Source organism: Panthera onca, chromosome B4 (assembly GCF_046562875.1).
Source record: "Panthera onca isolate mPanOnc1 chromosome B4, mPanOnc1 haplotype 2, whole genome shotgun sequence".
In the NCBI taxonomy this organism is placed as follows: Eukaryota; Metazoa; Chordata; class Mammalia; order Carnivora; family Felidae; genus Panthera; species Panthera onca.
In genome coordinates this window covers 55,379,690-55,665,502 of record NC_138345.1, presented here as the reverse complement: position 1 = coordinate 55,665,502, position 285,813 = coordinate 55,379,690, and the positions used below count along the sequence as shown (strand labels likewise).

Genomic DNA, 285,813 nt, shown 5'->3' with positions numbered 1-285,813 from the left:
CTATATGGTACTATAGCAATTGCTAATGTTTACTGAATGCTTTCTATGTGCCAGGCAGCGTCACAAATAGATTTTTGTATTAACCCTCGTAATATTTACAGAAACCCTATGAGGTAGATGTAGATACTGTAGTGAAGCCCCATTTTGTGGTTGAGGAAGCCGAGTAGAGAGTTTGATTTGCCCAAAGACACAATAAATAGTAGAGCCAAGATTCAAGCACAGGCAATCTGGCTCTGAAACTTACACTATTAAGTGAGAAAAATGTGTGTAGCTTGAGATGGAGGCAGCTTCCCAAAGGGAATGATATTTAAACTCAGTCTGGAAAAATGTGCAGTTCACTGGAATTGACTATTTGTTCATAGTTTTATCCATCCATCCATTCATCCAACAGCTGTTATGTGATTGCTTAATATGTTTTAGAGTCCTTTCTAGGCAGAGGAATAATAATATCACTAATTGAGTATCTATTTTGTGCCATGTCCTATGCATAGAGATACATTATTACTAATTCTTAAAATAAAACTATGTGGCATTATCTCCATTGTAAACATAAAACTGACTGGGTGGCATTATCAGGCCTGGCTGATTTCTAGAAAACCTGGAGTTTCCTTAACTACTCAGGCTTAACCCTCTGTCTGCTCACATGGGCCATTTGCTCCTGTGCTCCACCTCTGAAGCATAATCAGTCCATGCTGTCTCCTTCCAGAAAAACTAATGTTACTCTGTACCTCAAGAGTTGCTGCTCTTTTCTTTGTGTGGATTCCCTCAAAAATGGTCATTTTGAACAGATGTGCTGGGACTTACTACAGTGTTTACAGCATGCCTCCTATATATCCCTTTAATTCTTAAGTGCTGCTCCAGAGGTAAACTACACAAGTTAACCAATTTGCTACATGCAGTGAACACTTCCTCCACCTCCCGCTCTTCCATAATCCATTACCGTCTGGCTTCCATCCCCTGATCTGTCCTTTGTATGCCAATGATACAAGCATTGGATTGCAGTATTGGATTGCTGACAAGCTTTTTCACACATACACATACACTTTTTCATTAGTGTATACATGGGATCATAAACACAATTTTTTTTATTTTTATTAAAAAAATTTTTTTAATGTTTATTTTTGAGAGAGAGAGAGCGTGAGCAAGGAAGGGGCAGAGAGAGAGGGAGACACAGAATCTGAAGCAGTCCCAGGCCCTAAGCTGTCAGCATAGACCCCAATGCTGGGCTTGAACTCACCAACTGTGAGATCGTGACCTGAGCCGAAGTCGGACACTCAACTGAATAAGCCACCCAGGCGCCCCCATAAACACAATTTTTAAATAGAGTGGCTTTATTTTCTACCTTTTTGCCTGGCTTTCTCCCACTTTCCCATCACATTTCTATTAATCTGCTGATGAGTTATAATTTACATTCATTAAAATCTAAATGTACAGTTTAAGGGGCTATGACAAATGGGTTCAGTTGTGTAACCAAGGTAAAGGACATTCCCATCACACAAAAGAACATTTTCCCCACACACACGCACACACAAACATTTCCATCACCCCAGGAGGTTTCCCTACTGTTCTTTTGCAGTCAGTCCACTACCCCTTCTGTGTAAATGAGATCTTATGCTTGATGGCTTTTATTTTGTGCAATGATTTCTAGGTGCATCTATATATGGACAACATTTTTGGCTCTCATGAATAAAACGATTTTTTATTTGTTGGCACTGTTCTATGAAAATTGAATTTCTGTTCTTTAGAGTTTGCTTTTTCTTGTTGATAATCTGCCACATATGTGACAAAATTTCCCCTTATTTTGTTGTGCATCAACACAGTTCAGGGTAACTTTTGTCATATCCAAACATTTAATTTTATTGTGGACAATATGACTCTTTTCTTTCTTAGATTCCCTTAGTTAAGATGATCTCCCCTTGAGTTCTTGGCTATCTTGAAGGTTCATCAAACATGTCCTGAATTGCTCTCATCTTGTGGCTCCCCATCAAACTTGATACCCTTCATTATTTCTTCCTAGATAAATGTCATCACACTTAGTCTTAGCGTGAGTCAGAGACCTGAGGGAGATCCAAAGCCTATGCCTGTTCCACTACACAACCCAATTTCATGAAACAGGATGCGTAAAAGTGTGGAAGCATGAAAATGTATGTTGTATGAAAGTAACACATTTATTTACAAGCAGTTTTGCAGTCCCCCCTCCCCGCCCCCAGGGGAAGGTCTTTCACAGAGTACTTTGAGAATCTGACCTAAATTTTGGAACTTTTCCCCAGAAAAATAAGCATACACATGAAATTTTGCACTGCTTCAGGAGATTTATTGAAATACTGAAACCCAACTGACCCCGACTTAAACCTAATATAGAATGAATGGAGGGGAATGAGGAGCCAGGCTGAAGTAAAAGTTAGGAATAGTTACATAAATGCTATCCTAAAAACCTAGCCTTTTCCCCGGAGGAAAATCAAGACATTTTTAAGGTTAGATTTTTAAATATTAAAAAACCCAGGGGTGTCTGGCTGGTTCAGTTGGTGGAACATGTGAGTCTTGACCTCGGGGTTGTGGGTTCGGGTCCCTTGTTGTGTGTGGTTACTTGAAAATAAAAAATCCTTGAAAAAAAAAAAACCACGATATATCTATGGTAGGCAGAATAATCTCACTCCCTCCAAGATATCCACAGCCTAATTTTCAGAACCTGTGAATATATTACCTTACAGAACAAAAGGGACTTTGCAAATGTGATCAAAGTTAAAGACCTTGAGATAGGGAAATTATCTAGGTTTATCTGAAGGGGTCCTAGGATCTAATCACATGAATCCTCAAAAGTGGAAGATGGTAGAAGAGTAGGTTAGAGAGAGTCTATGAGAGGTGGACTCAACATGCCATTGCTCACTTTGAAGAAGGAAGGGAGCTACAAGCCGAGAAATGTGGGTGGTTTCTAGACTCCAGGAATGGCCCTCAGCTGACAGCAAGTACATAGGGTTCTTTGTTCTATAACCACAAGGAACTGAATTTTGCCAAAAACTGAAATGGGTAAGGAAATGGATTCTCCCTTAGAGCCTCCAGAAAGGAACAAAGCTTGATTTTAGCCTTGTGAGACCCATATCAGATTTCTGACCTATGGAAATGTAACATAATAAACTTATTTAAGCACTAAGTTGGCAATAGTTATGGAAGCAATAGAAGACTAACACGAATTCTTCTAAATTTAAACTATGGCTATATATAAAGCATAAAGTTACAATATAGTGCTATTTATGGTAATATGAAATGCTTCACAAAGTCAGGATATAAGTACAGTCATATCTCTTTTGTAATTAATTATTTTGAATACCCACCCAACTAATTAGGATAAATTCAGGATCTCCCATCTTTGAGGTCATCTCCACTTCTAGAATTGTCAAAGAACTCTAGGGCCTCAGCGCAGTCCCCAGAACTTTAAGTTCAGCTTCTCCACCAACGCTGGTAGAGTACAGGAACCACTTCGTTACGCTGTTGCATTTGCTTCTCACTGCCGCATGATGTCGCTGTTGGAATGGGTTCCCCAGAGTAGTAGAAGATGCTGGTCTCCTACAGTGATGACGCCTAAGTGGCCAAGACAACAGCAAAGGTTTGCATGATTCCTTAGCAGGTAGTTCTATTTCCTCCACGCCTATTCCATCTAAGGAAACCTGCCAAGTTTCACTTTCTAGTGCTCAACCCAACTGTCAATGGAGTTGTGAAGAGTTTCCTGTGAACTCTACATATGAGGGATTTTTGTTTTTTTAATTTTTTAAAAATGTTTTTTTAATTTAGTTTTGAGAGAGGGAGAGAGACAGAGCATGGGCAGAGGAGGGACAGAGAGACAGAGACACAGAATCTGAAGCAGGCTCCAGGCTCTGAGCTGTCAGCACAGAGCCTGATGTGGGGCTCCAACTCAGGAACCAGGAGATCATGACCTGAGCTAAAGTCGGCTGCATAACCGACTGAGCCACCCAGGCATGCCATGAGGTTTGTTTGTTTGTTTGTTTTTTAAATAAGATATATATTTTGCAGACATTTTATTTCAGTCTGTGTCTTATTTTGCATTCTTCAAACATTGTCTTTTGGGGAAAAATTTTTAACTTTGATGAAGTCTTCTTCATTTTTTTTCTTTTGTGGTTTGTACTTTCTGTGTTCTCAGATCTTCCAATTAACAATCCTACATCTAGGAAATTACAAACATTTTCATCTCTCTTAGATACCAAATGGAATGTCTCCCTGATGATTTGCTGTTGTGTATCTTCGGTGTAGGGCTGGTAGAACTTGGAGAGCTGCTGCTTCCCATGGTTGTTGAAGATGAGGATCGCCTTGATCATGGCTGAGCCAGGCCAACTGGGTCAGCGCTGGGGGCCAGAGCAAGGGCTGTGCTTTCTTGTGTTCTAAGAAATTTTGCCTAACCCCAAATTGCAAAGCTTTCCTAGAAATTTCAGGTTTTGGCTTTACCTTTAGGTACATGATCATTTCAAGTTTCATTTTGTATGTGGTATGAGTATGGGTCAAGGTTTTTATTTTCTTTTTTTCCTTTTTTGCATATGGATATCCAATTGCTTGAGCACAATTTGTTGAAAAGACTAACTTCTCTACATTTGATTGACTTGGCATCTTTGTTGAAAATTGATTAATTGGTTGACCACATATAGACGTACAGGTCTATTTCTGGACTGTCCTGTGTTCTATATATCTATCCTTTTTCTAATATTAAACTATCTTGATTCTTCTAATTTCATAGTAGGTCTGGAAATCAAGGAATGTGAGTCTTAAAACTTTGTTCACATTCTTAAATCATTTTTTAAAATGTTTGTTTATTTTGAGAGAGAGAGAGTGCACTGCAGAGAGACAGAGAGGGGGAGAGAGAGAGAGAAAGAGAATCCCAGGCAGGCTCCACGCTGTCAGTGCAGAGCCCAACAAGGCGCTCAGTCCCACGAGATGTGAGATCATGACCTGAGCCAAAGTCAGACGCTTAACTGACTGAGCCACCCAGGTGCCCCTGTTCACATTCTTAAAAAATATTTTGACAATTTTAGTTCCTTTGTTTTTTCCATGTAGATTTTCAATAGCTTGTTAATATTTATATGAAAAAAACCTGCTTTTTAAAATTGGGATTGTGCTGAATCTATAGATCCCTATAGTTTAGGGAGAAATGACAACTTATTCTTGAGTCTTTCAATCCATGAACATGCTATTTCTCTTCATTTAGGTTTTGTTTAATGTATTTCATCAATATTTTGTAGTTTTCAATACACAAATCTTGCACATTGTGCATGTGAGGGGGCTTTATACCTAAGTACTGTACTGTGGGAAGTCAAATAGCTATGTCCTGGTTAAGGAGATTATAGGGAACGTATTACACTGCTTTCTGGACGTGATGAAAACAGCTGACCAGTATCTATTAATGTGTGTTTAGGGGTTGGGTCCTGCCTGTGCTCATGTATTCCTTAGACCATATTATCTTTGGGATATCTTATCTGTTCCCCACCCTGCTTTTGGCAGGCATCTGCTCTTTTGTAGTCTGGGAATGCCTTGTAGCATTTCTACTCCTGTCGGAATACTCAAATTGCAAATGTTGATTATGAATTGCCTGTGTGGCACAACTTCTTTTTTTTTTTTTAATTTTTTGTTAATGTTTATTTATTTTTGGGAGAGAGAAAGACAGAGCATGAGCAGAGGAGGGGCAGAGAGAGAGGGAGACACAGAATCTGAAGCAGGTTCCAGGCTCTGAGCTGTCAGCACAGAGCCCGACACGGGGCTCGAATGCATGAACTGCGAGATCGTGACCTGAGCCAAAGTCAGACGCTTTACCAACTGAGCCACCCAGGCGCCCCAACAACCCTCTTGATATTCTAAAGTCCACACAGCAGGGGCAGGGTGGTGAAGGGTGCGAGGAAGTATGGTTTTTGTTAATGCCTTCCAATCCCAAGGGGTCATTTCATAACCATTTCTTATTGTTTCAATGATCCCCTTAGTAAAAGAGCTTTGGATACCATTCTCAGCAACACTTTGTTTCAATTCCTTAAAGATAGTAAAAAGGAGAGACTCATGCCTAAGGTGATGTCCAACAGTGGTAATGACAGGGAAACTATGAGACTCCCCAGCAGCATATCCCTCTTGTAAACATTGCTGCATAGCTAATGGTTTATGTCCCTCCAATATAGGTATTGGCTTTATATTGGGAAGAATAGGGACAGGAAGAGGCGGTGGAGGGAAGTTGTCCTCCATTGTAGGAGGTGCCATAGGAGAGGTGGGTGTTAGGCTATCTTTCTTAATTTTTTCCTTCTCTGGAGATACACGTAAGGGACATAATGCCGTTCAGACTAAACTCCAGGTCACTAAGATGGAAGCAGAACCTTCTCTCCTTTTTCATGTTTTCTTTTTAAAATTTTTCCTACTTGTTCCCATAGATCTAAATCAACTGTACCATGGTCTGGGAACCAGGGGCAGGTGTCTCATATTGTTCATAACAATTTACTTAATTGATCTTTTTTTGACAGTACAATGAGCTGCCTTTAAAAGCTGCTGTAAAGTTTTTAAATATAATAGCTGTTCCTTTGTCTTTTTTGGCCCATGATAAAGGAAGAGAAAAGAAATACTCTCAACTAGACACGTTGGCAGCTATCCCAAGCGGGTATTGCTGTCCCTTACTGGGATGAGGTCTGTCTGAAGTCTGGAACTTTCTTCTCCTGAACATGTCGATTCTGCCACCTGATGAGCTTCCTCTGGAACCTATCACTGTCATGTCAGGGTCACCAGTTGTGGGTTCGGCTTTTGACTTTGTCCATCAAAACCGAGGATGGCAGAAAGGATTACTCAAGACTCCACAAGTCAAGAGAGGTGAGAGGGAAGCTAAGGGAAGTCTCCCTAAGCTGCTCTCAAGCTCCTGTATATTATGTATACAATGTAGGGAAAAAATTATGCAACATGCCAGTAAGAATGTATAGAAAGCATAGAAAACATGCAAAAAAAACCAAGGTGTTCCTGAGACTACAAAAGAGCAGGTGCTGAGAGCTGGGTGGAGAACTATATAAGATATTCCATAGATCACATAGTCTAAGGAATTCATGAGCACAGGCATGACCCAACCCCCAAACACACATTAACTAGATACTGGTCAGCTGTTTTCATCATGTCCAGAAAGCAGTATGATGCATTCCCTATAATCTCCTTACCCAGAAAATAGTTATTTGATTTTCCGCACTGTACTTTATGTTTTTTTGGTTCTATTATAAGTGGTACTATTTTAATTTTAATTTTGTTTTTTAAAAAATGTTTATTTATTTACTGAGAGAGAGAGAGAAAGCCAGGAAGGGGCAGAGAGATGGAGAGAGAAATCCCAAGCTGGCTCCCTGCTGTCAGCACAAAGCCCCATGCAGAACTCAAACCCATGAACTGTGAGATTATGACCTGAGTGGAAACCAAGAGTGGGGTGCTTAACCAACTGAGCCACCCAGAAGCTGCAATGATCTTTTCTTTTCTGCTGTAAAGAGCTTTTTTGTTTACATTAGGTTCACAGCTTGGGAGAGGGCTCTGGGATGCTTAAGATGCTGCCTAGTGGCTGAAGGGAGAGAGTCTCAGGCACAAGTCCTGGCACCAGGGGGATGCTAGAGGGGCACTCTGAGGCTGCAGAGCTCTGGAGGCTTTCCAAGAGGAAGAGATACCTTCCCAGCCCAGCCTGGAGGTGTCCAGCCTGTGGAGGTGAGTCAGGTGGTGGCCATCTTCTTGATGCATTTCACTTCCTTATGTAGGAAGTGGTTCTGCAGGAAGTCACAGAGATGGGCATCTGTGCAGACAGAAGCTGGGGCTCGCAGATGCAGAAGGGCCAGGTTCAGGTTCTTCTCCAGAACCCTGGCTGCTTCCGTGGCTTCCATGGTTTTATGCTACTCATCTGGGGACAACTTCTGCACGTCCTGGAAAAGAGGCTTCCACACTTCTGTGCTGGTTTTTCATCTTCTAGAGACGTCCAGCGTCCTCCTGCTTCTGCTCAGCCAACTGGCATCCACCCTCTCAAGCCACATGGTAGCAGCTGTAGGAGGCCCTTAGGTACATGTGGACCAGGTGGTTGACAGTGGCCCCCACCAGTGGAATATCTGAAGAACCTGGGAGCTCACACTTGATGGGTAATAAGGAGCTAAGCTCAGAATAGGGTGTTGGCTGATTCCAGGGGCAGAGGGTGGCAGAGAAGATGCCTCTGGAAGGTTGGGGGCAGGTGGCAGGAGGCTAGTATAAGGGGCAGCCCTGGGTTTGTTTCATCTAAATACTGTTGAAGCAAGAGACAGATTTTTGGGACCAGGGTGCACTGGCTTAATTTTAATTTTCAGTGGCCATTTTTAGTGTATACAAATAGAATTGATTTTTTATGTTGTGCATTGATTCTAGTAGCTTTTTGTTGTTGTTATTATATGGGGTTTTTATGTAGACAATCACTGTCATGATTGTTCATTGAGACTCTGAATGACTTTTACTTATTTTTTTTCTATACTTAGTTGGCCTTATTAACAATTACCTTATTAAAATATTAAGTATTATATAGAGTGGTTTAAATATTAAGTATAATGTGGAATGGTAAGTGATATGGAAATGTTAGGGTTCAGAGCCTCCAGCCAAGAAAGAATTCTTGAGACCTCTTGGGTACAAAAAAGATGGTTTTATTATAGCGCAGGGACAGGTACAGGATGTAGGTACCTGAAGATTGTGAAGAGCAATTGATTATGCCCTTGGGAGTTGGGGAAAGTAAAGTTAAGGGGATGTTTCCAATAAGACCTTCTTAGGTCAAGGAAGAATCACAGGATCCTGGAGGCCTACCCATTGTCAGACTAAGGTTGTTTTTCCCTCTAGCAAAGCATTAGCATTAAAACAGTTGGGAGCTCCTGGAGGAATGTCTTATTCTGCCTGTCTTAAATGTTTGTCTATGGGCTGCAGGTTATAAGGAAACTTAATTTTATCTGCATTTCTTTCTGCCTTTGTTCCCCACATCAGTAAAAATGGGCATCCTAACCTTCTTCCAGAACTCAGGGGGGAAGACATTCAGTCTTTCACTATTAAATATGATGTTATTTGTGGGTTTTTCCAAGACCTTCTTTGAATTTTGTCAAGTGCTTATTCTTTATTTACTGAGATGATCATATGAATTTTCTTTAGTTTGTTGATATGGTGAATTACACTTACTGATTTTCGAATGTTAAACCAAATGTTCCCTCCTTTTCTATTTTCTAGAAGAGTTTGTCTATAATCGATGCTAGTTTTTCCATAAATGCGTGATAGAATTTGCCACAAAACTGGCAAATTTGAGTATTCTTGTTGTTGAGAGTACTCTTGTTGAGTATTGAGTACTCTTGTTGAAATATCTGTAAGTATAAATTGGTTTTATTAATAGATATGGGGCTATCCAGGTTATCTTTTTCTTCTTGTGCAACCTTTGGTAGTTCGTGTCTAAGGAATTTGTCCATTTCTTCTAGACTGTCAAATTTATTAGCAAAAAGTTAATACTTTTTTCTTACTATCCTTTAAAAAATTCTTTTTAAGTCTGTTTGTTTATTTATTTAGAGAAAGAGTGTGTATGTGTGTGTGTGTGTGTGTGTGTGTGTGTGTGTGTGTGTGTATGTGAGCAGGCACAAGTTGGGGAGGGGCAGAGAGAGAGAGGGAGTGAGATAATCCCAAGCAGGCTCCATACTCCTTGCTGAGTCTTAAAACTTTGTTCACATTCTTAAATCATTTTTTAAAATGTTTATTTATTTTGAAAGAGAAAGAACATACTGGGGAGGGGCAGAGACAGAGGGAGAGAGAGAGAATCCCAAGCAAGCTCCATGCTGTCAGTGCGGAGCCTGATGGGGGGCTCAATCTCACGAACCGTGAGATCATGGCCTGAGCAGAAATCAAGAGTTGGATGCTTAACTGACTGAGTTACCCAGGCACCCCTTATTATCATTGTAATACCTGTGGGTTCTGTAGTGATGTATCCTCTTTCATTCCTGATATTGGGAATTTGTGGCTTCTCACTTTTTTTCTTGATCAGTTTAGGCAGAAGTTCATCTCATTTATTGATCTTTTCAAAGAACCAGCTTTCAACTTCATTGATTTTTCTCTCTTGGTTTTTCTCTTTTTTCAATTTCATTTGGTTCTACTCCTTATGTTTCCTTCTTTATACTTGCTTTTGGTTTAATTTGCCCTTATTTTTCTACTTTCTTAAGGTGAAAACATCATTGAGGCTTTGCTTCTTTTCTAATACAAGCATTTAATCTGATACATTTCCCCTGTACACTTCTCTAATAGGATCCAAAAATTTTGATGCATTGTTTTTCTTTTTATTTACCTTAAATTAAAAATATTTTGTAATACTTTTAGCTTTCTCTTTGACTAATGGTTTATTTAAAAGAATGTTGTTTAATTTCCAAGTATTTTGGATTTTCCAGATAGTTTATTTGTGATGAGAACAATTAAGATACAGTCTTCTGGTAACTTTGAAGTTTATAGTACAGTGTTGTTGACTATTATCAGTGTGCTGTGCTAAGCTCTCCAGGATTTATTTATTTACTATTTGCAAGTTTGTGCTCTTAAGCAACATTTCCCCAATGCCCAGCCCCTGGTAATCACCATTCTACTCTGTTTTTATGAGTTCAGCTTTTTTATTTTAAAATTTTTATTATTAATTAATTTATTGATATAATTGGCATGTAACATTATATAAGTTTAAGGTGTTCAACATGGTGATTTGATATATTTATATATTACAATTTGATTACCACTGTAGTGTTAGCTAATACCCCATCAGCTCACATAAATATAATTTCTTTTTTTTGTTTTGGGAATAATTAAGATATAGTTTGATTAGCAAATTTGATGTTCATAATACAGTATTGATTCCTATAGTCACTACTATAGAAGTTCAAATTTTTAAAATTAAAAAAATTTCTTAAATTCCAGTATAGTTAACATTATAGTGTTGTATTCGTTTCAGGTGTACAATACAGTGATTCAACAATTCTATACATTACTCAGTGCTCATCAAGATAAGTGTACTCCTGATCCCCTTCACCTATTTCACTCATCTTCCCACCCATCTTCTCATTCGTAACCACTTGTTAGTTCTCTATAGTTGAGGGTCTGTTTTTTGGTTTATCTCTCCTTCCCCCCCCCCGCCCCACCTTTGTTCATTTATTTCATTTCTTAAAAACACAAGAAACAAGTGTTGGAGAGGATGTGGAGAAAAAGGGACCCTTGTGCACTTTTGGCAAGAATGCAAACGGGTGCAATTACTGTGGAAAACAATATGGAGGTTCCTCAAAAAATTAAAAATAGAACTACTTTATGATCCAGTAATCACAGTACTAAGTATTTTTACCCAAAGAATAAAAAAACACTAATTTGAAAGGATATGTGCATCTCTAAGTTTATTGCAGCATTATTTACAATAGTGAAACTATGGAAGCAGCCCAAGTGTCCATTGATAGATGAATGAATAAAGATGTGGTGTATATATATATATATATATATATATATATATATATATATATACACACACACACACACACACACACACACAATGGAATATTATTCAGCCATAAAAAAAGAATGAAATCATACTATTTGCAACAACATGGATGGAGTTAGAGAGTATAATACTAAGTGGAGTAAGTTAGAGAAAGACAAATATCATGATTTCACTCATATATGGAAATTAAGAAGCATGTTTGATTTTTTAAAATTCCACATGTAAGTAATATCATACAGTATTTGTCTTTGTCTGACTTAATTTCATTTAGCATAATGCCCTCAAGTTCTTTCTGATTTCATTTTATTTTCACTATTGACATACAAGTTATATCTCTTCTTTAAAAAGTTTTAGTTGTGCTAGACTTTCTTTCTTTTTTAATGTTTATTTATTTTTGAGAGAGTGAGTGCAAGCAATGGAGGGGCAGAAGGAGATGGAGACAGAGATGGAGACAGACAAAGCAGGCTCTGTGCTAACAGCAATGAGCCCATTGCAGGGCTCGAATTCACAAACTGTGAGATCATGACCTGAACTGAAGTTAGACACTCAGCCAACTGAGCCACCCAGGCACCCCTCGACTTTTCAATATATACTTTTAATTTACCACAGTCTATCTTCAAATAACCTAAGTACGTTGTTATGAAGTGCTTAGGTATAACGGCACCCCATCCCAAAAGTGCAAGATTTGTATATTGGAAATATATGAAATACTTAGGAATAAGTTATAGTATTTCTTACTTCAAGAAAACTAGCATAACTACTTTGTGGTTGGAGAATATTCTCTAAATGATTGCAATCAAGTTATTTTTATTTTTTTCATTCTTTCTTTAGGCTTTATCAACTTCCTGCGGTGAGTGCTTAGGTTTGTTTACTGTCAGTCTTTCTTAGTTCCTAATAACTGTATCTAAAGTTATAAACTCCTCTGAAGTTGTTCTTTTATCATTCCACAAGTTTTTTACAGCATTTTTATTTATTTTAAATCTGAATATTATAGTTACCATTGTGATTTCTTCATTAGTCTATAAATTATTTAAAAGTTTATTTCTAATCTCCAAATGTATGAGTTTCTTTCACTTTGTTGTTATCTAATTAAGTTGCACTATAATAAAATATTGTGATCTAAGTGACAAATTCTTTGTAAATTCTTGAAAATTCCCTGTTGCTTTTCAGTTCAATTTGCGTAACTGTTTCGTATGTACTTGGAAAGAAAATTTGTTTATTTGTTGCATACAAGATCGTATATCTCTGTATCATCTATTCATCATCTATCATCAAGTATCTATAAAATCAAGCTTACTAATTATTAACTCTTCTACATCCTTACCAATATTTTTGTCCCCTTGATTTATCAATATCTGAAAGAGGTGAGCATGGTATATTGATTACATTGAATGCCCTGCATAATGACCTCTGTGAAACTGTGACTTTGCAGCTCCTCCCATCAAGAGGTCTAATCTATTTCCCCGTGTGGTGACTTTGGGTAGGCCTTCCGCGTTCATTGGCCAACAGAACACAGTAGAAGTATTGATGCACCTATTCTGAGCCTAGATCCCAGTACTGTGTGTGTCTGCTTTCTCTCTGGAACCTCTACCATGCCATGCAAACAAGCCCTGGCCAGTCTGCTAGAAGATGAGAAACTTCATGGAGCAAAGATAAGTCATCTTAACTGCTCATCTTGCACTTGAATTAATTAGCTGATGAGCACATTCATGAATAACAATAACTGACAATTATCTTAAGCCAGAGAGTTTGGGGGTAATTTTTATGGAGCAATAACCAACTGACACATAGCATTAACATTTCCCCTGTAATTATGCAGTTGTCAATTTGTCTTTATACTTTTGGTACTTTTACTTTTTATATTTTTGAGGCTATGAATTCAGGTGTATGTAATTTTATGATTTCTTATCATCTTTGTGTTTTACATCTTTTACCAATGTAAGTGTATCTTGTATTCATGTGAAATGTATTCCCTGTAAACATCACATTTATATTTTAAGCAATATGAACATTGATGTAGCACTTTTATTTGGGTTGCTTTTTGGCTGGTATGCTTTTTGCCCCAACTCATATATATTTAAATGCTCTGTGGATTTTTGTTCTGATTGTGTCTTCTTATGTGTGGTCCACCATTCCTTTGCTTCTTTTTGTTGTCTCTTTCTGTGTTTTCTGTTGAATTATCAAGTCCTCCCACTTTGTTTTTTTGTTATCTGTTTGAAAATTCAGATTTCAAAAAGCTAATAAGTAATATCTTGCTTTTTCCTCTTGTGTGTTCTGAAGCAACTGAGAGATAGACAAGAGAGTAAGGCAGACAGAGGTCAAATGCCACCTGTATTACTAACAAAGGTTTTGGAGAATGTGACTCTAAGTCTGTTGTCTCTGAATTAGGTAGAATTACCTGGTCCCTAGTAGTGCTGAGTAACCACAGAACTCCTTCCTCAGGGACAAACAAAGTTGAGCAGAGCAGAATGTATGTTCTCTCCTGATAAGCAGATCCCAAGGGAGGAAGAAGATTAGAAGGGGCTGAGCTAAGCATTCAGTTATGTTGGAGGAGGTCATCGAGAGGATATGACCACTGTTGACTCATGAGCTGGATCTGGGCAGTTAGAGGCTCCTCACTCTCTCCCTGTCCTTGGAATGTATGTTCTGCCCACCATTCCCAAGTGGGAGCTGTTCCAAGGACATAGCCTTATGAGAGTAAGGGGTTGTTGAGACCATCTGGGCAGTATACATGACTGAAACCAGTTAAATCCTCCATTTAAACTTCTAAGAGTCCGGCGGGCAGGTATGGAAACTTTCTTGTCTATGGCAAGCCTCCTATGCAGATTTCCTTGCTTATTAAGACTGTTACCTGCCGGTCTGGAGTAGGCTGGCTCTTTCTTCAGTCTCTCCTTGCCCTCAGTGTACAGGGGCCGGTTTGCAAACCAACAAGTTGCCTTTCCTAAACTATCATTCAGAGAAGTAATTTTGACTCTCCCAGACAAGAGTGAGAAGGAGTGGCCCGAGTGCCCAGGAATACTATTTTAATAAAAATCACTTCTAGAAACACAAGTGGAGGCATAGGTATTCTTAGAAAATAAATAGTATATTCCACATCTGTTCTCTTAGTTATTATGCCCACATTTTTAGTATATCTTTCCTATGGCTGTTGTAACAATTACCACAAATTAGGGGGTTTAAAACAACACACATTTATTCTTGTACTGTTCTAGAGGCCAGAAGTCTGATAGCAGTATCCTGGGTGACAGCAGGGTCATGCTTCTTCCAGGTGCTCTTGGGCATGGATCTCTTCCTTTTCTTTTCCACCTCCGAGACTTCCATCTTCAAAGGCAGACGTTTAGCGTCTTGCTTTGGTCATTACACTAACTCTGTCTCTGCTGTCATCACATTTCTTATGTGGACACTTATGATTACGTTTAAGACCCACCTGAACATTCCAGTGTTGTTGTCCTGTCTTGGGATCCTTAATCCCAGATGTAACGTCCCTTTGTCATATAAAATAATATTCACAGGCTCTGGAGATTCGGACATGGCTGTCTCTGGGGGCCATTACTCAGCCTAGCGCCCATATATAGTTAACATTTTTATTTCTCCAACAAGTCTAAACTTAGAGCCTCCTTTCTGTCCTTCTCCCAAATAAGCCGGGACTTAATGTTGTTGTCTATGATTTTTAATTCTAACATTTTAAAATGTACACATTATGGTTGTTTGACTATTATAAATATTTACTGAGATTACCAATGTGGTTTTATGATGTCTACTTACTACTTTTTGCATATCATTCCTTTCTTCTGGGTTCATTTTCCTTGCATCTCAAGTATGTTTTTTAGAAGTTAGTTTATTCCGATTTTTATCTTTCGATAAAAATTTGTATCTAAAATTGTTTTTAATCCAACTTCACTTTCAATTTAATTTAGTTGATTATAGAATTTTAGGTTCATGATATTGTTTTTTTCCTCAGAATTGTACCACAGTTCCTAGCAGAGAACTAGAACCTCTGGATGAATGAATGAATTTTGCAGACATTAGGAAAATAGAATAGTGAAAATAATCCTGGATTAGGGGTCAGAAAAACTGGCCTTAAATGCCAGATCTTCTACTTATTACAATTAGGCTTTGGAAAGCCATTTAACATAATAATCTCACTTGAAAATTGGAATAATAGTCTTCACCCTAATTCACAACATCCTTGTCAGTCTTAAAAAAAATAATGAATTTGGAAATTATGTATGGTGAAATTGTACAACTTCTTAGTAATTGATTATTTATTATTATGATTTAGAATTGTTGATAAGGTTGGTTTATTTTTCATTGCTATACAATAGAATTATATATGTTTCATAGATGTAATTCTCAACTGTGGAATTTAAGTAGATCAATTCATAAAAAGTATACTGCCCCAGCAAAAATAGACATTGTATAATTAAAGATTCTCCTCTAGTATATCAATATAGTGCTTTCATTATGATGGTTTTTGAAATAACTTTAAGTATAAATGCTTAATTGGAAAACTTGATATCCTTTGCAGTAATGTTTTCTTGACAGGAAATTATTTATATGAGATTATTTTAGCAAATTGATTACATCTGTAGTTTAGAATGAATAATGACCCAGAATCCATAATGGTTAGAAACATTTTTTTTTCCCTTTGCATTGCTATCAGTCACACCAAGCATTTTATCCTCACAGATAAGATTTTCAAAGAAGCTATTAGAGATGAGGTTGAGGGAACAAGATGGATTTGTTTTGGCATAAGGATGGAGTTAACTCTTCCATATCCTACAAAGACACAAACACACACATATATGTTTTAATAGAAGAGTCATCTAGTTAAATTATTCTTGTCTGCCTTGGTGGTGTTTGCTCAGCTTACTTAGAGAAACTGGTTATCTGCAGATTATCATCCCTATCTCTTTGTCACCCCCTGAAATTGAGGAGAAATTATTTCTGTTTTTGCCCGGTCACACTCAGTTATGTTTGATGGGCCTCCTCAGAATTTAAATTGATCAGTTTCCTAATCCTCCACTTTGAAATAAAATACTCAGCTGTTATTGGTTCCCAATATAGATATTAGAAATGCTTATTGGTCTGTAAGGCTTTCTTCCACACTTTGGCACAAACACCTCATTTACCAAAGTGGTTATAATGATGGAAATAGAAGCTAAAGCATCAGTTCATAATGGGTAGAAGGAGGTGGGTAGCAGCTGGGTTCAGCAGGTTGATTGCTATTTGTCCCCTTGGGCATTTTCCAGAGAAACCTTTAAGATTTATTCTCATCATGTTGCAGAGGCATGAACCTAAGGGACTGCCACTTAATGTCCCAACTAGAGATCAATTTTCTTTGATATTCATTGGGATGGACACAGGTACAACTTTACCCCTCAGATTTTAGGTCTCAAACTATTAATAACCTGTTTACAATTGCTTTTATATTTTTTCAGCTAATCTTGGCATGTTAAGGGTTCTATTGCCATGAGCACAGTGATTGGTACAGAAGAGAGGAAAGTAAACATTACATGTAAAATGAATGAAAACCTTTAATTTCTTCTTTTAAAAAAATTGAAGTACTATTTTTTTAGAGGCCAAGATAAATAATGTTTAAGCATAAATATGTAAACATCTTTAAGCTGGGGTGCCTGGGTGGCTCCGTTGGTTGAGTGTCTCACTCTTGATTTTGGCTACAAGTGTCATGGGATTGAGCCCCTCATGGGACTCCGCACTGAGCATGGAGCCTGTTTGGGATTTTCTCTATGTCTCTCTCTCTCTCTCTCTCTCTCTCTCTCTCTCTCTCCCCCTGTGTTCCTCTCCCCTGCTTGCATGAATGTGCATTCTCTCTCTCTCTCTCTCTCTCAAAAGGATGTTTAAGCTAAAAAATCAATTAATTCTTGTAGTGCTTATGTATCTTTACTACCTTGTTACCATGTTAGTGTCATGCTATCTGAGTTTTAATCTATCTAGGAATTACCTCGTGTGTCTTTTTTATTAACATTTTATTCTTTGATCTCAATGTTTCAAAGTCTGAAAATTTTATCACTTCTTTTGTAGGCTTGTTTTTGGAATCTCAATGTGATATTTTAAAAAGATCTCTGACCAAGAACGTTTTATTTGAGTCTTTTATAAACATCCTGGTTTTAAATATCTGCTATCTAAACAACAATCAATTTTGGAAAGAATAAAAAGCCAATGGAGTCAATCATCCCTTTGCCCAGACTCCAAACTGGTAATCTTCAATTATGATATTAGTTTTCTCTAATTATTTAAAGCTTTGGCAAAAGTATTGTTGGGTAAGAAAGTTGACATGAAGCCTGCCTGCCTCTCTTTCTTTCATCTTTTTTTTCTTTCTTTCTTTTTTCTTTCCCTTTCCCTTTCCCCTTTCCTTTCCTTTCCTTTCCTTTCCTTTCCTTTCCTTTCCTTTCCATCTTTCCCTTTCTTCCTTTCCTTTCCTCCTTTCCTCTCTTCCTCTCTTCCTCCCTTCTTCCCTCCCCTCCATCCTTCCTTCCTTTCTCTGCATTTCACAAAGATGTTCAAGGTTCATTCTCCAAATATCACTTATTGCATTAAAACTTGGATGTGTTTAATTGCATTAAAATACCACCTATCTAAGATAGTTATATTTCCATTTAAAATGACCAGATGCAGTGGTTTGCTCTAAAGTCCACATTTACTTTGAAATAAGAATAATGCCACCAGAGTGAAATTTTAAAATAGGCTTTGGCACAATCATTAAGCCATCATCCAGCCCAGGTATGTTGGCAAGAATGCTGGTATTTAGGAAACTCTTCTGGTCCTGACTCTTCTGCCCATCTAGTATTATTACTTCTTTAGCCTAAAGTCACCACCACAAGGTGAGAAACTCGGTCATCTAAAGAAGCCACCCAGGCCCTCTTTTTTACATCACCTAATCCTAATTTTCTACCTAGCACTTACCACTCACTAGAGATTTTCCTTGTTTCTTTTGATTATCCTCTTAGAATTTAAGCTTCGGAGGTGTTATCTGTCTTTCTTTATGGCTGAACAGTCAGCATCTAGAAGAGAGTCAGGAATATACCATATGTCATTGAATCTAAGACAACATCAATTGTAAGATACACCATCACTTCCTGTATGTCAGAATTTAAAAATGCTGCCATTTAAACTATGGGACATGCTGTCTTGTCACGTTAGACTTTTTGTTTTAATTTACTGAGAAGCTCTTTTAGATTTACTTAGAAAGACCATAGATTTATCATATATATTAGTGTACACACTCTAAAAATGAGAATATAAGCAAAATAAATCGGTTAAGCTACTCTTTTTTTTTTTTTAATGTTTATTTCTGAGACAGAGAGAGACAGAGCATGAGTGGGGAGGGGCAGAGAGAGAGGGAGACACAGAATCCGAAGCAGGCTCCAGGCTCTGAGCTGTCAGCACAGAGCCCGACGTGGGGCTCGAACCCACAAACTGTGAGATCATGACCTGAGCTGAAGTTGGTCACTCAACCAACTGAGCCACCCAGGCGCCCTGGTTAAGCTATTCATGAAACAACTTGAAGTGCAAGTTTTCAGTATTAATATTCAATGACACGTTGCCAGTATACAGTATTTCCCACACCTTACCATTGTCTGTGCCATCAAGAGTGTCAGTGAAGCAGTATTTCTTGAAAGATCGCTTCATTATTGTCTTTGAGATTTTCTTCCCAGAAGGTGACATTCAGTGTGCAAGTTTTGGTGCTTATGGCAGTCAAGGCCTAGTAGACAGCAACTCTAAGACCGACCCTGATTTCAGAAATTTCAAAATGTGAAAAAAATATACATCTTAAAGTTTCAAAAATAGGGTTGTGGGTACTCAATGAATAGTTTTTGAATATTTCTTTTTCTTTAATGTTTATTTATTTTTGAGAGAGAGAGATACAGAGCACAAGCTGGAGAGGGGAAGAATGAAAGGGAGACACAGAATCTGAAGCAGGCTCCAGGCTCTGAGCTGTCAGCCCAGAACCCGACGCGGGGCTTGAACTCACGAACCACCAGATCATGACCTGAGCCAAAGTTGGACGCTTAACCAACTGAGCCACCCAGGCGCCCCTCAATAAATAATTTTTGAATACTTGAATAAATGACTGTTGTCAACTCTCCGTGTTCTTGAGCAAGCCAGTTTTTCCTTGAGCCTTATTTTGAACAATTTAAAAAATAAACAAAAACCAAAACTCTGATCAACCTACTCTTCAAGGGTTCAAGGTTCTAGGGCAAACAGTAAGACTCCCTCCACTCAGCTGTTCTTTCAGATAATTAATAAGAGGTGCCAGACCACAGATCAGAAGATGTGTTATGTGAAGCCTGAGGATTTTTGCCACGTTAGGTGGGCCCCTTTCTCTCTCCCTGGTTGTAGGTGGTTAGTATATAGTACACAGAGCACCGTCATCAGAGAGAAAGGAGCTAATCAGTGAGAGGATTTACACACAGGAAGAAATGTATGCCTAACCTCTATATAGCTCAATTCCCAGGATGTAGAGAAGGGATGGCCTCTGAACTCATTGCCAAGGTTAGAAAGTACTTGGAGGGGCCAGTGACCAGGCCTCTTGTTGCAGCCATGGGAAACTCTCTATCCAACATGGGGGTACCTGGCCTAGCTGCAGATGATCCAATGGGCAGAAGTTAAAAAATCTTGGTTGTTAAATAAGATCTGTCTGTACATAGTCCTCAGAATCCTAACTCCAGATGTGACTGAATTGCCACTTTGTAAATACAGAATTGCTCTTTTATAAACCAGAAGCCAATGCCTACAAACTGGGGAGGTAACTTCATGAACCCCAGATAACCTGTATATATGCATACCACCCAGCTAAAAATATCTATAGGCTCTACCCAGCATGGCTACTTACACCAATTCATCTCCATGACCTTACACATACTATACATCTCACTATGTTTCAGGAAGCCCTATCTTGGATACAGTGACCTCCTGCACATCAGTCAAAGGACTGAAACTAGAATAAGGAAAATCAGGATTGGTTTCTACTTTGTTTCTTCTACTGAAAGTATCTGACTCTATTGTAATTAATTGCTTCCTGCCTGTTTCTTTCCCTAGGTTATGAGATACGCCCCAGAGAACTGAGGAAGAACAATGGAGTACATTATTAACTAAAATCAGTGCATAATTTTATTTTTTTAAAGCATTCTGGAACAGATAATTTATCACAGTTTGATGCCTCAGGAAACATTCCATTTTGGTTATATGACACAGAGAGAAGCTCTCTTAAACTTCCCCTACAGACTCCTTCGTATATTTGGCATGATGTTAATCCTTCAGGCTGGTGTGGGAATCTTCTCAGCAAAATTTGAATTTCTACTTCTAGATTAGAGTCAAAGAAGGATTAGAAAGATGTTCATTTTAATATTTAAAGACCACTTTAGGAATACTTATAATATCCTGCTAGTTATGAATGTATTGCATTTACTAAAAATTGCTAAGTATCTTGCCAAATTTTTGTTAATATTATAATCAAAGGTACTTAGTTACTGGTATTTCTGCAGCCACTGAAAATGCCATGCAATTATATACAGAATATATTTTCTCTTTGGAAACTGAAAAGCCCTAGAGGTTCAGACTAATGGCTGTACTCTTCCAGATACATTATTCATTGTAAACTAGCTTTCCAGAATCCTACATTATGGAAAACTAATTACCTGTCACATTTTTAAACACATGTATACTAATACATATTATGAGCATTTTGAACAATCTTTCATTCCTAGTCAACTGTTTTTTGGTGTGTGTGTGTGTGTGTGTGTGTGTGTGTGTGTGTGTGTGTGTTTAACCGTGAAGGCAAAGTTTAAAAAATAGAAAAATAACAAATTAGGAAAATTTGACTAACAAAGAATTTGACACAATTCATTATTAGAGAATGATAAGTAAGTAAAATGGAGGATGAGTAAGAGATCTACATGCTGAATCAACTGTTAAAATGTAAGTCTTTCTTGCTTTGATTCTGTACAGATGCCAGCCCTGAAATGGAGGTGGTAAGAGATGTGTTTCCCAGTTGAGGACATGAAAGACACCACTCACCAGTTGTGGGCAATACCTACGAGGGGATTAGATGGGAACTTTTGCTACATGCCCTGCTCCCCACATATGAAAGTTTCCCAAAGCATAATATATCCAATTATATGCCTGGATGGGGTTTTCAGGTCACCCCAGACCAGTCTTCTGTCAGTAAGTTCATCCTTTGGTGTAGTTTTTAGGGAAAGATATTCAAAACTAGTCTCAAGTACAAGTGTTCAAAAACCCTGGGGAGTCCTGAACAAATACAGAGAAAACTTAAATAATAACAAATCAGGTACAATTGTATTAGAAATATCTAGAATACAGATCTCCTCCAGTCAAGCTCTCTCCATTTGTTCTACCACCCTGCACTGACATCTCATTAAATTTAGAATGCAGTTAAAATCCTGCAAAATTCTATATGAATTGTCCCCTGCCACCCTATCTAATTAGCTCCTACTACTCTCTCCTAGTGTTCCTGGCTTCCTCTACTTCAACTATCAGAAGGTGCCTGCAATCACTGCATCCCTTACATAGTAAGTACAGTAAAACCTTGGTTTATGGGCATAATTGTTCCAGAAACATGCTTGTAATCCAAAGCACTTGTATATCAAAAGCAAATTTCAAGAACCTTTGGTTCAGTGGTGATCATGTGACATTCGGCATCAATTACTACTCGTATTGTTAAGACACCGCTCATTTATCAAGTTAAAATTTATTAGAAATGTTTGCTCGTCTTGCAGAACACTCGCAGAACAAGTTACTCACAATCCAAGGTTTTATTGTATTTAATAAATGTTTTTACAAGTTTACAAAAAACAGAGAAGTTTCATATATACATTTGTGTGTGTGTGTGTGTGTGTGTGTGTGTGTGTGTATATATATATATATATGTTTGCATGCACATATGTATGTGATTATTTGAATAGTGGTGTTTTATAGTTTTCAAAGTACGTTTACTTATTTCCTTTGATTTCTATCTTGTTTCCAGAAACTTCCTAACAGTTTCTTTCTGTCAATTCTCTAAAAACTCCCATATTCTCGATATTAGATTATTAGGACATAAGCAGTTGGTAGAAATAATTAATAAAAAAAAAACCTGACTCAATCAATGCAGCTTGTTGGGGGCATTGAAAAAATAATTTAATCCAAAAATCGATGGGAAAAGTTCATTTATTGCTGTCAGGAAATACATGAAAAAGTCAGTGACTTCAGTTAGGAGAGTCAGGCAGAAAGTCCTGGAAACAAGGTTAAGACCAAGTACACAGATGCAGGATGGAGGGACACAGCTAGCCAGGATTCAATTCATGTAAGGTGAAGAAACTGCATTTAAGGAAACCTTGTGAATCATAAGACAACAGCCTCAGACCAGAGCAAAAAGTCATGCATCCTTGGATTGAAAAGCCTGTTGTGTCTTTAAGCCTCATTTGTATGAAGGTGATGATGCCATCATGGTACCAGGTGATGAGGGTGGAAAACCCAGGCTCATGTGCCCTCCATAGGAAAAATAATTAACATATGTGTTCAGATTCTGTTTATGCTTCTTCAATAAATGGAAGTCATTTTCTAGGTCAAATGGGAACTACCTTACCTGCTTCCTCCTGGCTCCAAGTCCTGTCTACAGAGGAGCTGGGTGTTGGCCACACTGCTGTGCTCACTTGCTCAGTTCGGAGCTTTCTCCCCTTCACTAGTGATATCACAGAACATCAACAGAAAGTGCTTATTTGTTACAGGTCTCTGAGGTCGAGGTGTGAAGTTAAATGGTTTGATTTAATAGCTAGGCCGATGGGGTGCCTGGGTGGCTCAGTCAGTTAAGCGTCAGACTTCAGTTCACGTCATGATCTCGCGTTCCGTGAGTTCGGGCCCCACATCGGGCTCTGTGCTGCCAGTTCAGAGCCTGGACCCTGCTTCGGATTCTGTGTCTCCCCCTCTCTCTGCCCCTCCCCTGCTCATGCTCTGTCTCTCTCTGTCTCAAAAATAAATAAAAGCATTAAAAAAAAAGCTAGGCTGCTTTTTGAAAAATGTTGAATGAAGGTTCTGTAAACAACCAGGAGAGTGATACAGCCTTCCCCCTCCCCCACCAAGTTTTTATCAGGAAGCATTTAAAAGAGATAATGGATCAGCTCACACTGGGACTAATCTGCCATGAGTTATTGTGTGGGATATTGTATTTTCCAAAATTAACATTGCAATATTTCATGTTCCACATGCTCTCCACACCTCGCCTTTCCACGTTGCTTTCCACTTGAAATTGGAAATAGAATTAAAGGAGTAAAGAAGTACAGGAGATATTACTCGACTTCTGAGGCTTCATCATAAGAAGGTCAGTTCTGTCTGTCTGTCTGACTGTCTCTCTTTCTCCCTCTCAATACTCGGCCTTGGGATCTGGCCACCATGTTTTGGAGAAGCTCAAAAAGCTAATGTGAAGACACCGCATAATTGCCAGGCATGTGTGAGACTGAGTTTTCACTTGATTCCAGCTCTCACTTTGTTATGCAGCAATTGATATGTAATACAGATTTCATGTTCTTTGCTTATTAACTTTCATTTTGGAGGCTTGCCATAGCCATGTTCTACGTGACTTGTTTTGGGTTTCTGCATGTGTCACACACTCCACGCGGAATGCTCTTCTCCTCTTCTAAGCAAATACACATTCTTCATTTTCATTTCCTGGCATAACCCAAAATCTCTCCTCTAGGGTCTAATGCTATTCTTCCTATTCTGCATATCCCTACACTCAATGAACTCATTTATACTGTGTTCCTCTTCATTCAGGTGTGATTTGTCTTTCTTTCTCTTTGTTTTTTTTCCCTCAGGGCCAAGTCCTGAATATTTAATTAGACCGCTAATGACTAGAAATTACAGGAGAGGCAGAGTGGGGAGGTGGGTAAGAACATTGGTTCAAGGCCCAGACTGCCCACGTCAGGAGAGTGGCTCTACTACCTACCAGCAGTGTGCCCTTGGATAAGCTACTAATGTCTGTATCAGTCAGGGACCTACCAGAGAAAGAGAACTACTAGGAGATCTATTCCTAACTATGTATACATACACACACATACAGAAAAGACATTGATTTCTAGGAATTACACAATTGTGTGACTGGCTAGGAAAATTTGAAATCTGTTTTCTTGCCACGCCACCTGACAAGATCCCAACTCTGGACCAGGCTAGCCGTCTCCCATTTTCTTGCAAACTGGTGTTGGAACAATGTGAGCTGGACAACGAGCATTACATAGTAGACCTCATCCTGTCTCTGACCGGCTCCATTTCCCCTTCCTCTCAATAGCTTTTTCAAACTTTATCTACTGCTCCCCACTCTGCCAGAGGATGGGGGGAGCCCTCCTCTTTCTCTGGCCAGTCCCTTTGCTGAATTGTAAATCTCATCCATTAGTTTCTTCCTAAAACTCTCCCTAATTCTAGCCCATCCCTTTTATTTTCAAGCTTTCTCTCTATTTGTTTTTCTTCTTAACATATAAACTTGTTCCCCCTCTTCCCTAGGTCGGTCTTTAGCTACTGGGCCTCCCTTCGTCAAACAAACTTCTTGAGAAAGTAGTATACTTTGCTCTCTTTTTAAAAAATTTTAATTTTAATTTTATTTTAAAAAATATTTATTTTGAGAGAGAGACAGAGAACGTGAGTGGGAGAGAGGCAGAGAGAGAGGGAGAGAGAATTCCAAACAGGCTCCACACTTTCAACACACAGCCCGATGCAGGATCGATCTCACAAACTGTGAGATCATGACCAGAGCCGAAATCAAGAGTTGGATGCTTAACCGACTGAGCCATCCAGGTGCCCTATTTTGCTCTCTTTACATCCTCACTTGCTATTCATTCTTCCATCCATGGAAATCTGATTCCACCTCTACCTTTCCACGGAAACTGTGCTTACAAGGTGGATGACCTAAACCATAGATCCAAGAGATGATTAAAAAGCATCTTGAGCAATGTTTAGTCTCAGCAGCTCTGGACACTGTTTACCACTCTGCTTTGCTCAGACCCCTGTCTTCTCTTGGCTTCTATGGCTTTCCCATAACATTTATCTCCTTCAATGTTCATTGTAATTGCTTAGTACCCCATTTGCTCAGATTGGTAGGACATCATGGATTGTTCTCAGGTCATCAGTCAAATATGTAAGAACCTAGAGACTCACTTAGTGCAAAGGGGCCATTCTTCTGTGCAGGTTCCAGGGGAAGAAGGAACTGAAGACTCTCACAGTCCATTGGGAGACTTGTTTTTCAGCTGCTATTACTTGTCACTGCCAGTTAGCATTCCTGTGGAAAACCTGGGAGACATGGAGCCTTCAGGTCTCTTCCTAGAACAATGGAAATGCTGACCAAATTGAAAACCTGGGTTTATCTAAAGAGAAAAGAATTTTGGAACTTTAAATGGCCAGTTTTAAAAAATCCTGCCTAATTGGGCATTATCGTATTTCACATGGATTAGCTTCCCAGTGTATGAAAATTTAAGTATTTCTTAGAATATTTCTTCATGGAGTTTAGACATATAAAATATATTTTTTAAATATTTTCTTGGGGTTGTCAAACTAATTCTATTAGCATTAACATTCTTGGTTATTATTTGTTGACTGTAATTTGGACAGTTCCTGGTTTATACAGTGTTATTAGAGTTAAATTTGTGGGCTGTAACCTTAGGGTATAAATTTTATAATCCTCCATTTACTATGAAAATATAAGAGGTGGGTTTTAGGGATGTCAAACTGTAAATGTAGAGTAAAGAAAGCTAAGGGGTCATATAATAATTGCCTCAATTGGCTGATGGGTAGCTCTAAGAAAATGCAATCATTGAAAAGGGAACGTGAGCACCTCGAGGTGAATTGAGTGAGTCACTATTTTTCCTGAAGACCAAATCACAAGAAATACACTGAAATCATAATAGAAGGTAGGACATCAGTTTCATGCTGGTTGTCCTTTTTTTCCTACCTGAAAAAACCACAGCAAAAATAGCTGACATTTATATTATGCTTGTTATATATAGACACTACTCTGAATGCTTTGTATCTATTAACTTTTTAAATAAATTTTATTTATTTACTTTGATGCAGGGGAGGGGAGAAAGAGATGGAGAGAGAATCTCACGCAGGCTCTATGCTCATTGTGGAGCCTGACACAGGGCTTGATCCCACAAACCATGAGACCATGACCTGAACCAAGATCAAGAGTTGGTCACTAAACCAACTGAACCACCCAGGTGCCCCTACATCTGTTAACTTTTTAATTTTCACAACAATACTGTGAGGGAAGGATTTTACTCTCCTCAATTTTTGTGTCATGTTCTCCATGAAACACAGAAAAATGAATTATTTTCCCCAAAGTCACATAGCTAGTTTTAGAAAAACTATCATTTCAATTTAAACTCTCTGAGTTCATTGCAATAATGCCATTGCAAAAAAGCTCTATGGCTCCATTTTACCAACATGAATGACCACAGCTGCTCCTGTTTTTTATTTGAAAAAAATTTTAAATGTTGGGTGCCTGGGTGGCTCAGTTTGTTAAGCGTCTGACTTCGGCTTGGGTCATGATCTTGCAGTTTGTGAGTTTGAGCCCTGCATCGAGCTCTGTGCTGACAGCTCAGAGGCTGGAGCCTTCTTCCAATTCTGTGTCTCCCTCTCTGCCCCTCTCCTGCTCGTGCTGTCTCTCTCTGTCTCTCAAGAAATGAATAAACATTAAAAAGTTTTTTTAAATATATTTTTTAATGTTTATTTATTTTTGAGAGACAGAGACAAGGCATGAGAAGGGTAGGGGCAGAGGGCAAGGGAGACATAGAATCCAAAGCAGGCTCCAGACTCTGGGCTGTCAGCACAGAACCCGATGTGGGGCTAGAACCTAACCCATGAACTGCAAGATCATGACCTGAGCCAAAGTCAGACGCTTAACCAACTGAGCCACCCAGGCACCCCTATTTTTTTATTTTAATATTCTTTTATATTGCTTCCTCTGTTGTCACAAGAAAAGGACAGAAAAGGCAAGTATAGAACAAATAAGTGCTTCTCCCCTGGGGTGCCTACTATAGACCACAAGGCAACAAGAACAAGAAATGACTGGTGTTACTCACTGCAGGGCATCAAGGTAGTGAGTGGGGTGGGGGGCAGTGTCTGGACTAGGAGCTGGGTGAGGGATATGCAAAAATGTAGGAAGGTTTGAGGGCATCTGCAGTTCTCCTGAATCAGCAACATTTTGGATATTTATAATTTTTTCAAAAGAAAAATGTGCAGTGACTTCTATTCCATGTTAGATCATTGGAAGCTGCTAAAATAGAAATTACTGTGAATGCTCAGCAGATGTGGAAAAAAATCTGATGGTCTTTTACTGACTACATGGAAAGTAACGTCTTGTTGATACTCCTTGTGAAAGCTGAGGTGTTTGATAATTTTGTTGTGGAAGTTATAGAAATAAAGTATAAAAATGTGTAAGTGAATCAGTAAAAGTACTTCCCAATTATTGAATATATTTCCATTTTTTAAAAATTTTATTTTCTATTTTTTTAAATTTACATCCAAATTAGTTAGTATATAGTGCAACAATGATTTCAGAAGTAGATTCCTTAGTGTCCCTTACCCATTTAGCCCATCCCCCCTCTCACAACCCCTCCAGTAACCCTCAGTTTATTCTCCATATTTATGAGTCTCTTCTGTTTTGTCCCCCTCCCTGTTTTTGTTATTTTTGTTTCCCTCCCTTAAGTACATCTGTTTTGTCTCTTAAAGTCTTCATATGAGTGAAGTCATATGATTTTTTTCTTTCTCTGACTAATTTCACTTAGCTTATTACCCTCCAGTTCCATCCACATAATTGCAAATGGCAAGATTTCATTCTTTTTGTTTGCCAACTAATACTCCATTAGTCCATATATACATCCATATATATATACCACCTCTTCTTTATCCATTCATGCATCGATGGACATTTGGGTTCTTTCCATACTTTGGCTATTGTTGATAGTGCTACTATAAACATGGGGGTGCATGTGTCCCTTTGAAACAGCACACCTGTATCCCTTGGATAAATGCCTAGGAGTACAATTGCTGGGTTGTGGGGTAGTTCTATTTTTAGTTTTTTGAGGAACCTCCATGCCATTTTCCAGAGTGGCTGCACCAGCTTGCATTCCCACAAAGAATGCAAAAGAGATCCTTTTTCTCTGCATCCTCGCCAACATCTGTTGTTGCCGGAGTTGTTAATGTTAGCCATTCTGACAGGTGTCAGGTGGTATCTCATTGTGGTTTTGATTTGTATTTCCCTGATGATGTTGAGCATTATCTCGTGTGTCGGTTGGCCATCTGGATGTCTTCTTTGGAGAAGTGTCTATTCATGTCTTTTGCCCATTTCTTCACTGGATTATTTGATTTTTGGGTGTTGGGTTTGATGAGTTCTTTATAGATTTTGGATACTAACCCTTTATCTGATATGTCGTTTGCAAATATTTTCTCCCATTCTGTCAGTTGCCTTTGAGTTTTGCTGATTGTTTCCTTCGCTGTGCAGAAGCTTTTTATTTTGATGAGGTCCCAGTAGTTCATTTTTGCTTTTGTTTCCGTGCCTCCGGAGACGTGTTGAGTAATAAGTTGCTGCGGCCAAGATCAAAGAGGTTTTTGCCTGCTTCCTCCTCTAGGATTTTGATGGCTTCCTGTGTTACATTTAGGTCTTTCATCCATTTTGAGTTTGTATTTGTGAATGGTGTCCATTCACCATTTTATTTTGTGAATGGTTGTCCAGGTTCATTTTTTGGCATGTCGCTGCCAGTTTTCCCAGCACCACTTGCTGAAGAGACTGTCTTTATTCCATTGGATATTCTTTACTGCTTTGTCAAAGATTAGTTGCCCATACGTTTGCGGGTCCATTTCTGGGTTCTCTATTCTGTTCCATTGATCTGAGTGTCTGTTCTTGTGCCAGTACAATACTGTCTTGATGATTACAGCTTTCTAGTATAGCTTGAAGTCTGGGATTGTAATGCCTCCTGCTTTGGCTTTCTTTTTCAAGATTGCTTTGGCTATTCAGGGTCTTTTCTGGTTCCACACAAATTTTAAGATTATTTGTTCTAGCTCTGTGAAGAATGCTGGTGTTTTTTGATAGGGATTGCATGGAATATGTAGATTGCTTTGGATAGTATTGACATTTTAACAATATTTGTTCTTCCTATCCAGGAGCACAGAATCTTTTTCTATTTTTTTGTGTCTTCTTCAAGGGCTTTCATCAGCTTTCTATAGTTTTCAGTATACAGATTTTTTACCTCTTTGGTTAGATTTATTCGGTTTTTGGTGCAACTGTAAATGGGATTGATTCCTTGATTTCTCTTTCTGTCACTTCATTGTTGGTGTATAGGAATGCAACCGATTTCTGTGCATTGATTTTATATCCTGCAACTTTGCTGAATTCATGAATCAGTTCTAGCAGCAGTTTTTTTGTGGAATCTTTTGGGTTTTCCATATAGAGTATCATGTCATCTGTGAAGAGTGAAAATTTTACCTCCTGGCTGATTTTGATGCCTTTTATATCTTTGTGTTGTCTGATTGCAGAAGCTAAGACTTCTAATACTATGTTGAATAACAGTGGTGAGAGTGGACATCCCTGTCTTGTTCCTGACCTTAGGGGGAAAACTCTCAGTTTTTCCCCATTAAGGATGATATTAGCGTTGGGTCATTCATATATGGCTTTTATGATCTCGAGGTATGCTCCTTCTATCCCTACTTTCTTGAGGGTTTTTGTCAAGAGAGGATGCTGTATTTTGTCAAATGCTTTCTCTGCATCTATTGAGAGGACCATAGGGTTCTCGTCCTTTCTTTTGTTGATGTGATGAATCACATTGATTGTTTTGCAGATATTGAACCAGCCCTGCATCTCAGGTATGAATCCCACTTGGTTGTGGTGAATATTTTTTTTAATGTATTGTTGGAGCTGGTTGGCTAATATCTTGTTGAGGATTTTTGCATCCATGTTCATCAGGGAAATTAGTCTATTGTTCTCCTTTTTAGTGGGGTATCTGTCTGGTTTTGGAATCGAGGTAATGCTGACTTCATAGAGAGAGTTTGGAAGTTTTCCTTCCATTTCTATTTTTTGGAACAGCTTCAAGGGAATAGGCGTTAACTCTTCCTTAAATGTTTGGTAGAATTCCCCTGGAAAGCCATCTGGCCCTGGACTCTTGGTTTTTGGCAGATTTTGTATTACTAATTTGATTTCCTTACTGGTTATAGGTCTGTTCAAATTTTCTATTTCTTCCTGTTTCAGTTTTGGTAGTGTATATGTTTCTGGGAATTTGTCCATTTCTTCCAGATTTCCCATTTTATTGGCATATAATTGCTCATAATATTCTCTTATTATTGTTTTTATTTCTGCTGTGTTGGTTGTGACCTGTCCTCTTTCATTCTTGATTTTATTTATTTGGGTCCTTTCCTTTTTCTTTTTGATCAAAATGGCCAGTGGTTTATCAATTTTGTTAATTCTTTCAAAGAACGAGCTTCTGGTTTCATTGATCTGTTCTACTGTTTTTTTGGTTTTGATAGCATTAATTTCTGCTTTAATCTTTATTATTTCCTATCTTCTGCTGGTTTGGGGTTATTTGCTGTTCTTTTTCCAGCTCCTTGAGGCATAAGATTAGGTTGTGTATCAGATCTTTCTTCCTTCTTTAGGAAGTTCTGGATTGCTATATACTTTCCTCTTATGATTGCCTTTGCTGCATCCCAGAGGTTTTGGGTTGTGGTGTTATCATTTTCAATGGCTTCCATATACTTTTTAATTTCCTCTTTAATTTCTTGGTTAGCCCATTCATTTTTAGTAGGATGTTCTTCAGTCTCCAAGTATTTGTTCCCTTTCCAAATTTTTTCTTGTGGTTGGTTTCGAGTTTCATAGTGTTGTGGTCTGAAAATATGCACAGTATGATCTCAATCTTTTTATACTTACTTAGGGCTGATTTGTGTCCTAGTATATGGTCTATTCTGGAGAACGTTCCATGTGCACTGGAGAAGAATGTATATTCTGCTGCTTTAGGATGAAATGTTCTGAATATATGTTAAGTCCATGTGGTCCAGTGTGTCATTCAAAGCCATTGTTTCCTTGTTGATTTTTTGATTAGATGATCTGTCCATTGCTGTGAGTGAGGTGTTGAAGTCTCCTACTACTATGGTATTACTATCAATGAGTTTCTTTATGTTTGTGATTAATTGATTTATATATTTGGGTGTTACCACATTTGGCACATAAATGTTTACAATTGTTAAGTCTTCTTGGTGGATAGACCCCTTGATTATGACATAATGTCCTTCTTCATCTCTTGATACAGTCTTTATTTTATTTATTTATTTATTTATTTTTTGGTTTATTTATTTATTTTTTTCAATGTATGAAGTTTATTGTCAAATTGGTTTCCATACAACACCCAGTGCTCATCCCAAAAGGTGCCCTCCTCAATACCCATCACCCACCCTCCCCTCCTTCCCACCCCCCATCAACCCTCAGTTTGTTCTCAGTTTTTAAGAGTCTCTTATGCTTTGGCTCTCTTCCACTCTAACCTCTTTTTTTTTTCCTTCCCCTCTCCCTTGGGTTTCTGTTAAGTTTCTCAGGATCCACATAAGAGTGAAAACATATGGTATCTGTCTTTCTCTGCATGGCTTATTTCACTTAGCGTAACACTCTCCAGTTCCATCCATGCTGCTACAAAGGGCCATATTTCATTCTTTCTCATTGCCACGTAGTACTCCATTGGATACAGTCTTTATTTTACAGTCTAGATTTTCTGATATAAGTATGGCTACTCTGGCTTTCTTTTGTTGACCATTAGTATGATAGATGGTTATCCATCCCCTTATTTTCAATCTGGAGGTGTCTTTAGGTCTAAAATGGGTCTCTTGTAAACAGCATTTAGATGGATCTTGTTTTCTTATCCATTCTGTCACCCTATGTCTTTTGATTGGAGCATTGAGTCCATTGACGTTTAGAGTGAGTACTGAAAGATATGAATTTATTGCCATTATGTTGTTTGTAGAGTTAGAGTTTCTGGTGTTCTCTGGTCCTTTCCAGTCTTTGTTGCTTTTGGTCTTTTTTTTTTTTTCATCTTTTGTCCCCTCAGAGAGTCCCCTTAAAATTTTTCAGGGATGGTTTAGTGGTCACAAACTCCTTTAATTTTTGTTTGTCTGGGAAATTTTAATCTCTTCTTCTATTTTGAATGACAGCCTTGCTGGATAAAGAATTATCGGCTGCATATTTTTCTGATTCAGCACGTTGAATATATCCTGCCACTCCTTTGTGGCCTGCCACATTTCTGTGGATAGGTCTGCTGCAAACCTGATCTGTCTTCCCTTGTAGGTTAGGGACTTTTTTCCCTTGCTGCTTTCATGATTCTCTCCTTGCCTGAGTATTTTGTGAGTTTGACTATGATATGCCTTGTTGATGGTCGGTTTTTGTTGAATCTAATGGGGGTCCTCTGTGCTTCCTAGATTTTGATGTCTGTGTCTTTCCCCAGGTTAGGAAAGTTTTCCGCTATGATTGGCTCACATAACACTTCTACCCCTATTTCTCTCTCTTCCTCTTCTGGGACCCCTATGATTCTGATGTTGTTCCTTTTTAATGAGTCACTGATTTCTTTAATTCTTAAATCGTGCTCTTTTGTCTTAATGTCCCTCTTTTTTTCTGCTTCATATTCTCTATAAGTCTGTCCTCTATATCGCTGATTCTCTATTCTGCCTCATCCATCCTTGCTGCCATGGCATCCGTCCATGATTGCAGCTCATTTATAGCATTTTTTATGTCATTCTGACTATTTTTTACTTCTTTTATCTCTGCAGAAAGGGATTCTAATCTATTTTTGACTCCAGCTAGTATTCTTATTATCGTGATTCTAAATTCTGGTTCAGACATCTTGCTTGTATCTGTGTTGGTTACATCCCTGGCTGTCGTTTCTACCTGCTCTTTCTTTTGGGGTGAATTCCTTCGTTTTGTCATTCTGAAGGGAGAAAAGGAATTATGAAGGTAGAAAAATTAAAATTAAAAAAAATTAAAATTAAAAATATATTAAAATTTTAAAATTAAACACATACACACACACACAAATCGAATAAATGATGCTAGATCCTAGGTGTGTTTTGGTCTGGGTGTTGAAAGTGGTTTGAGAGATTAGAGAAAAACAGGGGGGAGAGGAAAGGAAGTCATTTGAGAATTTGAAAAAATGAATACACTGAAGTAGACTAAAATGAGATGATGGGAGTAAAATAGAACTTGAAAATTTTACACAAAAGTAAAGAATATAGTAAAAAATTAAAGAGAAATATTTTTAGTAGAAGTTGAAAGTACAAATGAAGTTTTTCTCTTTCTGCATTCAAGACAAAGAAAAGAAATGAAAAAGAAAAAAGAAAAAAAAGGAAATAGTTTGAAAATTTGAAAAAGTGAATACACTGAAGTAGACTAAAATAAAATGATGGAAGTAAAGTAGATTTTGAAAATATTTACACAAAAGTAAAAAATATAGTATAAAATTAAAGGAAAATATTTTTAATAAACACTGAATATAAAAATGAAATATTCTCTTTCTGTATTCAAGAAAAGAAAATAAGTGAAAAAAAGAAAAAGAAAAGAAAGAAAATTGAATAGATGGACCTGCTAACAGATTGAAATAGGACTGAAATTACTTTGTTTTCCCCTAGAAGTCAGACTATGAAGCGCTTTCTAGTCCATAAACTAAGCAGGCAGTGAGACTTGTGTTCTTGAAGAGCAAGGTTGCCCCAATTGGGCGGGGCTCAGTGTAGCAGCTCCATTCTCCACTAGATGGAGCTGCTAGCCTACTGGGGTGGAGTGTTGCGTGGTCATAGCTGTGTGCACGCATGTGCAGGAGCGGTGAAAATGATGCCAGCCAGCTACCCAGTATGTTCTCCCAGATCAGCAATCATGCACCCGTCCTCTGAGTTCAGCTTTCGTCCACTCCCCACTTTTTCACTCTCCGTGACCAGGCCCCAGGCAATAGCTCTCTCCCAAGTTTTGTCTCAGATGTGGCTGTTTTCCCCATCCCCTTACTTCTGAACGACTGCGGCTTTGACCTGTTCTTCCCCTCTGTGAGAGGGTCTTACCGAACAATGGCCAAATGAGCAATGGCTGAATGTCGGCTGCACCCAGGAATGCTTGCTGGACCCTGCTGCTGCCAGTGCCCCAAGACTGCAGCCAGGTGCCAGCCCGCCCCAGAAAAAGTTCGTGAGATAGTGTAGGAGCAGCATTTCAGGGATTACAGAAAATCACAACACACATCTGGCACCAGGCTTCACCCTTAATGACCTTGTTCCAGCACCAGTGAATGTGGCCATTTTCTGGGGTCTGCTGGGACCAGGTGGCTTCAACAGTCTCTACCAAATGTCCTTCCAGCAGTAGAACCGCTTTTCCCAGTGTCACCTGAGAACCTCCTGGACCCCACTCTGTTCCTGGGGCTTCACCCGTCCCACCAGAGCACTGCCGGGTATCGAGCTGTGGAGTTGCAGACTTTGCACTCCCCTTGTTTACAGTCTTAATGCAATTTAAACCCTCTCCTTTCTCCTTTCTCCTTTCTCCCTTTTTAGTTTAGCCCCTGCAGCTGTTTCCAATTTTCCACTTTCTCTCCAGCTGCTTTTGGGGAGGGGTGCTTTTCCCGTATTCTCCCCCCCCCACCCCCGTCTCTGTCCTCTCTTTGCCTGCAAAAGCACCTCCCTGCCCACTGTGGCTTCTTGCTCCCCAAGTTTACCTCTCTGTGCCATGTACCTGTTGAAATCTGTGGTTCAGGTTGTGCAGATTGTTGTGTTAATCCTCCAGTCAGTTTTCTAGGTGTGCAGGATGGTTTAGTGTTGATCTGGATGTATTTCATGGACGTGAGAGACACAAAAAACTTCCATGCTGTTCTGCCATCTTGGCTCCTCCCCTCAAATATATTTCCATTCTTAAGAGCAAAGCTTTTTTTTGAATGACATAATTTTTCATCCTCAAATTCAAAGGACTGATTTTGTCTCTTTGGTCTTTTGGACTGAGTTTCCACAGGACCACAGATCTTGTCAAATGTAAATTATCAAGGAACCTATTTTCATATTTCAATTATAAACCTCAACCGCCTGTGTTTGAATAGTTCCTGTGAAAAGGAACTTACTACACACAAGGCAGTTTGTTCTATTTTTAAAAAGACAAACTGAAGTATCAGAACATTGATATTAGGTAATTGTCAGAAAATGTTTTCATGATATGTAAGTACAAAATATTCCTCATAGTTTGTGGCTAAACTAATGTCCATCTGACAGAGGTGTAGCCAGGATGTGCTTTTGAATCTGTAACTACTAGTGTTTTTTTCTGTTTGTGTGTGTGTGTGTGTGGTGGTGGTGGTGGTGGTGGTTTGTTGTTGTTGTTTTTCGTAGAGGGAGAGTGTGAGAAAGAGTGGAAAAGGGAGAGAGAATCCCAAGCAGGCTCCACACTCAGCTCAGAACCCAACACAGGGCTCGATCCCATGACCCAAGGATCATGACTTGAGTATAACTACTAGTTTAAAGGACTCCTCATCTCTTTCTTTCTCTCCACACCTGGGTTTGGACCCAAGGTTGCCCAAATGCCAGTGCCCTATTCCATGTGCCCCTAAGACAGGGACCTGAATCTAGGGTCACACTTCAATGCAGTGATGTACCCAGTGTCACCACCCTGCCGACTCTGACAAAGAACAATTTCTTCATGAAGAATGTTTAGAATAGCAAACCTCTATGATTACATTTCCTAATTGTCTACTTAAGACAGTTCTTAGTTTTTCTGACCTTAAAAGACAGACTTTTAACACAAAGAGCAGGCTTGTTTCAGAAATCTCATTGAAAAATTGTAATGGTAATCAAGAAAACTTGCCCTTTTATTAATTGTAATACTGACATAAACAATTTAAAATTCTTTTTTATTTAATTTTTTTAAGTTTTGTTTATTTATTTTGAGAGAGAGTGAGATAGAGAGCAGGGGAGGCACAGAGAGAGAGGGAGAGAGAATATTAAGCAGGCTCCATGCTGTCAGCACAGAGCCTGACAAGGGGCTTGAACCCATTAACTGTGAGACCATGACCTGAGTTGAAAAAAGTGTCAGATGCTCAACTGACTGAGCCACCCAGGGGCCCCAAACAAATTAAAACTCTAATAAGACAAAGGCTTTCTTCTTTTTTTTTTTTTTAAACATAAAATAACCACATTGAAGGTCCCAGTGTGGCTCTAAGACAATGGATACTACTCAACACTCATATGAGAAAAAGGACCAGAGAAGTAATTACTGGAACTTGATTGTGTAATATTGGAGTTGAAAGTCATCCAAGATATTAGCATTGTCCTAGAACGGAAAGCTATGACATCCCCAAATACCACAAGGTAATATTCATTACAAGTTATACTGGAGGTATGTGTGGGAAGGAAACATTATCAATATTTTTAGCAGTTTTCCTTAAAGAGTGAGAATGTATCAGATACACATTTGCAATAGTGAAGTGATGTATTTTCCTTTCCTCTAAATTATAATGTTCTGGGACTTTCCACCTAGTGAACCAGTGGGTTTCAGGGCTTCAGAGAACACACTATTTATTGCATGGATGCATTTAGAGCTCTTGTAAAAGCAGGCTCTTGGGAGGAAACATTTGTTGAGAGAGAAGAGGATTCCTTTATTTCCAAACTCCTTGAAGTCTAAACTTAAAATTGTACTAGGGAGCACAGGAAGAGGGAGAATACAAGCTGTGATGTGGGAAGACTGCAGTTGACATGGGGAAGAATGGGAGATCTCCAGGAAAAGAAGTAAGTGGAAAGGAAGAAGGAAGGGGACGTGTTCAGATCTGTGACTTCTTCTTCCCCATTCTAGGTCAAGTTCTAGGGTGAAACATTAAAACAAAATCAGATAAGGTTCAGGTAAATGGGAGCACGTGGACTTTCTCCTCATTTTCCTGGGCACAGGCTGGGATTTCAGGTCCCGTCAAAGAAAAAGAACAACCAACAAGGTGCATCCAGGTGACAGATTGGAATGGTTGAGGGGATGCTCTCACCAGAGTAGAGGGAGTCAGTTCCTCTTCTATTCTACCAAGGCCAAGTTCAAATCACTGAGGGACCAGCACAAGGATCTGATCAGGACAGAGAAAAGACTACAAGTTCCCTTCTGTGAGTTTCAGCAGCAGATACCAGGAAGATGCCCAGTGTCCAAGCAGGATGAGAAATGGCCTCAAAGCGTTCAGGGAGGGCCAGGAGCACAATGCTGGACCTCGCCTAGAGCTCTAGACCCGAGAATCCTTTTCTCTTCACCTCTATACTCAGATACTCTCTGATAGGGGAGACAATAAATGACTGAGCAATTACCTGAAATAAATGAAGGTAAACCAAAATAGGCTTTTAAAAAATAAGAGAGCCTAAGTTACCTTTAATTGGCAAGTTTAATTCCACTTTTGCTTCAAGTCTTTATAAGATAAGGGCCTCAGATCAAGATAAGTAGGCCTCCTTTATTTTCTAGAAAAATAGAGAATGCTACACCTTCCTTCTTACTCTTGCCCTCATCTCATGGTATTGCAGAAATGCTGATTCCTCCACAACAAAACATTACTCTAGATGTATTTGTTAATTTTATTTTGTGCAGGCACTAGCTGCCATTGAGAAAATAATTTCATATTTTCCATTATCACACCAGCATTATGGTCTGTGGCAAAGACATCGCTATATCCTTCCCAAGCCCTGTTTCTTTTTTTCCTCATGGGCACACAGTTAAATTACATTTAAATTATATCTCAGCCTTCCCAGTAGTAAGGTGAGGTCATATGACTGCGTTTTAGTCAATGGAATGTGGATGGAAATTATATAGGCTACTTTTAAGCCAGTACCCTAAACTTCCTATGCAGTCCATGTTGGTCTTTCCCTCACACGTCAGCTAGATCTAGGTAAGGACTCTGGCTGGAACAGCCACTGGATGGAATATGCCTGGATCCCTTGAATGACTGCATGAGACAGAGCCTCAATCTCCACCTGTCAAGAATTGTGAAGTGTTAGGATTTTACTCTACTTGCAAGATAGCAAGTAAACTTATTACTGTTCCTTGGATCCTGGCAGAAGACCCAAAACTTCTGAGTCAGAGATAAAGTACTTTCTATTCCCTGCAAAACTAGTAGCCAGTTTTTCATATTGGCTTGTATCTATTCTTGCTTCCCAAGTTCCGTTCATGCAGCACAGGACACGTGAGAGATGTCTTCACATGTGGTGGGCTACATTACGGAAAAGGAACACTGAGTTTGGGGAATTCACCATGTTGCTAGGAAGCAGAAGCAAGACTGTGCTTTGTCATGGAGAAGACATTATCTCATTTTTCAAGGTTGCCCACAGCAAGTGTAACTCTGAGAATGGCTCTGGTAAGGAATGGTTGGGAGTCTTGACATGACTAATAAAATTTGCAGTGATATTCAGAGCCCCTGCAGAATTGGGCAGGAAACCAACCTTTAGTGGCTGAAGCCACTGAGATCTTGGGTTTCTGTAGCAATTAGCCTATCCTGCCTGATACATAGAGTCCCCTGGGAAGAACCTTCCTTGCTTATCCCAGAAGTTAGCAGTAATTCCTTATTTTCTTCTGTCTTATGCTTCATTTTCTCTATCTACAGCTAATAAATATCCAGGGGCTAGATGTTTAGACTAAAGAAAGTATTCATTTTTTTCTAAAGTAACTTTATTTTTCTCAAAATTTATGACTAAAATTCAAGTATCAAAGTTTCAGTTTTATAAGGTTCAGTGTTAATTTTCTTATTTAAACATATCCATATAACAAATTTGATTAGTGGCAATTCTGACAAACTGACAAAGATTTTCAAGCTGTCTTAATTAATGAGCCATTGCTAAACATAATAAATACTATTACTTTTAATATACTAGTGTTTATATACTAATAGTAATAGTATGTATACCATTACTATTATTAAGTTTTTAATAGCTATTTCTTTTACTCATAATGGGAAAGTCAAATGTTAAAAATATTGTACTAATGCCTGTTATGGAAAAGAGCTAGCAGTATGATGTTTTGTAATATCCAGGGAAAGCTAGCAAGATCATCAGAATATATTTCTTCTCCATGAGCTACTATTGTGAGTTCTTTTAATGTTTAATGCTGAACTAGGAAAATTCAAAAGAAGACATAATTTTCTGTGGCAAATAGTGTGAATTGAGTTGTTACTAGATCCCATATGGTATTAAAGTACTATATCTCATATCAAGTGTAAAACAACAGGTTACATTGCTTGAAATAATATTTAACATTTTCCACCACTGATAGGAGTGACAAGTATCATTTGTGTTCATAATGAATGTCTGTCTTTCATTTTATTTTATTATTTATTTATTTTTAAAATCAATCTTAAATAAGTTTTTAACGTTTATTTATTTTTGAGAGACAGAGAGAGTTTGAGAGCGCAAGTGGGGAAGGGGCAGGAAGAGAGGGAGACACAGAATCCAAAGCAGGCTCCAGGCTCTGAGCTGTCAGCATGGAGCCCAATGTGGGGCTTGAACCCACAAACCTTAAGATCATGACCTGGGCCTAAGTCAGACCGTTAACCAACAGAGCTCCAGCTGTCTTCCATTTTAAAGATGGTTCTGATCTGCCACCTGCAGAATAAGTCATTTGAGTGTCTTTTCAGTAATAGAGATAGATTTATCCATTCCTACTCCTTCCACCCCCTTTCTGTCCTATTTAAGGGCAAATTATACAATGTAACCTGAAAACAAAAAAGAAAAAATTGTCCCACAGGGGATTGGCCATAGAACTTTGACCTCATTACTGTACATTAGCACCATTTTCTATTCAAAAGAACAAGCCTGTCACAGATAATAGGTCCCTGCTCCTGTAACAAGTATGTTCCTAATCAATTTTCTGTTTTCACAGGGTTTCAAGCAAGCTGCACGATGACTGTATCACACTGAGTTATATTTCTGTTTGAATATCGAGGCATAATATATGTTTCTCCTGCTAGAAGTGATCTTCTGAGATTTTATATTTTGTAAAAATAAGAATTTCCTATTTGGATTTCTGGATAACTTAATTTATGACTATCCAGCCAACTTCGATGCCTGATACCCACTGTGGCAAAACTAGTGTTGTCCATAATAATATATGGATGGATGCTATTTCCTGAAGTGATTTGTTGATGTTTGTTTCTCCAGCAGATTTATGTTGTCTATTAAGTCTTTCATCACCATCTGGTATAATTAATGACTCGTGAAACTTGCCTCTTGTAGCACAAAATCCATCACATGGCAGAAATGCAGATGGGCATTCCATGAGATGAGCCAAGATTTTGAACACAAAGCCTTCTTCAGACAGCTGGGAGCAGATATATGAAGAGCCCTTGTCACCTGAAATTTATTCTCCTTCCCTATTCATTGTTCCAGAACATAGGGCAGCAGCTAGAATCTGTGGCTGAAACTGAAGTTTCAGTGAGCAGTATGGTGAGCCTAGTCCAAACCTATGTCATCATCCAAATGTTGACTTCAGGTTTCACTGATATTTACCAGTACCTTTGTTGTCTTGTTTTTCATTCACAGCCCTTTCCTTTACTCAGTATTTCGTGAAATTCTAAATATTATATGTTAGATTATTTGCTAGACATTTTGTAGTTTTATCGCTATTGTTCAAGGTATTCTATTTCCTGGCATATTTTCTAGTTGGTTGCTGCTGCTTTAGAGGTTGTTGATTTTTACATGTTGATCTTGTACTGAGGAAACTTGCTGAACTCCCTCATTCTCTGCACCAATATTGGTTATTTTGTCTTTTCCTTTCCAATTCTGACACCTCTTGTTTCTTTTTCTTATGTTGTCCAGGGTTTTTAATACTATTTTAAAGAATAAATGGGATAGTAGATGATGTCTATGTGAAGTGCCTTTATGAAATCAGATGACTGCTGTGGCTTTGCAATAGATAGTAAATTAAATTCAGGAAGTTCCTTTTCTTAGTTTCTTAAGAGAAGCACACTTTTTAATAGCTGCATCGTATTCTTATGTACAAATATATTGTAATTTATTTAGGCAATATCTTATTGAGAAATATGTTGGTTATTTTCATAAATTTATTTTTTATATTACAAAAAAATCCTACAGTAAAATCTTTGTACATATTTCTTTCCACACTTGTCTAAGTTTATATACAGGAAACATTTCTAGAAGCATAACTGCTGAGTGAAGGATGTGTGCCTTAAATTTGTTTTCTCAAATTTTGGATAAGTGTTATCAAAGAGAGAAAGAGCTAAACATTTATTCGTCTTGTTTTGTATACTATTTCAAGTTAACTAAGGGGGCATAGTTGATGAGAGTAAGTTGGTTTTATAGAATTTCAAATGCAACTATAGGTAGGGCAGTAGCATTATAAATGCACCATTTTGTGACGTTCAAAGCAGTAATCGATTCAAACAGTAACCATTAACGGATGTCAAAATCTTGAAGAGAAAAGTTGATGATTATAACAGAAGGATCAGATAGCCATTGTTTGAATGCACTTGTTAGTCTTAAAATCAACACAGCCAAACAACCAGACTTTATGAAGTACAGAGAACATGTGAACTAGTCGCACAAAAAAGCTTGAACCTGAATCTAAGTTTCTAACGTTTAATTTCTAGTTTAGTGAGAGGAGAGAGGAAGGGAAACAGTTAAATAGCACAAAGAGGAAACAATTAGACAAACCCGGAATGAAGACATTCTACAGAAGAACCATCTTATTTCAGCCACAAGTCAATGACATGAATATAAAAGGGAGAGTCAAAAATGTTAAAAATTAACAGTCAAAAATGTTAAAAAATGTAATTCAAATACCATGTGTGGTCCTTGTGTGGTTCCTGTTTCAAATGAATTTGCAAATATATATATATAATATACATATATATTATATATATATATTAATGTTTATTTATTTTTGAGAGAGAGACAGAGGCAGAGCACAAGTGGGGAGGGACAGAGAGAGAGAGGGAGACACAAAATCCCAAGCAGGCTCCAGGCTCTGAGCTGTCAGCACAGAGCCTGACACGAGGTTCAGATCCACGAACTGTGAGATCATGACCTGAGCTGAAGCTGGACGCTTAACCGACTGAGCTACCTAGGCGCCCCTGCAAAAGATATCTTTAAGATGTTTGAAGAAATATTATTACAAACAAGATGTTAGATGATACTGAAAAATTATTAATTTTGTTACAAAAGAAAATAGAATTGTGGTTATGTAAGAAAATGGCCCTATTTTTTAGTGAAATTTATGGAAAGTACCTATGATTCTAAATAAAACAATACCAGGGATTTTCTCAAAAATGCTGTAGCCCCATTCCCCCCAGAACAAAACAAAGCAAAAACAAAAAAGAAAAAAAAGAAAACAACCAAAAACAAAAAAGCAAAAAAAGAAGGAAGAAAAAGAGTAGTTGAAACACATATGGGAAAATGTTGATAATTGTTTGATCTGAGAAATACACAGGTGAGTTACACTGTTCTCTCTACTTCCGTGTGTGTCTCAACTTTAATCTCAAATTCTTTTAATTATTACAAATTAGCTGAAGTCCACAGGATTTAAAATCTGAAACCAGATTTTGTTCTTGTGAGTTTTAAATAATAAAAAAAGTCATAATAAAATTTACTTGATCTTCAAAACTCCAAAGAAATTATAATACAAATGTCTTAAATTACTTCTCCCTCAACCCCAATTCTAATTTCCCAATATCTTTTCTGCTCAGTCTCAGCCAGATGACTCTCAGTTCACTGCCTAGACAGATTCAGGGATTCTTTTTTTTTTTTAATTTGAAATTTACAAAAATGGTTTTTTTTACTTTTTTTTTTTTTTTTAAGAGAGAGAACATGAGTAAGGACAGGCAAATGGAGAGAGAGAATCTCAAACAGGCTTAGTGCTCAACGCAGAGTCGGACACGGGGCTCAATCTCACAAACTTTGGATCATGACCTGAACTTCAATCAAGAGTGGGACACTCAACCAACTGAACCACCCAGGTGTCCCAGATTCAGGGATTCATTAATTTTGTTTTAACATTTATTTATTTTTGAGAGACAGAGCATGAGCGGAGAGAGGCAGAGGGGAGGGAGACACAGAATCCAAAGCAGGCTCCAGGCTCTGAGCTATCAGCACAGAGCCCGATGCGGGGCTTGAACACATAAAACGTGAGATCTTGACCTGAGCTGAAGTCAGCTGCTTAACCGATTGAGCCACCCAGGCGCCCCAGGGATTCTTTAATACAGTGATTCTGAATCTGATGTCCAGACTCCTCCTGAGTTTCTGATTTCATTTGCTTGGGATAAACTAGACCAGTGGTCCTCAAACTTTACTGTGCCTTAGAATCCCTGCAAAGGTTTAGTAAAACATAGATTGCTGGACCCTACCCCCAGTTTGCATTTCTAAAAGGTTCCCAGGTGATGCTGATGGTTCTGGTCATGGTCTGGGGACCACACTCTGCTAATCATTGGACTATGGAACTGGATATTTTTAAAGGCTTGGAGGTGATTTTAATCACTGCTAGAAAAGCTTCAGTGGGTACTGTCTTTAATGGATATGGGTGTGGTTCTTTCAGAATCTCAGAAATTTAATTTAAACATGCTTCATCTTTAAATAACAGGCTATGCAACACGATCACAGTTTCAGCTCCCCACACCTACCACACCACACCACACACACACACCACACACACACACACACACACACACACACACACACACACAATATTCCCAAGTTCAGAGAGAAGAGCTATCCCAAACAAAATGATGGTCCCAGAACCTAGTGCTTGGTAAACTCCAAAGATGGGAACTGTGAGTGAAGGAGATAGACTGAAAAGAGAAAACTTTGGTTTCAGGTTCATCAGAATGTCTGTCCCTCCAAGTGAGTTGTTTGGATCCATGATCTTTGAATGTCAGTTCACTGGAGGTAATTATGGATACTGTGTGTTTGCACATGATGGGGGAAAAATTCCACCTATGGATTACCACAAGTTACCAGGTTTTTTGTGGATCTCTATTTTTGCCTCAACAAGAATATTCAAAACCTCTTCATTTCCATTTACCCTTTGAGTAAGGGCACTCTGGCAACAGTTACCATACTTTTGTGAGCCCACAAGTTCAGTTCATGTTACAGAAGCCACTTCAACTTACTCTTGCTATATGGAAGGGCATGTGAAATCTGTTTCCACTGGAAGATTTTCACATAATCTCCACTTATGTTCCAACTGGGGAATCAGCCTCAGCAGATTCCTTTTTTTTTAATTTATTTTTTTATTAAAAAAACATTTTTTTAATGTTTATTTACTTTTGACACAGAGAGAGACAGAGCATGAGCAGGGGAGGGGCAGAGAGAGAGGGAGACACAGAATCCGAAGCAGGCTCCAGGCTCTGAGCTGTCAGCACAGAGCCCAACGCGGGGCTCAAACTCACAAACCGTGAGATCATGACCTGAGCCGAAGTCGGTTGTTCAACCGACTGAGCCACCCAGGTGCCCCAGCCTCAGCAGGTTCCTTAACTGAAGTTCTCCTTGTTGAATCTCAAGGGGTTGCCTCTGGGAGTGTAAGGTAGATGGATGTTTCTGCCATGTGCTCCTCAACACGTGTTTTCCTCAGCCTTTGTTTCGGGACTTGAGTAGCATTTCTTACACTTATATCTTTATTTTCCCAATTGTGGTATATATCTCAAGTATTTCTTTCACCTCTGCTCCTCCTCTACTCCTTTAAGAAAGCCTCAGCAGAGTCTCTCACATTTAAATTACTTTAAGAAAAATCGGGGTGCCTGGGTGGCTCAGTTGGTTAAGTGTCCACCTTCAACTCAGGTCATTATCTCGCAGTTTGTGAGTTCGAGTCCTGCATCGGGCTCTGTGCTGACACCTCAGAGCCTGGCGCCTGCTTCGGATTCTGTGTCTCCCTCTCTCTCTGTCCCTCTCCTGCTCATGCTCTGTCTCTCTCTCTCTGTCTTTTAAAAATAAATAACCGGTAAAAAAAAGATAAGTAAAAAATTTAAAAAAATCATTCATACCCTTTACTTTTCTACTGCAGAGAATCTCAAAACCGAGGGCATTTTTGTTTTTAATTCTTCTTTCTTCCCAGCCTTACTGTTTCTTATCTCATGTACTCTTTCAGACTTGGTTTTGTGGGAGTCTCCCATCGTAAAGAGAAACAAACCATTAGTTTATGGATCTACTAGAAGCACCAACTATTGAAACAAACCTCATCCGTCTTGCTGTTTTAAAATTGGTTAATCTGATATAGGAGGTATTTTTCCACCACCAAAAATCTAATGCAGGCCTATACTTGATCTATTGTTGTCCTGTCTGGCTCCCTTTTATCTTGCTTCATCTTGGTTGTGTTTTTTTTCCTTAAGAGTCCCAAATTCCATGCGTTTCTTGGCATGTCCCCACAGGGCATAGCTCATGCTTGCATTGTCCACTTACAATAAACTTCATGTTACTTTGAAACTCACCCAATAATTCTTTGAATATTTTACTCTATTCTTGGTTCCCCCCCAATCTGTCCAAAAATTTTATTCAGCAATTTTGCATACTTCTCCCAATCTTCAAGGGTAATTCTCCCAGCTGATCCTACTATGCCCTCTTTGCACCTTTAACTCTGTCTCTAGTGGAGGACACGGGGTGGGTCTTTCCAGATGACTGTCTGAGACCTCACCTCTCTTCCTTTGTCAGATTTATTTGGGCTCCAATCACTATTTACGCTTTGCTGTAAAACACTTTCCCTTTTGTGTCTGTCTAGTTTGCCCTCTATCTTCTTAAAAAAATCTTCCTTCAGTTTAATTAACTTGCTTTCCTTTATTTTATTCTCCTTTTTCTTATTATTTTATTTATTTTTTTAATTTAAATCCAAGTTCACATATAGTGCAATAATGATTTCAAGAATAGAATTTAGTGATTCATCACTTCCAGATAACACCCAGTGCTCATCCCAACAAGTGCCCTCCTTTTTTTAAAAAAAATTATGTTTATTTATTTCTGAGACTGAGACAGAGCATGAGTGGGGGAGGGGCAGAGAGAGAGGGAGACACAGAATCAGAAGCAGGTTCTTGGCTGTGAGCTGTCAGCACAGAGCCCGACGGGGGGCTCAAACTCACAAACCATGAGATCATGACCTGAGCCGAGGTTGGTCACTCAACCGACTGAGCCACCCAGGCACCCCACCCATTTAGCCCATCCTCCCACCCAATACCCCTCCAGCAACCCTCAGTTTGTTTTCTGTACTTAAGAGTCTCTTACGGTTTGTCTCCCTCTGTTTTTATATTATTTTGCTTCTCTTCCCCTATGTTCATCTGTTTTGTTTCTTAAATTCCACATATGAGTGAAATCATGTATTTGTCTCTCTCTGACTCACTTATTTTGCTCAGCATAATACACTCTAGTTCCATCCACATTGTTACAAATGGCAAGATTTCATTCTTTTTGATCACTGAGTAGTATTCCATTGAATACACATACCACATTGTCTTTATTCATTTGTCAGTGGATATTTGGGCTCTTTCCATAATTCATTTTTCTGCTGATTTCTGTTCTGATAGCAAGTTAGTCAGACTACTGGTCTGAAATCTGTGTGTGGTGTTTATGTTAAAGACATATCCATAAATTCTTATTTTGTTGCACTCCTATTGGTGCATTTTAAAACTCAGGATTAGATAGTACATTTTTCTACTCTGCTTTGCTTTCTGAAAAGGTATAGTTCCTGTTATTTTATGTTTGTTTCTATTGTTTGTAAAGATATTCCCAATTTTCCCCACCTAGTACCTTCTTTTCCTAACTCCTTTATATTCTCAAGCCATCTTTCACTTCTTTTCTTTTTCTTTCACTATATTATTGTACACTTCCTCTCCATTTTCAGTAGACAGTTTTACTTTCCTTGTCATCTATTTCAATTATGACTTATTAATTGTACCTTGACTCAGATGAAATGATATTTCTTTATTTCCAAACATGAAATATTTATTTCCCTGTTACATTTTTGTTATTGACTTCTAGGGTAACTGAATTATGATTGTAGTATATTATTATTAAAAAATTTTTTTGTTTAAAAAATTTTAAGAAATCTTTATTTTTGAGAGAGAGAGAGAGAGAGAGACAGAGTGTGGGTAGAGAGGAACAGAGAGAGAGGGAGACATAGAATCCAAAGCAGACTCCAGGCTCTGAGCTGTTAGCACAGAACCCAACATGGGGCTCAAACTCATGAGCTGTGAGATCATGACCTGAGCCAAAGTCTGACATTTAATCAACTCAGTCACCCAGGCATCCCTGATCATAGTATATTATTTATATGACTTCAAACTTTTGCAATTATCTGAGAGTTATTTGAAGGCCAAGTCATAGCAGTTTATGTAAATGACTGATGTATTTGAGAGAATGTAGTTTGCAGTGTTTGTGCAGTGTTCGATATCCCTCCATTAGGTCAGGTTTGTAGGGTGTGCTATTCAGTATTTTATTTTATTTTATTTTATTTTATTTTATTTTATTTTATTATGTTTACATTTATTTATTTTGAGAGAGAGAGAGAGAGAGAGAGAGCACAAGCAGGGAAGGGGCAGAGAGAGAGAGAGAGAGGGAGAGAGAGAATCCCAAGCAGGCTCTGCACAACCAGTGCAGACCCCAACGTGGGGCTCGAACCCACTAACCATGAGATCATGACCTGAGCAGAAGTCAGATGCTTAACTGACTGAGACACCCAGGAGTCCCTATTCGGTATTTTATAGTCTCTTTTCTTTTTATCTGTATTCTATCAGATACTGAAAAAAGTGTGTTAAAAATTTTTCCATTTTGATTATGGATGGTTAACTCTCTTATAGTTGTGTACAACTTTCCTGTCTCTAGTTTGTGGTTATATTAATAGAAAAATATTTAAAATTGTTTTTGATATTTTGATATATGAATTGTATTTGATATTTTTGATATATGACATATTAAACCTTTTATTTTTATAAATAAAATTCTTCTCCAGAATCTTCAGTGTAATTTTATATAGAAGTGGTAAAAGTGGACATCCTTTTCTTTTTCATGATCTTAGGGAGAAGGTATTCTTTTACCATTAATTATATTAGCTATTTTTTTTAACTCTTTTTAAAGTTCATTTATTTATTTTGAGAGAGTGAGCACAAGCAGGGTAGGGGCAGAGAGAGAGGGGAGAGAGAGAATCCCAAGCAGGTATGGAGCCCAATGCAGGGCTCGAACTCATGAACTATGAGGTCATGACCTAAGCTGAAGGCAGATGCTTAACCAACTGAGCCACCCAGCTGAGTGTCCCCAGCTGTGTGGTTTTGTAGATGACTTATCAGGTTGAGAATGTTGCTTTTATTTCTGATTTACTGAGTGTTTCATTATGAGAGAGTATTGGATTTTAGCAAATGATTTGTCTATTCTGTGTGTGTCTATTGACATGATTGTGTAGGTTTGGCCCTGCTAGTCCATAATACGGTGTTTCATGTTGATTGATTTTCATGTTAAATGAACCTTGCATTCCTCAGATAAATCTCATTTGGTCGTGTTGTATAATCTTTATGAATTTCTGGATTATTTGGTAATATTTTTTGAGGATTTTTGCATCTATATTCATATTGATATATTAATATGTAGTCTCTTTTCTTGTGATGTGTCTGAGTTTTGTTATTAGGGTAATACTGGCCTCACGGAATGAATGACTTGAAAAGTGTTCCCTCCTGTTCTATTCTTCGGAAGAGTTTGTGAAGGATTGGTGTTAATTCTTTAGATGCTTGGTAGAATTCGCCAATGAATCTATTTAATTTTTGGCTTGTGTGTGTGTGTGTGTGTGAGTTAGTGTTGGGGGAAGTTTTTTTTTTAATTACCTATTAAATCTTTTTACTTGTGATATGACTATTCAGAGCTTCTTTTCTTCTTGAATCTGTTTTAATAGTTCATGTGTTTCTGGGAATTCATCCACCTCATTTAGATTATCTAATTTTTTGGCAAGTAATTGTTATAGCATTTTGAGGGGAAATTCTTTTTATTTCTGTAAGATCAGTAGTGATGTTCTTAATTTCATTCTTTATTTTAGTAAATTGAGTATTTTCTCTTTTTTTCTTTGTCAATCTACTTAAAGGTGTGTCAATTTTGTTGATCTTTTCAAAGAATCAACTTTTGGTTTTATTGGTATTCTCTGTTGTTTTTATTTTCTTTTTTAAAAAAATATTTTTGAGAAAGAGAAAAGAGTGTGCACACATGCGGGTGGGGGAGGGACAGAGAGAGAGAGAGAGAGAGAGAGAGAATCGCAAGAAGGCTCCATGCTGCCAGCACAGAGCCCTATGTGGGGCTTGATCCCATGAACCATGAGACTATGACCTGAGCTGAAATTAAGAATTGGACACTTAACTGACTGAGCCACTCAGGCACCCCTCTTCTGTTTTTCTGTTGTCTATTTCATTTGTTTCCACACTAAGTTTTCTTGCCTCCTTCCTTTTGCTTATGTTTTTTTGGTTTATTCTCCTTTCCTAGTTTCTTAAGGTGGAAGATTAGGTTATTAATTTGAGTTTTTTCTTCTTTCTTAAATGTAGATGTCTATAGCTAATAATTTCTCCGTAGGCATTGCTTTAACTGTATCGCATGATTTTTGGTGCAATGTATTTTTGTATTGATCTATCTCTCCGGGGCAAAGATGATCTGCCTTTTCATGAGGCTAATCAAAATTACAGATGGTTTCTGACTTATTATGACTCGACTTATGATTTTTTGGCTTTCTGATGGTGTGAAAGTTATATACATTCAGTAGAAACTGTACTTCAAATTTTGAATTTGAATCTTTTCCTGGGATAGTGATATGTGGTATGATCCTCTCTGGTGATGCCAGGCAGCGGCCTCAGCAGCTCCTGGTCAGCCATGTGACCATGAGGGAAACAACTGGTACCCCGTCAACCACTCTGTAGCCGCACAACCATTCTGTTATTCACTGTTAATACCGCATTCAATAAATTGCGTGAGATATTCAATACTCGCTTTTAAAATAGGCTTTGTGTTAGGTGATTTTGCCCAACTGTAGGCGAATGTAAGCATTCTGATCACATTTAAGATAGGCTAGGTAAGTTGTGATGTGTTCAGTAGGGTAGGAGTATTAAATGCATTTCGACTTATGATATTTTTCACTTATGATGAGTTCGTCAGGATGTAAGCCCATTGTAAGTAAAGGAAGAGCTGTACTCATTCTAGCCTGCATCTGCCTCTCACTCTCGGGTGATGCTCTCTTTCTCCAGTTTTTTTCTGACATTCTCTTTTTAAATTGGTCCTGTCAGCTTGGGTGTGTCCAGGCTCTACATGTGCAGGGATGGGAAAAACTTGTCTTGCTTGAGTTTGAACACCACACATCAGCTTTCAGTTTGAGGACCACCCTCTTACCTGAACACTTCTTTTTCCAGGTCCCTGGTGGCTGAATTTCTGATGCATTGACTAACTCCAAAACATTTTTTTTTCTTTGATTAATATCATCCATTTAACATTCCTCTCTCCTTTTATGAAAGAATGTAGGAAAAGAGTAATTCAAACCTCAACTTCTTTTCTAAACAATTCAGAAGCCACAGAAGCTGTGGCCTCCAAGCAAGGTCTCAAACTAACCCAAACCATATTATTTTTATCCCCATTGCTTGAAATATCAGTGAAGTCTGGGTATGATGCCAGATTGTTTCTATCATAGTTTATGAAGATCATCCTTAATAGAAAAGTAATGGAATATAAATATTTTAAATAATTAAAGAGTAAAATAATAGAAAGTCTTAACATTCCAACTGCTGTTTTTCAGTGCCATTTTCAAATTCAGTAAAATAGATCTCCCTGCAAATGGTGAAGCTTATACATGTCTCAAAGACATTTAATCCAAATAATATTCTGTTTCACTTGGCCTTGTATAAACAAAGGTTTAAAAAGATATGATGTCATGTATACTTTGGCAATGAAATTTTCAGGAATCTATTTAATATCTGATTCAAATAGAGAAACATTTCTTAGGCTCTGTCTTTAAACAGAAGATTTTTTTCTTTTTTAAAATTATTATTATTATTATTATTATTTTGAGAGAAAGAGAGAGAGAATGGGGGAGGGGCAGAGGGAGAGAGAGAATCTCAAGCAGGCTCCACTGCCAGCATGGAGCCTGATGCAGGGCTCAATCTCACGGCCATGAGATTATGACCTGAGCTGAAATCAACAGTTGGACACTCAACTGACTGAGCCACCCAGGCACCTCCAATAGATTTTTGTATCTAATTTGTATAAATCTCAGTTACATGGGCCAGGATTGTCACAAAGGAAAATGATTTTAGTATATGTTTAAAAAGAGTTCATTGAAAATATGAATTTATGAACCAGTATTGGAATTAACTTATTTTCCCCATAATTAGCCTTTTTTTCATTATTCTCAAATATACAATAGGTATTATTTAATATTTCAAAGTGGAGAGACTAGAGACTATTTCTTTCATAGTAAGAGGCAGTATACTCCTTGGATGAAGTTTACATGGTGTGACCTGACCCCTTTCCTCACCTGACATGTGTACACCTTGGGTAACTCACTTAGCTTTCCTGTGCCTAGGTTTCCTTGTTAACAAATTGGGTAAATGAACTGTAATCCACTTTATAGTGTTGATGTGAGTGTTAAGAGAGTTAATACACATTAAGCATTTAGAACAGCTCTTTGTGCATAGTAAGCATTAAGTATTACCTGTTATGGTGATTAATGGAAAGAACATTTTATTAACCTTATTGTTTCATACAAACAAGTAATTATTACTGTAATAAAAGTAAGTAAAAAACGGTTATGTTCCCAGAGCCATAGGTCTCAGACTTTTTTGGTGTAGTGACTTTTCTGCCACTCACCACCCCTCCCAACCTGGTAAGCTACTAAAGCTTTCACTGTGTTAGCTTTTCCATTCACAAAAATGGATGTCACTTCTAAGTAGTGTCCACATAGAAGGCTGTTTGGGGGACCAGTTAAGTGGATATGTCAAACTCTCAGGAGAGGGTATGGTGTACCTTAAGCATACAAATATGAATCATCCCACATCTCTGTCACCATCATTGTAAAAGTCCATATGCCTCTTTTCATCTGAATTTTGTCTCTTTTGGATCCATTTCAATATGAAACAGAACTCAGGGATATATCTTATGTTTTCTTCCCAACTCTATAAATTTTTTGCACTAATATGACAGAATATTAAAAGTAACTGAACTTTTTTTTTTCTCTTTTACAGTTTGGCGAAGTCAAAGGTAAAATTCAAAAATTTTTGGCTAATACTCCTGATTTTCAAGATTGGGTCTCTAAAATGTATAAACAAACAAACAAACAAACCATTAAGTATGGAGAACAAACTGATGGCTACCAGAGGGAAGGTGGGTGGGAGGTTGGGTGAAACAGGTGATGGGGATTAAGGAGGGCACTTGTGATGAGCACCAGGTGTTGTATGGAAGTGTTGAATCACTATATTATATACCTGAAACTAATATTACACTGTATGTTAACTCACTGGAACTTGAATACAAACTTAAAAAAATATTTTTAAATGTAAAACAACTAAAACCAAACCAAACCAACAACAACAACAAACTTCTGCCTATTCTAGGACATAAGAGAAGGGTTTCAGAGTTTAGAGTAATATAATAACGTTATCCATCTTTCACATATTATGCCAAGTCCTTTAAAATGTTGTTTCAGGGGGCGCCTGGGTGGCTCAGTCGGTTAAGCGTCCGACTTCAGCTCAGGTCACGATCTCACGGTACGTGAGTTCGAGCCCCGCGTCGGGCTCTGGGCTGATGGCTCAGAGCCTGGAGCCTGCTTCCGATTCTGTGTCTCCCTCTCTCTCTGCCCCTCCCCTGTTCATGCTCTCTCTCTGTCTCAAAAATAAATAAACGTTAAAAAAAAATTAAAAAAAAAAATGTTGTTTCAGGGGCGCCTGGGTGGCGCAGTCGGTTAAGCGTCCGACTTCAGCCAGGTCACGATCTCGCGGTCCGTGAGTTCGAGCCCCGCATCAGGCTCTGGGCTGATGGCTCGGAGCCTGGAGCCTGTTTCCGATTCTGTGTCTCTCTCTCTCTCTGCCCCTCCCCCATTCATGCTCTGTCTCTCTCTGTCCCAAAAATAAATAAAAAACGTTGAAAAAAAATAAATAAAATGTTGTTTCATTTAATCCTTATAGCAATCTATGGGGTAGGTTCTACTATTCCCATTTATTAATGAATATACTGAGTCAGAGAATGATTAAATAAGTAAGATAATTTTCCCAAAGTGACACCACCATTAAAAAATGTTTTTTTATTTATTTTTGAGAGAAAGAGAGAGACAGAGCATGAGCAGGGAGAGGCAGAGAGAGGTAGACACAGAATCCAAAGCAGGCTCCAGGCTCTGAGCTATCAGCACAGAGCCCGATGCGGGGCTCAAACCCATAAAACGTGAGATCATGACCTGAGCCGAAGTCAGTTGCTTAACTGACTGAGCCACCCAGGTGCCCCCAAAGTGACACCATTATTAAATGCTTGAGCCACAGAACTCGAAACCAGGAAGTCTGGTTCTCAAACATGGACTCAAAATGCTATGATTTGGAGGGAGAAGTATTTTATTTATTTATTTTTAAAGAATTCAATGTTTTATATATCCATATATTTAATTTTTTAAAAAGTAATCGCTCCACCTAACATGGGGCTCGAACTCACTACCCTGAGATCAAGAGTCACATGCCTTCCCAGCTGAGCCTGCCAGGAACCCTGGGAAAAAGGATTTTAAAATCCTCCTTCGATCTTCTCTGATAATTGCTTTTTCTCTATGCATTCTTTCTTTTCTTAGGACAATACAATCAGATAGCCCTAAAGTAGGGGCAGACACCATGTGATATTTTGTAAAACAGGCAGTTTTCTGGAATTTTTATGTGTGTAGAGGAATTTGTATGTCAATTAATGTCTTTTTAATACTGCATACAATTTTTTTTCAAATATTCCCACATTCTTTATACAACTATAAATAAAAATTTATTTATGTAGTCAATTAAAATTTCCAAATATTTTAACATAGACTGTAATTATAATGTTTTCGTAAGTCTAACACAGCAAATTTTCTTAAATGTTTTAAAGTCTTTTTAAAATGAGCATAAAGCAACACAGTGATTATAAACAAATTGTTTATTCTTATATACAAACCAGTTTTTAAATTATTAATATCATGACTCAGAATTGAGCATTATCTTTTTTTCTCTTACAGAAAGGATCTGGTCTGTGCAAGCTAGAGAATTCTTCAGTTTCAACATTTCTCCCTCATCCATTTGAACACTTTTGTCAGAATAAGAGTTTTGCTCCTTCAGATTTTCTCAACTTTAAAAAATAGAGTTTTCTCTGATAAATTATCTGTCCACTTAACAAGGTAAACCTAAATTTTATACTTTCAGTGCCTCTCAGAGGTGAACAATATTACCTGAGTCTAAAGATCCATTTAAAAGTAAATTCAATTTAATGGGGATCCTGGGTGGCTCTGTTGGTTAAGCATCCGACTCTTGGTTTCAGCTCAGGTCATGATCTCACAGTTTGTGGCTCCATAAACCCTGCGTCAGGCTCTGTGCTGACAGTGTGGAACCTGCTTGGGATTCTCCCTCTCTCTCTGCCCCTCCCTTGTTCACACACCGGCGCGCTCTCCCTCTCTCTCAAAATAAATAAACATTAAAAAAAAGTAAATTCAATTTACAACTTACTGTTATTGCAGGTAAAGAAGTACCAACTTTCCACATATTTGAAAATATAATTCTGTTGGCATTCCATACTTAAAGCTGTTTCCCCCCTTTCTTTTGCTATTCTTTTTAATAAGTGCCACAGGTCTCCTGTGGAGACCACATGTGCAATCCTCAGAACTGTGGAAGTTTCCATTCCCAGTCACAGGGTCTGTTCCTTTTCAGAGTTTATGTGGCTACATAAACCAGGGCTCCGTAGCTTGAGTCAGAAGCTGACTGCAATGCTCAAGATTACTGAAAACATCTTTTCTCAGTCTCTGAAGAGTCTGCTAATGGGTTCTGTGGTCTCTTATACAGAACCAAGTGTAGTTATCAGGAAATGCCAATGATCAAAACTACAGAAACAAGCAGAGACCCCAAATAAGTACTTGATATAAAAATAGATACAGATAAGGATGTACATGTTGATAGTTATGGATCACAGCTTTCCAACCTTGGCACTCTTGATACTTTGGACTGGACAATTCTTCATTGTGGAGGTCAGTCTTGTGCACCATAGATGTACAGAGGCATCCCTGGCCCTGGCCTCTACCTACTAGATGCTGGTAGCACCCTTCCCACGTTATCACAGCCAAAAATGTCTCCATCCCAACATTGCCAAGGGTCACCTGGAGAACAAAATCTCCTTGGTTGAAAGCCCCTGATATATCATAATCCAAATGTATATTACTGTGCAGAGAATCAGACCCAAGTAGAAGCTTTTTAAAAAGCTTGTCTTACCTTGACATGGCTGACTGGAGATGGAAAGTAGAGGATTCTCCATGCACTTCTTGCCATTTTCCCTACTTTTGCAATTAACTACCACATCTAGTGGTATTTCACTCTTATTGCTGTTTTTTGTTTGTTTGGTTTTTCAACAGGTGACTGTTAAATGTAGAAAATGGCTAGCATATAAATTTTATTAGCCTGGATGTTTTCCATTAAATTTGGCAGAATTCTAGCTCAAATGGTCTAATAAACAGTGAATTAATTTGCTCAAAAACTGAAAAGTTCAAAGGTAGATCTACAGAAATAGATCCAGAGACTTACATGATCCCATTAGGACACAGTCTCTAAAACATTTCTGAGTTCTGCTTTCTCTGTGTTAGTTCTTTCTCAACTCTGTCCCTGTGGTAGTAAGATGGACACTAATATCTTTAGAGGTACACTCTACTAGTTCAAGTTTGGTACAAAAACATCTTCCATTTCCTAATCATTAAAAAAAAAATCCTAAAATAGAATCTTTTTGGCTCTGATTGGCTTGGGTTGGTCCAGGTGCCCATTCCTGAATCAATCACTGTAGTAAGGGAGCCACAGTGTTCTGATTGCCCATGCTTAGTACATGAGCTTAATCCTGGAATGGGGTGGAGTCAGCTTCATCTGAGTTACATGGACAGATACTAAAGGAGGGTTGGCTCTCACTATCCCAGGACCAGAAGAAGGGGAATTAGAGGCTGGGACAGAAAAAAAAAAAAAAAAAAAAAACAAAACCCACATGTCCATTCTAAGTGTGCTCACTGGGAATGCCAAAAAGAAGATTCTGTCATGTTTTGGTTCATAGGCTGGAAAATATGATGTATAGTTCAAGACTATTCTTATCAGTTCATCCCAATAGACAGTGCAAGTTGTGGAAATTCTCAGATTTTGATAAATTGTCCTCTCTTAGCTTTAATTTATAGTGTACTTGGAAGTCTCTATCTATGTATTTTCATTGGCATCTTAATAAGTACAATTTGATTAGAAGGGTTGGGTGTTTTCTTTGAATGAAAGATGTTATTTCTTTATGCCATGAAGATATATATCTATGGCACATTGTACTGTTGTAAATGTTAAAGCACCACATAGTTTATTGATAACTTTATGATAACTTTTATCTGACTGATAAAGTTGATTTCAATGTTGTTTTAAGCTTAATATGTGTAACTACTTTCTCAGTAGTTTCCCTACATTTAAAGGATATGAGAATCAGCGTTAGACATATTCAGAAGAGAACATTTTGATAATTTTATTTTCTGAGATAGTTGGTGATATTTTATATGTCAGCTCTAAGGGGAAATAATTGACAATACTTTTGTAAGGAAGAAGACTTTAAAAAATCTGCTTCATTGTGTGAGAAAGTTAATTCAACTTAGTAAAAGGCAGTAACATTTAGTACCCAGTTGTATATGCTTTTGCTTTTATATCTACATAATGGGAAATGCATGCTGCATGAGAAAGATAAAAAAATTGTATATACTATTTCTTCCATTGTATTTTTTCCCCTCTTTATCATTTTGGGGGGAGAAAAACAAGTGAGCAAGGGGCAGAGACAGAGAAAGAGAGAGAGAGAGAGAGGGAGAAGCGGGCTCACCTGAAGTGGGGCTCAAGCTCACCAGAAACGGGGCTTGAGCTCACCTGATATGGAATTTGAATTCACAAACCAAACTGTGAGATCATGACCTGAGCCTACGCCAGGTACTTAAACAATGATTGAGCCACCCAGGCGCCTTCCCTCTTTATCCTGTCTTTCCTTTTCAACTTTATTTCCTCTCCCTTTTTACACTATATTATACTTTTATCCTAACTTGTACTTTTCGTTTCTTTTCAGTCTGGTCCCTTTGGGTTAGTTTCTTTAGCTCTTAATAGTTATTGGACAGCCTGCAATGATTTTACCTAGTTTTTATATGGATGAGAAATCACTATAGTTTTTAAAATTCTATCACTTACAAAATTTTAATCTTCTCATCATTTCTCTTTATAAGCCTATAGAGAAAGGTTTTTCACTAGCAAATAATCTCATGCAGAATCAAGCTTTCTCTGGTGGAGACTACTAATTGTCTACAAGAGTCTGTTCTGTTCTTTATAACAATTATTGCTGGATACAAGGCTAAAGCACTCTGGCATAATATAAAAAGCACATGGAGATAGGATCTAAAACAAAGCTTTATTTTAAAATTTATTTTTGTTATAACAATTAAATTTTACATACAGTAAATTTTACACTTTTGGGTGTATAGCTCTATGAGTTGTGAAATACACGTAGAATCATATAATCACCACAATTACGGTCAAGATACATAACATTTTCATCATCCAAAAAAAGTTTCTCATGCTACTCTTTTATATTCAACACATTTCTTGTCCCAACTCTGGCAACCAATGATAGGTTCTCTACTCCTGTAGCTCTGGCTTTCCCACCATGTCATATATTTGGAATCACTTGGTATGCAACTTCTTGAGTATGGCTTTTTAAACTTAGCATGATAGGGGCACCTAGGTGGTTTAATTGGTTAAATGTCTGACTTCAGCTCAGGTCATGATCTCGTGGTTTGTGGGTTCGAGCCTCTCATAAGGGCTCTGTGCTTACAGCTCAGAGCCGGGAGCCTGCTTTGAATTCTGTGTCTCCCTTTCCGTGTGCCCCTCCCTTGCTTGTGCGCGCTCTCACTCTCTCTCTCTCTCAAAAATAAATAAACTTAAAAAATTTTAAAAAGATAACCTTAGCATGATACATTTGAGATACATTTCTGTTGTGTATCAGTGGCTCTTTTTTTAAAAAAAAGTTGCTGAGCAATATTCCCTTTTATGGATGTATGAGAGTTTATCACTCACCAGTTAAAAGATATTTGGATTGTTTCTAGTTTTGGGCAAATGTAAGTTAAGCTGTTATAAATATGGAGGTACACATTTTTGACTGAACATAAGTTTTTATTTTTCTTGAGTAACTACCTAGAAATGGGATTGCTGATTCATATAGTAATTGGATATTTAGCTTTATAAGAAATTGCAAACTGCTTTCCCAAGTGACGTTTTGTGTTCCCATCAGTCATGTATGAAAGCTTTATTTGCTTTGCATCCTCACCAGCATTTAGAGTTGTTAATGGCTTTAAATTTAATTATGCTATTTCAATAGTTGTGTAGTGATATTCACTATAGTTTTAAATAATTACTCATTATTCATGATGAATAAAGATGAAAAGCATCTATTTAGGTAGTTATTTTTCATTTGTGTATCTATTTTGTTCAAGTGTCTGTTGAAGTCTTTCATGCTTTTTTTTTACTGAGAGATTAATTTTCTTATTGCTGAGTTGAAAGTTTTTTATTCTAGATACAAGTCCTTTGTCATACAAATGTGATTTGTAAATATTTTCTTCAAGTCTGTGGTTTCCAATTTCATTCTCTTAATGTGTCTTTCAGACCAAAATATTTTAATTCAATGAAATCCAATTCATCAATTTAAAAAAACTTTTTTTTTTAATTGCTTGTGCTTTTAGTGTCATATCTAAGAAATCTTTGCCTAACTTGAGGTCATAAAGGTTTCCCCCTATGTTATATTTTAAATTTTGTATACTTTTATGTTTTATCTTTAGGATTAATTTGAGCTAATTTTTGTCTTAGGTATAACGTATGTGTTGAGGGTTTTTTTTTTGTTTTTTTTTTTTTTTTGCATACGGAAATACAATTTTTCCAGTACCATTTGTTGGAACCTCCATTTTTGCTCCACTAAATTGACATTACATCTTTGTAAAACATTATTGTTTATATTTTTGTGGGTCTATTTGTGGGCTCCCTATCCTATTTCCACTAATATATAGGTCTATCCTTTAATAACTGTAGCTTTCATAACTGTAGCTTTATATTAGGTCTTGGAATCAGGTAATACAATCCCTAATATTTTGTCTTTTTTTTTCAAATTGTTTGACTATTCTAGTTCCTTTGCCTTTCCATATACATTTTAGAATCAATTTTTTATATTTACATAAAATGGTCCTGGGAATTTTTGAGAGGGAATTACTTTAAATTTGTAGATAAATTTTGGGAGAGTTAGCAATTTAACAATGTTGATTCCTACAGTCTATGGACATAGTATACCTCTATACCATAGTAAACCAGCATTTATTTAGGTCTTTTTTTATTTCTTTCATCAATATTTAATATTTTTCAGTATACTGATCCTGCACATATCTTATTAGGTTTATATTTACTTCATTTATTTTTTTGTGTTATTTTATTTTTTTAAAGTTTATTTTTTTATTTTAAGAGAGAGAGAGAGAGAGAGAGAGAGAGATTCAGAGAGACCAAGTATGAGTGGGGGAGGGGCAGAAAGAGATGGAGAGTGGGAGAGAGAGAATCCCAAGCAGACTCCACATTGTCAGTGCTGGGCTCAATCCCATTAACTGAGATCATAATAACCTAAGCCAAAATCAAGAGTCAGACACTTAACCAACTGAGCCACCCAGGCACCTCTTAGTGTTATTTTAAATGACACGTTTTCCTCTCAATCTTGATTTCTAATTGTTTATTGCTAGTATACAGAAATATAGAGCATTTTTATAGTTTCCTTTGTTTTTGTTTTTTTTTTTTTTCGTAGATAGTACATGTCATCCGGAAATAGAGACAGTTTTATTTGTTTCCAGTCTGTAGGCTGCTTATTCTTTTCTTCCTTCATTACACTAGCTAGGACTTTTAGTATGATACTGAGTAGGAGGGGTGGAAGCAGACATTCTTGCCTGATTACTGATTTCAGCAGCAAAATTTTTGATTTTTTATTAGTAAGTCTTATGTGGGATGTAGGGTTTGGGGAAGTATTTTTGTAGATTTTATTGTCATGGGAAAAGCATTCAATCTTTCACCTTAAATGTGATGCAAGATGTAGGAATTTTTGTAGATGCCTTTTATTAGGCTACTTAAGTTTGTATTTCTAGTTTGCTATAAGATTTGTATCATGAGTAGCTATTGAATTTTGTAAATTGTTTTTTATTCATCTATTGAGATGACTATGTAGTTTTTCTTCTGTTAATATTGTGCAGTACATTAATTGATTTTACATTAAAACAGCACGGAATTTGTAGAAAAATACCCACTTATAATTATTATGATCCTTTTAAAGTGTTGCAGATTCTATTTGCTAATATTTTGTTGAAAAAATATGTTAATATTCATGAAGAATAGTTTTCTATACTTTTTAGTTTTTATAGCATCTGTGTCTGGTTTTGGTATTAGAATAATGATGGTCTCATAAAATAAGGTGAGAAGTGTTCCTTCCTATTCTATTTTCTTGAAGAGATTATGTAGAATTGGTATTATTTCTTCTTTGAATGTTGGTACAATTTGCCCAACACTCTGGGCATGGAGTTTTTATTTGATCTCTGTCTTCTTAAGTGAATTTTGGCAGTTCCTTCAAAGAATTATTCAGATTAATTTAAAGAATTATTCTATTTTATCCACATTTTCGTATTAAAGGCATGGAGAAATTGGTAGCATTCTCTTATTATCTTTTCAATGTTTATATGGTCTGTAGTGATAGCCCTTAATTCTTTTGGATATAGTAATGTGTGTCTTCTGTCTTTTTATCCTGACCAATCTGTGAGAGTTTTATCAATTTTATTAATCTATTCAAATAATGGCTTTTGGTTTAATTTATTTTCACCATTTTTAAAATTTCAGTGTCATTGATTTTATTCTTATTTTTGTTAACTTCCTTCCTTTCACTCACTTTGGTTTCAATTTACTCTTCATTTTCTAGTTTCTTAAGATAGAGTCACAAATGATTGATTTGAGACCTTTTTTTCTTTTCTAGTACAACTTTTTAAAAATGTTTACTTATTTTGAGAGACACACAGAGAGAGAGAATGCATGGGGGAGAGGAGCAGAGGGAAACGGAGAGAGAGAATCCCAAGCAGGCTCTCAGCTGTCAGTACAGAGCCTGACACTGGGCACGATCCCATAAACTGTGAGACCCTGACTTAAGCTGAAATCAAGATTCAGACGTTTAACCTACTGAGCTACCCAGGAACCCCATCTGATACAACTTTTTAATGATATCTTTATCTATCTATATCTAAATCTAAATCTATATCTATATCTATATTTATACCTATATCTATATCTATATCATCTATATCTATATCTATATATCTCCATATCCCCTAGTCACTGATCTAGCTTCCTGCTACAAATTTTGATATATTACTTTAATTTTTATTCAGTTTAAATGAGTGTCTGACTTTCCCACTACTTCCTGTTTGATCCATATGGCATTTAGAAGCAAGTTGCTTAATTTTCACTTATTTGGATATTTTCCATATATATCTTTCTATTATTGACTTACAACTTAATTCTGGTATAACCAGAGAAATAATTTGGATAATATAATTTCTTCCAAGTATTTTAAGGTTTGTTTTATGGCCAAATACATGGTTTGTCTTGGTGAATGTTCATATAAACTGGAAACAAATGTGTACTCTGTTTGTTGGGTAGGATATTCTATATTCTATAAATATCTGTAAATGTCAACTAGGTCATTAGTTCCTAGTGTTGCTCACATCTTCTATACCCTTGTGGTTTGATGGTCTTCTTGTTCTGTCAGTTACTAAAAGAGGACTCTAAGTCTCCAGGTATTGTGGATTTGTTTATTTCTCTTTAAGCTGCATTAGTATTTGATTCATATATTTTGAAATTCTACTGTAGAGTGCACACAAACTTAAGATTGTTATATATTTTTGGAGAACTAACCTTTTATAATTATCTATGGATAGAAATCCACACTTCTAATATATTTTATAATATCTTCTTTATTATGAAATATACTTTGTCCCATATTAATATAATAACTCCAGTTTTTTTATTGATTAATAATTGCATGGCATATTTTTCCCCTCCTCTACTTTTCACATATCTATACTTTGTAGTTAAAGTGAATTTCTTGTAGATGGCGTATACTTGGGCCTCATTTTTTAATTTAATCTGAAATTCCTTGTTTTTAAATTAATGTGATTAGGTTATTTACATTTGATACAAATATTAATCTGCTTGGGGTTCAATCTATCATTTTATTATTTTTTTCTCTCTGTTTCTAATTTTCTGCCTTTGTTTGGATTGTTTGATTTTTTAAAATATTTCATTCATTTCATATTATTGGTTTATTGGCTATATATATATATATATATACTGAGTGTGTGTGTGTGTGTGTGTGTGTGTACATGTGCACACATGCTGTAGGGATTGCAATATACTAACCTTTCAGAATCTACTTAGAGTTAATATTTTGCTACTTCGAACAAAATTTAGAAACCTCTTTATCTTCTTCCTTTTGTGTTATAGTTGTCATATTTTAAATATAAATAACTGAAAACCCACATCAGAGAATGTTATAATTTTCACTTTCTTTTTTTTAAATTAAAAAAAAATGTGTATTCATTTTTGAGAGAGAGAGAGAGAAAGAGAGAGAGAGAGAGAGAGAGAATGAGTGGGGCAGGGGCAGAGAGAGAGGAAGACAGAATCCAAAGCAGCTTCAGGCTCTGAGCTGTCAGCACGGAGCCTCACGTGGGGCTTGAAACCACAGACCGTGAGATCATGACCTGAGCCTCAGTTGGCTGCTTAACCAACTGAGCCACCCAGGCACCTCTATAATTTTCACTTTCAATGACTGTACATATTTAAAGAACTTAGGAGAAGACTCTAGATAATTAGGCACATTTTCCTGGATCTGGGTATTTCAAGTAATTTTAGATTGTATCCTGGACATTTTGATAGAATGATATGAACACTGAGTTCTGTTAAAATTCTCTGGAGAAAGTTGATTGTTTTGAAAGACAGGGTTTCTTTGGTTATAAGACAAGATGGAGTAGACAAACTTTTCCTTAGTTTTTCCAATAAGTACAGCTAAAAATCCCGTACAAAATATATAAAGCAAACTTAGAATACTTTAGAAGGTAGAGAGAAGGTGAAAAATTAGGGACTTGGAACATATCGAAAATCTGGCAGGGTTCCTCTTTGCTGATTTTGTTGCTGTTGAGGATTTATATACCTTGAACTGGATGCTGAAGAGGCAAAGTGGAAACACTAATGGGCATAGACAAAAAAAAAAAAAAAAAAAAGCCCCAAGGAAAACTGTCTCTCTAGCTAAAGGAACAGAAAAGTGGCAGATTAGCAAGAAAGAAATCTTTTAGATGTTAACCACACTAATGCAACCATTACAACCCGGAATAAATAGTGGTTACATCCTCTTTAGCAAAGGCAGAGTGAAGAGGCTAGATTTTGCCTTCATCCAGCTGTGATCACACCCTTCCCCTACCCTCTGTTTTGGTGTCAATGGAGAACACTAGGGGAGCCTGACTTCCATCTCCACCTGGGAGGTTGTGGAAAAGTTCTTCTTCTCATCCACCAGCACGGTGTCAGAAAAGATCTCCTAATTCAGAAGATTTAGACAAGAGTCTCATAACAATACTCAAAATGTCCAGGATACTGTCAAAATCACTCATCATACCAAGAATCAGGAAAACCTTAACTTGAATGAGAAAAGACAATTAATCAATGCCAATACTCAGGTGATACAGATGTTGGAATTATCTGACAAGGAATTTAAAGCAGTCATCATAAAAAGCCTTCAACAAACAATTATAAGCATATTTGAAATAAATGAAAAAAAAAGAAAATCTCAGAGAAATACATCATTTAAATAATGATCTATTTTTCTGGTCCTCTGGCAAGACAAAGAGGATTTCTCTTTGAGTTTTTGTTACTTGTGCCTACTGTGCAGTAGGTCACCCTTGGGTTAAAGTATGGTGACAAAAGAGGGAAAAAGATCAGAAAACTCACTGCATTACTGGTCATCATAAAAGTTTTAATTTCTTTTCCTAATCTGCCTGCTGTTATTTAATTTTCAGACCTCTCAGGTGGTGCTTTTTGTATCATCCAGAGTTGTAATTAGGTAATAGTAGACTGACTCCATCTTGACCAGCATGAAAATCTAACAAAATTTTGAAGTTAGGGTAGTTGCCAACCCACCCTGGGTTCAAAGTAGTGAAAGGTCTGTGACAGACTACCAGGGACAATTCTTATCAATGGGATTTGGATGTTAAAACTTTGACTCTTAAGGGATTGGGAAAATTCATGAAGAAGGAAAAACAAAATAAGGAAGAAATGGCCAGAAATACAATCCCCTGGTTATAATAAGCTGCCTTAGTAAAAGTGAAATTACTGATGGGGCCAGGGAAAAATAACATCAGACCACTTAAAGTTAAATCAGGCATTTTGAAACAAAAGGAAACTGTGTTCATTTTGCACATTGCTAGCTGGAAGGAAGAAAAACTTCAGCACAAGTGACCACCTGGCCTAAAGGGTCTTGTTAAATTCACTTTATTTACTTTGGCATGAATAAATTTAAATTCCATAATACTGATAAGGAGTGGAAGAAGAATGAGGTAGAGCAGAGTGCTAAGTTTATTCCATTTGTTAAGGTGGTGAAGGAAAAGATGATCAACTTGTATCCCCCAAGGGGATACAAGGATATATGCTATGTTTAAATTGAATAGCCTTGGAGTGATGGAATTGTAACATCTGGGTGCACAATGTACTTCAATACCTGCTATCTAGTGGAGGATAATGTCAGGAGACCAAAAGCGAGTCTTTAGAGGTATGGTAAAGTTGTGATGTTAAGTACTAGGGTTATGGCAAAACCATTGTTTGGAGAGTGAGAAAAGTAAACAACAACCACAACAAAACTAATAAAAAAAACCCCAAATGCAAAAACTTGCAATGGCATTTTCTATACCCAAGTGCATAGGTGAAATAAATGTGATTATGAATGGAAGGCTTTGCCATTACTGGCAATCCTACCTCTTGCTTGATTTTAATTGGTTATATTAATTAGGAATTTTTAGATTTGCCTAAACTCTCCTCCATCTCTGGCCTGTGAAAAAAAAAGTGGGTGACTCATGGAAACTAGCTGCTGTTTGTTGTGCTTCCATCAAGTAATTCTACTGATAATTCCCAACATGTCAGATGTGGGGAGAGCTGCTCAGGAAATCCAATAAGCTAAAATGACTGGCATGCTATGATAGTCTTGGTTAATGCTTTCTTTTCTGTCCCAGTCTTAGAAGCAACTCAGGCAAAATTCCCTTTTTCATGAGAATGACTGATATACATTCACCATCCTTTCCTAAGGGTAGCTGAATTCTCCCGTGTATGTTGACAACCTGGCAAGGTGAGGTTTAAACTCAGTCACAGTCAAATGCAAGTTAATATAAGCATCAATGATAGCATAGAAGTTTCCCTCTCAGAGAAGGAAGCCCAGATTTGAGAATAACACTGGTACGTGTGACTAGTTGAAGTTGGTTAATCTGTCTAGCTAAAATACAGGGCTAATCAATTGGCTAAACATTTGAGAATGACTTGGGTTGGAGGCCATGATAGACAGTCCACACGAGGCAGGAATTACACAGATATATTTGCCAGGCCCTGCTAATAAGAAAGAGACACAATAATTTGTGGAGAATTTTGGCTATGGGGAACACATACACTGTTCCTGGGAATCTTGTTATACCTAATACATTGGCAAGAAAAAAAAAATCTGAATTTGAATGAGATCAAAACAACAACAAGAAACAGGCTTTGAGAAGCTTGCAGAAGCTGTAGCCCAAAACAGTACCATTTGGGTTGGCCTTATGCACAAATTATTTCGGAGGTTTTTACTATCTAGACACATGCAGACTGGAGTCTCTTGCAGAATTCCTTAATGCTATCCTCTCCTCCCAAATGGTAATTTTGGAATATTGGATTTATAGTTACATGATGCCAAGAAGAGATTTAGCCCCTTTGATAAAGAATTACTGGCCTCTTACTGGGATTTAGTGGAGATGCTCCCATTAATCAGGGCTTTAAAATGATTCTGAGAGGTGCCTGGATGGTTCAGTTGGTTAAGCATTCTACTTTTGGTTTAGGCTCAGGTCATGATCTCACAGTTTTGTGAGTTCTATCCCTGCACTGGGCTCTGCACTGGCAGTGTGGAGCCTGCTTGAGATTCTCTCTCTCTCTCTTTCTCTCTCTCCCTGCCTCTCCCCCACTCATGCTGTCTTTGTCTCTCTCAAAATAGGTAAATAAATACAATTAAAAAATTACAAAAAAAAGATTCTGAGATTCAAAGCACCTTTATGTCTTGGGTAATGTCAGATTCATTTCCCACAAGGAAGGAGTATTTCAGAAGAGTTCAGTGTTAAAATGGAAATGGTATATAGATATGGGAGCACCCCACTGTCTGTGGCCCTGAAGATGTATAGTGTATCCATATCTATATTGCTGCCCTGCCCTTAGAACTAACAATAGGAGCTTCCAAAAGTGGCAACTCTTAGCGTTGAATGGTTTGAATTATAGGTTTTTCTCCTTGTTAAAGCAGAATTAATTTCCTGGTTTACTGATGAAAGTTCCCAAATTGAGAATGAAATACAGTCTAGAAGTTTGCCCCATTTAATCACTGGGTCATAAAACCTTGGCTGAAGAAGCAACAGTAAGTTTGAATAGTGGTCAAAATTTAGGATGGCGTATCCATAGTACTGCAAGAATTTGGCCTTGCCAAGGTCTTGGCAACACTTTATGCAGAATGCACTTATGAAAATACCTGTAGGAATTCCAGTGGTGAATTGAAGTGGGCTATGTAGATGCCAACCAGAAAGGCTCAGCTGATGGCTCACAAGGGGACCCGAATGTAGAGGCTGTCCTTGTCCAGCCCCTGGAAATAACTACCCAGTTACTTGAACTGAGAAGCATGAAAATGCTTACACTATGAAATACTGGGTGGAAAAAATGGCACATTCCTTTGCTTCCTGTTGAAGCTTCTAATGAGGTAAAAGACGGTACAGATATTAACAAGGAAAGCACCATCTGAAGATAGCTTTGGGTAAGAGTTTCTGAAGAGCCAGCATTTAGCTGGCAAGTGAATACATAGGGCTCTCACTAGTAGTCCCAGCTGGTTTCAAATGGGTCCGGCCTCGAGTAGACATGTAGTCTACTTTGGTCTGTGCTTACCTGGTGACCTAAGCCGTGAGAATACCATTTATGGTATGGACCACCAGGTGGTACATTAATTGGTTCCCCTGGTTTCATTGGATCAAGGTGTGCACTGGGCTGCTAGCAATGTACAAAACTGGACTACAAAGAGTAATAATGAATGGACAGATACCATTGACCACACACAAAGTAAAAGTTTTGTTGAGAACTGAATGAGCAATTAAAACATCTATCAGTACCCTGGGGAATGATACGGCAGGAAAAATGGCTGACTCACTTTGGTGAATGTATCTTTCATCTGCCAATATGGGTAGTAACGGGGTGACACTTTTGGACAGCTTGTGGAATGTGGAATCGGCAACAAAGGAGTGGGGTTTGATGCAATCATAATAATCCTGCATTCTTCCTGTCTCACAAAGTTTTTCTTTGTTTTTCTGTATTCTGATTTGCTGGCTCTGGGATTGCCCTTGTGTGTCTGGAGAAAGAGACAGCATTCACAACACTATTTTAATTTCTCTGAATTTGATTCAGTGCTGTCTCACTGGTTAGTAGTGGAAATAGTCTCATCATCCTCAACCTTGCTAACCCTAGTCCTGTTTTCTGGGCAGACTCTGGCAAAGCTATGCCTACTCTGTGGTTGGGCAGAGACTCTGACCTGGGAAGGCTGAAACAAGGTAATAAATGGAAACTGTGGGAAAGGAGTGTGTAACTGGGTAATGATGCTAGGAAAGGGTACCATCACTGCTTGAGAGACTATCTCTGAACCAGAGAATCATACTTTTAGCTGTTTCAGATGTGGTGTTGAATCATAGCCAATGTGGGGTAAAGCCCCCGATTTTTCCCCTGGAAAGGGGAACTGGATTGAAGCCATACTACAAGATTCACCCAAAGAATGTACTTGGGAAATTTAGAGAAAAGATATTAATCAGCATCTCGTGATGACTCATTTGAATAAGAGCAGGTTGCAATTGCCATTATGGGTAACGTTATGTCAGTTGTGTTAATTGTGCTGGTTCTTTTGCAGCTTCTAGAGAAAACCTATCATTGAACTGGAGCATACATTACAGATTTGGCATCTGTAGCTGATTTGGTGCCTTGCTGTGAACTAAGATGACAGACTGTTAAGGCAATTGGGCATGATGGGAGATAATTTGCAGCATCACTGCCTTCCTTGCATGTCAGGGTCTACTTTGCTCTTCTGACAATACCAGATGTGAATGCAGATAGAGTGCTATACAGGTTTGTTTTGATGGAATCAGGATGGTGCCCCAAAAAGTGAATATTGGCTTGATCAGATGATCAGACCGTTCATTCCTTGAACTTCAAGAAGAAAAATTGCACACAATGGCAACATTTGTTGTGCCTTAAGTAATATTGGCCACAATGTACTAAGAGGGACTTGTGGGTCTTGGGAGTTGCACTTGGCTTGTGAAGGCAAGTGGAGGTAGCTCTTGTGGAGGCTTATCATCATGATAGGACAGACCTGTTAAGCCAGAAAAGGTAAGTAGTGGGACTACTGCAGGCTTGGCAGTTGGTCTGAAAGGATGAAGCAATATGAGAATGGACATTACTTATTGCTAAATCGATGGGGGATCAGGCTTGTTACCAGCTCTGTGGGAAGGCATGAACCTTGACATGTTGCTTTCAGTAGAATCTGATATACATAAAAGGACAGCGTCCAGGTGCAATGGAGGCTTAGTCTTAAAGAGTTCATGTCTAGGAAAACTATGGTCAGCCTGAACTGGCAAGATGTCACTAGTAAGTGTGATCTTTATTTTGGTTCCATCACACCTACATTGCCACCGATTAAAAGAGGTGTTTATATTCCCCATAATTGGTTGGGTTTGACAAATTAAGGATCACTGCTTACCAAGCAGAAAAGCCTAAATCTTTTGAATCAGAATCTGCATTTTAAGAGACCCCTAGGTGAATCACATGTACATCAAAATTTGAGAGACACTGAAATGGGCTTTCTCTATCCTTCTCATGTTGTAGGATTGCCTCTATTTCTTTCAGTGGATCCGGAAGAATAATTAGGAACCTTACCCGGTTTTAGTATTTTCAGATATATAATCTTGCATTAAAGAGATTTTTCAAATGCCATGTATTTATCCAGCACTGCTAGGCTAAGTTTTCGTTGCTCCATTTGCACTCAAACATTTCTATCATTAGGTGGTAGGGTGTTTGTTTTAGTAAGTACAGTAGGAGCTACATCTAGATCCCCATTCTAGCCTCTTTGGCCTCACCTTCCTCAATCTCATTGTCATTTTGCAATTTGTATAAGAGTTCTACTGCAAAGCAGAACCAGTAGTGTGAGTGTGTGAGTGTGTTCATGTGTATGTTTATACACATACATACATATCTATATGTATACACACACTCACATACACACACACACACACATATCTATTATGAGGAATTGGCTCAAGTCATTATGAAGCTGAGAAGTTCACTATCTGCAGTCTGGGGAGCCAGGAAAGCCAGTGGTTATAATTCTAGTCCAAGTCTAAAGCCTTGAGAATGAGGGGAGATGAAGGTGTAAATTCCAGTCCAAGGCAGGAGAAGACCAATGTTTCAGCTTAAGCAGACATGCAGGGAGAAAAGAGAGGCAGTTCCTCCTTCCTCTGTTTTTTGTTCTGTTGAGGCCCCAGGACGATTGCATGATACCTACACACTTTGGGGACGACTATATACTGAGTCGGATGCTAATCTCATCCTGAAACACCCTCACAGACACACCCAGAAATAATGTTTAATCTGGGAATCCTGGGGTACAGTCAAGTTGACAAATAAAATTTTTTTTTTAATTTTTTTTTTCAACGTTTTTTATTTATTTTTGGGACAGAGAGAGACAGAGCATGAACGGGGGAGGGGCAGAGAGAGAGGGAGACACAGAATCGGAAACAGGCTCCAGGCTCCGAGCCATCAGCCCAGAGCCTGACGCGGGGCTCGAACTCACAGACCGCGAGATCGTGACCTGGCTGAAGTCGGACGCTTAACCGACTGCGCCACCCAGGCGCCCCGACAAATAAAATTAATCATTACCCGTCTAAAGAAATTTTTTCTTTGTTTCTTGTCTTTACTATGTTTACCACTCTAAGTCCAGGTGGTATGCATATAATTGTAGAATTCTATAACTAGAAAGACCTTTAAAATTCTCAAGCATTAATTCTTTGATTTCAGAAGAGAGAAACGTGTGGCCCAGAAAGATTTGGTGAGTTTGTGATCATGGTGGGTAGAATTTGGTATAGTGTATATAATGACATTAAGAAAAAAATGAATGTATTACGCCAGATGAAGCGGGCATTTAGTCTCCACTGGATCCCATAAAATAGATTAATTTACAAAATGCACAAAGAATTTATTTGAACATGGCCCAGTGGTAAAACCACACCCACAGGATTCAGTACAAGTTTGCTTCTGTATATTTCTACTGACAAGAACAAAGATATATGGGTATGGAAGAGCAGTGAATTTCTCGGCTTTAGACTGTGAATTTGGGAATACAGAGTTGTCTTGATAAATTTTTTTTTTCATGTTCCACTGGCACTTTGTATAATGTAAAAGTCTGTTTCATGATACACTAGTAGCGTATGGATAGGCATAGTCACGAAATACAGCTTTATCTCCACTAACACACAAAAGACTGGCTGGTGCTAAAAAGGATGGAGCCTATAAACACTGTGTGAACAGGGACTGTGTCTGTCTTGTTTCATAGCTTTATTTTTATACCCGCCATAGTGGTTTGGCTGTAAAAGATGGCCTTTTATTTGTATTTGATTGGTGTCTGCTCTTAAGCAGTTTAAAATCTAACGAAAAGGCAAATCATATAAATTTTATAGGCTGATAAGAAAAGAAGTGAAAATTCAAGCCAGCTTGCTATAGTTCTTGAAGCAATGCTAAATGAAGTTTATAGATATTGGCATAAAAGCATAAAGGGAAAGATGACTATGACCTGGAATGTTGTGGAGGAAAAATAAACATTTATGAAAAGGATGAAATTTCGAAGATGGGTGAGATCTGGATAGGCAGAGGACGTGACATAGAATTTCAAACAAAGGGGCTCACATGAATGAAGCCAGCACAAAAAAGGTAAGGGACATGGAGCAGAATGACTTGGTGGGAGGCGATCATTTAAATGGGGATATAAGTCTGAGAATAAATGTTGTGGTGAGACTATGGTGCATTCTGCCTGCTAGGTTATGGATTTCAGACACATATTATGTAACCGGGAGTCTTTTTTTCACTGCAGGATGATACAATTAAAAGTTTTGTAGAGAGGTTAATATGGCATGATGCACAAGATGGATGAGTGAGAGGATTGCAGGCGGAGAATGATAGGACACAAAAAAAATCAGAAGCAGAATTGAGACGGTAGCAAAAAGGGAAATTGGATTCTAAAGACACACAAAGAAAAAATTGGCAGAATTTAGTACTAATTAGTTGGCATAAATTCTCTAATACTTCATTCTTTCTATCTATAAGCTAGAATTTTCTTAATTTAAAGATGAATGTTTAGCATGCATTAATTTAATCAATAATTATTCTTTTCAGTGTAAAAATGTTAACTCACTTTTATTAAGAAATTTCTGAATATATATGGGAAGAATAATACCTCAAGTCCCTTCAGTTCTGTTGCATAGGGTTACTCCCCATAAAAAAAAACCCTATGTTTAAAAAGTTTGGTAAGATATTTTCTAGGCAGACCTTGAATGAGAATAAAATGATGTAAGTTGTTTAACTTCTACATGCTTCAAATAACTATTTTGAAAAATGGGAATAGAGATATGTAATAGACCAGAGAATTGTTTTAAGGATTACATGAGTTAAAATGTGTTAAGTGCCATACGTAGTATCTCAGTAAATGCTAGGTCACCTTCTCCTACTTGTTCTCCTCCTTATATTTAATGCATCTGAAATGCTTTGTTTTGAAATCATGGAAACTGTTGCTATATGTTAATATGGCCATTTCTCCCTAGAACTATAGTTTACTAAACCTATATTTTTTGAAATGATTAAATATCAACCACTGAAATTTTGATATTCCAAACAGGCCATGACCAATCCTCCTTGGATCACCTCAAAAATATGTTCCATATGAGGGAAGAGACATTCTTATGCACCATTGATCATGTCTTTAGTCAATATTCCTTTGCCTTCAGTGACACTCTACTCTGGATTTTCATTCCACCCCTTGGGGCCAAGCCTTTTCCAGCCCTTTTACATACTCATCCTCTTTTATTTGCCTACCTGTAGTTAGTATTCATAGCTCATTCCTAGGCACTGTTCTCTCCTTCCTGTGTTTTTCTCCACTAAGCAATTTCATCTATGTCACCATCTATAGGCCTGTGACTTCCAAATATATATCATGCTCAAATCTCTCCACTGAGTTCTGGATACAAATAGATAGATCCCTGTCTTGATGATGTCTCAAAGGCACCTCAAATCCACATGTCTAACACAAAATGCAGGTCCTCAGACCCAGATTTTTCCTCTTCTACTGTTTGCTGTCTTTAGGAATAGCACCTCCTATAATTTAGCCAGAATCTATGAGTTACCCTCAATACGTACATTTCCTTCATGTCTTTTTTCAAATTCATCTCCAACTCCTATAAACTTTATCCCCTAAGTGTTTCTTTAATCAACTTTTTTCTTTTCTTATCTTTTTTTAAAGTTTATTTATTTATTTTGAGAAAGAGAGAGAACGTGAGTAGAGGAGAGGCAGAGAGAGGGAGAGACAGAATCCCAAGCAGGCTCTGCGCTGTCAGTGCAGAGCTAGACTCAGGGTTTGAACTCACAAACTGTGAGATTATGATCTGAGCCAAGATCAAGAGTTGGACACTTAACCAACGGAGCCACCCAGGCACCCCAATCAATTTTCTTTTCTTAATCTCTACCGGAAGCATCCTAGACTTAATCATCTTCCTGAATGTCCTTTGGCTCCCTCCTATTTGTTTTCTTTCTTTTTTAAAAAAATTATTTTTCATTTTAAAAAATAAGCACATTTAAAAAAGTCAGGTAGTAGCTTAAAACAGTAAGCAAATAAATAGATACATAAATAAACAGGTAAATAGTATTCCCTGCTCCATCTTTTATTCCCTATTTCATAGAGGCAATCACTTTCAGTTCTTTTTGTTGTTTCTTTAGGTTGTTACTCCATAATTCATTGTTAATGTTTATTTATTATTACTTAATAATTATTAAAAATAATAATTATTATTTTTGAGAGAGAGAGAGAGAGACAGAGCGTGCACGCATGCTCCCATGAATGGGGGAGGGGCAGAGGAGAGAGGGAGAGAGAATCCCAAGCAGGCTTTGTGAGTTGTCAGCACAGAGCACTATGTGGGCTCAATTCCACAAACCATGAGATCATGACCTGAGTCAAAATCAACAGTCAGACACAACCGACTGAGCCACCCGGGCGCCCCACTCTATAATTCTAAATACTGTGCTTATGTTGCCTTTTCTTAATCTTAAAAAAAAAGTTATGTGTTGTATTCTTTCTAAGGAAAATGAAGATTTTGTTATCTTATATACCCCCCCATCTTACCCCACCTTACTCAGTATCATTGTATCACGTTTTTGTTAAATTAGTATATATTATTTATGTTATTAAGAATATGGATTGAATGTATCAGAATATTTCTTTCCTTGCACAACTTTTTGTTTTATTTGGAGTTAGTTATTGACTCAGTTTTACTTTGGTTTAGTCTTCTATATACTTATTAATATTTCATCTGCAAACTAAAATAAGTGTCTATTTTCAACACATTCACACATACTGGGTGGTCTCTTGGTTTCATTCTGGGAGAACTCCTTTCTCAGGTCCTCTGTTTTCCTGCTCCAATATAGATTTGTTGCTCTTTTTTCTCCTCTTTTTCACCAATTTATATGGCTTCATTTTTTTCTCCACTCTTTTCCACTCTTAGCATATCAATTATACTTATTTCTAACAATTCTTAATGGCTACTGCAAAGATTACAGTATACATTTTTAGTTTAAGTCCACATTCAGATAATGTTATACTGCTTCATGTGTAGTGCAGGTACCTTATAGCAGAGTATTTATAATTCCTCCTTCCTGACCCTTACAGTATTTCTGTCACTTATTTCACTTATCTATAAGCTATAATCACTCTCTATATTATTACTATTATTTTAAACAATTATCTTTTAGATGCATTAAGAATAAGAAAAATAAAAGATTTTTATTGTACCTTCATTAATTCCTTTTCTGATGCTGTTCCTTTCTTTATTTAGCCCTGAGTTTTTTATCTAAACCATTTCTGTCTCTCAAAAAACTTCTTTTAACATTTTTTTGTAAGGTAGATCTGCTGTTGATAGATTCTCCCAGTTTTGCCTGGGAAAGTCTCTATTTCTCCTTCACTTTTGAGAGATATTTTCACTGGACATAGAATTTTAAGTTGGTGATTTCTTTTCTCTCAGCACTTTAAATATTTCACTCCACTATCTTCTTGCTGAAATGGCTTCTGATGAGAAGTCAGTTATAATTCATTTTTTTTTCTCTCTATGAATAAGGTGATTTCACTCCCTGCCTCACCCCAGCTTCTTTCAAGATTTTCTCTTTGTCTTTGGTTTCTGTTGTTTGTGACATGCCCACGTATCATTTTTGGTATTTATCTTTCTTGGTGTCCTCTGAGATTCCTAGATTTTTAGTTTTGTGTCTGTCATTATTTTTGGAAAATTCTCAACTATTATTCTTTAAATATTTTTTGTTCCTTTCTCTCTTTTTTTTCTTTCTGTTATTCCAATTACATGTATGTTACACCTTTTGAAATTGTCCCACAAGTTAACTTGGGGAATTTCTATTGACATATATTCAAGCTTGCTGATTCTTTCTCAGCGATACCCTGTCACTGATGAATTCTTCAAAGTGATTCTTCATTTTTATTGTAGTAATTTTATTTCTCGCACTCTAATTTGATTTTTTATTAGCTTTGATTTATTATATTTGATTTTATTTATCTCTCTACTTATTAACACTCTGTTCTTGCATATAGTCTATTTTTTCATTAGAGCCTTTATACCTTAATCATAGTGATTTTAAATTCCCTGTCTGATAATTCCAACACCTGGGTCATTGTTCTATGCTGTGTCTGGTTCTGATGCTTGCGTTGTCTCTTTATGCTGTTTTACTTTTTTTCTTGTCTTGTAGCATGCCTTATCATTTTTATGTTGAAAGCCAGATGTGATGTATTGGATAATAGAAACAGAGATAAATAAGCCTTTAGTATGAATTTTTATGCTAATTTGGCTAGGAGTTTGGCTGTGTTTAATGTTTCCATATCTAAAAGCTCTGGAGGCTTCAAAATTCTCTAATATCATTGATTTTGTCTTATTATTGACTTTGAGCTTCCATAAGTACTTCTCAGAGAGAATCTGTGTCTTGTAACTCTTTTAGATGTAATCTACTAATGTTCTATTGGAGCCCTATTAATGTGGTGGTAAGATATGGGACAGGGAAAGTGTTCTATTATCTTATGAAATTTCAGTCTTTCAGAGGCCTTGTGTCCCTAGGCTGTGCACTTCGCAAGTATACCATCGGTTTTGTTTTTGTTTTTGTTTTCCCCACGTTCGGTGAGACAGGAAGACCATTGGGGATTGAAGTGAGAGAAATACCCTTCTTTCAGATAGGAGAAGGCTATCATAAGGTCTTTTTCCCTGGAAAGTAGGAATTTATTATGGAGAATCCTTTTTTTTTTTTTGACTGCCAAACACTTATTTGTAGTGTTTTTTTACATTTAAGTGCATTTAGCATTACATTAGTTACCAATGACTATCTCTGATTCATGTAAGAGAATTCCAAAACACACTTTGCTACAAATCCTAGGATAGCACATACAATTTCTACCTGAAGAATAAAATTCTGCCGACAGATTAAGGGAGGAAGCAGGAAAGACTGCATATAATGCATAAGGACCCTAAAGATGTGTAGAAGTACATCTGGTGGATGAAGGGGAAATATATCCTAGGCATTGCAAAGGCCCAGGGCCCATTAAGAGGTTTCAAGGAAGTTGGTTTTGCTGGAGCTTAAAAGGCAAGACTGTTAATAGCTAAGGGCTTAGATTCTGGTGATTGTGGTAAAAATGTATAATAAATGATAAGTGTGCTTCTTAGAGAATTTAAATGAAATTATCTATGTCAAATGCTTAATAACTTCCCTGGCACAGCTTAGACTCTCAATATGTTGTAGTTCCTTTCCTCTATCTTCCAATTCATACCTAATTCTTTTAAAATATACATGGGTTTGAATAAACATACTTATCTTTTAATTCACTCATGTCACAACTCAAAAATGGCAGAGGTGACTGGGGCCAAATATTATAGCAGCCTCTTAAAAATGTCTACTAAGATCTAAACCCTCAAGTGTACATTAAGCAGCTCTGGAATTTATTCTGAAATTTAGATTTCAAGATCACCCCCCCAAGAGTCAGAATTTCTGGGGGTAAGTCAGCCCCAGGAACTGGCAGAATACAAGCTCCCCAATAAATAGCTAACATGTGGCCAGGTTTGAGAATCACAGCTGCTGCAGCACCAGGGTTTATAAAAGAGCCCCCGGTTGTGGGACACTGCACCCACATTGGCTACAAATTAAAAAATATATATATATTTGTTAAGGTTATTTAAAAAAATTTTTTTTACATTTATTTATTTTTGAGAGACAGGGAGAGACAGAGCACAAGTGGGAGAGGGGCAGAGACAGAAGGAGACACAGAATCCGAAGTAGGCTTCAGGCTCTGAGCAGACAGCACAGAGCCCGATGTGGGGCTTGAACTCACAAACTGTGAGATCATAACCTGATCTGCGGAAGTCAGACGCTTAACCGACTGAGCCACCCAGGCACCCCTATTTTTTATTTTGAGTTAAAATTTACATTCCATAAAATCAGAATGAAGTTTTAAGTTCACCCAGTTTTGGCAAACATAAATCCTGTGTTACCTGTACTCCATCAACATAGGGGACAGCTCCATTACCCTAGAAATATTCTGATGCTGCTTCCTAGTCGACCCCTACTCGCTGGTCCCCAACGAGTGATAAAAATCTCTTCTGATTTTTATCACTAATGATTAGTTTTGCCTGTTTTAGAACTTTGCATGAAGGAAATCACACAATATATACTATTTTGTGTTTGTTTTCTTTCACACAATGTGATTTCTGTAAGAGTTATTCATGTTACTTAATATATCTATAGTTTATTCCTTCTTATTGTTGAGTAAGATTTCATTATACAAAGATACTGTAATTTGTTTATTCATTTTCCCATTGATGGACATTTGGACATTTCCAGTCTTGGGTTTTTATGAATAAAGCTACTACAGACATTTTTGTAAAAGTATTTTGTTGACCTATGTTTTTGTTTCCTTGAGTAAATATTTTTGAGTGGGTTTGGTGAGCCATAGGGTAAGTATAGGTTTGACTTCATAAGAAACTGCCAAACCTCTTGCTATTGACTTTTTTTCCCTTAAATTTTTATTTAAATTCTAGTTAGTTAACATATAGTGTAATGTTGGTTTCAGGAGTATTCAGATGAATTTAGTGATTCATCACTTACATATAACACCCAGTGCTCAACACGACAAGTGCCCTTCTTAATAATATGGAGAATCTTTGGCCATATTTCACAACGGTTACTCTTTCTCTATCCCTGCTAGAGCACCAAGAGGATCTTTCTCAGTTTTTCACCCTGAAAACCTGGTGGGATTCCTGGAGATAAAACTCATGAAAATATGGATGCCTACTTGACTCCCAGGACTTTCTCATCCCTATGCCAGTTCACACTCAGCCTCCAGCAATTCCATTGTTACCAATTCCAAATCATCATTGAGCTGTTCCCGCCAATTTATGGCTCCAGCATCTCTTGCCCCAGACAAACAGGTCTTAGCTCTGACTCTGGATTTGCCTGTTTCTCCAGACTGAAGCTGGTGGTTTGCCCTATGACCTCAAGTCTTTGATGAGTACAAAAAAAGATGTTGATTTTCAGCTTGTTCAGCTTTCTTGTAAGGATGGGAGTTACAACTTCCAAGTTATGTCTGAGTTGAAACTGAAAGTAATTAATTGCTCTTTTGATCTGAGGCATAGCTATCTCCCTAGGAATCCCCTTTGTGTCTCTCCTGCACGAAAGCCCTGGATTTTTGGATCCTTAGCTCCCTCTTTTTGGTAAACCTATTATTTTACTGGAGTATCTCCAGTATCTTCCCAGAAAGAGGGCATAGGAGTAAAGTTTTTCGGACTATGCATTTAAAAATGTCTTTATTTTGACTTCACATTTTTCATATTTGAGCTGGGTATAGAAATGCCAGTTTGGGAAAAATTTTCGTTAAAAATTTTGATGGCCTAACTCCATTTTCTTATAGTTTCCAGTGTTGCTTTTGATCCATCTAACATCATTATTATTTCTACTTCTTTGTAGGTGTGTGTTTTTAAATCTTTCACAAGTTTTTCTTTTCTTTTTTCTCTAAAATTTCTCTGTTGTATACTTTGGTATCAGTCTTTTTTATTCACTTTATTGAGCCCTTAATGGATTCATTAATTTTAGGATTGTTTTTTAGCATGGCTTTGAAAATTTTCCTCTTTCTGTTGTTTTCCCCTATTGGATTCCTATTAGTTGGATGTTTATTTTTCTGTTTGAGTCTGTAATTTATTATCTTAAAAAACCCTCTTTTATCTTATTGACCTACTTTCTGGGGTACTTCCTCAACTATGTATTTCAACTCTTCCATGAATTGTGAATTTGTGTGTTTACTATATTTTTAATTTTAAAGGACTTTATTTTTGGTTGTCTGAATATTCCTTGTGTTCTTGGTTCACGGATTACCTCTTATTTCTGTAAAAGTATTCATCACATCTTTTAATGAAGATTTCTTTTGTTTTCTGCATTATTCCCCCCACCCCACGCTGCCCTCCCAGTTTTCCTGTGTGTGTTTCTTGTTTGCTTGTTTTGTCTCTGTGTTCCTGTTGGAGATTCTCTTCAAATGCATGGGGATCCTGACTCTCATATCTAAGAATGAAGCTAAAAAAGAGGATAGAAGTCCTGTGTGAATAGAGCTTATCAATTGGTGGGCTTCCTCGTAGGGTATTAGTCAAGGATATTGCTGTCTGATTGGAGACCTGCAAATATCAAAATCTGTAGGTCATCTTACTAGTACTGTCCAATTTCTCTAGAGAAGTAACCTTGTGTTTTAAGCCAATTTGGAGACAAGATCTAGAGGCTTCACTGCTCCTTTTCTTTTTAGTTTATTTATTTTTTGAGAGAGAGAGTCCACGCATGTGAGTGGAAGAGGGGCAGAGAGATAGGGAGAAAGAAAATCCCAAGCAGGCTCTGTGCTATTAGTGCAGAGCCTGACAAGGGGCTTGATCCCACGAACCATGAGATCATCACCTGAGCTTAAATCAAGGGTCAATGCTTAACCAACTGAGCCACCCAGGTGCCTTTCACTGCTCTTTTTAAAGACTTTCAAACAAACCTCTTATTTGGTTTCACCTATCACTTCCACCTCCAGGAGTACCAGGTGCCTCTAATTTCTGAGCCTTTCAAGATTACTATAGTGCAATTTAGCTTGAATCTTGTTGGCTTCTGTCTATACACCCCACCCTGTGCCAACACACACACACACACACACACACACACACACACACACACACAGTCACTTGAAGGTTCAGAGCTTCCTACATTCTGATTTATCAGTTATCACTTGTTCAATTGTTTACCTGATTGTAAACTTTTTGACATCGTTTGTCTGCTTTTGTATCTCTTCCTATTCTGTCATTCTTTTGAGTTTATGCCTCTTTTATTCCTTTACTATTCTTTTAGTGGGGTCACAAGAGGGAGTGGAAATAAACAAATACATTTATTTAGACAAACTACATTTATAGCTCTTTTCATTCTACAAGCCTATTTGCTTTGGTGTTGTAACTGGCTATGAAAAAGCCATGTTTTTATGCTTTTGTCCCTCCATTCCAAGCCATTCTGACAAGAGAAACTTGAGAGGGCCAGAAGAAAGGATGACATTAATTTTTTTTAAATTGTCCAATCATTGACAATTCTATTTAATCTTTTAATGAGAGATTTCTACGTGACTCTTGATATTCATCTTCATACCCATTAGCATCCAAGCTGACTTGTAAATTGGTTGTGTCCCAATCACTCTGATCATCTTCCCGCATCTTGGTCTCTCTTGACTTCTCGATGAGAGTTTCTCTTTTTCCTCTTTTCTCCATGGCTTCAATTCTGTGGTGGTTTTTATCCCTTATACTGGCTTCCACTACAATGCTGATGTCACAAAAGTGCCTCCCATCATGTTTACTTATGGCATAAAATAGCTTTACACATCATGTTTACTGGTTCAGTAAATAAACATTTATAGAATTTTAAAAGTAGTTTAGGTCCTGAGTAGACCCTGTTGTGTACTCAGATGCAGACATAGAAAATAATACGTAAGCTACCTACTAAAAGTCATTTGGATCAAGAGCACAGGCTTATCGTTTGATATACAAGGCCAAATACTCTTACTGCCCAGTTGTTGGGACAAAGTTACATATGAAAAATGCTAGTGGTACAACATATCTAAATGTCTTATTACTTCTTGGAGCAAGCAAATACTATAGATGTTCAGAGCAGTAGGTCAAAGGGAATAGGAGAAGAAGCCACAAACATTTACTGAATTCCTATCCCAGGAAGTGTATATTTTAGGTGGTCTGGGAACACATATTGAGGGCAAAATTTTTAGCCATTTGGGTTGGCTTTTAATGATGCATTGGATTAGTATGAAAGGAGAAAAAAGACATCCCATGCAAGAAGGAGGTGGACCCTACAATACAGTGCTGAAGTGATCCCTGTGTGACTTGGAAGGGTGAGGGCTAAGCCTGTCTAGATTTGGTGGTCATGTTAAGGAAAAGCAGGGAATGAGGTTGGATTGTAGGGTTAGGCAAGAGACAACAAAGGTAAGAGAATCTTGGTTTTCAGAAGAAAGAAAAAGAGCACACTGCATCACAGAAGTCTCTCAATATGACAGAACTTTGATGCATTTCCATGATGTTGAATGAGGAAACATTTACGTAGCCCCTTCATAACTGCAGTGTCTTAGTTTGGGTAGTTGGGTTATTTATTTGCTATTTGCTCTGCAACTATCTCTTTTAGTTGGGATGGGTTGTGTTCTATTTGCATTGTAGGAAAAAAGACGGCAAGTGATTTATCCATAGTTATGGCAACTCTGGGAAAGATCCCTCGCCTTTTCAGAACAGAAGAAGGTGGGTTGGTTACTTTGCAGGACTTCAGGTGATCTTCATTTCAAACAATCTTCATTAGGCTCCACTATGGTAAGATATAACTTTGGAATTTCGTAGCTCTCGTCGCTAATGATTTACCTAAATAACAGAGATTCCTGGGGTATGCCCGGTCGTGGAGGGTAATTCTCCTAAGAGGCCTTAGTCGTGTTGGAATATTGAGACTATAGTGGTCGTTTGGTCATTTTTGGTAAATAACTTTACATCAACTTCTCAACTTTCAGCTCTCAGTGGAGAAAGATGCTGGAGAAAGATACCGGGTCACTTAGCAGCCCTGGAGATTGCGCTGGGGTGCTGCAACCTGGTCAGCTGAGCAAACGGTGCTTTAGCCCTAGATTCTGGTTTCCTGATGACTAAGCTGACCCGGTTAGTAGGCTGCTGGGTTTCTTTGTCCCTGCACACTTTCTGCTTGATGAGATGCCTAAGCAAATGGAATCGGCAACCGCTAGGAGGTACCCGAGCTGTGCGTCGGCCGCCAAGGCGAGCTGAAATGGCTAACCGTGGGTCCCTCAGCTAGTGGCGCTTGTCCAAGGTCGGGCTTGCGATTAGCTTATGGGTGGAGAGAGGAAGAGGTCTAAAAACAAACGGCCCTTTAATCTAAATGGCAGAGGAGATGAACGCGCCTCCGAGGCATTATCAAGTCCCGAGGTCTGGGAGCTTGGGCACCAGCTGCCTGCACATCTGGATGCAGCAGCGCCTTTCCCTGCAGGGCGGAGTCGAGGCGGAGGACCCCGGTGTGCACGCACCTCCCCGTGCGCGCGCGTGCGGGTCCGTGAGCATCGGAGTGAGTGTATCTGAGTGTGTGCGTGTGTGTGTGTGCACGCGCGCGCGTGCGCCGGCTGGAGCCGGGGCGCTGGAATCGGGTAATGGGGGTGGGGGCCCAGGAAGGAATAAATCTCCGCCGGCCTCCTCGCGCCTCACTGCGGGTTAATAACCAACCAGTTGTAGAGAGACAAGGGTGACGGTGGCGGAGTGATAGCTCCGGCGCGCCGGCCGCGTGCCGAAGGGTCAGGTTATCAGCCACTCTCTGCCACACTCAAATATATACATACATTGGGAGAGGGGGGTTATTTTTTATTGTTTGCCTCTATCTCCAGAGAACAAGGGAGGGAGGGAGAGGCGCGCGCTCCAGGCGAGCGTCGTGGATCTGAACGGGTCGAAGGAGGCAAATTTGCGGGTGGGGGAAGGCGGGGGAGACCTTGATTTCCACCAATCCCCGGGCGTTTGTCTGCGAAGTCCGGGGCGCAGCGGAAGGCTGCGGCGCGCCGCTGAATTAACTGATGAGAGCGAGTTCTTTTCTTCTCCGGGAGGGGTGGGGAGCGAGGGTCCTGGCGGGCAAGGCGGAGAAGCCCGGGGCAGGATAGCGGTCCCGGGCCGCGGTGGAAATTTCCAAGGACTTGGCGCGGCGCGGGGAGCGTGTCTGGGGGGTGCCTGGCGGTGAAGCAGCACGGGAGGCGGGGAGAGGCGGCGAAGGGCGCCAGAGCATCTCTCAGAAGCGGACGCCGCGGGCCAGTAGTCTGGGAGGGAGCCGAGCCTCTCCCCGGACCCGCGCCGAGGGCGACAGTGATGCTGCAGAACCGGCGGGAGCGACTCGCCGCGGCCGCTCTCTGCGCTCTCGGAGACCCCAGCGCCCGCCTTCTGCAGGGGAAGCGACCATGACCGTAGCTCGTGATTCGCCCCCCGGCCACTTCCCCTAGAAAGAAACCATTGAAAAAGTTGCATTTAAAAAAATCCTTGCGCTGACCTTTGGGGCCGTGGGGGCCGAAGAAACGTGCGTGCCAGTGCAAGCCAGAAAGCGGAAGGTGTGTGTGCATGGGGGGCCGGCGGTGGGGGGACCCTCTGCTGCCACTTTGCCTAACGCTGTGCTGAAGCCGCCCCCTGGGGACCCCGGGGCTGCGATGAGCCCCTGCGGGCGGGCCCGGCGACACACGTCCAGAGGGGCCATGGCAGTACTGGCGTGGAAGTTCCCGAGGACCCGGCTGCCGGTGGGAGCCAGTGCCCTTTGCGTCGTGGTCCTCTGTTGGCTCTACGTCTTCCCAGTCTACCGACTGCCCAACGAGAAGGAGATCGTACAAGGGGTGCTGCAACAGGGCACGGCGTGGAGAAGGAACCAGACAGCAGCGAGAGTCTTCAGGTACTCCTCCCCTTGCAGCTCCTCCCCGCTCGTGTCCTTTACTCCCGGTGCGCCGAGGACAGGGTCACTGGCTAGGACTGCCTTGCAGAGGCATCTCTTTCATCCAGTCCTTCTTGTCCTACCCCCTTTCTTTGCCATTTCTAAACCTGAAGACTTTAGTCAGGGGTCCTTAACACCCCTGGCCCCAAGAGATATGCAGACACCTGCTTTGCCCATGTAAAGCCTGAAGCGTTTCTTCCCCAGCCTGAGTTATAGTCAACGATTTGCAGATAACTGGTGGGAAGGAGAATCCAGGCTAACTTTGTCCTTTGTACTTAATGAGAATTTAGCTCTTGGGCGCTGCAGATGTTTGAAACTATAGATAACTAGAAGCAGCTAAGAGGCATCTTCCTGAGGTTAGGTGAGTGGTTGGTAACAAATCACTAATGAGGGAGTGATGGACAAATCTTGGGCAGGAAAAACATGGACACCTAGCCCGGATCCCGCTGCTTTGTGCAGTGTGCCAGTGACAAAACACAGAGTCCTTACTGATGCCCTATTAAGAGCTGGGTACTGTGCAATTTTTATTGAAACTTCAACAACTTTCTAATAACAGATATTATTATTCCCATCTTACAAACCACAAACTGAGTCTTCAGAAGGAGGAGTTACTTCAAGGTCATGTCCCTTTGATGTGTGGGAGCTGGAATTTTCATCACATAAGGCTCTACAGCTCTCAGCTCTATTTTTTTTTTTTTTTTCTTTTTCTTGTGACTTAGACATCTTGTGGATGCCTTCTGGAGGATGGGAGTTGGGCGTTAGGTAGAGACTTGAAGTCAGAAAACAAACAAAAAAATGCAAGCCAGGTTGGAAATCAGAACTCTGAAGATCGCTCAGAGGTTGTAGTTTCCCTTCCTTTCTGGGAATTTCAGCTGAAGTGTCTAAAAATAAGTCCTTGGCAGCAGGGGTTGTGTAGTTAGATTGGAGGGAAGGCAGTGCAGCTTCCCCTTCCTCTCCACATTTCTGGGTGTGTTGAGGGGACACACCACTGTCAAGAGCCCCTTTCCCCTTCAGTCCCCAGGGCTGAGAAGGCTGAAGCTCTTCCTGAGAGTGTAGTGGTCTGGCTGGCGAGTACTTTCCTTTGATCTGCCTAAGATTTTTCCAAAGCAGTATATGGGCAGCCTAGAGCCAACTGAAACATTTTCACTACCGTTGGTTACAAATGTTCAGAAACATCTATAAATTTCAAAAAACTTTTTAAACATATGGTTTCTTTCTTCTCTGGCCTGCTTCTGGAAAGAAGGTCAAAGAGATAATAGCCAATTCTTTTAGAGGAAGGCAGCTGAATTCTTTAAACTGAGAGGGAAGACTTTCCTTCCCTCTCTTTAGAATTCAGCTATCATTAAGTTTAAAAATAACCTTACACCCCTGAAAAGTTTATAAGGGCTAATTTTCTCTTGCCTTCACAGTATTGATTGTTCGACTCAAAGGCACCCAAAGGGTATAGCATCCGGCAACTCTTTTCTCCAAAGACAGAAAGCACTTTCATTCCAAGAAATATAAGGAAATGAGTTAAGAACTTCCCATTGGTTTGCAATGAAAGAGTCCATTTTTTTGGATAGGAGGAGGAATAATGAAGCTCTTTTAGAGAATACATTTCTTTTGCAGGACATACTCAAGTGGAAAATGCTTCATATTCTGAGAAACACAGGCTGATGGTTTCTGAGACGCATTTGTCCCTTGCTGTCAGTAGCCTGGGGTAGTCTTCAGTGTGTTTAGCTGTCATTGAGTCTAGTCTCTGTGTGCCGAGAATTACTAATTGAAGTCCATACACTGTAAAAAACTGCTTTACCACATATCCCTCAAGATGAATGTCTATAAAACTGTGTAAGAGGCCCCGTTGCTTATTGAAAAGAGTTTGGGCTTTGGAGTAGAATTCTAGACTAGTAGAATTTCTAGACTGAGTATGCCATGACTAGATAGATAAGCAGCAGAGTATCCTTGGCAAGCTGCTCTCTTTGAGTCTTAGTTTCCTTATTTATAAAAGGGGATAATAACATTTACTCTGCAGGGTTGGTATAGGTTTAAATAAAAAAACACCTGATGCACATTTACCCAGTCAATGGAATTATTATAATTGTCATGAATTACACCTTTTTGTATATGTTACAACTTAAATAAAGACTGCTGGGAAGCTCATAAGAATTTGAAGTGTTTCACCTGCCAAATTTGCAGAGAAACATTACTGGCCAATATTTTGCTCCTACTGCCCTCTTCTTTACACTGAAGCTAATAATTAGGGACAAGGAGTTTTGAAAGATAAAGGTATCCTGGTTTGTTAGGTCAAAAAATTTTTTGTACTCTGCATGCTTAATAAAATCCATTTAAAAAAATGGGTGGTTAGTATGTGGGCAGTACTGTATGTTTTTAAAATATTAGATAGGTAAGCCAGAGGCCTTTATGATGTTAAGAAGACAGTTTTTGCAAACAGGTGTCTGTGTTTTCCAGTCTAAAACATCTTCTGCACAGATAGAAATATATGTACACAAATGTACTGTATGCACTTATGTATGGAGATATGTATATTTATTTACGAACCATGGAATGATGTTATGTATATGTATAAAGTCATACACATATTCATATATACATACATACAAATCATTGCAATCAGTCAGTTGACCAACATTTAATGAATGACTACTGTGCACCAGATATCAGGCCCCGGAGGATAGCAGTGAACAGGATTGCTTTCTCTGAGACAGCTTACCTCCTACTAGGGGTTGATTGACAAAAACGAATGAGTAAAGCAATAGGATGATTTAAAGTTCTGTTAAATGCTATGAGGACAAAGGAAAGTGTTTCATTATGCTCTAATTAGAGCATTTCATTAAGCATTAGAATTTCACATTACATTTTGTCCTCTGCGCTTTCATTTACTTTTGTGATTTTCTTCTCTTGGCTCAGACTTCAAGTATGACTTCTTAACGGGGGGTGGGGGGGGGGGTGGGGGGGGGTGGGGGGGTGGGGGGGAGGACCTTGGCAGATCGCATAGGTCAAGGCAGGAAGAAAGTAACAAAGCTGCAAGAGTTTTGAACTAGATGGGACGTTTTTGTAACCTCCACATGGTAACAGAAAGTTTAAGGGATCAATTGGCCCTATCATAGAAATATTGGAGACTTTCTTTGCAACTCTTGTTGCTTCTGGATGAGTAGCCAAGTAGTAGCCAAAGTGGCATTTTTCTCTTCCATCAGGGCCTTACCCACTTGATTTGCTTCTCAGAAAGAAACTTCAGCTCACAATTTACGTGACAGACTTTATCCTTGGCATCAGACATGGTAACGACGACAACAACAGTAAAACCAACAAATTATTAGGAGCTTATAATGTCCATTGCACTGTGCAATGTGCTTTAAATGTACTCTCTCATTTAATTCTCCTAACAATCTTGTATAAATGGATACATTATCATCCACATTTATAAAGAGGAACATGCCCATGTCCCTGGCATCAAGGAATTTGCCATAATCCTAGGGACAGGCATATTTGTGTATAATTAATTAACCAACTGGACATAGGGACATCAAAGAGAGGCAGCATAGTGGACAGAAAAATTTACGGATTCGGGAGCTGAACGAATGTGGTTGGAATTCCATCTGATTTCCTTTTTGGTTGTTCGATCATTGGTACATTCAACTTAAAGAGCTTCAGACTCCCCATTGTAAAATAGGTTTGTAATACTTTCTTACAAGTTTGCAGTGAAAATTACATGGTCGCATTTAGAAAGTATCTAGAATGCTGCTTGCCACATACCTCTGTTTGTACATTGTTGTTATAACAATCAAGCAAAGTACTGGGGAAGTTCATGGAAACATGGCTTTTAATTCTGCTGGAAGGAGGGAAATCAGAGAAGAGATGGTGTTTGCACTAAGCCTTGAAGGATGGTGAAATAGGGTAAGAGTAAGAGGTGAGGGCAGAAGGATATTCTAGGCAGGGAAGCAGCAAAGGCCGAAGCAGGGAGGTGTGGAAATGCTTGCTGTGCTTCCTGTATAAAAAGGTATTAATTTTCCTACAGAGAACGTAGTAGGAAGGTAGACTGGGAGGTGGGTGGAAGCCAGGTCACAATCTCTGAATGGGCTTAAGGTGTGGTTTATGAAAAATGAACAAACATCCAGTATCCAAGAGCATTGGATGTGTCAGCTCTGAGCAGAGTTGGCACATCGCTGTTACTGGTGGATTGGGGGATAGAGGATAATACACGCACGTGCCTTGAACATTGTGTATATTTACTGGGTGCTAACCATTACTCTAAGCCATGATGTTCCTCTTTCCTTTCCCAAATTCTGAACCAAATACTACTCTAAGCACGTCTAGCTTTATGTGCCAACTTTTCTGTCTGTATTTTTGAATCTGTGTATCCCAGAAGCTTCAGATATTTCTACAGCTGCCCTGGTGGCCACAGAACAGCACTGGGGGTGGAGGGGGTGGGAGGCAGGTACAGCCATCTGTATATATGGGATGTAAGGTTTATGTTTGTTAAATGGGAAATTTATGGAATTCACTTTATTTTTAAAAAAAAATTTAATGTTTATATTTAAGAGAAAGAGAGAAAGAGAGAGAGAATGTGTGCGTGAGCAGGAGAGGGGCAGAGAGAGAGAAAGAGAGAGAGAGAATCCGATGTAGGTTTCATGCTGTCAATGCAAAGCCCAACACCGAACATGGGGCTTGAACCTACCAACCATGAAATCATGACCTTAGCCAAAGTCAGACGCTCAACTGACTGAGCCACCCAGGTACCCTGGGATTCACTTTAAAAGTAGTTTAAGAAAAAGATAGTTTGGGGCACCAACTTCGGCTCATGTAATGATCTCACGGTTTGTGAGTTCAAGTCCTGCTTTGTACTGACAACTTCAAGCCTGGAGCCTCCTTTGGATTCTGTGTCTCCCTCTCTCTCTGCCCCTCCCCTGCTCAGGCTCTGTCTCTCTCAGTCTCTGTCTCTCAAAAATAAATAAAACACTAAAAATAAAAAGAAAGAAAAGATAGTTTAATACATTTTGGTGCTTAAAATAAGCTTCAACTATGTTGTGGATTTACAAATGTGAAGAAAAGTCATTAGCAATAACTTGCAATAGCAAAAATAAATCATGAACTCTGACTGGACGCATACAATGTACCAGGCCTAGTTCTCAGGGCTTATATTTCTTATCTTTTGTTCTCGTAGCTACTTTACAAAGTAGGCATTTGTATGTTCTTTGTGCTATGGATGAGGAAATGCAGATTCAGATAGATCCATTCACGAAATGATGGGTCAGTTTTCCAACCCAGAGCTAAGCCTTATGCTGATTCTAAGCCTTATGCTCGTTCCCTGACAATGTTAGATAAATGGGGCACTGCTACCCATATCCCTTATCATCTGGCCATGCTTACTTCTCCAACATCATGTTTCATCAACGTTCCTCTTATAGTATAGTAATGCTGGTAAGGGGTATGGTTCCTTGTAACAAGTCAGGCTGTGTTGATCTTACTGGTGTCATTCACTCTGACTGGAATGCCTTTCCTTCAAGGCCACAACTCCTTGTCCTTCATCTGGCCAATCCTTACTTCTTGACAGTGCATTTACTGGTTAACAGCAAAGGTCCCAAAGTGACCTTTGTGCTGAAATTCTGATTCCACCATTTGCCATGTTCCTGAGCAAGTCCACCCTCACTGTTCGTTTCCTTATCTGTACAGTGTGGCTTCTTGTAAAATTGCTGTGAGCATTAGGATAGATAATGCATTGAAAAATGCTTTTGGCATATAATTAGTGCTTAGTCCATATCAGCTCTCATCAAGGTAGCCTCTCTTACTCCTTTTTTCCTCTCCAGGTTGCGTTAAAAGCTTCTCATTTCTGTTTTTTTTTAAATGCCTTGTACATATTATTGCATTTCTTTTGTTTTTCAAAAAATATTTACTACGTTGTGTCTACCATTATTACCATATAAGATGCTGGAACTATAACTATAGTTCTATAGGTATAGAACTATAACTATAGTTCTATAGGTATAGAACTATAACTATAAGAATTTCAAGAAATACTTTCTTGAAGTTTATGAGCTACTGAGGGGAGACATAATTAATACATAGATATACAAGTATCTGGTAGTGACAGGTGCATTTTAGTGGTGCTGTATTAGAAGTATCAGTTTATTTGTCTTCCATTTCTGCTCGCTCATTGATATTTGCATTCCTAGAGCTGAACACAGTTCCCGGCTCACTAATTTTCATTGAGTTATTGTGTGAATGAACGTTTCAGCAAGGTGTGAGACCAGAGAGCTAATCAGTCAGTCAGTTAACAAATATTTAATGAGGTCCAATATTCTGCTTGGCTGTGTGGGGATCAAAGGAGGAAATGACATCCTCTCTATTCTGAAAGAGTTCTTACTCTAGAGTAGAGTTTTCTAGTCTCAGCACTACTCACATTTTGGGCTAGATAATTCTTTGTTGCAGAGGGCTGTCCTGTACATTGCAGAACACATAGCAACATTCATGGCCTCTGTCCACTAAATGAAACAACTAGATATGTCTCCAGATTTAGCAAAATGTCTCTTGGGGGGAGAAATTGCCCCTGCGTGAGAATTACTGCTTTAGAGAAACAAAACCAACCTAGTTCATAGGACTTTTAAAAATCCCAGAAAACATGCAACGAATAGCTAAATCTGGAAACTGCAAACCATAAACACTTTGGCTACTGGAAAAGGAGTGGATGAATTGTACTTTGGTGGATGTCTAGGTCTTGGTTAAAGGAGGGGAGTGAGAGGGGATGCCTTTGGGGAAGCTTACTTTAAGTAGCTGTCTCTATTGAAAGCTTATGTGAGAGCTGGCTAGGGTTCTCACTAGTGTCCCGCTTAGACTCTGGCAGGAGGAGCCACGGGGGTCTCACTCTGTTCCTCCTTTGGTCTCAGCCCTTTGCAAAGGGGCAAGGCCAGAGAGGGACTTTGTCGACCCCGTGATTTACATTTGAGGCAGGAATTCCCAGCCCAAATGACCGAAGCCCACTTCCACAGCCTGTTTGCCTGCTTGGGTTGTTTCTCCATCCCTCATCCTCAGGGTGGCTTTTTCCATTGCTGTGTGCACTCCTAGGCCCAAGGGATGGCCAAGGAACAGCTCCTTGTGGGAGGCAGAGGCTGTGGAAGGAACTTGGAAATGGGACTGGGGGTTTGCATGTCCCAGTATCAAACTTCCTGGAGTTTGAGAAGCCTAAATTTACACCTGGCATTCCAGTTGGTTATGTGGGTATATTTGTTCAGGGCAAAGGATAGGAGGATAGAACATATTTTTTATCTGTTTGTTGATTTTATTATAGCTTTTAAATATTTAGATACATTTGTGCTTTTGTCCTCTGCCTTGCAAATTGATGTGTTTTTTTGCAACTTGGAAGTCTATTAGTCTTCATTTCAGAGAGAAGTATCTAGAGAGCTAGTTGGATCAATTGAATAGTTGTATATGTTAGTGTAGGCTGTGGCCAGTTTGTCTTTTGACAAAGTTGGGTTAGGAAGCCAGAGCTGGTGTATTGAATTAAGAACATACAGATTCTAACCTACTGAATGAGAAGGTACAAGCCACCCATGTGGGGGGCGGAGGGCAGCAGGTAGCTCCCTTGGCATCCCAGCTCCCACTCTGGGAAAAGGAAACCCATTCAGGGTCATTTTGATTAAGTATGCAGTTTCAATCCCCCCCCCCCCAAAGGAAGTAGAGTCACAATATTGATCAGATCCTAGAATGGAGGGGGTAGAATGAGCTGGGGGCAGTCCTCTGTCCCAGGGCATGAATGACCCGGAGATTGTGAGTAGGATAGCAAGCACGTATTACTTGTAAGGTGGCTGGAACAGAGGTCACTAACATTTTCTGGGCTTAACTCTTAAGTGGTTATTTTTAAAGGTTCCCCAGGAAAAAGTAAAGCAGGAACTTATGGCGGGAATTCTAAACTTAAGTTCTTATCTAAATGTCCAGACTGTGGATGTTAAGCAGGGTTATCGTACTGTAAAATGCTCAGGCAGGAACTCAGAAAAACAAGTTTTTTTCTCATCATATTTGTAAGTCATCTTGGAAATGATGTTGACTATGTATAATTAATGCATTTTCTCTGATTGAGTTGATAGATTCCTAGTAAACTATAGTACTTTTTTAGTTCTTCATTCTATTTTGGCTCTATCAGGAGTTGTGTGACCTTGTGCAAGCTGCTTAACCTCTCTGTTATTTTGTTTTGTTATCTGAAAAGTGGTATATGATGTGCTCATCTACTTCATAGGTTTATGAGGATAATTGAAGTAATGAGTGTAGAATCCATAACCCTCCTCACCTGCCTGGGTGAGATGACAGGATGCTTATTCCCACCTAGAAAGAGTCCAGACTTTGGGGCCCCAGAGAATCAGGATTTGATCCTAGTTCTGTCATTTATTTCTTAGCTTTGTGACCTTGAAAAATTTACCTGGCCTCTCTCAGCCTTAGCTGTGGATGGCAGTACTTACCTTAAGAGGATTAGGTGTTGAATTATTGCTAATTATTAAGCCATAATAATGAGAAAAGCTGCTTCCTGGGACATATCTTATGCCTATTACTTGCACTTTCAGTAATGGAATATCTAATGAAATGTGACCCTATGACACAGCGTCTTCTTTCATAAAATTAGCGCTAAGGATGCTGTAACATGGCCAGTAGAATTTTAAGGAAGAGCACAGAGCCCAGCCATAAATCCCCTATTCATTCATTCATTCACTCATCCACATTTACTAAATGCCTGTTGTGCACCACATTGGTGTTGAGAAACAGTGGTTAAAGTTAAGACATGGTTCCTGATTTTATAAAATTTAGTCTGGTCTAGTGTCATTAGTCAAGTTAGTAAGAAATTGAGTAATGTGGTGTTCAAAGGGTTATGGTTGGTCTGTTTCAGATATTTATGCTGAGTTTCAAAGTGATTGATTTTTCTCCCTTTCTGTTGGACTGTCTTCTAGCTATGGCATTGTGTGAAAGGGAAGCAGCCAAGACCAGGGGAGCTGTGTCACTCCTTTAATTAGGTGCCAGGAGGAAGCTGCAGTGAATTCAGAGTTACACATTCTTTATTATTCAGGGCTTATGTAGCAGAGTACCAGAGATTTCCAAGTGAGTGTAATGAGAACAGGCTTTTTGGGAACAAATTACTTATTTCAATTATTGGTACAGCAAATATATACAGGACTTTATGTACTCTGTGCTTATTTAAAAAACTTACAGTGTTCCTTATTTGTCTGATTTTGGAAGTAATAGATACGTACTGTAGAAAAATTTTAAGTGTAGTAAAAAGGAGAAAAAAAACCACTCACAATTCCCTCCCTCAGAAATACTTCATTATGAACACTGTTTCTTTTGTGCATAGTTGTTTGCATATGTGTATTACATAATTGTGTATGCTTTGTATATTTAGTTTTATATTCCCCTTTATCCACTCAATGTTATATCTTTGACATTTTCTCATATAATTAAAAGCTTGTGAGAAAATTGCTTTATGATTTTCATTTTGGGCAAACATTATTTACTGTGAGTTTCTTATTTTTTAAATTAATTAACTAATTAATTTTTGGAAAGAGAATGTGTGCACATGCTGAGGAGGGACAGAGATGGAGAGAGAAAATCTTTTTTTTTTAATTAAAAATATATTTGTTTTAACGTTTATTCATTTTTGAGAGGCAGAGAGAGAGGGGGACACAGAATCCAAAGCACGCCCCAGGTTCTGAGCGGTCAGCACAGAGCCTGACACAGGGCTCGAACCCACTAATGCGGCTCAAACCCACTAACCGCGAGATCATGACCTGAGCTGAAGTCAGACACTCAACCCACTGAGCCACCCAGGTGCTTCCAGAGAGAGAAAAATTTTAAGCAGGTGCCATGCTGGGCATGGAGCCCAACGTGGGCTCCTCACAACTGTGAGGTCATGACCTGAGCCATGACCTGAGCTGAAATCAAGTCAGATACTTAAGGGGCTGAACCACCCAGGCACCCCTGCTATGAGCTTTTTAAATGTTACCATATTGGAAGAAATTACTTTCTTCAAAAGGATCCTTTTCAGGGGTATCAAATTTGCATATTAGATTTTTTCTTTAAACATTTCTTCATATAGATTTGGTAAATCCTGAGCATGCGAAATAAAAAAGCTTCTTTAAACAGTTCTGCTTTCTCAAGTTTGACATTTAAATGATAAAAGCAACACTATTTTCATTTGTAAAAGTGATTGACATTTAATCACCTAGGGACACACATTGCTAATATTTTCGTGTATATTTTCCTAGACTAGTCGGTGCTTCTCTGTGTGTTTATAAAACAGGAATATAATGAGGGTTGCCTGGTTGGCTCAGTTGGTTAAGCATCCAACTTCAGTTCAGGTCATGATCTCATGGTTTGTAGATTCAAGCCCTGCATTGGGCTCTGTACTGACTGCTCGGAGCCTGGAGCCTGCTTCGGATTCTGTGTTCTCTCTCTCTCTCTCTCTGCTCCTCCCCAGCTTGGACTCTGCCTCTCTTTCTCAAAAATAAATAAAAACATTAAAAAATATATAATGAATCTGACAGTATGTTGTGAATTTTTTAAATAGCAATATATGTAGAGCTACAGCATCTCTTTTTGATGGCTGAGATTTTCTTTTGTTAGGATAGTTAAGATTTATTTAATCCACTGTTACTGTATATTTATGTTGTTGCAATTTCTCACCTTTGTATATAATGCTGTGATGAACATTCTTGTGTATACATCTTAAACATTTAATGTTTATTTTCTTAGTATAAATTTCTAAAAGTAGTTTCTTGACTTCCCCCCACCACCCCGACATCAATTCTTATAACTGGCTTCTTTGGTTGTTCATAGAAAATCTTCAACTTTGGCTAAGGGCAGATTTGAGTTTTCCTCCATTTCAATGTGGACGGTTATTGCATCAATAGAAAGCGTACAATGATTGTGAACATTTAGTGATGCAGTTCTCCTTAGGGAATTTTCAAGAGGTGAAGGCAACTAGGAAAGATTCCCATATAACTGGGTATGAATGGTGGCAGTCCACTCATCGAGCACTATGGAGACCTCTCTATGAGGAATTATTTAGTGCACTGGAACATGTGCCTTCCTCTGTCACAGTTATTCTCTTCATGACCGTACAGTTGATAACTAGCTCTGTGTTTCATTTTTGTTTAAAAAATGCCTTTATGGGACAATTTATACTATTTTTCTAGGATTTAAGCAGTTAAAAACTGTAATTGAGAAAGGAAAATTAATTTTTCCTTATGATGAGGTAGAGATTTCAAGGAAGAGGATTGATGTCTTAAATAAAAAAATAAAACAGATGTTATGACTGTTATTTTAAGAGTGATTTTCCTATTTACTAAAATTGAAAGTCTTGGGCTTGAAATTGGAGCAGATTGTATCCCCCTGGGATATGAGGAATAAGGGTGCAGTAAAAAGGCACAAAAACCCCATGATGATATTTTGTTGGGTTGGTTTTGGAAGTTGAGTGTTGGCAATCGATTGTGTTGACATTGGACTAAATCATCTCTGTCCTCTGTCCTTCTCCTCTCTCGCACCTATTTGAAGCGGCTATACATACTGTTGCTTTGGTGCTTTAGGGTCAGAGACGGAGTCTCGTTTATATTCGTTGGTCTCTGATCCTTCCTCACATTCTTTACTGTCTAACCAGTATTTCTTTTATGAATGAAAACGTTAGATTGCTTGCAAGGCCTGTAGATGGCTGTACAAATACCTTTAAAAGGAGTTTCATTTATTGCCTAATATTGAGACTCCATGCTGTCAACATTCACTACCAATCATTAATTAACTCCTTTACTCATTCCTTTGTTCAACAAATAACTATTTTAGTGCCTTCTTTATGCCTGGCACTGCAGCTAGATGCTGAGAATAAAGTAGTTAGCCAGGAAGACAGGGGCCTTCCCCTCCTAGAATGTGTAAGCACACAGCATACATTATAGAAAGAACAATGATATTCTCCAAAAAATCTCTCAACTCCTTTTTATGGAGGAAAAACAAGCCCAGGTTTAACTTCACTTTCAGAATTTAGCTGTGTCTGTATTTGGGCCAAAGTCCCTCTTCTCGTCCACTCTGGCTTTGGCCTGCATCTTGATTGTGAGGTCAGAGGCCTCTGTACAGTTGTAATATCTGTATAATATCTTTTGATTCTGGTTAACCTATGCAGCATGTGACATGTAAAGAGAGAAAAAGCCCTTTAAAAAATTGCTAAAAGATACACAAGTCCATGGGGAAAGCAAAGCTCAATTACTGGGAGAATGAGGCTGGCTGACTTGGCTGGGGATTGTTCACTTTGTTAGCAACTGATCTTGACTAAGGAGCCACCCTACCATAACAAAGAAGAAGAGAGGGAGTTTGACAGGAAGGGGAGGGGCTGGAAATAGAATTTGGGGTAAAAACACGGTCATTTTATTTTTTCCTAATAACTGCTCCAACCATGCTGTGGTAGGCCTAACTCCTGACCCCACTCCCTGCCCCGCTTAGCTGGCTCTAATGAGCCTTTGGCCAACATGGCCAAATTTTATCCATTTTTATTCATCCCGACTATTGGGACAGTCAGTTCTGGTACTTAGCTCAGTTTTGCTTAGTTTAAAGCACAATGAAAACTCTTGTGTCTGCCATCTTTGCCTGCTTTGGCTTTTCCTGAACCTGGAGCAGGTGTAGTAGAAGTGTGAAGGGCATTTTCTGAAGCAGAGTCCCACTCTTCCCCATTGAGCAGGGAGGACATGAATAGTCACAGTCCTTTTTCTGTTGATTATTGTGGCTTCTCAGGTGAACCCTGACAGGCTGCCCACATCTCTTCTAAGGGCAAACTGGCCTGGTTCCTTCACCTGGTGTGCAGCCTTCATAGGTGAAATACTGGTAAACACTCCATCCTCTAGCAGCTCCCCATTCTTGCCACACCAAAGGGATTTTTACAGCCCACCGCCTCTCAGCCTAACCATCTCTTTCCATTTCTGTTTCCTTTTTTCCAGCATTGATCTTTTTTTAAATTTATTTTTTTAATGTTTTATTTATTTTTGAGACAAAGAGAGACAGAGCATGAATGGGGAGAGGCAGAGAGAGAGGGAGACACAGAATCTGAAGCAGACTCCAGCCTCTGAGCTGTCAGCACAGAGCCTGACGCGGGGCTTGAACCCACGAACCATGAGATCATGACCTGAGCTGAAGTCAGGCGCTCAACTAACCCAGCCACCCAGGTGCCCCTCCAGCATTGATCTTAAAAATAAAAGTTATTTTACTAGCAAAAATGGGTTTATTCAGGAATAATGAAGAATTGCAATTTGGGGAAAGAAAGGTGTGGCTAAAACCATAGGCTAGGCCAACCAAGTAGAGGAACATTATTTTATGGAGAAGGAGAAAGTTGAGAGGGTTGTTCTGAAGGAAAGCCCATTGGAGAAAGGCAGGCGTTCAGGGTGATGATGATTTCTCATTGGTTGAGTTGCAAGGGTAGTTGATTTCTTGTAAGAGATGCAATGTACATCTTTTCTTGTTGGGGACTGTCATTGATGATTCTTCCCTCTTGATCATTCTTCTGTTTGGGCTGGGGGGGGTGGGGGTGGGGGTGGGGTGGGGGGGTAGGGGGAGGGTGGTCTGTAGTTGATAATTTCTGAGGTAGAGTAGTATGGTGTGAGGGCTCCCCCTTCTGGCCCCTCGACTCCATTGTAGTGAGGTTTCCCTTTGTTAATTTTCACACTAATAGTGCAGGGCGAGGACAGCATGAGAGCAAGGATGCAGTAATCAATTCAAGAGTAAAATGCCTGTTTCTCTTTATTGCATATTCTCATTATCTTTACAAGTGATTATTTTTGAGCTCCTCACCCCTCTTCTTCCTTTGTTGGCAGGCAGGGAAAGCACATCCACAGGGGTGGAGAGGCAATAGTGGCATGAAAAACATGGCCCATACTCCCAAGTCTGTGCCTTTCTCCTGGTCTTTCCCCAGTTTGAGTCAGCTGTGTGCTTCTTGGTCTGGTATCATTTAGAAAACCTGTAGAGAGGTGGCTGGCTTCAACTTCTGGCAGTTTTCTGAACCTAAAACATAGAGTAATTAGCACATGTTGGTCTTAGTTTTGGCTTCTGACCATAATCCCCAGATAAGAAAGAAAAAGCTCATATTTTGTTATACTTATTTCCTGGATAAGTTTTCGTGTCCTCACAAAATTCAATCATGCAGTTTCTTAAAGGATTCCTGTGGGCTCCAGAAATAGGGAAATGCTCGGTTGGGTCAGGTCTTTCATCTTGAGCAGGTGATCAAGGTTTCTTATCACAAACAAGGCGCTCAAGACCCTCCAACCCCCTGTTTTGGGGGCTTGCCACAAATGTCTCCAATTGTCACCATGCCATTTAGAGTCACTCTTCTACTGCCATCTCTTCCTCATTTCATTTTCTCTCTGCTCAGAAAGCTTGGGGGGCAGAATGCCCAGTATGCTGGCTAAGCAGACTCCAGCTGGGGATGGTCAGGTACTCCCAGTCTTGATTTTCTTGGGTGCTTCCTCCTCTTTAGAAAAGGGGAGAAGCCCCACTCCTCAACAGATTCCTCTCACTCCGTTTCTCTCTCTGTTGACCAGGGTTGGGGTGTGGTTGTGGTGGTGGGGCTGGATTCAAATCACCACCCCCCCATCCCCCTGCCCAAACTCTGCTAGGGGGCCGACCATGACCATGTTTCCAGTGGCCCTCTGAACTCAAGGCGGGGTTCTTAGCAGCTGTGTCTCAAGTTTTAGACTTCAACGATGATTGCAGCATACAATCCCCCTGAACATTCTGTTACAAAATGAAAGAACCAATAAGGAAGCCAGAAGATTGCTCCTAGGGTATCAGATTTCAAGATTTGTAACTTTTAAGCAGTCTAAAACAATTCTCTGGGCTTTAGAATAGAGATGAGCTATGGAAACTTAAGTTCATATTTAATGAACATTTGTCAAGCACCAGTGATGTGCAAGTACAATGCTAGATGCTTTCATGTACAATATATCAGTCCATCTAACTCTGGATTTTAAAATCAGATCCATTTTTTTAGGCAATAATGATGATATTTTTAATGGTATAGTTGTTATTTGTTTTGTATCTGCCATATGCCAGGCACTATTTTAAGCATTTTACAGTCTTATCGTTTAGCTTTACAAATACTCTATGAGGGAGATATTATTATCCTGATTTTACAAAGAATCAGTGTGTGAGTAATTATTTCCTTAAGGCCATTTAGATTGTAGGTGGTGCTGACAGCTAGCATTTAATGAGTGTTTTCTATGTGTCAGACCCTCTTTTAAGTACTTTATGTATGTTAACATCATGATAGTAGCCCTGTAAGATAATCCTTTCCCCCCAAAACCACACAAATTTATTATCTTATATTTCTGTAGGATTGAAGTTTGCCATAAATCTCAGAGGGTTAAAATCAAAGTATAAGCAAGCTTCATTCCTTTCTGGAGGCTCTAGAAGAGGATCCATTTCCTTCCTCATCCAGCTTATTGGCAGAATTCACTTCCCTGGGATTGTATGACAGAGGTGGCCGTCTTCTGGCTAGCTGCTAATTGAAGGCTGGCCTCAGCTTCTAGAGGCCACCCTCATTTCTTGGCTCATGTTTCCTTTCCTCCTCCTTATATGCCTTCAAGAGCAAGTTGGGTCTTTTTTTTTCTCTTTTTTTTAAAGACTTAATTTTTCTAGAGGAGTTTTAGGTTCACGGAAAAATTAAGAAGAAGGTATGGGGATTTCTTGTATACTCCCAGTCCCACGCATGCATGGCCACCCCCATTATCAACACCTCCTCCAGAATGCTACCTTTGATACAATTGATGAACCTACATTGACACATTGTAATCACCCAAAGTCTATAGTTCATCTTAGTGTTCACTTTTTCTTTGTGTTGTTCATTCTGAGGGTTTGAACAAATGTGTAATGACATGTATCCATAATTACAGTAACATACAAAGTGGTTGCATTGCCCTAAAAATCCACTGTACCCCATCTTTTTATTCCTCCTTTCTCTCTCAACTCCTGCAACTACTGATCTTTTTACTGTTGCCATGGTTTTGCCTTTTCCAGAACATCATATAGTATGTAGCCTTTTCAGATTGGCTTTTTTCTCTTAGATTGGCTTTTTTTCTCTTAGCATTTATATTTCCTCCATGTTTTCTCATGGTTTGTTAACTCACTTCTTTTTAGTGATGAATAATAATCCATTGTTTGTATGTATCACAGTTTCTTTATCCATTCAACTACTGAAGGGTGTGTTGGTTGCTTCCAAGTTTTGGAAGTTATGAATTACAAAAACAACCACAAATGGTTTGGCCCCACAGACTTACAGCATTGGCATACTGACTCAATAAATGTTAAATAGCTGGATACATGCCTGAGTGAATATATAGCTGAATAAACAGTTGAGGTTGGTTCCTTGGAGGAGGGAAAATAGATGGTAATAATCTTTGTGTCAATGGTGTGATACTTGGCCCAACTGAATTCCTTACAGAAAGAGTAGGAATGTTTACCCCTAGGCCTAAAGAGTTTCTGACAAGTCTTTTGTATGTGTGCCTCCAATAGATGGTTCAGAAGAATCATTGAAGTAGATTAGGTATGGAAAGGAAGGAGGAAGGAAATAAGTAATGGGGGAGAAGAAGGAAAGGGTGAAGGTGAAGGAAGAGGTTTAGAAAAGGAAGGAAAAGCAATTCACATTCTATTGATGGTAAAGTCTTCCACTTGTCTGTGATATTTTCTGTGATCTGTTTCTGATATTTGGTATCTGTTAGGCAATCACTGATATTTATGATTAAAACAAGCTACTATGGGGGCACCTGGGTGGCTCAGTCCATTAAGTGCCCGACTCTTGGTTTTGGCTCAGGTCATGGTCTCATAGTTTGTGAGTTTGACCCTGTATCTGGGCTGTGTCAGCGCAGAGTCTGCTTGGGATTCTCTCTCTCTCTCCCTCTCTCCTCCTCCCCTGCTCACTTTCTCTCTCCCTCTTTCTCTCTCAAAATAAATAAATAAACTTAAAAAAAAGTTACTATGAACCTGCGTGTGCATGTTTTTTATGGACATGTTTTCAACTCCTTTAGGTGAATACCACAGAGCATGACTGTGGATTGTATGATAACAGTATGTTTAATTTTGTAAGCAATTGCCAAACTGTCTTCCAGAGTAGCATACCATTTTGCATTCCCACCAGCAATGAATGAGAGTTCCTGTTGCTCCTTGCCAGCATTTAGTGTTGTCAGTGTTCTGGATTCTGCCCATTCTAATAGATGTGTAGTGGTATCTTATTGTTTTAATTTGCATTTCCCTGATGACATATGATGTGGAGCACCTTTTCACATGCTTACTTGCCCTCTGGTGAGGTGTCTGTTAAGGCCTTTAGCCCATTTAAAGAAAATGAGATATAGTTGACATACAATGTTATATTATTTTCAGGTGTACAACATAATGATTTGATATTTGTATATTTTGCAAAATGATCACTAAGGTTAAGTCCAGTTAATATCCGTCACCACACAGTTACAAAAAAAAATTTTTTTTACTTGTAATGAAACCTTTAAGATTTACTCTCTTAGCAACTTTTCAACATACAATGCAGTATTAGGAACTACAGTCATGGTGTTGTATATCACATCCCCAGACTTATTTATTTTATGACTGCAGGTTTGTACCTTTTGAACATGTCCACTCATTTTGCATACCCCTCACTTATGTTCTTTGTATATATGATTTTGGTGGGTTTTTTGGGGGGGAGGGAGGGCCCATTTTTAAACTGGATTGTTTGTTTTCTTATTGTTGAATTTTAAGTGTTCTTTGTATATTTTGAATAACAATCCTTTATCTTCTGTGTCTTTGCAGATATTTTCTCCCAGTCTGTGGCTTGTCCTCTCATCCTCTTAACATTGTCTTTCATAGAGCAGAAGTTATACATTTTAATGAGTCCAGTTTAGCACTTAGTTCTTTCATAGATTGTGCCTTTGCTGTTGCATCTAAAATGCCATTGCCATACCTGAGGTCATTTAGGTTTTCTCCTGTGTTGTCTTTTAGGAGTTTATAGTTTCTGTATTTTACATTTAGGTCTGTGATCCATTTTGAGTTAATTCTTGTGAAGGGTGTAAGATCTGTGTCTAGATTAATTTTTTTTTTTTTTTTTTGCATGTGGATGTCCAGTTGTTCTAGCACCATTTGTTGAAAAGACTGAAGTAGTCCTATTTTATTGATGGAGAAATGGAAACAAAAAGAACTTAAGGACGTCACTAAAGATTATGCAGTTAGGAAATGGTCTTTCTGGCTCTTGGGCTCATGGGCTTTAAGTAAGCCTCCAGGGCTTCTTACTACACCGGACTGTCCCTGTGCAGTCACACCAACATTGACATGCAGGGCTTCAGGTTAAAGCCTGATGCCTCCTTATATTGCAGTGTCTTAATACAAAGGAAAGAATCCCGAATAGGAAAATTTCAGTTTATGAAGGTGAATTAATTCTTTGTTTGACTATTGTTAATATCCAAGACTGTTTTTTCTACTCCTCAAGGATCCTGCAAATACAGTGGGCTCAAGTCATGGGCAAGGTGTTTCTTTCTTCTTCTCTCTGCCTGGCATCTCTGATTCATCCCAGTGGCTTAGTTGTAGAATTTTTTTTTCTTTTTTCTTTTTTGGCTCTCCTATCTAGCTGTCCTAGCCTACTTGGTTATCTCCCATTTATATCTGTGAGATGGATGCCAAGAAACATATCAACTATGCCATTGTTGGGGGGACTAAAACCTATTCAACTGTGAGAAACAGGAGTGGAATAACCACTGTGTGGAGACTTATCTGTGTCACCTAAAAAAGGAAGTATTCTTTCTTTTCTCTCCATTGCTGAAATCCCCAGAGACTTTTCTTTTGAACTCAGTAACTGTCACTGAAATGGAATTTATGTGACAATATTTTGAGTTATTATGAAAGATAATCTAGAGGTCTAATTTCTGTTTTTTGAAAATTCTTTACAAGGTAATGCATTTTTATTGTCAACATTGAAACTTTATATAAGTATATATTAAGCAAGCATAAAAGTCTTCTCAATCCCATTCCCTATAGGTAAACAGTGTTAATGTTTTGATACTGTCATTATTCCAGGACAATAGGCATAACCTAGGACTATTTCAAACAAACCAGGGCATATAATTCCCCTCCTGCATATGAGTTTTTATATCTTTATCTATAGAAACATCTGGTTACACTCCATGTATGTATTACATAGAGTGATAGCTTCTAATATGGCTCCTAACAATCCCCACCTCCTGGTATTCATGTGTCATCCTCTTCCCTTTGAGTGTAAGCTAGGTTTAGTGACTTCTAGAATAGAATAGAATACTGTGGAAGTGATGGTATGTCACTTCTGAGATTAGATTATAAAGATGGTGGCTTCCATTTTGGGTGCTCTCTTTCTCTGTTGGGTCATTTGTTCTGGCCCGCTGCCATGTTGTGAGGACACTCAGGCAATATATGGAACTGAGGCAAGGCACTGGTAAGGAACATGTGGTAAGGAACTGAGGTAGTTGGTCAATAGCCAACAAGGAACCAAGGCCATAACCAACCACAACAATGAACTGAGAAGTGGATCGTTCAGCTTTAGTTGACTCTAGCCCCCAATCAACAGCCTGACTACAAGTTTATGACAGACCCTGAGCCAGAACCACCTAGCTAAGACACTCCTGATCCTTAGAAACTGTTTTAAAAAGTAAGTGTTGCTTGAAGCTGCTGAATTTTGGAGTAATTTATTAGATAGTAATAGATAACTAACATTTATTAAGTAATAAATCACATAAAAATCATTTGTGACAATATTCTCTTTTTCCTACCCACAACATATGGGTCAATGGATACCTCCTTTAGTATGTGTGGTATGAAGTAAAATTATTTCATTTAAAAAATGTGGAGAAAATATGAAATTCCAGTTTAGGGTTGACCATGAGATTTTTTTTTTCCTTTTATTTAAATGAAAAATGACTTAACAAACATCCTGGAAGTATGTTTTTCTTCTTCTGCAATTATCTCTACAAGATAGCTTCTTAAAGGGAAAACTTCAGGGTCATGAAGCAGCACATTTAATTTTAAATTGATATTTATGAATTGTCTTTTATTTGAAGTCATCTGTTTTGTGACTAAGAGCCTACTGGCCTTTCCAGTACTGAGTATAGTTAACCTTAAAATGTTTTGTTAATGTATAGGTGAAAAATTATAATTTTAATTTGCGAGACTGAGATTCATTTTACTTTTTTATTATTATTCCTGACAATTTCCTCTCCTATGAAGGGTACCTCTAGGTCTTTTGCCTATTTTCTTCTTGACTTGCTCATCTCATCCTTTTTGGGTTTCAACCCAATGTGTCTTTGTTAAAACACTGTAGCTCTTTGCCATATCTGTTGCACATATTTTTCCCAGTTTGTCTTTTGGCTTACTTATGTTTATGTTTAAAATTTTTTCCTGTGGAAATTTTAAAAATAATCAGGTAATCAACTTCATCAGTTTTTTTTTCTTTTTTGGCTTTTGAACCTTTATGTCATGATTCCTGTAGCCCAAGGTATTTTCATCTAGTATTTTTATGATTTAGCTTTTTTGTGCGTGTGTTAAAATTTCTACCTATCTTTGATTTATTTTAGTATAATGAAATAGAGATCAAGTATTTTCCCTATATGTTCTAGCCTCATTACCCAACAACAAAAACAAAAATCTTACCTCCTTCCACCGATTTGAAATGTCAAGTTTATCCATTCTAGATAATTCTATCTGTATGGGTCTGTTTTGGAAATCCCACTTTTCTTCCATAGCTTTATCTGATTAGTTTTGTTCTACAGCCATACTGTATCAATTACTGTAGCTTTATGGTATATTTTAACATCTCATAAATCATTTTTTTTGCCAGAGTTTTCTTTGTACTTCTTTCATATTTTTCTCCTAGGAACAATTGAGATTGCTCTTCAAGTTAAAATGATTTCTGTTGATATTTTTATTTGAATTTCATTAATTGATACATTATTACAAAATTAAAACTTTCTATCCAAGAACAAGATATATTTACTTATATGTTCAGTCCTTATTTTATTTCCCTAAACAGAGTATATAGTTTTTTCTTTTAGATTCTGCACATTTCTTTTATTTACTTATTTGTTTATTTATTTACATCCAAGTTAGTTAGCGTATAGTGCCGTAATGATTTCAGGAGTAGATTCCAGTGATTCATCCCCTATGTATAATACCCAGTGTTCATCCCAACAAGTGTCTTCCTTAATGCCCCTTACCCATTTAACCCATCCCCCTACCCATAGCCCCTCCAGGAATCTTCAGTTTGTTCTCTGTACTTAAGAGTCTCTTATGTTTTGTCCCCCTCCCTATTTTTATATTATTTTTGCTTCCCTTCCCTTATCATCTGTTTTATATCTTAAATTCCACATATGAATGAAGTCTTTCTTCATATGATATTTGTCTTTCTCTGACTGGCTGATTTCACTTAACATAATACCCTCTAGTTCCATCCACATAGTATTCTGCACATTTCTTATTGCAATTACTCCTAGATATTTTGTTTTTGATGCTTCTATTTTTGTACCAAGAAGCATCTTGTTTTCAGAATTATTTTTGTGATTATTGTTTATATATAGGAATATTACTAATTTTTGTTCATAGCAACTCATCTTATTTAAGTTTCTTAGTGTGTTTTTTTCCAGTTTATTCTCTTGGGTTTTCCAAATATGCACTTTCATATTTACGTATCTTACACATAACAAAATCTGTTCTGTTTTCTAGTATTTACTTCTTGCGTCTTGTAGTCTTTAATGGGCATGATTTCAGTGTTTCCTCAATGAATTCAATACTGGGTTTCTTTTGCTTTCCTCTTCTCTGTCTCTCTTCTGTTGAATCTTCTCTTCAGTTTCTGGTTCTGTGTCTTGGGCAAGTTACTGACATGAAGAAAAGTGGAGCTTGGAAAGGTAGAGAGTGACTGAGCCAGTATGCAAACTTAGGAGTCACTAACTTCAGGGCTCATACTCATCTATTTTCCTTCCTTCCTTCCTTCCTTCCTTCCTTCCTTCCTTCCTTCCTTCCCTTTTCCCTTCCTTCCTTTTCTCCTCCCTACCTTTTCCCTTCTTTCTTTCTCTTCCTTCCTTCCTTCCTTCCTTCCTTCCTTCCTTCCTTCCTTCCTTCCATCCTTTTCTCCTCCCTACTTCTTTCTTTCTTTCTTTCTTTCTTTCTTTCTTTCTTCCCCTTTTCCTTCCCACTCCCTCCTTTTATTCTTCCTTCTCTTTCTCCTTCCCTCCTTATTCCCTCCCTCTCTTCCTTTCTCTCCTTGCTTATTATTTATGGATCCTCTAAATCTAGTCACCAAATCTCATCCCAGAGTTTTAGTAGTTGTGGTAGAAATCCCATCCTATTTTAGTAGTTGTGGTAGAAATATGCAATTGATATAATAAGCATTCAGATATACCATTTTGGCGATTGGAAACAAGGTATGATGGATGTCTGACTTTAATAACAATGGATCCCTTCTTATAACTGCCTGTCTGTGAGAGAATTTTTTTGTGTGGAGGTGAGGGTCTTCTTGAATTGGTTTGTTTGTTTGCCCTAACTGCTTTCATGTTTTCCACATTGTTCAAACTTCTTAATTTCTCTCATTGCTTCAAGAACTCTTGCTGCATATTCTCTTGTCCTTCACTACTGTAAGGTCCTCAGTTTGACAGGAAACACAGCTCACTGTGAGAGGCTTAAGTCAAATGAAATAGTTTCTGGAAATGTCATTATTTTAGGAAGGAGCATAGGAGGAAGGGAAGGAAAATAGTTTAGATTCTTGTGGGGAAAAAAGAAAGCAAAAGTTAAAGGAAAAGTTCTCTTCACAAGAGAGGAAACGGTGATAGGTTTAAAAAACTGGTATGTGTTAATTTTGTTATATTTTCTCTGCATGAATCTTTCTTCAGAGAAAGATTGGCTATTCTAAACTAAGTCTTGTTAGTGGGGCATAGGTCTTTCTTGAGTGGTTGGGATGGGGATGTACAAAAAGTAAGAAAAATGACAAAAATAGAAACCTCTTACTTGCAAGTGATAGAATTTACAACTCTGCTTAGCACATCCTTTTTTATTCAAGAAAGCATTGTTAAGTTCCTACTGTGTTGATAGCTTTGAGAAGAGGATACAAAGAAAGGGTAAGGCATTGTCTCTGACCTTCAGGTGCTTTTAGCCAGTGGGTCAGATGAGTAATGGTACTTGGGAGTAGAGAAGAGCTCTCTGCTTGTTCCTGAGGGATGGGTGGGGTTTGAATCAGCTAAGAAACAATGATGGCACATTCTGAGCCTGGGAAAGAGAGCATGAGAAATGGTTTTGTTTGTATGTTGGCGCAGAATGGCTGGCTTCAGCAGATTTATGCCAGTGTGAGAATGAAAGAAAAGATTGAGCAGTTAGGATGAGGTTCAGTGATAGTTCGGGAACTACTGGAAGTTCTTTTGCATGGAAGTAACTGTGATTAGGGGCACAGATCTGATAGTGGCGTGGGGCAGACTGGCAGAGGCAGAAAAGGGGGTTGGGACACAGTCATGCCAAGAGTCCCATCTAAGCACAGACAATGGGACTCGCATACACCGGGCAGATCTAAGAGACTCAACAGAAAACCCTCCAGATTAAAAATGAGTTAGTAGAGTTAATGGTAAAGAAGGAAGATACATAATAAATACAGTTTGAGCCTCAAGTGCTACTATTCAAAACTGGACTGAAGGGCAAATTTGACATTATCTATGTATTCTCGTCCTGAGTCATAGAATCTGGGCTGAATTTTTTTTCCTGCCAGTTGAGAAAGTTACCATTTTATTTTTTATCCTTAAAGTTTTTTTCCAGTTGCTAGATGGGATTCTTGATGTGTTCCCATCACACTTTTGTCTCTTATGTGTTGAGTTATCTTCAAGTGATTGCTCTGGTAAGATGGTCCAGTGAGTGAAAAGCCAAAGCTATCACCATGATGGCATAAACTGTGGAAGAGGTTAAAAGCCGGTCAGAAGACATACTGGCTGGCTTCCTTCTCTCTCTTTGATAAATGGGATAACCCTATTTGAGGGTTCTTTGATGACCGAAGATCTATAATGAATGCTAGTAGGAATGAGCATGGAGGAGGGAAAGGCAGGGTGTAAGGCTAGGCTACTTTGTCAGTTCCTCTGTTCTGGCCCGTTTTGCAGTGGATGTTTGTGCACCTGGTGGGATTGAGCTAGTAGGCGTCTGGTTAGATGGCAGAGGCATACTCCCTAACATACATATTCTCTTCCTTTATTCTTCCTCAGATAAACTAACTCAGTGCTGTGAGGACCACAAAGTGCCCTGCAATGAACTCAAACACAGACACATAGACACATGGAGCAAATACAACCAGAATTTATTTTCAATAGACAAACATTTAAAAAAATGAAAATCTCTAAATTTGCATTCTAAGCAAACACTAAGATGTACACAGAGCATATCTACTTATGCCAGGTTATCTGCTTGCCAACTGATCAGCCCATATGGCCCAGGACACCTTCCCACTGGCACCACATGCCTTTGGCTCCGTGGACATCCTAACATATTCTAGATATAAAAGCACCTGTGTGAGAGCTCAAAGTATACTTACCATAAAAATGGTCAAATTGAGCTTATGCATGAATTAATTAATTTTGGTACAAAACTGGTATAATTTTGTGTATATTCCAGTGATTCTATTTTGTTGTTGAACGTTAAGGGCATTTATTTGGCTTAGTTGTCTAAGTTCACTGAAATAGGATGACATTTATGGACAAGTGGTTACTCAAACCCTTTGGCACAGGCTGGAATTCTCTTCTTATTTTCAGCTTCCTTGGATATTATCCCATTTCTATCCTGATGCTTTCTGTGTAGAAATAACTCCCCCAGCATGTGTTCTGTGCTTTGCCTATTTTCTTTGTGGACAACCTCAAGTGTGTTTACTTGATGGCTTTAATGCACTGAGTTTTCTTGTCCTTCTGTATCACCTAGTGTTACTTTATGTTGGAAAATGAATTCCAATCAAATAATAATAATAATAATAATAATAATAATAATAATAATGGCTAACTTTGAGCAATGTGAGAGGTTCTATACAAAGGGACTTGTATACATGGTTTTATTTAATTTTCTCTGCTAACCTATTAGACAGATACTATCTTACTCATTTCCAGTTGAGAAAACTGAAGCTTAAAGAGTTTATGGGAACCTACCCAAGGTCTCTTATGTATTAAGAGATAGGACCAGAATTCAAAATCAGGGTAGTGTGCTTCCAAAGCTTACTAATCATGGGCTATTACTCTACCAGCACATTTATGTATGACTCATATTTTACTGTAAGTAATGCAGCTAGGTCTCAAATATAATAGTTGTTTGAAATTTATAGCATAAAAAATTGTCAATGTAAATACTCATCTCTACATGCCAAATGATTCGTCCAGTGATGCACAGGAAACTAAAGCTGTTTGCTAAATCAATTAAAAGTTGTGATTAAAACTCTTAGAGAACCTAAGCAGTGCAAAGAATATGGGATGCTCGGTTTAGCAAAGTTTTTTGAATTTGCCCATATTGACTACAGCGCTTTTGAGAAATTCAAGTATCAGGGTGCCTGGGTGGCTCAGTCGGTTAAGCTTCTGACTGTTTTGGCTCAGGTCATGTCACCGTTCGTGAGTTTGACTCCCACATCAGGTTCTGTGCTGACAGTGCGGAGTCTGCTTGGCATTTTCTCTCTCTCACTCTCTGTCTCTCTGCCGCTCCTGTGTTCTGTCTCTGTCTCTCTGTCTCTGTCTCTGTCTCTCAAAATAAATAAATAAACTTAAAAAAGGAAATTCAAATATCAAAAAAATTTCTTTTTTAATTTCATTTTTTTCCTCCCATTTCCATGATGCCCTTACACCAGATACAAACATAGTCTGCCTTTTGGTTAATTCCACAATGACTAAGGTAATTTATATTTACAAACAAGAGCAGTAGCAATTGAAAATTACAGCCAATTCCCCACAACACTGATGATGTACTGATAAAACATGTCCTTTCTAACAATTGTGGGAATTTCAAAACTGCATGTGTCAGGCACAAAGGAAGCATTGTTACACAGCCAAGTGTTGCACTGCGGCCAGGCTTCTTTGTAGAATGTTGAATGACATCCTTGGTAAACTCTAAAAATGTGGTGATTCTGGTTCTTGAATACTAAGTTTTAATAGCTCTTAAAAATGAATGTAGTAGATTGTTGGTAGTCAGTCTTTTGTCACAAATAAACATCAAATCTGAGAGCTGTGCCATTCGTCGATTATAACTCAAGAAGTGTCTGACTGTCTTCATCCCTTCATGTCCTGTCAGTAGGACCTGTTGGTCCAGTATCCTGGCCAGAAGCAATCAGGAAAATAGAGCAGGATGGGGGATTTTAAACTGGTTGGTTATATTTATTTAGAGGAAAAGGAGGATCTTATTAACATTCACCCATTACCTTTGGAGTGTACATTGTAATTTATGGAGTATTTCCTCAACTGATCTTGATTTTCATTTAAGGACTTAAAAGTAGGTGTCAGGTGGTTACCTGCATCAGCATTTTACAAACAAGCACCAGAGAAAGAGGGTAAGTGACTTGCCCGGCATCACACTTGCTAACTCCTCACTCTTTTGAATGTCACTCTCTGCCATTTTGCCTATGGGATAAAGTCTAACCTTCTTAACTAGCCATATAAAGCCCTTCATAATCTGTTCTTTGCCTACTTTCTAAATTTAATCTCTTGTGCAAACTATGGCGTATTTATTTGCCGCATGTATTCTGCATTTCTAATCATGCCAAGTACTTGTGGCTCTGTTAATTGTGTTCGGGATTTCCCACATTTAGGATTTAATGGGCTAGAAAAATCACCAAATGAATTAATAAATGGACAGTTCTGATAATTTGATATTTGGCAATTAAGGAAATTATAAAATACCACAGTTTCATTAAAGACTTTACGTGTTAACCTCAAAATATAGAAAGCACACAATCCCAGGGAAATAAAAGGGCTGCTAATTAAAAATAAAATATACAAGCCTCACTGACTGCTTATGTTTTCCCCTTTTTGCCAGAGACTACTGAAAAAATTGTTCGGGACTGGCACTGGCCTGTGGTGTTTGGGAACTTTGTGCCTTTGTACATACAGGCTGTTTTCTCTGTCAGGAATTCTCTACTTTTCCCACGCCACTAGCCTTTGGCCTGTCTGACTAAATCCTCTTAGGCCTTCAATTCTCAGTTTACATGTTGACCTTAGAAAGTCTTTTCCCATCTCCCTCCACCTGTTCTCTCCCACCCCACCCCACCCACCCCTCCAGTTATCTCTTCGTAGTGGCATTCTCTGCATCTTCTTCCATGCCCTGAGAAACTGTGCTGGGTTTATTTACTGCTCTTTTGCCACAAGACATGAGATTCTAGAAGGCAGAGACTGCATCTTATTCAACCCCATTCCTAAAGTGTAGCAGCACATGGTCTTTTGTACACATTCAGTGTGTAATAAGTACTTAACAGATGAATTAATGAATGAGGGAATGAATGAATAACACCTGTGTACCCTTCATGCCATTTGTTTGTGTCTTGTACATCTCCTGTGGCCTGCAGTTTTAAGTGTAGAGGATTTCTTCAAACAAACACAAACACTCATTGAATTGAATTAATTTATGGGTTTTGACCTCACCAGTTCTTTTATTTTTCTTTGTCAAGGAAAACTAATTATGTTCTCCATTATCAGAGTGTCTGGGAACAGTCTGCAGCTGCTGTCTGAAATATCTTCATGGGCATTAATGCTTCTCTCAGCTCTTCTGGTCAGTTTGTGTTTTTCTTTTCATCTGTTCACTTCTGCTTCATGATGTTGATGATCACATTTAAATTTATTATTATGGCAAAGGAATGTTGTATCATGCTATAAAGCATATATGGAGAATATTCAGCATTTTTTGTAGTCTGATTTTTCTTAAATCTACAGAGGTTTAGATGCTTTGCCTTGTCATTGTTGTTGTTTTTATCCTTCTCCTTCTCCATAATCTATACACTCAACATGGGGCTTGAACTCACCAACCTGAGATCAAGAGTCACATGCTCTACTGACTGAGCCAGCCGGACACCCCTTTATTATTGTTATTTTAAAAAATTGTTTCAAAACAGCTTTTTTTTTGCCTTTTAAAAAGTTTTGTCAAAACAACTTACCCAGAAAAGATAGCAATAGCTTATCGTAAGATTCAGTAGTGATACAAGCACTCTCATTTCAGGGCATGTGATCTCTAAGCAATATAAGTTACCAGGTTGAGCATTTTCCAGCTCACAAGATAACTGTGATTTACATTATTTCACTGACGCTTGCTCAGTCACAGGGGAACTACTTTTTTGCCTTTCTCACAGAGATGCCTCCTGTAGACAGGGAAGGGCTGAGATCACTTCTCTAAGGTTGTGCAGCCATGAGAAGCCTAAGCTTCAGTCTGGGCTTGGATCTATACCTTGGAAGAAATATTAGCTTCTCTTCTTGAAGCTCACTGTTCCTTTGCCTTCCCTAACATTCCCCTTTTTAAATGAAAATAACTCATGTTTATAATAATAATAATAATCACAACTACTTATGAACACTTCTATGTACCAGGTACTTTATACACTTTATTTACAATACTTTCAACTTATTTCGTCCCCATTTTATAAATGAGAAAGCTGAAAAACAAAAGGTTAAGAGGTTTGGCCTAAGCCATACAGCATTAAGTGGCAGAGTTAAAGCTGTGTGACCCTAAAGTCTCTGGTCTTTCTGTTATACCATGCTGCCTTACTCATCAGATGACCTGGATCATAGCTATACAGTTTTGTGCTGCTGCTTAACTCCTGTAAAGAGAAATAAAATACCTGACTCATGGGACTGTTTTGAGAACTAAATGGGATAGCATATATATGAAAGGTCTTGGGATAGTGTCTTATGTATTATAAGAACTAAGTATTTTTCTTAATTTTTTCTTTTTCCTCTGTGTTGTTCTTTCTCCATTGACCCAACCCTATTCTCCAACCCCAAATTTAGCTATCTCCTGATGGTCCATCATACATCTATTCTCTTTTGTATTTCTCTGGAGATGTTAGTTCTCTTGGGTTGAGTATAAGGAATGTGGCTGTGACTCAGTTTTTCATTATTATTAGAATAAAAAATATTGGGAACTAAAGTTTGAGCCTTGGCACATAACCACATTTAGGCAAGGGGAAGAATTGCTGTTTTGTTAGGAAAGAGAGAAAAGGCAAATGGAGAGGAGGTGGTTGGGTATGTTGATACACTGCCATAGATATCCAGGGAGGAAAAGTTTGTGGGAAGGAAGGATTTGATCAACAATGTCAAATGCCAGAGTGTTCAGGATGAATAAAAAGTGAGGAAAGGCCATTTGATTTGATTTGGTCATTTGGATGTATTTGAAGTCCTTGGAAAGGGCAATTTCAGGATGAGAGATAGGAAAATGAAAACGTTGATGAAGAAATACAGGCAGTAGTGTTTTGATGTGTTTGGTTTGTAAGAATTCTCAGAGAAAATGTAGCATATTTAAAGATGTAGCATATTTGAGGGGATTTTTCTTTGACTTAGGATAAATATAAGTATTTTTATGAACAGAAGTTAAGGATTCAGTTAAGAAGGAGACGTGGAAGACTCCATCTCCTCCTGAGGCACTGCTTCTAGTAATTCATTTAAATTGCCTTTCTGCTTCTGGGAAACCCTGCCTAAGATAATTGATGATGCACAAGGATCTTTCTTTTCATTCTGGCTTTTCCATGTCCAAAGATGGCAGTGTATGAACTTGCCTCCTCTCATGGACACACCAAATCTACAGATATGTATGGATCATTTCTCTCTGAAAAGATCCGAAAAGAGATGAACTGTTTCTCCATAACGGAAATAAGAAGACCAGTAAGACAGGTCTTGGCACACCCTTAAAATGGGGATATATCAAGAATGTCAGGTGGTTTAGACAATCACAAAAGTTTGAGAGACAAGTAGGAGCTAGGGCAAGGTTGAATGAGAAAGTTCATCACCTACACAGGTCCACTTCAAGAATGAGAGAGGTAGCTGTTTTACTTAATACATAGAAGCAAACACAGAGAATCGAGTAAAATGAGGAAAAAGAGAAGTATGTTCCCAATAAAAGAATAAGATCAAAACTTCAGAAAAATATCTTAATGATGTGGAGATAAGTAGATAATTCAAAGTAATAGTGATAAAGATGCTCACCAACCTCAAGAGAATGGATACACACGGTGAAAATTTCAACACACATAGAAAATATAAGAAAGTATCAAGTAGAAGTCACAGAGCATAAGAATAAAGTAACTAAACTAAAAAAATACACTCAAAGGGTTCAATTGCAGACTGGACAAGAAGAATGGATAAGTTAGCTAGAAGACAAAGCAATGGAACTTATCCAGAGGGAGCAGCAAAAAGAAAAAGAATTTTAAAAAATGAAGCTAACTTAAGGGACCTCTGGGATAATATCAAGTGGAATAACATTCACATTATAGGGGTCCCTGAAGGAGAAGAAAGAGAAAGAGGAGAAAACTTATCTGAAGAAACAATGGATGAAAACATCTCTAATCTAAGAAAGGAAACAGATGTGTAGGCCCAGGAATACCAGAGAATTCCAAATAAGATGAACTCAAAGAGATCCATATCAAGACACATTATAATTAATGTGTCAGACATTAAAGATAGAGAATTTTAAAAACAGCAAGAGAAAAATAAGTTGTTACTTATAAGGGGAACTCCATAAGGCTATCAGCACATTATTTAGCAGAAATTTTGCAGGCTAGAAGGGAGTGGCATGACATGTTCAAAGTGCTGAAAGGAAAAAAAACCTTCTAACCAAGAATACTCTACCCAGCTGTATTATTATTCAGAATTGAAGGAGAAATAGTTTTTCAGACAGGTAAAAGCTAAAGTCGTTCATAACTGCTTTGGTTCATAAACCAACCTTACAAGAAATGTTAACACACCCACAACTAGCATCATACTCAATGGTGAAAAGCGAAAAGATTTTCTAAGATCAGAAACAGACAAGGATGCCCATGTTTGCCACTTATATTCAACATAGTATTGGAAGTCCTAGCTGCAGCAATTAGGCAAGAAAAGGAAAAGTCAACCAAAAAAAAAAAAAAAAAAAAGGAAAAGAAAAGAAAAGAAAAGAAAACAGCATCCAATTTTGAGAGGAAGTAAAACTGTCACTGTTTGCAGATGACATGATACTATATACAGAGTACCCTAAAGACTTCATGAAAAACTGTTAGAGCTAATAAATGAAAGTCAGGATAAAAGATTACTATATGAAAGTCTGTTGTATTTGTGTACACAAATAATGAACTATCAGAAAGAGAAATTAAGGAAACAAATCCATTTACAATCACTTAAAAAAGAATAAAATACCTAAGAATAAAATTTAACCAAGGAGGTGAAAGAACTGTGTATTGAAAACTATAAGACAGTGATGAAGGAAGTAGAAGACACATCTAAATTAAAATATATTTCATGCTAATGCATTGTAAGAGTTACTATTATTAAAATGTCCATATTATTCAAAGCAAGCTACAGATTCAGTGCAATCCCTATCAACATTACAGTGGCATTTTTTTTCACAGAAGTAGAACAAAGAATTCTGAAATTTACATGGAACCACTAAAGACTCTGAACAGCCAAAACAATCTTGAGAAAGAAGAACAAAACCAAAAGTATCATGCTCCCTGATTTCAAACTATATTACACAGCTCTGATATTAGCATAAAAAGAGACACATAAATCAATGGAACAGAATAGAGAACTCAGAAATAAACCACACATTTTTGTTCAAGTAATTTAAGACAAAGGAGGCAAGAATTATACAATGGGGAAAGGACAATCTCTCCAATAAATGGTGCTGGAAAAACTGAACAGCTACATGCAAAAGAATGAAACTGGACTACTGTCTTGCACCACACACAAAAATTAACTTGAAATGGATTAAAAATTTGAATATAAGACCTGAAACCATAAAATTCTTACCCAAAAACCATAGGCAGTGAGCTCCTTGACATCAGTCTTAGTAGTGCTTTTTGGATCTGACTCCAAAGGCAAGGGAAACGAAAGCAAAAATAAGCAAATAGAGCTACATAAAACTAAAAAGCTTCTGCACAGTGAAGGAAACCATCAAGAAAATGAAAAGGCAGTCTACTGAATAGGAGAAGATATTTGCAAATCACATATCCAACAAGTGGTTAATATCCAAAATATATTAAGAATGCGTACAACTCAGTAAAAAAAAAACTGATGAAAAAAAGGGCAGAGAACCTGAATATACATTTTCCCAAAGAATACACACAGATGGCTAACAGGCCCTTGAAAAGATGTTCAACATCACTAATCATCAGGGAAATGCTAATCAAACAGTAATGAGATATCACCTTACACTTGTCAGAACGGCTATTGTCAACAAGACAAGAAATAACAAGTGTTGGTGAAGATGTAGAGAAAAGAGAACCTTCATGCACTGTTAATGGAATGTAAATTGGTACAGCCACTGTGGAAAACAGTGTGGAGGTTCCTCAGAAAGTTAAAAGTAGAACTATACTATGATCTAGCAGTTTCCCTACTGAGTGTCTATCAGAAGAAATGAAAACACTAATTCAAAAAGGTGTATGCACTCCTTTGTTCATTGCAGCATTTTCACAACAGCCAAGATATGGAAATAACCTGTGTCCATTGATGGATGAGTGGATAAAGAAGATATGGTATAGGGGCGCCTGGGTGGCGCAGTCGGTTAAGCGTCCGACTTCAGCCAGGTCACGATCTCGCGGTCTGTGAGTTCGAGCCCCGCGTCAGGCTCTGGGCTGATGGCTCAGAGCCTGGAGCCTGTTTCCGATTCTGTGTCTCCCTCTCTCTCTGCCCCTCCCCCGTTCATGCTCTGTCTCTCTCTGTCCCAAAAATAAATAATAAAAAACGTTGAAAAAAAAATTAAAAAAAAAAAAAAAGAAGATATGGTATATATTTATGACAGAATAAAACTCAGACATAAAAAAAATGATATCTTTCCATTTGTGACAACATGGATAGACCTTGAGGGTATATGCTAAGTGACATGTCAGATAGAGAAAAATAAATACTGCATGATTTCACTTATATGTAGAAATAAAGAACCAAAACAAACAAAACAAAACAAAACCCAGACTTGTAGATGCAGAGAACAGATTGGTGGTTGCTAAAATGTAGGGTGGTTGGAGGTGGGAGGGCAAAATGGGTGAAGGGGATCAAGAGGTCTGAATTTACAGGGATGCCTGGGTGGCTCAGTTGGTTAAGTGTCCGACTTCAGCTCAGGTCATGATCTCATGGTTTGTGAGTTTGAGCCCCACGTTGGGCTCTGTGCTAACAGCTCAGAGCCTGGAGCCTGCTGCGGATTCTGTGTCTCCTCCTCTCTCTGCCCTTCCCATGCTCATGTTCTGTCTGTGTCTCTCAATAATAAATAAATGTTAAAAAAAAATTAAAGAAAAAGAAGTCCAAATTTACAGATACAAAATAATAAGCCATGGGGCTATAATGTACAGCATGGGGAATATGGTCAATAATCTCGTATTAACTTTGTATGCTGACAGATGGTAACTAGACTTACTATGTTGATCATTTCACAGTGTATACGAATGTCGAATTACTCTGTTATACAACTGAAACCAATATAATATTGTATGTAATTATACCTCAGTAAAAGAGAAGAAAAAGGAGACTCAAAGGTGGTGGAAAGGAGGGATAATTTTAATGTATATAAATTTTGAAGAAATCCTGAGAATATAACATCAAGATCACAAGGAGAAAAATCACATTAATTACATTTTTCTCTATGTGGTTTTATTTTTTGTTAAGTTTTAATTTCATCTTTATGCTTTTTAATATTTTTCAGATTTTCTATACCAAGTATCTATTACTTTTTATTTTTAATAGCTCTTAAATATCAGATTTAAAATGATAAAGTAAAATAAGTTCACAGAACTAAAAAGTTATAGAAATACATAAGATGAAAAAATAAGATGAAAATAAAAGTCCCCACATACCCTAATTCTCCATTTCCATTCTTTAAAGCAACCATCATCAAAATGACTCTTGGTAGTACACGTATGTTTTAAAATCAGAAAACATTATCAAACAGTTAAAGAAGTTAAATTTGAAAAAAAAAGGATAATACTGCCTGGCTTCTGATTTCCTGACCCCTCTTGAAAAACTAATAAAATTGTAAGAGAGGACTATAAATAAGAATAAGCTTGTAAAAATGAAGAGAGTGGAAGAGAAGACAATAGCAGAGAAAAGACATCAACAAAATTTTAGGAGATGAAAAGCAGATGTCTCAATGATATCTGACCAGGAGAGTGCTGAAATCTAAAACTTGAGTGCCTGCAGCTGGGGAAGCCAGCAAGAAGGAAGCCAGTTCATGTTGCAGAATTCTGGAAAGACTCAGCAATTACAGGTGAGTGCTGATGACACTAAAAATGGGAGGATTGGTTGGAAGTGTTCCAGATCTCCTTTTAACCCCAAACACAAGAAGTTGCCCTTGCCCATCTGTGAGAAGACTGGGGATGAAACAGAGACTCTGGACTTGGGACATTGGATGAAAACAAGGGAATTAAGAGAAAGGTTGTGTTATGAAGAGTGAGATCTCAGCTGTACCTTTTCACTTAGCTCCCAGAATGTTATCACCTCAGCTTATACCTAAGCAAGAAATTGGCAAGTTCCTCTCTAGGGAAACAGAAAAAGCTGGATACTGACATTTGGGGTTCCTCCCATGAAGTGTCTAGGTCGCAGCCGGATCACACTCTGATGAGGCCTAGCAGTTGGTAATCACTACCCAAGTATAAAGAACTTTCATTCAGTTGAGTGTACCTCATTCTTAAATGTAACCAGGCAGCTATGGATCTGTATATATTTCTAGAAAGCCTCTAACATGAAAGAGAGCAAAATGAACCAATAGAAAAAACATACACCAAAAGATGATTGCAGGAAGCAAATAAACACATAACAAATGTTCTAGCTTTGACTCCCACAAAAAAATACATTGCATTTACAAAGATTAAAAAGCTATGAAATAAAACTTTTTGAAGATAAAAAAGAACTTTTTTATATTAAAAATGTGGTGATTAAAAGATCAGTAGATGAATTTGTAATATAGTGTTTAGGAAATCATTCCCCCAAAAGTAGAAAAGAAAAATAAGGAAGTGAAAAATGGAAAAAAAAAGATGAGAAGTCTGAATAATAGGAATTCCAGGAAGAGAAATATAAAAGAAAGGGAGGGTAGACGTTATTAAGGAAATAACAGAAGGCTGTTTCCAGAACTGAAGGATCTATTCGTGGTTGCAAGGGACCACCAAGTGTCCGGCAAAATAAATGCAAAAAGACCTATCTAAATGCATATCATTGTGAAATTTCAGAATCCCTCATTTAAGGTCTTAAAATCTTTCAAAGATGAGAAATGATTACAATAAAATGATTAGATATGAATGATACTAGATTTCTCAGCTAAAATAGTGGAAGCTAGGAAACAATGGGTAACACCTTCAAATCTGAAAAAAAAAAATTATTTCTGAACTATGATTTTGTGCCCAGCCAAACTAAGAATTGTTTTCAATATTCAAAGGCTCATAAAATGTATTTTGCTTTCACAATTTCTCAAGAGGGAAAGAGAGTATATGCTACACTACAATGAGGAAGTAACAACAAAGGGAAAAAATGGATAAAGGAAACTGGGTAATAGAAGGCAGAGAAGAGGTGAATGCAATTCCCAAGATGACCAGTGTTTATCCATGCTGGAGAGGAAATGGCACAAGGCTCTGGAAGAGATGTTTCCAAGAAAAAAAATTGAACAGATTGATTTCCTGATGTATTTGACCACGCTGAGAAAATGTTATAGTTCTTTGAAGAATTAGAAGGGGAATTATTGGAAGGTACATGATACATGAAGCAAATGAAAAAAGTTAGGCAATCACTAACTCCAGGAAGAGCAAATTTTAAAAAGCCTGCAAGAAAGAAAATCGAGTGATCGTATACTGCAGGACTCAGCTCTTAAATTATACTTAGAGATTCATAATGCTATAATAATACTGCTTTAACTGAAAATTTTTATGTAATTCTGTAAGGAATGTGGGGTGAAGAAAAGTCTGCGTATGTCCATTTGGGGTAGGATTAGAAAGTGATATCTTCATCTTCCCTAGTAGTAAGCCATACGATAGTATAAAAAATTGGAAAATAAAAATAGTATTTGTTTTTTTTTTTTTTTTTTTTTTTGTTTGTTTTTGTTTTTTTTTTTATTTATTTATTTTTTTTTAATATATGAAATTTACTGTCAAATTGGTTTCCATACAACACCCAATGCTCATCCCAAAAGGTGCCCTCCTCAATACCCATCACCCACCCTGCCCTCCCTCCCACCCCCCATCAACCGTCAGTTTGTTCTCAGTTTTTAACAGTCTCTAATGCTTTGGCTCTCTCCCACTCTAACCTCTTTTTTTTTTTTTTTTTTTTTTTCCTTCCCCCCCCCCCCCCATGGGTTTCTGTTATGTTTCTCAGGATCCACATAAGAGTGAAACCATATGGTATCTGTCTTTCTCTGTATGGCTTATTTCACTTAGCATCACACTCTCCAGTTCCATCCATGTTGCTACAAAAGGCCATATTTCATTTTTTCTCATTGCCACGTAGTATTCCATTGTGTATATAAACCACAATTTCTTTATCCATTCATCAGTTGATGGACATTTAGGCTCTTTCCATAATTTGGCTATTGTTGAGAGTGCCGCTATAAACATTGGGGTACAGGTGCCCCTATGCATCAGTACTCCTGTATCCCTTGGATAAATTCCTAGCAGTGCTATTGCTGGGTCATAGGGTAGGTCTATTTTTAATTTTCTGAGGAACCTCCACACTGCTTTCCAGAGCGGCTGCACCAATTTGCATTCCCACCAACAGTGCAAGAGGGTTCCTGTTTCTCCACATCCTCTCCAGCATCTATAGTCTCCTGATTTCTTCATTTTGGCCACTCTGACTGGCGTGAGGTGGTATCTGAGTGTGGTTTTGATTTGTATTTCCCTGATAAGGAGCGACGTTGAACATCTTTTCATGTGCCTGTTGGCCATCCGGATGTCTTCTTTAGAGAAGTGTCTATTCATGTTTTCTGCCCATTTCTTCACTGGGTTATTTGTTTTTCGGGTGTGGAGTCTGATGAGCTCTTTATAGATTTTGGATACTAGCCCTTTGTCCGATGTGTCATTTGCAAATATCTTTTCCCATTCCGTTGGTTGCCTTTTAGTTTTGTTGGTTGTTTCCTTTGCTGTGCAGAAGCTTTTTATCTTCATAAGGTCCCAGTAATTCACTTTTGCTTTTAATTCCCTTGCCTTTGGGGATGTGCCGAGTAAGAGATTGCTATGGCTGAGGTCAGAGAGGTCTTTTCCTGCTTTCTCCTCTAAGGTTTTGATGGTTTCCTGTCTCACATTCAGGTCCTTGATCCATTTTGAGTTTATTTTTGTGAATGGTGTGAGAAAGTGGTCTAGTTTCAACCTTCTGCATGTTGCTGTCCAGTTCTCCCAGCACCATTTGTTAAAGAGACTGTCTTTTTTCCATTGGATGTTCTTTCCTGCTTTGTCAAAGATGAGTTGGCCATACATTTCTGGGTCTAGTTCTGGGGTTTCTATTCTATTCCATTGGTCTATGTGTCTGTTTTTATGCCAATACCATGCTGTCTTGATGATGACAGCTTTGTAGTAGAGGCTAAAGTCTGGGATTGTGATGCCTCCTGCTTTGGTCTTCTTCTTCAAAATTACTTTGGCTATTCGGGGCCTTTTGTGGTTCCATATGAATTTTAGGATTGCTTGTTCTAGTTTCGAGAAGAATGCTGGTGCAATTTTGATTGGGATTGCATTGAATGTGTAGATAGCTTTGGGTAGTATTGACATTTTGACAATATTTATTCTTCCAATCCATGAGCAGGGAATGTCTTTCCATTTCTTTATATCTTCTTCAATTACCTGCATAAGTTTTCTATAGTTTTCAGCATACAGATCTTTTACATCTTTGGTTAGATTTATTCCTAGGTATTTTATGCTTCTTGGTGCAATTGTGAATGGGATCAGTTTCTTCATTTGTCTTTCTGTTGCTTCATTGTTAGTGTATAAGAATGCAACTGATTTCTGCACGTTGATTTTGTATCCTGCAACTTTGCTGAATTCATGTATCAGTTCTAGCAGACTTTTGGTGGAGTCTATCGGATTTTCCATGTATAGTATCATGTCATCTGCAAAAAGCGAAAGCTTGACTTCATCTTTGCCAATTTTGATGCCTTTGATTTCCTTTTGTTGTCTGATTGCTGATGCTAGAACTTCCAGCACTATATTAAACAGCAGCGGTGACAGTGGGCATCCCTGTCGTGTTCCTGATCTCAGGGAAAAAGCTCTCAGTTTTTCCCCGTTGAGGATGATGTTAGCTGTGGGCTTTTCATAAATGGCCTTTATGATCTTTAAGTATGTTCCTTCTATCCCGACTTTCTCAAGGGTTTTTATTAAGAAAGGGTGCTGGATTTTGTCAAAGGCCTTTAAAAATAGTATTTGAATAATAATCAAAATATGAAAACTATAGCCTTTTTGGTCTAGATATGGGGGTGGGGAATATGAAAGAGAACTCTTGTTTTTGTTGCCTTAGAGTACTTTAAACTCTGTACATATTTTGCTTTACTAAAAATAAAGATTTTTAAAAAGATGGTGTGTAACATCTTTTTTGAGCAAGAGAACGCTATTAGTATATACCCTTTAATTCAGGAAATACTTTAAAAAATTTATCCCAGGAAAACAATTGTGGGTGTGTCCACAAATCTAAGCGTGAGAATATTTACCACAGAGTTGTTTGTAGCATCAATAAATTATAAATAGATTAAATTCCCACTTTAAGAGGGTGAGCACTGAACCCATCTTGTTTAGTGCTGTATCTTGTTTAGTATCTTGGGTTTCTGGGATTGTATCTGACATATACTAGGTACTCAATAAATATTTGTTGAATATTTACTAAGGAAATAGTTGAATTAATTCATAGGAAAAATGCACAAAAAACAACCTGTTAACACTGGTTACCTCTGTGTGGAGGAATTATCTGTTATATTTATTTTTGCCTATTTTTCTAATTTGTATTTTTGAAAATTTCTAAAATAACATTTTAAAGTTATAAATTTCTAAAATAAAAAAAAGATACACTAAAATTTCAAAAGTAACCGTTTATAAAGAGGAGAAGGTTGACAGTCCATGGAGTTCAGGCTGAGATTGTCTTAAAACTGAACATTCTGATGATTCAGACCAAAGTACCTCTTAATGGGTCAAAATAACTCTCATTCTTTGGTAAGTGGAAGCATACATTTAAAAAATTTTTTTAATGTTTATTTATTTTTGACAGAGAGAGAGAGAGAGCACAAGCTGGGGAGGGGCAGAGAGAGAGGGAGACAAAGAATCCGAAGCAGGCTCCAGACTCTGAGTGGTCATCACAGAGTCCGACGTGGGGCTCGAACTCACAAACTGCAAGATCATGACCCGAGCTGAAGTCGGACGTTTAACCAACTGAACCACCCAGGCGCCGCAAATTTACTTTAATTTTAATTTTATTATTTATTTGATTGAGAGAGAGAGAGAGAGAGAGAGAGAGAATCCTAAGCAGGCCCTGCACTGTCAGAGCAGAGCCCAATGTGGGGCTCGAACTCTGGAACCATGAGATCATGACCTGAGCTGAAATCAAGAGTCAGATGCTCAACTGACTGAGCCACCCACACACCCCTGGAAGCATACATTTTTATGTAATTAGAAAAAAAATCTTCCTGACACTAAATTCAAGGAAGAAGTTATGTAGATGAACAAGATCATAGGAACATAATAGACGTTATCTTCAACTTCAGTTTTACAGAAAATGAAATGTTATTCTTTTTTTTTTTTTGCGGTTTTTTTGTTTTTTTTTTTTTTGTTTTTTTATTTTTTAATATATGAAATTTACTGTCAAATTGGTTTCCATACAACACCCAGTGCTCATCCCAATGAAATGTTATTCTTGATGTAGCTCTTTCTTATATTGACCCTGGAAAAAAAGCATAACTTTGTAATGTAACTTGGTGAAGGTATTTCTGCAGAATGGTTAATTAAGTGAGAGATGTCTCAATTTTCACATGGATTACAGTTCCAAAAGTGCTTTTAAGTCCAAAATGACCAGTTTTTAACCCTTTGCTTCCCAGTACATTTCTACCAAATACAGTGTTGGTCTGTCCCTCTGCTTTTTGTTTTATAGCCAATTCAGTACATTTTCTCCAAATGTATTGGAGAAATTTGTATTCATTGAAGGATTTTGAGGCCCCAAGCACTTTCCTTCACGATCTCCTCAGACATTGTGAAGTATTCCTTAGCAGGTCATTCCTAAACACTTGCCCTGGTACCCTCTAATGGGTAGGTTCAGAGTGGTCTTGAACGAAGGCAAGCATCCCTGGCTTGCGGCACATTTTCATCAGCAGCAGTTGAACATCTCCTTTAAATTTTTTTCAGAATGCCTATTACCCTAAACTATCATGGGGTTAGTAGACATTTGACATCTGTGCTTCTTCTTTGGCATTGTGTCACACATTTCTGACTTTGCCAGTTGGATGCACTCTTGTTAACCCCTAAGCCCTGAATATATCATAGTAGGTTTATTTGGTCTCTACTTTTCAGCCCCTGCTTATCCTTTATCCACAAACTAAAAAAAATTCCATTTCATCTATTATTTTCTTTCTCTTTTGCCAATTGTTGTTTCTTTCTTTATTCGCTCTTTGTCAAATGACTCATCTCATCTATACTTGTAATATCCTTTATTCTCTCATTGCTTTCAGTTTTAAAAAATCATCTCTACTTTTGTTTCCATTTCCAAGCCTACGCTTCTCCTGAATTGTTGCTGTCACCTCTCTCAATACCTCTGTACTTTTCTGTCCTGATGGGGGTCAATGATATTCACAAAACAATAGAAAACTAAATACAAATGTAGTGAACATAGCAACAAGGTGAGGAGTAATGGATGGATGCGATGAAAATGCCTGCCTGATTGTTTTCACAATATGCTGGTGGTGAGGAGACAACGTTTGATCTGGAAAATCTCTTTGTCCTCATTTATGAAAGGTTATAGGATATTTGAAAATAGTTACTTTATGTAATGCGAATAGCTGACTTTCTCGTCACTTGACTTGATATAGAGAAAGAATATAAAGAATCTAGCTCCTTGTAGAAAATCAGTTAACAAACATATCCTTTCATCTCTCCCAAATACTCATTCTTTTTACAGCATAGTTGATGGGAACTAGATGACAGTCAAAGGTTGTTGATAACCTGAAATGCTTATATTCTGTGCTGAGCAAAGTAAGACCCATATGTTTTAGAGAAGGAGGTGGCACCGTTAATATTCTGTTAAGAAAATTGAGAATCCCTGGCTTGTGTTGTTACACAAACTTCCATCCTGTGGAAATGGGTCATAGCACAAAGCCAAAATTTTTCTCAGAAAATAAATTTGAATCTGTTCAAATACTGGCACAGTTACTCAGAGAAATAACAGAAGTGTGTGCCATAAGTCATAAAAAGAGACACAGTCTAGAAAAATGTCAGGACAAATGCTCCAGTCCTGCATCTAGTAGGCAAGCAGAGCTGAGGTGAATTCAGGGAACTTGACTCCTGAACTTCACCCTCTAGAGTTTACTGTTCCCCTGGTTATCTTAACATTTGTTGATTTCGTTCCCAAGTTTAGAAAACTCTGTATAATTTGGTAAACTTATAAGCAGTTTCTGTTGCCTGTGTCTCCTTTTCATTTGCTTTGCCTTCCAATAACGTCTGCTCATCTTTCACAGAAATAATGACTTAGGTGTCATTAGAACAAGAAAAGATGTTTCTGAATAGAGTTATTATATTTAATACATAATGTCTGGCTTCCTAGTGCAGCTGAGGAGCACCACTGACCATGATTACATAAAGAAATCCCTGCTGCATTCCACCCTGCTGTGTAAACCTGTACATTAAAGATACAGACCAATTATAAATCAGTTTAATCTGTAATTTGGGGCATTTGCTCCTTGCGCAAGTTTAAAACTCAGTAAGTATAGAGGTTTATGTGTGGACTGGCATCTCTGATCTGAACCTCATTTTCAGAACCCTGTGTTCTTCTGGACAACTGCCCAGCTACCATCCTGAGTGGACACACACCTGTCCCTTCCTGTGCTCCTTCCCAGCCCCCCAAAAGTGAATCATTATATTTCTCCTTTTAGACTTCAGGCCACTGAAAACATACCATCCAAATTTGGTGCATATTCACTAAGCTATTTTGCTGTGATCCTGTTAATAGAGTAAGAGAGAAATAATTTTATTCATAAAGATTAAACATATATAACAAGAAAATATCTTTGTCTTTCAAATCTCTACATTTTTCAAAAGAGGAAAAATATCTGAAAAGGGCATGTATAATGGTTTGTGTAGTGTATAATGTATAATGATTAGAGGGGAGTGAAAACTGAAGAGCCCACAGGTGAAATTGCTCTGGGTAAGAGAGAGATGTGATGGAGAGAGGGTGGCTGGGACATGGTGAGAGGGAGGGATAGGATTGTGTCTTGGGAGAGACAGGCATCCACTGGAAAATATATGAAGTTTCTGTGGTGTGGTGACCCTGTCCCCTCCATGACAACTTCAGTAAAATCCAAATGTCTTTGTATGGTTTTGGAATTGGATTTATTCTCAAGGATCTGTGCTCGGTGCCACAAGAAGGTTGGTGGTGAGGGTAAAAACCACAGAGACACAACCTTACCTGATCCTCTCCCCCTGACATGTCAGCCCCATGTTGTTTGAATATGCCAGGTACTCCTGCCTGAAGACCTTTGTACTTGCTGTTGGCTCTACCTGAATGCTCTTTTCCCACATATCCACGCGGCTTACATCCTCACCTCCTTCTGGTCTTTACTCAGTTGTCACCTAGTGAGGACTTACTCAGCCTCTGTTGATAAGACATATTTTATCTTGTTTGTCTGACTTCTTCATTAGAATTTGAGAGGGCAAGGTATTCCCTGTCCCCACTCCCCAATCTGTCCTTAGTGCCTAGAATAACACTGGACACATAGAAAGTACTCAGTAAATATTTGTTGAGTGAATCAAATAATGCCTGCTATCCAAAGGAGCCCAGTTACTTCAATAAGCAGCAAACAGATGATTCTCAAAACATATTAGAATCTTTCTAGCTATATAGACAAGTAAGCATAAGTAGGAAGACTGACGAAAAGCATTTATTGAAATCTTCCTGGAAAAAATTGATGTTTTTTTTAAATTCAAATAATGATGTGTACATGTTAAGTACATTACAAAACAAACATATTAGGGAAAACCAGATCATCTTTGAAATATTTGTTTTAAAAGTTCTTCCTTTAAGTCTGCTCTTCCTGTTTTAGAGAAATGCAAATTACACATGGCAGTAATCTGACTTTCTTTGGAACGCTTTTCTTTTATTACGCAGTCATTTCAAATGTGGAGAATAAAATGCTGCTAAATAAAAGATTATTTGCTGTCTTAAGTGGTACACAAGAGCTGTTTTTCTCTGTTTTTGTCACCCTGGCAAATAATCTACAAGATTGGTCTTTGAAGAGACTTTTTATTATATCGGTAGAAAACATTATTTTAAGCAATAATCTAATGAAAGTATTTCTCCTCACACCATTCAAGACAATTTTTACAGAAAAATAAGATGAATACAAATCTCTACCATATATTGAGTGTGTTTTTTGAATCTATTAGGTCAATGATAGCAGCTGTTGCAGGGACCATGCTGTGAACATGCCTTTGTCCCAGAGAGGGGGCTGTCCACACTTGCTTCCCCCCTCCTGATGTGGGCAGGGCTCTGCTGCTTGTCCACTTCAGAGCAACTGACTGCTACAGGTTCTTGTTCCGTGTCCTGGACCCTTCTGTCACAGTGACTCCTGACTTTTAAATTTGGTTCAAAACAGATAATTTAAGACAAAGATTCCTTTAATTTGGGGGGCGGGGAATAGTTTTATGATGGCTCAAACCCTCCTTTCCATAATCGTTGTGAAATCTGCCATTTACTTACTTAGAATACCAGATTTCTGTAGGTCACCAGATTTTTCACTTAAAGAAAAGCTCTCTTTTTATTTGATGCTGTTTAGCTTCTAGCCTTTAAAATTTTTTTTTAATGTTTATCTATTTTTGAGAGAGAGAGAGAGAGAGAGAGAACACAAGTGGGGGAGAGGCAGAGAGAGAGGGAGACAGAATCTGAGGCAGGCTCCAGGCTCTGAGCTGTCAGCACAGAGCCTGACACGAGGCTCAGATCCACGAACTGTGAGATCATGACCTGAGCCGAAGTTGGACACTTAACCGACTGAGCCACCCAGGCACTCTAGTCTTAATAGAGTGAACATATAACTTATCATCCAAATATGGACATGCTTAGGAATGGAAGGGAGGTAACCATAAATAATTATATCTGGAAAACAATCAACCTAGGATTGTGTGAGGCAAGCTGAGTATTATGGTTCCTAACTATGAAGGATAATAAAACGAATACTTACTGAAACCATGAAATGTGCTAAGTGCTATACACATTTAAGTATATGAAATATATATATATATATATACACAAAAATGTATATAATCTCAATTTTTGTTTGTGAGAGAGAGAGAGGAGAGAGTGTGAGCAGGGGAGGAACAGAAGGAGAGGGAGCAAGAACATCTTAAGCTGGCTCCACACCCAGTGCAGAGCCCAATGTGGGGCTCGATCTCACGCCCTTGAGATCATGAGCTTGATATACCAAAATGAAGAGTCGGTTGCTTAATCAACTGAGCCACCCAGCTGCCCCTATAACCTCAATTTCAAAACCATCCTCTGATGTGGAACTTGAGCACATATTCAACCAAGAATCTGAGGCTCTGTGACACTAACGCAAAGAGTTAACATATAATAGTCTAAAAGGAATTTTAGGAACCCGACTCAGGACAGTTTACAATAAGGACTATTGATTTAGCTGTCTGGAGAAAATGCATTGGATACATTTTTGGCCAAAAGCCAGATGTTAAAGTCAATAATTGGCTGAAATCAGGTAGCACTAGAACAGAAGGCACTTTCTGAAGACAAGATTAAATCGGAAACCTTATCAAATATTTTAAAAGTCAAATTTTGAAAGTTCGACACTATCATGAAGGAAAACAGAATTTATCAGCACCATCAACTGGTGTGCTGCTCTTGTGGTCCCTGTGTGGCAGGTCAGCAATCCTAAAGGGACACTTAATTTAATCAGACTAACATTTAGTGCACAGTGTAAGGAACTTGGGATTCACCACTCAGCACATCTCAGAAATATTGGACCTGTTATTATTGAGAAATGTTTACCAGTCTATAGCAATTATTTTGACAAGCTTTTGTTTTTTTGGTCTCCATAGACTAAAACCATAAGGAATTGATTTCAATTTGAATTTTGGCTAGTGAGAACAAAACGTGCATTGAGATTCTCTAGTTTCTCTAACATTTTCTTCTTCTCTCCCTACTTTTTTTTATTCATTCAATCAACATTTATTAAGCATCTTTTCAGTGTATTAGCCATCATTTCAGGAGATGGGGATACAACATCATGAAGATGATAGTCTCCCCCACCTCCCCCATGGAGTTTACATTCTGGGACTTGGGGAGACAGACAATCAAAACTTTAAACATATAACATATAAATAGTGTTATGTATTTATATGTAATAGAAGAAAACGGTAAGAGGGATATGAAGAATTCTCTGTCATGACTGGGTCATGATGATTTCTCATGATATTAGTTTGGACTTTTTCTTTCTCATGGAATTTTATAGGGGCAGATATGACATTTAATACCTCATAATAAGATACAAAGAGTTCCCAACTAGGATTTTTTTCTTGAATAACTCATTTTTGAAGTGGAATTAACTGAAAATTACATGTAGCTCTTAAAGATTAGTTTAATATTTTGAATGTTAGCACATCAACTATTCTACAAAGATTTGAATTATCATGTAATCTCAACTGTTACTCTGCGTTACATTATTATTTAAAATTTCATCAAGATTGGTTGGCTGAAAAATGGTATAGTATTTTTCCTGAAGTTATCTTCCAAACATACTTTCTCTTAACATATCCTTTAACTGACAGTTTGCTCTCCTATGTAGTCAATAATCCTTCATAATTTCAAAGTGCATAAATTAATAACTTTCACAATTAATTTATTATCACAGCATTTTATTCTTACAGTAATAAAGATACATTTAAATTTCACCTGACTGATAGAATTTCAACTTTTAAAGCAAATAAAGAGGGGTTCCTGGGCGGCTCATTTGGTTAAGCATCTGACTTCGGCTCGGTAATGATCTCATGGTTTGTGAGTTTGAGCTCTGCGTCAGGCTCTGTGCTGACAACTCAGAGCCTGGAGCCTGCTTCGGATTCTGTGTCTCCCTCTCTCTCTCTGACCCTCCCCCCTACATGCTCTGTCTCTCTCTGTCAAAAAATAAATAAATGTTAAAAAAAATTTTAAAACAAATAAAGAGATTTTCACTCTGGTTACTACTAAATTGCTCATCAGAATTTTATTTACTATATATTTTTTTATTTTTATTTTTTTTAGAGAGGGGGGAGAGAGCATGACCGGGGGAAGAGCAGAGGGAGAAGGGAAGAGAGAATCTTAGGTAGGCTCCATGCCCATCTTGGAGCCTGAAGTGGAGCTTGATCTCACGATTGTGACATCATGACATGAGCTGAAATCAAGAGTTGGACACTTAACTCACTGAGCCACCCAGGGGCCCCTTGTTTTTATTTTTTTATTTCAGTATAATTGACATGCAACATTACATTAGTTTTGGGTGTACAACGTGGTGATTCAGCAACTCTGTATGTTATGGTATGATCACCACAAGTGTAGCTACCGTCTCTTGTCAATTGTATGCTATTATACCATTGACTATATTCCCTCAGCTGTACCTTTTGCTTATCAGAATTTTAAATTGCATATTTATTTATAAACAATAAACTCTAATGACACTTCTGTGTGTATTGCTCACATCAATACCCTGTTTAGGTACGATGGTGATGCCACACACACACATTCAGGGATGCCAAAATGGCATTGAATTGGATGCTTGACTACTTGACTATTCAGCCTTTGAATAGCTAGCTGAATATAAAGCTCAAGTGTAGCAGCAGATTTAGCCAAACAGTGAAACAGTAGTAGAACTTTCATCCCTACTTTCTCAAATGCAGTCACTCTTTGGAAGGGGCCTAGTAGGGACAGTCATTGGAGTGACAGCTTCCCAGCCTTCTTATCTCTGGTGACTAAAGTGTTAAATGTGGCATCTGAGAGAGACTCAGCAAGGTTCATTTTGGTACTGGGCATTATTAACTGAGTGGGTGGGTTTTCACCCTTATTCTTCTGTTGAGTTTCCCCAGAACCGCAGTCTTCCTGCTCGATAGACACAATAAGTGAATGTGGTCTTCTTGGTGTAGTTGATATGCATGGCTTTCATGAGGAGGCATGAGAACCTGAGTTTTTAGCAGGTGGTTCCCGGGCTTCATATTTACCTTCATGATGCAACTTGGAATCATTTGCTATGAACTCAGCTGAAGCTTGAGCTAGAATAATAAAAAGCATTTAAATTTTGGCTGCACTACTCAACTTACACTCAACCAAAACTTAATAATCTGCAAATTTAAACTTGAACATAAAAATGGATTTACTTTTGCTTTTTTGTCCCTGTGACTTTATTGTCTGTGGCAAAACAGAAGCAAATACTAAGGAGCATCCATGCAAAACATGAGAAAGGGGATGGGAACCAAATTTGCTAAAAATTCTAAAAGCTGGTGTATGTCTTCTTTCCAGGATCACCTGCAGGTTGGATGGAGGTAAAATTCAATATTCAACTGTCAACAATTTCTTAGAGGTAGTGGACTTAATGTTTCTGTTGTATACTCTGATGAAGGAATGCATCTTGCTGTCTCATATCTCTATAGCAGCTCCCCTGCTCAGACGAGTTGCTTCCTTCTTCCTGCCAGCTCCTCCAGGGCTGGAAATCTCAGAGCAGGAAATTCGTTCTGGAACTCTGAGTGTGACTCATGCTCTCCTCTTTTTTTATTAAAATTTTTTTATGTTTATTTATTTGTTTATTTAGAGAGAGACAGAAAGAGAGAGAGAGAGAGAGGAGGGGCAGAGAGAGAAAAGGAGAGATAATCCCAAGCAGGCTCCATGCTGTTAGCACAGAGCCTGACACGAGGATTGAACTCACGAACTGCGAGATCATGACCTGCAGTGGAATCAAGAGTCAGATGCTTAACTGACTGAGCCACCCAGATGCCCCCAGGTCCTCCTCCTTCTGAACAGCCTCAGCCATCTGTGCACATCTGTAGTGGTGCCAGTTACACCCACCTGCCTTCATAAGTAGTGACTTGCTTGTTGGTTGCCACCTCTTGTGCATGTTCTCTGAAGACGGGTCTGATTTTTAATTCAATTTTATATCCCGAGCACTCAGCACAGTGTTACGTGAGAACTCGGTAAAAGTCATTACTACTGTGGCTACTATTACTATTGCTGGTAGAAACTTACTGTTTCTACCACTGTAGTTGCTGCAGCTGCTGTTATAACCAGTGTTAGCTGGTGAGCTGGTGGCACCCTCTCAGGCCTGGAGAGTGCATGCACTTTCACATTTTGATCGCTTTTTGTCCACCCTCCAGAGACAGGCATGGCAAGGGAGGAAGATAGGGAGGCTTTCTGCATGAAGGGAAAAGTCTGAAAGTTCATGATAGGAAAACCACTCCCATATTGCAAATGGCAATATGAATATTACAAATTTACTATAGCTCTTGGATTTTTAAAAATATTTGTGCACTTGTGACACTTTCATTTTCTGTTGAATATGTGGTTTTCCCACGGAAGGTATGATTGCTCTGACCATGGTGATGCTGTAGGAGGAGATGTAAATTTGAGCCCATCTAACACACATTTTATCAACAATGAATCAAACATTTATTCACCTGATGAACTTGAACAGGTCTTTTGGCCTGAGCTTCAGTTTCATTAGAAATTTAAGATAATGTAATCAACTCTGTCTTGGTGTTTTGAGGATGAAAAGAGGAAACCAATGTGAAAGGGAAATATAAACTGCCAGGTTCTAGACATAATGAGGTGTTATTATATGGCTGTGGCTGATCTTTCCTCTGAATTTCCAGTAGCACTTTGTACTGAATGGCAAGTTTAGTTGGTTTGGAGGGGAGAGCTATGGTCTGGTTGGACGTACCAGATACGAGGTTAAAACAAAACAAAACAAAACAAAACAAAAAACAAAACAAAACAAAACAGGGAGCAAACCATCCCCACCTTCCACTAGTTATGTGGCCCAGGATAGATACCTGAAAAAAGGATCTTAAGGCTATTTAGCTCAAGGTCATTCACTGTGAGGATGAAGTGGAAAAATACCTCTAAAGACACTGGGTACATTGAAGGTGGTTGGCTGGTGTTTACAAAGTATTCCTTCAGGGCAGCGAAAAGTAAAGGTGAATCAAAAAGGTTCTGAGCAGACAGCACACAGAGGGAAAAGCCTAAGTCGGACTACTGGTGTGACCTGTGCAAGTCCTGTTCTGGCCATAATCCCATTTCCTCAGATATGAATTGGGTGTAATAATAATAGTTTCTTTAATTATCTCTTAGGGTTATTGTAAAAACTAAAAGTGGCAATATAACACTAGACTCAAAGGTTTAGTTTATTCACCCCACAAAGTTTAGAGTTATGCCTATGATAATTCTCCTTTTTCCAAAAATAATCTTAACCCGTCTAGTTTATGTTGACTGAATATAACGCCTAGGATGCTCTTTTGACAAAATGCTGGCCAGTCACCACGCACTTGACTGCCTCCATTCAGGCCACCTTTTGGGTGGTGAAACATTGATAAAAATTAATGATGATGGAGGAGGAAAGGAAAGAGGCACAGCTGGTGAGACAAATTCTAGGAACTTTGATAAGATGAAGGCTTTGTTCCTGAGCCCCTCTCCGTTGTCTTTTCTACGGAAACCTTTGTGAGGAGGAAGCCAACCAGAGTGCTGGAGAAAGCACCATGTGGTAGGGAGAGCATCATGGCCCTGGCTGAGGAGGCCGGCCACAGACACCGACTCTGTGTATTCATTTCTACAATGAAGTTGGGACTGTGTAATAACAACATGTATTGAAATTGTACTGTGTGTGCCACAGGGACATTCTCAGTGAATTCTCAGAAACAATCTCTGAGGCCAGTTGCGAATCCCAGGATGTTCTCCAGTTACGGACTAAGTAGGTGGCAGAGCCGGGATTTGAACCCAAGTACTCCACATTACCTTCCCCTTTCAGCTCTAAGCTTCTATACGGTGGTGGCCAAAGATGTTTGAGCAAGCAGGTCTGTGTGGGAGCACCACTCAGAAGTAGTTTATGTTAGCAGTTTGTTTTACTGGTCCTTCCAAAGGTAGGACTGGGAAATCAGCTCTTTTACTCCTGAGAGCTCAGGGAGTAAACAGAGTTGGTTTCTGTCAGGTTTTTAAGCAGAGGGAAGTAAATATTGGCTTGTAGAGTGGTAACAGGGCTTCCATCTGAGGGGCCAGCAGAGGAGCAGCCTGCAAACCAGCCCAGAAAAGTGAGGTGACCCAGGAGACCCTGGTGTTGCAGATGCTAAGGGAGTAGGGATCCCTTCCCAAAGGCCACACAGTGCTCCACTGTGTCCAGTACTGCTAAGCTGTCAGACCAGACAAGAGCTGAAACGACCAACAAGATTTTCTGGTTAGAACACAGGTGGCTTTGCCAGCATTTGAAACACATCTTTCATCTCATTCTGTTTCTATTTAGAAGGGTTTTTCCTGCAGGGGTTGTTCTTTTATTTTGCCTCCAGTTTTGGGGAGTGTACCCTTTTTGGGGCCACTGTGTGCATCCCCTACTTCATATAGCACACGTAAAGTCCCTTGTTGCTGAACTCAATCCCCTTAATGTCAAGTCACCATAAAGATGCATTTCTGCTCCAGATCCATAGCCCAACAGTCTCCAAAAGACCATCCAGATCTTTTCTGGACCTGGATGTTTAAGTCAGTCAACAAATCTGCAATTACAATGATTATTTTTGCCTTCAGACATATTTTAGCTGCATCTGAAAGCTAATGGATTTTCTTTCTTAAACTTTTTTTTTTTTTTTTTTTTTTTTTTTGTATTTTGAAATATTCCAGTCATGCATTTTGATGGCTGGAAGAGTGAAGTAATAGTAATCTAATCACCCTGGAGACACAGATGCTTTTGTGAGCTGGCACCGAGGTAAGGCTGCACATCTCTGTGGGAATGACAAGTGAATGAGTCTGCCGCTCACTGAACCTGCTGTTCTTTTCTCTCTCTGTTTTCTCTCCTAGGAAACAGATGGAAGACTGCTGTGACCCCGCCCATCTCTTTGCTATGACTAAAATGAATTCCCCCATGGGGAAGAGCATGTGGTATGATGGGGAGTTTTTATACTCATTCACCATTGACAATTCAACTTATTCTCTCTTCCCCCAGGTTAGTATAGAGTTTGTTGCCTTTTAATATAGTTTCCTGTGTGTCTTGATATCATAGGGAAAAGATCGTTGAGTTTGCCTCACTTATTGGATCTCCTTCTTTTCAGCCCCTTTCTTCTCTTCTTCATTATAAATGTTTTTCTTTATAGCTGTCACGTTTTTGGTGAAGAAATCACAAAACATTTTCATGCAAGGGCAGAAGTAGGCTATCACAGAGTAATAGTTTTCCTAGCCCTTCTGATTTGGGTCATATGAGACTGAAGAAAGCAAGCAGAGAAGGAAGCAAAGTCAGGAATTGTGGAATTCTAGTGTTTTGAGGTTGGCTGTGGAATGATCTTGAAGATTTGCAATATTGGAATGTTTTCTTAGGACTGGCATTATTCTCAGGGACTGGGGACCATATGCTCCCCAGCAGAAGGAGTCTGCTTCTTAGAGCTCTTGGATCTTAACCCTGTGGTCAGACACTGCTCTGAAGTGGAGGTGGTGGAAATGGAGAGAAGGAATTCAACCACGTTTGAAGTGGTCTAAATGAAGCCTTGTTTATGTAAGGTTTTTCTTCTTTGTTTCCTGAGCATTCCAATCAAATGCTTTACTAAAATGTATCAGTGAAAGGGAAAAATAGAGAAATCTTTATTTCTAGGGAGCCCTAGTTGGAGAAGGGGGGCGGTGGTTCTTAGGTGAAACCGCCATTAGGGAGAAATCGAGAAATGAAGCTTGCCCCCCCCCCCCCCCCAAGTCTTCAGTCCATTCTTGGTTTGGCCAGATGATCATGCAGAAAGGGAATTCACCATGAGAATTGGAAAACAGGGCTGAAACTTTCATATATCTGTATTAATAGCAAAGAGTCTTCAAAGGAGGCACAGACCCAAAGCTCTACCAGAGCCAAAGACACACTCTCTATGAAATAGCCCATCTCTGCTAGCTCATCTGTAGGTGTTTTAGTCTAACTTAATGGTTTTAGTGTCTAATGACAAGTTTTTTTAAAATGTTTTTTTTAAAGTAGGAAATAGAAAGTTGAATATATTCCCATCACCCATGTGCTTTCTTTCTCTTCTTTATTTGCCCTTGGGAGTCTTCTTAGTGTCAAAGGAAATGACTAAGAGTCGTAAAATGTGATATTGAATTTCTTCTCCATTTCTAACTACCTAAAGGCCTTGCTAAGTCACCCAACTCTTCTGAGACTCAGCTTTCTCATCTGTACAGTGGGAAGAGCAGTACCTATCCTAACAGCTCAGAGTTGGGGTCAGGATCAGTTTAGATAATGCATGTCCATGTACTTGGAAACCACAAAGCACATGTAAACATTAGGTGTTAATGTTGTCCTGGTTCATATCATTGCATCTTCAGACTGCGAAATGAAGGATATAATTGCATTAGTCAGGGTTTAAGGCAGGGAATGGAAATCTTCCTAGGTATTTTTAGCAGAAATATATTTATTATTGGAAATTAGGTGCTTAAAAAAGCATCAGAAGAGTGGAGAAGTGGGAGTCAAGAGGTGGGTCCTGGAATTACTTAGTTCAGGAATTTACCGCCATAACTGTGGTTTAGAGATTAGAAGGTCCCAGCTGCCACTGCCATTGCCATTAACATGGTCACAACTGTCTGTGACAGAAACAGTAAGATGGGTTCTGATTCATCTTCTCTTTCCAAATATCCCTCAAGTGCATCTAATGGGTAAGATTAGTTTGCATCTGGAACATTAGTTGCAACAAAGTCCAGGAGAGGCAGTTTTTAAAACAATCAAGCTTCAGCCAGAAGCTAGAAGAAAGATGGAAGAGGGGCAAAGAAGCCAATCCACAGTATCCTTTATGTACAAAACCTGATATCAGCTTGCCATGAATTGAAAAAGATAAGGAAGCAATCTTCTTTAACAGCTCATCAAATAGAAAAATTTTAAAAGAAATCCAAAATAGTCTTTTTATACATGAGGGCTTTCAGTCATCCCAACTGACTTCTAACTTTGTGCTAGCAAATAGATTAGAAGAAAGGAGATGATTAAAGAAATACAAAGTAGCCTCCCATCTTATCTGTCAATTGCAGCAGGAAGATAGCAGGAAACATTTGCTTTTTAAAGTGTGCGCACATGAATTCTGTGCCTCTTTATGCTGGTTGCAAGACCAAGAAACCATCCCTGAATAATAAGGAAAAATGCTTTTTTTTAAGGAAGCAGACGTCATTACATCATTGTGTGTTTGCACAGTCATTACAAAGGGCTAAACTAATTCAACGAGAAGATTTTTTTTAAGTTACTGAGATTCTCAAATTACTAATTTATAGAAATCCTGGAAGATCAGTTTGCATCAATAAAAAGGATGATGTATATCCCTGTGCCCTCACTCCATTATTATTTCTTAGTGAAATTGTTCTACTTTGTTATCAGGAAGCTAAGTTACCAGTTAATTGATAAGCTTCATTCATATTCCAGTGGGAAGAAAGTTGTGTGTGCTGGTTAAGCAGAAATGCAGCTGAGTGGGCTCAGCTCGATTTGTCAGTTGAACGAAGCATTGCTTCTTTCCCTGAATTTCAGCAAAATAATGCCAAATCACTCAGTCTCTAACTCAGATGTATAATTTTATATCAATATGCTAATTTTTTAAAAAGTTTATTTATTTATTTTAAGAGAGAGAGAACAAGCAGGGGAGGGGCAGACAGAGAGAGAGAGAAAGGAAGAGAGAGAATCCCAAGCAGGCTCTGTACCATCAGCGCAGAGCCCAATGCTGGGCTCGAACTCACAAACCATGAGATCATGACCTGAGCCAAAATCAAGAGTCAGACCCTTAACTGGCTGAGCCACCTATGCTCCCCTTAATGTGCTAATTTCAATTATATATTATACTTTTCTCCTAAATGCTCGTATGTGTTATCCATCATAATTGTTATTATTCCTTCTCCTACCTTTATCCACTGTTTTTTTGCTGTTGCTGTGGTTGTTGCCAAGATGCACTACAAGATCTTATGTGTGGTATGCAAAGTTAGCAGGTCCTGAATCAAGGCTGGGGGATCCAGGGAGCGTCTTATTGAGATCCAGTGTGCTTTGAGACGCCATATTGAATCTTCTTGATTACAATTAGTTGTTTCTTTTTTTAAAATTTTGTTTATTTATTTATTTATTTATTTATTTATTTATTTATTTTGAGAGAGAGAGAGAGAGAGAAAGAGCAAGCAGGAGAGTGGCAGAGAGAGGGAGGGACAACCCAAGCAGGGTTCGCACTGTCAGTTCAGAGCCCAGTGTGGGCTCGATCTCTTGAACTGTGAGATCATGACCTGAGCCAAAATCTAGAGTTGGATTCTTAACCAACTGAGACACCCAGGTGCCCCATACAATTAGTTGTTTCTTATTTGGACCTCCCACAACTTCCTGTAGTTTTATTATCAAATTCATTCAAATCCACCTCATACTTATCTACATAACTATATATCTACATATTGCAGTTTTCTAAAAGCCCTTATCTGCTGATTTCAATACCATTTTGTGAGCTTTTGAATAACAAGAGTAGTTTTTTAGTTTTGGGCCTAGTGTGGTGCTTCCCACTTGATATAGATACTCATTTCCAGCTCCTCGTGTTTGCCTAGGACTCTTTGCCTTTGTCCCACCTGGGGTGATTCACTGCAGTGCCCTTGCTTGAACAATTGGAGACCAAGCAGGACATTTTGATGCAGCTATTTCCAAATGACTCTATAAATGTATTTTGGTGAAATGTTTGTTGAATATTATTAGGCTTAAAGGGCTTAATTTTAACCCTTACATAGGTTTTTCTAGAATATTCTGTGTCTTTGTGTGTGTGTGTGTGTGTGTGTGTGTGTGTGTGTGTGTGTGTGCGTGTGTGTGTTTGGAGGGGACAGTGTGATGGTAAGTGTTCCCACTTTGAGAATACCCATATCCCTTGGGTCCCCATTTCCTTCCTGCTTTGCCAAACACTGTCTCTTTTAAGCATGCATGGTCCCATGTGTGTAAATATTGCCTAAATAGATACTATTTTGACCTAAAACATTTATGCCCAGAAAAAAGCATAAATTTCCTTGGAAATGAGCAAAGGAGCAGCAGGAATGTTAGAAACCACAACTGTGCAGTTATAATCTGAAAAATATTTCCTTTTGGTATAATAAAAACATGGTCAGCTCACCATTCTCTTATATCGTGCTGAATAGTCATGTGATATAAATCACAAACCAGACTGGCCAGTTTTTCTTAGAATATCCACCCAAGGCCATTTGTAAAGAATCACAAAGCATCATTAATACACCCCAGACAGACACTCATTTCCAGGTCTTCTGGTTGCCATAAGCTCTCTGACATGTTCCATTCAGCCTGGACCCACATTGCCCTTGGCCTGTGGGAAACTCAGCAGGACATTCTGAAGTAGTTTTGTCCAAATGGCTTTATATTTGTTAAAATGAAAATACACATTTCCCCCCTCTTCACAGTAATGTGCTTAATAGAATCATCTAAGCCCCTGGATATCCCTGACTCTCACAGTAATATTTTTTCCTCCTAATGAAATTTGGATTATACTGTATAATCTACAGCATTTGGTAACTTGATTTTTCTACTTATCAATATTATTGTGATAATTTTCCAAACACATACCTTTTTGACTGGAAGGAAAGTAAGGAGACTAATGTTTGGTGGGCATAGATCTTTGCCAAGTCTGTGTTGGGTTCCTGTTGTCAGGCTTACATTTGGCTCCTTTATAACAGAAACCTGACACAGAGGCTTAATTGAATAGGTGTTCATTTATCTCCAAAAATAAGGAATTAGCAGATGAGTAGTTGAGGGCCAAGTGATGCCTGTACAATGCCATTGAGCTCCCAGGCTCCTATCTTGATGCTTGAACATCCTTAGCTGATAGCCAAGGGACCTTCCAGTTTTGGTCCAGGATCCCAGTAGGAAGAAGGAGGAAAGAGAAGAGGAAATATGGACATACCCTGCTGATGTATCAGTGGTCAGGATTAAATCATGTGGGCATGTCTAGTTGCAAGAGAGGCTGCTGGGAATTTCAGTATTTCAGCTCTAGGCAAATGCACTTCATGTGCTGACCTATCCTGTCTCATGTTATCTCATGCTATCCTAATAGAAGCTCTGTATGGATGTTATTATTATCCGCATTTCATGGGTGAAACAGACTGAAAAGGGTTAATAAACTTACTGAAATTTCCAGACTTGGTAGGTGGAAAAACCAGGATCTGGAACCTGGCCTATATGATCTCAAACCTTTCATCATTTATTATCTTGCTTGTTTGTTTTCATTTTCTTAAAAAGAGATCGGTTCTAGTGAATTAGTTGTTCATTTTTATCACTCAGCCACCTTGAAACCATTTAATGGTTTTTCACTTCTGTTGTATGAACACTCTTAGAGGAAATGGAGAAATTTCTTTTGTAGGTATTTGAGAGAAGAAAATAGAGTGTAGATATGCAGACTGCGAGGTCCTATACGGTACTCTAGCTTCCCTCTGAAACTAGTTTCCACTCTAGAACTGTAGTTTCCTTTTGACTTTGAGCTCCCTAGTGCTCTACAAAGAAAGGAGAAATAAGACCAGTTATATTATTTTTATTTCTATGAAGTGGTTTCCTGGACTCAACTCCAACATGTGTATGTGGAGGCTTCCCACATTACCAGGCAATTCTCAGACACCAGCTGGGTGTCTTCCAATTTGGATCAATTCTGACATGATCTGCCCAGACATAACATCACGTTCCACAGACAAAGGTCTCAGTCCCACAAGACCAGCCTCTCCTTCAGACCCCAATTTCCAAGTCCAAATTGTTACCTGTGCTTCTGACTGAATGGCTACAAATCACACTTTCCCACAACCCCCTCCCTGAGTTTGATTAATTTGCCAGAACAGCTCACAGAACTCAGAAAATCAGTTTACTCACTAGATTACCTGTTTACTACAAAGGATATTAAAGGGTACGAATCAACTAACTGCCATATAAAGAGATACATAGGGTGATGTCTCCAACAAAGGAACTTCTGTTCTTATGACACTTGGGGCCCTGCCTGGTGGCAGGTGGAGGAGTTCTAGTTCATCAACCAGAAGCTCTCTGAACCCCATTCTTTTGGGGGTTAGTAGAGGCTTCATTACATAGACATGATTGATGAAATGATTGACCATTGGTGACTGATCCAACCTCTAGCCTCTCTCCCTTCCCCAGAAATCTGGGCGTGGGTCTGAAAGTTCCAGTCCTCTATTCATGGTTGGTTCTCTGGCAGCCATCCCTCATCCTTAGGTGCTTTCTAAAAGTCACCTCATTAACGTAAACACAGTTGTGGTGGAAAGGGGCTTCTTATGAATAACAAGCAATCCATTCATCTTTATGACTCTGAAAGGATTTCGGGAACTGAGGGCAAGAGACCAAATATTAGGGTAACAGGTGCTGCCAATGCTCTTACCACTCAGGAGATTCCAAGCTTTTTGGGAACTGTGAGTTAGGACCTGTAGATGAAGAAATATGTATGAGAAATATTTTTGGTCATCTGAATGATGAAATATATATATTTCTCATAAATCACAATATTGCATCTGTAATAGAGAAATCCAGGTTCTCAAAGGGAAGCAAGTTACTCCTTGAACAATCCTGCTTTATTACAGGAATCCAGAACTTGATCCCACTACCATTAAATAGTTTAGATCATTTATCCTGTTGCTCCTGGCCGAGTGCCACCATTACAGAACTGTGTAAGGGAATGGAATTCAAAGATCTGGGTTCTAGACCTGGCTTTTATATGATATTTATGATTCCAGACAAGTCATGTAACTGTTGCCAGCCTCCATTTTATTCAGTTCAAGACATAAATAATACCTGGTCTTCATACATCAGTGTTATTACGAAAAGGTTAAAATGAGATTATGGCTCTAAAAGTGCTTTGTAATGAGGGCTGTCTACAAACATATGATAATGTTACTGTTACTATCTGCTAGAGCATTTATGGCATGCAAGCATTTCTTTGGCATTTTGGTAATACTGGAAACCAATGGAAGGAAAAAAACACAACTAGAAAAGGAGTCGAGTTAATTTTCCAGTCTGGTGAGTAGTTAGAAGAGATAAATCTGTTGCATTGGGGATTTAGAGATATACAAAGTAGTAGTGGAGATTGCTACAGACTCTACCTGTTGTACATCTGCATCATTATATTTGGATACTAATTATGATAAGCAGTGTGAGATAAATGATTACTTTTTAGTGAGTTAAGGTTGGATATCTAAACAATGGGTTCATATCCAGTGTTCCTCCAATTGCTCTGTAATTGAGGAGATAAGGAGAGTGAAGAGTCACGGGACTTCCAAGTAGCTCTTACTTTTGTAGGGAAGGAAAGCAAATGATTAGAAGTGAGGTCATGGAGTTGCCCCACAGCGTAGCTTGAAGGTAAACTCTAAGTTTCCTTGTCTTTCAAATGTAGAAATAATTACAAATTTAGACCTTTATTCAATGAAAATTCACAGGCTGTCTATGTTTGAGAACAAAATGAAAATTAAATGTAAGGAATGGTCTATTGTGCCAGGGTGCAGGCCTTTCTAAAATATTTGCCAGTGTGCACAGTTTAGCACAGTGACTGATTATGGCTCAGTCTTCTAGCTTCCTGGGAACAACTGAAAAGGATGCATGACACCAATTACCGCTGAGTCAAATCTCATTCAGTAGGTCTGATGGGAGTGATAACTTTTTTCAGGAGGTGTTAATATTCCCTATAACATTTTCTTCTTAGGTTTGGTGACGTGACAGAGTGTTTTCCTGCAGAAAAAGCTTGTACATCCTTTTTTTTTTTTTTCCAGTTGGTTTCTTCATCTTGGTCCTTATAGGCAAAGGTCCAGCTATAGAAGGGAATTTCCATCCTATTTTGGTTTAGTTCTGAGCATCTGCATACCAGTAGGCCTCTGTTTCATTTCTACTATTGATATGTTTATTTGTACTTCTTAATTATATTTAAGTCATCTCTTAAATGCATAAAGATACATTTGATTAACTTATCGAGAGGTATTATATCAACACTGACCTTCTCTGGCTTAATTAATTTGGTCAGGGAATGACAAGACACCAGTGAGTACAGAGAACATTTTCTTAATGTTTGTATCTGTTTAATTCGCTCTCTCTTTTGCTAATTGGCCTGTAATTTTCACATGGGAGATAGCACAATATTGTCATCATCCCTCATGGCCTGACTAATAATATTCTGTGATCTGCATGGTTCTGGACTTCTGGGTAGACTTGCTAACCAGGATGGGAGAAGAGGCGGGGGTGAGGATAGCAATGGACTTGAAGTTCCCACCTTCTAGGCTGGAGGTTTTGGCAACTGGCAGCTTCTAAGAGGTAATCGCCAGAAGAAGGCAGGGCCCACCCTCCTACAGGCTTTGGAATGGATCACTTAGTCAAGGCAGCCACTCAAGGGAATAAGCTGGGGATCCCCAGCATTGGGGTCAAAATTAGGGACTATTTTTTGAGAACAGGCTGAAACATGGTTCTGGGACTGCACATGAGCTGGGCCCTGATAATCTGGAAAGGCAACCTGAGGCAGTGTTTTGAAAATAAGACAGAAGCCAAGTTCCCAGAGCCACACCTCAAAGTCTAGGTTTGAAGACCACAAGCATAACTTGATGGAGATTTCCACAGCTGTGTCTGACCACTTTGCCAAACCATTCCCCTAATGGCCAGGATTGACCCGCATTTCCCTGGGCTCAGGCTAAATCTACAGATTTGCTGTTTTCTGATTTTCTGTCTGTTTTCAGACAGAAACATTAAGTTGTCTCCCATGCTTAGCTCTTTGGAGACTGCAGAATGGAGGCAGCAGAAGCTAAGTGAAGGAGAGAATCTGGGCAGATTGTCAATTAAGACATTATGTCCGCAGGTTGTTAGAAAAATAGGTGGGCAGATAAGCGTGGTGGAGACATGTAGTAGGTGAGATGGGGTGTGGCTCACTTCTGCTTTCTGTAAAGGAAACGGTGTGCTTTTGGGGGATAACCAACATTTTATATCTGAAAACTATTACGTCTAGGACTTTTCCCCCTAAATATTTTTTTCTATCTACCCAGCTTTGGGAGTTTTAGCTCTTTGCTAAGAAAAAAAGAAAAGGTGCCGAGAAAAAGCCAATTGCAAATCAAATGTATTTAAAAATCCTTTTTTAAAAAAGTTTTTATTTATTTATTTTGTGAGAAACAGAGACAGTGTGAGTGGGGCAGAGAGAGAGAGAGAGAGAGGGAGAGAATCCTAGGCCGATGCCACACTGTCAGTGCAGAGCCTGATGTGGGGTTCAAACTCATGAAACCATGAGATCATGGCCTGAGCAGAAACCAAGAGTTGGGCACTTAGCCCACTGAGCCACCCAGGCACCCCTAAAAATCTTTTTATCTGAGGTGTTTTGCTACTACTAAAGCACTGGCTAACAGCTTCTTATAAAATATGCATAATCTAATTATTTTGCTTAAATTTTTCTTTCCCTAGGGTTCAGTCTAATCCAATTTTACATACATTTTGCATCTAATCACCTGTTCAAATGATAGCCTATTCACAAAGTATTGGAATTCTGAAACCATAATTTAAATTTACCAATTGTTTCTTTTTGTTATAGCCCGACTTGAACTTTGAGGGCAACACACAAGGTCAATAGGAACTGAAATAACTACAGTTGTCAGGTACTTCCAGATACCTGAAATGAGGATTGTTGGAGGGTTTCTTCAAATACAAAGGCCTGTGATATTAAGGGACCCAGGAAAAAATATAGTACTTCTGTATAACCCATTAAATGTAGAACAAATCAGGAATCTACAAAATAAAGTCAGAGTTGAAATTTAATGTAAAATAAGGCTTTGATGCATCAGAAATTTCCTTTCACATTGGACTTACCACCTTCATGAAAATGGAGACCAGCAAAACTATGCTTTCCTAAAATTTTGATAATTCTCTATAAAATAAATTTTCAACCATTCCTTCAGGTATTTATTGAGCAACTGCTGCTGGGTGCTAAGGGCTGTGCTAGTTCCTGGGGAAATAATGGTAAAATGGAGTAAAAACAGACTCAATTCCTTCTCCCACTGGGTATTATCTTCAGTGGCCTAGAGCGTCCCTACCTGTCACATGGTCAGAATTCAACTCCAGCCCTCCCCATCCTGCTTTTTTTCTCTATTGTCTGTCCCAGATAATGACACTATAACCCACTCAGTCACTTAAGCTGGACACCTGGGGCTTAAGTTTGAATCTATCCTCCGTACTAAACCACTATTCAGATCCAGTTTTATTTTATAAATATTTCTTGAATTTTCTCCTTCGTTTCTTATCTCTCTACCACCATGTTTGAGGTTTATCAACATTATATGGACTAATTCAAGAACTCTCTAATAGTTTCACTGTTAACGAACTTGCCTCACTGCAACATCCTTCACCCTACTGCCAACATTGTGGTTATAAAATGTAAGTCTGTTTACCTCTGTTGTGTCACTCCTCACTGTCCGCCATGGATGCAAGAGCACGTGGCCAAACAACACGCTCCCCAAACCTGCCGGAACAGTCTTTACTGGAGAAAACTCATGGAGAAGGTGAAGTAGCAACTAGCAGATACTCTGTTGCCTTTTTATGATTAGAAACGATGAAATTCTAGGTGTTCTAGACTCCAGGAAAGGGAACCTGAAACAGGGTTGGGCTTTTTAGTTGTCCAATTAGGAATGGATGCACTAACCCCTCCACTGGTGTAATTCAAAGACTGGTGTGATATAATAGTACTGAGATATGGTGGAACCTTGGCTTTCACCTGATTTATCAGCTCAGTGTCCATGGGTAATGAATGGAAAGCTGTCTGGAGCCATGACTGGCAGTATGGGAACAAACCTTGCAGATGCATCTTGACCAGAAGAGGATGTATCAATCAGCTCATGGTTGGATAAGATCTATCCTCTTTCCTGGCATGATAGGAGTACTGAGATCCTGGCCTTGCTGTTGGCCAGGATTGTGGGACTTCAGCACCGGGCCACTGCTGGTTTCCATAGAATTTTACTGGAGGCCACTTCCTTTTCTGGACTGTAGCCAGTCAGTCTTGGGCAAATTAACCCTTCTTGTTTAGCACATATAGCACGAAGTTCAAACTTTGTAGGATGGCACATAGGACCTTCATGATCTGAACTCTCAGAGAATGTAAGATAATTTAAATTTATTAATTACCACCACCTTCTTTCTCCTGCTCCTCATTACTTTATACTCTGTAATTACCAAGTGACTTACATTTCCCAGAACAAGTTGTGCTTTTTCAATTCCTTTTCACATTTGCACATGCTGTTTTCCCCTTGCAGAATGCCCCTCCTTTCCTTGTCTATCTGATGAATTCTTATTTATCTTCTAAGATCCAGCTAAAGCATCTTAATGTACATAAAACCTTCCAAGTTCTCTCTCCTAAATCTCTCATGCCTTGCCATGTTGATTAAAAATCTGTTCTTTTTAACCCCCATAATTTGTATATATCTCTGTGACTGTACTACCGAATAACAATTATTTGTTCACATTCTTTCTGCTCAGCCGACTGTGAGCCCCTTGAGGACAGAACCTTGACAGTGCCTGGCACATAGCATAGCAGGTGGTAAACGAAAACGTGCTGAATGAACAATAGAATGGATGGCTAATCTTTCAAAACTTTTACAACCACACGCATCAGTCTATTTCTTTGGGAGGGAGGTGCTCCTGGCCAAAATGACCCAGGACCAGTTGCTCACAGGCAACAGCATTAGAAGTGGGGGAGGGTCTGGTATTAATAGTAATGCAGGGTGTTGGATGGCGTGTCAAAATGACAGTTCTGTTGGTGCTCAGAACTTCATCCTAATCTTGAGACGACAAGTTCATACAGTTTTAAAGTTAAGCTACAGCTTTGGTGTTAGATATGTAGTTACTTTGTTTTTGTTTTGTTATTCTTATACACTGTAAAAACACATATATTTTTTATTATTTATTTTTATGATGAGGGTTTGTCTCTATCTATCTATCTATCTATCTATCATCTATTTATCTATTTTGAGAGAGAGAACACCAGCAGGGTAGGCAGCAGGGTAGGGGCAGAAAGAGAGGGAGAGAGAATTCCAAACAGGCTCCACACTGTCAACACAGAGCCCACCTGACGCAGGGCTTGAACTCACGAACAGTGAGATCATGACCTGAGCTGAGATTGAGATCAAGAGTCAGGCACTTAACTGACTGAGCCACCCAGGCGCCCCTATTTTATGTATGTATGTATGTATGTATCTATCTATCTATTTAGGTGGTTTCAAGTTTTTATTTAAATTCCAGTTAGTTAACATATAGTGTAATATTGGCTTCAGGAGTAGAATTTACTGATTCATTACTTATCATATAATGCCTAGTGCTCATCACAAGTGCCCTCCTTAATAGTCATCACCTATTTCAGCCATCCCCCACCCACCTCCCCTCCATCAACCCTCACTTTGTTCTCTATAGTTAAGAGTCTGTTTTATGGCTTTCCCCCCTTTATGTTCATCTGTTTTATTTCTTAAATTCCACATATGAGTGAAATCATTTGGTACTTGTCTTCCTCTGACTGACTTATTTCACTTAGAATAATACTCTAGCTCAATCCACATCATTGCAAATGGCAAGATTTCTTTTTTTATGGCTAATATTTCATTATATAAATATACCACATTTTCTTTACCCATTCATCAGTTGATAGACATTTGGGCTCTTTTCCATAATTTGGCTACTGTTGATAATGCTACTATAAACACTGGGATGCATGTATCCCTTCGAATTAGTATTTTTGTATCCTTTGGGTAAATATCTAGTAGTGTAATTGCTGGATCATCGGGAAAACATATATTATTAAGAAATTGTTATTGAATAAAGCTGAAGGACATTTTGAAGTTTGTGAAGATCATTTCTTTCTCTTTCTTGTATCTATTGTTATTTTCCCCCATTGCCTCTACCATCCTATTTTAGGTGACAATGACCTCTTATAATTTTGCAATAGACTCTTATTGGCCTTCTTGTATCTAATGTGGCTTCCTCTCCAGTCCATTTCCACACTGTAGTCTTTGCATTTTAAAATACAAATCAGATAATGCCATCACTTTGCTCAAAACCCTTGATTAGCTTCCCATTGATTTCAGAATGAGACTATCTCCTCAAGGCCCATGAGGCTCTTCCTGATCTGGTCCCTGCCTGCAGCTCCAGCATGCAATTCCATAGTGTTCCCTGTCACTCTTTACACTTTGTCTTGATTCAGCTCCTTATAAACACTAGACTCTTTTTCTCTAGAGCTTTTCAACACACTGTCTCTTTTTCTGGGAGATGCTTGTTTCCTTCTACCTGGTTCACTTATGTTAATCCCTTAGATCTCTTTGAGTATAATTTTCTCAGAGGGACCTTCCTCCTAAGCACCAGATACCTCTCATTTGCAACTTTATATTCAGTTTAAGTATTTGATTCAAGGTTCTCTCCTTCTTTCTCTCTCTCACTAGCTGGGAAGCTCCCCAAGAACAGTGTTTAATTTGGGGGGATAGGGAGCTGTCGGATTTCAATTATCAACCTAATACCTGGGGCATAATGGAGATTGTAAATTTTAGTGGAATGAATGAATGAATGATTGAATGGGCTGATTGGTTTTGCTATATAAAATCACTAGCTGTAATTCTGATAGATGTTTTCGTATAAATATAGAGGCTTGGAGTGCATTATCGGAGAGTGGAGTGGAAAATCCCACGTTGTAAGCAATCTGCTCTGGGAAACCTTAGAATAACTGTCTTAGACTGGACCTTAAGAGAAGACTGTGGAGATGGTCCAACAGGGTTACAGTGAGCCCCTTTTATTACTGCAGTTGTTTTGCTCTTGTGTAGTTATTTATCAATGCAGGGTCCCAGGTATGAGACACCACAGCGGAGAAATTGCTGCTCTTTCTGGAGATTTAAAATCACTATCAGAGATTTCAACTTGGCCAGTCTCTGCCCTGTCTAGTTGGAACTAAATTGTGTAAGCAGTGATGGAGCTGAGAGCTGGGGTGACTTCTGGGTCTCCTCCCTGTCATGAGTTGGCACCCCCAGACTCCAGGCCCTGTATTGAAGCCATGGTGCTCTCTGTATTCCTCAGTCTTTTACCCATCAGATATCCCTGCACTAATTTCCCCACAAAATGAATGTGTGGGATTTGTATTTTGAAATCATGGCTAATATAATACCACCATCTTTTAAATTAATATACTGCTTCCCTGCTTGTTTTTAAGTTATCTTGGCTCAGCTACCAAAGGAAAACATTTTTTAGTTTTTGTAGCACTATGGGAGCCAATAGGTTTAGGAAACAAGCCAATTAATATGGCTTCCAAACAACCTCTTGCCAGAGGCAGTGATAGTTTTTTAACCTCTTAGAAATCTAAAGAGGAAGAAAATTTCAGACAGATTATAGTCGCTAGATTACTATGCAGTGTAGGCAGTTGGAACAATCATCCTTTGACTTAAAAACTCCGTGACTTTTCTGGAAATTAGTAAAAGATATAAATTAATTATCTAAGACTTCTTTTTTTCACATCATAATCACATTTCGTGGAAATGGCCTTGTAATAACAGAAGTAGTGAAATGCTGTGCAATATTCAGAAGGAAGAATGGAACAGGTCAAAAATTAAAAGTAAATGACAATCATAAATTATTTATTTATTTATTTATTCATTTATTTTAAAAAAGAGAGCACAAACAGGGGAGGGGCAGAGGGAGAGAGAGAATCTTAAGCAGTCTCCATGCCCAATGCAGAGCCTAACTTGGGGCTCGATCTCACAACTATAAGATTGTGACCTGAGTCAAAATCAAGAGTCTGATGCTTAACCAACCGACTCACCCTGGAGCACAGACAATCATTACATTCTTAAGACATTTTGTAACTTTATTGCTGACCATTTCCATAATGGACAAGTAAAGGCAAGGAAAGAATTAGAAGATTAAAATGATTTATGTTTAGGGAAATAAATAGTGGTAAGGATTTTTAAGATGTGAGATGCATGAAGTAAGGGCTGGGAAATTTTATTGGAAAAAGGCAAACTATTAACATATTAATAAAAATAGTTGTAACAAAGTGTCATAGATAGTGTCATGTCCTTAAAAAGAGTGTCTGAAGGAAACACAAATTTTGTGTTTTAAGTTGTGTTGAACCATGGGAATCTTGGTGAATCACTTTTCCATATGATTGAGAGCAGCTGTGAGTGGAACAGTGGAGGTGGGTATATAGTGAATGGGGGCAGGATGGGCAGATGTGGGAAGAGGGAACTGGAAAAATAACAGAAAACAAGGAAGAGAGTAGAGCAATCTGGTTATTGGAATTTTCATGCTTTAAAGTATACTGATTAGCTGTGTCAGTAGCTAATATTTACTGAATGATTTCTAAATACCAGGCTTGACATTTTTTATAATCATCCCTTATTTAATTTTCTTAATACCTCCATGGAGGTAGTTTCTTGTACTTACCCTCATTATAATGAAGAGAAATCTGAGGCTAAAAGAGGTTCAGTAACCATCTTAAGGTCACCTGGTTAGTAAGTGGCAGAATCTCTGACTATGTAATTTGTATGCTTCACTGATATGTCCTCCATGACTTGAGAGCTGTTTCCACGACCTGGGCACTTAGAGGATGACTGACAAATGATTTGATGTATTATGTTATGTGTATAAATATGGAGTCTATATTGTTATTGTTCCATCTGCAAAGTGCTTGAGAAGTGTTGAGGATTAAATTGGCCAACCCCGAACTTTCTATTGCCAGTTCCTCCTTGGGGCTTGGCATTACACTTAGTACACTTGAAAGGAAATCATGCTAGCCTCCAAAATCACCCTGTGAATGTACATTTTTTTTTCTCACTGCGTCAATTATGGGATATGTGAGCCAAATGGTCCATCAAAGCTACTGCCGTCAGAACAATGAAAGCTTCATTTACTTGAGAATCCTACTGGTAAGTGCAAAAGAGAAAAAAGAAATCTATGTATCTATGGGAAATGCAGACATCATGGACTTATGTCCATGTGAAAGGCTACCAAAATTCCAAGAGAGACAGGGTGGCTACAAAGAATGGATGCAAATGAATATGACCAAATAAATAGAAAAAAAGATATTTAAAAAATTTTAATTAGGTTTTTAATTTTAATTCCAGTATAGGTAACATACAGTGTTATATTGGTCTCAGATATGCAACAATTCTTACTCAGTGCTCATCAAGCCAAGAGTACTGTTAACCCCCTTCACCTATTTTACCCCTCCCCCCAACCCACCTGCTCTCTGGTAACTCTATAATTAAGTCTGTTTTCTGTTTTTTTTTTCCTTTTTTTTGGTTTGTTTCTTAAATTCCACATATTAGTGAAATCATATGGTATTTGTGGGTTTTTTTGACTAGCTTACTTCACTTAACATTATATTCTCTAGCTCCGTCCATGTTATTTCAAATGGCAAGATTTCATTCTCTTTTATGGATGAATAATATTCCCTTACGTATATATACCACATGTTCTTTATCTTTTCATCTGTTGATAGACACTTGGGCTGCTTCCGTAATTTGCCTACTATAAATAATGCACAATATATGTAGGGGTGTATATATCCTTTTGAATTAGTGTTTTTGTATTCTTTGGTAAATACTCAGTAGTGCAATTACTGGATCTAGGGTAGTTTTATTTTTATTTTAATTTATTTTAGAAACCTCCATACTGTTTTCAAGAGTGGGTGCACCAGTTTGCATTTGCACCAACAGTGCATGAGGAGGGTTCCTTTTTCTCCACATCATTGTCAACATTTGCTGTTTCTTGTGTGTGTGTGTGTGTGTGTGTGTGTGTGTGTGTGTGTGTGTGTTTTATTTTAGACATTCTGACAGGTGTGAGGTGATATCTCATTGTAGTTGTGATTTGTATTTCCCTGATGATGAGTGATGTTGAGCATCTTTTCATGTGTCTGTTGGCCATCTGTATATCTTCTTTGGAAATATATCTATTCCTGTCTTCTATTTTTCAATTGGATCATTTGTTTTTTGGTGTTAAGTTTTATAAGATTTTTATATATTTTGGATACTAACCTTTTATTGGATATGTCATTTCCAAATATCTTCTCCTGTTCCATAGATTGTCTGTTAGTTTTGTTGATTGTTCCCTTCACTGTGCAGAAGCTTTTTATTTTGATGTAGTCCCAATAGTTTATTTTTGCTTTTATTTCCCTTACCTCAGGAGACACATTTAGAGAAATATTGCTATGGCCAATGTCATAGAAATTACTGCCTGTGCTCTTTTCTAGAATTTTTATGGTTTCAGGTCTCACATTTAGGTTCTTAATCTATTTTGAGTTTATTTTTGTGTATGGTGTAAGAAAGTGGTCCCATTTCATTCTTTTGCATGTAGCTCTCCAGTTTTCCCAACACCATTTGTTGAAGAGACAGTCTTTTATCTATTGCATATTCCTGCCTGTTTTGTCAAAGGAAAGAGATATTTTAATGACCTTTCAAAGATGTTACTTTTTTTTTTTTTAATTTTTTTTTAACGTTTATTTATTTTTGAGACAGAGAGAGACAGAGCATGAACGGGGGAGGGACAGAGAGAGAGGGAGACACAGAATCGGAAACAGGCTCCAGGCTCTGAACCATCTGTCCAGAGCCTGACGCGGGGCTCGAACTTACGGACCGCGAGATCGTGACCTGAGCCGAAGTCGGACGCTTAACCGACTGAGCCACCCAGGCACCCCTCAAAGATGTTTCAATTCACTAATTATTGTCTTATGACAAGCACATATATGAATGGATATAAACTGCTTGAAACTATTATGCTAAGCAAAGTAAGTCAGTCAGAGAAAGACAAGTACCATATAATTTCCCTCATATGTAGAATTCAAGAAACAAAGCATTTTATTTATTTATTATTTTATATTTTATTTTATTTTTATTTTTACAGAGAGAGAGGGAGAGAGCATGAGTGGAGGAGGGACAGAGGGAGAGGGAGAGAGAATCCCAAATAAGCTCCACACTCAGTGTGGAGCCCGACACTGGGCCAGATCCCATGACCCTGGGATCATGACCTGAGCTGAAATCAAGAATCAGATGCTCAACCAACTGAACCACCCAGGCACCCCAAAGCATTTTTATTTTAAGTTAGAAATAATAAAGTTCATTTAATAGTTAATTCAGTTTCTAAATATGTAACATTATAGGTAAGATGTCTAAGAAATATTAATAAAAATCAAATATATCAGAGAAAATTAAATTAAAGAGGGGGTTCATTACATTTTTGTAATTTGATTAGGTTGTGTGGGTATACTCTAAAGCTATAGTTTTTCTATAGTTTGCCAAGGACTTACTATGTGCCAGGATTTTTGCTCTATGTTGTGCATGTATTATCATAGAAGGCTTGTATTATTGCCCCCATTTTACATGTAGAAACTGAGGCTGTGACGTGTTAAGTGACTTGTTCAGATCTCCCAGCTAAAAATTGGTTCTAAACTGTGATTCCAAGCTGAGTCAGAATTTGTGCTCAGACCTGTTGAAGCCAAACTCTGTGAATTTACCCATTTAAACCACACTGCCTTTCCTCTCAGATTAAATAATACATCATAGAATGAATACAACACAATAAAGTTTCTCCCCTGTATGTCTGAAATAGCTGTGCGAGTATATAAGGAGATTTCCATTGTTTTTCTTACGTACTCACCTGCTAACTTTTATTGATATGACCCAGGTTGTTCAAGGTAGCCAGATATAGAGGTTGAGACAAACATGCTCTCAGGCACAGTGGGGCCAGTGAACCTGGTACAGTTTTTCTGGTAAGTAATTTAGTTAGGTGTATCAAAGGACTTAAATATGTGCTTATTATCTGACCCAGCAATTCTACATTTCAATATTTATCTTAAGGATATAATTGGACAAGTGCTCAAGGTTATATGTGTCAGGTCAGTGACAGCATGAGGAATCCTATGTGGAATGGGCTAGGAAAACACAATTTCATTGAAAGGTGGACTTGAAGAGGCTCTTGCACGATGCTTTACATAAAATTAAGCAAGCTTTATTGTCCCGACCAAAGGAAAAAATAGAGTGGGCTGGTCCTGCCTTCCATCTTCACCCTCCTGGATTTGCCACAATTCAAAGATGTTTATAGCAGCATTATTTAACATGGCGAAAAATTGGAAACAACCTAAACTTTTTACAGTAAGGAATTGGTTAAGTTTTGAACCATCTATCCAGTCAAATAGTACACTGGCATTAAGAGTAATGGAAAGATGTCCATAATACTTTATTAAACAGCGTAAGTAAGATGATGCCATTTTGGCTAAAAAAACAACTGTTGTGGTGTCTGGGTGACTCGGTCAGTCAACTGTCTGACTCTTGATTTCGGCTCAGGTCGTGATGTCTCGGTTTGTGAGCTCGACCCCCACATCCGGCTCTGTGCTGACAGCAGGGAGCCTGCTTGGGATTTTTTGTCTTCCTCTCTCTCTGTCCTTTCCCCATTTGTGCATGCGCTCTCTCTCTCTCTCTTGCTCGCTCTCTCTCTCTCAATATAAATAAATAAACTTAAAAAAAAAAAAGGAAAACAAACAACTGTTTAGGATGAGAGGTCTCAGTCATAGAGGGCTGAGAAATCACTGTGGGTAATATCTGAGTCTCAATGATATTTTGAATGGAGATTAGGGGACTTCAAAAACCTGTGGTCTGCCTTCTGTCTCTTGGAATCATGAATTTTCACAAACTGCCTTAAAAAAGGACCTGTTATTTCATGTCGACCTGGCAAGAAGAGAATCTTTCCCCATCTTGGGCTAAAAGTTCCTTAAAAGGTGCATTTTCCTACATCTTTCTTAATAATTTAAGATTTACACTCATCTCTAACCTCCCACTCTGAATACATGGAAGATGGCTAGGACCCTGCCTGGGTTCTAGAGTTTAAAATACTAGAGCCAAGTGTGGCTCTCAAATGTATTTTGTTCAGCTTTTATGGTTTAAAAAATTATTAGAAGTATATTGCCAACATTAAAAACGAGGTTTCACATAGAATTTAGTATTACTTAGAGAAAAAATATTAGAATATCTAGCAGCACTAGGTCCTATGCCCATCAACAGACTATGAGCTATGATCTTTTTGGTTTTGTCACATGTCCTTTGTTTACCCCAGTCCCTAGCACTCCCTGTTGTATTCCTTCTGCTCCACTTATGCTTCCTGTTTGCATTCTGTAGGCATTTGATTTTGGAACTCCATGTGACAGACTCTATTAGCTCAGCTGTGTATTCTTAACCTTTATACCAGTGGTCTGAAAAAGTTAACAGATTTGCTTCATTGACTTATATTCCTGGCATTTCTGGGTGAATCAATCCATTAATCAAAACACCTGTGTACTTACTGTGTCCAGCACATAATGTTGGAGCTTTAGATTTTATAAGACATGATTTATACCCTTGAGGGGCTTATTCTCCACTTGTGGAGGGTGAGCATATATACAAAATGGGTAGCAAATAGTACTAAATGCCAAGTGTCTAGAGTGTTGGGTTAAAGGGAGTGACATTGCTGTAGGGTTTTTTGTTTTTCTTTTTTTTTTTTTTTGTGGCAGTGGGTAGGATTGTGGATGCTGATCCCGGAAGATAAGGAAATAAGGTAGGTCAGGGAAAGTTCTGGAGAAGGAAGACTTCAGGTTGTATTTGAGAGTTGGTAGGATCTGGCGGGTCACAGACCTTGTTGTGCACACAAATTGTGTAGGGCAACTTCAGCCTCCCACGGTCTACTCACAGTTGAAGTAGAACCAAGGATATGCATCTTTACTATGCATCTTAGGGTGATTCTGACATACGTGGGCAACACTATAAAAAAGAGGAGAAGATGACTCAAGCAGATAGGGTAAAATAAGCAGAGGTAAGAGTATGAGTGGAGAACTTAGAGGCTATGAAATTCATCTGATTGGAGGCTTATCTGGGCTAGTTCTGGGATATGATTAAGGGAGAGATGCCAGGAAAGAAGGAATGCTTTAGAAACAACTTCTTTTCCTTTTTCTCACAAGAAAGAATGACAGATACTTTTTCTTATAAAGTTGGGAGGGGAGAAAGCAGAAGGAGCCAGTTATTCTTAAAGAAAATATTCTCTGGTTGATTGCTTCATTTTTTCCCCCATGGAATAGTTATATATGAGACAATGCTAGGTTTGTTTGTTTTTTTAATTAATAATTTAATAGTTAATTAGCCAGCAACTGATCCTGGTCCTGTTGTTCAGGTACTTTATCGAATTGGATTAACAGTTTAACACTCTGCTGCATTACTGAGTAATTGTAGACTATTTATAGTTGAAAACAAAATAGATGTCTTAATTCAAACCATATTTTGGTGTAACAAACACTAAGCTGGGGGTCAGAGTTTTTGCCCCAGTACTTCATAGTGACTAGTGTATGGCTGGTTGGAGCTCAGTAAATACTAGCCACATGTCCTTACCTGAAATGTGCTTGATATTTGTAGTTCTTCATTTTGGGGGGAGGGATAGGGAGAAAGAGTTTGATTAGGTTAGTAGTTTTCTGCACCATCAAATTCCTTCCGGTGTCTAAGTGTCACTTTCAGAAATAAGAGAAAAACCGAGGGATGCCCATCTCAACCTCAAAAGGTCTTCTATTTTATTTTTCTATTTTTGTTTTTTAATGGAGATTTTCTGCATAAGATCTTATTTAAAAAACAGCAGAAGACTTCCATTGTGAAACAGACAAAATAACATCAACAATAATAAGTTTGAAAGTCTCTGAAGTATTAAAGAAATGATTTGATTCAATTTCATATATATTTATAAGCCGCTGTGCACAGCTTTAACATATAATTCTCATGACTCATTGAGCATAAATGAATTCTAATGTTCCTCCGATCTGTTTCAATTTTTGAGCAATCCTTGAACTTGCAGGGGATCTTATTGGACATAATACCTGCAGACACTTCATAGGTCTTAAGGGTGAAGAATGACTTGGCAGGTAGATAGTAGGGTAGGGAGAGTGGGGTGAAGAAGGGGAGGAGGCATTGTAGCAGCCTCAACAAACATAGGGAGACAGGAAATTCAGGCTGTGTTGGAAGAGAACCACAGCAAGTAAAGTGATGTGGAGGGAATATGGAGTGTGAATACAGATGACGTGGTGAGAAAAAAAGAAAGAACAGGGAGTTTGGGTTGTTTGTTGGTGGGTCCTGAGTGCCTCAATGAAGATCTCAAATGTTTTGGTCTGTGGTTGAGGGGCAAACATAGTACATTTTGTACATTTTTCTTTTGTAGGGGAGCGACTTGCATTAGATTTTGTTTATTTAAAGATTTATTGAGGGATAACTGATACAGAAAGGACTGCACATAGTTAATGTGTATAATTTCATGTGTGTGAAGATGTACAAACACCTGTGACACCATCACTTTTGTTTTGGAGAAAAACTAGCATGTAAGAGGAAAGGATAGATGATGGGCCAGAACTAGAAGCTGACTGACAGTCATGAGGCATTTAAACAATTTTGCAATGAGGGTGGAAGGAGAAGAACAGAATAGTCTCTGCAGAGGTAGGTGATAGGGTGATGATATTGAGAGAGGAGCAACAGTGAGTCCAAGATTTCTAGGCTGTCTTGCTGAGAAAATGAGAAAATGTTGGTCCATTAAAAATAAAATAACAGTATCGATCACTTACTTTGTGCCAGACAGAACTCATTTAATCCTCACAACAACTGTCTGGGGTGGGTACCATTATTACGAATGAGAACACCAAGGCGCCGAGGTTAAGTAAGTCGCCAGTGGTGCTAGAAGGAACATTAAGTCAGGGTTTGGATGCAGGCAGGTAGACTCCAGGGCAATGCACGTCCACAGGAAGATGCACTGTATTTACAGAGAAAGATTCTTGAGGTGGTACCTCTACATCGGGATTTGAGAATGTAAGATGCGGTAACGGCATGAAGCTTGAAGGTTCCCGCTGCTGCTGCTGCCGCCATTTTTTGCTCTTCTTAGAATCACTGGCCGCTACCTTTGAAATATTGGCCTTGCCCTTCATAGTCCTTTCCTTTCCACCACAAAAAAAATCTCCCAGGTCTGAGAACTTTTGAAATGTGGCCAACCTCTGGCCTAAAGGAGAGGTACGGCCTTCCTCACTGCTTTAGCATTCATGGGTCAGAAACAACGTTGGTAACAAATTTCAGTTAACTGGGAGTTGATTATGAATCATTTAATAAATCTACCGAATGGTCCCATGAACTGATGTAATATTTGACTCCAAGAGGTTGTATCCCGACTACAGATTATATGTGAAAAATGCATAATACTCTCTGGAATGCGTGTTATTCTTTATAATGGATTGAATCAAAAATTTTACTGGAGAAATAGTACCCAACATATAAATATATCACATCATTCAATTTCCAGAGATGCATCCTGTGTAGAAAGAATATTAACACTGAGTTTATCTTTTTTAAATCACAATTTTATTAATGGAATAAGGAATACAAATCTTAGCAGCAGCTTTCTGGAAATTCACTTTCATGTAATTGAAGGATGATGAATCTTCTTTGTGTGGAGTGGATATGGAAATATTCTATAATTAGTACTTATATATCCCCAGGCAAGGTTTTGGATAATGGTTTTAAAGGTTCAATAATTAAATGTCTGTAATGAGAAGAATTAGTCTCTGAAATAAATTAACTAATTACTAGATATTTTCATCATAAAAAATGCTTACACACACAAAGTAAGAAAACAAAAGAAATTTTAATTTGGACTTCCAAGGGGCTAGTTAAATGACTGAAAAAACAAATACATATTTGTTTTTTTTGCTGGAAAGGAACAAAGCTGCTTTTGATTCAGCTGCATCTTGTAATTATTTTGCTTGTTAGTTGGGTACTATGCTTACTAGGAATTCACTTATGGGAAGTTGTCAATCCTCAGTTGAAATAATAAAGTGGGGTACAGATAGATGTGCATCTGAAGAATATTGTTGGAGGGTTGGGGGCTTAATTGATGCACTGGTTAGAATGTAATTAGGTCCTTGAGCGGGCAGTGCAATTAAATATGTCAAGGAGGGCATAATTAGATGGGTGGCTGAATGGTGTAATTACATTCATAAGAGGGGGGCTGTAATTAGATGTAAGACAGGGGGTGTATTTAGATGCCTAAGTTGAGGATATAATTAACATATGGGTGAGAAATTAAATTATGTGTGTGGGTGAAGCATAATTATGTGTGGGAGTCCATGTGGGTATGTGGGTGAGGGTACATAGAAATGAATGGGTTGGGCTACAATTAGAAGTGCAAGTTCATGTTCTAATGGACAAAACCTTGAGATTTTCATCAATAAGGCAAGCATATGTTTTGACATCATGACTAATAGCAGCTGGCATATAGTGACAGACTTTCAGGCCTCTTTGAAGGCTTGCAAATCAAAATCTATGCTTTTCTATTAAGACTTGAGACCCACATCTAACACTGACAGTGATTCCTCTTCTTAATAGTGGCACTTGGTGGTGTTCTGAATACTAAATGGTCTGGTAATTTTTCTAGCTTTAAAACACAACTGCAGACATGGGAGACTTGCTCCCCCTTCCTATCAAAGACAAGAGTTTGGAGGGAGTAGCAGCACAAAACAAACAGGCAAAAAATTTTCCTTTGAATTATGAAGTATGAAAATAAAAGTCCAGCTCTTCTAGCTAAGAGTATCAGCATACAGTTACATGTGTAACAAAATAAGCAAAATTTAGCTTGATAGCCTCACTTTTTTGTTATAAAATATTTATTCAGAAATATTTATGGAATTCTCCCCTCCCAACCCTGCCCCCCAAGTGTAAGCAACCAAGCAAGGAATGTTGGTTACAGGTGAAACAGGATCAGGAAGTGGTAGAAGGAAGACAGAGGAAGAAGAATCTAGAGGAAGGTAGGTACAAAAGTTATTTGGCGTGTCTGGAAACTAACACTGAAGCAGTGAGTTATGGTGAGAATTATAATAGTAATCTGATATATTTTGTATTACATTTAAAACAATGGAGTATTTTGTTGCCATCTTCAATTTTTTTTTTAACGTTTATTTATTTTTGAGACAGAAAGAGACAGAGCATGAACGGGGGAGGGTCAGAGAGAGGGAGACACAGAATCTGAAACAGGCTCCAGGCTCCGAGCTGTCAGCACAGAGCCCGACGCGGGGCTTGAACTCACGGACCTTGAGATCATGACCTGAGCCAAAGTCGGCCGCTTAACCGACTGGGGCACCTGGGTGCCCCTTGTTAACATCTTCAAAAGCAAGAGAGTATTTAAAAATACTAGCTTGTTGCTTAGATAAATTCTTGAAATTAAAGCTATTTAATTGACCATTAGTTTGCTTAATGTGGTTCAATCTGTTACTCAATTCTCATAATTCTGGGTACTGCACAGCCTCCTCTTGTTCAGAGCTTAGGCTGTGTCTAGCAGAGCTCCACTATGGACAGAATTGTCAACCTTAAAAATAAAGTAGCCAGTTATTTTATCAACAAAATGAGTCTATTTGGGAACAGCAGAGCAACTGCAGTTTGGGACATGCAAACTTTAATGAACTATAGACAGGTCTGGAGAACAAAGAGGGTTTTGCTTTTAGAGAGATAAGGGAGGAGTTGAGGGGGGGGGTGGTTTTGAATGAGAGTTCATTGGAGGAAAAGGAGAGTGTTCATGGTTGTGGTGACTTCTCATTGGCTAAGATGTGGCAGTTCTCATTGGCTGGGCTGTTGCTGGGCTAGAACAAAATCTTCTTCCTCCTGCTGGGGTAGTAACATAAGCTTCCTCCTGCCAAGATATGTAAAGTAAGCTGCAATTAGTGGTACATGCTTGAGAGCTCTTTCTTCAGGACTTGTGGACTCTGTTTTGAATGAGGTTTTCCTTTACTTATTTTCACAGAATCCAAGTGGGTCCACTATGGGCTTTTAAACTTTTTGGCCCCCTGGTGCTCCCAAGAAGCAGATTTAAGGTTAGTTAGTTATTATAACTTGGATGTAGGGACATTATAGCCTGCCCCCAATATCTGATCTTGCCCTACAGTGGTTCTATGGAACAGTTTTTATTCTTTGATTTTTAATTTGTATCTATGCAGGATGCTAATTTTTTACATTGTAGACATGACTCAAAGATAGCCTCTCTCAAAGACCATTGTAACAATTTGTATCAGAGGTGTTCTTGCCAAAATGTTGCATATTCCTGTAAAAATAGTTACTGCAGCATTGTTTAATCCAGTTCTCTATCTACTAAGTGCTTTACATTTTTCTTTTTCTCTGAGTACCTCCTACCTCATCCCCTCCCAGCAAGAAAAGCTCAGACTCTAACATGGTTAGTGATTGATGGTGATTAACTCAGTTCCTCATAGAGATAGTGTAATTATCATTCAAGACATCTAGTGGGATATAAGATGAGTAGGCACAGAGTGTCCTCATGTTAGTGATTAAAGTCACTGGCCCTTATTGCTTTGTTGTCTTGTGTGGATTGCACATGAAGAGGAAGAAGTGAGGCATCTGGCTTTGGAAATGGCTCTGGTAAATATTGCTTCATTCACTTAATTATAAAAACCATTCTGGGATGCTCTAGAGCTATTTACATAAGGCACAAAAAACATGGTTTAAATTCTTCAGATCTTAACAGCATTCTTCCAGAAGTCATATTGTAAGCCAGGAATAATTTAGCAGGTGGCATTTGTAATTTGTTTCTGAAAAAGTCTTTGAGCCTGTAACAAATCTTTTCACCTTCATTCATGCCATAAAACATTAAAGACCTAATTTTTGCCCTTTTTTTCTTTCAACTTTCCTAAGATTATCTAATAGGCCAGAAATCTGAACTACTTTTCTTTTTTTTTAATTTAACTTTATTTTTTATTTTTTTAAAATTTACATCCAAATTAGTTAGTATATAGTGAAGCAATGATTTCAGTAGATTCCTTAATGCCCCTTACCCATTTAGCCCATCCCCCCTCTCACAACCCCTCCAGTAACCCTCAGTTTGTTCTCCATATTTATGAGGCTCTTTCATTTTGTCCCCCTCCCTGTTTTTATATTATTTTTGTTTCCCTTCCCTTATGTTCATCTGTTTTGTCTCTTAAAGTCCTCATATGAGTGAAGTCATGATTTTTGTCTTTCTCTGAATGACTAATTTCACTTAGCATAATATCCTCCAGTTCCATCCACGTGGTTGCAAATGGCAAGATTTCATTCTTTTTGTTTGCTGAGTAATACTCCATTGTATATATATACCACTTCTTCTTTTTAAAAAAAAATTTTTTTTTAAGGTTTTTATTTTTGAGATAGAGAGAGACAGAGCATGAACGGGGGAGGGGCAGAGAGAGAGGGAGACACAGAATCGGAAACAGGCTCCAGGCTCTGAGCCATCAGCCCAGAGCCCGATGCAGGGCTCGAACTCACAGACTGAGAGATCGTGACCTGAGCTGAAGTCGGACGCTTAACTGACTGAGCCACCCAGGCGCCCCCCACTTCTTCTTTATCCATTCATCTATCAATGGACATTTGGGCTCTTTCCATACTTTGGCTATTGTTGATGGTGCTGCTATAAACATGGGGGTGCATGTGTCCCTTCGAAACAGCACACCTGTATCCCATGGGTAAATGCCTAGTAGTGCAATTGCTAGGTCATAGAGTAGTTCTATTTTTCATTTTTTAAGGAAACTCCATACTGTTTTCCAGAGTGACTACACCAGCTTGCATTCCCACCAGCAATGCAAAAGAGATCCTCTTTCTCCACATCCTCGCCAACATCTGTTGTTGCTGAGTTGTTAATGTTAGCCATTCTTACAAGTGTAAGGTGGTATCTCTTTGTGGTTTTGATTTGTATTTCCCTGATGATGAGTGATGTTGAACATTTTTTCATGTGTCGGTTGGCCATCTGGATGTCTTCTTTGGAGAAGTGTCTATTCATGTATTTTGCCCATTTCTTCACTGGATTATTTGTTTTTTGGATGTTGAGTTTGGTAAGTTCTTTGTAGATTTTGGATACTAACACTTTATCTGATATGTCATTTGCAAATATCTTCTCCCATTCTGTTGGTTGCCTTTTAGTTTTTCTGATTGTTTCCTTCTCTGTGCAGAAGCTTTTTATTTTGATGAGGTCCCAGTAGTTCATTTTTGCTTTTGTTTCCCTTGCCTCCGGAGACGTGTTGAGTAAGAAGTTGCTGCGGCCAAGATCAAAGAGGTTTTTGCCTGCTTTCTCCTCGAGGATATTGATGGCTTCCTGTCTTACATTGACGTCTTTCATCCACTTTGAGTTTATTTTTGTGTATGGTGTAAGAAAGTGGTCCAGGTTCATTCTTCTGCATGTCGCTGTCCAGTTTTCCCAGCACCACTTGCTGAAGAGACTGTCTTTATTCCATTGGGTATTCTTTCCTGCTTTGTCAAAGATTAGTTGCTATACGTTTGTGGGTCCATTTTTGAGTTCTTTATTCTATTCTATTGATCTGAGTGTCTGTTCTTGTGCCAGTACCATACTGTCTTGATGATTATAGCTTTGTAGTACAGCTTGAAGTCTGGGATTGTGATGCCTCCTGCTTTGGTTTTCTTTTTCAAGATTGCTTTTGCTATTCAGGGTCTTTTCTGGTTCCATACAAATTTTAAGATTATTTGTTCTAGCTCTGTGAAGAATGCTGGTGTTACTTTGATAAGGATCACATTGAATATGTAGATTGCTTTGGGTAGTATCGACATTTTAATGATATTTGTTCTTCCTATCCAGGAGCATGGAATGTTTTTCCATTTCTTTGTGTCTTCTTCAATTTCTTTCATAAGCTTTCTATAGTTTTCAGCGTATAGATTTTTCACATCTTTGGTTAGATTTATTCCTAAGTATTTTATGGTTTTTGGTGCAACTGTAAATGGGATCAATTCCTTGATTTCTCGATTCCTTCATTGTTGGTGTATAGGAATGCAACCAATTTCTGTGTGTTGATTTTATATCCTGCAACTTTGCTGAATTCATGAATCAGTTCTAGCACTTTTTTGGTGGAATCTTTTGGGTTTTCCATATAGAGTATCATGTCATCTGTGAAGAGTGAAAGTTTGACCTCCTCCTGGCTGATTTGGACACCTTTTATTTCTTCATGTTGTCTGATTGCAGAGGCTAGATTTGAAGTCTCGGTGTCACTTCCTCATAAAGATTTCCTATAGCCTTATAGCACTCTGTGCTTTCCTATCATACTTGTTAAATTCTGTTTTTCCCATTAGCATGTTAGCTCCATGAGTGGGGTATATGTCTGTTTTGCTCACCAGCACATTCTCAGCATTCACAACAGCTTCTGGTTCATAATATTTGTTCAACAAATAGTTGAGTGAAAAGACAAGTTAGACATCATGTCTATTTAAGAAGAGATACAGTGTCTCAGTCAGTTGAGCGTCCGACTCTTGATTTCACTCAGGTCATTATCTTGTGATTCTTGGAATCAAGTTCCATGTTGTGCTCTGCGCTGAGAGTGCAGGTTCCATGTTGTGCTCTGCGCTGAGAGTGCAGAGCTTTCTTGGGATTCTCCTACTCCCTCTCTCTCTCCGCTCCTCCCCTGCTCACGTTTGCTGTCATATACGCTCTCTCTGTCTTTCTAAATAAATAAATAAATTAATTAATTAATTAAACATGTAAAAAAAAAAAAAGAAGAGGCACAGGTAATGTAGGCCATGGGCCATAATAAAGATAAGAGATATCTCAAAAAACAAAATTTGGAATGTCTTTATTAATTGACTCTTAGAAAATTGCAGATCCATGTTCTTGAAGTTTGGAGATTAAATTATATATCCATTATGACATTAAGAACGTTCTACTTTAGGCAAGGTACTGCTGAAATAGATTAGGTGTTCAACAAAAATCTGATTAAATAATCAACATACTAAATGAATTGTTGATTATCTGCTCCATGCTTCGTTGGGATATAAAGTGTTGAGCAAAAAAGATTGCTAACTTGTAACAATTCAGACACAAAAATGTACATTTAAAAGCTCATTGATTGATAGGAGTAGTACATATATTCAAAGGCCAATCAAAAAATATTTTGTTCAAGTCTATGTAACTCTTTGAAATTGAAGGTATTTCATACAAAGATAAACTATATATTATAGTGGTCTAGCAATATAATGGTACATTTTTTCCCCAGAGCATTTAATTTTTTTAGTATACAATAATGTATTAAGGCTATGTATAGGACTTCAGAGTTTCCTGATGATGTTCAATGCCTCACATTATTTTAATTCTCACAGTCATACTGGGAGAGAAATGGGATTGGTATGACCATGCCTGACTTACAGTGAGGCACTGGGAATTTGAGGGGACAGGCAATCCAGAATCTGAATTCCAGACAGTTAATATAATATAGTCATTAAGAAGATGGCCATTAATTGATGGTACAGTGATAAGCAAAAAGCTTTGGACAAAGATCCCTCAGGTGAATTAGTGGTCCAGCAATATTTTGAACTCATCCATGTGGCTGATCTGCCTAATCCATCCTTTCATTTAGAGTAGTATTTTGTTGTTGTTGTTGTTTGTTTTTTTAATTGATGTACAGTTGACACACAGTGTTACATTAGTTTCAAGGACATAACATAGTGATTCCACAAGTCTAAACATTATGCTATGATCACTGTGAGTCCCTCTACAATGCTATTGCGATCTGTCCCTAATCAACGCTATTACAGTACCATTCACTATATTCCCTATGTTGGATCTTTTATTCCTATGACTTATTCATTCCATAACTGGAAGCCTGTATCTCCCAGTCTTCTTCACCAATTTTGCTTATCCCCCAACCTTCCTTCCCTTTGGCAACCATCACTTTCTTGTCTGTATTTATGGATCTGTTTCTGCTTTTTGTTTGTTGGTTTATGTAGTTTGTTTTGTTTTTTAGATTTCGCATATAAGTGAAATCATATGATATTTGTCTTTCTCCATCTGACTTATTTCATTTAACATACACTTACTAAGTCCATCCATATTGTCACAAATGGCAAGATCTCATTCTTTTTTTATGGCTGAGTAATACTCTGTTGTGTGTGTGTATATATATATATATACACACACACACACACACACACATATATATACATACATATACATATATACACACACACATATACACACACACACACACATATATATATATATATATATATATATATACACACACACACACACACACACAGACACACACATACACCATGACTTTTTTATCCATTCATATATTGCTGGAAATGGAGTAGTATTTTTTAAGGTTAGCAGGAAGAGCCGTATACTATATTCTCAGATCCAGTGGACATTTTATGTCAGGGATGCAAGGAGATAACGTTTGAAAAGAAAGGAGGAAATGCCGTAATAAAAAAAATACTTGCCAAAATAGTAATATTCATCTTGAAATGGATGACCAAGAGTTCTTTCTATGTACCGTACTCCAAAAGGAGTATATCGTGTTCACATATCCTTCTGGTAAGCACTGACCATTGCCAAAGTTTAGATATTCTGTACCTAAAATAGCATAATGACATTATTATCTCAGTTAAAAAAAAATTCCACAGTATTTTCTCAATTAAGTTTTTCCTTTCTGTAAAGTTTTGGTGAGCTGTTACTGTTCACTCATGTATTACCAGTGCCCAGAAGAGTATGCACTTAGGCACTTGAGAAATATTTATTGAAATGAAATTGCTGGTGTGAGGGCTAGTAGTTGACCAAATGAAGAAGTAGCAAGCAAATATTAACAGAAACAAATAAACGGCTCCCCCCACCCCCGTCCCTGGGCTTCTGTTCAAGAGCTTTGAAAATTTTTTTTATAGTACATGAATATAACAGTTATATTTTCTAATTGTTAAGATAGAGTCCGATAAAGAACTATTTTCTTGTGTTCCCCCAAACCCATGGAATCTCAGTATTCTGTGGCTTGAACAAATCAGTGAACTGTGCTGGGAGGAGGAAAGGGATGGAAGAAGAAGGGGAGGAAGATGAGTGGGTCACCGAACCAGTAGTTTGATGAGATGCTTCATGTACATCATCTCACCTACTCCCGTGCAATATTATCCCTCTTCTCTGAAGAGGGAACACTGAGGGGTTGGACAGCCTGCCCTACCATCGCACAATCCCACAAACTGGAAGTGAGGAGGTTGGTGGCACCTAACTTTATGCTGTGGCAACTATTGCTGCTGCTTCTGTGCCCACATTCTTAACCGGAAGCCTGGAGTTGCCAGTTGATCTGGTTCAAAAACTCTAACAACAATGAGGGGGGTTTAAGCTGGTTTTTGCAAGGCAAACTAAATATTAGCTGAGCATGAATGAGCTCACACTTTTCAAATAAACTATGTACAAATAGATATGCAAATAAACACGTATAACCCACTGAACTCAGATCAGGCTTTCTATCTACACTGCTGAACCAAATCTATCCTTGTTAAGGTTACCAAGTGACCTCCATGTTGCTAAATCCAGAGGGCAACTTTCAGCTGTCATCTTACTTTATCTATTTGTTAATCTACCTATTTATTATCACAGATCTATTGCAAGATCTATCTTACTTTATCTTACTTTTTTTGTTAATCTACCTATTTATTATCACAGATCTACTGCATTTGCTGCAATTTTTTCCTTTTATTTTTGGACACTTTTTTTTACTTGTCTTCCAAGATACCACACTTTTCCTGTGTTTTTTTCCCTCCCATTTTATTGGCTACTCCTTAGTCTCCTTTACTGATTTCTCTTCAGTCTCCTGACTTCTTGTTGGAATGTCCCAGGATTCAGGTCTTTGACCTTTTCTATCTTCTGTCTACACTTCTTCACCATCTAGTCTCCTACCTTTAGCTACATACTGTATGCTGAGCGCTCCCAGCTGTCTTTGTCCAGGAAAGACCAGTTCCCTGACTGTACTCTCATATTTCAATTGCCTACTTGACACTACCATTTAAATGCCTAAAGGGGGTGGCGCATGGTGGCTCAGTCAGTTTAGCATCTGACTCTCCATCTCGGTTCAGGTCATGATCCCAGGGTCATGGGATCGAGCCCTACATCCAGCTCTATGGTGACCATGGAGTGTGCTTAAGATTCTCTCTCTCTGTGCTCCTGCCCCCACTTTCAAATTAAAAACAAATTCCTAAAGGGGATTTCATACTTGACATATTTAAAATTGAACTCCAGATCATTCTCCTCAAAACCTGCTCCTTTGTAATCTTCTATACCTCAACAAATGGCAAGTCCTTCTTTACAGCTGTTCTAGCCAAAACCCTTGGCATCATTCTTGATCCCTCTTTTTCTCTTACTTTAATTCTGTTACATCAGCAAATTCTGTCAGCTCTCCCTCCAAAATATCTTCAGAATCTGCTCACTTCTCATCATCCCTACTGCCATCACCCTAGTCCAAGCTACCAGAATCTTTAGTCTACTGTTACAGGAGACTCCTGACTGGTCCCTTTCTTTCTGCTCATGACATCTCATAGTCTGTTCATGCAGAGGCAGAGTGGTTGTTCCAAAATATGGCCTAACATCATTTCTTTGCTTGCCCTGCATTGACTTGATTTTCATCTTAGAATAAAACCTAAAGTCTTTGTCATACCCTTCAAACCCCTACAGAAGTTATTCCCTAACCTCCCCATGAGTTAACTCTCTGATTTCCTTTCCCACTTCTCTGTCCCTTGCTTACTCATCTCCAGACAATGGGGCCTTTGCTCTTCCTTTTGTACCCCAGGAGTGTTCCTTCCTCAAGGTCTACATCAGCGGTTCCCTCCAGATATATCTGTAATGCTCACTACCTCATCTTCAGGGATTTGCTTACATGTCTCCTTTGAGTTCTTCCCCAACCACCCTATTTAAATTGCAGTTCTTCAAAAGCATTTCTTGATTGTCTCATGCCAATGATTTGTTTCTCTCCACAGTCCGTGTCACCATCTGACATACTGTTCATTTTACTCGTTTGACTTCACTTATTATCTGTTTACCCACTAGAATGTAAGCTCCATAGGAACAGAGATTATTACTTATGTCCTGTCACCCAGAATAGTGTCTGGAACATAGTAGGTACTCAGTAAATACTTGTGGAATAAATGAATAGCTGATTTGAGCATAATTGCTTAAATCTGCTCCCAACATATTATAGATCTAACCAATGTATTTCTAATGTTGACTTCAAATGCTCCTCAGGAATGACTGAGAAAAACTGCACATATCATCCTGGAACAATCTGGAAGTGTTAGAGTTCTGGCCTTTGTCTGTTCTTCCTCTCTGTATCCTGCTCTGGGGTTCTGTGGACTGTTCTCTGTTTCAGTCATGTAGGGAGTTCTTAATTGTGTGCTGGCAAATACTTGGACTTTACAGTTTAAGTACTGTATCTTTATGAACTATATTTTCATAGCTCTGGCTGTTCCTTTTACATACTAGAAATAGAGGAAGTAAATTTTTTTCTTGTGCTGCATGAAGTGCCTACCTCAGTTTCACACAGACTCCTGGGATTTTATTTTTCTGGCTTAATTACTTTATGCCTATGTGAAGCCCTTTTATATTCATGTATTTATTCCACTTACTCTCTTGGTATAGTCCATATTATTTGTGTTGAATTCACCCAAAATGGCCTACTTAATATCAGAATAGTTATTTTATGCATCAGTTATGTAGATGTGAGGTCTTCCCCCAAAGAACTCCAACCACTAGGCATTGTTTTAGTAAGCAGGAGATCATTTTCCTGGGGCTTCTTCCTGACCCAGCTAAAAGACATTGGATGACGCATTTCACTTTCAGGGGCTATTGCTAGGTTTTGAAAGTCCCTCATACTATAAATAGCATGTCAGGGAACACTCAGGTACACTGAAAATTTTCTTTACACTCCACTTCAATGTTTGCAGGAGGAAGTCACATGCCGTCTGGTTTGCACAGTCATTTGCCCCTTAGTGCCTCCCAGGTTCTAGACAGACCCACCCAAAGTGTACATTTTCTCATAAACACAGCATGTGCTTTCAGCATACTTTGTGCCTTTGTTTATACTGCTTTCTCTGCCTGGCAAAATCCTATTCATCCTGTAAGATTCATCTCAAGTGAGAAAGCCTTCCCTGAGTTGGCTTGGCAGAAATTTGCCTTTTTCCTCCTGTGTGGGATTCTCCATAGCATTTAGAGCATACTTCTTCTACAACAATTTCAGCATTACGTTAGGGTCTGTTACATAATTTTTTATGTTCACAGTCTCCCTACATCCCAGGCTGTGAGTCTGAGGCCTGTGATTTTTTGTATCTTTGTATTTACCCTGGACAGTTAGCATAAGAAGCACTGAGCAACATTTGTGGAGGGAATTGAGGATTGTAGGAATTAATGAAATTGCACTCAGATAGGGGGGTAGAATTCATTTGAGTTTGTTCCCAGTTTAATGCCATTAAAAATAGACCTGGATTTTTCTATTTTCCCTAGGAGACACGATGTACATGGTCAATTTGATACAAAATATGTTATATTTAAAAACACTTCAGGGAATCAAAGTTCTTTTTTCTTCTTTCTTTCTTTCTTTCTTCCTTTCTTTCTTTCTTTCTTTCTTTTAGTTTCAAAGGAACAGGCTAGTGGATTCTTTACAAACTTCTTGGCATCTTTCTTTCCACATGCTCTTTTGCTCTGCCCAGTCTTCAATCAAATTCCTCCAATGGATCTGCTGTAAACAATGATTTTGTGAGCAGTTGTGTGTTCTCTGCAGTGAAAACCCGCCTTGTTTTCTGTTGCTAGGCAACCCCATTCCAGCTGCCCTTGAAGAAATGCGCGGTGGTGGGAAATGGTGGGATTCTGAAGAAGAGTGGCTGTGGCCGTCAAATAGATGAAGCAAATTTTGTCATGCGGTAAGAGAGAGCACCCACAGCGCGGCCTCTGCCTTCTCCCCTTTTCCCCACACCTCCCACAAGCCCTGGGGCCTTTCAAAACTAGTCACTTGTGATTAATCAATTGTAACTGCTCTTTAGCTTCCCTTCAAGTTCATGTACAAGTGAATTTAGGAGAGGGCTGGGGAGCAGGGGAACATGCCCCAAGAAAGTACAAAGCCAAGAAGGGTTCAGAGGTCATGGGGAAACCCAAAAGTAGAAACACTGAGCTTTTGTGTTAGATTATACAGTCAGGTGACAAAAACTTTAAAAATTGATTTAAAAATTGACTGTGAATACACATTTTCATTTATTCATTACACTCTACACCCTTTTCTTCTCTGTTTTTCACAAAAATGTTTGTAAGTAGCCAGTGGGATTTGAAGAGGGATCTGATGATGTGTGTTTGGCTAGGAACCCTGGAAGGGAGGAGGGGTCATAACTTTTGTGCAGGGAGGAAGCTTGGTAAAGGGACTGAGTGGTGACATGTCACTTCGAGGGGAAAATAGGAGGCTTCTACAGGGCCATGTAAAAGAATTGCTAAGATGCAGCCAGCCAGGGCTGGAGACCATCAACCTGTAGTGGTGCCAACCTGCACTTGTGGGTGATTTTGACCAGGAGTGAAGACAGCAAGTGATTTTGGGACTGTGTGGCTGAGAGGGAGGAAGAATGGGGAGTGACAACATGGAGGATCCTGGCTAGAGAAAGTGTGAGGTGATACACCTTGAAGTCTGGGCTGGTTAGCAAGTGGGCTTTGAGGAGCATGACCAAGAGACGAAGGGCACCAAACGGGGCCAAAGGACAGGGTCATTCAGAGCCCCAAGGGAGTGGGTGGTGGCAAAGATGAAGGAGAGATGGAATCATAAGAACTGATGTCAAAGAGTGGCCCACTGGAGTATATGATGGCAGAACTCAGTTTGTCTGGGGAATGATAGGACATGTGGCAGAAAAAGAAGACACATGAAACTGCAGAAGTGTAGGAACTTTGAAGCTGTATTGTGGAGATTCTTTCAGGTGGACCCCAAAGCCCAAAGTCTCCCTGAGGTAGGAATAACTATGACCCATGTGCCAGAGGGCTCCAGGGCCAGGAAGGTGGAGGCCTACGGCAACACAGAGGGAAGGAAGAAGCTGAGTAAAGGAAGGGGTACAGTGGCATGGGATTTGGTTTTTGTGTTCATGTTTAAGGGTAAATAAATAATGGTCTAGAAATGGTCAAAGGTGGCTAAGAGTACACTAAACCACCTCTGAGCTCAATGGAATAGGGGAGAGTGAAAGCACTCCTTGTGAGTATTTCAGGGGAAGCCATGTACCTGGGGGAGGGCCAAGCTCCCACTCAGAGAACGAGAGTTGGGCTTCTTAGAAGACTTTTTATCTTTGGTGAAGCCTGTAGCACAGTGGGGAGATTCTTCTATATCTGTCTTTCCTTCATGGATGCGCCCTGCCATAGTTTTTCCAGTGTAGGACTATGTTTTCCTCTCCATTGCAATTATTATTATTATTATTGCAATATATATAAACAATAAGAAAATGTAGAAAATAATAATGTAGTTCTCATAATTCAAGTCAATACAGTATCTATTTATTGAGCTCCTGCTTTGTTTGGGCCTTAGCTGGGTCTAGAAACGGTACGTTAAACAATTCTGCCTTGGGGGCACCGGGGTGGCTCCATTGTGTAAGTATCCAACTCTTGATTTCAGCTCAGGTTGTGATCTCACGGTTTGTGGGTTCCAGCCCCACATTGTGGCATGGAGCCTGCTTGGAATTCTCTCTCTCCCTCTCTCTCTGCCTCTCCCCTACTCTCTCTCTCTCCCTCTCTCTCAAAATAAAGAAATACTCATTAAAAACATTAAAAACAAAACCAAAACTATTCTGTCTTGTATTTAGAACCTAGAGATGTGCTAGGACTCTGATAGGGGTAATTCAGAGACAGAGGGTGAGGGATCAGGAACCTTCTGATAAGTGGTGTGTGGAGTGAGCCCTCTCTCCATTTCACCCTGGGGACAGGAAGAGCCTTTCTGAGGCTTTAATGTGGAAAAGATGCCAAGTGCTGCCACAGTGCAGTGAGATGAGGCTGGAGAGATATTTATGCTATGGGAGTGGCCACTGTTTAGGTTGATGGGAAGAGCAAAGGCCCTGGGGCCAAACTCAGGTACCCACTTCAATGCACTGGCATTAGGGAGAGGCTGAGGAGCCAGAAAAGAACACAGTGGGGAAGAGGAGGACAAGCCTTTGCCACAAACTAGCTCTGTGACCTACCACACGTCATTTATCCTTGCTGGGGCTCAGTTTGCCAGTCTTTATGAGGGAGTTGGAGTGGACAATTCCTCAAGCCTTTCCACTGTGGAAACTGGTTCTATCTGTGATTATATGAATAGCATGTAATTGTAACAGTTTGTGTAGTCTAGTTTATATTTTCAGCTTCCTCTTGAATATGTTTATTTGCTCTTTCCAAAAACTATGTAAGGAACAAGGAGGAGTGGTTATTATACTCACAGATTCAGGGAATTTAAGTGATTTCAAGAGGCCTTAGTATAATCTGGCAGGAGGCAGTAAAATAAATGTATTTTTATATTATTCCTAAGTGTGTATATGTGTGTGTCACTACATTTAGGAAGATGCATATTTTAAACTTAACGTGTTGAAGACTAGACCTAAGCATTTTAGGAGGTTATCTATATTTATTTATTGTAAATAAACAAGACTAAGACTGCATTATAGGCCATCAACATTGCTGTATTCAAATTCAGAATTAATGAGTGTTTGTGGTTAGGGTGCATAGCCCAGTACTAAGCATAATGTTCATAGAATGATGGGAGAGGTGAGGACTAAGAATTCAAAGAGTTAGAGCTATGTGTGCATGTGCCTTTGATTTAATTTAAAGAATAGCGCCATTTTCTTTTTTTAAATTGAACTATAATTAACATATAACATTATATTAGTTTTAGGTGTACAACATAATGATTTGGTATTTGTACGCGCTGAAACAATCACCACAATAAGTCTCATTTCCCTGTTACCATATAAAATTACATAATATGCAATAGGGTAATTTTTTTTTTTTTAACGTTTATTTATTTTTGAGACAGAGACAGAGCATGAACGGGGGAGGGTCAGAGAGAGAGGGAGACACAGAATCTGAAACAGGCTCCAGGCTCTGAGCAGTCAGCACAGAGCCCGACACGGGGCTCGAACCCACAAGCTGTGAGATCATGACCTGAGCCGAAGTCGGACACTCAACCGACTGAGCCACACAGGCGCCCAATAGGGTAATTATTGACTATAGTCATCATGCTCTATGTTACTCCCATGACTTATTTATTTTCTGACTGGAGATTTGTATTTCCTGACCCCCTGTTCCCATTTCTCCCACTCCCATCCCTGTCCCCTCTAATAACACCAATCTGTTTTCTCCATCTATGAATTTTGTTTTGTTTTGTTTGTTTTGTGTTTTTGATTCCACATATAAGTGAAATCACAAAGCATTTGTCTTTCTCTGTGACTTAGTTCACTTATGGTAATACTCTCAAGGTCTATCTGTGTTGTGACAAATGGCAAGATTTCATTCTTTTTTATAACTGAGTAGTATTCCATTGTATGTATATACCTCATCATCTTTATCCTTTCATCCATTTTTTAAAGTTTTTATGTACTTATTTTTGTGAGAGAGGGAGAGACAGAGAGCGAGAGAGAACAGGGAAGGGGCAGAGAGAGAGAGGGAGAGAGAGAATCTCAAGCAGGCTCCATGTTGTCAGCGCAGATCCCACAAACTGTAAGATCATCACTTGAGCCAAGATCAAGAGTCAGATGCTTAATCGACTGAGCACCCAGGCGTCGCTATCCTTTCATCCTTTGATGGACACTCTATGTCTTTTGACTGGAGAATTTAGTCCACTTATATTTAAACTAATTATAGGTAGGTATGTACTTTTGTCATTTAGTTCATTGTTTTCTGGCTTTTTCTAGTTCCTCTTTGTTTCTTCTTCTTTTGTACTCTCCCCCATATGGTTTGATACCTTTCTTCAGTGTTATGTTCCAATTCCATTCTTATTATCTTTTGTATACTACTGTAAGTTTTTGCTTTGTGACTACCATGAGGCTTACATATATCAGCCTATATATTCAGACTAGTCTATTTTAAGTTGATAGCAAGTTAAGTTTGAATACATACTAAAGCCATACATTTTTAGTCCTCTGTCCATGTTTTGTTTTTGATGTCATGTTTTACATCCTTTTATTTTGTGTATCCTTTAACTAATTATTGTAATTATAATTATTTTTACTCGTTTTATATTTTAACCTTCATGGTAACTTTGTAAACGATTAGTCCATTACCTTTATTATATATTTGCCTTTACCAATGAAAATTATACTTTCATATGTTTTCTTGTTATTAATAAGTGCCCTTTCTCTTCAGTTTAAAGAAGTTCCTTAAATTTTTTTTAATGTTTATTCATTTTTGAGAGACACAGAGATACAGGGCATGAGCAGGGGAGGAGCAGAGAGAGAGGGAGACACAGAATCCAAAGCAGGCTCCAGGCTCTGAGCTGTCAGCACAGAGCCCGAGGTGGGGATCGAACCCATGAACCGTGAGATCATGACCTGAGCCAAAGTCAGACACTTAACTGAGCCATACAGGTGCCCTAAAGAAGTTCCTTTAACGTTTCTTGTAAGGCCAGTTTGATGGTGGTCCTTTAGTTTTTGCTTGTCTGGAAAGCCCTCTATCTCTCCTTCAATTGAATGATAACCTTGCCAGGTAGAGTCTTCTTGATTGGCAGTTTTTTGCTTTCCATACCTAGAATATATCATGCCATTTCCTTCTGGTCTGCAAGGTTTCTGCTGAAAGTCTGAATATAGTCTTAAGAGGGTTTCCTTATATATATTAAGTTGTTTTTCTCTTGCTGCTTTAAGATTCTATCTTTAACTTTGATATTTTTTAAAAGTTTATTTATTTATTTTGAAAGAGAGAGAGAGAGAGAAAGAGAGAGAGAGAGGCCAGGGAAAGGACACAGGAAGAGAGAGAGAGGGAATCCCAAGCAGGCTCTGCTCTGTTAGCATAGAGCCCAACACAAGGCTTGATCCCACAAACCATGAGATCATGACCTGAGCCAAAATCAAGAGTTGGGTGCTTAACTGACTGAGCCACCCAGCACTCCTAACTTTTGACATTTTAACTATAATGTGTCCTTGTGTGGGTCTCGAGATGTGTCTTTTTTTTTTTTTTAACTCTCTGGACTTTCTAAATCTGAATGTCTATTTCATTCCCCAGGTTAGGGAAGTTTTCAGTAATCATTTCTTCAAGTAAATTTTCTGTCCTTTCTCCTTTCCTCCTGGTATCCCCCATATTATGCAAATGTTGATCTACTTGATGTTGTCCCAGAGGTTCTTAAACTATCTTCACTTCAAAGTTTTTTTTTCTTTTTTTCTTTTTGCTGCTTTGTTTGGGTGAGTTCCAATGTCCTGCCTTCCAGATGACTGATACTTTCTTCTATTTCATCTACTCTGCTGTTGAAACCCTCTAGTGTATTTTTCAGTTCAGTTATTGTATTTTTCTACTCTATGACTTCTGTTTGGTATTTTCTTTTTTAAAATTTTTTAAATGTTTATTTATTTTGTGAGAGAGAGAGAGAGAGAGAGAGAGAGCAAGTGGGGCAGGGGCAGAGAGAGAGGGAGAGAGTGAATCCCAAGCAGGTTCCATGCTGCCAGCGCAGAGCCCGGACATGGGGCTCAGTCCCACAGATGGTGAGATCATGACCTGAGCCAATATCAAGAGTCAGATGCTTAACTGACTGAGCCACACAGGTGCCCCTGTTTGGTACTTTTTTATATTTTATATCTGTTTGTTGAAATTCTTTCTGTGTTCATCCACTCTCCTGAGATTGGTGAACATCTTTGTGATCATTACTTTGAACTCTATCAGGTAAATTACTTATCTCCATTTCATTAAGATTTTGTTCTGGGGTCTTATCTTGTTCTTTCAACTGAAGAATATACCTCTTTTCCTCATTTTTCTTGACACTCTGTGTTTGTGTCTATGTATTATGTCAAACAGTTATGTGTCCCGGTCTTCAAAGAATGGTTACAGGAAGATGGGGATCTGTTTTAGTTTGATGTCTGTTCAGTGACCTGGGGTTGGTTGCCTGCCAGGAACTGTTTCTCTAATTGTTTAAGACCTGTGGGGCCCAGATACACAAGTTCCCCTTGGCCCAGAGCCAGGTGTTTGAGGGGCATCCTTTGTGTGTCCTGCATGCAGCTGCTGACTTTGGAGACACGGGTCTACAAGACAGCACCAGACTGGAGCATGTCCTTCCACAGGCTTCGGCAGGGCAGAGGAACAATAGGATTCATGCCTGCTAAGTTTGGAATTTTATATCAAAGGAGGGAATTGGAGCACTAGTTCAGGGAAAGTGGTGCCAGCAAGGTAGGAGAGTGCAAAAATAACCCGTGGAATCACCTCCATTCCTGAAGAGAGTTCCAACAGACCCTTGCCCTTCTGGCAGATGCTTTAAGATTAGCCCATGCATTTCATTCACATATGGTCAAGGTGCTTTTCAACTTGCCATTTTCGTGCTGATTCCCAGGGTAAATGAGTCTGTGCATGAGCCCTTTTAAGATGGGAGTCTTAGTTTCCTATAGTCCTTTGGGTCTTCTGGGTATAAGCCATGCTGGTTTTCAAAGCCAGACATTTTGGGGCCTCGTCTCTCTGATGCAAGTCCCAGGGGTTGGGGTGCATGATCTGGGGCTCAAGTACTTTTCTCCTTAGGGATATGCTCTGTAATTGTGAGATCACTCCCACCTGTGGGTTGCCATACCAGGAGTGGGGTTTGTGACAAGACCGTGTCTCTGCCTCTCCTACCCTTCTTGATGTGGCCCATTTATCTTTTGTTGTGGAATTACTATTCAGCCTGTTTTCGGGTCTTTTCCAGGGAGAGTTATTCTATATTTAGCTGTAGATTTGGTGTGCCCAGGGGAGGAGATGAGTATGGGGTCTTCCTATGCCACCGTCTTGAATCCCTGCAAAGAATAGGGCCATTTTCATAATGCACTCAAATTCTTTAAAAGCCTCATTTATGGTTTATAATATGAGAGTAATTAAGGGTTGATAATCTGTTTATAAATTATTCTTATTTGACCATTTATGGATCTACTTAGAAATGGTTGCTTCATGCACAATTTTTGGGCACCCTGAGAAAATTGAAGTAGTATCATCCATTCAAAATTAAATATTTAGTGAGTACATATGATTAGAAAGCATGTAGTATGTCTGGTATTAGACTATAGGGTGCAGGGACAGTTACAGTGAGAGAACAGATCCAAAAACAGCCTTACCTGCACACAGTGACATACCACATTACTTCAAAGTGTTTTTTCAGTATTAGGATATAACAATATCACACTTTTCTTTGCTTAGGTATTTTCAAGTGCATTTTTAAAATTTTACTTTATTTGTTACTTTTTAACGTTTGAATTTAAATTCTGGTTAGTTAACATATAGTGTAATATTGGATTCAGGAGTAGAATTTAGTTATTCATTACTTATATGTATCACCCAGTGCTTATCACAAGTGCCCTCTTCAAGTACATTTTCTAATGCTAAAAATTTATTTGTTTTTCTTTTTTATTTAATTTTTTTTAAACGTTTATTTATTTTTGAGACAGAGACAGAGCATGAACGGGGGAGGGGCAGAGAGAGAGGGAGACACAGAATCTGAAACAGGCTCCAGGCTCTGAGCGGTCAGCACAGAACCCGACGTGGGGATCAAACTCACGGACCACGAGATCATGACCTGAGCGGAAGTCGGCCGCTTAACCAACTGAGCCACCCAGGCACCCCGATTTCTTGTTTTTCAAAGTAAATGTTTGCTCTATAACCCAATAGAACACTTAAAAAATAATATTGTTGAATAAAATTTATCTGGAAGGTCTAGAAGCCAGAGGTAATGGTAATTGCATCTTGGAGATGATTTGGGTGGCTCAGAGATACAAGTGAGGGTAACATAATTTTGGTACCTTGGAATTAGGCTCAAATGTGTATTTTGCATACTTAATTATGTATAACATTTTTTAAAGTTTTTATTTAAACTCCAGTTAGTTAGCATACATTATAATACTAGTTTCAGGTATACAATATAGTGATTCAATACTTCCTCACAATACCTGGTGCTCATCACAACAAGTGCCTTCCTTAATCCCCATGGCCTATTCAGCCCATCCCCACACACACCTCTCCTCTAGTAACCATCAGTTTGTTCGATGTAGTTAAGAGTCTGTTTCCTGGTTTGCGTCTCTCCTTTTCCCCCTATGCTCGATTGTTTTGTTTCCTAAATTCCACATATGAGTGAAATCATATGGTATTTCTCTTTATTTGACTGACTTATTTCATCAGCACAATACTCTTTAGCTCCATCCTCATCACTGCAAATGGCAAGATTTCATTCTTTTTTATGGCTGAGTAATATTCCATTATGTATATGATTACCACTTCTTTATCTGATCATCAGTTGATGGACACTTGGGTTGTTTTCATAGTTTGGCTATTGTTGTAGATAATGCACAACAAACATCAGGGTGTATCCCTTTGAATTAGTGTGTTTGTATTCTTTGAGTAAGTACCTTGCAGTTCAATTGCTGGATGATAGGGTAGTTCAATTTTTAACTTTTTAAGGTAACTCCATATTGTTTTCCAGAGTGACTGTACCAGTTTGCATTCCTACAAACAGTACAAGAGGGTTCCCCTTTTTCCTGATCCTTGCCAACACCTGTTATTTCTTGTGTTGTTAATTTTAGCCATTGTCACAGGTGTCAGGTGATATGTCATTGTAGTTTTGATTTGTATTTCCCTGATGATGAATGATATGTATGACATTTTAAAAGTACTTTTATAATTTTTTTTTTCTGTTTAAACATTCTTCTTCACCAAACCCAACCACTTTACTCCCCAATTCAAAGAATACTCATTTCTCATCAATTCTGTGATCAATCTTTCAGGATCATGAGCACGGTTACCAAGACACATTAGCCATTAATATCTGTTAATTGTGCCAACAAACAATAATACAAATTTTGAAACACTTTTACACAATTAAGCCTTATTAGAAACAATTTGTATTAAATATGCCTTCTTTGTAAATCTATGTAATTATCAATTTAGGAATTGAGGAGCTAAAATTACAGTGTGCTTTTTCTAAGAAAAGAGCTCTAAGGAAGTGCCACAGACATTTGCACTTGAAGAGAAAGTTTACCCAGAAGAACTTAAGGCAGATACTTACACCAAAATACAGTGTCATTATTTTCCAGAAATGCATATGTTAAAAGGTTATCTTAATTGTTTTAAGCATTTCCCTGTGTTGTAGGATTTGACAATCAGTATCCGGGAGTTTTTCTTGAGCTTTTACTATGTGACAGAAGGTATAAAGGAACCCAGACATAGGAACCATGGGTCAACCTACGGGAATTAAATACTGCTATGTGTCATTAATAATGTCAAAACAAGTTGGCTGAACTCCCCAGCGGTATTCAGAGGTTATAGTTTTTCTGTAACATGTTTGATTCTAAAATGTTATCAAGATCAAATCTTCCTTACGAGATAAATGCCCAAATTTTAGCTTATGTTTTATCCTTGAAATCACCTTCATCTTTGCAAAGGTCAGTTAAATCACAAGATCATAGCACCATTGCCGGATGAGCCTGGTTGGTAATGCTTAAGCTCATTCCCCCACAAGGGTTCTCAGAAACCCCGCGAGATATGGTGTGACCACTAGGCTCTAGACATCTCAAGAGGAGCCCCTGTGACTTGGCTTCCCCTTCACCCGCTCACAGTGACCATTGTGTTTGTTCTTAGTGGGCACACAGCAAAAGTCACCAACTGCCTGACCAATTAATCTGTGGGTAGCTGCCTGAAAACCCAATATCTCATTACTGTAGAGCAGATGAAAGGAACATTCCAAATCAACTGAGACAAGTTCCACCCAGGATGCCCTAATGTGGTAGGAGTCACAGGGCAAATACAAGATAACATCAAGGAACTTGAGCTGATCAGCTGAGTGGGTGCATGGACATTTCCATGCCCTGGGGAAATTTGTAAGGCAAATTTAGTAGTTGGGGGAATGGCAGAGCTCTTGTTCACTATGAACGCATGAAGTTTTAGTTTGTTGAAATAGTGACAAGTTAGACATGCCCTGATGTGGTAGGAGTCAAGTTAGAGCTATGGGTGGAGAGGAGAAAGTAGGACAGAGTAATAAAAGAAAACCTAATGTAAAGTACAGATTCATTTAGGGTCTTCATAAATAATATGTATATATTTAGTTATATGTATATATACTTCTGATACATGATATTTTTTAGTTTTTACTATGTGTGAGGTATCAAGCTAGGGACTTCTTACACATTTTTTACTGTAATCCTTAGAACAGCCTCATTAGAAAGGAAAAGCCATTATCCTCATTTTGTGTAATGGGGAAACTGAGGCCAGGCAGATGAATTAACTTGCCTAATGTTCCCCTGGTAGAAAGCCATGGAATTTGGATATACAGTTGCCATATTTTCCATTGTAAACATTCATAAGACATTGTGGCCAAAGAAAGCAGCCGGCGCTGCTGGGGTGGTGTGTGTGTGTGTGTGTGTGTGTGTGTGTGTGTGTGGTGAGGGAGGGGAGTTATTTTTGTCACCAGGAAACCATCACCTGTACTCTTTCCCTTGGCTGAACTGGGACAGTGGAGAATCAGTGCATTTCTTTAGATAACAAATCACTATGTGTTCACCAGTAGTCAACACATACATTGGGCATATATTGATTTAGATGGCAGAGTTTGCTCTGAATGTACATTGTAAAATTTAGAATTTGGGAAAAGAAAGAAAAACCATAAGCAAATACAATTCTTACCTGTGTCTTGAGGTTTTGGGGTATACAGAGAACACTGTAGTCCTGTGTCCTTAATGTACCACACCCTCTTGAGTTCCAGTTTCAAGCCTAATACTTCCTGTCCTACCACCTCAAAAATATTTTGAATGGAATAGTTAATGTCTCTTTTTTAATAGATCACTTAACTCTCTAACTGACATTTTCTTTCTTCTAAACAGGACTAGTTTTTATGACTGCACTTTTAAGATGGTTATAGTTAGTCATCTAATGACTATTAAAAGGAAGAGGTGATAAAAATGATTATTTTTGAACTGAGCTAGACCTAGTAAAATTCCCATTTGTCATGAAAACAGACTTGATTTAAAAGTTTGTAAATCATTCTAAAATGTTTTTGTTTCTCTAGATGCAATCTTCCTCCTTTGTCAAGTGAATACACTAAAGATGTTGGATCCAAAAGTCATTTAGTGACAGCTAACCCCAGCATAATTCGGCAAAGGTAAGAGTTTATGACTTTTGTTTGTGAGGAACTAAAGAGGAAGGCCTTTGAAGTATTTAACATCTTAAAGACAGTGAACATAATTCAGTTTGAGAAATAAAGAAGAAACCCATCTGGACAGGCAGGAAAAATGAAGGAGAGAATTGTAAATAAACTAAGCAGGATTATGGGAATCTAAACACTATTTTATGCTTCTTCTGGGACTCTGTTTCTTTCCTTTAGAGGTGATAGAAATAACATGAAAATTCATTGTTTTGCTCAAAACAAGCAATAGCCTGCTTAGTCATTCCTACTACTCTCCAACTTCTTGGCTTTTGTCCCAACTCGTTGATTGGCATTGATTGGTGAACTGCGTTAATATTGGTTTTGTTAAAGAATAAAAACAAAAAATGACCAACCTACTGTACATGTATGCATGAACATAATAATATTGTTAGAATGCAAAGGAATTTTTAATCATGTGATGATCTTATACTATGTTACAATCAATCAGATTTAGGAACTCAGATGGAAAATTCTTGCTCCCAAATCAATTCTAGAGATCTTGACAGCTGGTGTGGAAGCTTCGGTGGGTTGGTCTCTAGTTGATGAAGCCGGTCAGTACACTATGGGCTGTTTCTCCAAGGATTATTCATTATAGAGAATGACTCAATCCCTGTGAAAAGAGGAATCCAACATTGCCTCATATTCTCCCATACAGATAACTAGCAATTAGGACTGAAATACCCAGATGTTGTGGGCTCAGCCAGTTGTAATCTAAAGGAGTCCTATCCAAGTGACTAGCACCTGTGTGTCACTTTATAAGCAATGCTGCACCTGCTTGTTTGGGTTTAACAGTAAGCATTCTCACACAATAGATCTTTAGAAATGCAACCCAACAATTTTTAATTTTGACAGATACTGTGAAATCACCCTTCTAAAATGTACCATTTACTTTCTCTTTTGTAAACGATAAGACTACCTGTTTCCCAATACTAAAAACGACATTATGTACTATTCATCTTTTAAGTTTTTGGCAGTTTGTTAGGTGGGAGATGATATATTACTTTTTACTTAATATGCATTTTTCTGAATACAGCAAAGGCTGAGTGGGTATTGATTATTAGTATTTCCCCTGTGAATTGCCTGCTTGTATTTTTTGCTCATTTTGTGTGATTTTTCTTTTAAAAAATATATTCCTGTTGATTTATAGGAATGGTTTGTATGATAGATATTAACTATTTATATTATAGATATGTTTGCTGTATATGTAGCAAATATTTCCTTCTAGCGTATCATAGATCTTTTAACTTATGTCCTTTCAAAATTTAACACGTTTTATGCATTGAAATTTCCTTTTCCTTTATGGCTTTATTTTTCAATCTTTCTTTGGATGATCCTCCTTATCCACATCCCCTCCATAAAAAAATATTATCTTGTATTTTTCTAGTGCATTTATAGTTTCATTTTTCATATTTAAGAAATTCAATCCATGTGAATATTTATTTTTATAACAATACTTTTATTGTCTTTCAATAAAATAAATATATGTATAGGAGGACACATAATTATGGTAGCAAAAATAAGGTTAGAGAAGATAGCATTATTGATTTCTTTAAAAGAAATTCTCAGCAAGGAACTCTGCTATAGCCTTTGTTAGGATATATTGTTTAGAGTGCATTCTTATCTTTTAAAAAACAGTTTTATTGAGGTGTAATTGCAGGTATAACCTGCATGGTTAATGTATATAATTTGATGATTTGGGGCATATGCATACACTAATGATACTTACTACCACACTCAAGGTACTAAACATATCTATCACCTCCAAAAGTTTCCTTGGGCTTCTGTTTTGTGTGTGTGTGTGTGTGGTAAGAATGCATAACATGAGATCTGACTTCTTCACAAATTGTTGTTCAGTGGATATAAAGTGCATTCTTCTTGACTGCACCCAGAACAAAGAGATTAGTTAGGACAGTTGAGACGCAAGGTTAGAAAGGGCTTTGCAGGAAGTCACGCTTACCTTCTGAGTGCTTTGTTATGGGCTCAGAGAAGAGAGGTTGTTCTAATATGGCAGCAGAGTGTATTGGATGTTCAAATTCACTGCTATTGTTCGCTTCCTTTCTTTGCTGAGTTTTGTAGGTAGATGACAGCAAGGATCTGTTCATGGGGTTACCCCTTCATCAACATACTGCTTCTAATTCCTTGGGCCTCAAATAGTTTTGTTTAAATATCCTTTAAAAGTATTTTAAAAATCCATCATTGTTTCCTTGATCATTTTTAAGTTATCTAATTTTTTGGCATAAGGTTATATTTCACCAAGTATGTACTTTCAGTGTATTCTGTATTGTGCATATGCTTTAAATATATATTGCCAAAGTCTCAGAAATGCAGATACAGCTCTTTGGATGTTACCTGCCCTTCTAACAAAGTCAGTGTTCTTTGTTGAAGTAATTCAGAAGTCAAATTGTCTTTCTGTAAGAAAAAGGCTGACCACCTTTTAATTCAAGTAGGTGTTAAAATGTAACCCATATAATCATCTTACTTCTGAATTCTAATTCCTCAACATAGAAGTAAGGTATGGGGATTGCCAGTAGTTTATCCTCTGGATAAAATGAAGTATAGCTTCTTTGTATTTTTTATAAGGATCTTTTTGTTCTTTCTCAAGGGACACTCCCTCAGAAACTGTATCTTGGAAATGTTTCTTTGTTTGCCTGCCTGAGTGGTTTTTACCCTCTGAGACAATGCATCATTGTAATATTTGGGTGATAGGAGGTGTGCCTTTTGTGAAGTGGAGAAGGGAGAATTATGAAAGTAGGGCCTGGAAAAAAGATTGTTGCCTAGGCTGTCGGATAAGTTTTAGGAAAGGATATATGTGGAAGTGGAACTTGGAAATTCACAGGGGAAGAGGAGATAAAAATGCAAGCTTCACAAGAACAATGCTGCCAGGATGTTCATTCAACAAATACTATTTGAAATCTGCTCTGGGACAGGGAGTACTAACTTGAATGACACACGGCTGAAGTTCCCACCCTGGAGTTGCTGACAGTCAGCAGATATTCCCATGATCCTATTGAATGGTCTGTTGAAGAGTTTTAGGGGTTCCCTGAACCCCTTCTGAAATTTATACAAAACTTTCATGTATGTGCACATATTATAGCATTTTTTTAATCAGATTTTCCATAGTTTCCATTACTCACAAATATTTAAAATTTACTTGGCCTAGCCTGAGTCATTCTACAGTAACATGATGTAAAAATAGAGATGAGACTTCTCAAAGCTTGTTTCAATACAGTTTTTGCAGTAGAGTTGAAAACTCAATTAGCCATTTACCTGCAACAGGAGTTCAGTATGTATTTGGGAAAATGATTATTATACATAAAAACTGGAACTTAATTGATTGTCCTATTATGACATTAAGAATTCATTTGTAAACTTTGAAGCTCTAACTTGGGAAATGATTATTTGCAGCCACTAACAAAGAGCATCAGGGTCCTGAGTGTGTGTGTGTTTCCAGGTAGGCATATGAGAGGCGGTAGTACAGGTGTGAGCAGCTTGGAGTCAAGAATCTTTCACCTTGCTCTTTAGACCCTAGCATGTTGTTTAGCATTCAAGACATGCAGAGTAAATGTTTGTGGAATGAATGAATATATTTTAAAAATCTCGTGAAACCAAATTTTACAAATCAAATTTGAATGTGGTTTGATTTATCTTATAAAAAGAGATTTTTGGGGGGCACCTGGGTGGCTCATTTGGTTAAGTGTCTGACTCTAGATTTCCGTGGAGGTCATGATTTCATGGTTGGTGAGATTGAGCCCCACATTGGGCTCTGTACTAACAACAGGCTAAAGGAGCCTGCTTGGGATTCTCTCCCTCCCTCTCTCTCTCTCCTCCTCCCTGGCTCTCTCTCTCTCTCTCTCAAAATAAATAAGCTTTTTTTAAAGAAAATATTTTGTTTTGGTGTCGGTTAAAATATCTATGATCTTAAGATGAGGAGATGAATTTTTTAGTAACAGATATTTCAAAATAGTATTAGTGGAATACTTAACTGGGAAGACTTATTTACTCTTTTTTTAAAAAAAGTTGACATGAATTAGGAAATAAAATCTTTAGAACAAATGGAGTATAAGTGAATGGTGGAATTAGCTTTTTAAAATTTGTACATGCTTAACTTTTAATTCATTAGGAGGACTTGATATGAGACCCCAATATTTATTGTGAGGTTCTTAATATCATATAAAGCCTGGGTAATCTCTTTCCATACAAGTGGAAGAGACTTCATCCAATGGTTATTGCCTCTGCTTTTGCTAAAGACAATTGGGAGTGTAGCAATATTAGCAGGGAGAACAATTGCTTGTTTTATTTCTGTACTTTTAAAAAATAATTTGAGCATAGAGGAAAATAACTTTGCTCTAAAGAAGATTATAGCAGTTTCTCTTTAAAATTCTATATGACTCATGTCTCAGATTGTGTTCCTGAAACTTCCATATCTGTTCTGCCGGATGACTTCTTTTTTCTTTTCTCTCCAAACTCAGAGCAGCTTATCAGTGTTTGCATCAAGGCTTGGCAGTCACTGATAGCCGCTCAGTCTAACGTCTGTCATGATACAAGAGCATTAAAAAGCAGATACTAAAACTGGAACTAGAGAGAGTAGAAGACAGAGCAGAGATGCTTCTAAAAGGGTAGAGATCTTTATGAAGTTTGTGTCTGGGAGGCAATATTACATACATAATGGCGAGGAACACAAGTTTGGCTTTCAACCGATTTGTGTTCAAATTCTGGTGCCAGTACTGACGAGTGCTTCTACTTGCTGGCTAGTAACGTTAGTTCCTTAACCTCCCATCTGTCAAGTGAGAATAAAATTGTCTTGACGATGGTGAGAGATACAAATGAGGTAATATAACTGTGTCCGGTAGAAGCTGTTCTGGCTGATATCCACCAGAGCTATTCAGGAGAACTCTCCTGATGGAATACGTTTTGTTCTTGGATAAAACATTTTCAAATGTATTATTGGGTTCATCAAATTTAGGGACTCTCCAAGGGTATCTGCACACCTCTCCCCAAACAAACAAACAAAACCCCACAAAATAGAAAATGAGGGAACTAAAACTAACTATGAGATATAAAATTCTGATCTCAATGCTGAGAGCTGGAGATCAAGCCCAGGACCTACTATGCTCCTGTGGGATTTAATGTGATCCCATGTCCTTAGCAGCCCCTAGCTTCCAACAGAAGCACATATTTCTTCTGGAGGAAAACTCTTGGAATTCCCATATATCACTTTCAAATAAACATAAGCTCATGTAGCAAACACTGAAATGCACACAGGCCATTAAAATTGAGAGTCCTCAGAGGCAAAGAGCAAATGACAAATTACAGATACAAATGCCTTAGAATATACTGGAATTGTCGAATGCAGTATATAACTAAGAATGAAATTTTTATAGAACAAAAGGAATAAGCCAATAAGAGAATATCAAAATTAACTACGTAACCCTGAACAAGAGCCAAGTAGAACATTTAGAAATGAAAAGTATGATTGTTGAAAGGAATACACATCAGATTACACATAGCTGAAGGAGAATTGGTGAGCTGGAGTCTAGGATGGAGAAAATATGGAAGCAAGATAACCAAATGTGGAGAATAGAATGAGAAGGGACTACATTAGAGTTGTGGAATTATAAAATAAAGGTAAAGATTGAGACTTTTTTAGAATTAAAAAATAATGTAATCCATAAATACAGGAAACATGAAGCATCAAACACAGTCAATTAACTTTTTTAAAAAATGCAAACCTAGACCACTTTAGTAAAACTGAACTAAAGGTAACAAGAAACTGTAAAAAGCTGCCAGGTAGAAAAGACAGATAACCTACAAAAGAATGGTAATCAATTAAAAAGCAAACGTCCTCAAATAGTAAAAATGGAAGTGAGAAAGCACTGGAAAAGTACCTTCAAAGCACTGAAAGGAGAAACGATCAACATAGAGATGAGTACTCAGCAAATTATTTTCCAAAAGAAAATGTCTGTTTCTGAAAAACAGACAAGGAGAGTATTTATCACCAGTACACTTTCACTAAAAGAAATTCTAAAGAATGTATCTCAGGAAAAAAAGAATGTTCCTTCAGAAGAAAAAGCTGGTATGCAAAGAAATTGGTAAGCATATGAATGAATCTAAACAAACCTCATGTGCATAAAATAATAACTATACATTGTCTTTGCATACGATTTTGGTTGATGGTGTCAAAACAAAAGATACAACAAAAGTACTGGAAAATAACATCACATAAATTGGGAACGTGAGATCAGAGTTGAAGTGTTTTAAAACTCTTGTTTCAGTTTTACTGCACAATAACGCATCGCTTTTCATAGCTTAAACAGCAACAATCATTTTCAGTGTGTTTCACAGTTTCTGTGGGTCAGGAGTTTGGGAAGGACTAGGCTGTGCAGATCTGGCTCATGGCCTCTCACCCAGTGGCTGGAGTTGAAATGGCAAAGGATTGGGGAGCAGCTGGGACATCTCTCTTTCTCCCTATAGTCTTAGGGCTCACTATGGGGTCTCTCTTCATGGGCTAATTTGGACTCCCTCACAGCATGACAGCCTCAGGACAGATGGACTGTTTACATGGTAGCTGGCTTCCCCCAAAGCTAGTATCCAAAGAGAACAAAGTGGAAACGCATGGCATTTTTTAAATTTAAATTAAAAAAATTTTTTTTTAATGTTTATTATTTTTGAGAGAGAGAGAGACAGAGACAGAGAGCAAGCAGGGAAAGGGCAGAGAGAGAAGGAGACACAGAAACGGAAGCAAGCTCCAGGCTCTGAGCTGTCAGCACACAGCCTGATGCGGGGCTCGAACTCACAGACCACGAGATCATGACCTGAGCTGTAGTTGGCTGCCCAACCGACTGACCCACCCAGGCGCCCCTAAATTTAAATTTAAATTTATTTTTAAATGTTTATTTATTTTTTGGGGGGGAGGGGCAGAAAGAGAGGGAGACAGAGGATCCAAAGCAGGCTCTGTGCTGACAGCAGTGAGCCTGATGAGGGGCTCAAACTCACAAACTGTGCGACTGTGACCTGAGCTGAAGTCAGACACTTAACCGACTGAGCCACCCAGACCCCCAGAAGCACATGACATTTTTATAACCTCACATCAGAAGTGGCTTCTTAGTTTCCTCACACCCAGTGTCAATTCTATCATAGTCTTGTTTGAAGCAATAACACAGGCCCACCAGGTTCAAGGGGGAGGAGTCCTAGCACAGATCTACCTCTTGTTAGCAGGAATATCAAAGTCACATTGTTAGAAGGGTATGTATGATAGGAAACATTGTCATGATCACCTTTAGAAAATATAACCTGCTACAATCTGCCCTTACGCCTAACAATTCATATCCTTCGAACTTTCAAAATAAACTCAGCTCCCCCGGAGGATCCCCCAAGATTCATCCCGTGACAGGATAGACTTAAAGTCCCAGGATCTCCGTAGAAGTAGCAACAAGAACAGGAACCAGAAAAGCATAACCTAAAACCAAAAAATACAGCAGAGGGGATTAAAAAGGCCAATGCAGATTTTTTTGAAATGTCTGAAGTGAATTTTTGAAAAGGTGGTAAATAAAAATTATTTTAAAATAGGCTTTTCATTATTTTTCTACAAACCCATTCTAAAAACAAAGGGAAAACTCCTGCTGTATACAAATATACATATCATGCTATGGATAATTTGAAAACAATGACACTCTTTAAACATATAAAAATTCACCAGTGTTTCTGTAACTTACCATATGTCTGTACTGATGGAATAGTATGCAAGGAAATTTAGAAATAACATTCATGAATCATTTTTTTTTTGCTGACTTTAAAAAATGTTAATTCTTTAAAGAATTAGTTGCTTTTTATACAGTTATACAAAGTTCCTAATGTTTCTTTGGCAATGGGATGTAATGGAATTTTACAACTATATAAAAAATTACCTTTGCTTAAGAAACAGTATTTGCTGTGTGAACATAGTTGACTGACAAAATTATCTACCATCCAGTTCATGAATAATTTTAATAAATAGCAAATGCTCATGTTAGAGTATTAGGTGAAAAAATAAGTATATAAACATGTATATGCTTTAATTATATAAAGTTTTATGCATAGAAAATCTCTAAGGAATAAGTCAACATTTTCAAAATTTGCTGCAAGAGTTGATAATAGGAAAGAATCATTAAAAAAGGCTTTGTGGGGCGCCTGGATGGCTCAGTCGGTTAAGCATCCGACTTCGGCTCAGGTCATGATCTCAGGGCTCCTAAGTTTGAGGCCCATATTGTGTCGGGCTCTGTGCTGAAGGCTCGGAGCCTGGAGTCTGCTTCGGATTCTGTGATTGTGTCTCCTCTCTCTCTGCCCCTCTCCCATTCACACTCTGTCTCTCTCTCAAGAATAAATAAACATTAAAAAAATTTTAAAAACAGGCTTTATTTTATATTTTCTCTTAATAAGAACTCATTTTGATGATACAGCCTCCCTGTGAGTTAGAAGGGCAGACTATATGAATAAAACCCCGATTTGTGTGTATGTGTTCTTGTCCCTCCAGATCCAAGTGATATTAGCTTGGACCTCACATTTTGTGTGCTGAATTTAGAAAGTCAGAACGTTCTCTGGTCTTTCTAGTAACATTTTCCTGGGGGCAGTGGAAGTGAGCATGGCACCGGGAACCCAACTCCTGAGGCAGAGTAGTTATTACGTCAGTGTCCATTTATTTCCTCCCTTCCCTCCCACTCTGTGATCTTCCAATCCTTTAGCATTAAATAGCAGGTCAGAGCAAATGTTACTCTAAAAGCATTAATTCATCATTAGTAAATAGATTTTAGAGTAGCCTAAATTCTCCTGGCAATTTGATGCAGGTCCATGGAGAGAGAATAGGTTGCAAGCCAGTGATGAAACATTAGGGGGTGCCTCAGCAAAAGTAGCAGTTTAAGAATCTTTACACTGGATCTATATTGACATGCAACATATTGAGACCACTGTACCAAAAATTTGTACCCCTCCCAACCTTCTTTTTAATATTTACTTCAGTTGTATATTTTTGGTGATCAGCAGAATGTCAATGAGTTTCAGTTGGAGTGGAAGGAAAGGAGAAATTGAAGGCAGATTACTGGAAAGACAGCATTGGCTGTATGGTCTGAGATAAGTTACTTAACCACTTTGCATATAGCATAGCAGGAAAAATGTTAACAGCACCAGAATTTTGTTTAGAAAGTGTGTTGTGTATGAAACTATTTATTGCTAATTTCTGGGAGTTAGGGAGAGACTCAAGGATGTGGTATTGATTCCAGAGTTGAATATGAGTAGTAGAAAAGTATAGAGCCATTGGGATGAGCCAGAAGAGAGGAGAAAAAGAAATAAAGAAGGGCTAGAAAAAGGAGAGGTGGTAAGGAGCAGGAGAGAAATCTTTGGGAACCTTAGGCAGGTTGTCTAGGAAAGAACTGAAATGTCTAAAACCAATTATAAATTGTTTTTCAGAAACTATGTGTCCTGATATTATTTCCCTGTGTCCTCCCCTCTCACCTTCTTTTACTCTTCAGATTTCTAATACACCTATGCATTTGTGTGTGTATAAATGGTGGAGGCACTGTTTCATCTGGAATCAACATGATTTGTGCTCTGAATAATGGCACTTAGGGGCAGAAAATGTAACTTGAAAGTGTAACTTTACTAGGAATATTCAGATTGAAATTCTGGGAGGTGCTACACTTTTGTTGACTGCATGCCCCCTTTGAAATGTAGAGACACCCTCTTGACTCACAAAGGTATTTCCTTAGAGCTAAGGCATTTGTGCCCCAGCTTAATTGTGGGAGGCAACCTTAAATGTAACGTCTGAAACTGGCTAATTATCTTACCAAACTCCATACGTGCTAAGAGCTTCTTTGGACAAGACGGTGGGGGTCCATCTGTGAAGAATTCCATTTCATGGAGTTGATTATATATTCAGTGATTTAAGATTTTTCAGCTATTAATGAATTTTACTAATTAACCTCACCAAAAAAGGTAAAATAGTAATAATTATTAGTATGTATATGAATATTTCTATAGTCTCTGTGAAAATTACTTTATTGTTAAATTTATATTTGTAATTAATTTTACTGGAGCATATGAATTACGTGGGTTAAATAGAATATAGTTTTGGAAATTATTAATTATAATTGTATGTGATTATATATTGGTTAAAATCAGTTATATATTCTTATTGAAAAATGCTTACTTCTTAACTTGAATTATAAGAACAGGTCTCTTTAAGTTTCTATTGTTAAATTGCTTTAATTTTTCAATAGAAAGATTTTTTTAAGATTTAATTTCTTTAAGTGTTTATTATTTTTTTAATGTTTATTTTTATTTATTTATTTATTTTTTTTTTTGAGAGACAGAGTGCAAGGAGGGGAGGAGAAGAGAGAGAGGGAGACACAGAATCAGAAGCAGGCTCCAAGCCCCGAGCTGTCAGCATGTTACGTGTTTATTTTTGAGAGAGAGAGAGAGAGAGAGAGAGAGAGAGAGAGAGAGAATGTGAGCAGGGGAGGGGCAGAGAGTGCGGGATACAGAGACTCTGAAGCATGCTCCACACTGATAGCAGAGAGCCCAATGTGGGGCTCAAACCCACAAACTGCAGGATTATGACCTGAGCCAAAGTCAGACACTTAACCAGCTAAGCCACCCAGGCACTCCTAGAAAGACTTTTTTTAAATCAGAGTTTTACTGTTTGGCTAGATCTCTAAATCATGATATGCACTTTGACTTAAGTTTCCATTATTAACTTTCCTATCTGGCTCTCTATATGACACAATGACACACATCTGCACACATAGCAACAACCAAGGAGGAGAGCATCTTAGAACTCAGAGTTGTGGTATAAATAATGGACAGAGGCAGAATATAAATTGACAGGACAGATGGCATATTTTATAAATACTATTGTTAAGTGCTAATGAAGGGAAAGGCAGAAGGAAGGGATACCATACCCGCAAAATGCAATTACATATTTTATTGATTATGAGATGTACAATTTTTTATATTTTAGTATCTGTGAGGCAGAGCTGCCTTTTATAGCCTCTGTTGACCTGGCAGAAGCTGAAACATAGTTGATGCTACCTGAGCAAGGAGGACCTTGGTCATAGATGCTCTCATCCTGTCATCTCATTGATGTCTGTGCATTGTTAGTACTGTATATATAGAGTTTGTTTGGCATTTAAAATATCTCTATTTTGTATTTAAAAAAACATGGAGGGGTGCCTGGGTGGCTCTGTCGGTTGAGTGTCCAACTTTGGCTCAGGTCATGATCTCACGGCTGGTGATTTCGGCTGCACCTGGGGCTCTGCACTATGAGGAGCCTGTTTGGGATCCTCTCCCTCTCTCTCTGCCCCTCCCCCACTCATGCTTTCTCATCTCTCTCTCTCTCTCTCAAAATAAATAAGTAAACTTAAAAAAAAGACATAGAAACAGAACAGAAGGGTGCCAGTTTGATTTGTAAATGAATTATTATTTCAGAGAAATCATGGAGGCAATTCTATATTTTCTTATAAAGCAGCAGAATAAGAGGGGAGAAAATACCCACAAGTAGATGCAAGTGTATTAGAAGCAGTTACTAAGATGGATGTAAAATGATCTTGTGTGTCACACACCAAGGGGTGCAAGTGAACGCAGGAAAAATCTTGCAGTTCCTTAGAATCCATGATGGAGGTCAAAACATGTACAGGCTAGTACAGGACTATCTGTAGCACTATTAGAAAAAACATTGAGTCCTAGTTTTACGGGCGGTGTTCTTCTTTTCTGTATCATTGGTAAATAATATGACTGCATCTTGTATGGGATGAAATAAAATTTCTTTTAAATATACAAGACCTGCCTGTTACTCAGAAATTAAGGTGATCAGATAGAAAAGAAAAGGGCAACTCTTTGGAGGAAGAGGCCATGTGAAAGGGAGAATAGCAAGTGGTGTGTAAATGTTAGGTACATACAACTGGTGAAGGAGAGGCAAGTGACATAGGTAGTCACACTGCTCTGATTTTTCGGTGAGAACGTTTGTGACAGACAAGTTAAGTGATGTGCTTCGGTCAGATATTAAGTGGCAGAACTGGCTTGGAGGTAGGGCTTTGGATTCTCTTTTCTTGGGAAGTCTTTGGAGAGACACCACCTAGGGGTTTATAGTTGGTATCGCAGCTTAGATAGTTCTGAATATGTGACAAGAGAAAACTATGAGGTCCATAAATGACTTTACCATTTATTAAAAAGAAAAGGGAGGATTTATTGATTTAGAAATAATTGGGTGAAACTCCTGAGAAGGCAAAAAAAAAAAAGAATGATTTCTGACTTCATAACACTATATCACAAAGCTTCTTCCTGCAACAGGAGATATGAAACAGTAAAAGAATACATGTTCAATAAATGTTTCAAAAAAACACCACAGGAAGCCACAAGATTACTACTTAAACATGATGAACCAGCAGGAAAAAGACCACAGGCCACTACAAGTTAATACAGGAAGCTTTTTGATGAAGGCATAATTCACAATATCTCCTATTTCCAGTTGTTTTTTTGAGCTATGTAAAACAGAAGCACCTCCTCGCAAAATAATTGCTTGTAGTGGTGGCTTTAACCCCTAACCATTTCCCATCTGGATAAAAGGCAATTACTTGTTTCCAGGATAAATTGTGATTACCCCTTACCAGGTTCTCTGCTTCTGTAACCTTCCACGCTTTTATAATCAATTCTCACAGCTAAATTATCTTGTGATATTTTAACTGTGAGATATTCTTTAAATTCTTCAAATTACACTCCTTCAAAGGGGCTGAGTCATCGTCCTCTCTTTCAAGCCACCTCTCCAAAGCCATGGGGCCCCTCCCCCTATAGACTACTCCTGCCATTTCTCCACTGGTGTGGACCTCCACTCTTCTTCATAAGCTTCCACATGAGGCTTATGAGCCACACTCTCAGCTTGGTGGCTTTTTTTCTCATATTGGAATAGTTTCTGCTCTTTATTGCTGCCATCACCTCCTGTTAGATGTGTTTACAATCCAAAGAGATGGCAATCGGCTGGCTCTTTCATATACCACCGAGAATTGCCCACCAATGGATAGGCAATCCCATAGCATTTCTCAACTCCATTTACTTGCCCACTTCCAGACGACTGTACCATATCGTCCCCTTCCTCAAACTCCCAACGCCTCCTCCTCATCCATCTCTTCCAGGTCCTAACCTTGCTTTCTACTTCCCTGAGAAAACAGAAGTGATAAGAAGGAAGCCTGCTCTCACCCCAGCATCCTAGTTCCCTGTATGAATACAAGACAGTTACTACATGTCTTGTTTCTTCTCCTTTTAAATGTACCTCTTTGTAGTAAAACTTCTAAAATCTTAGCCAGTTGTTTAAATGGCATTCAGCAGTATCAGCAATGAATTCCAGTCCTGGAATCTTCTTATATGTTCTAATATCTACCTGATGCAAGGTTGTTATCCTAGAATCTTCCTTTACCATCATACTAGGGATTCCTTTCACTTTTACCCATTTTGGATCTCCTAATTCACAAAACCTGTGTCATCTTCTTTCTTGGATTATTGTTTTCATCTTGGTGGTGCCAATTCTCTGATAGCTTCCCAGGAAGGTATAAGGAAATTAAAAATTGGGGCACCTTGAATGTCTGAAATTATCTTTATTCTACTGATACTTGATTGGTATTTTTAGTAGGATTTTATTTTTAGTTTGGAAATCCTTTTCCTTTAGCATTTTGAAGACATTTCTCCAGTGTTTTCTAGATTCCAGTGTTGTTTTTGAGAAAACAGATGTCATTTTGATCCCTGATGTTTTGGATATGACCTGGATTTCTATTTCTTCCTGCATTCCAAACTGGTCTTCTCTTTACTCCCACCCACATACCCTTCCCCTTAACCATCCATCTCAGTATTTTGAAATTTTATAATGGTGTGCCTCATTATTGGCCTGATTTATTCATTGTGCTGGTACTCACTGGATCTTTTCAATCTGCAAGTTCATGTCCTCCCACTTCAGAAAAAAAATGTAAGTTATTTCTTTAACTCCACATTGTCAACTGCAATGGTCAATTTTCAGTTCTCACCGTACTTTACCTGTTAGCTCCACATGATACATTTGATCCTTCTCTCTTTCTTGATTCACTTTTCTAACTTAGCTTCCAAGTCAATACTCCTGATTCTCCTGCTGTTTCAAAAACCATTACCCCTTGGTAGATTTGCTGGCTTCTTCTCATTTCTTAAACCTGTAAACATTGGAGTGATCCAGGAATCTATCCTCTAACTTCTCTTTTTCTCTGTTTATTCATTTTCTACAAGATTTCTTCTGGTCTCATGGCTTCAAATGCTATCTATGATCTGATGACTCCTAAATTTGTACTGCATCTAGGATCTGTGTAATTATTCTCCAGACTCATATGCCCAACTCTAAGCATGGCTAATCCATTTGGATATCTAATATGAATATGAAACAATCAGTGCAGAACTCCTAAATCCCCCCCTCTAAAGCCCATGTGTTCTGTCATTTTCCCCATCTCAAAAAATGGAAAGTCTATTTTTCCAGTTTCTCAGTTCAAACACCCTGGAGTCCTCCTTGGCTTATCTCTTTTTTCTCACACCTCGCATTTGATTAAATCCACTGCCAGATTATGAGGAAACTACTTTCAAGCATTGTAGCCATTCCTTCACCTTCTCCACTGCCACTACCCTGGTCCAAGCTTCCATCATTTCTCTCCTGAATTATTGCATTAGTCACCCAACAAATTTTTATGCTTCCACCCTTAGTACTTGTGCCATTTAGTAGCTTATCTCTCAGCTACAACCCACTTTTCTATACTCTGGTGATGCTAGAACCAAGACTCTATGATTCACACTTTTCCTTTGCCAGCTGATTCCCTATGAGGCTTCACAATAGGAGGCACTAGACAGAGTCTGGAGAAGGAAGAAGGCCCTTTGTCCTCCCTGTTGGCATCCTGTGGGTTTCCGGTCTCCTTGTGGCTCCTGTGACTCCTAGCAGCAGCTCCTAGCAGCAGCTCTTTTCCAGAGCAGTAGCTGATTCCAGTTGGCTGTTTTTTTCCAACACTTTCAAACCAGTCGACACACAGATAAAAGACTCGTATTTTGACTTTTAATCATTTGGCATTTGTAATACCACAGCAACCCAATCTGAAGATTATAGCCTGTTACATTAGCACAAAGTGGAAGAATTAGTTTATATGTGGCCATCTCAAACTCTTATGCTTCCTTCCTCTCTTTTCAGGCATTCTCTTCCTACATGAGCTTGTTTTTCTCCCTTGAATTTTTGGTTCATACCATAACAATTATTTTTTGTGATACTCTGCAGCTCAGGGGGAAAAATGGCAAATATTAATTAATGTGATCAATTGTTTATCTCTTACCTGTCCAGGTGTGAATGTGTTAATGACAGGGCTGGTGATGGAGCAGTTGGAATGTCAGGTCACATCCCCAGCAGGGCATGGGGTCTTTGGAAAAGCATATGCAGTATTATAGTCTAATTATATATTTAAATATTTATATTTGAAAAATTTAAGATATTTCCCTATTACCTTCGCAATTCAAATTATAGGAAGCCCAACCTCAGCAACATTTGTTTTTTGGTTGTTTGGGATTTGTAGATCTGTGATTCTTTTTTTTTTAATGTTTTATTTATTTTTGAGAGACACACACACACAGAATGTGAGAAGGGGAGGGGGCACACAGAGGGAAACACAGAATATGAAGCAGGTTCCAGGTTTTGAATGGTCAGCACAGAGCCCAATGTGGGGCTCGAACTCATGAACCCGTGAATTCATGACCTGAGCAGAAGTCAGACGCTTGACCGACTGAACCACCCAGGCACCCTGAAGATCTGTGATTCTTAGGAGGGGTCACACACACCTTGGGAAGAACATGAGAATCTGGAAAGGCAGTGACCCAAGGGATCTTAATGCTTGTTAAAGAGAAATTTGGGTTAAAAAAAATTCTGAGAAATTCTGCTTTACAATGGCCTTCTCCCCTATTTTGGTACCCTTCCTCCTGTTTCAGGTGATGTGATGTTCATTGGTTGCAAGAGTCCAATTCAGATCTTCTCAGTGCCCAGTCCTTATCTTTTCTGCTTAAGATGATAACAAATCACTTGATGAGCAGATCTTTTTTAAAGTATTAATTGGTGATAATGTGCTATTGACCCCCCCCCCCCCCCAACAGTGGTTTTACTGGGACTACCTGGAGGAAACTAAGTGCATTAGCAAATTAGAAAAATTATTTACCTAAGGAACTGCAGACACCTTGACTATCTTGGGGAGTGGGTGTTGGGAGGCATTTTAGGCAAAGGATTAGAAAGGAATCTTTCAGTGTTGCTTCTGCCACAACATTTGTATGGCTGGTTATTCCTAGGGCTTACCCTGCTGCCACAAGATTAATGACAGCTTTCAGAAAACTAATGGGAAACAGACTCTATTTTTCAGAATTGCAAGTCCCATCTACTTCTGTCCACTAACACCAGAGGCTCTTAGAAGGTTGTCTGCTTCTTGGGATTCCATCTCAGCTCATCGTCCCAGCAAATTTTGTGAAGTAAATAGGCTGTATTTTTTCAAATATTTGCTGGCTAATACCTGTGCCTAATATCAGTAAAAAGTCAGGAAGGCAGAAGAAGTTCCATAACACAAATTCTCATTAGATGGAAAAGTTTTCTGATTAGCAGCATTGTGTTACTGTGCAAGAGCTTTCAGTTATTGTTTAAACACATTTCTTCTTATTAACCAAATGTTTGCATATAGAGATTTAAAGCCCTAGCAGATTGAAACTAGGGGTTATTAGTATTTATACTTCTTGAACTCTGCCGCATTTAACACTGCTGTTTTTGGCTTCCTTGAAAGTCTTTTCTCCCTTGCTTCCCAACATACCTCTTTTGTTAGCTTCCTTTGCTGGTTTTTCTTTCATCTATCCCCTTAATGTTGGTGTTCCCCACTGTTACTTCTCAGCTCTCTTTTTTCTTGTGTTGGCTTTCCCTTGGGGAAAACAAGCATGGCCTTTATCTTCAGTCATAACCACCAGTAGTGCAGATCTGTCCCGGGCCTTGGTTCACCTCTGTGCTTCAGATAGCCTTGTGTCTACTGGGTGTCTCTATTTAGAAGCTCCTCAGTTCCAGTACGTCCCCAAAGTGAAATAATTATCATTCTCATCGAATCTTCCTTGCCCCTCTAACGGTGATTAGCACCATCCATCCAGTCAGAGGCAACTGACCTTCAAGTCACCCTCGCACCTCTTCATTCCATCATCTGTATCTACTCAACTGTCAATATAACGTTCACATTATTCATTCCCTTTTGTACTGTCTCCTTATTTCCACTGTCATGCCCTTGCCCTTCTTCAGGCCATAACTTAACAATTCTTTGCCAGAGGTCAAATGGTGTCCTAGGATCTTCCTTCAATGTATTTTTCCCCCTACAGTACAGATTTGTCTTCTCAAATCCAAAATTAAAATTTTGCCTGGCTCCCCATTACTTTCTAAATAAGTGTCAGTTCATCACCATCACCACCACCCCTGCTGCCCTCTCATTTGCCTCAAACTCCAGCATCACTCACCACTCCCCAAAGATTGTGCTCACCATGACCTCTGCATATATGTGATGCCTTCTGCCTAAATTGCCCTCTTCCTGGTCCCTTATTAGGCTTAGCTCTCAAAAGGCTAGACTCTACCTTTTTTATTTTTATGTTTGACACTGAGTCAGCCTTCAGCAAGTAACTGGGTTAATATGTCCCATTCTGGTGAAATGCTCTATTCCAACTTTTAAATTAAATCACCATAAAAAAATGACCAAAAAATCACAAGAGGACTAACAAATAAGGATAAGAGAAAATCAGACGCTAGAATCTGCAGGGAATTTCCACTAACTGCAGTGAGGAGGGAGTTGAGTTGAGAGTCATAATCCTAAACTAAGACTGCTGAACCAGAATAGCACAGAAATCTGGGAAGAAGATGGGAAAAGACTATGAGTCAACCCCACTCTATCCACTGGCAAAGAAACACAGAAAATCCCAAAGCCATGTGAACTCTTCTTAGCTTGATAGTGTCATGCCTTTCCTTCTCCCCATCAGCTCTTCTCTGTCTTCATCCACTTGGGAACCCTACTTCACAATATATACAACTGCCATGGGTAGAGAGTGACAGAAAGAGGCAGTGGTACTTTGCATACTAAGATGTGTAAGAACTTCAGGAAGATGTTCAAGGAGGAAAGATGTGAGGAAGAGCCCTAAGAATAGTCTAGCTGGAGGTGCAATTTTTACCTCCATCACTGGCTGAAGAAGAACTGAAGCCTACGTATGATTCCCCAGGAGTCAGACCAGTTGGAGTAGAAGATCCTCCTTTGATCCAGCAGAAACATGAGATGAATGCTTGTAAGACACTGGAAATCAGGCTCAGAGCTCAGCACTTCAGTGTTCTTTGTAGGTCTAGATCCAAGAGAGAAAATGTAGAATCCCCTACCTGATCAGTAACTGCAGGGTAGAGGACACCATGCATCCATTCTGTAGCCAAATATTATTATTATTCTGGATCAGGTTTTATGGTTGTGTGTGTGTGTGTTTGGGGGTAGGTGGGTGTGGATGGGTGTTTACTGTTTAAGAAAAATAATTTTAAAAATTTCGTATAGATCACCCAAACACTTTGCATCACAAGGGAAAGCAATTTAAAGACCCAGAGGAAAAAATACACAAATAAAAATTCTTTTCCAGAGGGAATAAAAGAAAAACTTCCAAAGTCTTAGCTTGATATACTCAATATGAATTGACCTATTCAGGGCAAGTATGTTGAGGAGAAGAGAGAATGAGCTGAAAGTGGCGATGAAGAGGGAGATGACTGGAAGCAGGCAGAATTGCAAAGAAAACACTCAATGTCACACTGGACGCAGCAAAGAGCAGAATTAGAGTGCAGAAAGTGAAGTTTGCAATATTTCAACTTTAAGAATGTAGAGGGAAAAAAACCCAAAAATGGATATAGCAAGACATAAGATTGAGAAAAAGAAAGGAGATCCAACCTATGGGTTACAGGTTTTCCTAAGAAAAATCAAGAAGGAAAAATTAAGCACTCATCAGACCCAATTTAAAAGAATATTAAAAAACTTAAAAAAATTTTTGAAACAGGATCTGAAACAGGTCCATAGATTAAAATCACCTGTCACATTCCAGGTCAGATTAATGGGAAAAAGACCCCCACTAGACATATTCTAACAACATTTTTACATTTAAAGTATAACAAGAAAAATTCTACAGGTATTCTGTTAGAAAAACATGGTTTACTTATAAAGGAGTAAGAATCAAAGTGGCTTCAGACTTTTCACATCATAAAATTTCAAAAGAGATGTCACAGTAGCTATAAAGATTTCAGGAGCCAAATTCTCTATTGAGCCAAGTTGTCATTTATATACAATACAAGGGTTCACAAAATACATTTCTCAAATACCCTTCTTGAATTACTTGGATATTAAAATGCTTTAATATATTAAAGTACAGCTATACTATATAGCTAAGAGGCAACTATTCAAGAATAAGAAATTTGCAGTATAAGATACTAATAGTAATATTTAGAAGTGATTAAAAATGCAGAAACTGAAACAGTGATGTGCTGGTAAATGTTTTAAAACCAGCTCTAGGGGTGGAGAGGAAAGACCTGATTTGTAGTTTGATGACATCTATGGAGTGAGTACTGCCATCAGGGCTGACTTCAGACTACCAACGTGATGTCAGCGTGGAGGTGGGAAGAAATGTGCACAATGGACTTTCACGTGCCTTTAGGAGCCGGCTTCAGTTGGACCAGTTTCACAATTTTGGGAAAAACACTTTTAAATTTCATCTCAGACCATATACCAAAATCAATTATAAACTCATTGTATTAGCTTCTTGGGGCTGCTACAACATATTCCTGGGTGGTTTAAATCAACAGAGATTTGCTGTTTTAGAGCTCTGGAGGTTCAGCCTGGAATCAAGGTATTGGTAAGGGCATGCTCTTTCTGTGTCTGTAGGGAAATGTCCTTCCTTGCCTCTTCCTAGCATCTGGTGGTAACCAGCCATCCTTGGTATTTCTTGGTTTGAAGACTCATTACTCCAACATCTGAACCCATTGCTTTTTATTTTATTATGTAAATCCAAGTTAGTTAACATATAGTGTAATTATGATTTCAGGAATGGGATTTAGTGATTCATCACTTACATATAACACCCAGTGCTCATCCCAACAAGTGTCTCCTTAATGCCCCTCACCCATTTAGCCCATCCCTCCACCCAACACCCACCCCATCAGCAGCTCTCTTTTCTCTTTAAGAGTGTCTTATGGTTGGTCTCCCTCTCTGTTTATATCTTATTTTTGCTTCCCTTCTCCTATGTTCATGTGTTTCGTTTCTTAAATTCCACATATGAGTGAAATCATATATTTGTCTTTCTCTGACTGACTTATTTTGCTCAGCATAACACACTCTATTCCATCCATGTTGTTGCAAATTCCGCCTCCATTGTTACATGGTGTTCTGTCTCTCTGTGTCTGTATGTGCCTGTTTTCTCTTGTTATGAGGATACCAATCAGTGGATTAGGCCACATCCTAATATGCTATGACCTAATTTCAGTCTAACTAATTGCATCACAAAAACCCTGTTTCCAAAGAAGGTCACATTCTAAAGTTGTGAGTGGATATGCATTTGGGAGTGTGGGGGTGGGGGTGGGGTTACACACTATTCAACCCAGTATAAGGATTAACACAAAATGTAAGAAACAAACCACACAAAAAATAGCATTGATTGAATACTTATTTTTTTTTATGAGGATGCACTACTTTCTCCTGGAAGAAATCATAGGAAGATGTTTCATACATTTGAGTCCAGAAATTTTTAATTTCTTCTTGTCAAAAACATGAACAAAAGTGAAAATCTAACAGTTATTTGGGAAAAACTCATCAGATATGAAACTAAAAGGGTAAATGTCTTTCATATATAAAGATAGTATATAAATAGATATAAAATTACAGTCTCAGGAGATAATTGGATATAAAGGTGGAAAAGTCACAAAGGAAAAATACAGATGGCTCCTGAAATTAGTAAGTGTTCAACCATATTAATAACTAAATACATTTACATTAAAACAGCAGCACACTATCTATTTTTAACTATTGAAGTGGCAAAAATAAAGAGAAGAGATAATAATGATGGTGTATAGTCTCACGGGGGAATAATGGGAGAATGAATTAGTGCAACCTTTCTTCTAGAAAAAGAAAAGAATTGACATGTATCAAGAACCTTAATAATGTTCCTGCCTTTTGAATTAGTAATAACATCTCTAAAAGTCAGTCTGAAAGTAATAATCTTCAAATGTATAAAGCATAATGAAGTAGAAGTCAAAGAAAGTATCAAAGAATTCAGTATCATCTTGAACAATTACAAGTGCTCTATTGTTGAGGATTTATTGCAGAGAATGTAATCCATTCTAGCTGGTTTAGGCATTAAGGGATTTATTTGAATAGATTTTGAGTTGTCAGGGAGGGTGATGAAACATGAGGGAATGGAGAACAACTCCAAAGCCCCCTGCAACAGAACTGGCTGCAGTGGAGAGAGTGCAGAATCAGGAAGCCCCCGTCACCCTGGGAAGCCCCCACTCCAGCGGCTGGCCCCAGACTTCTGCTACTTTAGTCAGAATCTGACTTCACAAATGGACCCCATCTCTGTTTTCACTTAACTCCGTTCAGAATTCAAGACACATAGGTATCTCATTGGCCGAACCTACATCAAAGCTGGAACCCTAGCTGTAAAGAAGTCTGGGAAATGCAGTTTTAGCTTTCCAGCTTCTGAATAGAGGAAGATACAGAAGGGGGGTGGAATGGATATTGTGTGGTCCAGTCCATATATTTGCCGCACTCTAAACCCTCAAGATAAAGGAAGTGCATTCAATGGCTTTAGATGACTTTGGAAATACTCTGCTTAATTTTTTTATTAAAAACCTCCAGGAAATAGAAACATATATAATGTATGATCTTAATTATGTGAAAAGTATTTGGAGACAGAACACTGGAGAAATATGCCAATGTGTTAAAATGTGCATGAGACTATGGGAGATTTTCTTTTACTTAAGTGTACCTTTTACTTTTTCTACAGTGATCATAAAATAATTTTATAATCCTCATCCTCCATTGAAACAAGCAGACAAATGTTTGTTAACTAAATGCAGGAGTTAGTGACACAAATGGACAAAAAATAAATATCCATTGTTGTTTGTGGTTTGAATGTTTATAAAGAAATCCAGAAAAAGCTTGTTAATTTCCCTTCAAACTTGGCTTTTTTACAGCAGTCATGAGTTGTGGCTGCTTATAGAATAGTACAGATAACACAGTTTAGCCATTTAGATATAAATTTAGGTGTGTATATATTTGTCTTATGTAATAAATAAGTAAATAAATATTTATACATAATATTTAAATATTTATGTTCAAGTACATAACTTTTGGTGATGAATCACTAAGTTCTAGTCCTGAAATCATTATTATACTATATGTTATCTAACTTGGATTTAAATAAATTAAAAAAAAACCCTGAAGTATATAACTTTTGTATTTGGTTCATTAGAGAAACAGGACAATAGGAGATACAGACCTATCTATCTAAATTTTTATATAAAGAGGTTTACTATAAGGAATTGGCTCATGCAATTATGGAAAGTGGGAAGTCCCAGCATCTTTTGTCTGCAAGCTGGAGGAGACCCAGGAAGGCTGGTAGTGTAGTTCCAGTCCGTGTCTGAAGGGCTAAGAACCAGGAAAACTCATGGTATAAGGTCAAATCCAAATTCAAAGGCCTGAGAACTGATGGTGTAAATCCTGGTCTGAAAGTGAAGACTGATATCTCTTCTCAAGCAGTCAGGCAGAGCCAAAATTCTCCCTTCTTCTGAATTTTTGTTCTACTCAGACCCTCAAGGGTGGGTAATACCAACCCACTTTGGAACTGTTTATCTGCTTTATTTAGTCTATCATTTCAGATGCTAATCTCATCTGGAAACACCCTCACAGATACACCCAGAAGTAATATTTAAACAAATATCCAGGCATCCTGTGACCCAGTCAAGTGGACCCATACAATGAACCATCACAAATGTATAGAACCTTTTTTCAAATTAATATATAAACTAATTTATCAATAATAAATACATAATTAAGTACAATAATTACTTGCAAAAAATATTAGGCTGAGATATACAATGTGTATGGTCTTTTCCTAGTTAACTAGCAGTAGTATTATTTTTCTTTCAAAAGTGCTGCCTTTAATTAAAATTCCATTGGTATTTTGAATGGATAATTTTTACTATTTATCAACTGTAACAAAAATCATAAGTTCTTCAGTGTCTTTTCTTTCTCTTCCTTTGAATATTAGAGGTTTTGTTTTTGGAAAATTAAAGCTTTTCTAATGTAAATCAGTTCCTGGAATAAAACTATCCAAGTAGAACAAAAAGGGTTTGGTTTTTTTTGTACAATTCTCCTTTGTACAGAGGAAGCCTCTGTTACTAAACATCTATCTCTATCCTGCTTTCCAGCTCAGCATATGCCGTAGAGTAAGACTTACCTCAGAGATTCTGACTTAACTGCCTTACCTCATTACAGGAGACCTCTTTCAGGGAGATGCTAAAAGGTATAGACTAACATATGAAAATAAAATGAACCCAATAACAGATATAAAATAAACTAACTTTTTCCTCCAAATTCATTCTTAATATAAATGTATTTGGTCTCTTATTCTCACACATTGAGATTATAGGGCAGACTGTTAATGATTACAATTATGCGATGTTCTGTTTTTTTTTTTTTTAACTTTCTCATTTTTTGAACAGTGGGTGAAGAATGGTGGTATTAGCCATATTTTAGAGAGATAGAAGAATTATTGGTAAAACTTGTTACTCAAAATTCTTGATTAGCACAGGCAGTGACAAAAGACAAAAATGGAAGAAACTGCTATTTGCCCTGCATCTAATATAGGTGTAAATAGGGAAAATGGTTTACTTTAAAGCTGTCGTAATTCACTAACACGTGAATCACAACATGAAATGAAAATAGATGTTCTCTTTGCAACAACTTGTAATATAATTAACTCTTAGGCTCTGTTTTTACCTCGCCACAGAATCAACTGTTTTTGCAGCTTACTGAGGTTTTGTTTGAGGCTGTTTGCAGTTCATGATTTGAAAGAATTGGAGGTGAGATGAAATGAGTGTATAATTAGTTCTTGAAGTTGAAGAGAAAGTGTGAGACACACCTTCTTACCTCCTCTTCTTTGTTATTTTATTCATCTTGCTATTTCTCTCCATCTTTGTTCAACATGGCAGATAAATAATGGGATCAGTACTAGGGAAGGAAGTGATTTTTGTTCTTTTCTCTCTTTGTATCTCAAACTCTATGTCACACAAGCTTTTGATTGCCTGATGTTGTCTTTCCATTTTTTTTGGCAATATTTTTTTTTATTCCCCTCCTCTTCTTCTTGCCTTTCCTGCCCCCCCCCCCCCCCATTCTTCAGTCCTCTGTGTCTTTTTCCTTTATTCCATTTGCCGTCATTCTTTTTCTTCTTTTTTCTAAGTGATGGTATAAAGTGACCATATTAATAGCATGGATTAGCAGTGTGTGTGTCTGAAAGGACTGTGTACTTCTCCAGGAAGACTGGCATCTTGAGTAAAATCCAGTTTGATGCTGAGAGGTAAATTAAAAAGGGCTGAAGATAGTTGTGCCCAGGGGCGGGCTTGAGATAATATCTCCTCTCCAGTTCTCCATAGCCTGCATGTGATATTTTGGGAATCATGCCATTTCCATATTTCCAGTAGGATGATACAAAAACACTAGAAGTACTAAGAGAAGAAGCCCAAGGTTGCAAAAAGGCAACTATGGATTATTAGGACACCAGAAAGAACCACAGACTTGAGTAGTGGACACCAGCTTGGTGTCCAAAAGAACCAAAAGTACCAGCCACACCTCACAAACATCAGTTCTATACCCCAAGGACCAGATAAAGATCACACCTTAGAGACAGCTGAAGGATCCACCATTTCTGAGGATCCAGAAGGGGGAGCAGCAGGGAGAGAACTTCTGGGAGGGGAAAACCAGTTCTGAAGGAATTTTGCATTTTATTTTATTATTTTTTAAAAAAATGTTTGTTTATTTATTTTGAGATAGAGAGCACAAGTGGAGGAGAGGTAGAGAAAGAGGGAGAGAGAGAATCCCAAGCAATCCCACAACCCATGAGATGATGATCTGAGCTGAAATTGAAAATCAGACACCTTACCAACTGAGCCACCCAGGGGCCCTGGAATTTTGCATTTTAAATGGATAGAGTATTTACCCAAAGACTGTTTTACTTCCAAAGACACTGAGTTACTTTTAATTGATAAATCTAAGGTAATTGGTAAATCTTACTAAGCCATTAGTAAGAATGGGAGCCTCAGAACAAAGTGAAGGCAAGGCAGGGGGTGGGAGGAGCTAGACTTTCCTGAATTGTGTGCAGACTTCAATCCTGATGTTAGAGGTGTATGTTAAAGATGGAAATAATTGTGTTAATAGAGGTCAATTCTGAATGGTGAAATGGTTGTGTGATTATTGTTTCATTTGTTCTTCCCTATCTCTATCATTTGACATACATTTATTGAACATTTCCTATGTGTCAAACACATAGTGCTCATCTTTGTGTTCATCTGTATTTCCTAATTTATGTACAATTATACAATTACTATGATTTGATTTTGTAAAGAGGAAAAAATAAAATTAAACATTATTTTAAAATAAGGTCTATCTGATTCTCCTATTGTGGCATTTGAATGATACATGTCCGACTATGTGAATTGTAAACCAGGTGTTGGAATTGACTTCTGTTTCTAAATATATGTTTCAAGATTGGTTAACTATAAAATCCAAGCTTTTCAGGAATCATTTTGTAGAGCTTATACAGAGCTTAATTCCCATGTAAACCTTTCATTCACAATTTTAGACCTACCATGTTGTGAATATATACAAACCTGCATTCTGTTTGGATCTTCAGAAGTAGAACAAGTTTGCCAGTAGCATCATACCCTAGGATACCAAATGATCATTCCCAAAATGGATTAGAAGGGTTCATGTGGAAGTCAAATCTGGTAGTTGATTCTGTTTTTGAAAAAATAATCTCTGTCTATAGGAGAGATATTTACCATGCCAAAAACAATGTATCCATGCAGATGGATCACAGACACCCTGACATGGCTGTGACAGCCTGCAAAAGTAGACTTTGCCATTTAGAAGTGGCACATAGTATGAGATATTTCCCTTTGCTTTCCCACAGCTATCAAATACATTCTCTAGTAGCTCTTGCTATTTGTAAACGATTGGTTAATGATGATTCCATTTTTAAAATTTCTCATTAAGAAGCCCCCCAGATTAGTTGCATCTTTTGGCTTGAAATAGCAAGCATTCAATTTGCCAAATCATCCAGCTAAAGGTTGGGTGGGTGAAACATTGTCTTCTTTTATTTCTTCAGATTTAGTCACGGGCTGTACAGTGATATCAAATGTCCTTGCCCTCAATGCTGTGCTGACTCTTATGTGTAGCTGACCACCTCCTCACTCCTATAGATACTGAGGGGAGAAGGATCCCTGCCTTCACACTCTTCCTGCATTTCCATTTTGAGATGAGTTTATGTCACAAAAAAGTAATTCAGCTTATTTTCTAATATTTGAATTGAGAAATAATCAAGGAAATAGACTCTAACTCTAGAAATACAATAAAATGAATATGCTATGTGATTTAGATTTATGACAAAGATTTTATTGGCAAGAATTTTTAATTAAATATGAATTGAATAATGGAATCTGTCATTAATTAAATGCGATAACTAAAACAAATGTGAAATATATTTAAAATGTTCATGCAAATGCAAATGGTTCCATTAATTACTTTAACAATTACGTTATGGAGGACAAATTCTTTATGGTAAAATAGAGATGATGCATTTTATACTATTTTGGAGAGATCTCATTCTCTTATATTTAGCTTTTTTCTTTTTGACTGTGGAAAAGAGAGATTCTTTGATATTCTTTCTACTCTAAATAAATCTCTGATAAACTATGTGAAATTGACCATTTTCACTGACCCCACATTTATTCTTTCTTTGTTATTTCTAAGTGTTCAGTGACAGTTTGGAATATCAGTAATATATTTAGATTTTTCCACAAAAGAATGAAAAATGACAAGTGAACATATGATTACATGCACCTCAGTATTCCAAAAATGTCTGTGCACACACATACTAGCCATATCCTGCCTAGGAAGTGGCTAACTTGCTTGCTTGGAGCTGGTGTTTATTTTTCTAGAGTTTTTTTAAAGCATTGTTTTCTCATCACTTGTCCTTGCAAAGAGAAGAGGAATAATGATGATGATTATGTGATGGTGATGTTAGTGATGATGATGGTGATAGTGATGGTGATGATGATCATGATGAAAGCTAAAAATTAAAAGAATTTTTGTGTGCCAGGCACTATTCTAAGTGCATCACACATAAGAACTCACATAGTCCTCACAGTGACCCTGTAACTAGGTGTTCTTATTATCTCTATATTTTCAGATGAGAAAATTGAGTCATAAAAAGATGGAGTATCTTGCTTAAGATTGCACAGTTTTCCTGTGGAAGAGACTGAATATTCTTTTCAAAGTACCTTCTCTATAATTGGAAGGTTACATATGAGACCATCATCTATATTAGAATTTTTTTTAAAGATACAATTATGTAAAAACCAATGGGCTTCTAAAATCATTCTATTTTTTTTAAATATAAGATTATTGCTTTGTGCCAACATTGTCATATTTTTTTTACTTAAATGGTGATATTCCACCAATTAGAATATAACTCACGTAATTTTATATGTCTCAAAATGAATCAATAGCTGCTTTTAAAGTTCAGTGTGGCTTTTATTTTATACTAATATTTACAGAAATAAATATAATTGCTATTATAAGAAGAACTACAAAGGGTGAAATCATAAAAGAACACTTATGGTCAGAAAAACAACAAACACAATTTTATTTGTTCTAGAAAAAAATGAGATTTTTCTAAATGATTCCTGAGATTAAAAATGATTATATGATTCTAGGAGGGTTGATATTTGTCAGAAATACCATATTCTGTTTACAAGAAGATGAACTAGTGTCTAATGAGAGATGTGTATTTAAGAATGCTATTCAGTTTCTAATTATCCATTTTCTAGTTTAAGGCAAGGGAATAATTTGCATAAAAACCAGTGAAAGAAAATGTTGACGGATATGAATGCAATCAAAAGTATCTTTTATATTATCTTTGTATTCTTGACGGAGAGAATTTTGTGCTTTTTTCTATTGCATATTTTGGAATGAATTAAATGCATTTTGTGACAAAGATGCAAAAATGCTTAGAAATTCATTCATTCCTGTATGTATTTATTCATTACACAATGAATGCCTACACTATGTCAGGCATAACATTAGGGAACACAAAGATAAAGAACATTAGCCTTTTCTGAAGGAATTCAGTAAAGGAGCCAAGATAATTAAAGAGATGATTTCATAACAAGGTGATAAGTACCTTGATAAAAATGAAATGCTAAAGCAATACAAGTTAGGTACCTAACCCAGGCGTGGTGCCATGGAAAACTTTCTGAAACAGATGCCATGATCTGAGTCCTGAAAGATTACTGACTTAGCGGGCAAAGGTGGTGTTCACACCAGACAGAAAAAGTAGCATGTGCAATGGCTTAGAGGCATGAGTGGGCATGACCTGTTTGAGGAACATCAAGTAATTAGGTGTGGCAAGGGTAGAGAGTACTGATGAGCAATCAAAAAGAGAGGCTGGGGTTGTAGGCAGGATTATGTCACAAAAGGTTCTGAGTATCCAGATTGCTCAGACAAGCTGAGGACAAGCCATAGAAAAACTGCCTTTTAATGGGTAGTGATGCAATCAAATTGGGACTTGAAACAATTACGTGGGAGCCTTGAGAAGTATGTTTTGGAAACTGAGAGATTAGTTTGGATGCTGTTGTTATGACACACAGGAATGTTGATGATCTGAAATAAAACCGTGGCACTGAAGATATGTATTAGTTAGGGTGGGCTAACTGCTGTAACAAAATACCCCAAACCATCATGGCTAAATACAATGAAGTATTCTCATTCACATACAGTGAGGGTGTATGGGGAAGGGAAAGAGTTTTGCTTCATGCTGTTATTTACAAACTCAGACTTCTTCCATCTTGTGGTTCCACCATTTTTCTAGGACTGTAGAATCCTTGACTGTACCCTCTTTATTTTGTGTTGCTGACAGAGGAAGGACTAGAGCAAATATTGAATATCAGGGGGAAATTGTAGGGTCCAGGCTGGAAGTGTCCTACAGTGACTGTCCAGAACTTAGTCACATGGCTCTACCTAACCACAAGGGGATCTGGGAAGTAGTCCTTGTGCATGCCTTGGAAGAAAACTAACTGGGTTTGGTGAGCACATGCCAATATTTAACTGTTTTTGACCTGTAGAATTGCCATTTCGTGTGGTTCAGTCTGTACGTAATAGGACTGAGAAATGGGAAAGTAGAATCAAGATGTTATAACAGGGAAACTTAGTAATGAACTGGGTGTACAAACTTCAGGAAAGGGAAGACTCATAGCTGGGTTGAATCATTGGTGGATGGTTGTTCTATTTGTTCAGACTATGGTTGTTACAAAAGATACTGGAGGGAAGAGGATGAGTTTAAGATACTTCCCACTGTTCTCCCCAGCACCTGCTCTCTTATTTTTGTAAGACTTCTGCTAAAATATAACTCTGAATAGCAGTATCCCCCACCCTCTTGTTTCCTATCACTCTATTTGATTTTCTTCATGGCATTCCCCACACATTGTCCTTTTTTTTGTTGTTGTTTATTGGCTGTCTGTTATTACCCAAATGAAAGCTATAAGAGAACAGAGACTGTGTCTATATTTTTCACTGCTACTTCCTACAGTGTGTAGAACAATGCCTGGCACATGATTGGTATAAAATAAATCGTTATTGAGTGTGTCATTGAATCAAAATGGAAATGGCCAGCAGTCTGTTGGTCATAATAAGTGTTAATATTTTTTGAGTGCTTACAAAGGGACAGATATTGTTCTAAATACTTTTCAAGTACCAATTCAATAATAAAACATTCCCATGAACTAGATACAACTAGTGTCTCCTCTATTTTACAGATGAGGAAACTGAGTACATACAGCTTAAGAAACTTGACCAAACTCACATTAGTAAATATTAGAGATGAGATTCAAATCTGGGTAGGTGTTAGGGCTTCAGAATTTTAACCATGATGCTATTCTGCCATGAATGTTAAATAGCTAGACTGGACATGGAAATTAGAAAGCCATTAGTATGAATTTAGATGTGAATAGAGATCAGCCTGTCCTTGAGATTTTTTAAAAAATTGACTTGGAACTCTTATTCTGTGTCTGCCAAAACATTCAATGTTCTCTATAATATTTCAGGAATTTTCATTTGCTTATATTTACATCATCATTGTTTATTCCAGTTACTGTTTCTTTGAATTGCCTTCAGCTTACTTGTCTCCTCATCTCATCTCCTGTGACTGTTCCCCTCTGTCTGCTCCACACCAAGACAGACATAGATTAAAACTCCCTCTCCTTGATTTATCCAGAATACCATTTCTAAAGGCATTATGGATATGTAGCAAACTTTATAGAAGGTTTGAGGCAAGAGGGGAGTCACTGAAAAACATCAAGCAAAGAATATAAAAAGTGCACATCAGGCATCCCTGTTCTTAAAAATGTTTACCACCCTGTCACTGAGAATGTCCCACTTGTGTGCCATCTAAGTCTAACTTCCTAGGGTGTCACTACTCCTCATTCTTTTCTCTCCTTCTCCCTTCATCTCACCCTTCAGTTCTCCCTGCCTCCAAATTCCTGTTAACAACTTATGCAGAAGAGGTTGCTTATCACTTATTTCCTTTTCTGCTCCCAGGATGTGCTCTTAGGATTTCACCATCAACACGTCAAGCAACATCTACACCTAAACAAAGAGAATTCTTTTTCCACAAGGAACTCTGGTATTTGTTGTTAAAATGTTGTCCACCCCACTACCAGTATGAGTCCCAGTGTAGGTAATGAAAGTGAACAAATCTCGCAGAGGGTATGGGACAATTAAGAGAAAAAGAATTCAGCTACGAATGGAAAGAAAGAAGTCAGGAAGTAGCTATAAAAAGGAGTACTTTTAAGGAAATTTTTGTCTGTTGCTAGTTTTTTATTTCTGGTTAGGGAGACTTGGGCAAGTGCCCATGTTGGGGAAAGGGCCAAGGAGAGGGAATGGATGAAGGTACAGGGAATAAAAAAGGATAAAGTGATCTCTGAAGGTGCGAAAGGGTGAATCCCAGATCACAGGTAAATGAATTTATACAAGACAGGAGAGGTCTGTCTTCCCATCAGAGAAAAGCTACACAGTACAATTGAAAGAGTGTTGAATAGAGACTCAGATTGAGCTGAGCTGGAATCCAGAATCTACATTCTGCATTGGAGCTATGAAACTTTGCTAGAGTACTTAACCACTCTTACCCTAAATTTCCTCAACAGCAGAAAAGGGATAATACCCTCTTCACAGAGTGACCACAAAGCTTAAATAAGATGACGTGCTAAGCAAGAATCTTATAATAGAATTTATTGATTATTTCTGTAATTTGATTATAGGACTTCTGATTCTTATCCCATACTATTGCTAATGTCATAAATAAACAAGAGGCCATGTATTTTTTGGTCTGCCTCAAAGGGATTTGTGATTCCATGGTCTCATCCTCATTTGGAATTTTGAAAAATTTTTGAGAGTTGACATCAAACTTGTTGCCAACAGGCCAGACCTGGTGGCCATAACTGTTTTACCTGGCTGTTACTTTTTTTTTTTCCTTTTTAATTGAAAATCCTTTAGATAAGACATCTATATTCCATTTTCAGATCCACATTTTTATATCTCATACCTGGCCCCTTCACATATTTCCCCAGTCTGTTTGGCCCCTACACACAATTGAGTTTTCAACCCATGATCTAGATTGATTTCTACTAAAATAGCTCATGCCACAGAATACTTCCACATTACTAAATGTTCCAGGTCACATTTTCTGTCTTTACCTCACTTGGTGTCTTCTTGTCTTTGATCACTGTTGATAAACTTCTATAACGTTTTTCTCCTTCTGTTATTGAAGATTCTTCTGGTTTCCTCTCACCTCTCTGCCAGCCTACCCTTTGCTACATCCTTTGCCTACCATTTAGATGATATAATTTATCAGTGTTTTGCATGTTGTTGCATTGCTTTTCTGGGTGATCTCATGGTTCAACATGTCCAATATTGGGTAATAATAGGTAATAATTACCTTTAAAGCTACCTTCTCCTATGTGTTACATATCATCATGAAAGGAGCTACCAGAAGTCCAACCCACCCAACCCCCAAAACTAAAACCACTCTCACACCTAGTTGGGATACATATTTAACAACTGGTACAGAAGAATTCACACCAAATCAGAATGGACACTGCCTTATATATCTCACCATTGCTTTCCAGCCAAAGATCAGCCCTGCTTGTCCCAGTCACCAAAGCCAACATTTCCTTCCTTCCCTAAAGCTGAGTGGTAAGACCCTCCCTCACCATTTCCCCCATGGACTAATTACACTCCCTTTTCCCATATGGGTAAAATCTCAACCTTGATCCACTGTAGGTCATTCTTTTATCCTGTCCTGTGCCTCATCTCTAGCCATTCCTAAGGCTATAAAGCTTCACCAGAAGCTTGTTTACATTTCCCTGAAAACCATCTTTCTCACCTCTGTGCCTTTGCATACACCACCACGTCAGACAAAAATACTCTATCTTCCTCAACTTTGTTTGCATAGCTAACTTCCACTCATTCTTCAAAATTCAGTTCAGATATATCCATCTCTGAAAGGCCTATCCTAAATTGCTCTCTTCTTAGCAACATCCCCAGTCTATGTTGGGAACCTTAACTCTGCAAATATTTTAAAAGTTTGCATTCCTAGGGCATAGTTTAGTATGTACTATGAGAGAATGGAATAGCTGGGTATGATGCATTGTTTGCAATGTGGTAAAATATTTTCCTGTAGAAGAGCCACCCCCATAGGATGAGAAGGTACACAGGAGAAAAGTATTGTGGATCAACACAAAATTAACATTCATTGACAAAGGAAAAGGAAGCAACAGCTGGGTAAACAAACAGCTGCACAAAGAGAGAGAAAAATGACAGTGAATAACCATGAACATGGCAAATGGTCCAAAATATTAGAAAAGCAAGTAAATAATATGAGGAAATGAGTTAACTTACTGGAAAATTGCTGAAACATTTCAACAGGAAGTAAATAATAAGGAAAGTGCTCAAATAAAATTATTATAGAGAGAAAAATTGGAACAAATATTCTGTGTAAAAGAAGTGGACTTTTAATGAAAGAAGCTTAAGTGAAATTAATCTGAACATTTGTGACTTTTTCTACAAATGTGTTTTGTACTGCACAGGGCACATGATAATAATATTAAAAACTTAATGAATAAAATTACCACACTCCTAACTTTTTGTTGTGTTGAAAAGAGTGAACTAGCAATTCATGATTGTTTTACTTTGCATTTATGTGATCACTAAGGAGACTGACCTTTTCAAAGAAAATGTTTAATAACACAAGTAACACATAAATATTTCGCCTTCTAAAGAATGAAAGCATTCCAGACAAAGCTAAAGTTTCCCTTGACCCTCTACCTGCACCCCCACAGCCACTACCTTCCCTAGAGATAACCACTGTTTCCGGCTTAATGTGTATCTGTCCAACATTTTCCCATGCCCTTACACACATAGATTGAAGCATAGAAAATATATATCTTTATCTTGTGTGATAATCCACGATACAAATTACAGTAGTAATTCTGAAACTTTTCTGTTTTTTGTATAACATTTTATTTTGGAAATATTTCTATTTCCATACAAATGAAGCTATGTCGTTAAAAGAATTCCCATATATTATAATATAGATATAACATTATTTGTGGTGGACATTTAGGTTTTTGTTAATTTCCTGCATACTTCAGCAAACATTCATGAATATTTACTTGGTGCCATATGCCAGGGACCATGCTTGGTGTTGTGGATTTAGCAATAAACAAAACCAAGTCCTCCTTGTGGGCATTCAGAAGACACAAATAATAAAAAAAGACATACATATATAATAAAATGTCATATAGTGATAGCTAGGATGAAGAAAGGCAACAAAGGTGACATATGGGATGGTCAGGAAAGGCTTTTCTGAGGTGCAGTTATTTAAGCCAAGATTTAAGAGATTGTTTGGCAAATACCAAAGGCACCAGCTGAGAAATGAAAGTGCTGAGTCAGAAGGTATCCGTATTGAAAATGCCAAAACATTTTCTGAACTGTTTGTAATAACTCTTGCTCCCATTTGAAGCATAAAAGTACCCATTTCTCACACTCTTTCTACTATTTATTCTCATGTTCCTTAATTTTTACCAATCACATATTGTTACCAATGTGGAAAACTGTTAGTTTGCTGTAGCTTTAATTGGTGTAGTTTTAAAAATTGGCATAAATTTATAACTTAATGCTGGTGAGATTGTACACATTTTCATATGTATATTGACCCTTTGAATTTCTTCTTCTCAGACTTGACAGTTCTGTGGCATTGTCCATTTTTCTCTTGTGTTATTTGTCTATTATTAATTTTTTCAGTGTTATTATTTAACTGTGCCAGAAAAGAGAGTCAAGGGACTGGTTCTTTTTTTTTTTTAATCTTTATTTTTGAGAGAGAGAGAGAGACAGACAGAGTGTGAGTGGGGGAGGGGCACAGAGAGAGGGAGACACAGAATCTGAAGCAGGCTCCAGGCTCTGAGCTGTCACCACAGAGCCCGATGCAGGGCTTGAACCCACAAACCGTGAGATCATGACCTGAGCCGCAGTTGGACACCCAACCAACTGTGCCACCCAGGCACCCCAAAGGACTGGTTCTTAATAACCATCTCACTTTTGTGTGTGTGTGTGTGTGTGTGTGTGTGTGTGTGTTAGACATAACTGACTTTTTAAAAATTTGTTATTTATTTTTACTTTTGTCCAAATTGTTTATTTAAATTCCAGTTAGTCAGCATGCAATGTAACATCAGTTTCTGCTGTAGAATTTAGTGATTCGTCACGAACATCACCTGGTGTTCATCGCAAGTGCCCTCCTTGGTACTCATCACCCATTTAACCCATCCCCCTCTCACCTCCCATCTCACTTTCCAGCTCACTTTCTTTATCAGTACCTTCTTTACATTGGTTTTAAGACATACATATGTGTTCTCTAAATATTGGTTTTCTCCCATTTATTCTCTTCTTTTAGGAACTCTTAATACACATGTTTTGAAATTTTTCATACTATCTTCTCTGTCTCTTTATATTTTCCATCCAGGTCATTATGGATAGTGTCTTTAGATTTATCTTTCAATGCATTAATTCTTTTTTTAAAAAAATTTTTTATCGTTTATTTATTTTTGAGAGACAGAAAGAGACACAGTGTGTGAGCGGGGTAGGGGCAGAGAAAGGGGGAGACAGAATCTGAAGCAGGCTCCAGGCTCTGAGCTGTCAGCACACAGCCTGATGTGGGGCTCAAACCCATAAATAGTAAGATCATGAGCTGAGCAGAAGTCGGATGCTTAACTGACTGAGCCACCCAGGTGTCCCATGTCTTTTTGATTCTATAATATCTACTGTTTAATCTTTTCATAAAATGTTTATTTTCAAAGGCTGTCTTTTTCAGTTTCAGAATTTCCACTTGGTTCTTTATTAAATCCACCTGTTCTTTTTGTGTATGTTCTGTTTCATGACTCTGGTTTATGTTGTCAATCTTTAAAAAAATTTTATTCAATTTATTTAAACTAAACACAAACAAACCAACAAACAGTGCATCCATTTCTCCCATCCCCGACCCTTCACCTCTTGTAACCACCAGTCCATTCCCTATATCTATGAGCTTGGGTTTTTTGTATTTTTTCTTAGGTTCCACATATAAGATCTCTGTTTGACTTACTTCACTTAGGGTAATGCCTTGGGGGTCTCTCCATGTTGTCTCAAATAGCAAGGTTTCATTTTTTATGACTAAATTATATATTATTATGTGTGTGCATGCGTGTGTGTGTGTGTGTGTGTGTATCTCAATTACTTTATCCAGTTATCCATTGATATACACTTGAGGTTGTTTTCATACCTTAGCTACTATAAATAATGATGCAAAGAACATGGAGGTGCATATACCTTTTTGAATTAGTGTTTTTGTTTTCTTTGGATAAATACCCAAAGGCAAATTGCTGGGTAGTTCTATTTTTATTTTTATTTATTTATTTTTTTTGAGGAAGCTCTATACTGTCTTCCATAGTGATTTCACCAATTTATATTTCCACCAACAGTACACAAGAATTTTATTTTCTCCACATTCTCATTAACACTTGTTATTTCTTATCTTTTTGATAATGGCCATTCTAACAGATGTGAAGTGATTTCTTATTCTCGTTTTGATTTCATTTCCCTGACAATTAATGATATTGAGTATCTTTTCATGTACCTGTTGGTCATCTGTAAGTCTCCTTTCAAAAAATGTATATTCAGATCTTCTGCACATTTTTTAATCAGAAGTTTTTTGTGCTGAGTTTATAAGTTCTTTATGTATTTTGGATATTAGCCTCATATTGGATAAATGACTTGCAGATATGCTTTCCCATTTAGTAAATTGCTTTTCATTTTGTTGATGGCTTCCTTTGTTGTGCAGAAGCTTTTTAGTTTGATGTAGTCCCACCAGTTTATTTTTGCTTTTGTTGCTTTAGCTTTAGGTGACAGATTGAAAACATCATCACCACGACCTATGTCAAGGAGCTTATTGCCTGGTTTCTTCTAGGAGTTTCATGGTTTAAATGCAAGTCTTTAATTCGTTATCTGTTATTTTTACATATGGTGTAAGATAGTGGTCCAGTTTTATTTTTTTGCATACAGCTGTTCAATTTTCCCAACACTATTTATTGAAGCGACTGTTCTTTCACCATTATATATTCTTCCTTCTTTTGTTGTAAATTGAACATTTATGCATGGGTTTATTTTTGAGATCTTTATTCTGTTTCTTTGATCTAGGTACTTATTTTCATGCTAATACTATATTGTTTTAATTACTCTGTAATATATTTTGAAATCAGAGCGTGATGCATCCAGCTTTATTCTTCTTTCTCAAGATTTCCCTGGCTTCTTGGGGTCTTTGATGCTTCTATACAAACTTTAGGATTATTTGGCCTATTCCTGTGAAAAATACCATTATTTGATTTGGTATTTGCAAAATACCAAATGGTAATTTGATATGGTAATTTGATAGGGATTGCATTGAATCTGTATGTTGTTTGGAGGTAGTATAGACATTGTAACTATTATTTCTTTTAATCCATGAGCACAGAATATCTTTCCAATTATTTGTGTCTTCTTCAGTTTCTTTCATAAATGTCTTGTAGTTTTCAATATCGGGTCTTTCACCTTTTTGGTTAAATTTATTCCTAGATACTCCCTTCGTTTTGATACAATTTTAAATAAGATTGTTTTTAACATTTTTCTAATAGTTTGTTATCAGTGTAAAGAAATGCAACAGATTTTTGTATATTGATTTTGTGTCCTGCAACTTCACTGATTTTATTTATTATTTCTAACAGTTATTTGATGGAGTCTTTAGGGTTTATGTAATATCATGTCATATGCAAATAGTGATAGTTTTTCTTCTTCCATTCCAATTAGGATGCCTTTTATTTCTTTTTCTTACCTAATTGCTCTAGCCAGGACTTCCAATACTAAATTGAATAAAGCTGGTGAGATTGGGCATCCCTGTTTTATTCCTGATGTTAGAGGAAAATCTTTCATCTTTTCACCATTGAGAATGATATTGGCTGTGGGGTTCTCATATATGGCCTTTATTATGTTGAAGTACATTCCCTCTTTACCTGCTTTTTGAGAGTTTTTATCATAAATGGATGTTGAATTGTGTTAAATATTTTTTCTGCATCTGTTGAGATGATCATGTGGTTTTTATTCTTCATTTGGTTACTGTGGTGTATCATATTGATTGATTTACAAAAGTTGAACTATTCTTGCATCTTCCACCCAGTGATATGCACTTAAGGTTCCTTTGTGTCTTTTCATGACTTGATAAGTCACTTCCTTTTTAGTGCTGAATAATATTCCATTATATGGATATAATACAGTTTATTTATCCACTCACCTTAGCAATTCATCTTGATTGCTTCCAAATTTTGACAGTTATGAAAGCTGCTGTAAGCATGCCTGTGCGGGTTTCTGTGTGGACATGAGTTTTCAGTGCCTTTGGGAAAATACGAAGGAACGTGATAACTGGATCTTATCAGAGTATGTTTAATTTTGTAAGAAACCACTAAACTGTCTTCCATAGTGGCTGTACCATTTTGCATTCCTACCAGCAGTGAATGAGAGTATCTGTTGCTCCATATCCTCACAGGCAGTGTTGTCAGGTTCTGGATTTTGGCCATTCTTCTAGATACCTAGTGGTACTTCACTGCTGTTTTAATATGCATTTCCCTAATGATACACAATGCAAAGCATCTTTTCATATGCTTACCTGTCATCTGTTGAAGTCTTTGGCCCATTTTTTAATCAAGTTGTTTGTTTTCTTATCATTGAATTTAAAGAGTTCTTTGTATAGTTTCGATAACAGTTCTTTATCAGCTGTGTCTTTTGGGCACTTGTTTCTCCCAGGATATGGTTTGTCTTCTCATTCTCGTGACACTTTCACAGAGATGTTTTTAATTTTAATGAATTCCAGCTTATGAATTATATCTTTCAGGGATTATGCCTTTGGTTTTGTATCTAAAATGTTATTGCTATAACCAAGGTCACCTAAGTTTTCTCATTTATATTATAGGAGTTTTATAGTTTTGCATTTTACATTTAAGTTTATGATCCATTTTGAGTTAATTTTTGTGAAGGCCATAAAGTCTGTGTCTAGATTCAACTTTTTACGTGTGGATAGTCACTTGTTTCAGCACCCATTTGTTGAAAACGTTATCTTTGTTATACTGTATTGCCTTCGCTCCTTTGTCAAAGATCAATTGACTATATTTATGGGGTCTGTTTCTGGGTTCTCTGTTCTGTTCCATTGATCTGTCTATTCTTTTGCCAGAACCACATTGTCTTGATTATTGTAGCTTTATAGGGAAGCTTGAAGTTGGGTAGCGTCAGTCCTCCAAGTTTGTTATTCTCCTTCAATATTTAAGAGCGCCTCGGTGGCTCAGTCAGTGAAACATCTGACTTCTGCTCAGCTCATGATCTCACAGTTCATGGATTTGAGCCCCACATTGGGCTTTGTGCTGACAGCTCAGAGCCTGGAGCCTTTTTCGGATTCTGTCTCCCCTTCTCTCTGCCCCTCCCCTGCTCATGCCCTGTCTCTCTCTGTCTCTCAAAAAAGAATAAATGTTAAAAAAATTATAATTCCCATTTTTACCAAAATTATACATGTACATAGTTTTAAAATCAATTAGTGTGGCAAAACTTAACATGGAAAGAAGGAAACTCTTGTCTCACATTTTCTCAAGTAATGTTCTAAGAGATTCATCTTCTCTAGTTGATTTTTCTCCTGTTGTGTTTTACTTTTTAAATTTTTTTCAAGCACAAGTGAGAGATATTAATTTATTGATACATATTTTAAATTTATGCTTCAAAGTACTGTAGAAAAATGTAATTACTTTAAAATTCCAAGAGAAAGTATGAAATATATGAAAGTCGACTGTCTTTTGTATCTGAAGTCAGCATAATTTCAAAAACTTAGAGCATTTTGACTTTTCATATGTTTCTTGTTGGACTTTAAAGCAGTGTGCTTAACTACAATTTTTAACTTTTCAGTTTATCTATTGATTTATTACGGAAAAATAAAGATTTCTCTCTCTTAAAGTGCCATTCACAGCATTCCTCCATTCATACTTACACTTTCCTAACCTCTCAATTAAGATTTATCACAGTTAATTTAATAGTCAGTGCTTACTTTACTTTACTGTTCACATCTGAGACAAAAAGTTTATTTTATGAGTATTTGATATCCTGCTCAATTCTTAATTTTTTTCCTGTTAAGTTTTCTCCAAAGCAAAGAAAGTCTTTCCACTCAACAGTCACTAATTCATCTCCAGACTCCCATTAGAGCTATAAATCTTCTTTCATTACTCTCAACATGTAAGTCTATCAGAGGCACTTTTTTGTTGTTGACACATTCTTTCAGGAAGTGGCTTTTTCCTTCCACTAGAATCTGATTGATAGGCTTCTAGGCTGCTCTGTAGCTGTTTTCCTGAAGATTTCCTTTACCAGAATTCATTAATTATCTTTTTAAATTGCCAATAGCTGTTTCTTGTTACCTAAATATTGTTTTTCGTTTTGTAGCATCCTAGTCTTACTTAATGAATGCAGTAAGCAATTAATATTACTAAACAAACCATTACAGATCTTAAGAGTTTCCTTCTGTCCCTTGAATGATACTGGTTTCCTGTGAGTTCTTTTATTCTTCCATTTTGTTCTCTCTCATAGTGGAGTCTTTCCTTCAGTATCTTCTGATCTTAGCTATCTGTTCTTGTTTAACAACTGGAAGCTCTATGCAGAGACTGAACCTATCACAGGTAGGCTTTACCCTTGGTTGAGAGGGTAGCAAGGTGGTTTTCTTCTGGGTGATTCCCAAATGTCATTATATGTCTTTTCTCTTGGATCAGTGTCAATATTCTACTTAGGAACTATAAGCTTGACTACCAATATTGTATGAGTTGAAAAGAATCCTCAGTTTCCCCTGGGCTGGGCCAGCTCTGGGCACAGAGTCACTGTTCCTCCCAAGAGGCTCATATTCTCTTCATGCTACCCACAGTGATAATTGACCAGTGCAAGATTTTAGGGTTCAATCTACTTGAATGTTCTAGTGTGCATAATCTCAATAATAACCTTGTTGATTTTTCCAAGACACTCAACTTCTCAGTATTTTCTGCCTTTAGGCATGGGGCACTGCTACCTTTTAGAGCAATGCTCAGCAAATTAGCTTATGCCCTGGTGTCTTTCTATAAGCACTTTGTTTTTCAGAGGTAACTCAGATTTGGGGATTCATTGAAGGTTTTCCTTTTTTGTTTTCAAGGTGGATACAGATCTTTAAAAATATATTTTCTTTCATGTCTAGAGATTTGCCTTAAGAGGCAAGAACTGGACCCTTAGCTTTCCTTATTCTATTCAGTTTAAAACTGAAGCTGAAAATTTAACCCTTTTCATTACTTGCAATTCCCTTTGGATCACTTATCTATGCTTTTGTCCATTTTCATGTCAGTATATCAATATCATCAGACTGTATAGTAGTATCAGTATTGAGCTTCTGTATTTCTATTTGTTGAAAATATTTTTCAGAGTCATTCCCTTTTTTAAAGTTTATTTATTTATTTTTGAGGTGGTTGGGGGGAGAGAGAGGGAGAGAAAATTCCAAGCAGGCTCCACACTGTCAGCACACAGAGCCTGATGTGGGGCTTGATCTCACAAACCAGGAGATCATGACCTGAGCTGAAATCAAGGGTTAGATGCTAACTGACTGAGCTACCCAAGTGCCCCAGTGTCATCATTCCCTTTTCATTTTAGTTATCTTATTTTCATGGCGATGAAATTTCACATCTTGACATAATCAATTTTGTCAATATTTTCCTTTGTAGAAAGATATTTTACAAATGGCTGATAAATTCACAGTTGTGAATAAACTTAAATGTTTATCTTACTTATCTTGAATTTTCTTGTCAAATATGAATCTATTCCCCCTTAAAATTTCAAATTGTTAAGTAGTTAGCTTGATATTAATTGCTTAAAATTTCAATGATTTTTGCTTTATTATCATGTATTAAATTTATTTATAAAATGCTGTATTTCTGTATTTTTGTCGATACATTTTTCTATTTCATGCCCATATTCATTATATATTTAATCATTTCTATTTTTAACAATTCATTGGCCAATCTCACTTCATTTTCTTCTTTTTTCAAGTTAACAGTTTTCCATTTATATAGTACACAACTTTGTGAGCTAAGTTGTAAAAATCGAAAGATGAATAGGATTTTCACTTGTCTTCAAGGAAGACACAGTCTTGGAGGGTAGAATCAGTCCATACTAGAAGTTCCAAGAAGACTCCTTTGAAAGCTTAACTTGGAAGGAAGGAATGAATAATTTTTAGAAGGAGAAGTCTGAGTCTTGATGCTTAAGCAGAACTTCACCAAGGCAATGAATGGATGAGCCAAAAGGAAACTGTCATTGTAAAAAATGAGGACAGGTGCACGTACAAGGATGGCTGGAGCATAGGGTGAGGGTATAGAGAGAATCTGAGTATGAGGCTGGAAAGATAAGCTGGAGCACTACTCTTTATAATTCTAGTTGCATTTTTTAATGTTAGTAAAATTCAAGCCACCCTTGTTAAGCTCTTGATTAGGATAGCATTAAATATATTAGGTGTACCATAAATAAGTATTGAGTTGAATTAAGTTCTTAGATAATGTCATTTGTGGAAGAATGGGGTAGGTAAAAATAACAAAATGGTACATGTAGGCTGGTTCTTTAACATTGACAAAAAATTAAGCCTATAGTAAATTCAAGCTGTGTGTTCTTTTTCGAAGTTAAAACTCAAGGAAGACTGCCCTCTTCAAGAATAATCAGTCAGCTTTAAGGCAGGGAACACAAAATCAATTTCCCTGATTTTATTGGAGCTGTCTGTAATTCTCATTAGTGTGTAGTCCACTACAAAGATAGGGATAAGTTCTATTAGCCAGCAGAGTGATGTGGAATAGGACCCATTCTGCACAGCAATAAGGAGGAAATGGAAGCAAGAAAGGGAACCGATAGAAGTAGACTAATTGCTCTAGAATGTTGATATGGTGAAATGAAAATCTAGAATCTAGCTTGGGAACCAGTACAAGCATATGGTGAAGTGTCTCATACTAAGTTCTAACCATGCTTAGAAGATAGAAGGGAATAATTCGGTAGAGACAGAAAGATTAAATGTTTTAAAGAGGGGAGATCCACTTTAGAACATGAGTTCTTTAGAAAGTATGAAACAGTTTGTCCCAAGACACAGAAAGGAAGAGGGAGTTCTTCTCCCTGTTAGAATTGCAATAAGGATAAAATTAGAAGATGTAAAGAAAGACATGTTGAAGATAGATGCAGAGAGCCAGACAGCTTACCCGGATGGCTTTGGTCTTCTAAATAAGTCTATCCACAGGACACCTGCATCAGAATCACCAGGGAGTGAGCATCCTGGGTCACTCTCATCAGAATTACTAAGCACAACTTAGTAGAGTTGGGAGGGAGGAATTTGTGTTGGTCAGGCTGGTCCAGCTCCAGAATATGTTTAAATGTGCTTCCATGGTTTCTTCTAGGATAGAGTGATTCCACTTACAAACCCTGTTACCTCTTTTCTGTTTGTCAGGGCCTAGACAAATTTGCTAAAACAGGCTGCTGAATCAAGGACATGAGGAAAACTTGGGCAATTTTCCTCCTTTGGGAAAATTGCTTAAGGAATACTCCTTTCTTGGCAGGCAGAGTTAATGACACTGATTGCTACATAAAATCCTGTGGATTTATTTACTCAGAATTTTAATTTCACGTGTTTATGATGAAGCCTGCCAACATGTTATGGCTCCATTCTATTCTTAGATGCTTCTGCTCTACCTGCACATAACGTGAGATGGGTGACTGCCCTGTGTGAAAGAAAACAAAAGTGGCAAGACCCTAGTGTAGTTCATTGTCTTTTTTCTCTTTTTATACTTGATCTATGTCAACAACCTCCTAACTGCTCTCCAAGTCACCAGCCTCTTCCTTACCCAGATCACCAGAGTTACCTTTTTTAACACAGACTGACAACTACACAAATGATGAAATATTTGTAATGCAAATAGTAAGTGCTGTGAGTACTCACTGCTGTAAAGTTTCCCCATCGCTGCAGAATGAAGTCCAAACAAATTAGAGACACATGAGGTTTTTTGCAACATGTCTTATCTTCAACCACTACCTCTACCATTCCCATCTCCCACCTTCCAGGGAAACAGAATCCTCATTATTGTGTCAGTACACTTTTACCCTTGCCTATGACCAAAGTGTTTCTTCTAGTTTAGTTGCTATTCTTCATGTTGTTCTCCACAGGAGGTGTGGGACTCAGTGTCATCCCCTGTCTGTAGCTTTCTCAGGCTCCACTCCTCTCCCAAGGCAGGATTAATTATTTTTTCATCTGTATTCCACAGTACTTTATACAAATATCCAATGTTCCATTTAGAACATTATGTTGCACTCATTTATATTTTTGTTCCTGCAATTGGACTTGAATTTTCTGAGAACAAAAATTGGGTCATTAAATTTTTAACTCCCCAGTACCTGACCCATAGGATGTATACCATCAATTTTAGTTGAATGCACTTGAACCAGAGATCCTCTCTTTATTGAACCCAAACTGAAAGAACATAGGAAAAAAGAGTTCTTTGGAGCAAGCAATGTGGTCAACTCTGTCAGCATCATTTGATAGTAGTAACGAGTCTTTTTTTCAGTGTAAAATTATAGTTATAATATTTAAGTTAATCTGAATACTTCTATTATCATAGAATTTCAATGGGAAGAAGTATCTTCAAGGTGGTTCCTTTGATTTGCAGATGAGGAAACCAGTCCTGTGCTTATATCAGATTGGACAAGTAGTTTTTATCCAAATCCTATCCAATAACCAAAAGCCTTTGTGAATTTATGAGTATTAAACCATTTTTACATTCCAGGCAAAAAATTCTGGGAGAACAAAATATACAGTGCATTTTAGTTCAGAGGGAATTCTAGTAAGGAATCTTAATCAGAATTTAAGATGTTAGGTTTGGCAGAAGCCAAGCAACTTGATGAGAGATAATTGGTAAGATGAAGGAAGATTTTAATTTTTTAAAATTTTTTATTTACTTTTGAGAGAGAGAGAGAGAGAGAGAGAGAGAGAGACAGAATGTGAGTGGGGGAGGGGCAGGGGGGGGGGGGACACAGAATTCAAAGCAGGCTCCAAGCTCCATCCACACTGTCAGCACAGAGCCCAACCTGGAGCTCGAACTGTGAGATCATGACCTGAGCTGAAGTCAGATGGTTAACCGATTAAGCCACCCAGGCACCCAGATCAAGGAGGATTTTTAAATACAAGTGAAGCATTTTTCATTGTTTTCATATCCTCTGCCTCCCTCCTGCCGAGATAATGTGAACTATCAGGGCCATCAGAAGAATAGTGGGTTTTGATGAGTTCCTTTTCTTCAGGTTTAATTGACTTCTTCTCTTTAATAGGTTTCAGAATCTGCTGTGGTCCAGGAAGACATTTGTGGACAACATGAAAATCTATAACCACAGTTACATCTACATGCCTGCTTTTTCTATGAAAACAGGAACAGAGCCATCCCTCCGGGTTTATTATACACTGTCAGATGTTGGTGCCAATCAAACAGTGCTCTTTGCCAACCCCAACTTTCTGCGTAGCATTGGAAAGTTCTGGAAGAGTAGGGGAATCCATGCCAAGCGCCTGTCCACAGGACTTTTTTTGGTGAGTGCAGCTCTGGGCCTCTGTGAAGAGGTAGCCATCTATGGTTTCTGGCCCTTCTCTGTGAATATGCATGAACAGCCCATCAGCCACCACTACTATGATAATGTCTTGCCCTTTTCTGGCTTCCATGCCATGCCAGAGGAATTTCTCCAGCTCTGGTATCTTCATAAAATTGGTGCACTGAGAATGCAGCTAGACCCATGTGAAGACACTCCACTCCAGCCCACTTCCTAGGGACCATGGGAAAAGAAAGAACTGAGCCAGGGTATTTTTGTTAGATTTTTTACATGACTCCAAAAGGAAATGGTCAAGTCATTTCATGGATTCACATGGGCCACTTGGAAAAACAAAACAAAACAAAACAACTACAAACCCCCGAGAGAAACTCTACTTTGATGATGGCTTGGACGACAAACAAGAAATGAAAATCCTATGAAATATTTTGTAGCAGATTGTGGATTTGCAACTAGTAACACACTGATGGAGTATGGAGTAATGTTGGTGAAACACATTTACATGGTTCTGATCTAGAAGGTGCAGTTCACAAACAAAACAGAACTGTAGCTGCTGAGGCTGAGGAATTAATCAAGGTAGAGTAAAGGAAATGCCAGGGCAAAGTGTTACTGATTATCAACACAATCTGGCTTAAAAAAACCTATTGTATATTATAGAACATAGGTTTTTAAAAAATTAATATTTATTTTTGCCCTATTGAGGGGCAGTGAGTGGGTGATGAGGTAGATTAAAAAAAAAACCTTACTGAGTAATAAAGATATGAAACACTACAGCTAATTATTGTGATTTGTTGAACCAAGTCTATGTTAACTTTAGTCTCCTTCCATTTAAAAAATGTTAAATAAGAATTGCTTCCTCTCCTTTTGTCAAATCTACTTAGACAATGTGAATGAAGCATTGTAGAATTTAGACTGTGTTGGTTCATAGTCTGGATAATGTGAGATACTTTCTCTTCTCAGAATTGAGGGCATAAACTCCATTTTAGGCCTGCATTATTTAAGCCTATTTGTATTATTATGTTATTTCAGTGCAAAAAGGCTGCAAATATGAGTGCATTATTTATTTGCAAATTGGCATAATTGTCTTCCTAATTTAATGCTCAGAGATGAAGTAAAGCACAATAATGTAAGGTTTAGTCTGGAAACAGACTGGAGGGCACATCCCTTTTCTATCTACCATTGTATATTATTCACTCCAAGATACATGCAAACAAAACATGCATATATTTATGCACACACACACACACATACACACAGGTAAACAAAGCTCATTCCCATACAAGTAGGAAAGCTGAACCCACATGACCTAGTGTGGCAAAATCTGTACCATTGTCAAAGAGCTACAAATGTATATTATGAACTACCCACCTCACCTTGATAAAAGACAGGCCGGCTTACTGCTGTTTCTCATAGTGCTCACACCAGCGTCACCCCCAAATGCTTACCCCAAATGAGCAGAATTGTTTTACTCATTCTGACTCTCCCTAACATTTCATGAATGGACCTTGTGTTGAGGGTGGTGACACAAGGCATGATTCATACAAGTAAAGGGATGTGAATTTGTAGATGTTGATTCCCCTGGTAGTAGCAGGTAAGGCTACTCCGAAAGCTTTTTACATCAGCTTTCACACTGCAAACAAACTCTACTGACAGATTACAAGCAGCCAAATGTGTTTGCATGTAAGAGGAAGATAAAAGAGGCCTCTCGTTGTCTTTGTGCTTTGGAATGCCTTAATCTAAAGGGAGACACTAGAAATCACTCTTTTCATTCTTTTAAATGTCACCAGAATGTAGACAAACTATGCCAAAAAGTTCTGCTTCATTTTTAATGGTAGAGACTTAGTAGACCACATAAATTAAAGCAGGTGACAGTTTTTGGTGGGTTAATTTAAAAGATACTGAGTCAACGAAGCCCTTGGAAAAATTCAACATCACTGGAATAGGCAATTTCTAAAGAAGAGTAAATATTGAGGTTATTATAGAAATCAGCTGTTAAAAAATGACTGGTTGACCTAACACAGAGTATACTGATATTTTGAAAGTTAAGAATTTGAGAGTATTGATATCTTGTAGAACTGATTTGCTATTTTGATTCTATATTGCTGCAAAGAGGTTAACGAGACTGTACTATGAGTGAGTTATAGTAAATATGCACTATATGTGAAACCCTAAACCTATTTCCTCTTTAGACCTATTATTATTTAATAATTACTGCAGAAAGGAATACATTTGTACCTATACACTTCATCAAAGGTAAAAGGGCTAATGAAAAACATATATGTCACACAAATTAGTACTTTAACTGATGAAATTGTTAAAGTGTAATTAATGAGCTCCCTAAAACCCATTCGTCACAGTTCCACTGAAACTGCTATTTGGAAATTTCACATCTTGTTATGATTTCTGGGATAGATTTATATAATATAGTGTGCAATTTTTAGTCTATACATTTGTGGCTTTGGAAAGGCAAACAGAAATGGCCTGAGATGATAATGTTTATTTAGACCAGTACTTCTCAACTGGGGTAATTCCCCTCCCCTATCTGGTGACATTTGGCAAAGTCTAGAAACATTTTTGATTGTCACGATTTGGAAGGTGCTACTGGCACCTACTGGACAGAGGCCAGGGATCCCACTAAACATTCTACAGTGCAGAGGTCAGCCCCCCACAGCAAAAATTACCCATTCTAGAACATTAATAGTGTCAATGTTGAAAATGCTGGATTAGACCAAAAGAATACTTTGACTGCCACAACTTTTCTTCACTTAAGGATACATATACATGCTCACATCATTCAAAGTATGACTACAATTGAACGAGAATGTTTTCTTAGAGTAGATTGCAGTTGGCGTTATTTTATACGGACAATGCATAGGTATGCCATCCATATTCCCTTTCTTGTGGTTAGATAGATGTATCTAAACTTAGAAATGGTGCTTGCTTCGGCAGCACATATACTAAAATTGGAATGATACAGAGAAGATTAGCATGGCCCCTGAGCAAGGATGACACGCAAATTTGTGAAGCGTTCCATATTTAAAAAAAAAAAACAAAACTTAGAAATGTGTGTGTGTGTGTGTGTGTGTCTGTGTGTGTCTGTGTGTGTCTGTGTATAGGGGCATTATAGCATAGGCTATACATATCTGTCCTTCTTGAAATACATGTGTCCCTAAGTGAGGATCTCTCCAGAATTATCTTGCAGAATAGTCTGGAATACTCTATTACTATTAAGAAGTTGAATTCTAAGCACCTATTATTTTATCTGAAACTGAGAACTTCAGAATTGGACCTCATACTTTGCCAAATTTGGTCAATGACACTTTAATACTGCTGACCCTTAAGGTTATCTGAGAAGATATTCAGGTTATAGTAGACACACTCAGTAAGAAAATATTTCATCACTTTCAACGCATCTGCCAAAAGAGGGAGTCAACCTCTCTAATCTTTAAATTGCTTTTTATTGACAAAAACTAGGTTGCTCCATGGGGGCAAGAGAGGGGGTGAAGAGACTGAAAATGGGTACCTGATACGAGTTTTTAACTTTTATCAGCTCCAGTTTGAGAATTACACTGATGCTAAGGATCATGAGTAAGGGTGACCTCCATTTAATTTTAATCACACGTTAGCAAAATTAAGATGGGTGAAGGATTAAGTCATTCTCCAAGATAGAAAAGTGATTTTTATATGAAATATTTTTATATGGAAGAGGACAGTGGATACATATGCTTTATATAGAGTATTTGACCAACAGTTTATGTAACATTGTGCATCTGAACTGCAACTAACACATGAAGTTAAGGAGTGCCCCTGGGATTTTGCTTCCATATAGTTCACTGTTATTTTAACAAGGTAAATATTCCAAAATGATACAAATGACCCCAAAAGGCAGATGTTCAGACAGTACCTATTGGAGTTTTTGATGTCTCATGACCTTCTCTTGGCTACAAACTTTCTTTAGGATACATATAACTTATACCTGGAGCAATGGGCAACACAGTTTAACAATCTACATGGAAAATAATGGAAGAAATCCCAGGATTCTGAATTTGACAAAAATATTCTCAGTCAGAAGCTCTACAGAAGTATTATAGACTATTCCAAATAGAAAAAAAAAATATCAATGACGTTTCTTCTTGTTAGCCACTATCATAGTTTTGTAATTTTATTATATATAGCTTTCCATTTCTTTGTTTGAAAAATCAGCCATCTGTAATTTTAATTTTTATATTTAAAAATATTGACTTTGTGAAAATTTTAACCGACAAATCCTTGTTAGGTGAGACCTAAAAGGTCACAGTCCGCCAAAAACTTTAGGGAATTCTTATTCCTATGAAAATTTTCCCACCAGAACCAGGTAATAATATCTGCTCTGTTTACAGAGTTCCAGAGGTCAAGAGCTGTAAAGACTTTTGTGAGAATCTGAGGGAAAATACGGGGAGGAGTAAGGACTGAGAGCAGTACTGTGCTTTTTATTTCTTCATCTTCCCAGGGTAGAGGCTGACTCTCAGACTCTGACTTTTAGTGAGCACGCATCGAGAAACAGCTACAAGACACCTGAAACTTAGATCAAGCTCCCAGCAAAGTGTGTAGTAACTATAACTAAACATGACCAGCAATTTTAGCAGTTTGAATCCACCGTGTGCCAGGGAGAGGATGAGGCAAGTGGAGAGGAGGAGACAACCCTACTCCCAAGCTTTCAGTATGTAAGTCAGAGAAGTCTCTGCCCTTGACCTTGGCTTTCCAGCACTATCTGTTTCTGCTGACTACCAGGGAAGCTGGCTTGTCTCTGGGGTCAAGCTTGTAGTCTTGTGACTGGAGAATTGGTGTGGAAATTTGCTAAGATTCTTGAAATTTTACACTGCTGTAAAGAGGTTTTTTTTCCTCTTAAACTTGTGCTCTCTAAATTTGGGTGCCCTGTGACAGAATTCTAGTCACCCTGACCTAATTATGGCCCTGTCAGTGATTATTAAAAATGGAGCTTTTTTTTCTCCATGCAGATGAATTTTCTAAGTTCTTGAAGCCAGGGAGATATCAAGTATAGCTGACCCTTGAATGACACAGGTGTGAACTGCATGGGTCTGCTTATACATGGATTTTTTCTAATATAGTACAGTACTGTAAAAGTATTTTCCTTATGATTTTCTTAATATTTTCTTTTCTCTAGCTCACTTTATTGTAAGAAAATAGTATATAATGCAAATAACATAAACTATGTGTTAATCGACTGTTAATGTTGTTGGTAAGGCTTCTGGTCAATAATAGGCTATTAGTAGTTATGTTTTGGGGCAGTCAAAAGATGTATGCAGATTTTTGGCTGCACGGCAGTGTTGGGACCCCCAATCCCCCATTGTTCAGGGGTCAACTATTTACCACCGGTTCTTTTATAGTTTCTTTAAAAGCCCTGGACAGTGATCCAAAAGAATCCAGAAGCTTAGAATGTTTGTTTGCGACTCCTAACCGTGAAGGCAGAATATTTAGGTTGAACACTATAAGAGTCCTATTTTGCAAGAAGAAAGACACTTAACATGAAGCTACAATTGCTGTGGCCTTTTTCCTTCCTATCATAAGAAAAAGGATACTACTGGCTTACCCTCAGCCAAGAATTTACCCTCAGTCTCTTGCAGTTTTTACATACATCCTAGAGGTGAGGGATCGAAAGAGATGTGTGGAAGGAAGGCTCATTCAAACATAACACGGCCTCTGCTCGTCATCACAATACGGAAGAGGTACATATTTCTGTTAAAGACCATGGCTATAACTTTTTTAAAGCACAAGAGAGGAATTATATTTTATGGTCACTTGTTTGCCCACCTCCTGTGTGTTCTTATTGATCCCTACATTGTGCTAAAATCCCTTCTAACTTTGCTTTCTGTTAAAGCTGTAGGAGATAATCAATGATGCAAAGCTGCCTGGGAGTTTTATAGAGTAATATTCAAATATATTGATCATGTCTCTTTCTGCTTCTACATAATTAGATTTTCTCCAGTTATTTGTCATTTTAAAAGTGTATGTGTCACATGATACCAGTAAACATCTAAGAAATGTGATTTTTATCCAGGGCAGAGAAATTGGGAGTCAGATGTGTCTGTTTTTCTCTGCATAGGAAGCGAAATGGAAAATTGTAATAAAGAAGGGTTTAACCAAAATGAAAAAGAGAAAAGAGGAAATCAGGATTTTAATTGTGAAGGACCATTGACAGGGATCTTAGTCTGAAGCTAAGCTCAGAGCACAGAGGCTGTTGTCCTTGAGCACAGTCCCAAGAATAGAACCTTCCAAAACCTTTTAAAGGAAATATATTGTTATGCAGTAATTATGGCTCATGATGAAAAGACTCTAGAAGAAGCAGTGTGAGAACCAGGTTGTGAGACACTTAGGGAAGAAGATGGAAGAGTGGCACCTGTTTACCTACTTGGACCCTTCTGCCCCTCTTCGAGTTACGCTTTCCTTGGTGTCTATGTTGGGATATACAAATGCTGCCATTTTCATATCCCCTTTTTATCTCCACTTTGACACATATGCAAGATTATTATTTAGGTCTCCTGTCATGATGAGGCAGCAATGGTAGGAAGTGAAGGTGACCCTTTGAAACATGGTCACCATATGCATGGTGAGAGTTAGAAAGATTTAGATGCATTTTCTCCTCTCTGTTTTAGTGTAAACACACACACACACACACACACACACACACACACACACACATACACACACACACCTTGCATTATTTATGCCCATTGAAAAGAGAAAAATGTCTGGCTAGGTGGGGGTGGCAGAGGGTGCCTTAACTTTTTCTGGCTTGGCTCCCACTTCCTTTTGTATTTCCTTCATGTACCTGTCTCTTTAGAGGTGTAGCCATGTCTGTTCCAAGTTGTATCTTTACCATCAGCAAGAACTCTTATAACTGTAGTGAATGTCACTATTTTATATAAATGCACAATAGTATATAGGCCTTGGAGATGTCTGATAACTGTATGTAAATATCTTTTGTTGAAGTAGTAGAACCTTCTCATAAAGAGCTCCTTAGGTGATAGCTACAGGAGAACTAAGATGATTAGATTCAAATATGTGTTTCTCCAGCAAATACTAGCTTTCATGGAAGCAAGGAAACAATTTGTTTCTGTTTCTCATTCACTCTTAAGCATCAATTCTTTGGGCTTTCTTGTCCGTAAGTTACTATAGATATCCCTCTCATACAGGATTCACAATTTGTAGTGATTGATGGTCACAGGGGTACATCAGAGTCAGACACTAGAGGGAAGGGGAGAGAACAGACAAGTAGAAGCTCCATTGAAAAGCTTGTTTAATTTTTTAAAAGTCTAGAACATTATTAGAACTCTACCACACAGCATAGTTGGTCTAAAAAGTTTTGAAAAAGTCTCTTGCTGGTCTCTTTAAGTTGAGTATTGCACCTTATATATCCTTCCACATATGTGAAAACTGTTTTTCAAGAGCAAATTTGCAGGGGCGCCTAGGTAGTTCAGTCAGTTAAGTGTCCGACTCTTGATTTCGGCTCAGGTCATGATCTCACAGTTCGTGAGTTCGAGCCATACATCAGGCTCTGTACTGATGGCACAGAGCCTGCTTGGGATTCTCTCTCTCTCTCTCTCTCTCTCTCTCTCTCTTTTCTGCCCTTTCTCCTTCTCTCTTTCTCTATCTCTCTAAAAATAAATAAATAAACTTAAAAAACTAGCATATTTGGAGATTGGAAGTAAGAGAAAAATAGAAATTCAAATATTCTTTCTCATACAGTGTAGCTTGATTACTGGTCCATGGGGGCAATAATTCTGGAAAAGATCTTAGATTAGACTATAAAACGAAATAATCTTTGAAGTATACACGGAATTACTTTTTCCTAATGAAGCTAAATTCTGTTGGCAGGAGGTGTGGGGAAAATCAATGCTCTTCATTTCTTAAGTTTAATATAAAATGTAGCAGGTAAGAAAAAACTTTAACTTGTACTTTTTATAGTGTGACTTGAAAAAAAAGTATCTATCTCAGTTGGTTCTACTGAGCGGTTTCCACAGAATCTAAATGTAATGTCATAGGAGGAGGTTTGCTGTAAAAACATGTCTTTTTCTTTGGTGTGTTCATTGTAATTATGGCTGGTAGTGAGAAGATTCAGTAAGTCTCAATTTCTCTACCTCCCTTACTTGGAGAAAATTTGGAAATGTACCCTGTGAATAAAATGATTTTTTTTATAGTGTGTGAAATCTTTTTATTTCCCAGAAGCGTATGGGTGATTCTGTTTCCTTTTCTCTTCCTTCTATTTTGTATCTATATCAGCTACACTGATTTTTTTCCTTCTAGATGAAAACTCATGCTGCTTGGTGAGAAAATTATTTTAGAAATACAGAATTATAAATCCTATGAATAGAATTTAGAATGCTATTGTTACTCTTATGCAGGTGAAAGGCATTCTCTATTGGGCACAGTAGAAAGAAAATTGAGCATTTACTTAATGTGATAGATGTACATGAGCCTATTTTTTTCCAGTGATAAGATTTTCCCTTTATGTAATGAATCAATATCAGTATGTGTGTCCTAGAGTTCTTTAATAAATTGCTAACAAGATTCAAAATATTTAGATTCCCCTTCTGCTCATATGGGTGACCTTGACACGCCTGGGTATGACTTCTTCTCTGAATTATTTAGATAATTGCTTCAAACTCCCATTTCCCTTGGGATCTAGTGGCCCAGTTCTGCCAGACACTCTCAACAAGATGGACATCAGGAAAAGTGACCTTGGTCCATCCTTTATCATACATTCACCTCAGAAATTGATCAAGGTGCTTTGTACAGATCTCCTTATTAACTCTCTTGAGTTCAAGGCACACAACAGACTTTTGGGCTACAGCTATTTTAAGAAGGTCATTCTATTACCTAATGTTAAAACTTCATGGTGTTTAGCTGAATCATTCAGGGGTAAAAAAGGCAGGCCTCTGAAATAAATGTGGGTTACCCTAACCTATTCTCAGACCATATGAGGAAAACAGATTTAACTTGTTTTTACCAACTATCATTAAGTAAAGGGAAATCTAGATATTACTGAGTTCAAGAACATTCAAAAACAGATATTAAGAACTCCAAAGCATTAATTACTCAAGAATCTCTAAACCTAAAAAGAAGGTAATTACAAGTCACAGACTAGATTTTTGCTTGAAAACTTGTTATTTTGGAGATACAGATTCTTGTTGATATAAAGATGTAGGATTATTGAATCGAATCTTGTGATGTTCATTGTGAATGATCTGGAGAACATGGGATGAAGTTGAGAACATATCTAATTATACTTAACACGTATAATTCTAGGTTTGTTATCTAGTTTCTAAGATTTTGAGAATATGGGAAAACAAGTCTTTTGTTATTTCTTTTATATAGAATTAAAGTTGTTTCTTTCCCCCACAAAGTCATGGTCTCCAGGCATGAATTAAAAAATCAGTATTTGGAAACATTTTTGTGGTAAATAATGCAATCAAAAGTTAGATTGAAAGGCAATCAAGAGTTTATTGATCTCAAGACAAACTTTAATCGGGAAGATTCCAACCTTTGGGTGTGGAGGAAGAGTAGACAGTAAGAATAGAACATGAGTGTTCATTTGGTGGGTCACTTTCATCAACTTCCCATCAGGTGGATTCCTGATCTGGGAAATGGTGTTCTACTGAGTGCTCAATGTCAGCCTTTGCTATTACTGGCAGGGTGCTCAGCAGTGGTGGAAGCCAGGTTATTGATTCCATGCATAACCTCTGTACCTGCTACCAAACCTGCTTTGTATAGCAGCCCATTGACAAAGTAGTTGGGTAGCAGAGAAGAGATGAACTGGTATCCATTTAGCATACCATTTTGTCTGCACTTTTTATAAAGGTAGGGCAGTTAATGCCTTGAAAGGCCAAGAGTGATTATCAGTGCTTCCCATCATGGTACATGCAGCAATTTTTGTTCTCACTGAAATAGATATTTATTTTGGATTTGCCTTTCTTTTCCTCGATGTTTCTGCCAGTACCACCATCTATGAATTTACCAAATGAATTATTTATCATATTGGTATTATATACAATATGACCAGGAAGCACATTTGCCAATGAAGAAGTATAGAAAGGAACTTATGTATATGGAATTAATGAGTATTACTCTTTACCATATCATGAAGAACATTCATTCTCAATGGGAGCAATATTGCCTCCACAAGAGGCAAAAGTTGTTCTAAGGGGCAAAAAAGCGTTAGATATTATAATGATTCAGAGGAAAAAAACTTAAAAGTTTCTTTGGGGGCAGGGTTTGGGGGGGGTTAATGAGAAAAGTTAGAGAAATGCTGATCTAGAAGCAGTTGCCTAACACAACATTGGCAGGGCCTGACAGAGACTTATTTTAAGTATCATCTGAGAGACAATATCTTAGGGGGTTGTGGTACCATCTTATAAGATGTGATGTGTGTTTTGGACAGTAACCAGTTTTTCCCATATTTAGATACTTGGATCACATTTAGACTATTTGGATCTGGGGACCAAAGAAGGGAAGTAGGAGTGACTCCCACAAGCTGTGATATGTTGTGCTTCTGTGACGGTTTAATTCAAAATACTTTCTAATTACCTTGTGATTCTTCTTTCACCCATGTGTTTTTAGAAGTATATATTCTAATTTCCAAATATATGGGGGGGGGGCTTAATGGTATCTTTTGTTGTCTTTTTTGCATTTAATCTTGTCATGCTCAGAAAATATACTATGCATGATTTTAACTTTTTGAAACATACTGAGACTTGTTTTATGGCTCAGCTCCATGGTTACCTTAAAAGGAGGTACATTCTACAGTTGTTATCAAGAGTATACTAAAAATGTTCATTAGGTCAAGTATATCCTCACTGACATTTTATCTATTTGCTCTATCAGTTATGGAAAAAGAAGTTTTAAAGTCTCCATATGTGATATGTCCACTTCTCCTTTAGTTCTATAAATTTTAGCTTTATGTACTTTGCAATTCTTTGCAATATACACTGAGGAGTGTAACTCCAGGCCAAACAACTATGCTGACCATACCAAACCATACATGGCAAGGCTTTGCCCAGCAGGCCTGGGGACCAGCTGTCCTGCCCACACTGCGTTTCTAGCCTAACACCTCAGTTTGAAGACCTCATCTGGAGTCTACACTAAGGAATGTTTCTCCACTCTGACTCAAAACTTTTCCATGCCTACTTCCTCCCTCCCTCCCTCCCATCTGGCCCTCAGGTTTCCTTGGCAGTGAGACAATCCCCCCACTTGCACTGCATCTCCCTATCTTTCCACCAGTGCCACTCCACGAGAAAAAACGAAATCCTTAGGAACCGGTGCCTGTTTTTGCCTCTTTTTTACAATGTCGTAGTAAGTGAATAAAGGCTTGATTGTTACTTTCAATTTGCCTCATTGTCCTAATTGACCACCTTGATATCTGATTGCTTGAAAGATGCATTCATGACCGTTACATTTGCATCATGAGTTAACCCTTTGTTATTGCATTTGTAACAATATAAATATTATGATATAAATAAATATAAAGATAAATATTTAAGTAATATCTTTATTTCTGGAATACTCCTTGTTTTGAAGTCTACTTTGTCTGACATTAACAAAGCCTTACAAGATTTCTTATGCTTAAATATTTTTATAGTATATCTTTTTCTGTCCTTTTCCTTTCATCCTACTGTATTTATTAATTTTTTTTAATGTTTATTTATTTTTGAGAGAGAGCGAGAGAGACAGAGTGCATGTGGGGGAGGGGAAAAGAGAGAGGGAGACACAGAATCCGGACCAGGCTCCAGACCCCAAGCTGTCAGCACAGAGCCTGACGTGGAGCTTGAACCCACAGACTGCAAGATCACGACCCAAGCCAAAGTCAGACACCAACTGAACCACCCAGGCTCCCCTCTGTTTATTTTTAAAGCACATCTCTTGTAAACAACATATATTGGCTCTTGGTTAGCTTTGTGTCTATTTTGACCATCTCTACCTGTAATTGGAATGTCTAACCCCTTTATATTTAACACAGTTGCTGATATGGCTGGGTTTAGGTCTATCATCATGCTGTTTTCTCTTTACTCATTGTGTTCCTTTTTCTTTTCATGCCACTGTCTTGCTTTCTTTTAGATTAATCATGTATTTTATTAGTATTTCATCTGTTAGCTTTTAATCTATGCTTTTATTGCAGTTCTTGCTCTAGGGATTATATAATATGCATTTTTAATCACAGTATAACTTGAATTAATATTATACCACCCCCCATAAAATAAAAGTTTATAATAGGATAAGCCACTTTACCCCTCCTTTCCTTTTCTCCTATTATCAAATGTTATGAACAAAATGTTTGTGTCCCCTGCCCCAGTGTTCATAGGTTGAGAGCCTACCCCCCAATGTGATGATACTGAAAGGTGAGGCTTTTGAGAGATAATCAGGATTAGATGAGGGTCATGAAGGTAGTGCCCCCATGAATGGGATAAATGCACTGCTGAGTGACCAGAGAGCTTGCTTCCTCTCTCTACTCCCTACCATGTGAGTATACAACAAGAATTTGGAAGTTTGAAACCTGGAGGAGAGTCTTCACCAGACTTGACTGTGCTGGTACCCTGATCTTGGACTTCAGACCTACAGAAAGGTGGGATGTAAATTTCTGTTGTTTATAAGCCACCCAGTCTATGAAACTTTGCTATAGCTGCCCAAACTGACATGAAGACATCCTGTATATTACTACCACGTATTTTATAAACCCGAAAAAATACCATTGTTGTTTTTACTTTAAGTAGGCAGGTATCTTACAAAATACAGGATATTAAAAATGTACTTTGTCATATTTACCCCAGGTACTAATTTCATGCGGAACTGGTATCATCTCTTGACGGCCTGATAAAATTCCTTTAGCTTTCTTTGTCGTGCTGATAGTAAATTCTCTCACATTTTGTTTACCTGAAAATTTCTATAATTCATCTTTAGTTTTGAAGTATATTTTACCAGATATAGACTTTTAGCTTGACAGTTTTTTACTGTTAGCATTTTAAATATGTCATTTCATTTTCTCCTAGTTTGTCTTGTGTTTGACAAAAATTTTGCTAAAGTTATTGTATTAAATGTTTGTTTGTTTTCACCCGATAACTTCTTTTAGGTTTTTTTTTTTTTTCTTTTATCTTTGGCTTTCAGCACTTTGACAGAGGTTTCTGCTTTGGAATTAGCAGTAGCAGGGTCCCTAGTTCTAGCTATCACCAGAATGTGTAAACTTATGTGAGTTCCTGTGTTTTAAGTCCTTCTTAAGTAACCTTTTCACATCAAAATCATTACTGGTGGTGGTTTAGTAGAGAGGGTGATTTCAGGTCAAGTAAATTACTGTCGCACCTGAGGATTTTTCCAGTCCCTTCTGCTCCCATTGCCAATAGCTTGACCTCTTCTTTTTCTCTTTCTTTTCCTCCTCCTCCTGTCCCTCCCTTCCCCCTCCTCCTCCTCCTCCTTCTTTTTCTCCTTCAATAAATAAGCTACCCAATATCTGTGTAGGAGATGAACATCATACTTTAATTAAAGTGGAATTGGGGTGATAACAAAATTTTAACAACTTTATTTAGGGATAGTTTATGTTCCACACAATTCACCTATCACCTATTGTAAACGTACAGTTTGCTTATTTTTAGTAAAATTTATGGTTGTGAATCCATTACTGGAGTCCAGTTTTATAAAAGTTCTATAATCCCCCAAAAGTTCCCTAGTTCCATTGTATAGTCAATCCCTGCTCTCAGCCCAACATTCTGGATCTGCTTTCATTCTCCATAGCTGTGTCTTTTCTGGAAACTTTATGTAAGTGGAATAATAAAATATATAGTCATTTGTCTCTGGTTTCTTTCATTTAGCAAATGTTTTTGAAGTTAATCTAATGTTTTGAAGTTAATCTAAATCTAATGTTTTGAAGTTCATCTACGTGAAGTTTGCCTGTATCAGTAGTTTGTTCCTTTTTGTTTATGAATAGTATTCCATTGTATGTAGTTAACACATTTAGCTTATTAATTCAACTGTTAATGTTAATGTGCGTTTGGGTTTATTTAAATGCTTGCTATTTTGAATAATGCTGCTTTAAAAATTTGTGTGCAGATTGATGATTCACATGGCAAGATTTTCCTTTTAAGAAGCTAGTAAATTGTTTTGCAAAGAAACCATACCATTTTACACCACTTGCCTTGAATGTGTGATTGTTTCTTCACATTCTCAACAACACTGGTATTGATGGTCTTTTAAAAAATATCCATCTTAGAGAGGATATAATGATGTCTCTAGTTTTAATGTTCATTTCCTTAATGACTAATGATGTTGAGTATGTTTTTGGTGCCCTTATATATCTCCTTTGGTAAAATATCTATTAAAATCTTTTGCATTATACATTTGGTGGAGTTCCTCTTATTACTGAGTTCTTAAATTTTAAACAATACATTTTGTATACATGTCTCTTCCCAGGTATAATATTTACAAATATTTTTTGCTGTCTATGAATTGTTTCTTCCTTTTTTTAATGGTATCTCTTAAAAATCAAGTTTTTCATTTTAATGAAGTTCATTTTATGTTTTTCCATGAAGATAGTGCTTTTGATGTCATCTAAAAATAAAGACATAATTTTCTTTCTTTTAAATAAGTATGCCTTTCACTTCTTATTCATACCTTACTAAAATGGCTAAAACTGCAAACACAATGTTAAATAGAAATGCTGAGAATGAACATCTTTGCCTTGTTCCTGATCTTAAGTAAAAATGTGTTATCTTTCTAGATTAGTAGAATGCTAGCTGTAGTTTTTTTTGTGTATGCCCTTTATCCAAAGGAGAAATTTGGTTTCTATTCCTAGTTTATTGGGAGTTGTTATGAATGACCGTTATTCACTAATGCATTTCTGTGAACTTTTTGAATTGATCATCTTTATTTTCTTTATTATGTTAATGTGGTGTATTAAAATAATCAATTTTGGGGCACCTGGGTGGCTCAGTTGGTTAAGTGTCTGACTTCAGCCTAGGTCATGATCTCGCTGTTCCCGAGTTGGAGCCCCACGTCGGGCTCTGTGCTGACAGCTCAGAGCCTGGAGCCTGTTTCAGATTCTGTGTCTCTCTTTCTGCCCCTCTCCCGTTCATGCTCTGTCTCTCTCTCTCAAAAATAAATAAACATTAGAAAAATAAAATAATCAAGTTTAAGATATTAAACCAATCTTGCATTATTATAATAAACTCCACTTTCTCATGTTGTTTAAAGCTTTTATGTGCTTCAAGATTTGGTTTGCTAATATTTCAGTAAGGGTTTTGTTTCTGTGCTCATGAGGGATAACATTATAATGGTATTTACCTTAAAAAAAGCATAGCAAAAGCCATTCTTAGAGGTAAACCATTAGAAACATGCCTTTAAAAATAAAGAGCAAGACTAGGATGCCATATTACTCAACAATTGTCCTTAGGGATCTAGATGGCACAATAAGAAACTAAAAGGAAACAAACATAAAAGAATTTGAAAGAGAAATTCAAAACTCTTCTTTTTGAAAATTGAAAATTGTCATCTAATTCATATACCAAAATTTGACAAATCTATAAAGTTGATGCACAAATTTATCAAGGCTACCAGACATAAGATCAACATATGAAAGTCAAGTTCATTTTATATCACCAATAATAAAGGGAAAATACAATTTGAAAAACAAAACTATTTACCACAGCAACAAAAATAATGAAATGCCAATCCATAATAAACACAATAAAAGATGCACAGATCTTTTATGGAATAATTATAAAATTTATTGAAAGAGTAAAAAACATGTACATCAGTGGAGAGATGCACTATATTCGTGAGCAGAAAAATTCAATATCTTAAAGATTTCATTATTTCTAACATTGATCTAGACCTATAGAGTTTGTTGTATAACTCAACTTGTAATTTTTATGGAAAAGGATAGCCAAGACACCCCAAGTTGCTATAGTATCAGTGAGCTTCTCCTTTAATTGTTAAGGTACATGGGCATGAGATGCATTGAAAATCAAATTACAATGTGGGTTATGTGAAGTTGTTGGCTACCAATTCCAAGTGACTTTAATCCAGTACATCATTAACTCAACCTTGATCATCCAGCTATTTTGCCATTTATAAAGAATGGGATTTTTAGAAAAGATCTCATTCTTAGGTTTCATATTGTAGCTTAAAATTAAATATATAGAGATATTTTTCAGTCATCAGTAATTATATGAATTATCAGAGGGGCACCTGCAAAATTTCCCATCTCTGGTTTCATTTCTTGGTACCTGATAAGCAATTGTTTTGCATGAATCTCAATAATAGAATATAATACAGCTCTATCGACCTTCTCAGGTCTTGTAGAAAACTTAGTTGTTTTGTAGCACAGTCTAGGAATATGATCATCATTCCAAAAAATATTCAATTCACACTAATCAATTTACAACCCACTGCATGATTTTCCTGCCATTTTGCATACATAATAGCTTTATGTTTTTATGCCAAATTATGGCTTTCTCCATATACATTTATATGTATAGATATGTAGTTGTTAGTGTATCTTAATATAGATTTTTTTTAAGTATTGAAATGGCAGTTAAACTTAACAAAAACGGTACAAGCAAAGCCTGTAATTCAGCTGATGTGGAATTGAGAAGTGCTATAACCAAGTTTGCACATGTGTGGGCAATGACAACGATGTCATGAGTACCACATAACTAAGAGTGATAGGGAGAGGCATCAAGTGTAAGATGTGGTTTGATTTCAGAAATGTTAAAATGTGAAAAGGTGTCTCTTGGAATCAATAAGACACTTTATCCTCCATTGCTGGGGTGAAAGAAAAGGCAATTTGGAAGCAGGCTGAAGCACAGGTCAGTGCTGCAGCAATGGAGAATTAATGAGTTCTAATATTCTGCAACTGGTCTTTCCCCTCAGAAGAATAAATCAGAGATATAAGAAAAGGACCATGAATTAAAGGAGTCAAAGATCATTCCCTTGAAAACTTGTTCACATTCCTGTTCATCTGGGCTCCTTCAGACAGTGGTTTTTGCACACTAGGGGGCTCTAATGCACAATATGTCAAATAAAAACATTGATAGCCTGTTTAAAAAAAAAAAACAAAAACGTTTTCTCAACAAATATTTACTGAGCATAAATTGTTAGGGTAAGAGTGAGGAATATAAAAACGAGCCTGTTCTGTACTCATCCTACAGGAGATTTACAATTTGGTAAAGGAAATAAAGCATGCATAAAAGTTAAAATAAAGGGAGGCATGAAAGTGTTGGAAAACAAAAACAAAGAATTGTAAAAAGTCAAAGGAGTAGTGAATTCTCACTTATATCAGTTTAAATTTTTTTGACGTGGTAAAAAATTTAAACATCTCCCTAATGAAGTGGCCACACCCTGTATTTCAAGGGATCCTCCTGAACGGGGTTTGTGGAAGGGAGAACACAGGCAGCCACACCTTGCAAGTGACCTCTAGGTGGCGCATGCGTGTTGACGCTGCGGGCACCGGCTTTTCTCTTCTTCTCCTTCCTTCCCTTTTCTTCATAGACTTCCCTTCTTTTTTTGTCTTCTTTCTTGGAATATTCCAGACTATAATGACCTGGCAGCTACTCTAATATATAGCCTTAACCTTGCAGACAAGGTAAATTCTGGGATATCTTTTTTCCCCCGGAAAATTTTGTGGCCTTCAAGACTGCTCACTAATATTGCTGCACTTTCTAAAGTTGAGCACATTGCAATAGGATGTTCATAACTCTCTGAATTATTGAGGCAAATTAGTAGAGCAGGAGCAGAAGCAGGGCTGTAGAAATACTGGCCTCCAACCTTTACCATCACACTCACTCACTGTTGCCCACTTCCTACCCAGACCACATTATGGTCTCACTTTCTGAACTCCTAGACCACCCAAAGTTATAGCCTTGGGGATATTTTAAAGCTTCTTTCAACAATTCAAGAGGTTTAGTCAGTTCTAGGAGCCCAAGGCAAAAAAAAATGATTTGATTTCTCATTTTGGCTTACCTTCTTAATGGAGAAACAGCTATTTACAGCTGTCTTATTTATTTATTCAAAAATTTTACCTTAAAAGAACCATCAAATTTAAAAAGTTGTAAACATTGGAGCACCTGGGTGGCTCAGTTGGTTGAGTGTCCAGCTCTTGATTTCAGCTCAGGTCATGATCCCCGGGTTGTGGGTTTGAGCCCACATGTGGCCCTGTGCTGAGTGTGGAGCCTGCTTAAGATTCAATCTCTCTCTCCCCCTACCCCTCTCCACTGCTCAAGCTTCCTCTCTCTCTAAAAAATAAAAAAAATAAAAAATAAAATTGATAAAGTATGTAGTTGGCATATGGACACATTTGAAAAGTCATCACTACAGTCAACATAATGAGCCTATCAATCACACCCAAAAGATTTCTTGTATTTCTCCTTCCTGTCCCTTCCCACCTTCTTCTGAACCTCAGGCAACCGTTGATCCGTATTCTGTCATCATAGACGCATTTACATTGTTCAGAATTTTGTATAAATAAAATCACACAGAATATACTCTGTTTTCTGGATTTTTTTTTTTATCTAGCAAAACTATTTTGAGATGCATACATGTAGTGGCATGTTCATTACATTTTACTGAATAGTATTCTACCACGTGGATATACCATAAATTGTTTATCCATTTACATGCTGATGGATATTTGTTGCTGTTGTTTTTATTTTTGGCCATTACAAATCAAATTGCTATGAGCTGTTGCTTTTCACACGGGGAAATATTTCTCTATCCCCATCTCTCTCTCAAGCATAAGAAAATGAAAGCCTGAAAAGGTACATATTTAAATTATGAATGAAAGACAACATATTTGCTTTGGAAAGCCAAGATAATTTCTAAGTGTTTAATATTTAAAAAAAAAAAAAGTATATGTCTGTCTCTTTCACTTGGCCTTCTTCACTTATTTACATTACCTCCCCGGCCTCTGTGGGTGTGACCTGACTCTGTAATATTCCAGACTGAGAACAGACCCTTCACTCTGGCATCCAGAACACTCCACAGCAGAGACCCAGTCTGATCTTTTAGCCTTACCTTCTGCTTCTTGTAGTCTATCTTCAACCAAAGTTGCAGCTAAACTTTCAAGCACTGTCCGTGAGGCCTAAAATCTCTCTCCTACAGCACCCCCACACAATTTTCAGAAATCATGGCCCACCTACGCTTCGTCTGTGAAAATCTTCCTATCTTCAAATCCTTTGTCAAAGGCCACCTTTCCTCAGAGCCATTACTAATCTGTTCATCAGATGTGCTCTTTCTCTCCTCAACTCCCACAGCACCGTGTTTCCACCTCACTCGGCTTTTGTTGTTTCCCACTGGGGATTCTGCCTAGGTTTCTGGAAGGCCTCAAAGGTGCAAATAACATGTTTAGAAAAGGAGGCGAGTGAAGATTTCTTTATTAGGACTAGATAGCAGATATAAAATTCTGATACTTAAAGATTTATTACTCAGGACATTTTACTCATACATGTGCGCACACACATACACACGCAAACATACACGGCCTTGTACAGAGACAGCCAGGAGGATGGCACATAGTGACCACGAACGTAGCCTTTCAAGTTAATATTTGCCACTGACTATGGTGGTCTGGCTAATTGTATTCTTAAGTAGATTACTTAATCCTACTGAGTCTGTGTCTATCACTAAAAAAATATGAGCTTAATAGTATTTCTTATATAGTGTTGTTGAGAGTATTAAATAAAGATGGGCACATAGAACACTACAATGCCTGGCTTGTAATAAGTTCACTACAATTAGTACCTGTTGTGAGAGGGGTAATATTTTTAACATAATATACTGTCCTCTTTTGACTTTCCAAGCACAGGAACTTTACCTCAAAACTGCTAGAGGTGGAGAAAGGGAATTAGCAATTATACAACAGAAAAGGAATAAAAGATCATTTTCTATATTGAAAGTAGAATTATGCATCAAGACATATCCTAGTACCAGATTATCATTTTGAGAGAGGATTTAAATACTTCTTTGGGGTACTGGGTGGCTCAGGCCCTTAGCCTCCAACTCTTGATTCCGGCTCAGGTCATGATCTCCGAGTTTGTGAGTTCGAGGCCTGCATTGTGCTCTGTGCTGACAGCGTGGAGCCTGTGTGGGATTCTGTTTCTTTCCCTCTCTCTCTGCCCCTCCCCTGTTCTCTCTCTCAAAAATGAATAAATAAAAATTGAAAATAAATACTTCCTTAATATTCACTCCCCTACCTTTTTAATTTTTTTTTTTTTTTAGCACATCAAGGTTAGCATTTAAACCTCCTAACCAGGCCTTCAATGTTAGTTATTTTTATGGGGGTCCAGACAGTAAGATCAAGGTGATGAGTCTGCCCCTTCTGGCCCCAGAGGATTGTGGGAAGAAAGTGAAAAAGAGAGGGAGGAGTTCTGCATTTGCATTACTTGCTGATGGCAGTTGTCATTTCTCAGTCACCACTGTCACACATGCTGAAACCCTCCACACATGCTGGTACTTCGATTGGCTCAGTTGCCACACCCATGGGGGTCCCCACATCTCTTTCAGAGAGGAGAAAAGCACTCCTAGGAAGGGGTGCTGGAAGGGGTTTCCTTTCCATACCATTAGAGCTAGTTTGGCAACCTTTTGGATTCTTGAGCTACCAAGTCTCTCTCACAGGGCCATCCAGTGTTGCTTCTACGATTCTTTCTCGATGGTCAACCAGGCATCACTTCAGCCCTCTTCCATCTCAAGAGGTGTTCACTCAAAGTTTATCTAGCCCTCATCTCCCGTCTCCATTTTTTACAATGAAACTAATTTCATAATTGAGGAAAAATATATGCTCCCAGTAAAAAAAATTCAAGTAATCATTAACATGTGTACAAGCAAGAAACAGACACTTGAAATCCCACCATCCTGAGACAACCACCATTAAAATATAATGCTTCTTCTCTCTTGTGACTCTTTATGCATATAGACATGCATATGCATATATTATTCGTATATATAATTTTGCCTAGTTTATATCATATCATGCTTGCTATTTTGTCAGGAATAATCATCTTGTTCTCTGTTTTTATTGCCTTTTTCTTCCTTTCTTTGTTTGCACACATCTATAACATTCATGTGTCACAAATATTCATATCTTTTTCTTGCTCTATTATCATTTGCACATGTGCACATAGTGTGCCATACACACACATATATAAATTAAGACTTTGGGGGTACTGTTTGCTTTATAAAAACAGGATCATGGGGTGCCTGGGTGGCTCAGTTGGTTAAGCGTCCAACTTCGGCTCAGGTCATGATCTCGCAGTTCATGAGTTCGAGCCCCACGTCAGGCTCTGTGCTGACAGCTCGGAGCCTGGATCCTGCTTCGGATTCTGTGTCTCCCTCTCTCTCTGACCCTCCCCTGCTCACGCTCTGTCTCTGTCTCTCAATAATAAATAAATGTTAAAAAATTATAAAAACAGGATCATATCATGTACACTTTCTTTGTATGCTGCTTATACCTTCAATGCATCTTTTTAATGGTAATATAATACTTCACCGTATGCCTGCATCCAAATTTATACAACCATTTCTTTATTGATAGAAGTAAGACATCTTTTAAAGATGATCTCCAATTTATTTATGATGGTTCAACTTATGATTTTTCGACTTTATGATGGTATGAAAGCAATATGCATTTAATAGAAACCATACTTCAAATTCAAAAATTTGGTCTTTTCCCTGGCTAGCAACATGTAGTACATTTCTCTCTCATGATGTGGGCAGTGGCAGTGAGAGGCAGCTCCTGGTCAGCCACGCCATCACGAGGGTAAACAACCAGTACTGATAACCATTCTGTTATCAACCATTCTGTTTTCCTGTTCAGTATAGTATTTGACAAGTTACATGGCATATTCAACACTTTATTATAAATTAGGTTTTGTGTTATATGATTTTGCCCAAGTATAGGCTAAAGGTTCTGAACGTGTTTAAGAGAGGCTAGGCTAAGCTGTGATGCTTGGTAGGTTACACATATTAAGTGCATTTTCAGCTTACAATATTTTCAACTTATGGTGAGTTAATTGGGGCATAGTCATTGTAAAATGAGGAAAATCGTATATATTTAAACCTTGGTATTTGAGCATAAGTCAGTCTGGAAACATGCTTGTAATCCAAAGCAATTGTATATCAAAGTGAGTTTCAAGAACCATTGTCTCAGTTGTGATCATGTGACATTTGGCACCACGTACTACTCGTGTTACAAGGCATCGCTCCTTTATCAAATTAAAACTTATTAGAAATGTTTGCATGTCTTATGGAACACTCGCAGAACAAGTTACTCACAATCCAAGGTGTTATTGTATATTTATTTTCCATTTGGACATGTAGTTGGTCTCAAAACCTTTTATCATTTTTTATTTTTAAAATCAGTTTTTAAATCTTTTTATTATAAATAATAACACTACCTGTCATAGTGTCTGCAAATATTTTTCACAATTTTCATTTACCTTTTGATTTGTGATATCTATTCCCATTAAACACTTATTTTCTATCCAGTTAAATATGTCTTTTTCTATGTCTTATATTCAAACATTAAACCTCCTCAATCTGTCTTCCATTTATATTATTTTTACCTTATTTCTTTATTTTTTGCTCTGTGTTTTGTGATTTTTCTTTCAGTAGTTCTTATAGGCTACCTATTGTGTATTCCATCACCAAACTCTCCTTTGATTCACTCTCTGAATTTTGTAATTCTAAATCTTTTGTTTTAAAAGGTTTTTTAAAAGGTTTTAATAGATATTCTTAAATGTTAATAGAATCTCTTTAAATGTTATTATTTATTTTCTTTTTTAAAATGTTTATTTATTTATTTTGAGAGGGAGAGAGAGAGAGACAGAGAGGGTGAGACAGAATCCCAAGCAGGCTCCATGTTCAGTGCAGAGCTCAACACAGGGCTTGATCTCAAGAGTGCAAGATCATGACATGAGCTGATATCAAGAGTCAGACGCTTAACTGACTGAGCCACCATTTTATTTTATAGTGAATAAAATATAAATTTGTCCTTTATGTGAGGTGTTTTTGTAACAAAGGCCTACACATGTAACATTGACTTTGGGATTAGACAATGAGGAGAAGCTTGACAAGCCGTCAGGAAACTGTTTCCAAATTCTTGAAGGACAATGAGGAAGTGATTATTGGAGGCTCGATGAGAAGAATGTCAGTCATATATGGAAGAATCATTAGCAATACTATCCCCAGAGTATGTGTTGAGAATAGAAAGAGTCCTTAAGAAACAAGTTACTTTGCTAAAGAGATTTCCAGGAAGAATGTTCAAAGTGATAACTGCCATCTTTTACTGCCTAAAATAAAAATAGAAAGAGAGAGTTGAAACAAACAAGCAAACAAACAAACAAACAAACAAAAAACCTGTCCAGTTTTTAATTGGAATCTAGTGAAAATAGAATGCATGATGGTTTCCAGCTAGCAAAATTGTCTCAAAGTAAGAGATGACCCCAGAACAAAGACCATACCCATGAGAAGACCAGCAAAACATGGTCTCAGGGTAAAATGAAGTCAAGGATGTGGCCATAAAATCCTTCTTAGGTACCTCAGAAAGATTAAAACTTATTTATGCCTCATGGATTTCCAAGGTAGGCAAAAGGTTTTTTAAATGTTTATTCATTTATTTTCAGAGACAGAAACAGAGAGAACACATGGAAGGAAAGGGCAAAGAGAGAGACAGAGACAGACAGAGAGACAGACAGAGAGAGAGAGAGAGAGAGAGAGAGAGAGAGAGAATCCCAAACAGGCTCCACACCATCAGCGGGGAGCTTGATGTGGGGCTCTATCCCAAGACTGTGAGACTGTGACCTGAGCCGCAATCAAGAGTCAGATGTTTCATTGACTAAGACATTGAAGTTCCACAGCAATAGGTTTTTCAGAAAATTAAGGGACAAAGAAATCTTAAGGGCACATGTCTCAAACCTTATTTGCTAGAAAAATGGTTTCCAAGAAACTTAGAGGCATCATCTCCAAGCACTCTGATGACCATTGAAAGGAAAAAGTAGCCTATCTTAGAGATATTTATGGGTGTGGCCTTTATGTCATAGTCGAAGCACCAGTCATAATCACAGAAAACCTATATACTGTTTTTTAAACAAGCAGACCAAAAATAAATACACCCATGTGCTAGGACTTCAAGGGAAAGAGGCAATTTAACAGGAAAAGAGCAATGAGGCCATGAGTTAACCTTCTATGGCCATGAGTTAGTCTTAGAAATCAGCTCAGCTCATAAAGTGTTATTTCTGAATGGAGAGGAAAGATGGCCCAGAGTGCAGAACCAAGAGCCTAGATCACAGAGCTTAGAGACATAGAGAATCACTTGTAGACAAGAGGTGTAGACTCAATAAAATTTCTATTGTCCCCTGACAGCTATGTGCTTCCTATCCTTTGCCTTTTTAAGTGAAAATGTCTGTTACCTTGTTTTGGTCTTAGCATTGTATGTTGGATGTGTTTGAGAAGGAAACTTGTCGCTTTAACTCACATGTATATAGATTGGGAGAATCGTAGCCTGGAAGCTGTTCTCAAGGAGTTTCAGCAGAGGGACAGGCCCCAAGGACCTCCAGGATATCTGGACCTGATTTAGATAGTGAGAACAAAGACTTCAAGCTTGACCCTGACAATTGATAGAGTGACACCTTGGAGGTCTTGTGAAGGTCACAAGAGCATTTTACTGCAAGGAGGGAAATGAAATATGGGAAGTCAGAAAAGACTATAAGAGCTAGTTTTGAACAATGGCCCTCAGTCAACTACACTTCCCAGGATTCGTGCTTTGTGTGGTCCTCTCCCACACTGAGTCTGGGCTGACCCTGTATAACTCGGGTATATAGAATATCACTGATGTCACATGACTACCAACACTAGGTCATAAGAAATAATTTCTGCTTTGGTCTCCTGGAATCCTCACTCTTGGAATGCTCCCTTCAAATAGCTGCCGTACTGTAAAAAGATCAAACCACATGGAAAGGCCACATGTGTAAGCACTCTGATAGATAGCCCAATCTAAGTTCATAGTAAACAGCCGGAATCAACTTCCAGCCTTATGATCAAGCTCTCTTTCATGGAAGACCCAGTCAAGTCTTCAGAAAAATCCAACACTTACTACCATTTGACAGCAACTGCCTGTCAAATCAAACTTTTGTGTGCCTCACACACATCAAATGTAGACAACAGGTTTTCTTTTTTTTAATTTTTATTCATTTATTTTGAAAGAGAGAAAGAGAGAACACATGCAGGTAAGGGACAAATAGACAGAGAGAATCACAAGCAGGCTCCACACCATCAGTGGGAAGCCTGACGCAGGGCACGATCTGATGACCCTGAGACTGTGACCTGAGCTGAAATCAAGACTCAGATGCTGAACTGACTGAGCCACTGAGACTCTGCAGGAATAGGCTTTTCAGAATCTTAAGGGACAAAGAAATCTTAAGGACACATGTCTCAAACCTTATCTTCTAGAAAAAAGGTCTCCAAGAACCTTAGCAGCATTATCTCCAAGCAACTTAATGCCCATCCCAAAGGAAAAGGTAGCCATTCCTAGAGATATTTATGAGTATGGCCTTTATGTCATAGAGGGAGCACCAGTTATAATCACAGAAAACCTATATACTATTTTTTAAGCAAGCAGAACAAGAAATAAACAAACACACCCACATGCTTGCTCTTCAAGGGAGAGGCACATCAACAGGACAAAAACTATAAGGCGATGAGTCAACCTTCTACAGCCATGAGTCAGTCTTAGGAATCAGATCAGTGCTAAAGCGTTATTTCTGAATGGAGACAAAAGATGGTTCATCATGCAGAATCAAGTGCCTAGATCACAGAGCCTAGAGCCAGAGAATCACCTGTAGGGAGAAGGTGTAGACTCAATAAGTTAATATTGTCCCCAACACTCTTCTGCTTCCTGTACTTTCCCTTTTTAAATGAAAATGTCGTGTACCCTTAGTCCTGTCTTACCATTGTTTTTGGGTGTGTATGAGAAGGAAACTTGTCACTTTAACTAGCAAGTCTTTAGGTTGGGAGAATGGTAATCTAGAAGCTGTGGTAAAGGAGCTTCAGCAGAGGTTCAGGCAGCTCCACTGATATCTGGACCTGATTTAGAAAGGGAGATCACAGACTTCAAGCTTGACCCTGAAAACTAGTAGAGTGAGATCTGGAGGTCTTGAGAAGTTTGCAAGAGCAATTTGGAGCTAGGAGCGAAATGAAACATTGGAAGCCAAAAAAGACTATAAGAGCTAGTTTCAAACAATGGCCTCCAGTCAACTACACTTCCCAGTATTCATGCCCTGTGTAGTCCTATCTCACACTGAGTATGGGCTGACCCTGTATAACTTGGGTATATAGAATGTTACTGATGTCACATGACAACCAACACTAGGTGCATAAGAAACAAACAGTTTCTGCTTTGGTCTTTTGGAACACTCACATTTGTAATGCTCTCTTTCAATAGTCAACTGCCATACTGCAAAAAGATTAAGCCACATGGAAAGGCCACGTGTATAAGCATTCTGAACAATGGCCCTCATTGAGTGCTTACACACATGTGAGCTCACATGTAAACATCGAAGCTCACAGTAAACAGCCGGAATCAACTGCCAGCCATGTGGTCAAGCTCTCTTCCATGTCAGGCCCAGTCAAGTCTTCAGAAAAATCCAGTGCTTACTACCATTGGACAACAACTGCCTGTCAAAGCAAACTTGTGTGTGCCTCACAGAGTTCATATGTAGGCAAAAGAATATTTTTTTTAATGTTTATTCATTTATTTTGAGAGACAGAAAGAGGTAGAGTGCCTTCAGGGAAGGGGCAGAGAGAGAGAGAGAAGAAACCCAAACAGGTTACACACCATCAGTGGGGAGCCTGACACAATGCATGATCTGATGACCCTAAGACTGTGACCTGAGCTGAAATCAAGACATGGAAGCTTAACTGACTGAGCCACTGAGGATTCCCAGCAACAGGCCTTTAAGAATCTAAAAGGACAAAGAAATCTTAAGGGCACATCTCAAACCTTATCTTCTAGAAAAAAGGTTTCCAAGAAACTTAGAGGCATTAATCTCTGAGCACCATGATGCTGATCCCAAAGGAGAAGGTACCCTATCATAGACATTTATGGGTGTGGCCTTTATGTCATAGAGGGAGCACCAGTCATAATCACAAAAAACCTATACACTGTTTTTTAAGCAAGCAGAACAAATAAACTAATACACCCACGTGCTTGGACTTCGAGAGGCAGATCAACAGGAAAAAAACTATAACTCCATGAGTCAACCGTTTACAGCCATGACTCAGTCTTAGAAATATATTTAGCTCCTGAAGCTTAATTTATGAATGGACAGGAAAGATGGCTCATCGTCAGAACCAAGATCCTAAATCATAGAGACCAGAGCCATAGAGAATCACTTGTAGGGAGGAGGAGTAGAATCAATAAACTTACTATTGTCCCCTGACAGCCATGTGCTTCCTGTCCTTTGCCTTTTTAAATGAAAATGTCTTATACCTTGTTCCTGTCTTACCACTGTATGTTGGTTGTCTATGAGAAGAAAACTTGCCCTTTAACTCACAAGTCTAAAGACTGGGACAATCATACTCTAGAAGTTGTGCTCAAGGAGCTTCAGCTAAGGATGGGCCCCAAGGAGCTCCAGTGATATCTGAGACTGAATTAGATATTGAGATCACAGACTACAAGCTTGACCTAGACACTAAGAGAGTCAGACTTTGGAGGTCTTGTGAAGGTTGTAAGAGAATTTTGTTTCTAGGAGAGAAATGCAACACTGGAAATCAGAAAAGTTATAAGAACGAGTTTCAAACTTGGCTTCTAGTCAACTGCACTTCCCAGGATTCATGCCCTGTGTAGTCCTCTGCACCCTGAGTGTGGGCTGACCAGTATAACTAGATATATAGAATTTCTCTGATGTCATATGACCTCCAACACCAGGTTATAGGACACAAACAGTTTCTGCTTTGGTGTCTTGGAACCTTCACTTTTGTAATTCTACTTTCAATAGTCAGCTTCCATACTGTCAAAAGATCAAGCCATGTGTACACATGGAAAGGCCATGTGTATAAGCACTCTGAGAGAGAGCCCCATCTGACCTCATAGTAAATAGCCGGAATCAACTGCCAACTATGTGATAAAGCTCTCTCCCATGTCAGGCCCAGTCAAGTCTTCAGAAAAATCCAGTACTTACTATCATTTGAAAGCAACAGCCTGTCAAACCAAACTTGTGTGTGCCTCAAATACCTCATAGGTAGACAACAGGTTTTGTTTTTTCTCCAAAAATGTCTTCATTTATTTGAGAGAGAGAAAGAGAGCACATCCAGGGGAGGGGCAGAGAAAAAGAGAGGGAGAGAGAGAGAGAGAGAGAGAGAGAGAGAGAATCTCAAGCAGGTTCCACACCATCACTGGGGAGCCTGACGTGGGGCATGATCTGACAACTGTGAGACACAGACGGACCTGAGCCAAAATCAAGAGTCAGATGCTTAACTGACTGAGCCACTGAGGATCCGTAGCAATAGGCTTTTAAGATCGTAAGGGACAAAGAAATCTTAAGGGTACCAGTCTCAAACTTTATGTGCTAGAAAAAAGGTTTCCAAGAACCTTAGAGGCATCATCTCCAACCACCTTGATGCCCATCCCAAAGGAGAAGGCAGCCTATTCTAGAGATATTTAGGGGTGTGGCCTTTATGTCATAGAGGGAGCACCATTCATAATCACAGAAAACCTAATACTGTTTTTTAAACAAGCAGAGCAACAAGTAAACAAATACACCCATGTGCTTGGACTTCAAAGGAAAGAGGCAGATCAACAGGAAAAAAGCTATAAGGCCATGAGTCAACCTTCTACAACCATGACTCAGTCTTAGAAATCAATTTGCTCCTGAAGCATTATTTCTGAAAGGAGAGGAAAGATGGCTCAGAGTGCAGAACCAAGAGCCTAGATCACAGAGACTAGAGCCATAGAGATAAGCCACTTGTAGATAAGAGGTGTAGACTCAATAAAATTTCTATTGTTCTCTGACAGACATGTTCTTCCTGTCTGTTGCCTTTTTAAATGAAAATGTCTTGTACCCTTGTTTCTGTCTTACTATTGTTTGTTGGGTGTGTATGAGAAGGTAACTTGTCACTTTAACTCACAAGTCTATAGATTGGGAAAATTGTAGTCTAGAAGCTGTTCTCAAGGAGCTTCAGCAGAGGCATAGGTCCCAAGGAGCTCCACTGATATCTGGGCCTGATTTAGATAGTAGGATCACAGACTTCAAGCTTGACCCTGACAACTAATAGAGTGAGAACTTGGAGCTCTTGGGAAGGTTGCAAGAGCATTGTGCTTCTAAGAGAGAAATGAAATGTTGCAAGTCAGAAAAGACTATAAGAGCTACTTTTGAACAAAGGCCCCCAGTCAACTACACTTCCCAGAATTCATGCCCTGTGTAGTCCTCTCCCACACTGAGTGTGAGCTGATCCAGGATAACCAAATATACAGAATGCCATTGATGTCACATGACTCCCAACACAAGGTCATAAGAAGCAAACAGTTTCTGCTTTGATCTCTTGGAACCCTCTCTCTTTGAATGCTACCTTTCAGTAGTCAGCCGTCATACTATAAGGGCATGTGTATAAGCACTCTGAGAGCCCCATCTAAACTCACAGTAAATAGCCGGAATCAACTTCCAGCCTTGTGAGCAAGCTCTCTTCCATGTCAGACCCATCAAGCCTTCAGAAAAGTCCAGTATTCCCTACCTTGGACAGTAATGGCCTGTTAAAACAAACTTGTGTGTGCCTCACAGATCTCATACATAGGCAACAGGATTTGTTTTTTTATTTTTATTTTTATTTTGTTTTTTTTTAAAAAAAGTTTATTGATTTATTTTGAGAGACAAAGAGAGAAACCACATGCAGGGGAAAGGGCAGAGAGAAAAACAGAGAGACAGAGAGAGAGAATCCCAAGCAGTCTCCACACCATCAGCAGGGAGCCTACCACAGGGCACGATCTGATGATCCTGTGACTGTGACTTGAGCCGAAATCAACACTCAGATGCTTAACTGACTGAGCCACTGAGGGTCCCCAGCAATAGGTCTTTAAGAATCTTAAGGGACAAAGAAATCTTAAGGGCATATGTCTCAAACCTTATCTGCTAGAAAAAAGTTCTCCAAGAACCTTAGAGGCATTATCTCCAAGTACCTTGATGCCCATCCCAAAGGAAAGGGTATCCATTCCTAGAGATATGTATAGGTGTGGCCTTTATGTCATAGAGGGAGCACCAGTCATAATCACAGAAAACCTAAATACTGTTTTTTAAGCAGACCAACAAATAAACAAATACACCCACGTTCTTGGACTTCTAGGGACAAAGGCAGATTAACAGGACAAAAGCTATAGGGCCATGAGTCACCTTTAAGCCATGAGTCAGTCTTAGAAATCAGTTTAGCTTCTAAAGCATTATTACTGAATGGAGAGGAAACATGGCTCAGAATGCAGAACTGAGAGCCTAGATCACAGAGACTAGAGCCATAGAGAATCACTTGTAGGGAGGAGGAGTAGACTTAATAAAATTTCTATTGTCCCCTGACAGTCATGTGCTCCTTGTCTATTGTCTTTTTATTTTATTTTTAAAATTTTTTTTTTTTTTTTTTTTATTTCTGAGTGAGAGAGAAACAGAATGTGAGTGGAGGAGAGTCAGAGAGAGAGGGAGACATAGAGTCTAAAGCAGGCTCCAGGCTCCATGCTGTCAGCACAGAGCCTGACACAGGGTTTGAAACCATGAACCGGGAGATCATGACCTGAACCAAAGTTGGACACTTAACTGACTGAACCAACAGGCTCCACAGTCCTTTGCTTTTTTTTTTTTTTTTTAAATTTTTTTTTAACGTTTATTTATTTTCGAGACAGAGAGAGAGCATGAACAGGGGAGGGTCAGAGAAAGAGGGAGACACAGAATCTGAAACAGGCTCCAGGCTCTGAGCTGTCAGCACAGAGCCCGACGCGGGGCTCGAACCCACGGACCGCGAGATCATGACCTGAGCCGAAGTCGGACGCTTAACTGACTAAGCCACCCAGGCGCCCCAGTCCTTTGCTTTTTTAAGTGAAAATGGCTTCTACTCTTGTCCTGTCTTACATTGTATGTTGGTTGTATATGAGAAGGAAACTTGTTGCTTTAACTCACAAGTCTATAGATTGGGAGAATCATAGTCTAGAAGCTGTTCTCAAGGAGTTTCAGCAGAGGGACAGGCCCCAAGGACCTCCACTGATATCTGGACCTGATTTAGATAGTGAGAACACAGACTTTAAGCTTGACCCTGACAACTAATAGAAGAGACCTTGGATGTCCTGTGAAGGTTGAAAGAGCATTTTGCTGATAGGGAGGAAATGAAACATTGGAAGTCAGAAAAGTCTATAAGAGCTACTTTTGAAAAATGGCCCCCAGTCAATAAAATTTCCCAGGACTCATGCCCTGTGTGGTCCTCTCCCACACTGAGTCTGGGCTGACCCTGAATAACTGGGTGTATAGAATGTCACTGATGTCACGTAACTCTTAACACTAGGTCATAAGAAACAGTTTCTGCTTTGGTCTCCTGGGACCCTCACTCTTGGCATGCTCCCTTGAAATAGGCAGCTGCAAAAAGATCAAGCCACATGGAAAGGTCACATGTATAAGCTCTCTGATAGAACACCCCATCTAAGCCCACAGTAAACAGCTGGAATCAACTGCCAGCCATGTGATCAAGCTCTCTTCCATGTCAGGCCCAGTAAAGTTTTCAGAAAAATCTAGTGCTTACTACCATTGGACAGCAACTGCCTGTCAAATCAAACTTGTGTGTGCCTCACAGATCTCATACATAGGCAACAGGACTTGTAGTTTGCAAAAATGTCTTCATTTATTTTGGGAGAGTGAGAGAGAGCATGTGGAGAGGAGGGACAGAGAGAAACAGAGAGAGGGAGAATCTCAAACAGGTTCCACACCATCAGTAGGGAGTCTGATGTGAGGCACAATCTGATGACCATGAGACCATGACCTGAGCCAAAATCAAGAGTCAGGTGCTTAACTGACTGAGCCACTGAGGCTCCCCACCAATAGGCCTTTAAGAATCTTAGGGACAAAGAAATCTTAAGGGCACATGTCACAGACCTTATTTCCTAGAAAAATGGTCTCCAAGAACCTTAGACACATTAATCTCTGAGCACCATGATGCTGATCCCAAAGGAGAAGGTACCCTATCATAGATATTTATGGGTGTGGCCTTTATGTCATAGAGAGAGCACCAGTCATAATCACAGAAAACCTAATACTGTTTTTTAAACAAGCAGACCAATGAATAAACAAATACACCCAAGTGCTTGGACTTCTAGGGAAAGAGGCAGATCAACAGGAAAAAAGCTATAAGGCCATGAGTCAGTCTTAGGAATCAGGTTAGTACCTGAAGCATTATTTCTGAATGAAGAGGAAAGATGGCTCAGAGTGCAGAACCAAGAGCTTAGATCACAGAGACTAGAGCCATAGCAGGGAGGAGGAATAGACTCAATAAAATTTCTGTTGTTCTCTGACAGCCATGTGCTTCCTGTCCATTGTCTTTTAAATTAAAATGTCTTGTACCTTGTTCCTGTCCTACTATTGTATGTTGGTTGTTTGTATATGAGAAGGAAACTTGTCACTTTAACTCACAAGTCTATAGGTTGGGAGAATTGTAGTCTAGTAGCTGTGCTTGAGGAGCTTCAGCAGAGGGACAGGACCCAAGGACCTCCACTGATATCTGGACCTGGTTTAGAAAGGGAGATCACAGACTTCAAGCTTGACCCTGACAACAAATGGAGTGAGACCTGAAGGTCTTGGGAAAGTTGCAAGAACATTTTATTTCTAGGAGGAAAATGAAACACTGGAAATCAGAAAAGACTACAAGAGCTACTTTTGCACAATGGCCCCCAGTCAGCTACAGTTCCCAGGACTCATGCCCTGTGTGGTCCTTTCCCCCACTGAGTCTTGGCTAACCCTGTATAACTGAGTATATAGACTGTCACTGATGTCACATGACTCCCAGCACTAGGTTGTAAGAAACAGTTTCTGCTTAGGTCTCTTGAACCCTTACTCTCGGAATACTCCCTTTCAATAGTCACCAGCCGACTGTAAGACCACATGTATAAGCACTCTGATAGACAGCTCCATCTCGGCTCAGTGTAAAAACCCAGAATCAACTGCCAGCCATGTGATCAAGCTCTCTTGCATGTCAGGCCCAGTCAGGTCTTCAGAAAAATCCACTACTTCCTACCACTGGTCAGCAATGGCCTGTCAAACCAAACTTGTGTGTGCCTCACAGACCTCATACGTAGGCAACAGGATTTTTTTTTAACAAAATGTTTATTCATTTATTTTGAGAGAGAGAAAGAGATAGAGCACATGCAGTGTGGGGCAGAGAGAGAGAGAGAATCCCAAGCAGGCTCCACACCATCAGTGGGGTGATGAGCATGATGCCTGAGAGGTTGAAGCAAGAACTACTGAAGGGAGCACAGTCAACCCACAGGACTGTGAAAGAAAGCAAATTGTTGCTTTTACATCACTACATTTTATAATGGTTTATAACCAGCAATAGACAAATAGGATACTGTCAAACAGTTTTTCCAATATGCTTGTAGCCAATTTTTATACTCTTACCAGTAAACTGTGATGATACCATATGTTGGCAAAGTTATGAATCAGCTGTAATTCCTATATTTTGCTGGTCAGAAATTCTGGTGAATATACCTCTGAATCTATCATAAAATTAAATGAAGGTTATAAAAAAAGTCAAATGGCTTCAGAAAAGAATGAGGCCCTGGTTTATGATCTTTTTTTCTTTAAAGAAACTTCAATGCAGTATTCTAAAGCATATTGGCAACCTGTCCTACATAAACTGCCTCAGTTTACTTACATGTACAGCAAAAGTAATCCTACATTCCAGCCATGTTGCAATGAGGATTAGATCTGACATGGAATTTAGTAGATATATAACATAGCTTCTCAATGTTTTCAAGGCATCTATGAGAGGAAAAGCCTAGATTCTTCCTCTCTTCTTGATTTTCCTGCAGAAAAACCAATAAAAGTCAGTTGAAAGCTTGGGGAAGGCAGTGGGTGCGATTGGAGGCTGGGAACAGTGGCAGAGTCCGTGTCAGAGGAGAGGAATGAAGTCACCCACCCCACAGTTCCTTTGTCCTTCTTCATCTGATGTGTCTCCTAACAGCCCCAGAGTAAACAAACATTAAAAAAAAAAAAAAAAAAAAAAAAAAAAAAAAGGACTGTCTAGGAAAGTCATTACTTCAGGAACCAGGCGGGTAAAGTCCAGCAGGGTCGTGAACAGGGAGTGGTGAGGACTGAAGCAAACAGGATTGAACAAGCCACCACAGTTCAAATGTAACTTTGTAAATGGCAAAATAAACACAAAATCTGCAAACTGAAGCTGGCCTGTGGGATTGCCACATTTGTGATTTTACTCACTCCCTCATCCCTTCTATCAAATTGGCCACTAATTCCTAGAGATTCTACCTGGGAAGCACTGTCGCATCTGCTCTTATTTTCTCATCTCCATTTGCTTCTCCTTCAGTTTCTGCCTTCAGTGTGGATCAGCTGCAGCCCACCTCCATATTGTTATCAGATGAGTCTTTCTAATATGGAATCTGATCTCCTCACTCAATGCTTAAGACCTCTCATGGTTCCCATAGCTCTCTGGACAACGTTCAGACTTCTTAGTTCAGTGCAAAGGCCTTCCAAGATGCAGCCTGTTCCTTTACCTTTACTTTTCAGCCTTTCTCTGTAAGCCTCTCCCAGGACCTGTGTTATACTCATACTTAACAGTGTAGACTTTACACATTTTTTTATAAGGCTGTTGTATTATGGACTTGTAAGTGTTCTCTACATATTCTAGACACAAGTCCCTTACCAGATATATGATTTGCAAATATTTTCCTGAATAGATGTTTCTTCATTTGCTTCCTGATTTTGAACCATTTCTAGAGATTTTAATTTTTTTTAATGTTTATTTATTTTTGAGACAGAGACAGAGAGAGACAGAGTATGAGTGGGGGAGGGGCAGAGAGAGAGGGAGACACAGAATCCAAAGCAGGCTCTGGGCTCTGAGCTGTCAGCACAGAGCCCGACACAGGGCTTGAACCCACAAGCAATGAGATCATGACCTGAGCCGAAGTCGGATGCTTAACTGACTGAGCAACTAGGATCCCCATTTCTACAGATTTTAAATGTTTATTTTACTTTTAAAAGAACTGTCATCATTTCTGGTTGTTTCTTCAAGGAGAGGGTCCACAGAGCTTCTCATGCCAACAGTGTGAGAGTGGATCTTCCCATAATGCTAATTTTAATTTCCATTTCCCCAGCAACTAATGATGTGGAACACTTTTCCAAAGGTTTACTCAGGGGTATGCTCTTTTTATGTTGTTGAGTTGTTTGATTTTTTTGTTATTGATTACTAGGAGTTCTTTAAGGAGTCTGGAAATGAGTACAATGTTGAATATATGTAATTACACTATTTTCTTCCAGTTCTGTGGTTTGCTTTTTTACTTTCTTAATAGTGACCTTTAATTGATAGAGGCTCTTAATTTAATCAATCACAAGTATAACTTTTTCTTTAATGGTTAGCACTTTTGTGTATCATATTTAAGAACCTTTATATGCCTAAAGATCATGAAAATATACTTCATATTTTCATCTAAAAGCTTTTTTTCCCATTTAATTCTGTGATATATCTTGAATTTTTCTTTAATATGGTGTATGGTAAGATTTTTTCTTCCCCCATATAGATCCAAATGAACAAGCACTATTCATTAAAAACACCATCTTTTTCTGACTGAATTATACTTTTGTTATGAATCCAGTGACAATTTATGTGTGGGTCTTTTTCCGTACTCTTCATTCTGTTCCATTTATCTATAATGTATCCTTGGGCTCAGGCCACACTGTTTTAGTTACTGTTGCTGTATGGTAAGCTTAAATTATCAATGATAATTTAAGTCTTACAGATTTGTTTAAGATTTCGTTGGCTATTCTTCTGCTTTTGTATTTCCATATAAATGTTTGTCAATTTACACACACGCACACACACACACACACACACACACACTTGTTGGGATTTTGATCGAGCTGAATTGACTTTATAGATCAATAAGGAGAATTTGACATTTAAATAATATTGAGTCTTCTGGTCCATGGACAAGGTATATCTCTCCTTTTACTTAGGTTTTCTTTAACCAGTTTCAGTAATTATAGTTTTCAGTGACTTGCACATCTTTTATTAGATTTATTTCTAGAGATTTGAGGTTTTTTTCATATTATTATAAATAGTGGTGTTTTTCAAATTTCATTTTTCAGTTGGTTTTGCTAGAATATAAAAATACAATTTAGTTTCAAGTATTGACCTCATAATCCAGCAACCATGCTCAATTTACATATTCATTCTAATTGTTTTCAGATTCTTTGGGATTTTCTATGTGTATGATTATTCTGGATTTCATTTCTGCCACTATCATAAATATCTTTCTTCTTCAATTACTTCTTCACAGTAGACCTCTACTTTTTTATGCTCAATTAAAATGCTGGTCATTTCCTTGTTGATATAAATTTCTTTTGATGATTAGAAAAGTAAACAAAAAAGATTCAACTGTGGGTCACAGAAGTAATTGGGCACTTTGTTGCCATATCTAATCTAATCCAGAATGTAACAATATTAGTGACAAAAGCAAAGAATGACTCAGACAAAAATTTGTTTATTTCAGCATGTATACATCAGAGCTCAAGATGTCTTTTTTCTGGATTGGGTTTCCTGATTTCTGTGTTATCTTTCCTAAAGTGTTTCCTGCAAGGTTTATTTTTAGCCACAGATTTATCTGCCAATTCTAAGAAAAATTTATATTTTCTTGCACCATTCCTCTCCTCTTCCTGCAGCGCAATACATATTAGCTACTTCCTCTACTATGTGTTAATATTAACACGAAGTTCAACTTTTCTAGTCCTTTCCACAGTGACGTAATCCATGATAGCCACTATAAGTCTTTCCTTATTAAAGCAAAAGGATTTGAATAACTCTAGTCCCTTTGTTTAATAATTACATTCTGAGATCTTGATAGCTTTGTTTGTAAACTATTCTGAATGTCAAGTTGGGAGGTAATATTTTGTAACATGTGTTATCAAGAAAATATTTTGTAACATGTGTTATCAAGAAAAATATTATTTTCACAGTAGACTTTGGCTTAGTTATGGTTTAAAAATTACTCTTGTGAAGAGCTGCAAAGCGTATATATAGATTCCTCTAGCTTAGTAATTCTAGGATTACACTGCCACTGAGCTAGGATTGACATCAAGGACCATCCTTGTTCTGTGCCTTGTGTAAAGTTAGTGTTTAGTAAATACTTTTTGATTGACTTGAAGAAAGATGCCATTCCAGAAGCAGTCAAGTGTTCTTCATAAATTCAAGGGGATCCTCTATTCTACTATGTGTTCAGAAGAACTTCTAAAGTCCCTGGATTTTTTCAATGCAAGAGAAGATGATGTGTTTCTGGTGTCCTACCCAAAATCAGGTAAAGTTTATTTTAATGTATTTTAAATGTATAAATACATTTTTAAATATGTGAAATGTAAGAAATAAGAAGAAATATAATAATATTTTTATAAAACATTTATTTTTCAGAATTGTTTCATAGGACATTTAAGTATCCTAAATGCTTACTTTATTTTATTTATTTATTTTATTAAATGTCTATTTGTTTATTTTTGAGGAGAGAGAGAAAGAAAGAGAGAGAGAACAAGCAGGGGAGGGGTGGAAAGAGAGGGAGACACAGGATCTGAAGCAGGCTCCAGGCTCTGCACAGGGCTTGAACCCACAAACTGTAAGATCATGACCTGAGCTGAAGTCAGATGTTTAACCAACTGAGTCACCCAAGAGACCCTAAATGCTTATTTTAATGAAAAAGTTTGACATTAGAACATTGAGAACTGTGTTTTGAGAAAATTCATCTGGAGGAATTAGAGCTTTTACTATGATCTTGTTTCTATTTGATAAAGCGTACAGATATTGACATATATAATAAGCATAATATCTGTAACATTATAAAGTTCTCTTCATATTTATACCAGGCATGGCGACAAATAGTATTAGTTCAATTCATATTTAATCATTGATTTATAAATGAATAATTTTTTCTCCTGGGCTAATAAAAACAAATGTAAGTGTTTTTAGTGTTAAATTTTATGCCTTATTCTTCAAAGTTTATTTCCACATATTACACACATGAAAGAAAGGACCATTATGAATAATATCATCCTGGGAATAGTCAAAATTAATTAGATATTATTTTTAATGTTGAGAGGTGATCAGGATATATAATATCTAACTGCTAGCTGCGATTTCCAGACATGTGCAGAGGGGCATACACCTGCTGGGATGGGTCAGCAACTAAGAGCTTAAACCCTTTCCAATTATGTTTGCATTTAGTTCACGTACCTGACTCTGTCAGGCCCAAGAGGCCCTCACAGAGTTCACATAGGGCCAGATCTTCCAGGTGTGTTTTTTGAGAATAAACATAAATCACATACATAACTCTTTTATTGGAAAATACTGCTGCAAATGGAAATTAAATGATTGCCTCCAGAAAATCTCAGTATTCTATGTAGCAGGTCACTCTGTGAGTAAATATACCTTACCCTAAGTTGATATGTTAGTTCAGAAAGTAATTTATGAGACTTTTAAAGTTCTTTGAGCAAGTGGCTAGTTTATACTCTGTATAAACAACCATATATAAAGCTTCCACTGTACGTGTTGGTGCCTGTAAATGGGCATCATTCACCAGGTCCGGAGGTCTCTTCGGCAGCACAAAACTGTATTCTCTCTCCTTCGCCAGAATATATCAATACACTTTTTGAAAACGATAGAAATATCATTACTATATTAGTCATGTTTATATGAATATTATAAATATTTGACCTATTAACATTATAATCTAAAATAGTCTTTAATTTAAAACATATCGTGCAAATGAGAACCATGTTTAAGTTCTAAATATTTATTCAACTATAGATTAGTTAATGTCGTAACAAATTTGGAGCTGGAATTACAGTGGGATAAGTGGACACTGGCCTGATTTAAACTTCTTAGAAACATTGGTTTCAAATCAGCAAAGCATCCTCCCTACCAAACTTCTACTTCTGGGCTCCAGCTTACTGTTGTCCACAATGTTGGAGCACATCCATATTTGCTTCACATAAACACAAAGTGATATTCCTTCCAGACTTCATGGTAGCATAGGATTGTGTCTTTATGATATTTGAATATAGCATTTGCTCCTTGTTCAAATGCTTTGTCTACACCACTACTCTGTGTTTGCACACACAAAAAAATAAGATCCAGTGTCTATCTTCCAGGGGGGAGTGGGGAGATGGACATGGATATAAGCAATGACATTTCTACTCTGTTAAGTGCTACTTTGGAGGGACAGAGAGAGTAAACAATTGTGCCAGGAGAGCAGGGACTCAGAAGACAGTATATAAAACAGCAAGATGCATGAGCTTGCAGGACCAGTAGGAACTGTATATGGAAAGACCTGTGTATTTGCAAATTGGAGAAGGCACTAGAGGTAGGGTAGCATGGAAGAGTATTTCAAGCTGAGGAAATGGCTTATGCAGTTTTAAGGTGTCTTCATGCTCTTTAAAGTGTGATTCTTCCTGAAAAGTGAATTATCGTCTCAAGCGTTCAAACAGGTTTCAGTGAGTGTCAAACAATAATAACTATTTATAGGAAAATTAATGCACTCATAGCTCTTATAAAATCATGCGAATTTTCTATATTTATTTCATCAAGAGTATCACTTAATTTAAAAATGCATTTTGTTTTATTTTTGTGTGAAGGTACTCACTGGGTTGCAGAGGTCATTGAGAACATTCCCAATGTTAGCATGAGTCTAACATCTCCTATTGAGTTGGGAGACATTTCTAAATTTGAAGAGCTAAACATGTATCGTAAGAGAAGAGTTATTCCAACACATTTGAGCTACAACATGCTACCTATGAATATCAAACAAAAACAATGCAAGGTAAGATCAGTGGGTAAGGGCAAAGGCTTGAGAGTACCATAGAATTGGGCTTGGCTTCTCGATCTGTCACTTTCATCCCTAATGGGAAGTGAAAGTCTCTGCACCTGGTTTCCCAAGATGATTACCTGTCCTCTGTTGCCACCTCCCTAGCCTTGAGAGCTTAGGGTTGATGCTGACTTTCCGTGCTCCCGCAGGGTCTGTCAGATAGTCAATTCTTCTTGCCATGTTTCTCTACTCTCAATCTTACTTAGACTCCTATGTTTTGTTCCTTATCTTTGTCTCCCCCCTTTTTTTGTTTCCAATCTCTCTTACATGAAATTTATGCTTTTAGTTCATATCATGATATTAATTAATATTTAATTTTTTTCAGAGAACTATTCTACCTTCCCTTCATATCTTTTAGCCACCCCCTAATATTTCTTAGAATATTGTGTATTTATTGAGTATAACTGACATATAACATTGTATTAGTTTCAGATGTACCACTTAATGACCTGATATTACTACATATTGTGAAATCATTGCCACAATAATTCTACTTAACATGTGTCATTACACATAATTACAGAATACATTCTTTTTTAAAAATATTTTTTAATGTTTAATTATTTTTGAGAGAGAGACAGAGCATGAGTGGGGGAGGGAAAGAGAGAGAGGGAGACACAGAATCCAAAGCAGGCTCCAGGCTCTGAGCTGTCAGCAAAGAACCTGACACGGGGCTCCAACCCTGGAACCAAGAGATCATGACCTGAGCTGAAGTCAGATACTTAACTGACTGAGCCACCCAAGTGACCCCAGAATACATTATTTTAAAATATGTATTATGTATTAATAGCTTGCATTGCCTTTCCCAATGATAATACTGACAGGTAACTTTGGGTATTCTCCAAAGACCCTAAAATACTCTTCTCTCTACCAAAACAAACAAATAAAAAATTCCAACCGGATGGCTAAGGCTTAAGATTCTGCCACTTTATCTCTTTTTGTTAAGGCAGTGAATGGATTTTTAAACTGCTTTCAGAGCCTTGGGTTTCTGTGAATCTGCTCAGGATGCAGAGAGCAATTAAAGAAAGCCTGAAGTGTTGAGTTACTCCTCAATTATCTCTTGAGATGAAGAGAGGATAATGGGGGCAAAGGGGAGGTAAAGGTGGCTTTTCATCTCTGTGCACGGTGGCCTTTGCACATCTCTCATGTCAAGAGGAGCAGGTGTTCTTCATGTGGATCTTACACGACACCTGGACTATGAACACATTACAGAAAGAAAGATAGCTACATAACAATACCTGGACTATGGACACAGTACAGAAAGATAGCTACATTCAGCATAACTCAGTAAACACTTCATAACCTACATAAAATGTGTACACCTGATTATGAATTTAAGAGCAAGTGGGACATCTGATACTCATGACCATGATCGAAGATAGTCCTATTATAGCCAGTGTCTCGCACTGGTTTCCTGAGGTTTTTCAGAAGCTCTTACTACACTCTGTATGTCCTTATTATATCTTTCATAACACTGCATTCCTTCACCTCACTGCAAGTTTTGAGAAAGCTGGTAGTATTTCTGTCTTACTAGTCATATTTCTCAGACCTTGAACTTTCCACTCCGCCTGGTCTACTGGAGGTAACAAACAAATATTTATTAAATTGAATTAGATTGCAGTTGCAGCATTTCTGTCAATTAGGAGGGTAGCTCAGATTCCTTACTCTGTGGGGGATTAAATTGTAGAAATATGCAATTCCAAAACATCATTCTTCTTATAAATAAGAATAGACAATTTATAAGAAATCTTAGTGTACTTAAGTCGTGTTACAAAATTACTAAAAATTTTTTCTGTTAGAAGTTTTTTATATTAAAAAAGTAATCTTGTCCTACAAATTAACAGAGGGTTTCTCATGTCCATTGCTAAAAAGATAAGGCCACATGTAGCACATAAATTGGGAAAGTGTGGTCGGTGGCTGGCAGCACCAATGTCATCTGGGAGCTTGTTAGAAATGCAGAATACCGGGTCTCATCCTGAATCCTCTGAATCAGAATCTGCTTTTTCGCAAGATTCCCAGATGATTCGTACACACATTAAGTTAGAAACACTGGCCTGAATCTATGCTTAATAATCTGAGTAAACTAGCAAAAAATTGTGGTTTGTACAGGTAGATTTGGTTGCTTTCATTTAGAAAATGCTTTGTTTTGGGGCTATTCCATCTAAAAATAAACTAATTTGTTTTAACAGATTATCTACATTGTCAGGAATCCAAAGGATACAGCCGTTTCTTTATTCCACTACTACAGAGATAATCCCAATCTCCCTGGCATTGAAACCTGGGCTGGATTTCTAGAGCTTTTCCTAAGAGGAGATGGTAAATATAACAATGATTTCTATTCATAATATACAGTTCCACTCAACACAAAAGCATTTTCCAAAAGTTTAAATGGACCCTAATGGCCTGCTTTCAGAAATACACTTGAATAGATAATTCTTTTGCTTCTAAGCCATTCTTTCTCACTTTGCTTCCTCAGTCTTTGTTATCACCCACGAGTGGTACGTATTTGCAATTACTTATTGAGCTGGTTGAAATGTTTTAAAAACAGATTAATTCTGATCAAGTATCACTCTTTTTGCATATACCGTCAGTCTTGTCAGTGAAATAATTATGCATTAATTGGAGTTTAGCAAGATACAGCTGAAGCTTAGACATGCAGTCTGAAACATGCCTTATGTATACCCACATGGAAAATAAGACAACACAAACAGGGGCACCAGGGTGGCTTGGGGCCTCTGACTCTTGATTTTGGCTCAGGTCATGATCTCAGGGTCGCGGGAATGAGCCCTGCATCGAGCCCCATGTCAGGCTCCATGCTGAATGTAGAGCCTACTTAAGATTCTCTCTCAGTCTCCCTGTGCCCTCTCCCCCTCTTGCGCTCTATCAAAAAAAAAAAAAAAAAAAAAAAAAAATCCAAAACAACAGAAACAACACGCAAAAAATCCTAAACTCCCCCTTCCCTGCAAAAGGGAAAAAACATTCCCCAAATAAAACAAATGAATTAGGCATCTTGATACTTGTCTTTATAAAGATGAACAGAAAGCAATTTCTCCTGAAAATACTACAATGATACGTCATTTGATTGAGCTGTGCAGTGCATGTCGGTTCTGCATGACCATGAATGACCTTTGAATTTATTCATTTTTCCCTGACTCATTGGTGTCTGGAGCACTTACACACACACACGCACACATGCACGCACACACATTAGTTTCTAAGCCTGACTTCCAAAACCTTTCATTAAACCAAAATAATATACCAAGACAGTGCAGAATGTAGAAGAGGCATGATTTAGAAAGGGTGTGTGCCCACAGGGTCTTATCTCTCTAGGGGGTTGGAGGTAAATCTTCTTAATTGTTAGTTTCACTATTTCACTTGCAAATTGTTAAGCATTTACTTGTTAATTTAAGAGAGGCCACAGAAAGTATAACCTTAATATGAGGACTTAGGGAACTCACTAGCAACAGAGTGTAACACTCCTTTTGCTGTATTCTCTATGGAAGAATATGCTATGCTCACAATATTTCAGCTCCTCTTTTGCAAACATTTAGTAGAATCATAAAGTTTTGGGAATGACAGGTCTATTAAAGGTCATTTGATTGAAACACCCACCTGATGTTTGAATCACCTTTGTAGTATCCCCAAGAATATTGCAGGCTAAACTTGAACTTCTTAACTTGGACAACGGGTTCACACCCCCAGCTCCTGCCCCCAAACAACACACTCCATCTCAATACTGTTAAAAATTTTTAAAAATCTTACGACGTGATCTAGACACTTAGCTAAGTGCAGTGCAACACGATTTCATATCATCCTCACAAGGACACAGGAGCTAGATGTGACCTTCATTTTACAGGTGAGGAAAGTACAGATGTTGGGAGGCCAGATAACTTGTCCAGATCCATATCTACTAAGGAGCAGAGCCCAGATTTAAATTCAGGTGTCAGCTCCAAAATCTTTGCTCTTAGCGCTGTGGCATAACTCATCAAGCAAGAAAACTGTTGTCCTCATCATTAATTCTTCTTCCACATGATAGCCTTTTAAATATTTGAAGATAGTTAGCATGCCTCACTCTGCCTCAATTCCATTTTTGGAATAAGCAGAGTTTAAATACATAAATTATTTTTTTTTTAAAAAAACAGATCTTGAGTCTGCTTTTTCTCAAGAAAAGAAAAGCCACGTTTGTCTCCAGTTATTATGAACTGGGGCTCACTACGTCTCTCACTGCTGCATGAGCTCTAATATGGCCACATCTCTATTGTTTTGCAGCACCTAGAAGACAAAAAGCATCCTCTGGGTATGGCCTCACTAGGGCAGGGAAAAGCAGGCCTATTAGTGCTCCTGTTGTAGAGATTATTTTTCTGTGAGTGTAGCCACAAAGAGGGCAACCTCATCCATATGCAGGGAAGCAAACTAGCTGTCATAGGGCATCTACCTTTGCTACAACATTATCCAGAGTCATAGCTGAGTACACTGGGAAGGGCAGTGCAGATGGAAAAAAGGTTCCAGATGATTCTTTTATGCCTTATTAGGTATGTTAATAGATTTTTAAGATTTTTAATTGCAAAGGGATCTGCCATGTAAGTATTATACAATCGGATAATCTAGCCTGGGCAAATCCTGTTGACACTTGGGGATAGTCACTGAATCACTAAAGCTTTTATTTATTTACTTGGGTGGGAAGAGTAGCCTCACTTTTTACTATTTATAAGATAAGGTTGTCTGTTTTTCTGTTAAATATATGTGACTGTATTTCAGGGATTTTCTTCAGGGACTTTAAAAAAATGTTTATTTGTTTATTTAAAGAGAGAGAGAGAGAACAAACAGGGAGGGACAGAGAGAGAGAGGGAGAGAAAGAATCCCAAGCAGGCTCTGCATTGTCAGTGCAGATCCAGACATGGGGCTTGATCTTACAAACCATGAGATCATAAACTGAACCAAAATTAAGAGACTGGATGCTGAATGCCTAAGGACAGGAGGTGGTATAATTCTGTAATTAAGTGGAGGATGTGGAGAAAAGCATTTCCCATAAAAGAAATACTTTACATCTCTGTTTCAGAAGTTATTTTTTCTTTAGGGCCATAGGTCTGGATAATAAGGATTCTGATTAAAGAATTAATGAAAAGTGTAATTCTCTATATTAGTAAGGAAGGCATGACAGCTTACTTCTTTAAGACAATTTTGGCTGGCTTAAGTCTTTCTGGAACAAGATGGAGTATAAATTAATTAGTTAATAATAGCATAGCTGCTCTCAAACAATGATCAGGCTATGATCCAACAGATTATTCTTCAATCTATTTGGGGTATGTTGGAATGCATTTCCTGCTGAAAAGCCATAATGGGCCAAGTCAATTACACATAACCACCAGATGTGACACCAGGCCTCTTTTCCTGTCCAGCTGCAAGTCACAGAAGCCTAGGTTCCCCCTGACAGTATTGAGGGCTTCCATAGCATCAGCAACTCTAGGTGGTGATGTCATCCACCAGGGCTGGGATGGGCTGCAGCTGCTGAGAGGAGGCGGTGACGCAGGTTGAGTCTGTGAGTGTAGTCTGGGGTACTAGAAACTAGTTAACTTCTTAAATTTGAATAAGAGAAGAATCAATCTTATCCCACCATGTGTTTCTTCCTGGGTAAATGTTGGCCATCCTTAGAAGATAAACTCCTTGGGGCACCTGGGGGTCTCAGTAGGTTGAGCATCTGACTCTTGATCTCACCTCAGGGTCTTGACCTCAGGTCGTGAGTTCAAGCCCCACCTTGGGCCTTGGACTCTGCACTGGGTATAAAGCCTACTTTATAAAAAAAAGAAAAAGAAGAAGAAGAAGGGAAAGGGGAAGGGGAAGGGGAAAGGAAGGGAGGGGGGGAGGGGGAGGAGGAGGAGGAGAAGAAAAGAAAAACTCCTTAAAACTGATATGGTAATTTGAGTAATTCTAAGATCAAGTATTGCGCAAGTCCCTGAAATAGCAGTGAGAATGCTGATAACTGGTGTATCAGGACAGTTCTTCTAGACACCCATTCTTATTGTACAGCCTTTTGGGCCAATGGGGTAGGAAACTGGGCTGACACTGTAATGACACCATTGCAGTCCCAGAAGGTCTTGTTTTAAGAATGCCTTATGGTTATTTTCTTGCCCTTAACTTCCTTGGGAACTGAGGCCATGAAAAATTACAGTTAGTTTGGAGTTAAGTAGACTTCAATTTATGCAAAACTTTAATGTTCAAAATGTATATACTGCAATGTCTGGCAGACACTAATGGCTTAATAAATCCTTATTAAATGAATCAATAGTCATCAGATCTTCAGAAAATTGCTAGTAGAGTAGCTCTTTTATAATTTGGGCATTAGCTAGTATTAAATCTTTGGATAATAAGCATGCATGGAAAGATGTATATGTAGTATTTTAGGTTACTATGTTTCACACTTTAGATTGTCAAGCTAGTCAACTTTCTGTGGTGACAACAAGGTGCTCACGTTTTGTTTTTTATCATCACTGCTTCCGATCATTTATTTTGCATGGTAATATTTTAGTCTCAAGCCCTGGAGATATTTTTAGGACTGTAAAATTAGCAAAGCAGTAAAGAGATAGTATCAACTACTGATAAATCCCTAACACTGTATTTTTCAGCCTTAAACTAAGATGAGTGAATAGAACTCTTTTCTCCCTCCTCCTTTTTTTTGAGGAAGTTTATAAATGTTTTATGCTAAGAACTTATAAAAAGCCTGTGACATTACAGGAATAAAATAATAAATTCTCAATGTTTCTTTATTTTTCCCAAGATCCAAAGTAGTTATCAGAACACATTTATTGGGAAAATGTGTATTTCTGCATTTCTGCTGTCATTTTTTCTGATTATAAAAAGATGTTTACCAAAAATAAGAAAAAACACCACAACCGTATTAAAAGGTATAGCAACCCAGCTTCATTTCACAATATTGTATTTAGTTGAAATAGTATTTTTTTTTAATTTGAGCTCTTCTAAGGAAAACTTTTTAAAAAATATTTAAGATCTTATTTAATTTTTAATTATTGAGTTAATGTTATTAAACCTAATTGTAAGTTTCTTCATAGATAATGAATGACACGTTGTTACTGAAGAAGACATGGTATTAACATATATAACTAGCTTTTTTTTTCATTTTAAATCCAGTGTAGTTAACATACAACATTATATTAGATTCAGATGTACAATAGAGTGATTCAACAATTTTTTTAACATGTATTTATTTTGAGAGAGAGAGAGAGTATGTGTGTGCACAAGGTAGGGAGGGGCAAAGAGAGAAAGAGAGAGAGAACCCCAAGGAGGCTCCACGCTGTCAGTACAGAGCCCAACGTGGGGCTCTATCCCACAAATCAAATTGTTAGATCATGACCTTAACCGAAATCAAGAGCTGGTCGCTTAACAAACTGAGCCACCCAGGTGCCCCCATTCAACAATTCTTCTTTAAGTTTTTTTTTTTTTTTTTTAATGTTTATTTGTGTGTGTGAGAGAGACACAGAGAGACAGAGGGAGACAGAGTGCAAGCAGAGGAGGGGCAGAGAGAGAGGGAGACACAGAATCAGAAGCAGGCTCCAGGCTCTGAGCTGTCAGCACAAAGCCCGAGGTGGGGCTTGAACTCATGAACTGTGAGGTCATGACCTGAGCCAAAGTCAAATGCTTAACCAACTGAGCCACCCAGGCGACCACCATTCAAAAATTCTTAAGTAAAATTCTTTCACCTGAAAGTTTGATACCTGTGTGCCTTACTTTGCATACTTTGCTGAAATGGGAAGACCCTGGGACACCAAGTCATGATGCTTAATATTAACACAATTCACTTTTTTTTTCTAGTTGTATATGGTTCCTGGTTTGATCATGTTTTAAGCTGGGAAGAACACAAAAATGACAAAAACATTCTAATTATATTCTACGAAGAAATGAAGAAAGTAAGTCCTTTCTAATATTTGGACAATCAAAATTTAAGTCAAGTAAAGTTAAAACAGGACATCAGTAAATTCTGTTTTCATGTTACAGGGAATTAATTTGGTGTTTTGATGAGTTACACTTTCTAAAAAACTTTTTTTTTCTTATTGCTCAGGATCTTTCTAAAAGCATAAAGAAAATAATTAATTTCCTTGGTATAAATGTGAGTGACAGTGAAATTAATAAGATTACTCGGAAAACATCATTCAGTGAAATGAAAAATAATGCAGCCAAAGAAAACTGTGATCCAAATCATACCATCTGTGCCCTCACAACTAATAGGAACCTGGTATTTAGGAAAGGTAAGTCATAACGGGATGTGGTGCTTTGCCTGGGCTTATATTTGAAAGTAGTTCCATTTTACCATTTTTAAAAAATCTCTCATTTCACCATCGTGCACCCTATCTCTTGCACAATGGATTTGTGCATCGTTATCCCTCAGTGAACACTTATTAAATGAAGTTCTCAAATTGCATTATTTCTAGACATTGAGATTTCCATGCCCAGTTAGGAACCAGTTGAGAGAGACACAGGTGTCAAACAGATGGAAATAATAAAGTTGCTTGAAGAATGTTCCTCAGGTCTGCAGCCTAGTGCATTTGTTAACAACTTATCCTAAGTTTTGCAAACATGCTTGCTTAGTCACAATCAAATGCAGTTCTGTCCTTGCACTGAAGCAGCCCATTTAGTGCATGGTAGAGAGCAGTATGTGACACATGTTTTCTTCAGAAGAGAAAAAGGAGCTGATGAGTTTTGACAGTGCATTTTTCCAAACTCACCAAATAACTCACCCTGCACCAGTCAGGGGTGTACAGAGAAGCTGGAAGTGTTATCTAAGGACATTCCCCTGCATGAAAACCCAAAGAGAAGGAAATGAATCTTCTCCACTAATTCCTAACATTTAACTTGAAAGTAGTTTGGGTACATCTGGATATAGAATTGTTTTGAAATCCATGTGAGTTTTTAAAAAATATTTTTTAATGTTTACTTATTTTTTTGAGAGAGAGAGAGCAGGGGCAGGGGAGGGGTAGAGAGAGAGAGAGAGGGAGAACTCACAGTGGGCTCCAGGCTCCACGCTGTTAGCACAGAGCCTGGTGCAGGGCTTGAACTCATGGAACTGTGAGATCATGACCTGAGCCAAAGTCAGACACTTACCCAACTGAGCCACCCAGGTGGACATGAAATCCATGTGAGTTTTAATCCAGATATGGGAGAAAAATGTTTTAACATTTTTCAAAATTTTCATAACTTATAATGGCAAAATTTTCTGTGTTTAGGTACTCAGATTTCCTACTAGAAAACACAAAGGTGTGTTTTCCATTTTCTGGTTCATCTGAATTTAATTCATTCTAAAGCAATTTTTTGCTAACTCACATGGATCAGATATTGCCTTAAGTTTGCAAATTACTTTTGTCTTTTTTGGTGATTCATTTTTTATTTTCTTATAGTTACAAAAGCAGGGCTGAGAGGGAGGAGAGAACTTAATTCAGCAAATATTTATTAATAAGTATTTTCTAAGTGCTAAGATTCAAAAATTGAATAAAATACAGTCTTGTCCTTCAGAAAATCATAATCTAGACAGTAATACAAGGTGATAACAGCTATACCAGTAGTATAAACAAATATGAATAGCAACATGAGTAAGGGAGAGAGAATTTTTTCCTAGCAGAGTAGGTGAGGAGATGACATTGGATTGGGGACTGGAATCATGAGCAAAACTTTGCCAGGAAAATAACAGAGAAGAAATACATTCCAGCAAGAGCTAGCAGCAAGGATAGCTCAGAACCACTATGGAATTGCATTGTATTTTCTAGAAAGAGCAGGTAGTCTTCTGTGCGAGAGTGGTATATGATGTGTGGAGCAGAATGAGGGAGATAAAGATTGGGGCCAGAGAACAAAAGCTCTGATGGACATTATGAGGGGGTCCTTTACCCCCACCCCATCCCTGTCTATTTGCTCTTTTAAGAAGGGACGTGAAAATAATAATCAGGTGGAAAGTTGATTAGAAGAGGGTGAAACCAGAGGCATAAAGTCCAGTAAGAGGTTATTGTAATAATCCAGGTACAAAACACTGAGGGGCATAATTTGGCTAGTGGCAATGAGCCACGGTCAGGTGGATCTTAACTCAGAAGTCAGTTTAGGAGCCATCAGCAGTTTGTGGAATTAGGTAAAATTATTCAGGGTGATTGGAAAGGATTGTGGAGAAAGGATTAGAAGGGGGAGCCCTAGGGACGCTAACATAAATAGGAATGAAACAACCCAAGACAAGCCAAGAAAGGAAATCAGCCAGAATTCCAAAGAGGGCCAGGATAAAACATGGCTGTTTGTTTATCATTCATGAATTCTGAGAGTGTCTTCCATAGTGGTGTCAGTGGAAGCCAGATTAAGGGAATTGAAGAGATGAGAAAGAAAGGAAGCAGCAAATAAGGACCACTCTTCCAAGAAGTTTGAAAATGGAGGACAAGAGCAAGATGATATGGGAGGGTCAAGAAAAAGATTAGGAGGATTGGGAGAGAGAAGATAAAGGGAAGACAGAAAGAATTTAGAAAAGGATGTGCGAAGGAAGGTGAAACAAGCAAAGATGAGAGAAACAGAGAGATTGGGAGGGATTATAATACAGAGAATGAGAAATGAGGAAGTTTTGATGCTCAGTGGAACCCAGTGGAGACCAATTAAGATGAAATAGGTGAAGGCAATTAAGAGTACACTTAATCGTCATGAATACTGAATAATGTATAGAGTTGTTGACTCAATATACTCTACACCAGAAGTCACTATCACATTGTATGTTAAGTGTACTTGAATTTAAAAGAGAGAGAGAGCAGTTACGCGGACCTGTGGTATGTTAGCACAGTTACCGCTTCAGAGGTGCACAGGACAGGGAAAGAAGTGACATCATGTCCACTTTGTCGCTTTTATGTTTCAACTAAGTTTAGGCGAGACATTTCTTGGCTTGCTGTCATAAAACCTAGGTTATTTATATATTTTAATCTTCTTTTCTTTTTAAGAAATAACTTTTTAAACTGTAAATATTAACATACAACCATTACTGTGGAAATTAAAAGCAACACATAACAAATGAAGAAAAGAATAACCCCCATCTTCTTATCACCAAGAAATGAAATCATTCGTATTTTATTATAAATCTGGCAGATTGCTTTTGTGAATGCTGTACATTTACATTGGTTCTTCTCTGATACATTTCCAATTTTTTCCAGGAGCGGTGGGTGATTGGATAAACTACTTTACTTCAAAGCAGAAGAGAGTATTTGATGAACTATTCACAGAGAAAATGAAACACAGTGAACTAGCAAGACATTTTGAAGATTCCTCTTAATATAAATGGAAAATGAAGCCACTTTCCGTTTTATGTGATGCAGTACTCGGGGAATACATAAATATATTTTACCAATGTGAAAAGCAGATATTTCTTTCAGTGAGAAACGGACACTTCATGAATGTGTCAAAGGTTTCATGTATGAGAGACTGTTATTAACATATTTGGTGATAGCAGAGAATTATTAACAAGAGGAAGTTTACAATCTTGGAATGGCTGAATTATATATCTGCTTTCAGGATATTCATAAGGAAAGGAGATTATTTCTATTCAGGGAGAACATATTACTGTGGGTGTTCTATAAACTGCATTAATGTACAACAAAAGTGGAGAAGGATTGTGTAAAATAACAAATGTCTGAGAAGTATTTATTTTTTGCCTATTTGGACATTATGACTTCTAAATAAACATTTTCATTTCAACATTACCTGGTGTCTGTGTAGAAATATTCTCCAGTGTCATAACAATGACAAACATAATCTTACTAAGATGGAATACCTACTAGGTAGATTATATCAAATGATCCCAATCTGGTACATGGTGGAAATGAAGAATGAAAAGATACTCTTTCACATTAAAGTAACACTGGCATGGAATTCCAGTATTTTCTTTATCTTTTATAAAGCCATTTAATTACATAATTTCTTGGGGTGCTGGGTGGCTCAGTCAGCTACACATCTGACTCAATTTCAGCTCGGGTCACGATCTCACAGTTTGTGAGATCAAGCCTTGCGCAATGGACTCTGTGCTGACAGTGAGGAGGCTGCTTGGGATTCTCGCTCTCCCTTTATCTCTGCCCCTCCCCATTTGTGCACACACTCTCTCAAAAACAGATAAATAAACTTTAAAAAAGTTTTAAATTACAAATGTCTTATTTTGTGGTTTTGAAAAATATGAAGTGTTTATGATTTTTTCCAGGATTTTGAATATGTATTATTTCTCCCAGTAGCATTTTTTAAAATGTACTTTTAGGGGCGCCTGGGTGGCTCAGTCGGTTAAGCGTCCGACTTCAGCTCAGGTCACGATCTCACGGTCCGTGGTTTCGAGCCCCGCGTCGGGCTCTGGGCTGATGGCTCAGAGCCTGGAGACTGCTTCCGATTCTGTGTCTCTCTCTCTCTCTGACCCTCCCCCGTTCATGCTCTGTCTCTCTCTGTCTCAAAAACAAATAAACGTTAAAAAAAAAATCTTAAAAAAAATAAATAAAATGTACTTTTATTTTTTGAGACAGAGAGAGAAAGAGTGCAAATGGAGGAGGAGTAGAGAGAGTGGGACAGAGAAGTTCAAGCAGGCTCCACACTCAGTGCGGAGCCCAGCTTGGGCTTGATCCCATGACCCTGAGATCATGACCTGAGCCAAAATCAAGAGTCAGTTGCTTAGCAGACTGAGCCACCCAGGCATCCTGCTCTCCCAGTAGCATTTTAGGATTAATTCAATCTCTATTTTTGTCTCTCTCCTATGATAGTATTGTTCTGTAGCTTTAGCTTAGACTAAGACACTGTAATGAAATTTCAGTGAATTTAGTTCATAATTCTTACCTAAATGACAATACATCATTTATGAACATCTACATCATACTGTTTGTATACGTGCCATAATATCTAACTCGAGGCTTGGTGAGAAATCAAAACTGCATATTGTATATGACTCTGAGCTATGAACCCAAAGCGATGGATTGAGTGAGGTAACTCAGACAAACACATTGCTTTTGTACCTCGGTGTATTGTGAATCTTATATTTTAGTAACAAATCTATTGAAGTCTTTTGTATCAGGTTTATCACGATTCAGTAAGCATTCGATAATCATAAATCTCCTACATATACATATCTGTTACAAATAAAATGTATTCCACAGAGGCAATCAGGTGTGATCTTGGTCAAGGGTTCATCTTCATGCTGGAGTTCAAATCACACGTAACTTTCCCTGATGTTGATGTGCAGAGAATGACGAAATCATCAAAGCAAGACAAGAAGATCTGATGAGACAGCAAGGGCAGAAGACAATGACTGTGGTGGTAAATGCTCCAAATCCTATGAGGATATAACATCTTTGCACAAGATTGAAATGATCATTGAGATGGAAAGAACTGACCTAGGACTTCGTTTGATTGTAGTATTTTAGATCTGTAGGGTAACTTCGGGATCGTTGTAATCCAGTTTGGTAGAAAACTGCTTAAAGTCAATCATCTAAGGGAGTAAACAAGAGCCTTAATTCCTGGATTATTATTAATCAGTCAAAATTATTTTTTGAGCACCTTCTATGTTCCAGGCCTTAGACTGTAGGGACACACGATGAACTTGAAAGAGTCCCTTCTCTCAAGATGCTTACATTATATATATAATGTGTATATATATATATATATATATATATATATATACACACATATATAATGTATATATACATTATATATATACATTGTATATATAATATATATAATGTATATATACATTATATATGTATATATAATGTATTTATATATGATATATATTGCATATTATATATAATATATTATATATTTATATATAAATAATTTATATGTATATATTATATATAATATATATTATTTATATATAAATAGATATGTTTACATATATATGTGTGTGTGTGTGTGTGTATATATATATATATTTTTTTTTATTATTATTATTTTTTTTTAAGAAAGGAAACCTTTGAGATCTGTCAGGACAAATAGGTGCCATAAAGAAGATAACATAAGGCATGTAGGAGACAGTGACTGCAGAGCTTCCCTAGCCGGGGTGTTGGGCCAGGGATTCTGAGGTGGTGACATAGGGGTTTCAGCATGAATGAGGAGTGGGCTCCCTGGGCTTGGAGGCATGGCAAAGGGTTTAGATTTTGTGCTAGCTGGGGGATTTTCCACAGAGCTGAGACCTCCTTACAGACACTTTGACAAGATCATTCGGACCACTAGATAGGGGTGGACCCAGGGGTCAAAGAAGGAGGCAGGGAGAAATGGCTGTTACGGTGGCATAGGTGAGAGAAGAGGGGCATGCAGGCAGTGGCTGTAGAAGATGCAATGGAGAGATGGACAATTTCAGGATATAATATGAATATTGAGCCAGTTAACCTAATAATACAGGCATGCAAGACAGAAAAATAGAAGATGAAGCTTAGATTTTTGGCTACTCAACTGAATATCAAAGGGTAGCATTTATTCAGATGCAAGGCTTGACAGCAGAATGATTTTGTTGGGGGGATTGTTGGGGGACTACGGATCAAGACTTCTGCTAAGGCTATATGAAATGTCTATCAGACCCTAGGTAATTTGTTGGGGAGAAGAATCTCTGATGACCATTGTGCTGTTCCCTGGGACCCAGTGGGGGTGGGGAGGGTGGGGTGGGAAGTGGAGCCAGTTCAGGAGGGTTACAGAGCACTATGGAGAGGAGTATCTGCATAGTGATAGCAATAGCTGAGGATGTGCTGCGGACTAATTGCCCTGATACTCATGCCCCCAAGGTTTTCACTTTTTCTTTCTTCATTTTTATGTTAGTTAGCATAACCTGAGCTGAAATATGGAGTCGGATGCTTAACCAACAGAGCCACCCAGGCGCGCCCCATCCCTTTTTCAAAAGTAAATCCTGGATCTCTCCCCCTGAACTCTGACCTCCCCACTTTGTTTTTTCACTTCCTTGGAGCAGACAAAATAACTTATACACATTTCCTCATCCAAATGCCTCTCACTATCCTTCAGTTGATTCATCTGTCATTGATTTTTCATTCTTCTTCCTCCTCTTTTTCTCTGCCCCTCCTCTCTAGTCAGTAAGTAACTGCTAACTAAATCCAGTGATTCTTCTAAGATTTCACTAGATGGCATTTTCCTTCACTGGCCCTCCAGTGACCCTTCCCTTCCCATTCGTAATCATTGGAGCTTTGTCTTATGAGGTCAATGTCTGTCTCCTATTCCAGTTTGTAAGGTTCTTGCCAGTTAAAGCCCATGTTCTGTTCATTTTGGTTTCCTCCACTGCACCCAGCTTGGTACAGCACTCATAGTGGGTGCTTCACAAATGTTCACTGAGAATTGAGTTCACAGATCAGTTTAATTCTACACCTTCCAAAAACCTCAGTTCCGGTACGGCCACCCATTTTGATCTTATTTTTGTATTCCCCTATTAATTCATGTCTGCATTAGTCAGTTCTTTTTTTCAACCCGATCATACATTCTCTTCTATTATTACTTAACTATTCACAGTATGTGAGTCTTTCCCTTCCAATTTTATCATATCCTTCCAGAGAGGCCATAGGTAGCTTCTTTGGTGACTGATGCAGCGTATTGCCCTCAGAAATTGTTCAACAAAGATGTGCTGAATGGAATAATAAATGAATGAATGATTTATTTATTTAATATAATTTATTGTCAGATTGGTTTCCATACAACACCTAGTGCTCGTCCCAACAAGTGCCCTCCTCAATGCCTATCACCCACTTTCCCCTCTCCCCCACTCCACATCAACCCTCAGTTTGTTCTCAGTATCCAAGAGTCTCTTATAGTTTGCCTCCCTCCCTTTCTGTAACTTTTTCTTCCTTTCCTTCCACTCCCCCATGGTCTTCTGTTAAGTTTCTCAAGATCCACATATGAGTGAAAACATATTAGATCTGTCTTTCTCTGACTGACTTATTTCACTTAGCATAATACCCTCCAGTTCCATCCACGTTGCTGCAAATGGCCAGATTTCATTCTTTCTCAAATGAATGGACACTTTTCTGTCTCTCTACCTGCTCAGCTTCTTGGGCGTGAATGCTTACAGTCATATTTAATTCTTTGTTTTCCCTCCGTTTTCCAAATCAAACCAGTTATGAAATACTATTGATTCTTACTTTTTAATATCTCTTAATCCATTTGGTGTGTAATGAAAGACCTTATCCATCTTCCTTCAGAAGTAAAGGTAAGCAACGACGAATTATAAATGAAAAAGATAGCCTGTAGCTGTCACCCTTCTACAGGGTAAATAAATCTGGTGGAGACCTCTGTGTGTATTTGCATAATGTATGTGTGTTTTTAACCTTTTTAACAGTTGTTTCCTTATAATGTGTACAATTGTAAAATAGAGATACTTTCTTGTTTTCTAGCAGCTCATCCACACATTTATAAAATATTAATTATCAGTGTCAAAGAGGAATAATGTAGCATTTAAGTAACATTCATGTTAGTTTTATTTATTTTTAATTCAGTTTAATAAAATAATTATTGATCCTCTTTCTAAATATACAGACCTAGATGGAATTTTCTAAGAGGTTAGCAGGGGAAGATGTAGGAAATGGCCCTTATGGCTATTTTAGAGGTCATTTTTATGGTCTGAGATAACCAGATGACCCAAATGGGTAGCTTTCAGAATATGTCTCCATTAGTTATCTCTGGTTCTCTAATACAGCAATAATTCAACCCTTTCCATATCTTCATTAAGCCTTCCTGCCCCATTTCCCCATTTACTCAAGATACCCAGAACATTGTTAGAAGAACTTTATTTGTATATGATTTGCTGAGAAGAAAGACTAAAAAATACCGAAATTGTACTTTCATATTGTCTAGAAGGGTCTCAGCCTAACTTAATTTTTTTTCCCTTGGGATTATTATCCCTGCCCTACCTTCATATTATTTAAGACAGTTTCTCAAAGAGTATTCTACAGAATTTGCATGAGCATCAC

The 285,813-nt window shown here is 38.1% G+C and overlaps 2 protein-coding genes, 1 long non-coding RNA gene and 1 other non-coding gene across 8 annotated transcripts; all 4 read left to right on the top strand.

Annotated features, from left to right (window-relative positions):
- Window positions 1–17,173: 17,173 nt before the first annotated feature.
- Window positions 17,174–42,291, top strand: LOC132694608 (uncharacterized). Of its 4 annotated transcripts, none has more exons than XR_009617398.3 (4): window positions 17,174–17,717; window positions 20,561–22,050; window positions 23,776–23,837; window positions 40,724–42,291. It is a non-coding gene; the product is annotated as an uncharacterized LOC132694608 (long non-coding RNA). The 4 variants fall into 4 exon arrangements; XR_013556811.2 differs by having other exon boundaries at window positions 17,174–20,762; window positions 21,470–22,050; XR_013556812.2 differs by having other exon boundaries at window positions 17,174–21,685; window positions 21,988–22,050.
- Window positions 42,292–84,003: 41,712 nt separating this feature from the next.
- ST8SIA1 (ST8 alpha-N-acetyl-neuraminide alpha-2,8-sialyltransferase 1) lies at window positions 84,004–237,951 on the top strand. Of its 2 annotated transcripts, XM_060658152.3 has the most exons (6): window positions 84,029–84,369; window positions 135,804–135,948; window positions 171,580–171,689; window positions 182,969–183,061; window positions 228,469–228,721; window positions 236,611–237,951. In XM_060658152.3, the coding sequence occupies exons 1-6, from the start codon at window positions 84,134–84,136 to the stop codon at window positions 236,644–236,646; spliced, it is 873 nt and encodes a 290-aa protein (XP_060514135.1). In that variant the 5' UTR covers window positions 84,029–84,133; the 3' UTR covers window positions 236,647–237,951. The 2 variants fall into 2 exon arrangements, with proteins under 2 accessions (XP_060514134.1, XP_060514135.1); XM_060658151.3 differs by lacking the exon at window positions 236,611–237,951 and having other exon boundaries at window positions 84,004–84,369; window positions 228,469–229,508.
- LOC132660415 (U6 spliceosomal RNA) lies at window positions 231,669–231,775 on the top strand. Its single transcript, XR_009601766.1, has one exon. It is a non-coding gene; the product is annotated as a U6 spliceosomal RNA (small nuclear RNA).
- A 27,918-nt stretch (window positions 237,952–265,869) lies between the features above and the next one.
- LOC132694610 (sulfotransferase 6B1-like) lies at window positions 265,870–280,571 on the top strand. The gene is made up of 6 exons (XM_060658153.2): window positions 265,870–266,305; window positions 268,629–268,813; window positions 271,048–271,174; window positions 276,686–276,780; window positions 276,933–277,119; window positions 280,036–280,571. Exons 1-6 carry the CDS (start codon window positions 266,161–266,163, stop codon window positions 280,152–280,154), a joined length of 858 nt encoding a protein of 285 aa, XP_060514136.1. The 5' UTR covers window positions 265,870–266,160; the 3' UTR covers window positions 280,155–280,571.
- Window positions 280,572–285,813: the final 5,242 nt, after the last annotated feature.

What these genes read in the sequence shown, in the direction of transcription:
- ST8SIA1 (XM_060658151.3), top strand. Translation starts at nt 84,134, where the DNA reads ATGAGCCCCTGCGGGCGGGCCCGGCGACACACGTCCAGAGGGGCCATG. An exon ending in CTTATTCTCTCTTCCCCCAG is followed by an intron (nt 135,949 to 171,579) that starts GTTAGTATAGAG and finishes TTCTGTTGCTAG; the next exon opens with GCAACCCCATTCCAGCTGCC. An exon ending in GAAGCAAATTTTGTCATGCG is followed by an intron (nt 171,690 to 182,968) that starts GTAAGAGAGAGC and finishes TTGTTTCTCTAG; the next exon opens with ATGCAATCTTCCTCCTTTGT.
- LOC132694610 (XM_060658153.2), top strand. Translation starts at nt 266,161, where the DNA reads ATGCCATTCCAGAAGCAGTCAAGTGTTCTTCATAAATTCAAGGGGATC. An exon ending in GGTGTCCTACCCAAAATCAG is followed by an intron (nt 266,306 to 268,628) that starts GTAAAGTTTATT and finishes TTTTGTGTGAAG; the next exon opens with GTACTCACTGGGTTGCAGAG. An exon ending in TCTACGAAGAAATGAAGAAA is followed by an intron (nt 276,781 to 276,932) that starts GTAAGTCCTTTC and finishes CTTATTGCTCAG; the next exon opens with GATCTTTCTAAAAGCATAAA.